Below are 277,939 nucleotides of genomic sequence, written 5' to 3' on the forward strand. Positions count from 1 at the left end.
CCTTAAACGTCACTCTTGAAACCCAAGTATCATTCTGATTCTTGATTGTCTTCAACATTACAAATATAAATTGCTCATTTGATCTTCCTATAGGCCATCATTGTGCTTGGTATTGTGGAGAGTAGTAAATATAATTACTAATCCTAGACTTTGTGGCTAGGATTCTAATTCAGATGTCTTGATTCTCTTTTATTTATTTGTTTTTTATTTAGAGATGCAGGTCTTGCTGGGCCAGGTGGGGTGGCTCATGCCTGTAATCCCAGCACTTAGGAAGGCTGAGGCAGGTGGATCATTTGAGGTCAGGAGTTCGAGACCAAACTGACCAACATGGCGAAACCCTGTCTGTACTAAAAATACAAAAATATTACTGGGGCGTGGGTGACACATGCCTGTAATTCCAGCTACTTGGGGAGCTGAGACACAAGAGTCACTTAAATTTGTGAGGTGGAGGTTGCAATGAGCAGAGATCGTGCCATTGCACTCCAGTCTGGATGACAGAGCAAGACTTGGTCTCAAAAAAAAAAAAAAAAAAAAAAAAAAACAGATGGGGTCTTGCTGTGTTTCCTAGGCCAGTCTTGAACTACTGGTCTCAGCAATCCTTCTGCCTTGGCGTCCCAAAGTATTGAGATTATAGACGTGAGCCACCGTACCCAGTCATAGATGTCCTGATTCTCCATCCAGTGCTTTTTCTAGAATAGCAAAGCCTCTTATAACATAAGTACCTTATCAAAATCCCATATATAAAAAATAGAATATTACATTAAAAGAATTGATCCTCAGTAGATCCTCCATGAACTGCCATCAGACCTAGGCCATCAACTGTTCTCTGGTCCCACTCTGGCCTAGAAAATAGCAACTTGGAGGCCCCTCCTTCTAGATCAGGTACATGGGGCTTCAGAATTCCCTGCCTCGAAAGCTGGGAGCCTGCCCCCAGGGCTGCATGGGCCTTTTCCCCAGGGCTTGTCATCCTAGGGGCTGACCCAGCAGTCAGTATGTCATCATAGGCCTGAGGAATGGCTTTGACTGGGGAAGCAGTCTGTGAAGTTAGGACATGGCAGCTGAGATATCCACATACACATGTGGGTCCTTGTGGTGCAAGACAGGGCCTGGGCTGGGAAACTGAGGGCACCCATTTGTTTTCTTGCCCTAATCCTTGTAAATATCAGGGGTGTGCCTGCCATCAAGGACCTGTTTTTAAGAGGTGAACCTTTGCTCTTTGAAATTTTTCTGGCAGTTTAGTTTTGAGCACATGTCAAAGTTTTGTTACACTCTGGTTGCCAGGGCAGTTCAACTTGGTTTTTTGTTTTGTTTTTCCTTTTTCATTTTTTTTGTGGAGAATGGGGGTCTCGCTATGTTTCCCAGGTAGGCCTCAAACTGAGGCTCAAGCTATCCTCCTGCCTCTGCCACCACCAGCTACCAGGGAAGTTCAATCCAAAGATTCACTCTTGGTAGGACATTTTGTAAGAAGGGAAGATAGGTCATCATTTCTGATTAAATTGCAGTATATTCTTTTTTGTTATTTTTATTTTTTGTCCTACTCTACAATATGATATCTCCATTTTGCTGCATGTAATAAAAGGTTATTTACTAGAGGCCAAATATTACTAAGCACTGTTATAAACTGTCACTATGGACTAGGCATGATGGCTCACACCTGTCATCTCAGCACTTTTGAGACCAAGATGGGTAGATCATTTGAGGTCAGGAGTTCAAGACCAGCCTGGCCAACACCGTGAAACTCCATCTCTACTAAAACTATAAAAAATTAGCCAGGCATGGTGGCACATGCCTGTAATCCCAGCTACTCCTGAGGCTGAGGCAGGAGAATCACTTAAACCTGGGAGGTGGAGGTTGCAGTGAGCCGAGATCACACCACTGCACTCTAGCCTAGGCGACAGAGCAAGACTTGGTCTCAAAAAAAAAAAAAAACCCCAAAAAACAAAAAACGCTCAATGTGAATTAATTCATTTCAACAACGCTTTGAGGTAGATATTATTATTATAATTATTATTATATCATCATCCCCATTTGACTTACAGATAAACTGAGGCACAGGGAAATAAAGCAGTTTGTGCAATGCTGTTCTATTCAATCTCCTCTGCTTTTCTACCACTACTTATCTTTCAGGTCAGGCTCAAACCTTCCCTCTTTATAGAGGCCTATCTGAGCAGCTCTGTCTGATTTTCTGAACTTCTGGACTTTCCTTTGCCTTCATCCCTCACTGGATGTTTACTGTTTGGGACTGCTGGAAATCTTAACAAATTTGTATCTATTAGCTCCACCATCTAAAAGTGAAAGGTCTCAGAGTGTATCCTCCAGGTTGAAAAAATGTTTTAGGTGAAAAGTGACTAGGCTCTTGATTGACAGTTGAGTGGGCAGATGACTGGTTTCCCATAACAAGCATGATGGACACTGTGATGTACTGCCTAGATCCCCCATCAAAAAAGGACTTGTTGCTCCAGCTCCTGGGAGTGCTGTCAGCAGATTGCCATCAGTGGCTGTTCTTCTCAGTGACTGTCTCAACGTCACAGAGCCACCTTGCCCAAGGCCATCCACCTCCTAGAGTGTCCCATATCCAATGACTAAAGGATGTGAGAATATAAAATCCTGGCCATCTGGGTCATTGGTGTGCTGGAGTCAGCTTCTACTGATTCTTAAGTTTTGAATATGTGCATTTCCAATTCTGTGTTCTGTGATAATACATCCAGAGCTTGAAACTAGGCACGGTAGGGATTTTTTATGTTGTGAAAATTGGCAAACACTAGCAAATCAGAACTTTTACTTTTTCAGTTTACCAGCACGCCACTGTTCTTGGTTCCACATAAAACTATGCTGAAGCCACATTAAGACTGAGACAGTTTTTCTTTTATAATGCTTTAACTTTCTGGACATTTCTCTCTCTCTCTTTTTTTTTTTTTTGAGACGGAGTTTCGCTCTTGTTACCCAGGCTGGAGTGCAGTGGTACAATCTTGGCTCACTGCAGCCTCTGCCTTCAGGGTTCCAGCAATTCTGCCTCCTCAGCCTTCCAAGTAGCTGGGATTACAGGCGTGTGCCACCATGCCCAGCTAATTTTTTGTATTTTTAGTAGAGACGGGGTTTCACTGTATTAGTCAGGATGGTCTCAATCTCCTGACCTTGTGATCCACCCACCTCAGCCTCCCAAAGTGCTGGGATTACAGGCATGAGGCACTGTGCCCGGCCCTGGACATTTCTCTTATAGTCACCCAATGGCTTCTTCCTGCCCACTTCACAGATAAAATCAATACACTAAGACCTTGGCATTGCAGTAGATAAAGAGTTTAATTGACATGAGGCTGGCTTATGCAGAGGAACTGAAGTTATCACTCAAATCAATCTCCCCAAAGACTGGAAAGCTAAGGTTTTTATGGATAATTTAGTCAGTAGGAGGCTATGGAATGGGTGCTGCTGATTGGTTGGGTATGAAATCATCAAGGTATGGAAAAAGGTCCTGGTGCACTCAGTGTGCCTCTAGATGGGGCTATATGACCAGTTGAGTTATGAGTCACAAATCTAGGTGAGGTCAGTCTGAAAAACAACTACAAACCCAGTATTAGTTTCTACAATAGTGATGATATCTATAGGAGCAAGTGGGGAAGTCACAAATTTTGTGGCCTCTGGCCACATGATTCCTGGCAGTGAAGGATTATAGAAACTACATCTACATTTTATCAGAGTTCAAGCCTCTTCAATAATCCTATTTTGTGGCCTTTCATTAGTTTTACACAGGCGGTTTCCTGTCCTGAGCAAGGAGGGGGTTAGTTTTAGGGAGGGACTATTATCATGCTTTATTTCAAGTTAAACTGTAATCAAAATTCCTCTCAAGGTTTTCCTGGCCTATGGCCAGAAATGACCAAAGATAGTTTGGAGGTCAGAAGCAGGATGGAGTCAACTATGTCAAATTTCTCTTACTGTCATAATTGAAACCACAGAGGTGGTTTCACTCATCTGTAAGCTACTAATGGAGGCCTCTGGATAGTACTGACCATTATACAAGCCACCAAGAATCAATGAACCCCATACCTAGAGGACAGTGAATTTCTGCAGCAAACGCTTGTGGAAGTCGGGTATGGTGGCTCAAGCCTGTAATCCCAGCACTTTGGGAGGCTGAGGTCGGGGGATCACCTGAGGTCAGGAACAGCATGGCCAACATAGTGAAATGCCATCTCTACTAAAAATACAAAAACTTAGCTGGGCGTGGTGGCAGCCACCTGTAATCCAGGCTGCTAGGGAGGCTGAGACAGGAGAATTGCTTGAACCTTGGAGGTGGAGGTTGCAGTCAGCGGAAATCGTGCCATTTCAATCCAGCCTGGGCAACAAGAGTGAAATTCCGTCTCAAAAAAAAAAAAAAGTAAATGCTTGTGGAATTACCATATTCAAATTGCTCTATTAACATTTTCTGTAAATTCTATCACTTATTCTTGATCTTTCTAGTTTAAAAAGCCTTGGTAGTTGGTGGTAGGCTGGGAAATCATTTGCTTTTTTTCTGTTAACTTATTTGTAGAAATAAGTCAAAAGAGTTTAAGATATATATGGCCTGGCCATCAACTAATCAAAAAGAATCCTAGGCCAGGCGCAGTGGCTCACGCCTGTAATCCCAGCACTTTGGGAGGCCAAGGTGGGTGGATTACCTGAGCTCAGGAGTTTGAGACCAGCCTGGCCAACATGATGAAACCCCGTCTCTACTAAAAATACAAAAGTCATCTGGGTGTGGTGGCATGCACCTGTAATCCCAGCTATTCAGGAGGCTGAGGCAGGAGAATCACTTGAACCCAGGAGGCAGAGGTTGCAGTCATCCGAGATTGTGCCACTGCACTCCAGCCTGGGCAACAGAACGAGACTTCATCTCAAAAAAAACGGAATCCTGGCCCTAATGTGAGAGCAGTGTCCTAGAGATAGCCACCGTATCAGTAAAATAGGGTCAGATTAAAAGCTTTTGTGTGGTGGACCTTAGGATGTCGGGGGTTCTTTGTAAAGAGACCTTAGGATACTTAGAATGCTTAGAGACAGACGCTAATGACCAACTTGTATGGAACTGTTTCAGTATTTTAACGGCAGGTATGTTCTTGTGGGTGCCTGCCAGGCAAACAGTAGGTTCATTTATACTCTCAAGGAATGACTCTATTTGTGACTTCAATATTTGACATCTCCAAGCTTTCAATTTACCTTATGAGACAAACAACAGTAATTATGCTATGTTGTTCTTAATAAATAACCTAATCATTTTTACTTGGGCTTATTTTGGGAGATGGGTGAGGTATACTTGGCTTGCAGACTTGCAAACTTGCAAAGCTATAAATAGCACTAAAAATGTTCTGATTAAGTTTAAACCACTTTTTGATGAGATTTTTGTTTATTTCTCGGAAAACAGCATTGATTTTTTTGAATCCTGGCTTGAGCATTACTTTAGTAGATGAAGGCTAAAAGGAAAATATCTAATGAAGGTATATAATAACAGCACTTCCTCACATGGCATTTGTTTTTAACATTTATTGAGATTATTTACTAGGTACCATAATACTTGTTGAGGAAAATGCAAAGATAAATAAGATAGGAGTGCCTGCCCTGCAGGGAATTCTGAAGGGGGATATGATGGGGGAACCTTTGTATTTGTCTATGAGCCTCAATAGAGCTGGGAAAAAAACAATTAATTAAAAATGGAGAACATAAGGTTGGAAAAGAAGAGTTTCTAGGAGTGGTTAAAGAAGAAAAAAGTCTTTTTTTGTTGTTGTTGCCACATCTATTGCAAGAATGAAGACCATTCTCAGGAACCAGACTGTTGACATTCCAGAAAATGTTGACATCGCTCTGGAGGGTCGCACAGTTATTGTGAGCGGCCCCAGAGGAACCCTGCGGAGGGACTTCAGTCACGTCAACGTAGAACTCAGCCTTCTTGGGAATAAAAAAAAGAGGCTTCGGGTTGACAAATGGTGGGGTAACAGAAAAGAACTGGCTACTGTTCAGACTATTTATAGTCACACACAGAACATGATCAAGGACATTATACTGGGCTTCTGTTACAAGATGAGGTCTGTGTCTGCTCACTTCTCCATCAATGTCGTTATCCAGGAGAATGGGGATCTGATTGAAATCTGAAATTTCTTGGGTGAAAAATACATCCCCAGGGTTCAGTGGAGGCCAGGTGTGGCTTGTTGTATCTCAAGTCCAGAAAGATGAATTAATCCTTGAAGGAAGCGACATTGAGCTTGTTTCAAATTCAGCTGCTTTGATTCAGCAAACAGTTAAAAACAAGGATATCAGAAAATTTCTGGATGGTACCTAGGTCTCTGAAAAAGATACAGTTCGGCAGGCTGATGAATAAGATCTAAGAGTTGTCCAGCTACAGAAACAAGATGCTGGAAGACTCCTAAGACCAGTTTGTGATATTTAAATGATGCAATAAAAGACCTATTGATTTCAGGGGAAAAAAATAGGTGTCTGGAATAAAGAAAAGGGTATGTGGGAAATAAGTCTGGAAAGGTGGAGTGTCAGTTGTAAACGACAGAAACCAACACAGTCTCCCTTGAGATAATAGGGACTTAATTGATAATAGAACCTTGAGGCCTGGGAGGTGAGGTTAGCTCCAGACCTGAGGAGATCCTGGGACTCAAGCAAGATCATTAGCTCTTACTTTCCCAGCACACCTTCCCACTCCCCTCACACAAAATCTTCATCCATCCCTTGGTGTTACTGTCCTCTCCCCTGTCACCTTTCTTCCCTTCTTCTGCAGACAGGCATTCTCACATGGTGGGAAAGATGGCCATCAGAGGCCTCCAGTTCACATCCTCGCAGTCCTGTAACCCAATAGGCAAGGCTCCTTCCACAGCTTCAGAAAGAAAAACTCCAGGGAAGGACTCTGATTGGCTGGGTCACATGCCCACCCTGGCTCAACTGCTGTAGCTAAGAGACTGGGGTACCGTGAATAGTAGAATTGGCCTAGCATTGATCACATACTTACCCTGCGTCTTCCAGGTAGGGGAAGTTCTCAAAGGAAGTAGGAATGCTGAGTACAGAAAAACATAGATGTCCTCACGTGTAGGAGGAAGCCAGTCATATAGAGAGCCTCAAGGTTGTTAAAATTCATCCTCTGAAGGAAGAGACCCCCACAAACAGGCTTTGTGTGAGCAACATGGCTGTTTATTCACCTGGGTGTGGGCAGGCTGAGGGCAAAAAGGGCATCAACAAAGGGTGGTGGGATAGGAGTTGGAAAGCTCAAGCTATGAAGTCTGAACTCCTTCTGGCAATATGAGGTCGTTAAAAATATTGAAATAAGAAGGTGGCTGTAGATTAACAATTGGACTAGATCATCTTCTAGGTTTCGTTTCATTCCTTTTTTTTTTTTTTTTGACAAGATCTCACTCCATTGCTCAGGCTGGAGTGCAGTGGTGTGATCATAGCTCACTGCAGTGTCCAGCTCCTGGGCTCAAGTGATCCTCCTGCATCAGCCTCCTGAGTAGCTGGAGTCACAGACTTATACCACCACACCTGGCTAATTTTTTTATTTTTTGTAGAGATGGAGTCTCACTATGTTGCTCTGACTGGTCTCTAATTCTTGGGCTCAAGTGATCTTCCTGCCTTGGTCCCCCAAAGTTTTGGGGTTACAGATGTGAGCCACTGTACCCAGCAAACCTTAATTACTGAGCTACAGCATGTAATCACTGAGGCTCCACTCTGTGTTAAAAATCATTCTGGGAGTTGGTGGAGGTGCAGGTAAAAAATAAAAATAAAAAAATAAAAACATTCTGATTATTGAAAGAGAGGCCTTCCTGAATGTTAGTGTGTAAGGAAGTAAAAAAGATGGTTGCCCTAATGTAAACTATGAACTTTGGGTGGTAATATGTGTCAGTGAAGATTCATTGATTGTAATAAGTGTACCACTGTGGTGCAGGGTTGATAGTGGGAGAGGTTGTGTGTTTGGGGAGCAGGGGATACCCGGGAACCCTATACTTTCTGCTCAATTTGCTGTGAGCCCAAAATTTCTCTAAAAAATAGTCTATTAAAAGCCAAACGAAGATAGTGGGGCTGCTGTTAGCAGATAACCTTTCAAATGAAGATATAAACTTAAATATTTTACATTTAGAAAGGCAAAATGTCCCCAGCTGACATACAGAGGCCCATGAGCCAGTGGCTTCCCAGCTAAGATTATTCTCAGCCCTAAATCTTTCATCCTTTTTCTGGGATCATACCCTTAATTCTGGTGCTGAGGATCTGTATTAGTGAGAATGAATAAATTCAGTCATTCTGCAAATGCAGCTTTTTTTTTTTTTAAGATGGAGTCTCATTCTGTCTCCCAGGCTAGAGTGCAGTGGCATGATCTCAGCTCAATGCAGCTTCCACCTCCCAAATTCAAGTGATTCTCTGCCTTAGCCTCCCAAGTAGCTGGGATTACAGGCATGTGCCACGACACCCAGCTAAGTTTTGTATTTTTAGTAGAGACAGAGTTTTGTCATGTTAGCCAGGCTGGTCTCGAACTCCTGACCTCAAGTGATCCGCCTACCTCAGCTTTCCAAAGTTCTGGAATTACAGGCATGAGCCACTGTGCCCGGTCTTTTTTTTTTTTTTTTTTTTTAATTAGAGTGAAAGTTTATTAAAAAGCTTTAGAGTAGTAATGAAGGGAAGGAAAAAAAGAAAAGAACACTTGGAAGAAGATCAAGCAGGTGACAGGAGAGACAAGGCACCTGTTACCCGCTTCTTAAAGAGCAAGGAGAAATTAGCCAGGCTAAGTAAGGGGATGGCCAGGAGTGAGAAATCTCATCAGAAGGAACAAAGATCAGATGTACCAAGTCCCAAGGCAAAAGTGAATACTGCAAGTTTAGGTAATTTAAAATATATATATACCTCTGGCCAGGTGAGGTGGCTCACACCTGTAATCCCAGCACTTTAGAAAGCAAGTAAGGCAGCCGGGCGTGGTGGCTCAAGCCTGTAATCCCAGCACTTTGGGAGGCCAAGGAGGGTGGATCACGAAGTCGAGAGATCGAGACCATCTTGGTCAACATTGTGAAACCCTGTCTCTACTAATACAAAAAAATTAGCTGGGCATGGTGGCGCATGCCTGTAATCCCAGCTACCCAGGAGGCTGAGGCAGGAGAATTGCCTGAACCCAGGAGGCGGAGGTTGCGGTGAGCCGAGATCGCGCCATTGCACTCCAGCCTGGGTAACGAGAGCTAAACTCCGTCTCAAAAAAAAAAATAAAGAAAGAAAGCAAGTAAGGAAGATTACCTGAAGCCAAGAGTTCAGGATCAGCCTGGGCAAGACAGGGAGACCTTGCCTTTCCAAAAAAAAAAAAAAATTAAAGAAATTAGCCACATGTGGTGATGCGTGCCTGTAGTCCTAGCTACTAAGGAGGCTGAATTGGGAGGATCCCTTGAACCCAGGAGTTCAGGGCTGCAGTGAGCTGTGATTACACCACTGCACTCTGGCCTGGGCAACAGAGTGAGATCCTGTCGCTAGCAAAAAAGAAAAAAAAGTACCTGAAATTGCAGGGTTTAAAGAAAGCCTATTTAAACTTTGAACAACAACCAAATAACTTTTTTTTTAACTCAATGGTTAAAGATTTGCTTATTAATCTTCTGGGGAATGTGAAGAGGAATCAGGTTTTTAGATTTCTATAATGTTTCATCCCTCAGCCCTCTGACCTGTTTTTTTGTTTGTTTTTGCATTCCTTTATTCATTTATTCAGATATATATACATTGGGCCTGTGCTAGGTGCCTACTAGATTGTGGTGAATGAAACTGAAATAGTGCCTGCCCTCAGGGAGTTTATAGGTGAGATGGGTGAGAGTGGGAAAACCAATAAAACAGATAAATAAGTGTGTACTTATAAAGTGAGAAAATGGCTAAGAAGTGTGCTAATGATGGAAAATACGTGGGAAACTGCAAGGAAGGTCTGTCTGTCCAATCAGACCAGCATATCCCTGCCAAGCAGCCACAGTCACTGTGGGTGGGTGTGGGTGGTCTTATTAAGTAGTCCTGCCCGCGTGCACACACACGCACGCACGCACACTCTCTATTTTGCTGGAAATCTGCAAGTGGGGGTGAAGACCTCATCTCAAAACCACCCCTTTCAACCTGCACAGGAAAGGACAGTGAAAACAGATTTTCACCAGAGCCCCAAAACTGGAAATGGGAAGTGTTAACACGCGCATTAATACTTCTCATTTCCAGTTTTGGGGCTCTGGTGAGAGAAGAGACCTCCCAAACAGGCTTTGTCTGAGCAACATGGCTGTTTATTCACCCTGGTGTGGGTGGGCTGAGGCCGAAAAGGGCATCAGCCAAGGGCAGTGGGATAGGAGTTGGTTTTATAGGTTGCGGTAGGCAGTGGAAAGTTACAGAAGTTACGGTTTAGGGTGGATTTTTGCAAGCTGGGAGGGGGTCGTAGGTTTGCCAGCTGGGAGGGGGTCCTGGGGTGTGGAGTCACAAGGTTGACCAAGGTCGGTTACAAAGTCCAATGGCCTTATCAATTGGGGCAGGACAATAGAGAATGTCTTAAAATTCAGTAGAGGGGTTGATCACTTTTTCCTCTTTTCATGGTCTTCCAGTTAAGATTTTCAAGGAACTCATCTGGAGTGTCCGTGCAGGTCACAGAGGTAAACATGGCGTCCATGGGGCCATCAGTCAGCCTAAAAGACCTTACAAGAAGCAATCTCCAGGTTCTAATAGTCCCATTTTTTTTTCTTTTTTGAGATGGAGTCTTGCTTTCGTTGCCCAGGTGGGTTCAAGCGATTCTCCTGCCTCAGCCTCCCCCTAGCTGGGACTACAGACGGGCGCCACAACGCCCAGCTAATTTTTTTTTTTTTGTATTTTTGGTTGAGACGGGGTTTCACCACGCTGGCCAGGCTAGTCTCCATCTGACCTCGTGATCTGCCCACCTCGGCCTTCCAAAATGCTGGGATTACAGGCGTGAGCCACGGCGCCTAGCCAATAGTGCCACTTTTGGAAAGAACTTATTTATTTGAGTAATTAATTCTCTTAGACAAAGGAGCTGCTAAAAACCAGCCCGACCCTGACATATTCTAAGTGACATTTTCCAATCGCAAACATCCATTTTGGAGTTGGGTGGAGCAGTGAGGAGACTCCGCGGCACACGCCATTGCTTTCACAATGTGTATGATAGGAACTGTATATGAGAAAGCAAAGAAATAAGGAGGACTGGCGGGTGCTGTCAGGCCCGGCCTGGTTGCCGGGTCTCCCTCCGGCAGGAAAGACGCATCCTTGCAGCCTGGAACTTTGTGTGTCCGGTTCTGGCTGCCCGGGCCGCCGGGGAAGCATTTCAGAGTGGGACCGCGAGAAGCCGCTTGTAAACAGAGCCGGGCCGGGATGGTCAGCGTCCGGGCGGGCTGTCACCGTGAGGCGGGCGGCGGGCTGCAGGAGCCAAGCCCACGCCAGGAGCGGACTGCAGGCCCCGCAGGTGAAGGGAGAGTGCAGCCGGTGCCCGGGTGAGCATCCTCTGCTTCTGTGCTGCCTGGCCGGCCAGTTTGGGGGATGGGGTGGGGACGATAGCATTGTAAATACCCGAGCAGCTCCCAGGGGTAGCGGTGATTTTGCTGTTTCTTCTGTGCTCAGGTTTTTATTTCGTGCTGGTGATTGTACCACATTGCGATGGCTAATGGGTGAGGGGCGATTACATGATGCATTGTCTGCTTATTTTTGTGGATCAGGTATATTATAGGAAGAGAAAGTAGTTGAAATAGTAGGTGATCTTGCTGAGTGCGTTATTAGTACCCCTGCCATCCCCGCCTGGGGGTTATAAAACCAAACCCCAGCAGAGCTTTTAATGTACATCAAGCTGGTGCTTCCAAAAAACGATTGTTCTTTCTGTCGACTCTGTCCGTTTTTAATGTATAGTAAATGACACCATATGACTGATGACAAGCATGATTTGGTTTTATAGGAAAGAAGCTAAAAAATCAAGTTAAAGAAACCTCACATTCATCCCTTAAAAATAAATTACTTCTGAGATATACATTAGGATGACGAATTACGACTGGTCTAGATGTATACCTTGCAAAGCAAGACAAATTTGAATTTACCAGGTTAAACTGAGATTGAGCCATGCTGTTGTAAACTTATTTAGAAGTTTATTTCTTGCTTCTTTCTTCCTCCTTGGAAGGGACCAGAGAGAAACAGCTGTATTTTTTCTTTATATTTTAATTTAAGTAATCGTAGTGAATTGTGATTTGTATTTATAAATTATTTTATTATAAAATACTACATGTAAATTATAATTGGCATACTTAAAATACAAGCCAGTTTTTGTTTGACTGACTTCAAGAAAATGCCTTAACAAAAGCTGGGCTATACATATAGTCTCTAAAAAGGTCAATAGACATTTGTAACCTTAGTCATATAGTCTTTTAGACAGGAGATGAATATTAAGTTAAATCGTACCTACAATATATAGCTATACATAGAAGAAATGATATTAATGCCTGATGAGTTTTCCTTTTTTCTCTTTTTTTTTTTTAGACAGAGTTTTCGCTCTTGTTGTCCAGGCTGGAGTGCAATGGCGCGATCTTGGCTCACTGCAACCTCTGCCTCCTGGGTTCAAACAGTTCTCCTGCCTCAGCCTCCCCAGCATCTGGGATTACAGGCACCCACCACCACACCCAGCTAATTTTTTGTATTTTTTTATAGAGATAGGGTTTCACCATGTTGGCCAGGCTGGTCCTGAACTCCTGACCTCAGGTGATCCGCCTGCCTCGGCCTCCCAAAGTGCTGGGATTACAGGTGTGAGCCACTGCGTCTGTCCGAGTTTTTCTTTACAATGTATATTTTTACAGTATACTGGGTTACAGCAAAAACTATAAAGCCCGGCTGGTTCAGACTGAATTCCTGCTTGGTCACTTCCTAGTTGTGTAATCTTGGACAGTTTACTTAGCCTTTCTGTGTCGTAATCTGTAGACGGGGAATAATAACAGTATTGACCTCATTAGGGTTTTTATTATTGTTATTGTTATTTTATTTTATTTTGAGACAGGGTCTTGCTCTGTCACTCAGGCTGGAGTGCAGTGGCGTGATCATGGCTCACTGCAGTCTCGACTTCCCGAGCTCAAGAGATCCTCCCACTTCAGCCTCCCATGTGGCTGAGACCATAGGCACATGCCACCACACCTGGCTAATTTTTGTATTTTTGGCAGAGACGGGGTTTTGCCATGTTGCCCAGGCTGGTCTTGAACTCCTGAGCTCAAGGCTTAGAACAGTACCTGGCATATAGTAATTGCTATATACATGTTTGTTAACGAATATATAAAATAAAAATATGCCAGTGTTGAAAGTGGAATGGTGATTACCAGGGCCTAGAGGGAGGGAGGCAATGGGGATTTGTTGTTTAATACGGCGGTCCCCAACCTTTTTGGCACCAGGGACCGGAAGACTGTTTTTCCACAGAGGGGGTAGTGTGGGGTGGAGGAGTAGAGGGGAATAGTTTCAGGATGAAACTGTTCTACCTCAGATCATCAGGCATTAATTAGATTCTCATAAGGGGCGTGCAACCTAGACCCCTTGCATGCACAGTTCACAATAAGGTTCGTGCTCCTGTGAAAATCGAATGCTGCTGATGATCTGACAGGAAGTGGAGCTCAGGGGGTAATGCTTGGGTAGTCCACCGCTCACCTGTTGTGTGGCCCAGTTCCTAACAGGCCATGGTCCAGTACCCATCTGCAGGTATGGGGGTTGGGACCCCTGGTTTAATGGGTATAGAACTGCAGTTCTGCAAGATGAAAAGAGTTCTGGAGACTGACTGCACAACAGTATGAATGTACTTAACAATGCTGAACTGTACACTCAAGAATGGTTACAGTGGGGCTGGATATGAAGGCTCAGGCCTCTAATTCCAGTGCTTTGGGAGGCTGTGGTGGGGTCACTGCTTGAACCCAAGCGTTAGCGGTTAAGGGAGTTATGATTATGTCTCTGCATACCAGTCTGGGCAACCTAGCAAGACCATGTCTTTAAAAAAAAAAGGTTAATATGGTAAATTTTATATTATATGTATTTTACCACAATTAAAAAATTTTAAATACCAGTGTGAGCAAAGTTATGTCTTCAAACTTTTATTAGCACGCTGCAGCCCCATTCATAGTTAGTTGCCTTTGCCATTATGGAAATGCAGCTTCTGGCAGTCATTAGTAAGATTCACTTTTTTAGTAGATTCATGTAATTGAGATTTAACTATAGAGAACACAAACAAATGATAAGAACAACACTTAAGACTATGTGAGGCAGAAATCTAAAAATGCCTCTCTACTAAAATTGCTCTCTGTAATCTGTGAAACCTGTGCATATAATATCACTTTCCTGATTATGTTACATGGCACAGTTGAATTTAAAATGGCGAGATTTTCTGGGTGGGTCTAATCTAAATAAAAGTAGAGAACTTTCTCTGGGAAATTGGAGAGACGTAAAGCAGGAGAAGGACTCAGCATGCTGTTGCTGCACTGAAGGTGGAAGGGAACTGTTGAGGAGGAATTTGGGCAGCCTTGAGGAGTGGTGGAGGTCTAGAGTTGCTGAGGGTGGCCCCAGCTAACAACCAACATAGAAAGAAATAGGGACCTCTGACATAAGCCACAAGGAACTAGAGTCTGTCAACAATCCCAATAAGCTTATAACTGGATTCTTTACCTGAGTTTCTATTAACAGATAAGAGCTCAGCCTGGCCACCACCTTGGTTTCAGCCTTGTGTGAGAGATTCTGAGTAGAGAACCCAGCCAAGCCCATCCAGACTTCTGACCTTCAGAACCGAGAAAATAAATAGGTGTTGTTTTAAGTTACTAAGTTTGTAGAAATGTGTTATGCAGTCATAGAAAACTAATACGGAAACAAAAATTGAAACAATAGCAAAGTATCATTTTTCCCAAATCTCAAATTAACATAAATTTTAAAAATCCTCCACACCAGTTAGTGTGCAGTGCAGCAGACACTTGCAAACTCTAGGAGGGATGCACAATTGCTGTCACCTTTCTGAACAGCTCATTGGGTGAATGTAGGAAAAGTCTCAATGATGCTCCTACCATTTGACCCAGTAATTCCATTTCTAGGGTCCATCCAAAGGAATTTATCAGAAATATTTTTAAAGTTAATGTTCAGAGATGCTCAATATGACTTTATTTAGAAAAAAAATGTGTAATAACCTAAATGCCCCAAAACGGGACCTAATTATGGTGTTGTCAAAAGATACAGTGTTATATAGACACTAAAAAGGATGTTTTAATGAAGAAGTTTAACAGTGTGGAAAGGTGTTACCAATGATTGCTAGGAGGGGAGAAATGTGACAGAAAACTGTATCTATAATAAGCTCTGAACTATGTTTAAAAAAAACAAATCTGGCTAGGCACGGTGGCTCATGCCTGTAATCCTAGCACTTTGGGAGGCCAGGGCAGGTGAATCATGAAGTCAGGAGTTCGAGACTAGCCTGGCCAACATGGTGAAACCCCATCTCTACTAAAAATAAAAATTAGCTGGGTGTGGTGGCGGGCACCTATAATCTCACCTACTCAGGAGGCTGAGGCAGGAGAATCACTTGAACCCGAGAGGCGGAGGTGGCAGTGAGCCGAGATCATGCCACTGCACTCCAGCCTGGCGACAGAGCAAGGCTCTGTCTCAAAAAACAAAACAAAACAAAAACTGAATCTACATAAGGAAAGGGCTGAAAGGGCCACAATGGGGCAGTGCTTTTTTCCAGTGGAGGGTGAATAGGCACTTTTTATTTTGCCTTTTATTCTCTTCCATATTTTTGAAATGGCAAGCAATGAACATGTAGTACTTACTTATAATCACAAAAGTCAATAAACATTATTTTAAAAGCTGTTAAGTCTCTACATTGTGGGGAATACAATGGCTATAAAACATAGTACAGTCAAATACTGGAGATAATAAAATCCATTAATAAGTATGTGGCAGAAAGTGATTTTTTAAAGAAAATAAGGTATAGAAAACAAATTATTATTGGAAAGATTGAAAATAAAGTTGGAAACTATTTCATAGTAGGGCAGTAAGTGAAAGCTTCATGGTAGAAGGATCGCTGAATTTCATATAGAAGTCATAGAAAAAGAAGGCACATGTATTATTTTCTCATAGATTAATGGACTTAGGTTTGGGCTATGGACCCAGGTTAATTATGCTAGTGGGAAACAACTGTGAAGAATATGTAACCATTTGCAAAAAAAAAAAAAAAAAAAATGTTGCCTGATTAGGAAAACCAAGCTGGACCTAGCCCAATAACACCTGCATTAAAAAAATCCAAAGCTAATGTTTACTGAATATTTATGAGATACTTGACATACTCTGTTACAGTTTAGTCTTGTATATAGCCTTTGCTTAAGACTTGAAGTCATTCATTTACATATTTAAGAAGTAGGCAGATAGACAGGTACTAATTTAATGAGTAGTTTCAAAAGACCTGACTTTAATGGGAACTTGGAGAAGGTTAGATTGTTTGGGCAGATTTTTTGAGGATTCTTTAGATAGTTTCCAGGAGCACCAAGCTACTACTGCTGTTACTTTTATTTTCCCATTGTCCCCCTCTCCTATTTCACGTCATCCTGTCCTCCAACACCCTTAGAAAAGTACCAAGTGTCTGTGGCCCCATTGGTCGCTGGCCAAATGCTGATTTGCTTCAGCAAGTATTAACCCCTTAAAAGAAAAGATATGGCGGGATATCCAGCAAGGAGTTGTTTTTTTCTTCTTGCTTTCTTCTTTTAGATTACATTTGGTATTTGGTTCATAAGGAACTGAACTACGTCATAGCTTGGAGTTTCTGATGCAGGCCAATTAATTCAGAGAACTCAGTGCTGAGTGAGAGTGTGAGAAAAATGACCACCAGCAATAAATTCCATGCATTATGTTTGCTCTGTTTCATTGGCTACTATGGATCATATTAGACATTGAAAAACATGTCTAATTTACCCTCTGACAAAGTAAAAGTTTTATTTGTTCTGTAAGTGTAATTAATCTTGATGACAGTATGAGTTACGAGCAAAAACCAAAGTCAAAATATGGAGGCCATTGCATTGAGATGTCAGGCATGCTGTTTTCATTAACATTTTGTTTTTCATACACTTGTTAATTGTTGAGTTATGTGGTTCAAATAGAATCCCCCAATTATATGCCACATTTATGAGCATGGTAGGGATTTGTTTACCCAGTTCTCGTGACTCATGTAACCAGTTTATAATTCAGTACAAACTAAAGATGTCCTGTCTGTCATTATCCAGTGTACCTGTGAACGCTTATCTAACTGTTCACAGTTAGATAAATATCCACTTTGTTAAATATCCACTTCACCTTGTGTTCTGTAGATGTGATTATATAAATGTTGATTTTTCAGTCACAGAACAAGAAACATGTATTATAGGTTAGAAACATCAGAAATATAACTAGCAGATCTTTTGCTCCAGGAAATTAGCTGAATGATCTCCTTCTATATGTTCTTGATCCACTTTTACCAGTGCTATAACTTTTCCAGAACAACTTCTCTTCCACCTTCAGAGATTCATTGATTTGTTGATTCAGCAGTAAAGAATGGAGCACTTGTTTTGTGCCATGGCATAGTACTTGGAGCTAGGAATGCAACTTTGAACAAGACAGGCACAGTCCATGCCTTCGTGAAGCTTACAGTCTAGTGGGGGAGACAGACAGAAAACAGGCCATTTGAAAATAACTTGCGGCTTGCTTCAGCAGCACGTACACTAAAACGGAAATGACACAGAGAGTAGCATGGCTTCTGTACAGGGATGACATGCAAATTTGTGAAGAGATCTTTCAGGTAATGTTAAGATATGTATGGTTTATACAAATGGCAAAAAATTATAAAGTAAAAACAACAGTTTGAGATATAATAATGGAGGAAATCTGGGTGCTATGGGAGCATATCAGAGGCCATTCAGGGCCAGGTGTGGTGGCTCACGCCTGTAATCCCAGCACTTTGGGAGGCCAAGGTAGGCGGATCATAGAGAGATCAAGACCATCCTGGCCAACATGGTGAAACCCTGTCTCTACTACAAATCCAAATATTAGCTGGGCATGGTGGCACATGCCTGTAGTCCCCGCTACTTGGGAGGCTAAGGCAGGATAATCGCTTGAACCCAGGAGGCAGAGTTTGCAGTAAGCCAAGATCGCACCATTGCACTCCAGCCTGGGCGACAGAGTGAGACTTTGTCTCAAAAAAAACCAAAAAACACAAAAAAGAGGCCATTCAAAGTGGACCTGGAGGTCAGGAGAGAAGTTATTCCTCATCAAGGACTGGACAGCTGAATTAGAATTAGCCAGGTTGTGTGTTGTGGGGTGGGGGAGGTAAGGAGGGGACAGTGGTGATAAAGATGAGGGTGATGGTGGTGGAAAATAGAATTCCAGGCAGAGGAAACAGGATGGGTGAGAAAGCATGTGGAAATTCCAGGTTTGGTTTCATTTTCAGACGGGGTCTTCTTCTATTGCCCAGGCTGGAGTGCAGTGGCATGATCATAGCTCACTGCAGCCTTAAACTGCTGAGCCCAAGCTATCCTCCTACCTCAGCCTTCTGAATAGCTGGGACTGTAGGCTCAGGCCCCCATACCTGGTTAACTTTTAAAAATTTTTTGTAGAGATGGGGTCTCACTATGTTGTTCAGGGTTGTCTTGAACCCCTAGCCTCAATAAATCCTCCCACCTTGGCCTCCCAAGTGCTAAGATTACAGGTGTGAGCACACCTGTAAAAAAAAATCCTTTTTTTTTGAGATGGTGTGGAAACCCACAGCCCAAAGTGCTGGGATTACAGGCATGAGCCACTGTGCCTGGCCTCTATAAATTCTTCATATGTAGATACAGAGTGGGGTTGAGGTGGGAGTGGGTGTGGGTTAAGGGTAGGGATGGAGAGAGAGATTCAAGAGATAAGGCCAAGAAGGTAAGTGGCCATGAACTCTTTCAGGTAATGTTAAGATGTGTGTAGTTTATCCAAGTGGCAATAGGGTTTTAATTTCAGAAAGAACATTTTGGTTTCAGTGTGGTGAATGGATTAGAGGAGGGCAAGACTGAAGGGAAGAAAATTGGATGGTGGTGATTGAATGAAGGCAGTGGAAACAGAGAAATGAGTAGATGTGGCTGATGTTGTAGATGAGAATTCATATGACTTGCTGGTTGGAGTGAGGGAGCCAGAAGGATTAAGAATGATGTTTGTCTTTTGGGGACAGAGGATATGTCCTTATTCTATGGTGGATACTGGGAGGAGGGGCAGGTTTGAGATAGATGAAGCATTCACTGTTGCATATGCAGGTCTAGAGCTTGAGAGTAATATGTTTCTTGTTTGCCAGTTGGATTGCAGCTGAAGCCACAGGATGGAGAAGATAACTCAGGGGGAGAGCAGAAGAGAACGAAATAAGAGGGTTGTGGGCAAAATGGGAACACCCACGTTTATGATATGGGCATAGGAAGGGGAGCCCATAGAGGGTAGTGGGAGGAGCATCCAGAGTTGAAGGAGAAATACCAGGCGAGATTGCATCTGTGAATTCATGAGAGCAGTGCAAGGAGTGGGTGATCAGTAGGTCAAATACTGCTGTGTGGTTAGGTCAGATACTAAGTGAAAAGTCTTTAGGGTTTAGCAAAAAGAGAATCATTGGTGACCTTTTCCTGTGAAGTTTCAGCTGGGGCAGAATCAGACTGCTTCTTGAAGGGAGAATGAATGGGCAATAAGAAATGGAGTCAGAAAGTATAAAGAACAAGTTTCTTCAAGAAACTTACAAGAAAAAAGAGAGGAAGGGGAAAGTATCCTAGCTGTAGGAAAACTTGGGTGGCAAAGGTGGGTTTTATTCATTTTTTCTTTTGGAGAAGTGATATTTCTTTTGAATTTTTATGCAACACTTGTGCCACTCAATCCCCCCTTTCCAAGACCACCAGAGAAGCTGATGCACAGCAACTCCTACTGCCTTTAAAATGCAGGACAACCCTGGAGTAGATTAAAACCTATTTCAAAGCTTCCTAAACTGATTGCTGTCACCACTCTCTCCACCAGTTCGTTGGTTTATAATGGTGATCAAAGAGAATGTGGTGACCTTTTCCTTGGTATCAGACATCAATAGGCATCATGTACACTGCTTTGGAGTTCATGAAACACTACATTATGTTATTTGATTTGCACTCCAAAAAAGGTGAGACAGGTATCCTTATTTGCCCTACATCACAGACAAAGTACAGTTGGCCCTCTGAATCTGTGAGTTCCACATCCATAAATTCAACCAACCATGGATCCAAAATATTAGGGAAAAAAAAATTCCACAAAGTTCCAAAAGGCAAAACTTGAGTTTGCTAAATGCTGAGTACTACATCGACTCCACCAGATGAGAGGATGTGTAGGCACTGTAATAGATATTGTAAGTAACCTAGAGATGACTTATGGGAGGATGTGCATAGGTTATATGCGAATATTACACAATTTTATATAAGGGCCTTGAGCATCTACAGATTTTAGTGTCTGAGGGGATCCTGGAACCAGTACCCCATGGATACAGAGTAACCGAAATTCAGATTCAAGTCGCTTGTCCAGAATTGCACTTCTGGTAATGATATATAGAAAGTTAAGACCCAGATCGGCTAATTCCAAATATTGTGGTTCAAAAGTGGTTGCCACAGACTGAAAGGTTAGCTAAGGTCTCTGTATTTTCATGGTACCATGGCAGTATGAAACCTGGGCATAACTTTTTTTTTTTTTGAGACAGGGTCTCACTCTGCCACCCAGGTTGGAGTACAGTGGCATAATCTCGGCTCACTGCAACCTCTGCCTCCCAGGCTCCAGCAGTCCTCCCACCTCAGCCTCCTGATTAGTTGGGACCAGAAGCATACACCACCATGGCTGGCTAGTTTTTTGTATTTTTGGTAGAGACAGGGTGTCACCCTGTTCCCCAGGCTGATCTAAAACTCCTGAGTTTAGGAGATCCACCCCCCTTGGCCTCCCGAAGTGCTGGGATTGTAAGCATGAACCACCACACCCAGCCGGCATATCATCTTTTAGTAGATTTTAGAAACAAGACTGAAAGTTGTAGGTCAATTTTGTTATTTTGTTTGAACCCCATATACATTGATATTTGCCTGTCCCCCTAAAAAAGTCAAGTTAGTTTTAGAAAGAGGCAATTTATTTTATTTATTTTTTTTGAGATGGAGACTCTCTCTGTCACCAGGCTGGAGTGCAATGGCACAATCTTGGCTCACTGCAACCTCTGCCTCCTGGGTTCAAGTGATTCTCCTGCCTCAGCCTCCTGAGTAGCTGGAATTATAGGCATCCACCACCACAGCCAGCTAATTTTTGTATTTTTAGTGGAGATGGGATTTCACCATGTTGGCCAGTCTAGTCTTGAACTCCTGACCTCAGGTGATCCACCTGCCTTGGCCTCCCAAAGTGCTGGGATTGCAGGCATGAGCCACTGCGCCTGGCTGGCAATTTATTTAAATATGCCTTAATCATTAAAATATGTTTGAATTATTGATTGTAACATCCAATTTGAAATATTTCTTTTAAGTCTTTTGACAGAAACATTTGTTTGCAGGTTGTTTTAAGCAAACATTTTTACAAGTGTTTCTATTTATTGGCTAAATGAAAAATGATGTCGCAGGGAAACATTAGTAAAAGGTTTGGGCAATTAGGACTATGTAAACATTTGCAGAAGCACTTGTTTCGCCTAAATGAAGTCACAGTTATTATACCCTTGCAAACATTCCAAGTAATGTGTCCAAGGTCACTAAGAGAATTGGGGTTAGCTATTTAGTTAGAGAACAACTTTTTACTGTGTTTATTCAGGAACCTGTCTTCTACCATTCTCTTAGGGAACTTATAATAATACAGAAGTATTATAGAGATGATTTTTTTAAAAAAAATTAAGTATAAACTACTTCCCAGGTGTAAAGATGATATTTAGAAATTAACTCTCTGGGTCATAGGATTAACAAACAGATTTTAAAATAAATAATAGTTAAAGTTGCTGGTGTTTGACACTAAAATTTGAAGCACCATGTTCATGTACCTAAAATGTTAGCCATATTATCCCAGGGTAATTAATTTTCTCTAGAATTGTCATATGGGTCTGTGTGTGTATCTTAGAGTCTTGTTTCTACTCACTGACCGTTATTTCCTTAGACAAGTAACTTCATCTTTTAAAATCTCAGTTTCCTTGTCTGTAAAGTAGTAATAATAGCAGCAGCTCTCTAACAGGGTGGTTGTGAGGATTTAACAACATAATGCAGTAAAGGGCTTAACATACATTAAGTAGTAAGTACTTTAGTAAGTATGCAATAAATATTAGCTGTAACTTTTTTTTTTTTTTGAGACGGAGTCTGCATTCTCAGGCTGGAGTGCAGTGGTGTGATCTCGGCTCACTGCAACTTCCACCTCCTGGGTTCAAGTGATTCTCCTGCCTCAGCCTCCCAAGTAGCTGAGAATACAGGTGTGCCCTATCACGCCCCGCTAATTTTTGTATTTTTAGTAGAGACAGGCTTTCACCATGTTGGCTAGGATGGTCTTCATCTCCTGACCTCATGATCCACCCATCTCGGCCTCCCAAGGTGCTGGGATTACAGGTGTGAGCCACTGCACCCAGCCAGCTATAACTTTTTAATCTTGGTTTTAGATAAGGACTTACAAGAAATATATTTTGTTTTTAAACATTTTATCAAATACAGCATTCCACCTTTAACACATGTCCATCCACATTGAAGGAGTCCTCTGTAGGACATGTTTAAAGAGTTTAGTATAGCCGTAGCAGTCCCTGACTCAGCTGTTTGAGTCCCAGCTATCAAATGTCTATCATGCTAATGTCAGAGCAAAACAGTCCAAGAAGTATGGATCAATCAGAGTTCCAGAATTCAACTTCAGAATATTCACACATTGTTTGATAAAAAATCTCTGGCACGCTAATGGTAATAGTCCATAATAAATTTAGAAATTTTTTTTTTGTTGTTTTGATTTACTTTTAATTTTTAGAGACGGAGTTTCGCTCTTGTTACCCAGGCTGGAGTGCAATGGCGCAATCTCGGCTCACCGCAGCCTCCGCCTCCTGGGTTCAGGCAATTCTCCTGCCTCAGCCTCCCGATTAGCTGAGATTACAGGCATGCGCCACCATGCCCAGCTAATTTTTTGTATTTTTAGTAGAGACAAGTTTTCACCATGTTGGCCAAACTAGTCTCGAACTCCTGACCTCAGGTGATCCACCTGCCTTGGTTTCCCAAAGTGCTGGGATTATAGGCATGAGCTACGGCACCCGGCCAGCAGAAACTGGTTTTAATGTAAACTCAGATTAGGGAGATGAAAATATAGTTCCTAGTAATCTTTTTTTATTTTTATTTATTATTATTATTTTTTAAAGACAGGGTTTCACCATGTTGGCCAGGATGGTCTCGATCTCTTGACCTTGTGATCTACCCGCCTCGGCCTCCCAAAGTGCTGGGATTGCAGATGTGAGCTACCACGCCCAGCCTAGTTCCTAGTATTCTTATCCTTCATACCTTATACAATTTTCTTCTGTCCTATGTGATGGGCAGAGATTTTTCTGTCCTTCAGTTTGTACAGTTAAATGACAAAGACTCATTCTGCTATTTGCCTTATTTTGTGCTTATCTTTGAGGGTCAGAGACAGTGTTTTGTCTACCTTTGCCAGCCTTGCTTGTTTCCTGACTAAATTCGTAAGAGGCTGATTCGTAGCCAAGGTTGTTGTCACTGATTCAGTCCAAAAGGGAGGGAAAGGTTATAGATGTAGCTCATCACCGCTGAGTATGTCTGCCCTTTCAAACAAGAGGTGAGTCACCTTTTTGCTTAGATCTTATCACTGGTCTGGTACTCTTGGGATGCCATTTAACAAAGACCCAGGCTCACTTTTTAGCAGGTTCAAGTTCAGCAGAGACAGAAAATAAATCAATTAATTACTTCTCTCATACATTTACTCTGAATGCCCATAGAAACTGGTTTTGTGAATGTGTGCTAACCCATAAGCCAGTTGTTGTTTTGAAAGTTAAAGTTGTAAAGTATTCGCCCTTCTGCTAATCAGTTGCAATGCCCAAAAGAATTAAAGTCAACAGGAAGTGAGGGAATTATTCATTTCCCATGACATCCTCACCACCCAGCAAAGGCCTTCTGTTGTACAGGAATGTGTCTGTGGGTCGGAAAGACTTGAACAGCTTGTGAAGAAGACCTTTGCATTCTCGCCTTCCATGTGTGCGGTTGTTAGTTTACATAGTGCTCACTCTTTGGTGGAACCTTTGAGGCCATTATTGTAGGCTGACAGCTTCATACCAGAAGCAGCATGATTTCTTTTCTTTTTTTTTGAGTTGGAGTCTTGCCCCTGTCACAGAGGCTGGAGTGCAGTGGCATGATCTCAGCTCACTGCAACCTCCAACTCCCAGATTCAGGCAATTCTCCTTCCTTAGCGTCCCAAGTAGTTGGGATTACAGGCGTGTGCCACCACGCCCGGCTAATTTTTGTATTTTTAGTAGAGATGGGGTTTTGTCATGTTGTCCAGGCTGGTCTCAAACTCCTGACCTCAGGTGATCCACCTACCTCTGCCTCCCAAAGTGTTAGGATTATAGGTGTGAGCCACCACGTAGGCAAGAAGCAGCATGATTTCTAGAGTAGGTATGATTGCTTTTGTTGTATGTTTGTTTGTTTCCTTTGTCTTTTATTTCTTTTGACTGAAGTAATCTCTGTATACCTATCATTGTCATTTGTGTTCTGTTACTTAAGATTCTTTATTGTCCCTTAATTAGTAGTGATTCCTTATTTGTACTTGTATGACACCTTTTGTATACTTTTGTTAAAGTGCTTTTTATACTTGGTTTTATGGTGTCATTCTCCAATAGCTATTTAGCTCTTCAAGAGCAGGAGCTGTGTCTTGTGTCTCTAACATCGAACATAATGTTTGGTTACTTGGTCCATCCACTGTAAATGCTTGTTGAGAATAAATGGTTATGTGGTTAGAAATCAGCTAACTTCTAATAGGAATAGTAATTGTTTTATTAGAGTTTATAAAAAACTTTCACATACTTTGTTCACATTTGTGCTTCTCTGCTTTCTAAGGTATATGGGAGCAGGCATGGGCAGGATTTCCATTTTGCAGATAAGAAGGGCACAGAGGCCCTGAGTCAGCCTGACTTGCTGGATGTCAGTTAGCTTAGAAGGCAGTGTGGGGACATGACCCTTTCCTGGTGTCATGAATTTATGTTCTTCCCATTGCCACATTTCTCTCCCCCTGAACAAACTCAGTACTTAGTCTGAGTGGCTCAGGGGTTGGATTCAACCTACTCACTCCTTGTTTATGGTCCTTCTAACATCAGGGCCCCTGTGTGATTTAAGGTGATTTAAAAGGTAATTGAAATTGGGTGGCCCAGAGGACTCAGTAATTAGACAAGGATTCCAGGAACTTTGTTTTCTTCTCTTTGGGAACTACAACTGACAATAAATTAGTCACCTTGGGTTCTCTTTCATCATCTTTAAAATAGTCCCACTACTTTACTCACCTCTCTTTTTTGAGTTTACTACAGGTATTTATTAAGAAGTTTATCAGGCTGGGCACGGTGGCTCATGCCTGTAATCCCAACACTTTGGGAGGCCAAGGCAGGTGGATCACCAGTTAACTTTGGATAACAGATAACATATTCTTTTATTCAAAGCAAGTGAAATTAATAAATATGTAGAAACCAATAGCTTCCTGAAAGACAGGATCTCCATAATGCTAATATACCATTAATAATATTGTTCCACTGCCAGTAAAATTCCAAAGGACTCCACAATAAAGACAAGGATTTTTTTTTTTTTTTGAGACAGAGTCTTGCACTGTCACCCTGGCTAGAGTGCAGTGTCATGTTCTCAGCTCACTGCAACTTCTGCCTCCACCCCCTGGGTTCAAGTGATTCTCCTGCCTCAGCCTCCCGAGTAGCTGGAATTATAGGCGCCCATCATCATGCACAGGATTTCAAGATCAGCCTGGCCAACATGGTGAAACCCCATCTCTACTAAAAATACATAAAATTAGCTAGGTGTGGTGGCAGGTGCCTGTAATCCCAGCTACTCAGGAGGCTGCATCAGGAGAATTGCTAGAACCCAGGAGATGGATGTTGCAGTGAGCCAAGATAATGCCATTGCAACAAGAGTGAAACTCCATCTCAAAAAAAAAGAAGTTTATCAAACACTTACTTTTTTATTATTTCCATGGGTTTGTGGGGAACAGGTGGTATTTGGTTACTAAGTTCTTTAGTGGTGACTTGTTGGATTTTGGTGCACTCATCCCTCAAGCAGTATACACTGAACCCAATTTGTAGTCTTTTATATCTCATCCTCTTCCCACCTTCCCCCTAAGTCCCCAAAGTCTGTTTTCTCATTCTTATGCCTTTGAATCCTCATAGCTTAGCTCCCATTTATGAGTGAGAACATATGATGTTTGGGTTTTCATTCCTGAGTTACTTCACTTAGAATAGTAGTCTTCAATTCCATCCAGGTTGCTGCAAATGCCATTAATTCATTCTTTTTTATGGCTGAGTAGTAATCCATCACATATATATGTAACTGTGATACACATACACACACACATATATATATCACAGTTTCTTTCCACTCATTCATTGAATGATGGGCATTTGGGCTGGTTCTACATTTTTGCAACTGTGAATTGTGCTGCTATAAACATGTATGAGCAAGAGTCTTTTCCTCTGGGTAGATACCCAGTATTGGGATTGCTTTGTCAAATGGTAGTTCTACTTTCAGTTCTTTAAGGAATCTCCACACTGTTTTCTATAGTGCTTGTACTAGTTTACATTCCCACCAGCAGTCTAGAGGTGTTCCCTTTTCACCACATCCACGCCAACATCTATTATTTTTTAATTTTTTGATTACGGCCATTCTTGCAGGAGTAAGGTGCATTGTGGTTTTGACTTGCATTTCCCTGATCATTAATGATGTTGAACATTTTTTCCTATGTGTGTTGGCCATTTGTTATCAAGCACTTTATTCTAAACCATACATGTGAAAAATGATTATTCTCAGTAAAAGCCAAATTATTTTTCCTGAGATTAACTCAGTTTTAGGAGTTTTGTAAGATAATTAGATGAAACACAGTCCTGTATTAAATTTAAAAGCACAGCCTCTATTACTTAGGCTCAAGTAGAAGATTTAACTAGTTATGTGAACGGATGACATCTTTAAATCTACTTTCCCAGCCCTTTCTGGGTATCTTGCATATTTGGTCTCACTGTACTTCCTGTTGTTACATTCGTTGTTGTAGTCAGCCACACTAGCTGGCTTGGCTCAGATGGAACCTACCTGCACCTCACCAGTTACTCCTGTTGCAGTTGGAGGCTGATACGGTTATCATGGAAGTTTTCGCCTTCTTCATCTCAGTCCCCAGATGAAGTTAATTCAGGAGTTTCTTTTGTTTGTTTTCTAATCACCATTCCCTGCCATGGAGTTAAACAGAGATGGAAAACATCAAGTCTGCATTTTTAGACATGACATAACTGAATTTTGTGTCTGCCTGCTTTGTTTCTAAGAGGAGGATATGTTGGATCTCTGGTGGTTTTATGAAAATGGGCTTCCCAACCAGAAGTTTGGCTTTCAAATTTGACATAAAGGTGTAGTAACACTGCTGCCTTCAGTAGGAAAGCAATCTGAGATTTAAAGTGCCATGCTTATATTTAGTTAAGTTTCTGGGGCAGCAAACATCTTGATGATTTAGCAGGTGGCAAACAATAAACATGTGCAAAGATGTACTGAAAAATGCTTTAAATGGATTGTTGGGGCTTTTTCAAAGGGAACATCTCATTACTGGTGTTGTAAAGAGCTTGAGCTCTAAGTCACTAGAAAATGAACCCAGCCAAGTTGCTGTTATTGTAGTGGTTCACAGGACAATTCCTAAGTAATGTATAGGTGCTTTGGTTTCCATAAAAGATCTGAGTGAGGTCTTTGCTACCTGATCTTTGCATGTTATTTGTAAGCCCTGGTTTTAATACCTAGGAAGCCCTTTCTACCGTGAAAAAAATGTAAAAGGTTGAGTCAACATGATGTTTTGGAAAGTATGTCTAATTTTACTTAAACGAGCATATAAGGAATTCAAATATAATTTTGCCAGAAAACTAGAGTGATATATATATTTACAGATGTCAGTGCTTTGAAAATATACTGTTTATTCAGTTATTCATTCAACAAATGCTTACTGAGTACCCACTGTATACTAACCACAGTTCTAGGCCCAATGAGAGTTATACAAATGGAAGAGGGCAGAATTGCTGCTTTCAAGTTCCTCTAAGTCCTGTAGGTAGGCGTGTGGCCTCACGCAAGTTACTTGATATCATTGAGCTTCCTCATTTGTAAAATGAGGGTAATAGCACCCACATTACACATTTTGGGGCTTAGATATATAAAGTACCAAGCAACATACCTGGCACAAAATAGGCTTTTGACAACTTATAATTATTATTGTCATTGTCATTTGAGAAAGAACATGCAGCATGCAGTTTATGTTGTGCGGGAGGTACCAAAGATATTCTGTGGCAGTTCAAAGAAAGAACAGACCATTTTAGGATCAGGGACCCAAAAAAGCTTGCGGAAGAGATGACATTTGAGCTGGGCCTTGAAGAATAGAATTTCAGTAGGTAGAGGTGGGAAGAGGGTATTTCAGAGATAACTGCAAGCCTCTTCTGAAATAACTGGAAGAGCATAACATTTGAATAATAGCATTCCATTTGGAGGAAAAGAGTGTGTGAACTGAAATAGAAAGTTGGAATGGCAAACTAGTCCAAGATTGTGAAAGGCCTAGAGTGTCAGGTTAAAGAGTGGAACCTTGTCAATGGGAGCTTCATCGAAGGGTTTCTCTGGTGCCCAGAACAGTGTCCAGCCCATAGTAGGCTCTCAGCAAATACTCATTGAGTAAATAACTGAGTATGGTTTTAGACAAATGAAGCTTAGTAAGCCAGGTAGAAATGTCTTACAAATAGCAGGGAACATAGGACCAGAAGTCAATTCTGAGATTGAGACTGAAGGTAGAAATTTGAACAGCGTGAATATAGAAGAAGTTATTGGAGTTGCACGTGTGGATAAATTGATTTAAGGAGAATATCATATAGCTCTAGCCAGAGAAGAGAGCTCAGACAATGCCCACATTTGATGAGACCAGGAAGGGAAGGAAGAGAATGGAGACTAAATAGGTAGAAATGAGAAGAAAACCTCAGTGAATGTAGTACTTATGAAACCCTGGGAGGAAACTTTTAAGGAGGGGCTGGTTAACAGCATAAGAAGGTTAAGGGCTTTGAAAACACTAATGGCTGTGTAATGGGGAGGTCCCTTGGTAGCTATAGAAAAGAAGTTCAATTGAGTGGGGTCTTGCGTCAGGTTGTAAAGTATAAATAGCCACAGCACTCCCTGGGACATTTCTTTTGGTCTGTTTTTATTTTATTATTATTATTTTTTTTGCATGGTATTTACTGGTGTCTGCTTTTTTTGGAGCATACATTTAAACAAACGGTGTGCCCAAACTGTATATATAGTTTTGATTCCAATTAAATATTGGACAAAAGTATACCTAACTATTGACTTACTTTAACTGAGTTATGAGATCATGACTGATTTTTTTTTTCATGTCTGTCACTGTTTTCCAGAGTTTCCACAAGTACACACACACACACACACACACACACACGCGTATGTTATTTTTATTTATTTATTTATTTTGAGACAGGCTCTCACTCTGTCACCCAGGCTGGAGTGCAGTAGTGCAGTCACAGCCTACTGCAACCTTGAACTCCTGGGCTCAAGGGATCCTTTTGCCTTAGTCCCCTGAGTAGCTGGGACTACAGGCACATGCCACCACATCTGACTAATTTTTAATTTTTAATTTTTGTTTTTAGAGAAAGGGTCTCACTATTTGCCTAGGCTGGTCTTGAACTCCTGGCCTCAAGTTATCCTCCTGCCTCAGCCTCCCAAAGTGCTGGGATTACAGGCATGAGCCGCCACCTCCAGCCCAAATTATTTTTTTAATGGTATGCTCTTTATGTATTGTGGCAATAGTCTTTTCTTCCATTGAAACTTAGGTACAATGTAGCCATTTAATGTTTGCTCCAAACCTATGAAAATGGGATTCCATCTGTGTTTCTAGCTGTTTGCTTCATCTGATAGCCCCCTGAGCTCTTTTTATGAGGTCCACCCTGGTACCATTTCCTTGTCTGCTGCTTGCAGCATGCCTGTGCTCCATCGACATCCTTACATTGTCATGTAGCCTCGTGGTCCAGAAAGGCCATTTTACTAGGGGCAGATCCTTTTGTGGATCCTTCACATTATGTAATTCTTAGACAATTCTCAGTTAGCCACAACCTTAAATCAAAGTGAAGACCATGTGAGACCCCAGAATGTTGACCATCCTTGTAATCACCCTTGGCTCTTATGTTTGAAAATTCATAGACAGATATAAATTATCCTTGGTGTCTTTGCCATTGCCGTTTTCTTCCCAGTCCAGCTGCTTCTAAAATGATATGGCCCCAGAGACCTTCAGCACTCACAATATTCTGAGCCACTTAAGAGGGAGGAAGTCAGCACTTTTACCATCCAGCTCAGGAGGACATGGCATCTCTGTATGAGTCAGGTTAGAATTATTACTCATAAGTACTTCTGCCTCTGTGTGGGAGAACTACTGTGTTCATCCTGTTAATTAGCCTTGCCTAACGAGCATGTAAACAACAGATTTCTTTGTTAGGACATAGCAATACACTGATTCTCCATCTTGTTAGGTTTTGATGCATGCATAGGATTCTTTGGGTTGAGCTCTTTTATTACCCTACTGACAAATGGACCTCAATTTCTCAATGTATTAAATAGGGGAATACCCCTTACAGAAAGGGCATTCTATACAAATATAAGATAAAATGTCTATAGATCGCTGAGTTTGGCTGAAAAGCAGTGTATTATAAATAGTTTGTTGCTGACTTTGCCTTTGTTGGACTGACAAATCTTTCCAGGGAGAGAAGAGGAACACGTGGTTGTTGAATGGGTGAAGTCCAGTGGAGTGCTCCATAATTATATAGCAGTTTACATTTGTACAGGCATGTTGGAGCAGCTACCTAGTGAATGGTCCACATGCAATGCAATTTGATATTAGCAACTCTATGGGATACAGGTAGCTGAGTAAGGCATGCAGAGGTTAAATGGTTTCCCAGAGGCCACCCAGCAAGTGTGTGGTTGAGCCAGATTTAGAACACAGTTCTAATTAGCTCCTGATTTCCAGTTTTGTACTGAGGCAAACCACACCGCACCCACACACTGAACTTATTCCCTTCACTTTGTCTCCTTTATATTTTGACCTACCTGAATATATTATATTTTGATTAATTTCAAAACCAAATGAGACAAGCTAGTAAGAAGTACTCAATTATAGAAATTAAACTTGACATCAGACTCTTGTACTGTAGTGAATTTGAGGGCTATAGAGCCCAGGAAAAAGATGAAATTCCAAAGAGTAAGGTTGGAAAACAGAGTCTAAAAGAATGAAGACAGAGATTGTATAGGAGGATAAACAAGAAGGGCACAGTGCCTGCAGTCAAGTAGCTCAGAGTTTAGACTAGGATCTAGAGAGATTGGCCAATCATTTCGGTACAATGTGGCAAACCTGGGGTACTATGAGAGCCTGAACAATTAGGAAAGTTTCCTTAACTTGGACAAAAGCATGGAGGAGTAAAACAACAAGTTGGGTGGGTGTTGGTGAAGAACTTTAATTTGGAGAAGTGGATAGGTCATGAGGCACTCTTTCTTATGCAGCAAGACAGCAACGCATTTGTTCAACACGTGTCTGTTTAGTGTGTGTGTGCGCGCGCGCACGTGCGCACGTGCACCAAACACTATTCCATGTATTTGGGGTACATTAGTGAACACAGTGAATACAAATTCCTGGACTCGTAGAGCTTATATTTTAGTGGAGAGAGAAAAAAACACTAAATGTTAAATAAGTCAATTAAATGATATGTTAGAAGATTTAACTAAATGTTAAATAAGTCAATTAAATGATATGTTAAAAGGTAAATGCTTAAGGAAAAGGGTACCTCAAGCCAGGTGATAAGGTTAACATGAACAGCAGTGAGTAGTGTTCATAGTATGTACCCTTAATATTATATGATGAGAATGGTACTTCACCTCTGTGGACTTCCTCTCAAAAACATAGCCCTGGTTTCATGATGAGAAAAACATCAAACAAATCCAAAATGAAGGGCATTCTATGAAATACTTGACTAGTACTCCTAAAAACTGTCAAAGTCATCAAAAACAGGTAAAGTCTAATACATTGTCATAGCCAAGACAAGGCCAAAGAAACATGACAACTAAATGTCATGTGGTATCCTGTATTGGATCCTGGAATAGATTGAGGACATTAGGGAAATTTGAAGAATTCTGAAGAAAGTATAGACTTTAATTAATAATAATGTAACAATATCGGTTCATTAATTGTGACAAATGTATCATTCTAATGTAGGATGTTACATAGAGGAAACTGAGCATGGAGTGTATAGGAACTGAGTATATTATCTTTGTAATAATTCTATAGATATAAAACTGTTGGCTGGGAGTGGTGGCTCACAACTGTAGTCCTAGCACTTTGGGAGGTGTAGGCAGGTGGATCACCAGAGTTCAAGAGTTCAAGACCAGCCTGGCCAACATGGTGAAACCCTGTCTCTACTAAAAATACAACAATTAATCGGGCATGGTGGTGGGCACCTATGATCCCAGCTACTCAGGAGACTGAGGCAGGAGAATCATTTGAACCTGAGGGGCAGAGGTTGCGGTGAGCTGAGACTGCCACTTCACTCCAGCCTGGGTAAAAGAGCAAAACTCTGTCTCAAAAAACAAAAAGAAAAAAATATTTTAAAATGAAAAGTTTATTTAAACAAAAGCAGAGTAAAAGAGATCAAGAGTCTAGGGCAGAGAAGTACATTACAATTTTAAAGAGGGTGGTCAGGGAGGTCAGGTCATATGAACAATTACTTAAGGAGAGAGTTGTTCATGTTGGGGTATCTGGGGGAACAGCAAATGCAAAGGCCCTGAGGTGAGAACTTGCCTGCATGTATGAAAGTGCTCATGGGGCTTCTTACCTTCTTTGGGCCTTAGTGTCTTATTCTATGAAATGCTAAGGTTGAAAAGATTATCTCAAAGGCCTGTTTCCTTGTCTAACAGTCTATGGGTTTAGACCATGTGGTATAGAAGTATTCCACCAGCCAGCATGGCCATCAATAGTTATATACTTTTCTTTTTTTAAATTTTCTTTTTTTTTTTTTTGAGACAGGGTCTTGCTTGGTTGCCCAGGCTGGAGTGCAGTGGTGTAATCTTGGCTTGTTGCAACCTTTGACTCCTGGGTTCAAACGATCTTCCCACCTCAGTCTCCCGAGTAGCTGGGATTACAGGTGCACAACAACATGACTGGCTCATTTTTGTATGTTTAGTAGAGATGATGTTTTACCATGTTGGCCAGGCTTGTCTCAAACTTTTGGCAGAGCAAGTGATCCACCTACCTCCCAAAGTGCTGGGATTACAGGTATGAGCCACTTCACCTGGCCTGTTATATACTTCTAACCAGCCTCTAGATACCGAAGCGTAAAAAAGAATATTTATGCTAGAAGAATATCTTCTCTAGATTCAGAAGCATAAAAAAGAATATTTCTAGCTGGGCATGGTGGCTTACGCCTGTAATCCCAGCACTTTGGGAGGCTGAGGCAGGCGGATCACCTGAGGTCAGGAGTTCGAAACTAGCCTGGGCAAAACCGTGAAACCCTATCTTTATTTTTTTAAAATTTTTATTTTTTGAAACCCCATCTTAAAAAAAAAAAAAGAGAGAATATTTCTAGATAGTTTGATAAATAATAAAAAAAGAAATAAATAATTACTTTGAGGGTGATTTATACTTTCTCTATCATCAGTAAAGACCGAATTTGAAACACTGGATGAGAAAAGGAATATCAGTAATCTTCAATGAACAACTTAATGCTCTGAACCTTGGTGCCTCTTTTATAAAATGAGAAACTCGTACTTTGTTTATATTCATTTCAAGAACTAAAATATTTATTATATTTATGTATATTTCTGTCTCTGGCATACAAGATGAAATTGAAAAATATCCCAAGTTTCAAAATTACAGAAGCACTAGAACCCTGTTACACAGTTGGAGAGACTGAAGGTTTAACTTTAGATAGACTCAGGAAAAAAAAAAACCCTGTTTACAGCTAGAAAAGTTTTATTACTAATATATATCTTTAAAAATAAATCTGTGCCTTGCTTCATGAAGTGCTAACATAATAAATATCAAAATATATAAAAGTAGACAAATTCATAGTCATTATCACTTTGCAAGAGGTTCTGTAGAGGTCCTATGAACTGCAAACCTCCTTGATACTCCTAAAATAAAGGTCTATATATATGAGTTTAATTTACATATGTTAAGCAAGATAGTTTGGTGCCATTGATATAAATATAATGGTTTAATGACCTAAGTGGTAAACATTAATTTAACCATAAAAATTGTGAAGTTTTTACAAGAAAGCACATCTGTCTACCTTTGTGACAACATTTATGTATTAGTCCGTTTTCATGCTGCTGATAAAGATATACCCAAGACTGGGTAATTTACAAAAGAAAGAGTTTTATTGGACTTACAATTCCATATGGCTGAGGAGGCCTCACAAACATGGTGGAAGGTGAAAGGCACGTCTCATGTGGCGGCAGACAAGAGAAGAACTTCTGCAGAGAAACTCTTCTTCTTTTTTTTTTTTTGGAAGAAAAAAAGAAAAAAAAAGAATGAAGAAGAGGAAGAAAAAGGAAGAGAAAGAGAGAGAGAGAATGGGAGTATTGCTTTCTTGCCCAGGCTAGAATGCAGTTTAGTGATGGGTATTGAAAACTTCTTTTATACCAATAATTATACTTAATGACGTAGACAGGAAGGAATAAGGGAAGAAAATAACAAACAAGCAGCCAACCAATATTTCATTTAAACCTATGAAATGCTATGCGATTACCAAGGAGTGATTTACTTCCAATTATGTAGTCACTTTTGGAATAGGTGTGAGGTGGTAATGTATGTTTTGTGTATTTGAAGTGGAGAATTCTATAAATGTTTATTAAGTTTACTTGTTCCGGGTCTGAGTTCAAGTCCTGGATATCCTTGTTAATTTTCTGTCTCGTTGATCTATAGAATCATTAGCTCTTCTTGTTACGTTGATCCTTTTGCCATTATATAATGTCCTTCTTTACCCCTTTTGATCTTTGTTGCTTTAAAGTCTACTTTATCAGGGGCGAGAATTGCATCTCCTGCTTTTTGTTTATTTGTTTATTTTTACTCTCTGTTTGGTTGGTAAATCTTCCTCCTTCTCTTTGTTTTGAGTCTTTGTGTATCGTTGCATGTGAGATGGGTCTGGATGCAGCATACCGATGGGTTTTGGCTTTTTATCCAATTTGAATATATATAAGTTTAATACTGGCATTTGATGCTAGCTGACTGTTTTGCCCATTAGTTGGTGTAGATTTTTCATTGTGTTAATGCTCTTTGCTTTTTGATATATTTTTGGAAAGGCTGATATTGGTTGTTCCTTTATATGTATAGTGCTTCTTTCAGAAGCTCTTGTAAAGCAGGCCTGGTGGTGGTGAAGTCTCTAAGAACTTGTTTGTTCGCAAACGATTTAATTTTTCCTTCGCTTATAAAGCTTAGTTTGGCTGGATATGAAATTCTGGGTTGAAAGTTCTTTTCTTTAAGGATGTTAAATATTGGTCCCCACTCGTTTCTGGCTTGTAGGGTTTCTGCTGAGAGATCTGCTGTAAGTCTGATAGGTTTCCCTTTATGGGTAACCTGACCTTTCTCTCTGGCTGCCCTTAGTATTTTCTCCTTCATTTCAACCCTAATAAATCTGGCAATTATGTGTCTTGGGGTTGGTCTTCTTGAAGAATATCTTTGTGGTGTTCTCTGTATTACCTGGAGTTGAATATTACCCTGCCTTGCTAGGTTGGGAAAGTTTTCCTGAATGATATCCTGAAGAGTATTTTCCAACTTGGATTCATTCTCTTCGTCACATTCAGGTACACCTATCAAACGTAAATTAGGTCTTTTCACATAGTCCCATATTTCCTGGAGACTTTGCTCATTCCTTTTTATCCTTTTTTCTCCAATCTTGCCTTCTCGTTTCATTTCACTGAGCTGGTCCTCAACTTCGATATCCTTTCTTCTGCTTGATCAATTCAACTGTTTAAACTTCTGCATACTTCACGAAGTTCTCGTGTTGTGTTTTTCAGCTCCATTAATTCACTTATATTCCTCTCTAAATTGTCCATTCTCGTTAACATTTCATCAAACCTTTTTTCAAGTTCTTAGTTTCTTTGCATTGGGTTAGAACAAGTTCTTTTAATTCACAGAAGTTTCTTATCACCCACATTTTGAAACCTGCTTCTGTTATTGGAACACACTCGTTCTCCATTAAGCCTTGTTCCGTTGCTGATGAGGAATTGCGATCCCCTGTAGAGGGAGAGGCATTCTGATTTTGAGTATTCTCTGCCTTTTTAGGCTGGTTTCTTCCCTTCATTATATATTTATCCCTCTGTCGTCTTTGTAATTACCGACTTTCTAACTAGGTCTCTGAGCGGACGTCCAACTTGTTGATTCCCAGCGCCGAAATCTGAGCAATCCACTGCGCTGGCCAAAACAGCGGTGTTAAGATTGATGGTGCTTTTCTGCCTGGGAATCTCCAGACTCTGCACCAAGAACTGCCGCGCTAAGGCGCCAGCAAAACCACCGTGCCGGCCACAAGAGTTGCTCTGGCGACCCGTGGGGCTCCTCCGCTGGGAATCTCTTGGTCCGTGAGCAACAAATATTCGTCTGAAATTGTGGCGTCCTCTCATTCTCTACGCTTTCACTGGGAGCTATGAGCCCGAGCTGCTAGTGATCAGCCATCTTGGATCTCTTCTTTTTAAAACTACCAAATCTCATGAGACTTACTCACTATCACAAGAACAGCATGGGAAAGGACTGCCTCTATGATTCAGTTACCTCCCACTGGGTCCCTCCCACAACACATGGGAATTCAAGATGAGATTTGGGTGGGGACACAGCCAAACCATATCAATATATAATGGTGTTGCTAATTGCCTAGTTTTGCCTACTTATAAGAAGTTAAGGATTAAAAAAGCCCTTGCCTAGCTGTTTTGTTTGTTTGTTCTGGTAAAGATGCAAAGGTATATGTGACAGTTGGGTACTTGAAATGTGACTAGTGTGACTGAGGAACTTTAATTTTACTAAATTTAAATGTGAATGGTCATAATGACCAGTGTCTACTGTACTGGATAGCATCATTGTCAAGGTCTGCTGTAATTTGGCCTGAACTTGATGATCTAGTGTTTCCTGGAAAGCATGGGTTACTGCTCATATAGGATTCTTTCTGCCCAGGTAGAGATGTAAGGTTTGGGGCTTGAGTTCTGGAGGGAGAAAAGGATGAACTCAAGCCTGCCACTCAGGCCGTGGCTTCACCTTAAGCTCTTTGACACCCTACAGACTAGATGCATACTCTGAGGCCAATCCTAGAAGTCTTGGGGAGTTTGGAGCCTGAAACCCTAAGAATGCCGGAGCAATTCTGAAGAGTCATCATCAAGCATTATATAATCTAAATTTAAGAAACACAACCAGAGTCACATTTAGATTTTAAAAAAGGGCAGAACTTCCTTCTCGGCTTCCCTATTGCACCTTTAAACCCAACAAATCATCAGTGCTTTCAAAGTTTGTGAAAGGACTCAAGCATTTATGACTTTTAGACTAATTACGATACAGGCCCAGTCACAGAATTCCTAGTCTCTTTTGCTTACTATTTTAGGTCAGCATATCAGAGATTTGCCAGAGCAGTCTTCACAAATGCTCTCAAAGCATTTTCTCTGTGTGAGCAAAAGCTATTGACCTTAATTCCTCTTATCAAGTGCTCCACCCTGCTCCATGTAAGTTTTTATCCAAAGCGGGTAGTGATATGTATTACTGACAAAGGCACTTCTGTGTAAGTGTTGTCTGCCTTTGTGCTTGGCTGCCATAGAAGAAGTGTAAAGGAGGGAAAGTAATTCGGCAGATTTGTGTGCTATAGAATACAATGAACCATGTGCCAATGTTATCCTGTTTATTTTCTTCCAGGAAATCACGGATTGGCATGGCATTGCTTTGACAAGTACTTCCTGTTGTCTTCACAGAAGTCTCTCTGCAGAATAATCTCAAAGGAATATTTGGTCTCCCAAATGTTAATGCCCATTAGCCACTGACAAATGCTCTTAATTGCTGGGAAAACATCAACCACCCTTGTGTTTAGCCTGCTCCAGGAAGCCCAATGAAGGTTTCTTCCAGTTGTTTCCATAGCTCTATTGCTGAAGTACCTCTCTTGGTTGGGTGAATGTTCATGAAGCCATTTCTTGAACCAGCTTAGGAGGCTGAGGCCTCCTGGAGCCTGTGACATGGAAGCTTTGGAAGTGGATGATATCAGCCCGGCCTTAGAAGTTACAGAGGAGTTCTTTAGTACTTTGGATAGTAAGCTAGAAAAGGCTGTGCAGCAAGCAGAGGTTTATGGGATCCAGGAAGTCCCTGAACTGGTGGGGCATGAGGTACTCAGTAACATCACAGACAATGGTACTATGAGAAATGTGGCCTCCCTGGGCAAGGGGGGCATGATTTGGGACCACTGTAAGAGCAGGCTCTTAGAAACCAAAGCTCAAAATGTCTTCCCTGCCAAAGAACAGTTTATGGTCCAGAGAGGGACAACCCCAGATAATCTTTCCTGGATGGAACAAAAGGAAGCATCAACCTTTAATTTTTTCAATATCTGTCAGCGTCGGCGGGACCGGCCTCGTTCTGTGAATGACTTACTGGATGAGACCTCTACTTTCAAGCCAGGGCACACTCGATCACGATCAGATATTACCCAAGTGGACTGGAGGGTGGTCCTCAAAACCACACCTTTGCAGCAGCAGCAACAGCAGCAGCCTTCCCTTCAAGGCCCGCACTTTACCAGGCCATCTTTTCTGTTGCCATCACCAAGTAAGATAGAAGATACTCAAGGAAATACTGGTATGTTTTTAAATGTTATTTATTCTTTATTTTTTTTCTTTTTGGGGCGGTGACTCAGATAAGTTCATATGTTTTTACATCTGACTTGTACTGAACAATTGTTGATTTTTCCTTTGTCTCTCTTAATCTGCCTCATGACAATCTTACGCTCCAGCATTCATGTCTGGCCTTGCTTATTTAAGCTCCCTCTTCCATTTTCTTGTGTATTTTACCAGGCCTCAGGTCAACAGTCTTATTATCTTCCTAAAAGGCATTTAGTGAAAAGACAATTATGGTAAATTCTCCCTTTCTAATCTTGTATGTTAGAATCAGAATACTCTCATACTTAATGTATTAATAGTATTTTCCTGTGCACATTGTATAATACTGCCTATTCCTATAGTAGATTGTATATTGGGCTGAGCCTATGCTAGGAAGGATTTAAAGATGTGTGAAGACACAATCCCTGCCCTGAAGAACTTTTCATAAGACTCAAGAAGGTACTTGGTAATGAGAGACCATAGATGGGCCATTGAAATGTGTGTGAGGGACCTTCATTTTACTCTGTCCATATGAGTGAGTGGCAGTGACTGTAAAAGGACAGAAGAAGGAGAAGACACTGTGGGTTGGGCTTCACAAGGCTTTGCTTGCAAGGGGACATGGAACTTGAGCTACATCTGGAAGGACACTAAGATGCAGACAGTTACAGGACATGACACTTGGTCAGGATTATTGTGTAATCAAAGGTGAGGAGAAGGGCGTACAGAAGACAGCAAACAGACCTTGGTGAGTAGAACAAAGGACTCCATGGCCAGCAGTGGGAGGAAATGGCTGGAGAGGGTGGTTAGGTCCTCCTTCATGACGGAGGGTCTTGAATTTCCTTTCTCTTCATATTTGATAGACATATATGTGCACATGAATATGTACTCATGAACTTGCTCTTCTGTGAGACACAACCAACTCTCTCCATTTTCCCCAGTGTTTCTGAAAAGGTTTCCTTTTCAAATCCTTTCTTTTTTCTACTCAAATTCATGACTTATAATTCCTTGTCTTCTAGGCTCTCACCATTCTTCTATAACATCTAGCCAAGGGTAGTGACCATGGGAGTAAAAAGAAAAGGACATTATATACATTTTTTTCTTTTTTTAAAATTCAGTTTTTAGAGACAAGGTCTTGTTCTGTCTCCCAGGCTGGAATATGATGGTGTAATTGTAGCTCATTGCAACCTCAAACTCTTGGGCTCAAGGGATCCTCCCACATCAGCCTCTGAAGCAGCTGGGACTACAGGCAGGCACCACCATGCCCAGCTAGTTTTTTCAGTTTTTTTTTTAAGAGATGGAGCCTTGCTATGTTGCCATGGCTAGACTTGAGTTCCTATGCTCAAGCAATCCTTCCACTTCAGCTTCCCAAGTAGCTGGAATGACAGGCATGAGCCACCACGCCTGGCTAAGAAAAGGATATTTTAAAGCATGGGACTTGATGGCTGATTAGATATTAAGGGACATGGCTGGGCACGGTAGCTCATGCCTGTAATCCCAGCACTTTGGGAGGAGGCAAGCAGATCATTTGAGGTCAGAGATCAGTCTACACAACATGGCGAAAACCTATTACCATGGTTTTCACAAAACCACAAAAATTAGCTGGGCTTGGTGGCACACACCAGTAGTCCCAGCTACTCAGGAGACTGAGGCACAAAAATTGCTTGAACCCAGGAGGTGAAGGTTGCAGTGAGCCGAGTTTGCGCCACTGCACTGCAGCCTGGGCAACAGAAGGGGAGACTCTGTCACACACACACACAAAAGATATTAAGGGGCATACAAGTTGCTGTAAGCCCATTGCCTAGCAGAATGATAGCTTTGCCTGAGCTCATGTATAAGCAGGCACACTTTCTGATTTGCAAATAACCTCGGTAGTTTTTTTGGTTTCTTAGCATTCATATAGGTTTTTATCATAAAATCTCCTTAACCATTCTAAATCCATGGTATAGCCAAGTTAAGAGGGTGTCATATTTCCAATTGTATTTTTCCGATCTTGTTTTGATTGTAAATATGAGAACTCAAACTTCCTTAGGCTCTCTAAAGACCTGAACTACTCCTTTGAGTGCTTAACAGACCATGATAATTATTTTTTAATTCTCATGTTTAAAAAAAGTTTAATATTAAATTATATTGAAATATGAGAACTGAGTGGTATTTTGAAAAGTCAACTGTAACATGGCATTTGCAAGTATTGATATAACACATTCTGACTATCATTTATTTATTTATTTATTTTCCGAGAGGATCTCACTCAGATACCCAGATTGGAGTGCAGTGATGTAAATCATAGCTCACTGCAGCCTCAATCCCCCTGGCTCATGCAGTCCTTCCGCCCCAGCCTTCCAAATAGCTGGGACTACAGGCGTGTGCCACCGTGCTTGGCTAATTTTTAATTATTATTATTTTTAATAGAGGTGAGGTTTTGCTATATTGCCCAGGTTGGTCTGGGACTCCTGGGCTCAAGTAATCCTACCACCTAGGCCTCCCAACTGTTGGGGTTACAGGTGTGAGCCACTGCTCCCAGCCACAGCCACCTTTAGTCATCTAGGAGATAGACATCCTAATAGGAATTAGCGAATGTGGGTAAATGGCATGCCAAGTTTGTTTTGTTTTTTTCCTGAGATGGAGTCTTGCTCTGTTGCCCAGGCTGGAGTACAGTGGCGCTATCTTGGCTCACTGCAACCTCCGCCTCCTGGTTCAAGCATTTCTCCTGCCTCAGCCTCTGAGTGGCTGGGATTACATGCACGTACCACCATACCCAGCTGATTTTTGTATTTTTAGTAGAGACAGGGATTCACCTTGTTGGTCAGGTTGGTCTTGAACTCCTGACCTCGTGATCCGCCCTCCTCAGCCTCCCAAAGTACTGGGATTACAGGTGTTAGCCACCGTGCCTGGCCGGCATGCCAAGTTTTTGACACCTTTTCTTTCTTCCATTCTCTGGAGAGCAGGCAAGATAAATCATGTTCCTATCACTCATCAGGTGAAGGGCAGGGGCAAGCAGTGGCCACCCATTCTCAGGCTAGAGTTCTAGACTGCATGGCTGATCGCTTATTCTGATGCTGGTATTCTCACAAGCATTCGTGGCGGGGTATGCCAACATTCAGGTGCCTGCTAGTCAAAATCAGCCAAGATCTCTGAGTCAAGTTGACTTTAAAACCTTTGAAGTTAGTGATCCAAACTGAAGAAAGTCTCATTGTTTCTCCTGAGGAATATGCCAAAAGCAGAGGAAGGCAGTGCAGTACCTTGGCTAGAGCTGGAGATGAGGACCCAGGAGATTTGGGGTCAGGCAAGACCTCTTCCTTGAGCTTCAGACTCACATCTCCAACTGCCTGGTGAGCATTTTTGTTGGAATGTACCACAGGCATCTCAAATTCAGAGTGTCTCCAGATTACCCCATAATCTTCCCTTGTCCCACTCCTGCTGTTTTAAGTTAACAAGGGTTAATGAGAGGCTGGGGGCTCCTTAGAAGAAATAAAATTTCATCAATGGGTTTCTTTTGACAAAGTCAACATGATTTTGTGTCTAGCCCTGTCATTCTCTTACTTGCAGGTGTTATTACTGCATGGTTATGTTTTCTCCAGTTAATGTTCATTTTTTTACCTGGCTCCTTTACTGAACTCAGCTTCAGCTTAAAGCCTTATCAGGAGTGGTTCTTCCTTTATCTGCTCTATCCTCCTACCCTCCTTCATCCTTCTGCTTCCTCCTGTAACAAGTCCAAGGGTCTTCTTTATCAGGCACGGCCTCTGCGTCTTCTGTCTCAGTTGGTGATGAATAACCAGGCTCTTGAACCTTACTGAGGATAAATGCTGCTTTGGGTACATAAAGCAAATTGGGCTCCTGTATATGGGCTGTGGGTAGCTAGGGTGTAGCAGGAGGAATCCTGTCTGAAGGAGGCCTTCTGGTCAAACAAAGTAGCATATTTGTTAGAAACACTGACTCTAAACCTAGATTTCTAGCATTTCCAACTTTGCTCTACTACTTACTAGTTATATAACATAAGGCGGGTTTCTTAATCACTCCGTACCCCCATTTGAGTTTTTTTTTTTTTTTTTTTGGACATAAAGTATCAGGTAATAGTAGTACTGACCTCAATTTATTGTGAGCATTAAGTGGGTTAAAACATCTAAAGTGCTTCTTAGAGCCATGTTCAGTACATTTAATAAAAGTTTTAAACATTTAATGATATTATTGCTGTTATTATGAGTTGAATTTGAAACCCATCAATGAGAATCAAAGTGACACTAACAAGCACTTCAAGTTTTTTTTTGGTTATAAAATGGCCGCACAATAAATATTTCTTGAAATGAATTGGCCTTCTTGTGTTATACTTTCTCATAGTTATTAACTGGTTTGATAATGGGGAATAGACCATTCTTTCCCTCTCTCATACTGATTTATGATCAGCTATTTACTGTCTTCCACATCAGAGTTTATGGTCACTGATAGAAGGGACCATAAACTTGTTTTCGTACCCATTTGTTTTTCTTTCCTTTTTAAAGTTACTTTTTACCTGAGAATTTTATCCATTGTTTTATCTTCAGTATCTAACTTAGTGCTTTGAACATGTGCTCAAAAATATGTGCTCAAAAAATTTTTAAATGTAAAAATGAATGTAGTTAAATTACAGGCATTAACTGTAAAACTGATAAAGGCATTAATTTCTTTAGCTGGTTTGTGTCTCTCTAGAAAAAATGACTCCACTCTCTTTTCTGACATCCTCCCTTTCTCCACCTTAACATCATCATTTGCATTTGCACATCCTCTCTGTGCAACTCTGTAGCAGCAGTAAATACTGAAAAATGAGGATACGCTTTTGTCTCAAAAGCTGCCCTGATAAGAGAAAATCAAACACTTTCCCCTTTCTGACTGTGTGTGGCTTATAAAGTGCCCCTAATGTTGGAAGAATGTTACTCTGGTCTTGGAGAGCTATTTAGATACCATTTCAGACTTCTGAGTTGCATAGGCACAGTTAAGATTTCCCTTCTTACAGGAATCTGACTGCTGTTTGATGAACACAAAGCTTGATGAGGTCATTGTGGTTGCTCTTCAGTCTTTCTGAAGCTGGCAATCATTTGAGATAATTTTATAACTTTTTTCAACTTTTCCCTATTCCCTGATTGTGTTTCTTTATAGAAGGTTATTGCTTTGAATTTGGGGGCCACTGCTTTCCTAGGGTGGGAAAGGGATATATGAGAGCAGAATACATGAACAAGATTAACAGTTTGTTTATTACTATCAAAGCCAATATCTGAGCACCCAGTGTGTTTGTTCTTAGGATGAGTGAGAGAGCCCAGGTGGAAAGAGAGGGGAAAATAGTAATAATAATGGTAGCAGCAGCTAACACTTTCTGTACTTTCACAATTCTAAGTGCTTTATAGGTATCAGCTTATTTAGTCACAGGAGAACACTCTTGTGATATGGGTTTTTCATTGGTCCCATTTAAAGGTTGATGAAACTGAGGCACAGGGAGCATAAGTAGCTTGTTTGAATCCCCACAGTGAGGGAGGAGTAGAGCCTCAAATTTGACTGTAGACAATCTTCCTCTGAGTCCAGGTTCTTAACCACTAAGCTGCGGCTGTTCCCTTACCTTGGAAGCTAGTGGTCCTCAGTCTCCACAGCCCTCTGCTTTGAAAGCCTCACTGGCAGTAAATCCCTATGGGAGTAGTTGGTGGAGATCAGTACGATAATGTTCATTGACCTAAAATTAAACAACATAGGTATGGTTGATGGTTGAAATTATTTAACACAGAAAGATTTATGTGTGCCTTGTAACTCTATCACTGGTTCAGAAAAACTGAAGCACACCAAAGCAATCCAGCTAAGCAAGGATTGTTTCCTGCATTTAACATATTCACTGAAATACATGGACACAGAGCCAGTCAGTTTCTTAGGAGACCAGTGAATCCGCAAAAGGAAGACAGTCACTTTGCCTTTCACAGTCTTTAATGTTAGCATGCCAACAGCTGAAGTGAACCAACCCGGATGGGTTTGTAAGCATGCAAGGAAGAGCTTTGGGGTTTTGCGATTTTTTAACTGTCTTACTTGAGAGCCTGTAATGCATTCTAGAGCTTGCCTTGCCTCAGGCAGAGGCAGACCTAGCACTGACTTCTTAAGAAGGAGTGTTGGCTGTGCTAGTGGATGAAGGTTGCCACCAGTTGATGGGAAGTGGCTTGAATCCAACCTAGTTAACACCATCTACATCACCTGAGGATGGAATAGTTCTATCTCAGGGTTATCTCTGAAGAACCTCCAGGTAGGTGGTAGACACCAAAGCGTCCTCAGGATCAGTCCCTCTCCTTACTGCCATCCCAGCATCTGCTATGCCCTGGGTAGCTGTAGTAGGGTGTGGCTGGGAAGTAGCCCTGAGAGTGGGCCCTATCCTACTACCAGAATGGCTGATTTCTTACAAGCCAACTCCAGAAAAAAAAAAAAAAAAAAAAAAGAATGGCTGATTTCTAGTCTTAGCACTGATCTTAGTTGTATAAAGACAAGCTCTTCACTAGTGTCTGTACTAAACCCTTTTCCCCTCTCCATCATTGTCATCTGTTCATGTTCACTGAGTAATGATACAATCATAAGCACCAAGGGCTTTCCCATAGGATAAAGAAGACAAGGTCTTAACATCTCAGAATTACAATCTAAACATAAACATATCAGAAGGTAAGAACATAAAAAGTCATGTGAACATATATATGAAATTTAGGTTACACACACACACACTTATAAAAAGTATAGATGCAAAGTAGAGTAAATGAGGCTATATGGAAATAATCCCCAAGTAGGACCCGAAAGATTATCTGAGATTATCTGAACTCTACTCCTAATTCACCATCTAAGTTTGGAAAAATAACTTTATTATCTATTGTGTTTGGTTTATAGACCTACTGAGGCAGGTTAAATTATCTCCATCATCCTTCCGAGCTCCAAAATTATATCATTCTAGAATGTATTTGAACTGACCCTGACTCATGGTTGTGTGGAAGCTAATTATTGTAGTCAGATAATAAAAAAAATTGTAATGAAAACATAGATATGTTTGAAATTCAACACAGAAAGATTTCTGTGTGCCTTGTAACTCTACTTCTGGGTGAACTGCTGTTGCAATTTTTAAAATAAAAAATTTTTAAAGAAATCCTTTGCATTAGCTACAGAGCTCTGAAACTCAACAAACTGCCAGAATCTAACTTACTGTTCCATTCCTGACTGTGTTCACATTTTCATCTGCTTGGCAAGGGCAGTGGTCAACTGGGCTTTTGTTTCCGTCGGTTTCACTCTCTGGTGACCTGGTACCATTCCTATGCCTGTATTTTCTTGTTCTAAGTACTTCAGGAGAAGGTCTCAAGCAGAGATTTTCTTTAGGGCTAGAAAAACCATGGCAGTCTAGTTTCTTTATCCCAGGTTTTGTGTTACTCTGTTTCGGTTCCCTTTTTCCCCATCTTTCGCTTTTTTTAAAAAAAGCCAAATTTGGGACTTATACTAAAATGACGGCTTTTCAATTATGATGTTTCTCAAAAGCCTTGGAGCCAGTGGAGGTGGGAATATTCCTGCAGGCTAAGAACAAGTGAGGTCACCAGGACATGGTGTCTTGCTGAATTTATGATTCACCCTTCAGCAAGATTAGTCAGTACAAAGAAGTTGCTAAAATAGGTCACAGAAAATTGATTTTATATGGTCGTATAGTTTCCATTGGTTACATTATTGAATGCTGGCCTGTGGCGGCTATTTGGAAACCCAATATGCCTCATTGACAGCCCACATTCTGATTCATAACACTTCTGTATGGGAACCTTTAAATCAAAATGTCTGATATTTTTTCCTGGTTATCCTATTAATTTATTTTTTTTTCTTTTTGGCTAAGGAAAACCATGGTTACTAATTTTATAAGCTGCTAAACTTTTCTTTCTAAAACACAGAGCTTTTCATGCTACTTTGTTCTCAGAAATGAACCATGGTTCCCCATTTCTTACAAAATGAAGTGTAAACTTTATAAAGCGTCTAGGTATCTTCCCAGCCTTATCACCCACACCTTCTTCCTTCTGAGCCTTTTTGCCATTTTTTACTGTGCCATGTGCTTTCAAGCCCCTGGCCTTTGCTGTCTCCTCATCCCAGAATACTTTCTCTTCCCTTTTCACTTTCCCAAAATCCTCCATTATCTTTCAAGGGCCAATTCAAATGCCACATCCTCCCTGGGACCTTTCCAGATTTTTCTCAATTAAAATCCCTTTTTTTCCCCTTTCACTTTATGTTCCCATGGCATATTTTACTCTGCTGTGCACGATAGATAATTGCTTGTCCATTCATTTCCCACACCAGATTGGAAGTCCTTAGAAGATATCAGCTGTATTGTAGAAACTGTACTTTACCAAGCACGAGCACATGGAAGGCTGAATTCTGTGTATTGGTGCTTAAAAATCAAGACAGAATAGTGAAGTTTTGTTTTTTATTCAAAATGGAAAGGGCTTCTCTTTCCTTGATTTGAGTTGAATGAAGTTTGTTGTTATTAATACTGCCAGTAAGAGCTATCACTTAATGAGTAATAATTTTATGCTCAGCCCTGTGCTAAGAAGTGTTCATTCATTATCTTAGTTAATACTCACAATGGTCCTGATTCTACAAATGAGGAAACTGAGGCTTAGAGAAGATGACCTCATCCAAGGTTATATAGCTGGTATGTGGCAGGACTAAGATTCTAAGCCACGCCTAACTCCAAGACTGCACATAACCACTGTGTTACACTACTTCTCCAGCCTGAGGACTCATTCCCTCCACCACAAATAAAACAAATAAAACACAGTGTGATCTAGATTTAAAGTCTGGAGGTTGGAGTTTCACTCTCAACTTGCCCACTTTGTGGTATAACCTTGGCAAAGTCATTTTGCTTCCTGGAACCTCCTTCCAAATCTGTTAAGTCAGTTAGAATGCTTTCAGAAGCAAGTAACAAAATAACCAAAAGTGGCATAGTCACTGTATTTCTTCTTTTATCTAACAGATAACTATTGAGCACTTAGTGAATGTGGAGGACTTACGCAATAAACACTTAACAAGATACTTAGGGGTAGGTAGTCTTGAGGTCATCCAGGACCCACAGGCGTTCCCTATTTTTGCTTTGTTGTCCTTGGTATATTGATTTCTCTTCTCTCCCCTCATTGGTACAAAATGGCTACAGCAGCCGCAAAGATCATTTTTTAAAAATTGTTTTCTAGGAGCTGGGCATGGTGGCTCACGCCTGTAATCCCACCACCTTGGGAGGCTGAGGCAGGTGGATCACAAGGTCAGGCATTCGAGACTAGCCTGACCAACATAGCAAAACCCGGTCTCTACTAAAAAAAAAAAAAAAGAAAGAAAAAAAAATTTTTTTTTAACTCCCCAAATGTGTTAGGATCATTTTCTTAAATACCAACAGTAAAAGTCAGGAAGAGAGAGCAGGACATCTCTTCTGGGTCTTTTTTCCAGATGCTTCCAATAGCACTCCCTCCTTGGCCAGAACTGGGTCACATGCCCACCCCTAAGGCAATCTCTGGCAAAGGAAAATAGGATTGCTGTGATTGGATTAGACAAATTATTATTCTTTTCACAGAGCAGGGAGAAGCCATCTTTCCTCAGCATATTGGCCCCATACCTGAACAAAATTAAGGTTCTGTTGATGAAGGCATCTGATAGGTTCTGCCTCACATTGGATGTGCTAGTGGGATTTCTAGACTCCCTTCCTGCTCTAAGTCTCTCTAATTCTGTGGGCTGTACCAAGAAATCGTAATGGAATGCCATTTATGCCTAAAATCCAGCAGCCTACATATGGGAGAGTCTTTTATATTTAATTCTTTTAGATTAGAGAAATAGAGCGAAAAGCTCACCATGGCAGAGAATAAGCATGGTTTGAAAGGCGGTGTTTGGAATTGTTTCCTGGGTCAAAAAGCTCAACAAAGGCTAGGAATTACCCTTATCACAGAAGACAGAAAAACTCTGCTTTTAAAAAGTTGGGTCTGTGATCTCCTAGTCAGGTTCACACTTGAGAACAATTGGCCAGGCATGTATTGACGTGTGCTCTATCACTGTTGCCCATAGCAAAGAACTGGATTGAAAAGATCCCTAAATTGGTATATCTAGCCAATATGTAGCCAGATATGTGACAGGTCTGTTTTCACTAGAGCTGACATAGATAATCTTTTTCCTAGGTTAATGAAGGGAAAACAAATAGAATATCCCCTTTTTACCCAAAAATAAAGTCTCCAAAGTAGCCATAGAAAAGACTAGTTAATTTCTACCAGAACAAATTTGTTAACAGAGTATCTGTGGAATCCCATCTGTGTACTCCACTGACCAACACTGTGCCAGGGCCTGTGGAGTGAATTTAATATGTGCAGGACACAGACCTGCTTCGCTTCATGTAGTATCATTCTCTTCAAGTTCTTTGCTATGGACATGTGTGGCAGTGTCATGAATAATGTGCCCTGATGTGCCTGTAATGAGGAGAACAAAGACCTAAAATTAGTTCATTTTTTCCCTTTGTTTTTGGCTTAAACACAGTTGAGTACTATAATATGAAATAATTGACTTGGAAAACTATGTTTTATTAACCAGGAATGCAAAGAAAAGAGTGATGATTGTGATTCAGAATGCCAGAGAAGTCTTCATTGAGGAAAGGTTATTTCAGCTGGGCTTTGAGGGTCGAGCACGAAGCCAAGGTGGAAAGAACACAGCACATGCCCGAGATGGTCAGGAGGCTAACCTAGAGCAGGGGGACATTTTGGAGTCACTACTGACTTTGGAGGACCTTCAAAGCCAGACGAATAGACTTACTGTGATATATTTGGCAAGAAACACCCACAAATGTGTTGAGACTCAAGATTAAAAGGGTATTTGACAAGAAATGTGGAATTTAGTGGGGTGAAAGGTGGCAATAGGGTAGCAGGGACCCTCCTTTTCAGTGGCCTTATGTGTCCGTGTAAAGGGACATTAGTTAGTATAGCACTCTTGGCCGCTCTCCATCCTTTTGCACACTCTACCCCTGAGAAGGAGTGACTTATTGGCAAGTTTAGGAGAGGAACCAAGTAACTCAGCTACTCTCCTAAGAAGCACTAATTCTGGTCTGCTCCCCCAGATCTGCTCTTCTATGCCATCAGCCCTTCACGGGCAGTCCCCCAGGAGGGGAGGCCTCTGGCTATCCAGTGATGCTTGTGACTCAGAGGTAAGTCTGTGAAATCCTGGGGTTCAATTTGTTGCTACACAACTAAGCTGCATCCTCCAATTGGCTGGTGTTTTGATCCCCATGTATCTGACCACCCTCTGTCAATCTCAGTTGGTTCAAAAGTTGGGTGAGGATAAGGAATGCTCTTCATTGGGTCTCCTCAGGCCCCAACAGTATACCGAATGGATTGGTAGGTGGAAAGAACTAAGGGGTGGAAACCAATCAGAAGGTTCTGCCAAGTGTCATGATGTGAGGTGATGAGAACTCAGATGAGGGTGATAGTGGCAATAAAGAGAAAGTGGGACTTGTGAAAAGGAAAAGAAGGGCTGTAGTTGGGGATAGACAGAGGATAATAGATGAAGGAAAGGGAAAATCTAAGTGAAGGCCCATCATCTGGAATGTTCTTTCCCCCTTCCTGCCGTCTCTGAATATCCAATTCTATCCTCTCTTCAAAGTCTACCTCAGATACCACCTCCTCCTCAAGACTTTTAAGAACTTCCCAGGCAAAAGCCCTCTCTTTCTTCTCTTATGTGTTAGAGGCTCTGAGTGCTTTATGCTGCATATTGCAGATACTTTGGAGCCCATCTTTTCTTCCCTATGGGCTATAAACTTCGTTGACAGGATCTGTGTCTGATGGGTTTGGTATCTCCACAGATTCTTGCAAAGTCCTTTCTGATACAGTCAGCAAATATTTATGGAGCCAGCCTCTGGTATTTGGGAAGGAGAGAGATATCAAGGTCCCTGTTCTCAGGAGGAGAGAGTTCTTTGAAGGAAATAAAGCAAGAGGTGTGATGGAGAATGACTGAGGGGTGCTTTAACCTGAGTGGTAAGGGATGACTTCACCAAGGACAGCACTTTTGAGGTGAAAAATTGAGGGAGGCAAATAAGGCAGTGGAGCTGGGGAGAGAAGCCCCAGATAGAGAACACAGCAACTCAGAGGCCTCAGAGTTAGAATGTGCTTGGCCCGTTCAAGGAACATAAGAGAGGATTGTGGCTGGAACAAGAGACGGAATATAAGATGATGTGAGATGAGGTCAGAGCAATAGCCAGAGGCCAGGTCACGTGGACCGGGAAGAAGAGGCATTGTGAGCATATGGAATCTGAAAGAAGAAGACAGGTTTAGCCATAAGGGGATAGGATCAAGCAGATAATTTTTTTTCTTTTTTCTTTTTTTTTTAGTTCCCACCATGTGGGAGGGGATTTGAGAGAGCTGGAAATCCCGCAGATAATTTTTTAATAGACACAGTAAATGTTAGGATATTGGAAGATGGAGGAAAGGAGGTTAGTAGAGAGAGAACTACAAGATATTATAGAGGAAGGGATTCTAGAGAAGTAGGAAGGAATTTGTTAACAGAGTAGAGGTGGAAGGATCTGCTGAAGCAAGGAAGCAGAAGTTTCTTCTTTTGATACTAAAAGGCAGAAACAGGAAACATCTATTGAACACTTACACAGTGTCAGGCGTTGTCCTAAGAGCTACTTATTTCTTCCTCACAACACTACACTGAGGTAGGTGTTACTATTATAGCCCCACTTTAAAGATGAGGAAACTGAGACTGAGGTTAAATAATTTGCCAACGGTCATGTAGGCAGTAAGGGCAGAATTGGGAGTTGAACCTAGGCTGGTTGCTCCAGCAACAGTGGCCTTCACCGCTGTGCTCTATGGCACTTCTACAGGACATGGGTTAGTATGATGCTGAAGTGAAGCCGAGTGTCGTGTATATACAAGAGCTCCCTACAGTGCACAGAGAAAGAGACTGTGGAATTAGGTGTTTGGGGAAAGTGAAGATGGTATGGAAATATTGTTCTGGGGATTGTGTCTTGGACCCACTGAAATGAATAAAAGAAGAGATTATCAGGATTAAAGGTATGATAGAAAGTGAGCAATATGAATTTGTGTTTGCTGGGGTTAGCACTTTATCTCTTGCTCAAGAAAGCTAGACTTAAATAGAGACCACAACCAAATTGTAAGCACCTTCAGAACTTCTGTCACCTTTGTGTCTCCAACAAAGCTTCGTGCCCTGCTTTGCACATAGTTGGTGCTCCATCAATGTAGGTCAAATTGCTTTGCTTCCTTATCTCTGAGCCTGTATAACAGTTGTAAGTCCTTTTTCCTGACTTCCAGATAATATTTATCCTTACAGCTTACTATAGCCTAGATAGACTGTAGGGAAACTGAAAAGAAAGCTGATCCAATAAAAGAAGTATAATAGATCTGCTAAACTTTGACAGAGAAGCAGTCCAGATCAGCCTGTCTAGGAGAGAGTCTTATACTGCAATCTTATGAGTACTCCATCCTTTCTGCTCTGGCTTCTCTTCACATTTATTAATCCTATTATAAAAAGTGTTTCATTTAAAATTTCCTGGATAATTTTGATTTGGAATATTGGCACCACATGGGCTTTTGAGTTATTTGAAAACATTAAAATATTGCACTTTGTCTTTCATGCCAACTATTGCCTGATCTTCAGAATCCTATTCTTGTGAGTTCATTCCTTGTGAGTTCATTCCTTGTTCTGACTCAGGCAGTCTAGATTTTCCTGGTAAAGTAGGTTACCTAAATATTTCATGTATTGCGATCTGGAACATGGTGTTTTTAAAAAGGCAAAATTTTATAAAGTAACCAAAATGAAAGCACATAATAGTTCAATAATTATATATGCTAATATATGTGAACTTACCTAATTATTTTATCTGTATATATTTATAAAAAATGTCTGAAGGGTTCATATCAAACAGTATACAATCTGGGCAGGAAAATTTTGTGGGTGCTAGAGTGTAAAGCAGAAACTTTTCTTTTACATTTCTTATTTGGGGGATAATTTTTATTATAAAATTTAATAAATATTTGATGAGCATGAAATAGTATTTGAAATATAAGGCAAAAATGACTCTGAGCCATCGGAATGGTATAGACATAGAGCCCTGGGGGTTCAGAGGAGGACAGTTGTTTTCAACTCGAAGGGATGAAGAAAGGCTTCAGGAATGAATGAGATTTTATCATAGTCCTCAAGTATATGGAGAACTCAGACAAGCAGAGGTGAAGAAAGATCTAGGCGGGGGACTGTGGAGAAAATGCATGAAGGTCAGGAGGGGTGAGCCATGGAAACAGTGATTCAGTCAGCTGATGGAAAATGGCAGAGTTAAGAGCAGCAGCACTCTGTGTGGGGTTCCTGAGAAAACTGATGATAGAGGGGTCAGGCTACTATACTCTGAACCCCCTGATTATGTTATCCCTAAAAGTGGGACAACCACCTGTGACATATTCTTGCAAAACAAAACAGAAACAAAACCAAAAAGCTATCAACAACCAGAACATGAAAAAACCTCACTGAACCTTGAGGTCCAAGTAGCAGTTGACAGAAAACATGGGAAACAGAGGAATTAAGTAATTCCGCGAAGATACACTCAGCCAAATACAGAATGTGGGAAATTCTACAGGATAAATGAACCAGCTTCTTCAACAAATACATAGCATGAAAAAAAAAGGAGGAAGAGAGAACTGTTATAGATTTAAAAAGACTTAAAAGACATATCAACCAAATCAACATATGAACTCATTCGCACAAAGTATCAATATTAAAGAAATGTGGCTGGGTGCAGGGGCTCATACCTGTAATCCCAGCATTTTGGGAGGCCAAGGCAGGTGGATCACCTGAGGTTAGGAGTTCAAGACCACCCTGACCAACATGGTGAAACCCTGTGTCTGTTAAAAATTAACCAGGCATGGTGGCACATACCTGTAATCCCAGCTACTTGGGAGGCTAAGACAGGAGAATTGCTTGAACCCGGGAAGTGGAGGTTACAGTGAGCTGAGATTATGCCACTCCACTCCAGCCTGGGTGACAGAGCAAGAATCCGTCTCAAAAAATAAAAAAGAAATGTTTGAGACAACCTGGGAAAATCAGACACAGACTGGGTATTAGATAAGGAATTATCAATTTTGTTTGGTGTGAAAAAAGTATCATATATATTGTAAAGATCTTATCTGTTAGACTAGAGATATACCCTGAAATATTTACAGGTGAAATGAAACAAATGTCTGTGATTTGCTTTCAAACGTACCAGGAAAAAAAAATGAAAAGCAAGAGCTGGAGAGTGGTAGGAGAGATGAAAGAAGAGTGGCAGAAACTTGTCATTTTTAAAACTGAACAATGAGTACCTGGCATTCATGTTACTCTTCTACATGCTTTTCAAGTGTTTGAAACTTTCAATAATGAAAAGTTTAAGGCCAAGCTAAGGAGTATGGACTTTACTGTGTGGCACCCAGAAACCTGTTAAGGGTGTTAGCCTGAGAAGGGACATGAAAGGGATTGCAAGATACCCAGAGAGTTTAGCCTGGCAACAGTGGGTGAAATGGCCAGAAGGGCGGAGGACTCAACCTTGCTGAAGGTGGCCATGAGGATGGAAACTTTTTGAGAACAGATACAGGAAATAATGGCAAAAGAGGAACTCTTTGGTGTGTTGACAGTAGAGAAGTGAATCAGGTGCATGACAGGGAAAATTCCCTTCTTCGTCTTCGGTAAGTAGCATTTATTGCCCTGAAACCATGCACTGGATACTATAAGGAAGAGGAGGAGAAGGAAAAGAGGATCTTCACTGAGGAGGAACAGAACCAAGTCTTCATATTAGCCACAGTAGAAAGCAATGGGGAATAGAGAGTTCTGGTTTTTTTTTTTTTTCTTTTCTTTTTAATGACGAATTTGTCTTGTGGTTTCAGTATGAAATTCCATGGGTACAGTGATTTGTTTTGCTCACCTTTCTCTGTTTTCTTTGGGGAAATGGTAATACTCTTTGTCAGTGATCCTATCTGAATCACTTATGATATTAGATAATTTACTCATTTGCACAATGAATTGTATTACAGTTGACTCTTGAATAACTTGGGTTAGGTGTGCCAATCCCCCATGCCGTAAAAAAATCCATGTTTAGTATTTGAATCCCCCAAAACTTTATTAATAGCCTACTGTTGATGAGAAGCCTTACTGATAACATGAACAGTCAACTAACACACATTTTATATGTTATATGTATTATATACTGTATTCTTACAATAAAGTAAACCAGAGAAAAGAAAATGTTATTAAGAAAATCAAAGCTGGGCACAGTGGCTCACACCTGTAATCCCAGCACTTTGGCAGGCCAGGATGGGAGGATTGTTTGAAGCCAGGAGTTTGAGACCAGCCTGGGCAATATAGCAATACTCTGTCTCTACAAAAAATAAAAAAATTAGGCAGGTGTCGTAGTGCATACCTGTTGTCCCAGCCACTCTGGAGACTGATATAGGAGGATTGCTTGAACTCAAGAGTTCAAGGCTACAGTGAGCTATGTTTGTACTACTGTTGTCCAGCCTGGGTGACAGAGTGAGATCCCATCAAAAGGAAGGAAAAGAAGGAAGGGAGGGAGGGAGAGAGAGAGAGAAAGAAAGAGAAGAGAGAGAAAGGAGGGAGGGGAGAGGGAAGGAAGGAATGAATAATCAGAAGGATGAGAAAATATATTTACTATTCATTAAGTGGAAGTAGATTGTCATAGAAGTCTTCATCCTCTTCATCTTCATGCTTAATAGGCTGAGGAGGAAGAGAAGGGGCTGGTCTTCCTATCTCAGGGGTAGCAGAGGTGGAAGAAAATCCTGGTAAAAGTGGACCTGCACAGTTCAAACCCATGATCTTCAAGAGTCAACTGTATTCATTTGTGATGATATTCACTTATTAAGTCAAACACTTTCACTTCATTATTATGATATTATTTATCAAATTAATCATTGTGAGATTATATTATTTATGAAATTGAATACTTTAAAAGAATATATATGGGGTTAAATTAAATGAGTTGAAATGATATGACCCAGAGAAACAAAAGTGAACTATAATAAATTAATGAAAACTTAGATTTACATATGTAGCTTCAGATTTGTCAGTAGCAAAAATATTAAAAATATTCAGTCTGGGTGCAGTAGCTCACACCTATAATCCAAGCACTTTGGGAGGCCGAAGTGGGAGAACTGCTTGAAGGCAGGAGTTCAAGACCAGCTGGGGTAGCATAGTGAGATTCCTTATCTACGAAGAAATAAAAAAATAAGCCAGGTGTCATGATGTGCACCTGAACTCCCAGCTACTTAGGAGGCTGAGGCAGGAGGATCGTTTGAGCCTCTAGGAGTTCAAGGCTGCAGTGAGCTATGATTGTGCCACTGAATTCCAGCCTTGGTGACAGTGCAAGACCCTGTCTTAAATAAATAAACTTCAGATACAGTAGAAACAGTTGTTAGAGATTAAAGAGAAATGGTAGTTCTCTAGTCCTCTGTGATCAGATTTATAAATATTATATCACACACAATATGTTAATAAGGTATGATATAAACAGGCCCTCCAGAGAGGAATGGACACCCCAGAAAATAGCTTCCTGATCACCTTTGCTGTTTTTCTTGATTCTTATTTTTCAAGAAATTACATGACAAACAGCAGCCTATAAGAATATGCCATTTCCCCAGCCTGGGCAATATGGTGAAACCGTGTCTCTACAAAAAATATACAAAAAGTAGCCAGATGTGGTGGCACGTACCTGTAGTCCCAGCTGGCTGGCAGGCTGAGGTGAGAGGATTGCTTGAGCCTGGGAGGTCAAGGCTGCAGTGTGTCGTGATCACGCCATTGCACTCCAGCTTGGGTGACAGATAAAGACCCTGTCTACAAAAAAAAAAAAGCCATTTCCTAGGATTCTAGGATTCACAGTTTTTCTTTTCTGTTTCAATTTAATGTACCACTTAAAGAGGGCTGAAGCTGAGGTGGCAGAACAGAGATAGGAAACGTTGCTTAGTGAGTAGGGAAAAAATGTTGGAACCCAGTGCATATTTCTCCTTATTCTGCATCTAGAAGGTGAGGGAACCTTGAAGATTCCCTCACCAGCCTTCTCATTCAGTCCACCCAAGCTGCCACCTGCCACCCTAGCTCATACAGTCAGACAGAAGTGAGGTTTTAGTCAGGCTTGCTGCTGGTTTGGGCCCAATTAAAGTAGAATTTCTAATTCCTGGGAGCTGTTGTTAAAAGCTCGCAGGGAGATAAGAAGAGGGGAGGAAAATTCCTAGCTAAAAGCAGGAGAGGTGGTTTTTATTTTACTCAGCAGACTCAGCTGAGCCATCGGGTCACAGGAGGGATGGGGATAGAGGGACACCTAGTTTTAAGTCTTATTATGGAAAATGTTGAACTATCATCAGTGCTTGATGGAAATGAGACCAGGAGAGGTGGCAGCAGTGTCACTAACAGCACTGCCTCCCTTATTGCATTATCAGAAGAGAAAGATAACCTGCAAATAGGCATCCATTATCTCTTTCTACAAAGGGATTAGTGTGGGTTGCAAGAAATTAATGGCTTTTGAGTTACCACAGAAATACTAATGAATGTCAGGACCAGAGATGTAAAGCAGATAAAACTGGCTTTTCTCAGCCTCATTTCTCTCCTTTTCTCTTTTGGTTTGCTATTTTAAGATCTAGATCTGTATTACTCTTTTCTTCCTTAGCCAAAAGAAGAAATCATACCCTTTGGCAGTATGATTTATCTTCTTTAGGGAATGACTCAATTACTTTATGACTGTCTCCAATGTGTGTGGGCAAAGAGATTGAGAAAAATCTCTACCAGGGAAGAGATTGACGTCTCTCACATGGATGTCATTTTCATGTCTGATAAAAATGTCCAGAAATCTCTCCAGTGATAGTTCTCTTTTATTAAGTACTAAGCTAGTATATATTGCAGCTCATCATTGATTACAGATGACATGACTAGAAGGGAAGGGAGAAAAGAAGATAGGAGGGGAATTATACCTACTATTTGCTGAACATTGTGCTAGATGCTTTATTTATTTCTAATTCAGCGAGTACACCTACTATGTACAAGGCAATGTTCAATGTGCTATGGTCTAAGAATGAAAAGAGAGACCTTACCCTTGCCCTCAGTGGAGCCGATTGTCCAGCAGGAAAGACAGCCTTAAAAAACAACAACAACAAAAACTGTTAAGACTTATTTTATTTGTTCAGACATGTAAATAAGCTGTTATAATACAGCCTGACAAGGGCCCATGATAGAAGAATGATTTAGTAGCAATACCTGATACTGACTCAGGCATGCGTGCATGTGTGTAGGCAACGTTGGGAGAATCAGGACAGACTTTCTTTCTGAAAGAGGGTAAGTGCACAGTTGCTGATTGAAGCCTTTGCAAGAAACATTGCAAGCTCAGGGGACAGCATACACACAGTCAGGCTCAGAGAGAAAACTGCATCTAAGCAGAGACCTAAAAAGTGAGCTAGTTGGGTCAAGCCTGGAACTCTGGTTAACTACACAGAAAGCCCATGAATTGGCCTTGAGGGCTGCAGAAGGTACCTGAAAAACGAGAGTTTGTGAGCAGCACATTTTATGCTCTCTCCTATCCATTGACCCTGCCTCGCTTTACCAACCTGATGAAAGATAAGAGTATTAGCAGGGAGCTAGGTCCAGTGGCAGAAGGCATGTTCTCTCTTGTGTATTTGGTACTGTTAGATTGCTGCAAAAGTTATTGTGGTTTTTATCATTAATGGTAAAAACCGCAATAGCTTTTGCACCAACCTAATAGAAAGTTACCCAGAAAACATGGAACCCTGGCAAAGTGTGATTGGTTCCTAGATTCACAAGGCATAGCTAGTCACAGTTATTCCAGTATTTCTGTTTTCTACACAGACCTCTGCGTGTCACATTGTTGTTGCATGCTCCATGCCACATACTTACTCTTGTACCTGTGATTCCACCCCAGTTCAAGTTTTATTTTTATTTTGTTTTTAAGGCAGGGTCTTGTGTGTCACTCAGGCTAGAGTGTAGTGGCACGATTACAGCTCACTGCAGCCCCAACCTCCAGGCTGAAGCGATCCTCTTACCTCAGCCTCCTAAGTAGCTAGGACTACAGGCATGTGCCACCACACCCAACTAATTTTTAAAACTTTTTTAAAGATGGGCTCTCATTATGTTGCCTAGGCTGGTCTCGAACTCCTGGGTTCAAGCAATTCCCCCCTAACCCTCTCAAAATGCTGGGATTAGAAGCGTGCGCCACCACACCCAGCTTCCTAGTTAAAGTTTTTAGAATTGAGATTTCCCCAGCTACTTTTTGCCAGTTACGTACCATCTTGGGATTTTACTACTTTTACTTTGCTTAATTTGAACCGGAAGACTGTCAATCCCTGATCTGTTTGGCTTCTTGTGCCTGCCTTCTTATAACTAATTCTAATGAATACTTTGCCTCTCTTTTTCTTTCTAGAACACAAACAGACATTCCCAAACATCCTAAAGAAGGGTTACCTGGAGATTAGAAAGGACCATGACAGTTACTGGCAAAGCTGTTATGCAGAACTTTCACCTTTCAACTTATACTTCTACAGCCTCGACAGCAGTGGGAATCAAAACCTCTATGCCACGTACCAGCTTTCACACTTCCAGAGCATATCTGTTTTAGGCAACCTGGAGGCCAGGATGGTGGATACAGTTCTATATGACAACACTCAGCTACAGCTAAAGGCAGAGTCACCATGGGAGGCTTTGGACTGGGGGCAGAAGCTTTGGGAAGTCGTGCATGCTGCTGTGCCTGGTTACATGGGGCAGCAGAATGAGCTGAGAATCTCACCAGGGCTTGGCCATCATGATGACTATACACAGAATCATTGTTTACAGAAGAAAGCTAGTGGGCTGCTACCACTGTTCCCTGTCCTGGATAGCCCCAAACAGTACCAAAACATCCTCAAATCAGGAACTCTGTACAGGTTGACTGTCCAGAACAACTGGAAGGCATTTACATTTGTGCTGAGCAGGGCCTACCTTATGGCTTTTCAGCCCGGCAAGCTAGACGAGGATCCACTGTTGAGCTACAACGTGGACGTGTGTCTGGCTGTCCAGATAGACAACCTGGATGGCTGCGACTCTTGCTTTCAAGTCATTTTTCCCCAGGATGTCCTTCGCCTCCGAGCTGAGACCCGGCAGAGGGCTCAGGAATGGATGGAGGCTCTGAAGACAGCTGCCAATACAGCGAGGAGTTCAGAGCAAAACCTGCAAGTCACACTGAGGAACAAACCCAAGGATCAAATGGGTGGGCATGAACTCAGGAAGAACAAACGCCAGTCTGTGACTACCAGCTTCCTGAGCATTTTGACGACTTTGTCTTTGGAACGAGGACTCACTGCTCAGAGTTTCAAATGTGCAGGTATGAAGCAGATATTCAGCCTAAAGCTCATTAAAGAATAATCCTGAATCCCACAATTGGAATTCACTTTAAAAATCCCCTTAATGGGCTAGTCACAGCTACCTCCTGTTTGTAAAAAGCATCTCTCCTTGAGGAGCTCACTATATTAAAACATCCATCTCTCCTTATCCCATGTTGTTGAAGTAAATAGAACCAGCTATGATATACCCTGTTAAATCAAAATGACTTGGCTAAAGCCTAACCAGACTAGAATTTAGGCTTCCTGAGTCGGCTGTGATTCTGTTCCCTCTGCCTTCTTGAATAAAGGTCACTATGAATATGGATGTCACAAATTGTCTCATAAGAGGCATTCAAGTCCAAAGCTGACTACTTAACACTCCTTAGGCAAGGAATATGGCCACAGTCAGTAACTGTCATTGATCTTGACCTTGTCAAATCCTCTTAAGGTGAAACCTAGAAAATCAGTCTTGACAGAAAATGTGGAGGTGGCTAAAAGCAGGGTAGATGATGATTCAGCAGATGACCGCTGAGTCACAATGGGCCTGTGCTCATTGTAGGGAAGCTCGGGGCTTCTGGAACTGCTGTGTAAGGAAGAGATGCAAAGTGGAATTTGAGGTCAACAATCTTATTTTGTAAAAGGTTCTTACTGCATCCTTCCTCTACTCCCCATTCCACCTTTCCAAAAACAGTAAAATTAAAAAAAAAAAATTGTGCCAGGCACAGTGGCTCATGCCTGAAATCCCAGCACTGTGGGAGGCCAAGGTAGGTGGATCACTTGAGGTCAGGAGTTCAAGACCAGCCTAGCCAACATGGTGAAACCCCATCTCTACTAAAAATGCAAAAATTCACCAGGCGTGTGGTGCATGCTTGTAATCCCAGCTACTTGGGAGGCTGAGGCAGGAGAATTGCTTGAACCCAGGAGACAGAGGTTGCAGTGAGCCAGGATTGAGATCATGCCACTGCACTCCAGCCTGGGCAACAGAACGTGATTCCATTTAAAAAAAAAAAAAGGTTTTAAAACCTCACTAAGGCCGGGCACGGTGGCTCACACCCGTAATCCCAGCACTTTGGGAGGTTGAGGCAGGTGGATCATAAGGTCAGGAGTTCAAGACCAGCCTGGCCAAAATGGTGACACCCCATCTCTACTAAAAATACAAAAAATTAGCTGGGTGTGGTGGTAGACGTATATAATCCCAACTACTCGGGAGGCTGAGGCAGAGAATTGCTTGAACCTGGGAGGCAGAGGTGGCAGTGAGCCGTGATCGCACCACTGCACTCCAGCCTGGGTGACAGAGCGAGATTCCATCTCAAAAAAACAAAACAAAACAAAACAAAACCCTCACTGAACCCAATCTAGCTATCTATCATAAACTAAATCAAATGATTTTCCTTTCATTAAACCCCACAATTTGTGACATTAAATTTATCATGAGAATGGCTTTAAATGGAAACCTGATTTGGAAGGTTTTAATTCAAGTCTATTAGATTTAAGTATGTTGTTAAAAATGAACAAGAAGCTCACCACCAGCCAAAACCACATTTGAAATTTTGTCCTTGCTCCTGCATTGAAAAGAGCCAAATAGGGGTGGCACATTGAAAACCCACGTTTTGAACTTAGGTTAGTTATGATGCTGGTGTTTTCTATTGGAAAATAAGTTACCCAACGTAAGGACTGAGTGAATCATCCTTGCTTTGACCCAAGGGCCTCAGTGACTGTGGACCAGAAACTTGCAGGATGGGATTGGAGAGATCAGAGACACTGAGCCAGTTAAGAAGCTCTACTAGGTTATATGTATGTATCTGCAGGTGTGAAAGACCTGTGTTAAGTCAACCAGTACTTTTGGAAAATGGTTTTGAAATAAGGAGATACTAGTTTTAGCAGTTTTTTTAAACAATAGAAATCACTGACATTTCAGTGTCTTATACTAGTACATATATTTTTAAGTTCAGGCATTCAATAATAATTTACTGTGTGCTTACTCTGGACATCCTGGAATTATGGTACGCTTCCATGGCTTTCGATTCCAGATGTGCTCAGCAAATCTGTTGCATTATTGGAGTAAGGAAGAATAGCTCAGCTTAGTTCTCAAGATGTAGAGATTGGAGTAGCTGAATCAAGAAACTTTAGTAAAAGAGGGAAGAAAAGCCTCAGATATTTCACAGGAGGTATTGCCTAATTCACCTTCCTCTCAGAAGTTTGCCTTCTGATGGAGTGTGCATTACCTATGCTCTGTGCTGCATTCACGGCATTTCTGACACTCATGAGGAAGGAGAAATGTAGGTAGAGGGTACCATGCAGCAAGCTCATCGCATCCAGCAGCTGGAGAAATGAAATCAGGAAAAAAAGAAAGGTGAGCAAAAGAGGGAGAAGGAAGCTGAGTAGAAAAGAGGAGGGAACATTATATAAGGGGCAGGAATACAACTTTCTGGCAGCTGCCTTAGTTAGGTTCCATATGATAGGATACCTCCCTTTGCTGTGTAAATTTTGTGCTCACTAAGGCTGGTGGAGGATAGGTTTGGTAAGAGTAGTAGTAGGGAATCGGGAGGAAGGCAGTATAAAATTCCTTTGCACTGCTCAACTTTCACCTTTGTGCTTTGGTTCGGAGTTCTAATGAATAGGGCAGAGAGAGACAGGTCTCTAATTTGGGACAGGGAGAAGTAAGTTTTAATTTATATAGTGTGGCCCATTAAAAAAAAAAAGAAAAGCTATTTCATTTATATACCCCTTCTTCTCTCAGAAAGTGCTACATTCAGTTGCTTTGTGATACTTGTGGTTACCAAGTTGTTTTTCATATCAGCACTTAAAGTCTGGATTTCTTTCCTTCTTTTTTTTTGAGACAGAGTTATGCTCTTGTTGCCCAGGCTGGAGTGCAATGGCGATTTTGGCTCATCACAACCTCCGCCTCCCGGGTTCAAGTGATTCTCCTGCTTCAGCCTCCTGAGTAGCTGGGAATACAGACATGTGCCACCACGCCCAGCTAATTTTGTATTTTTAGTAGAGATAGGGTTTCTCCATGTTGGTCAGGCTGGTCTCGAACTCCCAACCTCGGGTGATCTGCCCACCTCAGCCTCCCAAAATGCTGGGATTACAGGCGTGAGCCACCGCACCCAGCTGAACTCTGGTTTTCTAAGTTAGAGTACTTTATTTCCTGTTCTCCTGTAGGGGGCAGAGTCTCAAAAGAAAAAGGCAAAAATCTGTTAAACTAGCTTCTGAATGTTTTTTAAATTACCTGGGAGGCTGTTCATTAAATCAGAGATTATTATAGCAGATGGAACGTTAAAAATTGATCTGTGTTTCTCACAAACACAGTTAATCTAAACCAGCTGCTTCTTCCTTTTGTACCTACGTCTTCTAACTTTGCATCCTCATAAAAACACACCTTCAGTGAAAAAGCTGGTGGCATAGCATGTTGACCTTCCAGAATGCCAAAAACTTCAGCACATTGTTTTTAATGCGTTTTGGCTTTATGTATTATTTTAAGAAGAGGCTAAGTCACTGTATTTCATGCTTTTAGTGTGCCCCTTTATATTATAAGTTTTTATGTCTACTTAGTTCTTCCCCCTTTAAATAGTTTGGATGAATAAACTTTAAAAGTGGAAGATTGCATAGAGTAGCTCTTTATTATGATGTCATTTACTTGCTATTCGGGGGAGCCACAAATGTTGGCTTTTAAATCTACAAAATAGTGCAATTGGCCTTGTTTCATTAAATTCTTTCTGTAAGTGAAGAATTTTCTATATCCTTCTTTAAAACTTAAACAGCCCCTGCAGAAAAAATGGACCATGGTTATCCAAAAATGCCTGAGGTTATGGTTTTTAAAATGTATACTGATGCATAACTGTGTATTTCTTAAATGCGTGCTTGATTTTTGATAGTTGTATCTGATTATGTGTGACTATTCCAAGACTTCCTCTGCAGCTCCAAGGTTGTGCTGAGCTTAGGAAACTCCAGCCATAGTGGTCTTTTTTTTTTTTTCAACCTCCACCTTCCAGGTTCAAGCGATTCTCCTGCTTCAGCCTCTTGAGTAGCTGGAATTACAGGCATGTGCCACCACGCCTGGCTAATTTTTGTATTTTTAGTAGAGATAGGGTTTGACCATGTTGGTCAGGCTGGTCTTGAATTCCTGACCTTGTGATCCACCCGCCTCAGCCTCCCAAAGTGCTGGGATTACAGGTGTAAGCCACTGTGCCCGGCCTCATAGTGGTCTTCTTGCTGTTCCTGGAACCTACTATGATTATGCCCACCTCTACGAGCCTTACACTCACTTGCTAGTTCTACTTCCAGAAATTTTGAAATTTGAAAACTTAGTTCTTCCATTCATTCTATCATTTATCGTGTGCCCAGAAACTCGAGTGCTTTTTTATTTTTATTTTTGGACCCTAGATAGGTTGGTGCTGCAGGAAGGCAGACATGGTCCTTGCCTTCATGAAATTTGCAGTCCACTAGGGAAGACAAGACACAAATCAAATAATCACATCAGTGAATGTCAAAAGGCAACTGTGACAATTGCTATAGATGTGAGGCCCATGCATTGGGTTAGAGAACTCTCAGAGATGGTGCCAGGTAGAACTATGTGAAATTACAGATTTTCAATCATTTTTGACCTATAAAAATAAAGACAGTTCAGATTACATTTCATGTTTGACCCTGAAGTCACAGCAAGTCCTTGAGCAGAGAAGCACATGATGGGAATCGTATTTAAGAACAGTTAATTTGGTGGTACAGCTTTTCAGGGGCACCTCTGTAGCAGCAAATGAGGCATGCTTCTTGAGTGAAATTACTGGTTGAAGTTTAAAATTATGTTTGGCAATGGGGAATTTGTGTTGTTATATTAATGCTAAAACAAATGACTATACAGCTTATTAAAATATTTATGAAGTACATACCTGTATGTGATTCTAAATTAGGTTATTCACCAAATGCCATATAAATTAGATTAAAGCAATAGCTTCTGGTTTTTTTTTTAGTTTAAAAAAAAATTTTAATTGACACAATATACATATTTATGGGGTACAAAGTGATATTGTAATACATATGTATATGATCAGATCAGGGTAATTAGGATATCCATCATCTCAAACATTGATCATTTCTTTGTGTCGGGAACATTTAATATCTTCTAGGTATTTGAAACTACGTATTATTGTTAACTATAGTCATCCTACAGTGCTGTTGAACACTAGAACTTATTCCTCCTATCTAAGCAGCTCTGTTTTCTTTAGGAATTTGACATTTGTACCTGCCTATTTGCACTTAATAGATACATGGTTTTCTTGGCACTAGCACACACAGATATTTTTCCTATAATTTCCCAGCAATCAAGAAACCTAGCAATTGAGTACTATAATAAAAGGGCCCAAGGACTTATTTCTGAGTGACAAGAGACAAAACTCACCTTTGGAAATGTTCCTTGTATGACAGTTTTGTAATCTGGAGATGAAATTGGATGGCCCACTGTAAGGCAGTGTTCCCAATTCTGAACTGAATTTGAACATGTTAACGCCAAAGATAGCAAGAAAAACAGTGAGCCTTAGGGGACCCCCTACACCATTTTCACTCTGTCAGATTTTATGGTTTTACTCCTTGGCTGCTGTTTAACCTCTTGGGACTGCTGTTGGTAATTACATCTCTCTGGCATTAAGAGCTTTTTTGCTTTCCTTTTTTCCCCTCCAACCCTTGGGAGGGGTAAACCGAAGAGGTGGTGGGGAGAAGTTTTGCTGTGAATTCTTCAGCCATTTAGTGCAAATTCCTGTAATTACCGGCATTGTGTCTTCTCTGAATGGCACATAATACAGCAGAAGCCATTCCTAATTGAGACCTTACAGGAGGTACAAATCCCGTCTTTGTTCAGCCTGACAAATTAGTGCCAGAAAGTGGCAGGGTCTGAGTGGGAATCAAAGGCAAGAAACACAAAGATGGAACTTAAGGCTACAGTAATAACCCTCTCTTGTCCTGAAGGGAAAAAAGTAATGACCAATGAAAAATGAAGTTTTTTTTGTTATAAATTCCCTTGACATGACAGCACCTCGGGGCTGCTCTATTTATTTAGCAAAAGTGATTAAATAGTAATACAACAGGGCTGCCCATTGTTTCCCTGGGTGCCCCCACCTCACAGACCCCTGCTGCCTGGGCTAATTGATTGACAATGAACCTCTGATAAAGAAGTATGTTGTTAGGACCTGGGGTGGGGGTGGGGGGGCATTTTCTTCCTCTTTGTGTGTTTGAGAGAGAGAGAGAAAGAAAGAGAGAGAGAGAGAGAGAGAATTTCATTTTTGTTTGAATTGCACTCTATTTTTTCTTTGCCCCACCCCACCCCCTCTTTCCCCTCTTCTCCCTCTTCTCTCTCCTGCCTTATTTTCTTCCCTGCTTCCCGCGCCCACCCCACCAAGCTTTTCAGCGGTTGCTCTCAGCCAACATCCACAAACAGGTAGAAGGCAATTAGAATTGTCATGCAGGCTTTTGACAAGTTTATCTTAGTAGCTAACTTCCTCTCCCCATACTCTTTTTAAGCCTGAACAGCAGTATGAGAAGAAAGAAAAAGGGAAGGTGGCTAATTATTGGTGCTTTAATCAGAAAAGTTGTGCTTTTTAGTTTTTTATTTGTGGGAACAGATGTCTGAAACTCACCATTGCACTAAGATTTTATCTTAAATTCCTTGCTCAACTTTAGAAAAATCTATGTACTAATAACATTTATATGTTTAGTGGGGGAGTTTTGGAGTAAGAAATAAAAACGCAAATTTTTATCCTCTCCTTAGTAACCAAGAAGTCAAGATTAATTATTTGAGGATAAAATCTGGCTGCTTGTGGTGTAACTTAGTCCTCCAAGGATGCTGTAAGTTGCGGGAAGATGACCAAAGGACTCTAGGCAGATAATTAATAGCTCCTAGTTATATATGCTCAACTAGCTAAGCTGAAGCTAAATCCCTAATTTAACTCTGTTACAGCTGCAAAAACAAATCATTTCAAGCTCCTATGAAAGCAAAATATATTAAACAAACATTATCGACCTTGCTAATACCACATGGCATTTCTTGTGATAAATGAGGGCGTATTTCTGGCAAAGGCCTGTTTTATGGCATCATTTAGACATAAAGGATACCTTTACCCTAGCAATACAAGCATCCTTGATAGAAAGTATGGGGTGGTTAATTACTCATTAAATGGCTGCCAGTCTGGAAGTAAGTATTTCTGGGTTGGACCTAGTTAGTTACTTATTGGCCTCTGGGTAAATCATGTAGATAGAATAACAATTCTTAAGAAAAAGGGAAATCAAATTTGGGGACTTACTATGCATGTGAGTTTAGGTAAAGAAATATCTGTTGGTTACTAAGTGCCCAGAAGGGATTGTGTATTATGCTCTTGAAAAACAAGAAGTTCTAAAGTAGCCAAAATCTGTTTTTATTCCCATATGAAAAACTGGGGGGTCCTTTAGTAGCCAAAGTGCCAGATCTTCTAAGGAAATAAGAATGGAAATAATAAGAAATTGACTTTCCTTGACATCTCCGGTTATCATTTTTACTACTATTTTCAAATTTGTCTTCCACTTGGAAGTAATAAGGTGAAGATGTTTAGAGTTAGGGAATAGTTATGCAGCCAACTGGGGGAGGAAAAGACAACAAAGGAAAATTCAGATATGCCCCACCCCAGACATAAACAGCTTGGATACATGAGAATTGTTTAGTGCAATGTTGCCTTCTTATGTTGCATTGCCCAAGTCATTTTCTTATTGAGTGTTTTGGATTGTTGTCTCCCAGAGGAGAAATCCCTAGGTATTTGTGTGCGATAAAGGGCTAAATTTTATTTTTCCAACTTTGAATATAACCGTGGAGGGGTCGCTTATAGTAAAATCCTTAAGTGGAGTTTTAGTTGGGGATTCATTTCAAGAAGCATTTATTAAACCCCTCTTGTGTGCTACACCCACTCTGACAGGCACCTTGGGATATGCAAATAAGAATGAGGTGCCGGTTGTCCTCTCCAAATACTTATAGAAACACCCAGTGCCCCAAGGCTGTGGAGGGCTTGAAGGTGGTGAGCAGAAGAATGGGACAGGGTGACCAAGGGTCAAGCCATCATGGCCAGTGGCCTGGAGACCATTACATTCCTGTCTCTGCTCATGTCAGGAAATCTGTTCTAGAGAATTTGAAAGCTAAAGAGCTAAAGTGGCTCCCTACCCGCAACCCCACTTTAAACTTTGTCCTTAGCTCCCTCAGAATTTAACTCAGGGAAAATCTCCTTGGCTTTTGCTACCATCTGTCAAAGATAAAACTTTCTGTGTGTCTTCATTATTTAGTAGGTGCTCTGGGAGATACAAGAGAAGTGTAGTTGTGGTCTGTAACTCCCAGGACTTTATTGTCTGATTGAGGGTGCACAGAAGGAATCGAGGAATACTAGATAAGTGGGTCAGGTCCATGTTATATAGCACTTAGTGTTCAGGAAAGCATTTGGCAAAGCCCTCAAAACAATGCACTTACTACAATCTCTGATAACCAAAGTTATGTGCATTGTTTTGAGAATAATTGGCAATTTTACTCTAGGATTGTGGTTTGATGGTTCCCTTTCAGTCTAGAAGTTTGTCAGTAAAGGTACACAATAATAATGAGAAGTAGCATAATTTAGTAATTAAGAACAAGCATTCTGGAGCCGACTGCTTGGGTTTCCAGTTCTACTCACAACCTGTGTGACCCTAGGTAAACTACTTAACCTCTCTGTACCTCCACTGTTTCATCAGATGTAAAAAAATAGTCACATCCACCTTATTAGTTTGTAGTGAGAATAAATTGTGTTAAAGGACTTAGAATGCTACCTGGCACATAGTAAGTGTCGTATAAGGCTAGCTGTTATTACTAGGTTTGTGCAAAAGTAATTGCAGTTCTTGCCCTTACTTTTAATGGCAAAAACCGCAAATACTTTTGCACCAACCTAGTGGTATTTGCCCACTTAGAACTGTAATTATCTAGATAACGATACCATAGGCATACTTATCAAATTTGCAGCTATCATAAAACTATTTTGGAGAGCTAATATGTTGAATGACAGAATCGAGATTCTGAAACATAAGCTAGAGGATGGATCAAAACCAACAAGATGAGATTTGGTAGGGAGAAATAGCCCTCTACTTATATTCAGAAAATTAACCACAAAGATAGGAGGTAGAGAACACCTGAGCTAACAGCAGCCCATATGGGCATACAAATGAGGTAGCCGTGAAGTCAGCATTTCTGTTGCTGTGGTTACGTGAAAAGCATTTACAAGACTGGTGCAGTAGCCCACGCCAATAATCTCCACACTTTGGGAGGCTGATGTGGGAGGATTGCTTGAGGCCAGGAGTTTGTGACCAGCCTGAGCAACATGCAAAACCCTGTCTCTACCAAAAAAAAAAAAAGGCCTAGCATGGTGACTGACGCCTGTAGTCCCCAGCTATGCAGAAGACTGAGGTAAAAGGATTGCTTGAGCCCAGGAGTTCTAGGCTGCAGTAAGCTATGATCGTGAGACTGTAACTTCAGCCTGGATGACAGAGTGAGATCCTGTCTTAAAAAAAAAAAATGAAAAAAGGAAAAAGAAAAAAGCATTTACAAAACAGGTCTAGAAAGAAAAGATAATATTCTCACTGCACTCTGCCCTGGCCAGACCATATCTGGAAACTTCAGTTATGTATGCTGTTCTTTAAGAATACACATCCACATCTATTGATGCGTGGTAGTGAAGGAACTAAAAGCCATAGCATGCAAATCATTGTAACCCAGAATTGGAAAGACATACGTATTATCCCCTCATATTTGAAGGCTGTCACTTGAAAAGAGACTAACTACGTGTAATCCCATTGGTCCAAGGTAACAAAAATATCTAAAGTGGATTGGATTTTCTCTTATTTAAGAAAACTTGATGGCCATGGGTGAAAATGAGCAGAATGGCAAGAGGCCTGACCAATGAGACTGGAAAAACTGGAATTTTGACCTGAAGGCAAGTCATTTAACTTGTCTGGTTTAGAGTTTTCTCGTCTACAAGATAGAGATTTATTCATTCAGTCTTTCTGCAAATGTTTATGAAAGCCTTACTATGTGCTAAGCACTATGCTTTCTGCAGAGTGAACAAGGCAATTTATTTTGTGTCCTTACAGAATCTGAAAACTGGAAGCAGACAAATAAATAATAAGTATAACACGCAGTTGAACTCAAAGGTCTTAGACTTTCCTTCTAACTCTTCCACCTCTGTCTGGCATATTTTAGAGGGACTGGCTTTGCTCTGTGTGTTTCCTTTTATCTCTCATTTTATGATTCTTTGAATGTCTATAGAGGGTTAGAGAAAATGAGATTAATGTGGTCCTTCGTTTAAACCTTATTTAATAAGTAATACCTTTTTCCTTTGGGGAAGAGAACTTAAACTAGTAGAAATATCAATTGACTAAGGAGACAGGAGATAGGAATTCTTTTCCTGACTCTGATGTCTATCATTAAATAAATTACTTTTTGCAGTCTAAATTTCTAGGCCAGGAAATAATTTTAAATAAAAATAAAGGTATAAGAAGAATATGAATACATACTGAAGTAGTAATGTGAGTCTATGGAAAAAGAATGTTATATAATTTGTGTTTTAAACTATTTCATATCCTAAAATTCAAAGAGATTTGATCACTTTATATAAGTAGGTCCTTTGATTTTATAGGATATAAATTTGCTTTTTTGATTTATTCCTGGTATTCTCATCATAGAAGTCACATGTTGGTCTTTGATATGTTTCAGAAGAATAAAATCATTTTGAATTTCAGAAGATATAGATCTTTTGATGGACCTTCCTGAACTTCATAGGCCATAGCTGTGCTGTCGTTTTTTTTTTTTTAAGCCGTTCATTTCTCCTAGTCTTTGTTGCTATACTTTGGTCTGGAAAGTTCTTGTCCCTTTTTGTAGCTTCCTTTTTGGTTAACATTGTTCTCATCATGTGTTCATTTCCGGCGTAACTTCTAAAGAAAGTGTTAATGTACCATTGGATTCCACATTGACTTCAAAGTTTTTATTTACTGACCTTTCACTGGGAGAGAAACTGATGTAGGTACGGTTTTAAGATAGAATTGGGTAGGTTAAGATTCTCCTTAATTTCTAGCTAAGTTCCTGAAAAACTAAGCTTTTCATGGACCTAAGAATAAAAGCTACTTGAGAGATTTTCTAAAATCTATTATATTCTCTAAAGGCAGAAACATACTTAAGTGAAAAACTTGCCATTTTAAAGTATCACTAAGTAAGGAAATCTAGTAATATAGCAGTACCAATTTATTTCTTGCATTAATATTTTCATCTAATCATTTGTACGTTCAGCAAACTTTGACCATACACAGTCCCAGAAATTCAGGTGTGGGGGTAAAGTACAGGTTAATTTTGCAGTAGGATATATGCCTGCATGTATGGCTATACATCTTTATACCTTGAAATACGTTAACATAAAAGTTTTAATTAAATTACATTAATAAAAAACGAAAGAAACTCCTTCCCTTTTTTCAGATGAAAAATGGAGCAAGCCTGAAAAGCAGCGAGCCTTGAGATCAGGATGACAGCTTGTGTTTGACCATGTTGATTACAGTTTTGCATTGTACTTTGTTGAAGACTTCTGGGTGTGGAAAATCTTTTACACCCCTAAAGACTTTTTTGCAAGACTTTATAAACCGCCCTCCCCTCCACCCCTAATTCTAATGTTCCAGATATAATCAAACATTTCTCCTTTGCAGCCTCCCTCCTTCCACTCTCATGGACTCCTGTCATGGGCCTGTGACTTTGTGTTTCACTTTTGTGAGCGCAGGGCCCCAGCACCAGTGTGTCAACACCGGGATCTCTCAAAGTGTGATTTAAGTACCATTTGCATCAGAATCATGAGTGTGATTTGGATAGGGATGGCTAGACACTTCTTGGGACCTGCTGAAGTCAGAATCTCTGGGACTTTTTTTTTTTTTTTTGGAGACTTTTTTTTTTTTTTTTCTTGTTACCCAGGCTGGAGTGCAACGGCGCGATCTCGGCTCACCGCAACCTCCACCTCCTGGGTTCAGGCAATTCTCCTGCCTCAGCCTCCTGAGTAGCTGTCTCTGGGACTTTTTAATAAGCTTTCCTGTTGATTTGAGTGCATCCAAAGTTTGAGAAACAGTAGTTTAGCCCATAGGATGTTCTTAGTGAATGAGTCAAGCCATACTTCAGTTTTCTCTAGTTTATATTGGCACATTTCCTTTAACTATTTATTCTACATATGTTCAATATTTTAGCCATTGGGATATCAATCGCCTGAAACATCTCCAGGTTTCCATGTTTTCCTTCCATTCTGGAAATGTCAGTGATGTTGTGACGGGGTCTACCTGGTAGTAAGTACAAAGGAAGGAAGGAGTTAGCCCAAATTCTTTACGTATATTCCAACTTCCATTTTATTTTATTTTATTTTATTTTGCTTTGCTTTGTGACAAGAGTCTCACTCTTATTGCCCAGGCTGAAGTGCAATGGCACCATCTCGGTTCACCGCAACCTGCCCCTCCCAGGTTCAAATGATTCTCCTGCCTCAGCCTCCCAAGTAGCTGCGATTACAGGCATATGCCACCACGCCCGGCTAACTTTTTTATATTTTTATGAGAGATGGTGCCTATCCACGTTGGTCAGGCTGGTCTTGAACTCCTGACCTCAAGTGATCCACCTGCCAAGGCCTCCCAAAATGCTGGGATTACAGGCATGAGCCACTGCGCCTGGCCTCCAGCTTCCTTTTTAATACATCCTAATGTCATGCCTAATTTTTATTTTATACTTGGTAAACATAGTTGGTATTTGAGTTTTGAGATCACCTTTACCTCCCTCACTTCATTTGCTGCAGCTGAGTCATCTTTCGCCAAAATGATCATAGTGGCCTTCTAACCAGTTTTCCTGCTTTTATTCTGACTTTTTCTAAATCTTGTCTCAACTGCAGCAAGCGTAATCATATTAAAATTCAGATTGACCCCTGGTACTCCTCTCTTTACAATTCTTCAGTGGCCTCCCAATTCTTTTGGCACGAAGACCAGCATCCTTAATGACCCTGCCCACCTCCTCAGTTTCAACTCTTGCCTTCTTGCCACTTTCTCCGTCACACACTGTTCTAGCCACATAGGCTTTCTTCTGTTCCTCAGATGAACCACTTTCTGCTTACCCACCTCAGAGCCTTTGCGTGTGGAGTTGCCTCAGAATATTGCCATCCCCAGCATGACCCCAGCTCATTCTTCAGGCCACTACCTTATATGTTACTTTCTCAAGAACACTGACTTAGGACCTATCAGATTCTCTTCACTGTAGTGCTTGAACTGCCATCCCCACACCCACCATTAGGTTTCCTGCTTTCACCATCTTTTCTAGGAATCCTACGTGGGAGTCATCTGTAGATACCATTAACATGTTCCCTATTCAGCAGACCAATTATGATCTTGCAAGTTTCCAGGCACTTTTTAAAAATTTTTATTTTTTTGCACACCATCCCCTTCAGCACTTTGGTTTTTGTTTTGTTTTGTTTTGTTTTGTTTTAATTTTGAGTAGAGGACCTCTTAGAGCCTTTATTCTGCTAATGTGCAAGAGAAGTATACAACATTTCCTAGCTTACTTAACCATAATACCCTCTCTTTGCAGGACTAAGATTCCTCAGATATAAGGTGCAGTCCCCTGCTCTGGGCACTGCACTGTCAGAGTTTATTTGCATGTAATCTGTTTTAACTCCAACTGGATACTGCAATTCAGTTCTGGCACTGACAATCCAGAATTAGCACAGACCTCACAAATTAAAGGCTCAGTCCTCCACAAGACTGCTCCCACTTCAGATGCCAGTGCACGTTCAGGGGGTTCCCAGGCCACCTGCCCAGTGACTGACTGACTACAAATTGGGGGGTTCCCACCCCTCCTCAGTTTTGATAATTTGCTAGAACAACTCACAGAACTCAGAAAAATGCTGTACATACAATTCCAGTTTTATTATAAAGGATACAAACCAGGAACAGCCAAATGAAGGGACTCAGAAGATAAGGTCTAGGAGGGCCATAAATGCAGAGCTTCTGTGCCCTCTCTCTGTGGAATCAGGCTACATCACCTTTCCATCAAATTGATAAGATCATCGACGAGGAAGTTCCTCTGAGCTTCAGTGTCCTGAGTTTTTACTGGGGCTTCATTATGTAGGCATGAAGGATTGAATCATTGGCCATGCAACTGAACTTAATATCCAGCCCCCTTCCCCTTCCTGGAGGTCAGGCTGGCTCAAAGTCCCAACCCTCCAATCTCATGGTTGGTCTTTCTGTTGACCACTCCCCATCCTGAAGCTATTTAGTGGCCCACTGTGGTTCACCAACAGCATAAACTCAGGTGTGATATTAGGGGCTCATGAATAACAAGATATTTATATATCATTTGGGGAAATTCTGAGGGTTTTAGAAGCTCCCTGCCAGGGATCAGGGACAAAGACTAGAAAAATTGTTATACAGTAGCCCAAGACATTGAATGGGACATTTCCACAGCAAAAATGGAGCCTGGATGAAAGAAGGGTGAATGATATATGTGATTTCCCACTAGGGAATGAGGAAGCTTTTGGTTCACTTGCCCTGTTCCCTCATTTCCAGTCAGCTACTTCTAACACTGACAGCATCCACTTGGGAAAGGGAGATTTCTGGTGGTATCTTTTTGGGTGCTTCTGGGACCAAGCAGCTTCAGAAGCAGACAAGAAACTGACCAGCTCTGGGCTGCTCAGCCTGTCTGCAGCTCTCTCAGAGCCTCAACTCAGGGTGGTGGGACAATGGGCAGGCACATTCAGTGACTCTGATCCCCACTATCTAACCCAGATACCACTCTTAAATTCTGGCTAAAAATACAGTGTGTTTCCTTCTTAAATGGATATAAAAGTAACCACAAAATTGATTTCATTTATTACCTTTGAAAAGAAATGTGGTACTTACCATATACCACTTCCGGAAGGAAACTAGGATTCTAAAACCTAAGACATATGGGTCTGTATTAATTTCCAAAAGACTGAAAAAACATTGTAACCAGGTATAGACCAGTGTAGTAAGGATTGTGTCTTACCAATATTATTCCAATAAAGTAAGTAAATCATGGAGCGCTGAACCAAAAACTTTGCTGAAAATTGCTTCTCTTTTAAATCAGCAGACTTGTACCTCTGACACAGAGGGCTTAGTTTGAGTATTGGTCTCCTTTTCTATCTTCATCAATAAAGATGTTTTTCTTGAGTCGTAGACTTTTAAAGACCAGGCAAAATAATAGACACACATGATGTGGTGGCTGGGAGGCATCCACACTCAGTGGGATAAGTAATAAATTAGGAGCACAAGAGCTTGGTCTTCTGTTTATAGCCCTACCACTGATTTATTTTATGGCCCCGAGCCAGCCTTTTCACAGTCCTGTGGGTCAGCCTCTTCAACACTCTATTTTGAGGGAAGATTAAACTGTCTTGACTATGTACAATTCAAATGTTAGAAAATATCAGTTGAACCAAAAGTGACATATCCTAATTCAGTAATTAGCACATCACTGCAATTTTTTCCCAGAAACCATAGGGAGGCTCTCCAAATGATCTCTTAGATAAAGAGAAGTCTTATTATGGCCTAATAATGGATGGAAAACCTTTGGGAAAATGATGTTTCTCATCCATTGTTAGGATAGGGAGTTTTAACTTGAGTAAAAGGTTCCTGATAATGCTAAAGGTTCCAGGCAGCCCCTTTAGCCCAACTTTCCTGTGTGATCTTCATCTCTCAATAATGTCACCCACTGACATACATCTGAGTGCCTTTCCCTTTCCTCTCCACTCCCATTATTAGATGCTGTCTGTGTGAGCCATCATCCTTGCAGGAGTTTTACAGGGTTAATAAATAAATAATACCTCTTCTTTCTCATGCCAAGAGACAGGAAGATGGAGATTAAAATATAGCATATATTGCTTATAGATCACATTTATTATTATAGAGTGGACCCCTAAATTAGATGGACTTACTTACCTGACCACAGCTGGAGTCCTGAACACCATGATGTCCTCTTAATACAGCAGACAGAAACCTGCTTCCTGAAGGCAAGCTGAGCATGCCAGGGTCCTTCTTCTCAACTCAGTGGTCAGATACCTAATTTCTCCATCTGTGAGGAGGACTGGACAAGGGATGGGGAGAGAAACTAGGAATATCACTCCAGGGAATTCTTTTCAAATGGCAGCAGGAGTTCCAGACAATAGGAATTTTCCACTGATACAAATAGCTTATCTGCAAATACTAAATGTATAGTTAAAAGATTAGCTTTGGAGGTAGCTAAAACATGTGCTTCTAGAGAGATAGAAAAGCCTGGAAAGAAGGCAAAAGAGAAAAGAATAAAGGAAAAGAAAATAGACCAAGGCAGCCCCTAAATCTTGCACAACATAAAGAATTTGGTTGGGGTGAAAATGGAGAAATTCAATCGTGGATTTAAAGGAGGCTGATGAAAGTAATCTTTTCCACTTTGAGACTGTTCCTAGCACTACTCGGATCCACTCTGATGACTTTAATTTTATCAAATTGTTATCATTACCAAAATAGCTCAAGTAGAATTACTCTAAGAAATGCTGTCGGGATTTTTTAGGAGGTTTTAGCAAAGAAGAGGACAGGTTTTGTTTTAAGATACTGTAAAGTTCAAAGAGATGAGACTCTCATAAAATATGAGGAAAGAGAAGCAGGCATTAGGAATGGGGAGTGACGTGAAAGAGAAGTCAGAGGGAAGCCTGGTGGGACACTGTGTGTGATAAAAGCTACAGAGGGGAGGAGGCTGATGTAAGAAGCAACTTATGAATCCAAGCGGGAGAAAACGTAAGTTCCAGAAACAGTAAGAAAAGACAGCTTGCTTTTCAGGTAACCCCCCAAAATAATCTGAAACCTTTTGAAGCAATCATAAAACAGAGATGTAGCTGGGGAATCACAAAAGAGAGTTAGTAGTGGTTTAATATAATGCTAAATACCAGGGGAAATCACTGTTGAAAGTGTAAGTGGAGCACACATTGGATTCTCTATGAGGCAAAAGTGTTCAGAAAGGGACTGGAACTAGGGTAAGGTTAGTGAGGCATGTTCTTTGGGTATAGAATTTAAGGAAGTTCCAAAAAACCCTTAGTAATCAAGATTTTAAAAATAATATTCTTTAATATTTGATATTCTTTAAAAATCAAAATTAATGCAAAAAATCCACGATGAACAAAATATAAAAGCTTAACTAGAGACAGGATTAGAATTCCTGATTTCTTCTTTTGTCTCAGGTTTTAATATGGCTTGTCACTGATTCAGAGAAACATTCCAGTAAGATAGTTTATTTATTTTATTTTATTTTTATTATTATTTTTTGAGATGGAGTCTCACTCACTCTGTTGCCCAGGCTGGAGTGTAGTGATACAATCTCAGCTCACTGCAACCTCTGCCTCATGGGCTCAAGTGATTTTCCTGCTTCAGCTTCCCTAGTAGCTGGGATTATAGGCATGTGCCACAGTGCCTGGCTAATTTTTATATTTTTAGTAGAGACGGGGTTTCATCATGTTGGCCAGGCCGATCTCGAACTCCTGACAAGTTATCTGCCCACCTCAGCATCCTAAAGTGCTGGGATTACAGGCATGAGCCACCGCGTCCAGTCAAGACAATTTATTTAATTAGACATCTTCCCCTGAAGCTCTCAGTATTCCAAGTAGCCCAACCTAGCATTTGCCTTGTTTCAAGGATGGTGAGGTTGACCTTGCTTCCCTGTCTGGGATTGCAGGAGAATGTACAGGGAATCCTGGTAGCCCCATGTTTAAGATAAAACTGATGGAGAATGAGGGAGATCAACTGTAACAAGAAGCATTCTTTCCATCCACCACTAGCAGCTTTCATGTCTGAAATCATCAGCTTAGCTGAGCCCTATCTGTGCACTTGTTTTTCAAGTAAGAGTCCTTGGTGAGCAGTGTTCCACCAAGATTAATTTGTGAAGAAAAGAGCCAAGCTTGGAGCAGATTACTAGCAGGTAGTCTAGTAGATGGTAGAGCCTCTTTTTCATGGCACTACTTTAACCTACCAGCATGAATTATTTTTTAAGGTAAGAAAGTAGAACTGGTGAAAGGGCTTTTCCTCCTCCCAATAATAGATGGTATACGCATTGCTGGCAGAGAAAAGTGATTAAGTAGGATCAGTATACTGATCTTTTTTTTTTTTTTTGAGACGCGGTCTCACTCTGCGCCCAGACTGGAGTGCAATGGCACGATCTTGGCTCACTGCAACCTCTGCCTCCCGGGTTCAAGTGATTCTCCTGCCTCAGCCTCCAAAGTAGCTGGGACTACAGGTGCACGCCATCATGCCTGGCTAATTTTCTGTATTTTTAATAGAGACCAAGTTTCACTGTGTTAGCTAGCATGGTCTTGATCTCCTGACCTCGTGAAATACCCGCCGCGGCCTCCCAAAGTGCTGGGATTATGGGCGTGAGCCACCACGCCTGGCCTAGTATACTGATCTCTTATTTTGCCCTCTTGTCTTTCTGTTGTCATAGGGCTTTTCCAACAGTGGCACTATAGACATATTGGGCCAGATACTTCTTTGTTGTGTAGGGATGTCTTGTGCATTGTAGGATGGTTAGCAGTGTTCTTGCCTTCATCCACAAGATATCAGTAGCTCACCCACTCACCCTACCAAAAATGTCTGTGGACCTTATAGATATCCCCTGGTCAGACAACAATCTCCCCTGGTTGAGAGCCACTGTACTCCCAAAGTCCAAGGCCTACCAACTATGTCTTCTTTTCTTCATCCAGCTTTTTCTCACTTCTTTATAAATTAATAAATGTCTTTTGCTGAAATAGATGTTTATTATTTCATACCACATAATTTTTTTTGTTTTGTTTTTTGAGACAGTCTTGCTCTGTCACCTAGGCTAAAGTACAATGGCGCATTCTCGGTTCACTGCAACCTCCATCTCCCGGGTTCAAGCAATTCTCCTGCCTCAGCCTTTCAAGAAGCTGGGATTACAGGTGCCCGCCACCACACCCAGCTAGTTGTTAGTATTTTTAGTAGAGGTGAGGTTTTACTATGTTGGCCAGGGTCATCTTGAACTCCTGACCTTGGTGATCCACCCACCTTGGCCTCCCAAAGTGCTGGGATTATAGGTGTGAGCCACTGCACCTGGCCACCACAAAATATTTTATAATCTGAGACCTCTGCTTCTTAGGTAAATATAAACAAAAATAGTAGGTTATAAAAACAGGACCTTCACCAACCATCATTTGATACCGAGTATATCAAATGCTCTCAGTAACAACTAACAGAATATACAATTCAAACTGATTTGTACAGTAAGGGGAATTATTCTCAATTACCTGAGCTTCAGGCATCAGTAGATCTGGTAGCTCAAATTTTTTAAACTACGTTTTTTGGATTAAATGCTTCAAACAGCATTTTCTCCCCCAAACCACCTGCTCCTTCTAATTGATGGATTTCTCACGTGAGTCACAGGCTTGAAACATCATGAGCATCTTTAACAGCCCCTTTCCATGCCCCCAACATTGGTCAGTTGCCACATCATCTGCATTTTGTCCCCGTGGTATCTCCTTCTCTTTCTCCCTTCCCGTTTCCAAGACCACCACTGAATCAAGCTCAAACTGGTGCAATAACTTATCGACTAGTTCCCTCCTCTTTCAGCTTTTCTTGCTAATTAATCTTTTCAAGGTGCACATTGCAGCTGAGCATGGTAGCTCATGCCTGTAACTCCAGCACTTTGGGAGGCCAGGGCTGTAGGATACCTTGAGGAAAGGAGTTCAAGACCAGTCTTGGGCAACATAGCAAGACCTCTGGGTCTCTGCAAAAAATAAAAAAGTAAAGAAGGTAAAAATTTAACTCAGCCAGGTGTGGTGGTGTGCACCTGTAACCCCTGATACTCAGGAGGCTGAGGTGGGAGGATCACTTGAACACAGGAGGTTGAGGCTACAATGAGCCATGATTGCACTACTGCACTCTAGCCTGGGTGACAGAGTAAAACCTTGTCTCCAAAATTTAAAAAACTTAAAAAAAAAACTTTTTTTTAAAATTCACATTGCCACTCTGCTTCAAACTCTGGTTGTTCCTGTATCTTATTAATTAGGACTTCTCACTCTGAGCACTCAGTCTTATGTTCTAGCTTCTCTTTATCACTCCAAGCTTTTTTCTTCATACTCCTCTATTTACAATGAGCCTCAGACAACTAGAATATCCGGTGCTTCCATTTTTTTGACTTGAGCCTTTATGAATGAACGTTCCTTTTCCAAAATCTCTTTTCTTCTTCAGGACGAAGCTCAAATGCCCCTATGTCTACACAGCCTTCCTCCATCTCCACAACTAGTGGTGATTGCTTCCTTCTTTGCTCATCTCTTATCTTCTGCTGTTTATAGATTTGTATTCTTCTTCCCCTCACCCTTCATCTTCAGAGGGGATGCTAATGCCTGTGAGGTCCCACGCTGTATTCACTGATGAGTTAAATTATGTTATTTCATGCAAATTGATTCATATTTTTTGTCCTTGTTGTTTTATCATCTCCAGGGGACAGTTTTTATAATATCTTCGAAAAGGAGATAACTACTTGGAAATTCACCTTTATAGTTGATTGGTGTTAGTCATAAAATGCCACATTGCCCCTTTTATTAGGCTCTGCCTTTTAAGCAGCTGTATAACTGTGGACAGAGTTACTTTTTCACCTTCTGCCTCAGTTTCTTATTCTGTAAAATGGGCATAATGCCTACCTCATAGAATTGATATGAGGATTAAATGAATATAGACATACACATGTATTTATATATCTTTGTTTATGTGGATGTAAGGTACTTATGACAGTGCCTGGCTTATAGTAAGCCTGACTTACGTAAGTATTTGCTTATAATGTAAATGTTTATCCATTTGCCTATTTCTTATTTATTTATTTATTTATTTTTATTTTTAAACTGCTTACCATCTTCTTGAAAGACTTTGGGGAAAGAACAGACAGAAGTAAATGAGAAAGTCTAGTTATAGACTGTTAGGGAAAAATGGGATAAAAAATAAAGTTTAGACTGATTTCAATATACTAGAAGCTGAATTTGTAAGATTTTATTATTAATATTAAATTTACCTTGTACCACTAAAAGCACTATTTAAGCATCTTCTCCTAAGAAAAAAGTAACTCAGCAACTCAAGTTATGCCTTGGGAAGTGAAGATCTATGTTACAGATCATTATATTTACAACTTTTGGGGTAGATATTTTGTAGATAAAAAAGCAGTCAGATTCTTTAAAACGGTGCACATATTTACTTATGTGCCTTAGCAAAAATCAAGATTTATTGCCTTTCAAGATAAATTTTGACTTAATATTGACTTTAGGTTCTCAATCATTGTTTACCTGAAAGACCAATAAATCTTGGCACTTCTCAACTTGAGTTGGAATCTACTTGGTATTTATTAATTTATTTCACACGGTTTATAATCTTAATAACAACATTCTATGAGATTAAATAAACATTGTAGAGTTTAGCAAGTTTATATTTTCAATCAGCAGTAATTATTTCTTACTTCAATGTAGTACCTCTAGCACTGTTGACACATCATAGGTTCTGCGTGTCAAAGCTGACTTAGCTATTTTAATATTCAGAGGGGGAACCCAAAATAACTCTTAATAGCTTACAGAATTCCTTTACATTCTAAACCAATTAGTATTCATATTGGAGTTTCTAATCTGAATTGGTTGTATTTTTTTGTTTGCCTTAGTTCTGCAAGTGTAATCTAGTAATACATGATTATACTTCATAGATGGCCTCTGTCTTGGACACTTTATATCTGTTGGTTTTAATCTCTGTCTCATGCATCTGTTCTTGTCTCTTTCTCTCTATGTAGTTTGTATTGAATATTCACTATATCTCAGCACAGTACTAATACTTTACAAACATAATTATCTGCCATATTGCTGTGTTGGCATGGATTTTAGAGACAGGGTCGCGCTCTGTCACTTAGGTTGAATTATAGTGGTGCAATAACAGTTCATTGAATCCTCGAAATCCTGGACTCAAGGGATTCTCCTGCCTCAGCCTCCCACGTAGCTCAGTTGCAGGTGCAGACCACCACACCTGGCTAATTTTTAGAAACTTGTTTGTAGAGATGGGGCCTCACTCTACTGCTCAAGCTGGAGTACAGTGGTGCGATCATAGCTCTCTGTAACCTCGAACTCCTGGCCACAAGCAGTCCTCCCATCTTGGTCTCCCAAAGTACTGGGATTACCAGATGTGAGCCACCAGTGCCCGGCTGGAAATTCTTTGGTTAGGTACATTCATTGTGTCCAGGAGGGGTTACTTACTTCTGTAAGATTCTTAAGATCAGAGCTGTCCTAGCTATCATGGCAGTCCATTCTACAGGTGCCAGCTGAAGTTACCCTAAATGTGTGTCACCCATGGTAGGAACATGCCTTTTTTTTTTTTTTTTTTGAGATGGAGTTTCACTCTCGTTGCCCAGGCTAGAGTGCAATGGCACGATCTCGGCTCACCACAGCCTCCGCCTCCTGGGTTCAAATGATTCTCCTGCCTCAGCCTCCTAGTAGCTGGGATTACAGGCATGCACCACCATGCTCAGCTAATTTTGTATTTTTAGTAGAGATGGGGTTTGTCCATGTTGACCAGGCTGGTCTTGAACTCTCGACCTCAGGTGATCTGCCCGCCTCGGCCACCCAAAGTCCTGGGATTACAGGCGTGAGCCACCACACCCAGCAGGTACACGCTTTTTAACATGTGTCAACTCTCTGTGCAGCCAAAGTTTTTTCTTTTTTTGTACAGAGTCTTGCTTTGTGGCCCAGGCTGGAGTACATTGGCAGAATTTCAGTTCACTGCATCCTCTGCCTCCCAGGTTCAAGCAATTCTCCTGCCCCAGGAGAGGCAGGGATTACAGGCATATAGCTCAGGATACAGGTGTGTACCACCATGCCCAGCTAATTTTTGTGTTTTTAGTAGGGATTTCACCATGCTGTTTTTAGTAGGGGTTTCACCATGTTGGCCAGGCTGGTCTCAAACTCCTGACCTCAAGTGATCAGTCCACCTTGGCCTCCCTAAGGATTACAGGCATGAGCCACTACGTCTGGCTTTGGAGTGGAACTTTATGAGTCAGTTTCAGCCAACAAGGAATGACAGTTGGCTGTCATTCTCATATATATTCTCTTACTGCTATAAAATTTGTAGGTGAACATAAAACGAAGCCCATTCAAAAAAATTTTTTTTGATGAACAGAAATGAATTGTCATGTAGCTTTGAAAACAACCATCAGTACATTTCAGGACTGTATTTGAGAATGTGTATTTCCTCCCAACTGTGAAGTTTTCATCCCTTGGGAAGAGAATTCACTTAGAAGGGACAAAACCTTATGGAGAAAATAATTTTGAAGTGTCCATGAACTCAACCCGAAGACTGCATGCCATACTATCAGCTGCATGCCATACTATCCGCTTTAGCAATCACACGTGGCACACAATTGGTTTTTTCCGGATTTCCCCTATTGTTCCTTTAGTTTTATTTGAGATGCTGTGGATACTATTTGCTTTGTAACTGACGGAATGCATACTTAATGGCATATGCCTGATTCTCCATCCAAATGTTTAATGTCTTAATTGATTTATGGCAAAATAGATAGCTCCTACTTTATGGGTCACCAGCTTGCCCCAAAGACAGAATAACTTGGATTCCTGAGATGCAAAAAGTTTTGGATCACTGATTTTTGAGCAGATGTTTCTCAGTGTCCCTCACTCTTTACCCCCTTTCCATTCTACAGTTATGTAGAATTCTCTAGCCCCAGTTTCACCATGTTAACTTCAGACTACATATGTGTGGTCAGTCTTAGATTTCAGCTCTGTTCCCTCTGACAGTGGAGGATGCAAGTCTGGGGCTCAGGTTTGCTTTGCCTCTGCTTCCTTTAATGGACCTCAAGGCTACATTGCAAAAATTCCTTGTGTCTTGTGTCGAATAATCCTTTCTTTAAACACTGTGCCCAGCTTTGTGCTAATCCCAAGGAGGACTTAAGATTGTATACCAAATTTAATACCTTATTTTTAAAAGTACAGGCTCAAAATTTGACTACTTAAAGAGCCAATGGCTAGAGAGCTAGGAAAGCAAAGTTCTTTATGACTTTTCCCCCTAATTCTTTTTTTTTTTTGATACGGAGTCTTGCCCTTGTTGCCCATGCTGGAGTGCAATGGCACGATCTCAGCTCACCTCAACTTCTACCTCCCCAGTTCAAGCGATTCTCCTGCCTCAGCCTCCTGAGTAGCTGAGATTACAGGCATGCGCCACCACGCCCAGCTAATTTTTGTATTTTTAGTGGAGATGAGGTTTCTCCACATTGGTCAGGTTAGTCTCAAACTCTTGACCTCAGGGGATCTGCCCACTTCGGCCTCCCAAAGTTCTGGGATTACAGGTGTGAGCCACCATACCTAGCCATTTCCCCCTAATTCTTGTAAAATAGCAAGGCCTTGAACCTGCATGTTTATTTTTCTTTATTTGGGGAAATCTGGTCTCGAGCATATGATCAAAGTCTAGGCCTTCAAGCAACATTTTACACAGTGCTTACTGCAGCTCACTGTCTCCAGCCAGGAAAATGCAGGGACAGAAGGAGGGACAGGGACGTCCCTTTGCTCACTCCTATGGACATCTCTCCCTATTTGGTGCATAAAGTAAAAGAGGATGTGAAACTCGCCAGGTTTTTTTTTTTTTCTTTCTATTTTTACAGAGCAAACGAAAATGTGTCCTCTCACCCTCTTTATCTCTTTTCCTTCCTTTTACAAAGGCACCTTCTCTCCTTTTTTATTTGCCCTTGTTCTTTTCCTAGAGCATTTCTACCTTCTAAATGCAAAAGACTGGATTTACCTTACTGAATTAGGTAAAAGCTTACTTTAAGAGATGGAAAGTGGGGGGCATAACTGACCACACTTAGCACTGTATGAGTTCCTTCCTTAGTGAGAGAGATGCACTTGGATCCAGCCACGGCTTTCTCATTCTTCCCTCTTATGCCCATGAGTTTTCCAACTACTGGTTGGGGAACGGAGAGCTGAAGGTAATAGTCATAAAGTAGAGAGAAGGTGTCTGGCTCTTCCTCAGGATCGCAGCTTCTATCACAATTGCAGCCAGTTGAGCTAGGTACACTTGTTAGAAGAAAGAATGTGCTTTTGTTGAGAAGTATGCCAAAATTCTGCACAATCCCCAGCAACAGATTCTTTTGGGTGTATTTAGTGAAAGGCCATTTGGGAAATGGACAGTACATGCAGCAAATAGGATTTTGGTTAAATGGTGACATTTGTTTCCAAGAGTGTATCAGAGGGGAGGCTAAGCTCTTCAGAGCATGTGTTCATTAAAGATTTGAAGTGGAGTGGGAGGCAATAATAAAAAAAAGGCCAGTGGGTTCTCTGGTGAGATAGTTTTTTGTTCCTATGAATTGAATACACTCTCTGAAAAGTTTCAAAAAGAGTCTGGGAAGAATGTATTTGCTTTGATCCGACATGCGGAGTGTTCCCTACTACAAACGCCCTTTAATTTAGAAACATTGCTGAAAAGTCTGTTTGAAAGTACATAAAAATATAATATGTAAATAAGCCCTAATTAGTTATTTCAATTAATTACTTTTTGTCTCTACTTTACAGCTCTATTTTTCTCCCCATAATGTAGCTTTTCAGAGTCCAGCTTTGGCACCCTCTAAAAAAATGGTTTTTTGTAAGTGATTATTAAGAAAAAATTTTCCCCTGTTAAAAACCCCACAATGATAAAGTAAAATCCCAGATTGTGTATCTTTATGGGGAATTGTTTCAGACAGTTTAGTCCATGATTTGCTACGATAGTAAAGGAAATTTTGCAGTTAATTGAAAAAACTCATGTTTCCTTCTTCAAATAAATGGCATGTGTTGTTTTTTAGAAAACGAATCTACATCAGGCCACTAGCTAGCCTCTAATCTTCTTTTCCAACCATTCTATGTTCTTTCAAATACAAATACATTGGATTTAGGGGTTAAAAGTTTCATTCTTTCTAAAGTGAATAGGATACTCCCAGTGGAGACAAGAATGCTCCGGAAAAGCACTGGCAAAATGAAGTCAGGTTGTTTCTACGTAGCCAGTTTTTTAGAAATTTAATGAGAACCTAAAATATTGATTTTTTTGAAGCCTACAGGGTAAACTATGTGACGAATTCCAAGCTTTTCACTGAGTGGTCTGCACACCCTCTGCACTTTTGTTGGTTAGAAGCAGAATTTTAGAGCTTGAGGGACCTTGGAGGTCACCTAGAAATCAGGGAGCAATTCTCAGCTTTCAGCCATCAAAGTCCCTGGTGTGGGTTGGGGATAGGATGGGAAGGGGGAGGATGCTCATTAGAAATGCAGATTTTTGGTCCCTACCCAAGATCTACAGAGTCAAAATCGCCTCAGTGGGAAGAAAGGTCCACATTTTTCACACACATCTCCAGAAAATTCCATTGCTCACTCAAATTTGGCAGTTCATCAATTAAGGCTAACACATGATTTTGTGGTGAGGAGGCAAGGCCTAGAGAGGCTGATGGTCAGGCTCACAGTGGTCCCTACGTAGACCCAGGCTTCCTGCCTTTAGACTAGTGATTGTCTGCACCCCATGTGTCTAAAGTAGTTTTGAACATGCAGACAGGTTCAAACCTACTTCTGGGTCATTAGGGTGATTTCAGCACCAAGAGTAGGATAGCATGGTTCTAAATAAGGTATGAAAGTAAAGACACACAAGGACTAAAGGTAGGCGTTTATGTGCTGCTGCTTTTGTCTAAACTAAAACCCGAATGGACCTTATCCATTTTCTCTCATCCTTTCTGTCTTTTATGAGCCTAAAAACCTGTGCACAGTTGTGACGATGTTAACTCAGTTAACTGAGTTGATCCCCCAGCATGGTGAGCTTTGGATCTGTGTGCCCAGTTGATATGAACGTTCTTAGGCTATAGGCTTTCTTAAAATGGAGGTTTGTGTATTTTAATATTGCCTATGTATGTTGCATCCAGAAAATTAGAATAAGGTCATTAAAATTATAGACAGATGAACCCAGTAGTGCCTACTAGGGAATATATAAATATCCAGCAAATGCTTGTTGATGTCTGTTATATCCAAAATTTATTTTTTCAGTGTTCTGTGGTGAGAATTTAAACTGTAATGATGATCCTGAATTTCTGCAAGATCATGATCACCTTTTAAGTCATTAGGAAAGATTGGATTCTACTCAGTGTCATTTTAGTGTCAGCCAATTTGTCTATTAATTTTTGGAAACAGCAGTATCCCACTGTCTAGGATATGTTAAGTTCCACTGAACTCTGTTCCACAGTTCATTTTCTTTTCTTTTCCTTTCCCTCTCTCTCTCTCTTTTCTTTCTTTCTTTCCTTCCTTCCTTTTCTTTCTTTCTTTCCTTCTCTCTCTCTCTCTTTCTTTCTTTCTTAGGGCCTTCCTCTATCACTCAGGCTAGAGTGCAGTGGCATGATCACAGCTCACTGCAGCCTTGACTTCCTGGGTTCAAGTGATCCTCCCACCTCAGCCTCCCCAGTAGCTGGGATTACAGGCCCTCACCACCATACCTAGTGAATTTTTTTGTATTTTTTATAGAGACAAGGTTTCACCATGTTGCCCAGGCTGGACTCAAACTCCTGGACTCAAGCAATCCACCGGCCTTGGCCTCCCAAAGTACTAGGATTACAGGTGTGAGCAACCACACGTGGCCAGTTCCACAGTTCCTATGCAAACATGTGTCATATATAGTTCTTAGAATGGGCAACATATTTTAACAGGGATATTAATGAAAGGCTGTTTTGAGAAGCAGGTGATCAGGTTAAGAGAATCAGTTTTGGAATTGCTTTGGAAAATTAAAATTTCTGTATATACAGTTTATGTGAATGTTCATGTGCCAGATAGTACTCAGTTTATCATTCCTTCAACATAAATATTTATTGATTGTCTCCTGTGTGTAAAGCTCTATGTGAAGTGCTGAGGATAAAAAAAATAGATCTGAGAAGTTTCTAGTGTGGTCCTGGTTGGAAAAGCCCATAAAAAGGCATGATAATTTCAAAAGGCACGTGCTAAATGCCAGATGAGTAACGCAGTCAGTGAGTGCAGGGAGCAGCACTCCAACATTCACAGTGCTCTAACTGTGGCGAGGTCTCCTTTGTCAATCAGGAGCTACATGTGTGTTGGTTGTAACTCTTCTTTCACACATTTCTCATTCCTTAGCCAGTCTGAAGAACAGGAGCTTCTTATGATTTTTTTGCTGCCCAATAGTAAAGAAATAACCATTCTAGAAAGGAACTGGATCAAGCTCTGGAAGCATAATACTAATATATTTACTTATCTTCTTCGTATTTCTCTTGTCTTTAAAAACAATGAGCTCTAATTCTCTTTCCAGAGGATGCACTAGAAACTGCTTAATTACTGATGCCATTGTATTTGTGATGAAAATCAAAGTTCTGTTGAGTCTTGCAATACTTTCATTCACGGAATTCATGTGTATCTGAATCTTCTTAGGTTGGTAGTTTGTTAAATAAATGTGTTTGACCTTGTAATGGAAATGGGTTACAACACTGATCATTATGTTATTATTGTTAGTAGTAGTAGTAGTAGTAGTAGTAGGATTGAAAGATTAATTCATTTTTGCCCTACTTCATGAAATAAGCTTAATGTCAGATCTTTTTGATCAATATAGTTCTTGGTATCCAACCATAAAATGGGCCACAAATAAGGATTTCTTAAATGAAAGCTACAGACCAGAAATGTCAGAATATTGATGCTATTTGTGTATTCTTGATTACCTGTTCTGGATCTGCCAGGATTTTGCCCTTGGGGATGATCGTGATAGAATTTACATACTCAGTAGAAGATAGTTCTTCCTATCTAAAGAAAACGAATGGCTTCCCTATGGAGGGGCTATGATTATTACCAGGTTCCCTGACAGTACCAAGACAGTGCTCACAGAATCATGGACTTTCTTGGATCTGAAAAAGGCTTTGTAGGCAACCAGTAGTCTTATGCAAGATTCGTTGAAGAGCAGAGCAGAGAATAGGGTGCTGTGTAAGGAGAGGTAATACGTGTTAATGTACGGAGGGTGGAGTAAGCACGCTGTATTTATCTGGGTACTAGTGAGGAGGGTTCTCTGACTGGAATAAAGTGATTACATTCCCATTGGACAGTAGTGGGGGGGAGGTTAGAAAGGTGAGATCCAATCAGAGGCCAAATTCCTTACAGTGATTTAGTAAGCAAAGGAAGGCTACATATCAGTTTTGGGGATTATTTTAGCATCAGACAAATTTAGAGCCAAATCCAAACTCTAGCTTTTTTTTGGCTGGGTAAACTCAGAAAAGATACTTAACCTCATAAAAATCTTAGATTCTTCATCTATAAACTAGAGTCAATAATATCTTCCTCATAGAGAAGTTGTGCTGATTAAAGAAGATTCTATATGAGAAGCCCTCAGCAAAATGCCTGGTGGAAATAGGAGTTCTGAGCAGGGCAGTGAGGAGATAAAGGCGGGGTTGTAGAGAGACTGATCTCTGGCAGCTGTATGCAGAAGAGATGGAATCAGAAGAGACCAGAGACGGGGCACTAGTTTATGGCATAGCAATACCCTAGGAGGTGAAGGCGCAGGCTGTCATACTAGGAACAAGAGGACACAACTGTACAACTCTATTCTCTTTTCCTTGCAGACTTTCATTTACCTTGAAGTAAATGAAATACAACCTTGTTCTGTGATGTTAGAGCTCTATAACCTTGTTCTGTGGTGTTAAAAGTACAACAGCAATCATAGATTCTTTATTTTTCCTTGAACAGGCTGCCAGCGATCCATAGGTCTTTCCAATGGGAAAGCCAAGGTGTGCAACTACAGTGGGTGGTATTACTGCAGCAGCTGCCACGTGGATGACAGCTTTCTCATCCCAGCACGCATAGTCCACAACTGGGACACTTCAAAATATAAGGTAGGTACAAAAACTGGGCTCACTTCATAATAATAATTCAGGTGTTCATGTGTTCTCCGGTGGATTATAAAGATAGTGATCAAACAATTCGAAGCAGATATGATTAGTAGTCTCATAAAAGCTGCAAGACCTTACCTAATGCTTCTTATATATCTCACAGTTGAAAGGCTTCTTAACTATGACTCTTATTAGTTTCCTCATTTAAAAAGACATATAGAGCAGTTTTTACTTCTGGTGCTAAGAGAGAATTCTGAGAGAAAGGAGCCTCTTTTATTATTTTTTATTTGATCTTATCTTCAACCTCACAACACTATGGGAAGATAAAAATGGGAAAATAATACACATATGAGCATGCTAGTGATCTTTCTAGGCAAGGACTTATATAATCCAAGATATTTCTTTTTTTTGTTGGTTTTGTTTTGTTTTTATTCATTTGTTTGTGTCTAGGTTTGTTTTTTGTTTTTGAGACAGTAGTCCCAAAGTAAAATTCCAAGTAGCTGGAATTACATGTGCATGCCACCAAGCCCAGCTAATTTTTGTAGTTTTAGTAGAGACAGGGTTTCACCATGTTGCCCAGGCTGGTCTGGAACTCCTGGCCTCAAGTGATCTGTCTGCCCTGGCCTCCCAATATGCTGAGATTACAGGTGTGAGCCACTGTGTGGCCCGAGATAGTTCTTATAGTAGAGTAGCACTCCTACTCATGTGAAGGTCAGTCTTCTAGCAAATCCAGGCCTTTGGAACTAGAACCAGAACCTTGAGCGAAGCTAAGAAGACTTCTGAGTAGGGGCCAACAGCAAGAAACAATACACTGAACCATCCTCCGGCCTTCATCAGACTGTTGTTTTTTAAAAAGGAGAGCAAGTGAGAATCACAGGTATAGGCTAACAGCTTTGCAAATTAACTGCTAACAGCCAAAGAGGCTATTCAGGAAGTATGAATAGCAGGCTTAGTAGCTCTAAAAATCCAAGTCAGTAGAGGAGAAGAGGAACAGGGGACACTCAGACTGAGGAGAGGAAGTTTGGAATGGGGACGCTCAAACTTAGGAGCTTGAGCGTAGAGATGAGAGGAGGGACCAGCAAAAGAGGCCAAGAAGGAGTGAGCAGTGAGGTAGAAGGATCCCAGGGTGTGTGACAAGCCACGTGAAGAAAGCATTTCCAGATGAATTGTGACAGATGCTGATAGGTCAAGTAAGATGAGCACTGAGAACTGATGATTGGCTTTAGTGATGTGGAGGTAATTAGTGACCTTAATGAAAGCAGTTTGAATGGAGTGGTGGGAGCAAAGGTCTGATTGAAGTGGGTTCAACAGAGAATAGAGAGAGAAAAACAAGAATAGACCACTCTTTTGAGAAGTTTTGCTATAAAGAAGAGACGTCAGGAGTAACTTGAAGGGAAGTAGAATCAAGTTAGGTTTGATTTTTGTTTTGTTTTGTTTTAATGGAAAAAATAACCGTATATCTTCTACACTGATGTAAACTATCCAGAAGAGAGAGAATTGCTAGAATGATACAGTTGACTCACTGAGAATGATGGAATTGTGTAAACAATAGGAGGGTTTGACTATTGCTTGGAGCATGGAATAAGAGAAAAAGCTGTCTGTGGCCATGGGGGCCAGTAGGTACTTAGATGATATTAAAGCTTGTTGAAGTTGTCTTCCATTTATATCATTAGCTTTCATCAGATTCTTTTATTTCTGCATCTGTGATCTTAAAGAGATAAAATACCCAGTCCAAGACACCCTATAAAGTGCTATTATCTTCTACTTCATAGAGAAAATAGGGGTGATTATGCAATAATCCTGTCAACTGACCTACAAAGATGCCTACATCCGCATCTAGCCTCATTGTCCTCCTTCCCGCCACAGAAGAAACATTACTTGTCTTATGAAAGTTTATCCGTGCTGCCTGTGTTCGTGGTCTTCTCCTCTCTTCTTTGTCACAGTTTTGCCAAATCTCTTCTCTTCTCCGTCCTCTCGGCAGTTTCTTACTCTACTGGACTGTATCTAGGATACACTATTTAACCAGATGGACCATACTCCCCTTGAATTCTCCTGGCTTGGTTTTGATAACACACCCCTAGTTCTCCTCCTTCTAACTCTTCTTTTTTGATCACCTTTTCTAATTTCTTGTCCTCTGCCTGTACCTTTAATAGTGGACTTTCTTAAGATTCATTATTTTATTTCCCGCTTTATACTCTTTCTACTGGGCATCTCCTCCCCTACATGGTTTTAACTACCAGGACTCATATGCTGACAATTCCTACTTTTATCTGCAGCTCCAGTTTTGCTACTGAAATGGAGATCCGTGGCTTTAATTGCCTATTGGACATCTCAACTTTAGTTTTCAACCTACTAGTCTTCAAGATATATAAACTGGTTAGGTATATGGTACAGCATTTCCACCCTTGCATTAACAAGGTATTCGAATTTGGCAAGCCCAGGAATCTAACTTCTTACTAAAGTAGCACTCTAGGCTTAGGATTCTATTGTGATCCTGCATCTTACATACATAATAGATAACATACTCAATTACCTGATATGACCAGAGGCTTTTCTGATCCTTCTGCCAGAATATGTGACATCTGCCTTGAATGTACCTTCTGTGCAAGGTGCATCCTATAGAAACAGGCTGTATGACTGCTTTTAAAATTGATCCATAATAGTTGTAGATGTTTATGGTGTATATGTAATATTTTGATACATACATACAATGTGTAATAATTAAATCAGGGTATCCATCACCTAAAATATTTATCATTTCTCTGGGTTGGGAGCATTCAAAATGTTTTCTTCTAGCTATTTTTGAAATATACAATAAATTATCATGAACTATAGTTGCCCTACTATGCTATTAAACACTAGAACTTCTTTCCAACTGTATTTTTATACCCATTAGCCAATTGTTCTTCATTCCCCTCTTCCCCCTACTTTTCTTAGCCTCCTGTAACCACCATTCTACTCACCACCTCCATGAGATCAACTTTTTGGCTCCCACATGTGACTGAGAGTGTCTCTGTGCCTGGCTTATTTCACTTTAATTTCCAGTTCTATCCATGTTGCTGCGAATGAGAGAATTTTATTTATTTATTTATTTAGAAACAGGGTCTCACTCTGTCACTCAAGGTGGAGTGCAGTGGCACAGTCATGGCTCACTGCAGTCTTGACCTCCTGGGCTCAAGCAGTCCTCTCACCTCAGCCTCCCAACTAGCTGGGACTATAGGTGCACACCACTACATCTGACTAATTTTTGTATTTTTTGTAGAGTCTGGGTTTCGCCATCTTGCCCAGGAGGGCCTCAAACTCCTGAGCTCAAGCAATCTTCCCACCTTGGCCTCCCAAAGTGCTGGAATTACAGGCATGAGCCAGAACACCTGGCCAAGAATTTCATTTTTTTTTATGGCTGAATAATATCCCATTGTGTATATATATCAGATTATCTATTTGTTCATTGATGGGCACTTAAGTTGATTCCATATCTACCTTCTTTTGGATGTATATCTAGCAGTGAGATTGCTGGATCATATGTTAATTCTATTTTTAGTTTACTGAAGAACTCCCATACTGTTTTCCACAGTGGCTGTGCTAATTTCCACTCCCACTAACAGTGTCTGTACATTCATTCCCTTTTCTCCACATCCTCACCAGCACCTGTTATTTTCTGTCTTTTTGGTAATAGCCATTTTAACTGGAGTAAGATGATATGTCGTTGTGGTTTTGATTTGCATTTCCCTGATGATTAGTGATGTTGAGTTTTTTTGTTTTTGTTTTGAGACGTAGTTTCACTTTTGTTGCCCAGGCTGGAGTGCAATGGCGTGATCTCGGATCACCACAACCTCCGCCTCCCAGATTCAAGCAATTCTCCTGCCTGAGCCTCCCAAGTAGGTTGGACTACAGGCGCACACCACCAAGCCCAGCTAATTTTTGTATTTTTAGTAGAGACGGAGTTTTACCATATTGACCAGGATGGTCTCGATCTCTTGACCTCATGATCCACCTGCCTTGGCCTCCCAAAGTGCTGGGATTACAGGCGTGAGTCACCATGCCTGGCCGATGTAGAGCATTTTTTAACATACCTGTCTATTCAGATCTTTTGCCCATTTTAAAATAAGATTTTGTTGTTGTTGTTCTTATTGGGTTGAGTTGCTTATATTCTGGTTATTAATCCTTTGTCAGATTAATGGCTTGCACATATTTTCTTCCGTTTTGTATATTGTCTCTTCACTTTGTTGGTTGTTTCTTTTGCTATGCAGAAGCTTTTTAGCTTGATGTAATCCGCTTACCTATTTTTGCTGTTGTTGCCTGTGCTTTTGAGATCTTACCCAAAAAATCTTTGCCCAGGCCAATGTTTTGAAGCATTTTTCCAATGCTTCCTTCTGGTAATTTTATTTTGTCAGGTCTTACATTTCAGTTTTTAATACATTTTTATTTGATTTTTGTATATGTTGAGGGGTCTAGTTTCATTCTTGTGCATATGGATATCCAGTCTTCCCAGCACCATTTACTGAGGAAACTGTCCTTTCTCCAGTATATGTCCTTGGCAGCTCTGTTGAAAATGAGTTGGCTGTAAATGCATGGATTTATTTCTAAGTTCTCTGTTCTGTTCCATTGGTGTCTGTTTTTATGCCACCTTGCTAACAGATGTCTGAGACTTACTTTCATTGTAACTATGTCACCTGGGAGCAAGTAGGTGGGGAAGGGCCCTAGAGCTGTCACCTACCTGGAATCTTTGAAGTCTAAAACAAACATGAAATTTGTGAGTGGCCAATTGGTTATGTCCTTTTCTAATATATCCCTGGGCAACTCTGTTTCCAGTTCTACCCAATAATCATCCAAATTCACTGTTTTCAAGATGCTTCATTCTAATTCTTCTCAGCATATGACCTTGTCTCCTACTTCAGGGAGAAAAATGAAGTTATGAAAAATGAATATGAATATCTACAAATCTATCTATATTTGTACCTATCCTAACTGTTTTCCCTCCTGTTTTGAGAGAAAGAAGAACCCCTTCTCTTATTTAGTGACCATCTTTCCACCTGTGCTCCATATACTTTTATCCATGTAGGGAACACCTGTTTATTCTTTGAGAGCTAAAGAAGGCATGTCCTCCGTGGTGACAGCTTTTTTGTTGCTCCTGACCACTCCCCATTGACTGTGTTGCTGGCTCTCTCCTTTGTGCCACCATCGTGTGATGTGGACCTTGAAAATTGCACTTACTAAGGGATTAATAGCAGGAGCTTGGAAAACCTCTACCCTTTATCAGGTGCTTGATTTTTTGGGGGACATTGCTTGAATTTCCTAGAGCCTCAGTTTTGTAACCTGTAAAACAAGCCCAGACTTCCAGGGATCAAGTCGGCTTTGTCACTTGTTAGTTAGCTGTTTAACCTAGGCAAGTTATTTAGACTCTGTGCTTCAGTTTCCTCATATGTAAATAAGGATATTAATGCCTTATAGAGTTACTGCTGAGGAAATGGGTGAATGCATGTATCATGTTTAGAACAGTGCCCAGCACATAGTGTGTACCAAGTAAGTATTTGTTCTCATCATAATTTCACATGTTTACCTAAAACAGTTGTGTGAATTGGGATAATATAAGAAAAGCACTTAGCTGGCCGGACGCAGTGGCTCATGCCTGTAATCCCAGCACTTTGAGAGGCCGAGGCGGGTGGATCACCTGAGGTCAGGAGTTCGCAACCAGCCTGACCAACATGGAGAAACCCCATCTCTACTAAAAATACAAAATTGGCTGGACGTGGAGGTGCATGCCTGTAATCCTGGCTACTTGGGAGGCTGGGATTGAACCTGGGAGGTGGAGGTTGCAGTGAGCCAAGATCGCTCCACTGGACTCCAGCCTGAGCAAAAAAAGCGAAACTCTGTCTCAAAAAGAAAAGAAAAGCACTTAGCAAATGACTTTGATAAGCACTTAATGAATGAATGCTGTTACTGTTTTTATTATCATAACATCTATATAACAGCTAGTTGCTTGTCTATTTTCTCTATAAAGGTGAACTCTCTGGGCACACAGAATGTGTTTTAGCACAGTTCCGGCACATAGCAAATAAGCCGGAATGTATATTAAATAAATGAAAGAATGAAGCCTGTTCCCTGGGAACCTCAATCTCAACATTTCCCGAATTGGCTTTATCATATCACACTCACCAGATATTCCCCCGAGTGCACATTACCTGCCTTGCTGAATGGCCCTCAGTCACCACTGCCAGATGTGGGAGAGCTCCTGGACTCCTCCCTCTCCCACACCTACACTGCCTAAGCCACTAGCAAAACCAAGCCTTAATTTTAGCTCTTGAGGTCATGCTCTCCACTGTACTCCTGTCCCACCGCACTAACTCAAACCCTCAGTCTCACTCACATGAAGGAAGTCAGGAGCCTCCTATTTCTGCTTCCTGCCTTTAAGCATTGCTCTCTGGTTGTTATATTTCAAAAGAAAAGTCCAAATCTTACCTTAAGTAAGTTTCTTGCTCTCTCTTAGTCTTAGTTTATTTGCCTTTGGAATGTAAATAGTAATAGAACCCAGTTCATAAGGTTGCTGTTTGCTTAAATGAGTGATTCGCAGAAAGCACCTGGCACAGGGTGTGGCACATCATAAGCCCTCAGTTATGGTTAGCTCTTACTACGATTGTATACAGGACAAATACAAGTCTCTTAGCCTTTGCGATCCTTAGTCCCTGCCTGCCTTCCTAGCTCCTTCATCCATAACTGCTCCTTAGCATCAATCTCTTTATTAATATTACAGTTATCCATCTATTTCCCTGTCATGCCATGCTATTTCACACCTCTTGTCTTCCTCTTGTCCTCACCCACAACAGCAAATCCTAAAACCCGGCTTAAAGCTGCTTTTCCTCTCCTGATTCTTTCCTTCCCCTCTACCAGACATAATTATCATTCTATCCTCTGCTTCTTGTACTTGACACTTTGAATATAGGCTATAAATATATTTGCCATGTGTGTATTAGATAAAAACTTACTTAGAGGGAAAGAATGCTAGTTGAGCTTGGTTTAGAAGTTTTAGATTAATCTGCTTGGAGCGGGGCTTTGACAGCTATGAGAGGCGTATAGAGAGCAAGAAAGTGAGGCAGTCCCAGCCCTGTGATCCATAGGCGCGTGGCACCAGCCAGCAGCAAAAGCAGAAAAGGTGGCACTGAATGAGAAAAATGAAAAGGCAAGCATGGTTGATGAGGGCGTGAAATAGAGGAGGAGATCCAAGTCTGTTTGCAATGAGCTCTGAAGGCCACAGAAACCATCAATTTAGCCATCATTGACACTCAGAATCTCTCTGTAAAGCAGGATGTTTTGTTGTGGTGGTCATTCAAGTAGCTAGGTTTGATTTTGAGAGGATAGGTAGGTCATTGAAGATATTAGGTACACTTGCTTCATCCATGCTGCACATGAGGAAAATCTCCTTTGTCATACCACTCCTTCCCAAGTTCTTACTAGACCAAGGAAGATTTTAAAGCAAAAATGGACCTGGTGGATTTTATCTGGATCATCTGTCATTGGCATTAAGTAACTACATTACATTTAGTCCAGTATCTGTCTTTGCTCAGTTATCAGGATTCAACTTAATTCTTCTAATTGTGAGGATCAATTCAGACCTATCAGTTTCTAAGACCAGACATCATTCTGTTAGATCTGCCTTCTATCCTTAATAGCATGTATGTGACTGGCTTGAATATCTATTTACAAGAGTGAAAAAATGGTTTTGCAGAACAGAATGAAATCTGTCATCTTAAGCATTTCCTGGCCTGCCCTCTGGAGTATTAATAACCCTAATTATTTTTTTAAAGCAGGATTTCGTCTATTTTCTAGTGTTATACTGAAGATTGAATTGAGCTTCAAGATTAGGAAGCAGCTAAACCCTATCCTCAATTTCTGTAGCCATTTTCTAATAAAATTATCTTTGAAGATAACTTTCCCTGTCCCCTAATCAAAAATATCAAGCATAGCAAAGAGGAACTCAAACAACCCCAACTCTTCCAAATAGTTCCCCTTAGTTTTGTTTAAAATTTTTTTTTTGTTTGTATCCTAGCTGGAATATTCATATTCCTTTTAGCTAGGGGGTTTCCATGTTACATAAACCATTTCCTATCTCTACATCTTGAGAGGTATTCAAGGCAAGCTCCACTGCCTTTGCAGAGCTGGGGAAAAGCTCACTGATGGGAAAAACCTCTTGATTAGAGTCATTTGCAGATTCTGAGAACAAATTGTAATTAAACTGAAGGTTTCCTAATTCCTCCTCCATTAATCCACAGTGACTGTTTTAACAGGACTAAGAAGCATCACAGAATTGATTTCATTATGTTTTTGGCTACGAATTTTTTATGATAGAGATGAGAATAAATACAGGAAGGAAATGTTTTACCAAAGCAATAAGTAATTCTTTTATGGTGATAAGATTATAGATTTTTTTTCTCTAGAAAAAAATTGATGTTTAGTTTCCAAATTTTTAGTAATGTGATTATATTACTTTTATCATTTTATAAATTTTAACTGTCATATTCTATTTAAGAAAATATATATTAAAAGTTAACTTTTTTAATGTCTCAGAATCTTTTTTTTTTTTTAAAGACAGGGTCTTGCTCTGTTACCCAGGCTGGAGTGCAGTGGCATGATTGTAGCTCACTGCAGCCTTGAACTCTGGTGCTCAAGCATCCCTCCCACCCCAGCCTCCCGAGTAGTTGGGACTACAGGTGCATGCCACCACACCTGGCTAATTTTTAAATTATTTTTTGGTGGAGACAGGGTCTCACTATGTTGCCCAGGCTGGTCTCAAACTCCTTGCCTGATACAATCCTCCTGCCTCGGCCTCCCAAAGTGTTGGGATTATAGGTGTGAGCCACTGTGCCTGGACCAGAATTATAAATGTAAATGATTGTTCTGTCCTGTGATGATAGATAACTTGAGGGTTTAATGTGGTAAGTGAGGCTGTTTTTCCCTAAATGCCTTGCACTGCTATTTTTTTTTTTTGAGACGTAGTTTCGCTCTTGTTGCTCAGTCTGGAGGGCAGTGGTGCAATCTCAGCTCACTGCAACCTCCGCCTCCTGGGTCCAAGCGATTCTTTTGCCTCCCTCCCAAGTAGCTGGGACTACAGGTGCCTGCCACCACCCCCGGCTAATTTTTGTATTTTTAATAGAGACTGGGTTTCACCATGTTGGCCAGGCTGGTCTCGAACTCCTGAACTCAGGTAATCCATCCGCCTTGGCCTGATAAAGTGCTGGGATTACAGGCATGAGACACCGCACCCAGCCTGCACTGCTATATTTTATTCATTCTTTTTTGAATATAGTATATTTTCGGTAAGTTCAAGTTTCAAAAAGTAAAAGGGGGCATGTATACATACATAAATAATCTTTTTAGTCACCCCATTCTTCTCAGAGGCAACCAAAACACTTCTTTCTTGTGTATCCTTCCGAGATATTCTATGTACACGTATTTTTTTATACAAAAATGACAATATAGTATACACCCTGTGCTTAGAGAGCTTCCCATTTAGATAATAAAACTCTTCCTTGCACTTTTAAAAATACTTCATTATGAATTTTACACACACACACACGCCCACACACACACTAACTAGTTCTTTTTTTGATTTGTCCAGTGTTTTGCTATAATAGACAGTAAGTCAGTGAATATCTACATAATATTGAATATAAATGTTTTTCATTGATGAGTAAAACTGTAGATGTAGGTATGTACATTCCTAGGTGTAGGTATGTCCGTTGTTCGTGAGTTTGATGGATAGTGCCAAGCTGCCCTCAATCAGGGTTGTGTGCTTTTTGTTTTCACCTTGGAGCTTCCTGTAGCTGTCTCTCTTCCCTTGGTGCCAGGATGTCAACTGTCACTTCTGTTGTCTCTGTGCTGCTTCTAGCTATCTTTTCTTCTTCGTTGACTCTAAATATGTTATGAACTTAGAAACAAATAACCAAGCTGTAGGAATTATGTCTAAAGCAAGAGTGTATGGTTCAGAATATGGCCAGAGCATTATATATTACTCATTCATTTGTTTAGCAAGTATTTATTGGATATTTATTCTCCTCGCTGTTCTAGGCACTGTGGACATAGTTTCTGCCCTCATGGATGCTCTTATTCTAGTGAAAGGAGAAAGACAGTAAAAAAAAAAAAATACACAAATAGACTGGGCACGGCGGCTCATGCCTATAATCCCAGTGCTTTTGGAGGCTGAAGCAGAAGGATCTGCTTGAGACCAGGGGTTCAAGACCAGTTTGGGCAGCATAGAAAGACCCCCATCTCTACAAAAAATTTAAAAATTAGCCAGGCGTGGTGGCATGCATCTGTACTCTTACCTAGCTACTCGAGAAGCTGAGGTGGGGGGGGATCCCTTGAGCCCAGAAGTTCAAAGTTACAGTGAACTATGATTATGCCACTGCATTCCAGCCAGCCTTGACAACAGAGCAAAGCCTTATCTCTAAAATAAAATAAAATGCACAAATAAGTAACTTTTTTATAAATTAAATGTTACTGAACTTCAGTTTTATTTTAAAGTTAAAATCAAATGGGAGCCTATATGTTAGTGTCCTGCTTAATTACATTATAGGTTAGTCTTCATTTGTAGACTCTTGCCTTAAGATGGAGAAGGGGCAGGGATAAACTATTTTATGGAGTGATAAGCTGATAGAGCATGGTAGCATTATTAAAAAAATAAGAAGAATCGTGAATGTAAACAGTGCTAAAAAGCACAGAGCAGAGTATCCAGGGATCTGAGTTCTGGCTCTAATTCTACCATGACATAACCACAAATAATTTAGTTAAGCTCTTTGTACTCAATTTTCTCTTCTATTAAATACAGGCAATGAATTAGTTCACTGTTTCTCAAATTGTATTCCATGGAGCATTACCAGAGTCTTTTATGTTAGTAAAAGGAGGGCCACAGCTAGACCAGCTTTATGGGAAATGGAAAAGCGCCCCTCCAGGAGAACACAGCTCAGCAAACTCACAGCTTAGCAAGAGGATGCAGCAAGGTAGAGAAAGATGACCTTTCTTGTGGTTCGTGAGTGGTGATCCAGCCTGGATCTCCTCTTCTGCATTCGCACTGCCCATACATCCTGTGTAGCACTAAACAGCTGCCCTGTCTGTAGTCAAATAGCTTTGAGAAGTGACTGAGTTAAGCAGGCTTTCTTTGGTACGAGACGTCTCAGGGTTGTTTCTTTTTTTTTTAAATGGCGTCTCACTCTGTCACCCAGGTTGGAGTGCAGTGGTGCAATCTCGGCTCACTGCAACCTCCGCCTCCCAGGTTAAAGCAATTCTCCTGCCTCAGCGTCCCAAGTAGCTGGAACTACAGGTGCGTGCCACCACACCTGGCTAATTTCTTATATTTTTAGTAGAGACTGGGTTTCACCATGTTAGCCAGGATGGTCTCTATCTCCTGACCTCATGATCCGCCCGCCTTGGTCTCCCAAAGTGCTGGGATTACAGGCATGAGCCACTGTGCCCGGCCGATGTCTCAGTTTTAATATGCAAACATGCTGTACTTTGAATCTCCAAGAAAAGAAAGTGGTGTGTGGCATGTATCTTATTGGACCTCAGAAAATCTTTTTTGTGGGACTAGTGTTCCTTCGAACACAAGTTGAGAAAAACTGAATTAGATTATCTTTATTAGTCCTTGTTATTCTATGATTATGTTCTCTCCTGTTTCATTCTGGTACATTTTCCTCCTTTTTATAAAAATAAAGTCCTCACTGCCACCACCATAATTCCATGTCATCTCCAAATTGCTATCTATGGTTAAAAATTTCCTTTGCCCCATTACTTTATTGCCAGGGGCTATTTTTGTGGGGGAGCATACCAGAACACTCTCAGGATTATGCAAACCTGAACAACATTCAAGAACTTTGTTTTTAAGAGGTGGCTGTCACCAGCATAACAAGAGTCATATTATGTTCGAATCTATACTGATTACACTTAATGTCCAAATCAAATGAAATTTGTGTTTACTTATAAATGTATGTGTGTAAATAGCAGATCTGGTTATTATTAGTTTGTAGCTAATCATAATGTGATTTTACCATTTTCTCCACCTCCTCCTGAATGTGAGGTAGGGGCAGAGGCCTGTTTCCTCTTGGATTCCTCCTTCTCATCTCTCTTGAATCATGTAGACTGCGGGGTTGTGAAGACAGAGTCAGTTCACAAACTGCAGCACAATCACAGTCACAGAGTTGAGTTCTTATAGCTTCAACTATTCTGTTTTTAAGCTACAAGAGCTATGAAAAGAAATTCATTCATGTGAATAGAATGAATATCATTAATAAATAGTATTTGGTAAAATACTAATAGTAATACTAATGTGAATGGAGTGGTATCATGGAAAAGAGTTCCAGCCCAAACCATTCATTTTTAAAAACAGCATTTTGAGCTCATCCATCTGTACCCACCTATGAGCTGAACTTTTCTTTACATCAGAAATGGCACTCAGGCTTTTTGTGTTTTTCCTTTTGAGACGGAGTCTCGCTCTGTCACCCAAGCTGGAGTGCAATGGCACAATCTCGGCTTACTGCAGCCTCCGCCTCCTGGGTTCAAGCAATTATCCTGCCTCAGCCTCCCGAGTAGCTGGGATTACAGGCATGCACCACCCTGCCTGGCTAATTTTTTGTATTTTTTAGCAGAGACGGAGTTTCGCCATGCTGGCCAGGCTGGTCTCAAACTCCTGACCTTGCGATCCATCTGCCTCAGACTCCCAAAGTGCTGGGATTACAAGAGTGAGCCACCGCGCCTGGCCCTTTTTAAGTTTTTCATAATTTGGTTGGCAAAAAGTAGGATGGTAGCTCTTAGCTCTTAGTTGGAACATAGTCAATATTTACATTTAATTCGTGTAATATTTATATTAACAAAAAATAAAGTTTCTCTCACATAAACTTTATCACCTAAGAATATCATTGGCTTTTGTTCCTAAGTGACTTTTTTTTTTTTTTAACATTTTCTTTTTTAATTAGAGTTGAGTTTCAGAGTACAATCCTCATACCAGTATGGAGGGTCATTTAGAGCTTAGGAAATCGCCAGGCGCAGTGGCTTACGCCTATAATCCCAACATTTTGGGAGGCTGAGGCTGGTGGATCACCTGAGGTTGGGAGTTCCAGACCAGGCTGACTAACATGGAGAAACCCTATCTCTAAAACAAAAATAATAAAATAAAAAATAATGGTAATTAAAAAATAAAAAATAAATTAAAAAAGAACTTAGGAAATCAGTGGGGATACAGTGCTCTCTTTTGCAAATACAATATCCCATACCAAATTTTGAGTTGTCTCAAAAATTCTCTCACCAATTGTTAGCAGTGGCCGATTCTCAAAAACGAGCGCATGTGCTCAGCCTTGCTGACAAAAACGTCTGAACGTGGTGGGGATTTGTTCATGTACACAGGCAGCAGCCGTAGCGATGCGCACCATATGCCTACTGCTAGTAATAGCTGGTGAAGGCAGCGCCTTTGGCATTATTGAAACTAGTTCTGTTTTTGTTTTTTGTAATTTCGGTTTATGAATACTGATATCAGTGGCTGCTGTTCCGTTTATCTCACTGCTTTTACTCTCTCTGTAAAAGATTTTTTTCTTCCTTTTGGGTTTAAGTACCACCTGAAGAGAGAAGCCTTTTAAGGCCTGGGAGACTGGCCAGTGCCCTCTGTCCCTCTGTTCACCTACTAAAAGGTAGCATTGTTAACCTAATTCAGCAGGGCTCTGACTCCTTATAAACACTGCTCAATAGAGCCAGAAAGACTAATTGAATTGTACAATGCATCATTTTTTAGCAACAGTTTCAAGTGGGTTGTACTTCATTTCCCAAAACACCATCAGTCTTTTCCTCATTTTAAGGTATTTAAATATAGCAAATATTTAATCATGATAAATAAAATATTTAAACCCAATTCCTTCTTTCCCCACTGAACTGTGGGTTTTTATACCTAGAAACAGGGCCATGCTTGTTTTATTCTCCACTGAATGTCTAATGCCTGCTACCGTATCTGGCATGTATCTGTGTCTATTAATATATGCCTCAATAATGAAAGTGAGGATTAGCTCTGTCACCTTAGAATACCTGTTATTGCCAATCTGGTTAAATAGTTGAAGATTTTGGCTAATTTTAGGTACCTCTTTGTGACCTGGATTTTCAGAGACTGTAAACTTCTCTAATTCTATAACTCTAATTCTGCAGGATGCTATAGGATCACACAACACAAGGTACCTCAAAAATAACTGCTTATAAGGAAAACAATTAGACTTTTATTTTTTAAATGATATATTTTTTTCCATTCCTATAAAGAACATAAACTTTGGTATAAGCTTTACAACATAAGAAAATGATCATATTGAGTGAATTTTATGTTTATGTATAAGAAATGTATAATCAACATATAATAGCCATACATTTAATTATCACATGTACATATTGAGGGGTTTTTATGTTTGTATCTGCCTGTTGTACTCTCCTCTGTCCTGCATTTATTCACCAAGTGACTTTCAGTTTATCTTCTACACCCAGATCCATTGCCACCTGCTTTGCCAGCCCTCTCCCCACCAGGCTCCCAACCCTCACTCCACCAGGAGAGTTGATTTCCTCCTCCTCTAAGCTGCCAGTGGGCCCCATCCATACTTCATCCCTCTTTTGTAGCAGATGACAGGCTACACACTGCATGTTATATGTGGTTTTGTTTTAAATATTTGTCTCATGCTAAACAGTGTGCCACTTGAGGGTAGGAACTGTATCCTATATATCTTTATTAATATACTTTTAGCCTAGCATATGAAACATAGTAGATTTTTAATTATCTTTTTAATAAGCAAAGTTTTTTGTTTATTTGTTTTACTGTTGAGTTCTAACCTTGCTCCTAGAGAAGTTTTAATGGAAACATTTTAGAGAGGTTTTACCTTCCATAAATAGAGACTGAGCCAACTTTCTATGTATTAGTAGCCAATCTACATCTCAGTATCAGTGATTGGTAGAGATTCCGAAAAATTATCCTCACATTATACATTATTTAAGCCATTCCCTCTGTATCTCTGAGATACTGTGTTTCCATTTACTATTTATTTCTACTGATGAGAATGACATTATAAAATGAACTTTTAGCCCAAGCACGGTGGCTCACACCTGTAGTCCCAGCAGTTTTGGAGGCTGAGGTGGGCAGATCACCTGAGGTCAGGAGTTCAAGACCAGCCTGACCAACATGGAGAAACCCTGTCTATACTAAAAATACAAAATTAGCTGGGCATGGTGGTGCATGCCTGTAATCCCAGCTACCCAGGAGGCTGAGGCAGGAGAACTGCTTGAACCCAGGAGGTGAAGGTTGCAGTGACTCAAGATCGCGCCATTGCACTCCAGCCTGGGCAACTAGGGTGAAACTCTATCTCAAATAACAATAATAATAAAATAAAATAAACTTTCATAGTCTTGTGGATTACTACTCGACGTGGATACAGAGTTGGATGGATATATTGGCTGGAGTCAGCCCAAGTTCAAAGTTGTAATAAGAGCAACTTTTTTCTGTTCATTGAAGCAGTGTATTTGAGCTGGTTTGCTATTCAGCCAGATTATTCTGCAAAGAATATCCTTTTGAATTTTCTAATATGTACATGATTTACCTTTTTTTTTTTTTTTGAGATGGAGTCTCACTCTGTCACCCAGGCTAGAGTGCAGTGGCACGATTTCAGCTCACTGCAACCTTCGCCTTCCAGGTTCAACCAATTCTCCTGCCTCAGCCTCCCAAGTAGCTGAGATTACAGGCATGTGCCACCACGCCTGGCTAATTTCTGTATTTTTAGTAGAGATGGGGTTTCGCCACGTTGGCCAGGCTGGTCATAAGCTCCTGACCTCAAGTGATCTTCCCACCTCGGCCTCCCAAAGTGCTGTGGTTACAGGCATGCCCTACCACACTTGGCCTTGATTTACCTATTTTTTTAAAGTGGCTACTTTTTAAAAAGTGTTATGAAATATTCATCCTTATATATGCACATATGAATTTATATTGTTTTTTAAAAATAGGTATTTGTGTTAAGACAGTCTTCTTGGCCGGGCGCTGTTGCTCACGCCTGTAATCCCAGCACATTGGGAGGCCGAGGTGGGCGGATCACGAGGTCAAGAGATGGAGACCATCCTGGCCAACATGGTGAAACTCCATCTTTACTAAAAATACAAAAAATTAGCTGGGCATGGTGGTACGCTCCTGCAGGCCCAGCTACTCGGGAGGCTGAGGAGGAAGAATCACTTGAACCCAGGAGGCAGAGGTTGCAGTGAGCCGAGATCATGCCACCGCACTCCAGCCTGGTGACAGAGCAAGACTCCATCTCAATTAAAAAAAAAAAAAAAGACAGTCTTCTTAATTAATTCCTTTTTTTTATTTTGAAATAATCATGGATTCACAGGAAATTGCATAGACAATTCAGAGAGGTTCTGTGTACCTTTCACACATTTTCCTCCCTTGGCTACATCTTAGGCAATTAAGGTAATATCAAAAACAAAAACAGCAAATTGTTATTGATATAATGGGTCAATATAATGGCACCATACTTTGCCATTCTATCCCATTTCCAGTAATCACCACTGCAATCAAGATACAGAATTAATAAATTCCTTCCTAGCTTACAGTTGAATGTCTGGAAAAGAGAGAAACCAAAATTTACATTTAATTCAACTACAGACTTTTTCATTTGGCTGTGTTTAGAAAATAATCGTGTTCTTTTGATAGTTCAGCTATGGTTCCTAGTTTGAGCAGGTGTGGAGAGCCGGGTACTTCGCCAGGACTGACCACACTTGTTTCGTAGGTGTCAAAGCAGGCCAAGGAGTTTCTGGAGTATGTGTACGAGGAGCCGCTCATCGACATCCAGCAGGAGAACGCCATGCTGTACCACCACGCAGAGCCACTGGCTGCTGTGCTGCGGCTGCGGCAGCGGCTGAAATCACTCCGAGCCTATTTGTTCAGCTGCCGGGCAGCGGTGGCAGAGGATCTTCGCCGCAGGTAAGAGTCATAAATGTCAGACGGCTCCCGTTTGTTTTTCTTTCCGCCCCTGGAGGGTGGTTAGATGATCTCGAAAGGGCCTTTCCAGACTGCCTCTAATTCTGTGGCTCTCCCTCGCCTCTCCACTGCCAGTCTCTCTCTGGGCTCATCTTTTACTTTTTTTACTCCAAGGTTCGCCATTTGTTTGAGCCAAGCAAAATGAAAATAACATTCACCATTACTGAAAGCTTTCACCCATGGATCGAGTGCCCAGGATGGTGAACACTTCTCTTAACAATATGTTAATTTGAGATAATAATCATGGGAGTATCTATATTGGTCACTTATGTAGTATTTTATACTTTTCCCAATTTTAATTCCTGTTTCTCATCAGCAAAAAATAATCATGTTTAAAATAGTTCATAACTAAAAAACACATTTTCAGTGTGAAATTAGTAAATGGTTATTCAAATTTTATTTTATATATGTATTATTATTATTTTTAAAGATTAGAGGCAGAGCCTCATTCTGTTGCCCAGCTGGTCTTAAAATCCTAGACTCAAGCCTCCTACTTCAGCCTCCCAAAGTGTTGGGATTACAGACATGAGCCACCGTGTGGGCTTCAAATCTTATTTTCCATACAGAAACAAATACCCAAAGTTGGTCAGTGATGCAGGCAGTAGAGCTATAATTAAAATGCACAGGCCCAGGATTTTGCCTTTTATCTTACTGTCAGTGCAGGCTGCTTTCCCGTAGCTTAGTTAGCTCATAGTTCATAGAACACCAAGTCCAAAGCAGGCTCAGATCCTTAAAGTTGAGACTAAAATGTGCCTGCTCTCATAACATTCCTTTTTTACACACAGATTTTATAGGCATTTAAAGTCTCACCCTTGGCATATACCAACTAGCTTATACTTGAAATAATTGTTTATGGTATTCATAAGTCTCTAAAAATACCTTTTAGTTTTTGTGTTTTAATAGAAATGACCAGCAGCATACGTTCGTCATGTTAAATGGTTTTGGAGATAAGCCTACCTGCATAAGAACCTTTAGAAAGTATTGAAGTGATAGAATTTGCAATTTGAGATCCAGTTAGATCCAAAGAAACTGACATAACCCCAGGCATCTAAAAAGAACTAAATCTAGATAGTGAAGGATATATAATATCTAGACAAGCTCTCATAAAATGATAATGAAAAGACAGCTGCCATAAAGCAAAATACTTCTCAGTGGTAGTCATTCTATTACCTAGTTGTTTTTCAGAAAGCACCAGAAAGTGGTCAAGATTTATTCTTCTAAAGTCTAGGAAGATCTTAATTTTAAAAGATCAGGGCTTTCCTTGGAAGGCAGTAGAATTATACATCTCAAACTAATTTACCAACTAAACCAGATACAAGATTTTTAATGTTCAAAGTATGTTCTGTTATTTTCAGTACCTTTCGGCATTGCTCAGAGCTTATTTTTCTTGTGCCTGTATTTCTAGACAATATTAAAATCTCTACATGGGAATCATGTTAGATACCTTTATGGTATAATGTTTTGCTTTGCTTAAAATATGCCAAATCAGGGCACACATTTAGAAATTAAATAGAAGGTCCTCTCCTCATATGGATGACTAAGAATCCCTACTCTATTCCAGCAGTCTGGTGGTTTACCACCATGTACTGTGCCTTATGGCCGGACCACCAGGAAAGAAATGGGAATCCTAGAAACAAGGCACTCCCAAAGCTATGAGAATGAAGACAGCATTTTCCCCCTTAATTCTCCCGTTTCCCTTCATTTTTCTCTTGTTTGTAACCATTATAAAATACAATGCCTGGCATAAGGTATCTATTCAGTAATTATTGAATGGATAGATGGAGGGAGGGACGGATGTATAGTAATTGTCACTTTAGACCACTGAGCAAAGGCTAGTAGCCCAACTTTGAGGAGGGAATCATCTTCAGAGTCTTCTTTTTCTTACCTCCATGTTTTTCACTTAACATAATATCTTACCCATCCAAAACACTCAAAAATAGTTGTTGAATGAATAAGCATATGAATGAAAGAGCAGTCTAATCAGTTCAAAAACTTTAGATGGTTCTGTTTCTGAGATAACTCTCAAATCTTTCCTCTCCTTTTCACTGCTTTTTTTGTTTTTTTAATAGAGACAGGGTTTCTCCATGTTGGTCAGGCTGGTCTCGAACTCCTGACCTCAGGTGATCCTCCCACATCAGCCTCCCAAAGTGCTGGGATTACAGGCATGAGCCACTGCACCCGGCCTCCTTTTCACTTCTAATATACTACCCTGATTGAGAATCTCAAGGCTATTTCAGTGTCCTTCTTCTAATTAGTCTAACATTTCTTTTCTCTTCAATCCAACCTTTGCATTAGATAAATTATTTAAAATAGAAGTATAGAATTCAAGATCTGCCCAAGTCTAGCCTAGCATATTTTTATACTCTCAAATACCCTGCACTTTAGGCAAAAATTATTACTTTGCTCTCAAGGCATTCTCTTGTGGGAATTAAATGACTTCACACAACTGAAGTGCTTAAACCAGTGCTTAGTCATAGTAAGCATGCAACAAATACTATTATTGTTATTATCACTTTCTTATCCTAGACTGTTTTTATATCTGGCTTTAAAAGTATTTGATAAAATATTCCACCTAAAAGCTACCCCCTGTTATTCTCTCTGCTAGAATTAATCCTCTTCTCCTGCTGCTATGTCAAAAAAGGAGTGAGCAAGGGAGAGTGGGATGGAAAGCTAGCTGGGCCCAGGCCTGCAGTTTCTGCTTATATATACATGCACACTTCTCCATGTGATTGTTTCGTAAAATGGGTGGAGCACTCTCCCTGCGAGCCAACAATGAGACATTGATTCCTACAGAAACTGAGGAAGCACTGTTTTATTTTAAATTTTTTTATTTTGGATTTCCTCTCCTTACATGTTGTTAAAATATTGTTTAGGGTTGCCATTTCTCTCCAACCTGAGGCAGAGAAAAGTGTGCTAGTAGCAAGTAGTACTTCTACAGCTTTTGAGGGAGGGGTAAGTTGAGGAGGCTGGTCTTGAATTTTTTCAAATCTTTTTTTTTTTAATTTAATTAAAATGTAATTTTAAAAAATTGTTTTCCTAGCCAGTAAATCATCAGGGATGATTTATTTTGAAATATGACTATTTAGTGAAATAATCTCCAAGAGTTTTGCTGAAGTGTTCATACTTCCTGCAGCCAACTTACACATATTTTTTTTTTTGAGACGGAATTTTGCTCTGTCACCCAGGCTGGAATGCAGTGGCGCGATCTCAGCTCACTGCAACCTCCGCTTCCCAGGTTCCAGCAATTCTCCTGCCTCAGCCTCCTAGGTAGCTGGCATTACAGGCACATGCCACCACACCCGGCTAATTTTTGTATTTTTAGTAGACAGGGTTTCACCATGTTGGCCAGGCTAGTCTTGAACTCCTGACCTCAGGTGACCCACCTACCTTGGCCTTCCAAAGTGCTAAGATTACAGGTGTCAGCCACCATACCTGGCCAGCCACACGTTTTTTTTTGAGACAGAGTCTCGCTCTGTCGCCTAGGCTGGAGTGCAGTGGTGTGATCTCGGCTCACTGCAACCTCTGCCTCCCAGGTTCCAGCAATTTTCCTGCCTCAGCCTCCCGGGTAGCTGGCATTACAGGCATGCACCACCACACCCAGCTAATTTTTGTATTTTTAGTAAAGACAGGGTTTCTCCACATTGCCCAGGCTGAATCTGGCTTCTTAAAAACAAAGTTAGTCACCAGTACCTTTGTATGTGATGAGTTTATCCAAAATCAATATTTAATGCTCCCTTTGTTTTACCTGCAAGGGCGGCAAAAAAAAAACCTCCCTCATCTAAAGTGGGGGAGTTTAAACAGTGAGGTGAACTTGCTGGACTTAACTAATCTTCTATATCCCTGATAGAAATTAAAAGAGGGAAGAGTTGATGGGGAACCAAAAAAAGCAAGAGAATCCAGTTCTTATCTAGTAGTAAAAGGCATCTCTTCCTGCCTGGTTTTTACTTCGATGTGAGAGTGCTCATTAATCTCCAGCAAGTAGGCCCAACATGCCGAAGACCTGTCAGCACCATATAAACAGAATAAAGCAAACTGTTAATATTGCTGTCGTGAGAAAACTGAAAACAGACTGATTAATTGTATTGGCACTCGACCGCCAGGGAGCCAGCTTTGGCCGTCGCCTTATTAGGGAAGTCACAGTTTGCTTTTAGGCCTTTCATTATGATGGCTGTCCGGTTTTCATCCTCACTGTTTTTGTTATTGTTGTTAAATGAACGCCTTGTTCTTGAACCCATACTGCACATCTTGACTGGCAGGGGTGATTAGTTTAGAAAAAGTCAGTGTCCTCCCTGAAGCCTTAATGTTTACAGTGCTGACAATTCACTGTTTCTGAGGACTCCCAGATGGCGGTCCTGCTGAATTAGTTCAAGATCTAGTTAACTTTTCATGAGAAGAATTATTTACAGTGTCTACACATGAAGGTGCATGAGGAACTCTGTGGAAAATCTGGGCATACATGGCAACATCAGGACACATCTGGATTGGTAGCTGTTAGGGAAATTTCTGGGAGGGACGTTAAGAATTGCTAGTAGGAGCGTCAGCTCTTGCTGAACACAGGAACAGCAGGATGTGTCACAAACAGGCACAGTAGAATGTGTCACCTCAAGGCCAAATTTGGCCAGCAGACATGTTTTGTTTGGCCTTACAGGGATGGCCCCAGTAAGTTATGAAATTGTGAAATAGTTGCCAACATTTAAAAAAATCAGGAGTTTTTGTGCACACACAAAGTGAAGCGTTCTGGTTTCTCTTGGGAAATGAGTTCTGATGGCACAGAACTTCCCTCATTCTGTGTAGCAGAGATTAGCTTTAGACACTGGAGGCTCCACTTTGCCATAACCTCTTCTGCTCTAGTTTGTCTCCCCAAACCCAGTGTCACTTGGTATATAGCATATTGCTGCCCTGTTTTTCTCATCTCTAGCCCATTTAATTCATTTATGATAGTTCCCCAGGCCTAGGCATTTGAGGTTTTAACTCCAAAGCCATGTAATTAAATATTAAGACTAGAGTTTGCAGATGTCTCAGATACTAGATCCATAACTCAGTGAGGAAGTCCATCTCAAAGGATGCCGAACGTCTAGATTTCTCTCAAAAGACAAACATGAAGAGGCTTGTACAACTAGAAGAAATAACAGCAGGTGAACTTCAAAGTTTCTCAGAAGATGGGTGGAGGTGTCCTAGGGCTTGGGCTAGACCATTACAACACGCCCCGCAGGCAGCTGCAGTGCAGTGATTTGAGGGAGGGACCATTACCTGCAGCGGCAGCCTCACCACAAAGCTAAAGCTTAGAGCTGGGTTACCAAGCCCAGGTGGAGCAAACTGAGAAAAAATAATAAAGTGAGGACACAAATGGAGGCGGTTTATTATAAACTCTGAGTTAAGTTGGACTGTCTGGGCTCAGAGCTCACTGCTATCTCTGATAGCTCTCAGAACCAGTTTTCTCACCTGGAGGTAATAACCACCTCACAAGGAAAGTGTGAGGATTCAGGGAATAATGTCCAGAACACAATAAGCTCTCAGGAAATGTTAACTCTTATTTTTTTGTTTTATTTTTATTTATTTATTTGTTGTTGAGACAGAGTCTTACTCTGTCGCCCAGGCGGGAGTGCAGTGGCACAATCTCGACTCACTGCAACCTCCATCTCCCAGGCTCAAGCAATTCTCCTGCCTCAGCCTCACGAGTAGCTGGGATTATAGGCATGTCTACCACACCTGGCTAATTTTTGTATTTTTAGTAGAAAGAGAGTTTCACCATGTTGGCCAGGCAGGTCTTGAACTATTGACCTCACATAATCCGCCCGCCTCAGCCTCCCAAATTGCTGGGATTACAGGCGTGAGCCACCGCACCCGGCCTTAGCTTTTATTTTAAGTAGATCACAATTCAGGAGGAGTTAGTAGGTGAACAGGAGAGAAGAGGCAAAAGAAAGATGAGCCTGGAGGCATCGAAGAGGCTGGGATTCAGGGAATTGCCACAACTTTCTGTGCAGAGCACACAGCATCAGTAGAAGTTATGAGATGCGGACTCTGGCCCATCAGTAGTGATGCAGCGGGATCCTTCAGGGACCATGCCCTTAATTCCCATTCCCTGTTTCTAGCATATTTAATTAATGTCATACTCTCTAATTTTTTCACCTGTCCTCTCACTTTAAAAAAACAAAACAAAAACCACAAAAAAAAACCACTCCCCTGTTCGTACTACCACCTAAGATCCCATCTTAAGCATTCCTTTTACTGTCAAAATTCTCAGAACTGCCTGGCGCAGTGGCTTACACCTGTAATCCCAGCACTTTGGAGGCTAAGGTGGGTGGATCACCTGAGGTTAGAAGTTCAAGACCAGCCGGATCAACATGGAGAAACCCTGTCTCTACTAAAAGTACAAAATTAGCTGGGCATAGTGGTACATGCCTATAGTACCAGCTACTCGGGAGGCTGGGGAGGAGAATCGCTTGATCTCGAGAGGCAGAGGTTGTGGTGAGCCGAGATCACTCCATTGTACTCCAGCCTGGGCAACAAGAACAAAACTGTCTCAAAAAAAAAAAAATTTCAGAAGTGTCTCCATTTCCCTTTTGCCCATCCACTTCTGACATGGTCCCTTGCAGCCTGACTGTGGATTACTCTCTTCTCTGACCTCTTGACTTCCTGAGGCCCTTGTTTCTTTGGCCTCCTGGGCATTGTTGGTCGCCCTTTCTTCTAGACTTCCTTCTCCCTGTCCTTCTCTGCACTCTGTCCTGTCCGAGTCTTCCCCTTCTTCTTGCCCTCACTGCCTCCATATCTTCCTCTAGCTCCTTAATGCTAGAAATATCCAACACCTTGGCTGCCCTTCTGCATAATACTCCAGCCTTGACAGGAGGCAAAGTGGCAACTTTATGTGACCTAGTAGAGGGTGCCCCTTTCTTGGGGCACTTAGGGTTTTTTTTGTTGTTTGTTCGTTTGTTTGGTTTGTTTCGTTTTTAGACAAAGTCTCACTCTGTCACCTAGGCTGGAGTGTAGTGGCACGATCTTGGCTCACTGCAACCTCCGCCTCTCAGGTTCAAGCAATTCTCCTGCCTCAGCCTCCTACGCAGATGGGATTACAGGCCTGCGTCACCACACCTGGCTAATTTTTGTATATTTAGTAGAGATGGGTTTCACCATGTTGGCCAAGCTGGACTCGAACTCATGATCTCAAGTGATCCACCCACCTCAGCCTCCTCAAGTGCTAGGATTACAGGCATGAGCTGCCACACCTGGCCTTCTCAGGGCACTTTGTTGTCGTCTGCAGGGAGTCGTGGTTCCTCTGTAACTCGACACTGACTATAAGGTGACAGCGTTTGGCCTAGCACTCTTCCTTGAGGAGATCACCCACTAGTTTATTATGTCCAGCTGCCTACTGGACGTCTCCACTTCAAATCGAAGTCAATTTTTCCCTGAAAAATATATCCATGTGGGCCAGGTGCAGTGGGCATGGTGGCATGCACCTGTAGTCCCAGCTACTGGGGAGGCTGAGACATGAGAATCGCTTGAACTTGGGAGGTGGAAGTTGCAGTGAGCCGAAATCGCACCACTGCACTCCAGCCTCGGAAACAGAGCAAGACTCCATCTCCAAATAATATATATATATATATATTCATGTGGTCAGGTGTGTTTCAGTTAATTACGGCGTCAGTCTCTTATTTTTCCCTAATTTGAACCGTGACATAGTCCGAGAGCTTTGCTTTAAGGTTCTCTAAGAGCGAGTCAGATTTTCCCCTTTTCATTCCCATTGCCATCCCCCTTGTCTCTACTCTCATCACCTTATTTCAATAATTTTCTTTCTTTTTTGAGACAGAGTTTTGCTCTTGTTGCCCAGGCTGGAGTGCAATGGCACGATCTCGGCTCACTGCAACCTCTGCCTCCCAGGTTCAAGTGATTCTCCTGCCTCAGCCTCCCTAGTAGCTGGGATTACAGGCATGCGGCACCACACCCAGTTGATTTTGTATTTTTAGAAGTGATGGGGTTTCTCCGTGTTGGTCAGGCTGGTCTCAAACTCCCGACCTCAGGTGATCCACCCGCCTCAGCCTCCCAAAGCCCTGAGATTACAGGCTTGAGCCACCGTGCCCAGCTATTTCGGTAATTTTCTAACTGGGGATTCTACCTCCCATGGTACGACTCCTCAGTCCCTCTAACATATGTACTACTGTAAAATGGTCTTATTAGACTGTGAGTAGTTCAGCTACCTACAGGATAAAGCAAGACCCTTGGATGGGTTTTTAAGGATCTGTGTCATCTGACCATGACCTACATGCACAACTTTAACTTCCACATGATCCCTACGTGGACCACACCACGAGCCAGAATCTTCTGCTGTTCCTGATGGACCACAGCCACCCTAGCCCAGCCACAATGACATACTCATTTCCCCGACACCAGCTGCCTCCCAGTCCTCTCGACTTGACTAGGCTACTCTTACTGTAAAGGCAACTCAAGTGCTGCCTCTTCCCACCTGTCCTCAGTAGCTGATCCTTTCTCTGGGCTCTTCCAGCAGTGATCATCTGGACCACACATTTGGCACTTAAGGGCTTGGATGGTTTTCATCTCCTTTTGTATATATCCTCTCTTACTGGCTAGATCAGAAGGCCCTTAAGGGTCATGATTGTCCTTGAAACCTAAAATAGAAGACTACACATGCTAGCTGTGCTAATAATTGTAATTAGGTGTAGGATAGTTTAATGTATATGAAGATAAGTATGATTTCATTAGTCACAAAGTACTTTCCCTTAAATATCTTATTTGTTCTTTACAGCAGCCCTTTTAGATAGGTAGGGCAGATGGTATTTAGAAAGAAGAGAAAGCATCACTAAACATCAGGGAAATGCAAATCAAAACCACAATGAGGTATCATCTCACCCCATAGATGAGAGGATGTGGAGAAAAGAGAACTCTTATAAATAGTTGGTGGGAATGTAAATCAGTACAAGATCCATGAAAAACAGCATGGAACTTCCTCAAAAAATTAAAAATAGGCTGGGTGTGCTGGCTCACGCCTGTAGTCCCAGCACTTTGAGAGGCTGAGACAGGCGGATCACCTGAGGTCAGGAGTTCGAGACCAGCCTGACCAATATAGAGAAATCCCTCTCTACTAAAAATACAAAATTAGCCAGGCGTGGTGGTACATGCCTGCGATCCCAGCTACTCAGGATGCTGAGGCAGGAGAATCGCTTGAACTCTGCAGGCTGAGGTTGCAATGATCTGAGATCGCACCATTGCTCTCCAGCCTGGGCAACAAGAATGAAACTCTGTCTCAACAAAAAAAACCACACACACACACACACACACACACACACACACACAACAAAAATACAACTAAAAATAGAACTACCATATGACCCAGCAATCCCACTACTGGGTATATAGCCAAAGGAAAGGAAATCATTAGTCAAATTGATATCTGTATCCTCATACTTACGGGAATCCCACTATTCACGAGAACCGAAATGTGGAAGTGTCCATCAAATGGACGAAGAAAATGTGGTAAATATACATAATGAAGTACTATTCAGCCATAAAAAAGAGTGAAATCCTGTCATTCACAGCAATATGGATGATCCTAGATGATGTTAAGTGAAATAAGCCAAGCACAGAGAGACAAATACTACATGTTCTCACTCATATGCAGGAACTAAAAAAGTGGATCACATAGTAGAGGGTAGAATAGTGGTCACTAGAGGTGGGAAAGGATAGGGGGATGAGAGGGTAAGGGAGAGGTTGGTTAACAAATACAAATTATAGTTAGATCAGAGGAATGGGTTCTGGCATTCTATAGCACTGTACAGTGAATATAGTTAACAATAATTTGTTGTATATTTTCAAATAGCTAGAAGAGTAAATTTTGAATGTTCCCACCATAAAGAAATGATAAATGTTTGCAATGATAGATATGCTAATTACCCTGATTTGATTATTATACATTGTTTAGTGTATTGAAATAGCATATTGTACCCTATCAATACAATTAGATTAAATGTCAATTAAAATATTTAATAATAATTTTTTTTGTACTTTAAGTTCTGGGGTACATGTGTAGATATTGCAGGATTGTTGCATAGGTACACACGTGCCATAGTAGTTTGCTGTCTTTATCCCCCTGTCACCTACATCGGGCATTTCTCCCAGTGTTGTCCCTCCCCAAACTCCCTACCCCCCGCTGTCCTTGTGTTCCCCCACAACAGACCCCAGTGTGTGATGCTCCCATCCCTGTGTCCGTGTGTTCTCATTGTTCAACACCCACCTATTAGTGAGAACATGCAGTGTTTGATTTTCTGTTCTTGTGTCAGTTTGCTGAGAATGATGGTTTCCAGATTCATCCATGTCCCTACAAAGGACACAAACTCATCGTTTTTTATGGCTTCATAGTATTCCATGGTATATGTGTGTGCCACATTTTCCTTGTTCAGTCTATCATCGATGGGCGTTTGAGTTGATTCCAGGTCTTTGCTATTGTAAACAGAGCCACTACGAAAATACGTGTGCATGTGTCTTTATAATAGAACGATTTATAATCCTTTGGATATATACCCAGTAATGGGATTGCTGGGTCAAATGGAATTTCTATTTCTAGATCCTTGAGGAATCACCACACTGTCTTCCACAATGGTTGAACTAATTTACACACCCACCAACAGTGTAAAAGTGTTCCTATTTCTCCACATCCTCTCCAGCATCTGTTGTCTCCAGATTTTTTAATGATCACCATTCTAACTAGTGTGAGATGGTATCTCAACGTGGTTTTGATTTGCATTTCTCTAATGACCAGTGATGATGAGCATTTTTTCATATGTTTGTTGGCCTCATAAATGTCTTCTTTTGAAAAGTATCTGTTCACATCCTTCGCCCACTTTTGAATGGACTTGTTTGTTTTTTTCTTGTAAATTTGCTTTAGTTCTTTGTAGATTCTGGATATTAGCCCTTTGTCAGATGGGTAGATTGCAAAAATTTTTTCCCATTCTGTTGGTTGCCAGTTCACTCTGATGATTGTTTCCTTTGCTGTGCAGAAGTTCTTAAGTTTAATTAGATCCCATTTGTCTTCTTTGGCTTTTGTTGCCATTGCTTTTGGTGTTTTAGTCATGAAGTCCTTGTCTATGCCTATGTCCTGAATGGTATTGCCTAGGTTTTCTTCTAGGGTTTTTATGGTGTTAGGTCTTATGTTTAAATCTTTAATCCATCTGGAGTTAATTTTAGTGTAATTTTTAAGGAAGGGGTCCAGTTTCTGCTTTCTGTACATGTCTAGCCAGTTTTCCCAGCACCATTTATTAAACAGGGAATCCTTTCCCTATTGCTTGCTTTTGTCAGGTTTGTCAAAGATTGGATGGTTGTAGATGTGTGGCATTGCTTCCGAGCCCTCTGTTCTGTTCCACTGGTCTATATCTCTGTTTTGGTACCAGTACCATGCCGTAGTAGTACAGTTTGAAGCCTTGTAGTATAGTTTGAAGTCAGGTAGTGTGATGCCTCCAGCTTTGTTATTTTTGCTTAGGATTGTCTTGGCTATGCAGACTCTCTTTTGGTTCCATATGAAGTTTAAAGTGGTTTTTTCCAGTTCTGTGAAGAAGGTCTTTGGTAGCTTGATGAGGATAGCGTTGAATCTATAAATTACTTTGAGCAGAATGGCCATTTTCAGGAAATTGATTATTCCTAACCATGAACATGGAATGTTTTTTTTCATCTGTTTATGTCCTCTCTTATTTCCTTGAGCAGTGGTTTGTAGTTCTCCTTGAAGAGGTCCTTTACATCCTTTGTTGGCTGTATTCCTAGGTGTTTTATGCTCTTTGTAGAAATTGTGAATAGTAGTTCATTCTTGATTTGGCTCTCTTTAAGTCTATTAATGGTGTATAGGAATCCTTGTGATTTCTGCACATTGATTTTGTATCCTGAGACTTTGCTGAAGTTGCATATCAGTTTCAGGAGATTTGGGGCTGAGAGGATGGGGTTTTCTAAATATAGTCATGTCATCTGCAAATAGAGACACGTTGACTTCCTCTTTTCCTAATCGAATACCTTTTATTTCTTTTTCTTGCCTGATTGCTCTGGCTAGAACTTCCAATACTATATTGAATAGGAGTGGTGAGAGAGGGCATCCTTGTCTAGTGCCAGTTTTCAAAGGAAATGCTTCCAGTTTTTGCCTGTTCAGTATGATATTGGCTGTGGGTTTGTTGTAAATAGCTTTTATTATTTTGAGATATGTTACATAGATACCTAGTTTATTGAGGATTTTTAGCATAAAGGGCTGTTGAATTTTGTCAAAGGCCTTCTCTGCATCTATTGAGATAATCATATGGTTTTTGTCTTTGGTTCTGTTTATGTCATGGATTACATTTATAGATTTGCATATGTTGAACCAGCCTTCCATCACCGGGATGAAGCCTACTTGATCGTGATGGATAAGCTTTTTGATGTGCTGTTGCATTCGGTTTGCCAGTATTTTATTGAAGATTTTTGCATCGATGTTCATCATGGATATTGGCCTATAGTTTTCTTTTTTAGTTATGTCTCTGCCAGGTTTTGGTATCAGAATAATGTTGGTATCATAAAATGAGTTACGGATGATTCCCTCTTTTTGTATTGTTTGGAATAATTTCAGAAGGAATGGTACCAGCTCCTCTTTGTATATCTGGTAAAATTCAGCTGTGAACCCGTCTGGACCTGGACTTTTTTTTATTGGTAGGCTATTAATTGCTGCCTCAACTTCAGACCTTGTTATTGGTCTATTCAGGATTTTAACTTCTTCCTGGTTTAGTCTTGGGAGGGTGCAGGTATCCAGGAATTTATCTATTTCCTCCAGATTTACTGCTTTATGTGCATAGAGTTGTTTGTAGTAATCTCTCATGGTGGTTTGTATTTCCGTGGAATCAGTGGTGATATCCCCTTTATCATTTTTTATTGCATCTATTCAATTCTTCTCTCTTTTCTTTTTTATTAGTCTGACTAGCAGTCTGTCTATTTGCTGATCTTTTCAAAAAACCAGCTTCAGGATTTATTGATTTTTTGAAGGTTTTTTTGTGTGTCTGTCTCCTTCAGTTCTGTTCTGATTTTAGTTATTTCTTGTCTTCTGCCAGCTTTTGAGTTTTTTTTTATCTTGCTTCTCTAGCTCTTTCAATTTTGACGATAGGGTGTTGATTTTAGATCTTTCCTTACTTCTCATGTGGACATTTATTGCTATAAATTTCCCTCTAGGCACTGCTTTAAATGTGTCCCAGAGATTCTGATATGTTGTGTCTTCATTCTCATTGGTTCAAAGAATATCTTTACTTCTGCCTTCATTTCATTGTTTATCCAGTTGTCATTCAGGAGCAAGTTGTTCAGTTTCCATATATTTGTGAGATTTTGAGTGAGTTTCTTAATCCTGAGTTCTAATTTGATTGCACTGTGGTATGAGAGACTGTTTGTTATGATTTCCATTCTTTTCCATTTGCTGAGGAGTGATTTACTTCTAATTATGTGGTCAATTTTAGAGTAAGTGCGATGTGGTGTGGAGAAGAATGTATATTCTATGTATTTGGGGTGAAAAGTTCTGTAGATGTCTATTAGGTCCACTTGGTCCAGATCTATGTTCAAGTCCTGGATGTCCTTGTTGATTTTCTGTCTCGTTGATCTGTCTAATATTGACAGTGGAGTGTTGAAGTCTCCCACTATTATTATGCGGGAGTCTAAGTCTCTTTGTAGGTTGTTAAGAACTTGCTTTATGTATCAGATGCTCCTGTATTGGGTACATATATATTTAGGATAGTTAGCTCTTCTTGATGCATTGATCCTTTTCCTGTTATGTAATGCCTTTCTTTGTCTCTTTTGATCTTTGCTAGTTTAAAGTCCATTTTATCAGAGAATAGGATTGCAACACCTGCTTTTTTTTGCTCTCCATGTGCTTGGTAAATCTTCCATCCCTTTATTTTGAGTCTGTGTGGATCTTTGCACGTGAGATGGATATCCTGAATACAGCACACCAATGGGTCTTGGCTTTTATCCAGTTTGCCAGTCTGTGTCTTTTGATTGGGGCATTTAGGCCATTTATATTTAATGTTAATATTGTTATGTATGAATTTGATCCTGCCATTTTGTTACTGGCTGTTGTTTTGCCCGTTAGTTGATGCAGTTTCTTCATTGCATCATTGGTCTTTACCATTTGGTACGTTTTTGCAGTGGCTGGTACTGGTTGTTCCTTTCCATGTTTAGTGCTTCCTTCAGAAGCTCTTGTAAGACAGGTCTGATAGTGACGAAATCTCTCAGCATTTGCTTGTCCGTAAAGGATTTTATTTCTCCTTCACTTATGAAGCTTAGTTTGGCTGGATACAAAATTCTGGATTGAAAATTCTTTTTTAAGGATGTTGGATTTCCTGGCTTGTAGGGTTTCTGCTGAGAGATCCGCTGTGAGTCTGATGGGCTTCCCTTTGTGGGTGACCTGACTTTTCTCTCTGACTGCCCTTAGCGTTTTTTCCTTCATTTCAACCCTGGTGAATCTGACAATTATGTGCCTTGGGGTTGCTCTTCTTGAGGAGTATGTTTGTGGTGTTCTCTGTATTTCCCGGATTTGACTGTTGGCCTGCCTTGCTAGGTTGAGGGAGTTCTCCTGGATAATATCCTGAAGAGTGTTTTCCAGCTTGGATTCATTCTCCCCATCACATTCAGGTACACCAATCAAGCATAGAAGGTCTTTTCACATAATCCCATATTTCTTGGAGGCTTTGTTCATTTCTTTTCACTCTTTTTTCTCTAATCTTGCATTCTTATTTCATTGAGTTGATCTTCAATCTCTGATATGCTTTCTTCTGCTTGATCAATTCGACTATTGAAACTTGTGTATGCTTCGCAAAGTTCTCGTGCTATGTTTTTCAGCTTCATCAAGTCATTTATGTTCTCCTCTAAGCTGGTTATTCTAGTTAGCATTTTATCTAACCTTTTTTCAAGGTTTTTAGTTTCTTTGCATTGGGTTAGAACATGTTCCTTTAGCTCAGAGAAGTTTGTTATTTCCCACCTTCTGAAGCCTGCTTCTGTTGATTCATCAAACTCATTCTCCATTGTGTTTTGTTCCCTTGCTGTTGAGGAGTTGTGATCCCCTGGAGGAGGAGAGGCGTTCTGCTTTTTGATGATTTCATCCTTTTTGCACTGGTTTCTTCCCATCTTCATGGGTTTATCTTCCTTTCATCTTTGAAGTTGGTGATTTCGGATGGGGTCTCTGAGTAGACGTCCTTTGTGTTGATGTTGAAGCTATTTCTTTTTGTTTTTTAGTTTTCCTTCCAGCAGGCCCCTCTGCTGTAGGACTGCTGGAGGTCCACTCCAGACCTTGTTTGCCTGGGAATCACCCGTGGGGGGTGTGGAGCAGCAAGGATTGCTGCCTGATTTTTCCTCTGGTACCTTCATCCCAGAAAGGTAGCCGCCAGGTATCAGCCTGAGGTCTCCTGTATGAGGCATTTCTTTGGTTATTCAGGGGTCAGGGAGCCACTTGAGGAGGCAGTCTGTCCCTTGTATGCCTGCAGAGGCACTGCTAGGTTGCCTTGGACTCAGCTCGGCTGCTGTGTAGGCTTCCTCTGGCTTTTGTGTACACAGGTGAGATTAGACCCACCTTCAAAATGGCAGATGCCCTTCCTTCCACCGAGCTTGATCATCCTAGGTCGAGTTCAGACTGATGTGCTGGCTGCAGAACTCTCAAGTGAGAGGGCTTCAGTTTGCTGGAAGGTGAGAGTGGGACCTGCTAAGGTCCCAAGGTCCCTTTGTGGGGGTGGGACCTGCCAAGCCATGTCACCTGTCTCCCTGCCTTCAGCTCTGCCTCTTCCTAGGGGGGCGGGTAGAGCTATCCTGCAGGCAGTCTCCGTGCTAGTCAAAACTTCTGCCCAGATCTGCGCCAACAACTCGCGGCGCCTGGCCAGCCAGAACTGTTACTCAGATCTGTGTTGGTAATTCATGGCACTTTTCATCCTGGTGGCATTCTACTGGACTGTGGGTTGCAATGGCCATGGAAGAAGCGCAGTATCTAAACTGGAGTGCCGTGGGGATAAAGTCCCCGATTCTTTGTCCAGTTGCACTTCCCAGGTGGGGCAGCACCCCACCCTGCCTCAGTTCACCCTCCTTGGGCTACACCCACTGCCCAACCAGTCCCATTGAAATGAACCTGATACCTCGGTTGGAAATGCAGAGATTACTTGCCTTCTGCATCTCTGTCACTGGGAACTGCAGTCTGGAGCTGTTCCTATTTGACCATCTTGGCAGAAGTCCCCTAACAATAATAATTGTTTTAAAAAAGAAAGAAGAGTCCAGGTTTGGTGGTTCACACCTGTAATCCCAGCACTTTGGGAGGCCAAGGTAGGCGGATCACAAGGTCAGTAGTTCAAGACCAGTCTGGCCAACATAGTGAAACCCCATCTCTACTAAAACTACAAAAAATTAGCTGAGTATGGTGGTGTGCACCTGTAATCCTAGCTACTCAGGAGGCTGAGGCAGAAGAATTGCGTGAACCTGGGAGGTGGAGGTTGCAGTGAGCTGAGATTGCGCCATTGCACTCCAGCCCAGATGACAGTGCAAAACTCTGTCTCAAAAAAGAGAAAAAGAAAAGAAAAAGGAAAAAGAGAGGTCGGGTGCAGTGGCTCACGCCTGTAATCCTAACACTTTGGGAGGCTGAGGAGGGTGGATCATGAGGCCAAGAAATTCAGACCATCCTGGCCAACATGGTGAAACCCCATCTCTACTAAAAATACAAATGTTAGCTGGGCATGGTGGCCCGTGCCTGTAGTCCCAGCTATTCAGGAGGCTGAGGCAGGAGAATTGTGTGAACCCGGGAGACAGAGGTTGCAGTGGGCAGGAGAATTGCGTGAACCCGGGAGGCAGAGGTTGCAGTGAGCCGAAATTGCGCCACTGCACTCCAGCCTGATGACAGAGCAAGACTCTATCTCAAAAAAAAAAGAAGAAAGAAGAGAAAGAACTATGACTCTGAGAGTGTTACGGAAGGCAAGGAGGTGGCAGACACTGGTGTCCCTTGAACAGGGAGGTGGATCACTGACACAGGTTTCCCTGTGCTCCTTGGCAAGCTCAATCAGCCATGGAGAACCAGGCATAACAATTGGGTTAGTGCCAGCAAATGCATTTACTCCAGATCAGCATTTGCCAGACCTTCCTATGTTCCCAGACCTGTAAACTTAAAACAAAAATGTGAAGATAACTATAGGGTTGCCTTGTAAATATCTTTAGCCAAAACAGAAATAAAAACATTACCCTTTATTTCTCACCATCATTTCATGTAAGAACATAGTAACACTATAAAAAAAAATAGGCAAACTGCTTCAGAAATCAAACAGCTTTTTAAAGTCAAGTCGATTTAGAAATCATTCTACTTTTTAATTTTTTTTTCATTTTACTTTGGACTGCTAAAAACATCACCAGACTGACACCAGCTGTTTGGACTAGCTTTTCAGAAACTCCAGTTTAAGTCATATTTTCTCTTCTGAGTGCTGAAGTGAAATCCAATCCAGGGAAATTCATGTGGATGCTTCAGTATTTCCCATTCTCAATCAACAAAAATGTGATTTGGGGACTTGGGGTGCCTGGCAAATCCACAGTTCCCATTACCATATAAATGTAAAACTAGTCTCTCTCCAGCACTGGTTGAGGGCAGTAGGCAAGATTCGGCCTCTTTCCCTGGTTGCTTAGAACAGAATTGTGTTCTCAGGGAGCAGTTGCTCCTACGTGTTTGTCAGGTGCAGTCCTTGACTTAGACCATTCCGAAGCAATTTAATGGCTTGGCATGAGAGCCTCAAGAGAATACCCAAAGTGGTTCTTCTACCTTCTAAGCCATCTCTTCCTGTCTTTGGTCTCACATTTTCTTTGAAATTATGATTATATCCAGCAGGAGTTCCCACTGAAATACCAGTTTTACTGAATGGTGAGAAATTTCTGTTTTAAAGATTACCATTTTTATTCACACTGTCCTGGTGAATAGCAGAATGAATGTGTGTGTGTGTGTGTGTGTGTGTGTGTGTGTGTGTGTCCTGTCAGACTCTCATTGCTTCCTCTTCCTTCAAGCAAAATTTAGCAGCTTACTCTGCTCTTAGACTAACTGCATAAATGTCACTTATTACCAAGACTGCCTTCTCCTCCCTCCTTCCCTTGCTACCCCCAGAAAAAACTGTCTTTCTAGTGAGTTCACTGTAGTTGAGGCTAAGTCCAAAGGTTGAAATGCTCTTTGGACATCTAATAATGTCTTAACCTTAATATGTCCCAAACTGAGTGCCTGGTATTCCCACCCCCACTCACATTGCAAACCACTCCTCCTGCAGTATTTCCCTTCTTGCTTCATGGCACCTCCATCCATCTGGTGATTCAAGCCAAACACCTGTCTCTCACATTCCACATCCAGTCAGCAAACTCTGTAAGCTTCAGCTTCAAAATCTATCCACTTTTCACTACTTTCACTACTGTAGCTTGGGTCCACCATCACCTTTCGCCTAGATTATTGCAGTAACTGGGCCTCTGCCACACTTGGCCCACTTCAGTCTGTTCTTAAGACTATAGCTAAGCCGGGCGCGGTGGCTCACGCCTGTAATCCCAGCACTTTGGGAGGCCGAGGCGGGTGGATCACGAGGTCAAGAGATCGAGACCATCCCGGTCAACATTGTGAAACCCCGTCTCTACTAAAAATACAAAAAATTAGCTGGGCATGGTGGCGCGTGCCTGTAATCCCAGCTACTCAGGAGGCTGAGGCAGGAGAATTGCCTGAACCCAGGAGGCGGAGGTTGCGGTGAGCCGAGATCTCGCCATTGCACTCCAGCCTGGGTAACAAGAGCGAAACTCGGTCTCAAAAAAAAAAAAAAAAAAAAAAAAAAAAGACTATAGCTATAGTTCATGTGTAAATTACATGATGTCATTCCTGGCCCAAACTAATAGTTTCACCTCTCACTCCAAGTAAAAGCCCAGGGTACACATGGTCTCATCTCCCATTACCTCTCTGCCTCATCGCCCACTACGTTCCCCCTCATTCACTCTTTTCCAGTCACACTGGCCTTTTGTTGGTCCTTGGGCATACCAAGCTGGCTGCTACCTGAGTTTCTCTACTTGCTTTTCCTTTCCTTCTATAAATGCTGAGGTTGCTTCCTTTTTTTTTCTTTTTTTTAATCGGTTTGTTTCTCAGTATGAAACCACGCTTGCTTCCTAACCTCGTTTAGGTCTTTGTGCAACCATCACTTAATGAAGCTTGACCACTCTATTTTAAATGGCAATGCAGTGTCTGTTTGCACCCTACTGTCCATCACACACACCACCTGTCCTCTTTAGGCAGAAGGATTATCTAATACAGACAGAAAAGATGCTGTTGTGACTCAAATACACTTGATCTAGGAGGGCAGTTTATTAAAAACATGTCTCTTAGAGCAGACTTTTTTTTTTGAAACAAGGTCTCACTGTTGCTCAGACTGGACTATAGTGCAGTGACATGACCACAGCTCACTGCAGCCACAACCTCTCAAGCTCAAACAATCCTCCTACTTCAGCCTCCTAAGTAACTGGGACTACAGCTGCATGCCACCATGCCCACCTAATTTATTTTTTAATTTTTTGTAGATACAGGGTCTCTCTACATTGCTAGGGCTCATCTCACACTCCTGGGTTTAAGGGATCCTCTGCCTGAGCCTCCCAAAGTGCTGGGATTACAAGTGTGAGCCACCACGTCTGGCCAGGGCAGCCTAACTCTTAAAGCACAGTCTACACAGACTGGAGTTGCAATGTCTCTGAACTGCATATGAGGAAAACCTTACAACCAAAATCTGAGATTGAAATGTGCAAAATCTGGTTAATACTGAACTTTAGAAGAATAAGTCTATTTTAGCAAAAATATTAGCACTAAATTAGTCTTATTAAAAACCAGTTAAGTATTAGCTCTTCAAACTTGCGGATAATACTTCTTTAAGCTCAGTAAATGAAAACAACTCTTTATGTTCTCTGTAAGATTTAAGGTGACCCTGACTTTTGTGGCTATTTTTCCAGTTAGCTAATTAAAAATGTCATCAGCTGCAGCTGGGGCTTTAGCCTTAACAGATTAGCTGCATGAATCTATCAGGGCTCAGAAATAAAGGATATCATTTTGATAGTTTTTGATAGCAACCATTCTTCTCCTTCTACTTCAAGAATTATTTTCCCTTAGATGACTTCTAGAGGTGTGATTTTCTAGTCATCTATCTTCCTGATTTCCTAATAGCTCTTCCCTCTTCCTTCTTTTTCTCCAGAGAACTAATTCAGCAAATTATGTAGATACCAATATCAGCACTGTAAAAGGGTGTTACAGACTGTCTACAGAAGACAGTGTCATTCACAACTAAACAGATTTGAAAACTTTCAAAAGGAATATGGGAAGTTATATATTAATTTTACTAAACTATATACATACACAACTCTTTATTTACTCAGAGATCTTTCAAAAAGCTAGGATGTTATTTTCTCTTATTCTGAGATAAAAAATATATACAAATTCTCTAAAATCATTTTCTTTTTCTTTTTTGGCGGGACAAAGTCTCGCTCTGTCACCCAGGCTGGAGTGCAATGGCACAATCTTGGCTCACTGCAACCTCTGCCTCCTAGGTTCAAGTGATTCTCCTGCCTCAGCCTCCCTAGTAGCTGGGCTTACAGGTGTGAGCCACCATACCCAGCTAATTTTTTTCTTTTTTGTCTTTAGAAGAGACTGTTTCACCATGTTAGCCAGACTGGTCTCGAACTCCTGACCTTAGGTGATCCACCCACCTCGGCCTCCCAAAGTGTTGGTTACAGGTGTGAGCCACCGTGCCCAGCCTCTAAAATCATTTTCTAAGAGAAAACAAAAATAAAACTCATTGTAGGAGAAGTGTTATGTTCTTGTAACTGTTAAACACCTTAAGAATTTGAGCTAGGTAACAACTATGATATAATCTATCATTTTTATAATCAGATGCTACAATAATCGCAATCAAAATTACATCCCAAATATTTCTACTCGAGGCTTTAGATTGTTGCTAAGAAACTTAAGTACAATTTCTGAATGAGCAGGTGAAAGAGACCCTTATTTCCTGTAACTATCTGCCAAGATACAATATCAGGTGCAATCTTGCCATTTTTTCAGCCAACGTGATTAGCAAAATGAGGTACCTAGAGAAGTGATTGAAGCTTGTTTCTTCCACATGGGCTGCTATCGAAATATGTGCCTTTGATTTAAAATTGTTTTTCCATTAGCTCAGAGTACGGCTGGACATATGAGTCCTGTCCACATCCAGCCTAATGTAACTATTTCAGGAAGAGTTTGCAGCTCATATCAAGAACACCAAATTGCATCTCCGTGGGTTGCTTCATAGTGCTTTTTGCTGATTTCGGTGTGGGTATATGTGCCCTCCAAAGGAAAGACACTGGCTTTCTCGACAGAAATACAAGTTACCTACCCTGGAGTACATATTCTTGGAAGACAGTAAAACTATATGAATAAATGGTTTTCCTTTTTAAATTATTCCTTATGCATCTTTATTCATATTCTTTATTTAGACCCTTATTTAGAATCAAAGTGTGGAGTTTGCTTTTGGTGTTGTGCTATCATTTTATTTTTACATGTGTGTGTGTGTTGTGGGTCTTTTCTTTAAAGCCTAAGATGAGATATTTCCATTGCAAATTTTTCCCCCATTTTAATCACTGGGTCTTTAAACGCCACTTGTGCATCTCTAAGAACTGAGCTTCAGGAAAATGGTGATGTTATCAAATCTTGCAAAGGGTCTTCCTACTTCAGAGCCTGACCCAGTCCCTTTTTCCTCTTGAGCATCAGGGCTTGGTGGAAGCTGAGTTGAACTTCTCAGACATTAGTCAAGTTAAATGAATCTTGATTTATTTTACTTAATGTCATGGAACAAAATGGAATGAGGCCCTTCTACCTTTTTGTTAAGATTACTGCCTTTAATTTCATAGGCAATTATCTCTGCATTTTTAACCCCAAGTACCAGATACATAATATAAGTGCTCTGAATCATATGACCTTTTTCATTTTTAATATTCATCTTTTCTCACCTTTCTCATTAGAGCATCTATAAATGAAGCCTAAGTTACCTTCCCAGTGTGTCAGGTGATTCTAAAGATGACAAAATAGAAAATGTTAGCACCAGAATCGATTGTGCTAGTTGGTTTTCATGATCTTCTAGCATGTTTCTTCAATGTTCTTTGCTACCATGAAACTCAGTAGCGCTACCTGCTAGTGATGTTTTCTTTGATGGGTGAGTGAAGTGTGGAGTTGATTCTTCTTATCTCATTGATTCTTTGGCTCTGGTGTCAGGGCTTGCATTGGCATAACCAGGTCTGCCCACTGCAGAAATGCTGCCAGACATGATTATTAATAGCCCTGATATACAGTGCAGTCAGTTAATGCACAGAAAGTCCTAACACATCAGCCTCATCTGCAGCGAGGATCCTGTTTACTAAAGGACTGCTAAGCCAAATAACCTTCAGTTAGTTTGTAGCGTTTGGTTCTTAATATAATGAAGTTTGGGACTATACTGAATAAATTAGTAATTACCTTTTTTTTTTTTTTTTTGAGACAGGGTCTTGCTTTGTCGCCCAAGCTGGAGTGCAATGGCATGACCATGGCTCACTGCAGCCTCAACCTCCTGCCGCAGCCTCTTGAGTGGCTGGGCTCAATTGATCCTCCTGCCACAGCCTCTTGAGTGGCTGGGACCACAGGCATTTACCATCACACCCAGCTAATTTTTGTATTTTTTGTAGAGACAGGGTCTTCCTATGTTGTCCAGGCCGGTCTCAGACTCCTGGGCTCAAGTGGTCCTCCCACCTCACCCTCCCAAAGTGATGGGATTATAGGTGTGAGCCACTGCGCCCAGCTGAGTAATGATTAATCCTTTTTGTATAACATTTTAGTAAAAACTTGAAGCATTTCAGTTAGGAAAATACTGTGTGTGTGTATATGTATGTGTGTGCACATGCGCACATTCAGGGGAGTGTGTGTGTGTTTCCATGCACGCACATACACATGTGCAAATGTGTGTATTTGAAAGAGCTTCCAGCTGGGTCCACATTCCATTTCCTTTAGGCCTTTTGAAGGCCAGGTTTCATCAGTTATCCCCACTTTTATGTCTTCAGCTTTTGTTTCTGTAGTAGCTTCTTAATGTTAGCATATAAATATGCCCAAGTCTCTCTTATCTTAAAAAAAAAAATTACTTTCTTAGTCCTACATCTTTCTTTAGCTGTGGCCCAATTTACCTTCTCTTCTTTAAAGCTGACTTCATAAAAGAGTAACCCACAGTCCCCACCCCTCTGCAGTCTTTCCTCCTCCTCCCCTGAAACCACCCTGTCTGAGGTCACTGATGGATTTCTGTTTGCCACATCCAGCAGGCACTTTCCAGGCCTCAGGAGAGTCTTCCTCATGTTATTTGACCTCTCCACTACCTTTGATGCTGTTGACCTTCTTCTTCCTTCATCAAATTCTCCTTCCTTGGCTTCACTGGTGCTGGCTCTTCTGCTTTTTCTCCTCCCTGTCAACCTACTCCTTCCCAGTCCTCTCTCTGTTTATCTGTTTCTAAATATTAATAGTACTGTTTCACCAGGGATCAGTCTTTTCTCATTTCCCAGCATGTGCCACCATGGGCTATCACTTTTTCTCATGGCTTCACCTAAAACCTATAAGCTGGGGACTCACAGATCTCCCATGTGGACTCACAGACGACTCCACTTGGGCATTCCAAAGACAGTTCAACCCTCTCCCCCAACATCTGAACTACCCTTTCCCCCACCAAGACAACTCCTCTTCCTTAGTCCTGTTTTTCAGAACCCTTTCTACTAATCAGAGTTTAAGGCAAACTGGCTCCTGAGAATCTGTACTTTTCCTGTTCATTTCCTAAAGGACTCCTGTCAGACGGGCCCACTTGTAGGACCTCAGCCACAGCAGAGGAAAGCCCTTGGTGTCACCCAGATGGGAAACTGACGTGGCCCACACTTTCCCGAGCTTGGCTTTTAGGTCCTTATTTACCCTGAGCTTCCCTGTGTTTGGTCTTCTTAAAGAAAATATTTAGAGAATGTCTTGCAAATTCAGTCTGCCTTAGGAGAAAGCGGAATGAATGGCAGTGAGCCTACGTTATCTGGGCCTGCCTTGGAAACCCTTACCTCCTCTAAGCAGAAGAACGAGTCCCTATTTCTAAACAGCTGCAGAAAAATCTTTTTCTTCTTTTATTTACATTAAAAAGCATTACTATAAGAGATACATTTTAATACCTACAGGTCTTCCCTCTCAGGAAATTTATTCTCATATTTGACTTCAGTGCTTTCATACTACAGCTTCCGTCCTCCAGGGAGAAAAAAAGATGGTTGGCATTATCTGTCTTAAAAGTCTGTATTTTTAATGGCCACCATTGAATCTCTTGGACACAACATCTTCTCCAGACACAATAAGCTGGGTTCCCTTATCTTTCCTGCATGTATTGCATTTTCCAGCTCTTTGTGTCTGTTATGACTGACCTCTTGTAATTTATAGAATTAGATACTGAAGAGTGATGGAGAAGACAGCAGACGAAGTGCTTCTGGAGGGGCTTAGAATCTCTTATAAAAGGAGAGAGCAAATAAACCTATGTGAAATATATATACACATAGAAACATTACATAAATACATAGCTACTTTAGCTGTACTGTACAAATAATGTTGAGGGACAATTAGAGATGATTGTGACCAAAGTTGGTTATTTTTGTGAGAAGAATAATGAATTGTGTTTGGAAGCAAGAAGGACCCTGCCTAATAAGGAGAAATTGGAAATTCTCCTTGTTGTTCATCAATGGTATTCATTGAAGTATCCACCTCCAGCACGTAGCACAATGCCTGGCTTATTTCAGACACTCAGTAAGTACTCATTGACTGTATGATAACTGACTGCATATAGTACTCCAGGAAGAGTATGCCAGTATGATTTGCTTTGTAAATTTGTAAATAAGTCTGATATCCTGTATATCCCTAATCATAAAAATTTTAGAATTTTAGAGTGGAAAGGACTTTTAAGTAGCAAAACATTACAGATATGCTCTCCTGCATTTGTCCCTGCTGTAGATCATTTCATCTTCCTTTTAACTCTTCCTCCAGGTGACCTATGTTTCTATGAACCAGCAGAAGAGGCAGGAGCTAGTCCTGAAATGATTTTGCAGCCTGCTTACTGACTCCATTTCTTAGCACTGCTGCCACATTGCTTTCATTTTGCTTTATTTAAGGGATTTCATTATTAAGCAGTTACCTTTCAATAAGATTATTCCTCCAATTCAATCACTCCTAAACATCCTGTCTCTCATATTATCATACACTGCTCCCCTTGAGTCCCACTGAAAGACTGCCCTAGGTTTCCTTTCCTGAAGATATGTTTGGGTCTCAAGTGTTCTTGCAAATGATTAACTAGAACAACAACAGTAATAAAACAATCTAAAAGTGCAATATCGTATTCTGGATTGGATCTTGGAACAGCAAAAGGACATTAGTGAAACAACTGGTGAAATCTGAATAAAGGCCATAATTTGCATAATGTTAATTTCCTAAGTTTTGATCAATGTGCCATGGTTATTGTAAGATGTAAGCATTAGGGGAAGCTGGATAAAGGGTATGAAGATACGAACATTTTACAAATACAGAGAGGTGTTAGAAACTGTGGAAGTACATGTGAGCATCCTGGTTATTTTCAAAAACATAATTTTCAAAATATAATGAGAAAATTGCAGACTACCAAAATACACTTTTAGATAGTTCTAGATTGTAAGGTAAACAAAGTAAAAACAAACAACCCTCATCTGGGCTCATCCCCCTTCTCATTCAGGTTTCTCCTCACTCCATTCCCTCCATTCCCACGGCTTCAGCTGTCTGCTCTGTGCTCCCATCAGAAGTGCCCCAGGTCTTCTACATCTCAGTCCTGGATCCAAGCTTGCTGTTTCCCACACAGGCACTGGATATTCAGCACATAGGAAGCTCAATTTTTTATTCCCTCCCCTGGAAGCCTGCCCTCAGTTGGCCAGTGGTATCACCATTGTAATCCCCAGGCTCTATGCTTCAGGGTCATCTTAGACTCCCTTCTCCTTTTACACTTATTCCCAATGTTCTCAATTCTTCCAAAAAGTCTCTAGTATCAACCCACTCATTCCTTTCACCATCCTCTTGTCTACCCTAAAACAGACTCTCATGTGCCTTGTCACCTGTCTGTAGTTTCTCCACCCTCCCTACTGCCTTCAGAGGGAGGGCACAACAGAGCACACCAGTGTGGCTTTCCTGCTTCAAAAAGCATCAGTGGCTCTATACTGCTACCAGCCTAAACTATGTTAATAAACATCCATCCAGAAGAGACATGCATATTATTACTAAATTAGATGGTCAGCTCAAACCTACCTCCCTCCTTCCTCCAACCCCAACCCCAAGAAAGTAGAAGGAGCACAGGCCTTTGGAGTCAGGAAGTCCTGGCCTTGAATCTCAGCTCTGTGACCTTGGGCAAATTGGTCTTTGCCGCTGAGCCTCGGTTTTCTCTTATCTAAAATAGAGGTTGTATTTACCATCCAGGGCTATTGTGAGGATTAGATAAAGTTATGTATGTCCAGTGCCAAGCTCAGTGACCTCCTCTCATTGTTATTGGTGCTTAATACAGTAGGCTGCCTTGAGGAAGAGGTCCCTTGATCATTTATGTCATGTGTTTGTGTTATTGAAAATGGAGGTTGAGGCCGGGTGCGGTGGCTCACGCCTGTAATCCCAGCACTTTGGGAGGCCAAGGCAGGCGGATCACAAGGTCAAGAGATCGAGACCATCCTGGTCAACATGGTGAAACCCCGTCTCTACTAAAAATACAAAAAAATTAGCCAGCGTGGTGGCATGCGCCTGTAGTCCCAGCTACTTGGGATGCTGAGGCAGAAGAATCGCTTGAACCCAGGAGGCAGAGGTTGTAGTGAGCCGAGATTGCGCCACTGCACTCCAGCCTGGCGACAGAGCAAGACTCCGTCTCAAAAAAAAAAAAAAGAAAAAAGAAAATGGAGGTTGATTACATCTCATGGTCCCTCTAGGGACCATGGTCTACCTTCCGTATCAGGGGACTTCCTGTAAAGAAGCTAATCCCACATAGAGGAATTGAGTGCTTTTCCTATACCCTACCCAGCTGTGCTGGGTGCTCTGCTTCCTGTCACAGGTGCAACCCTGAACCATTAGAGTTGAAGGGAGCCTAGCCTTAGGAAATGCATTCAGTTTCTCAGAATATAATGCCCTTGTCACTTATCTCATTCCTGTGGGTGAAACAGTGTGCTTTTCAGCAGAATTCTTCAGTGACTTTCCTACTTTCCAGGAGAGGTCCAAACTAGAATACACCTACCCCAGTCCTCTGTCTGGTCAGGGCCTCATCTAATTGATTCACTGCTCCATTTTCAGTAGTCTAATACAATGTCTGATATACAGTATGTGCTTAATCAATATTGGATGGATGGAAGGATGAATGATTTAATATCTAGGATTTGGCAACAAATGCATACTTAATTGAAAGGCTGAATAATGATTTTCCCAGTGCGCAAAATTATTAGGCCAGTGGTTCTAAACCTTGGCTGTACTAATCACCAAGAGAATTTTTTTGTTTTGTTTTATTTAACACTGATTTATGGGCTCTACCCAGGCGTATGCTCTGTTGCTTTCTAAAAGCTCTCCAAGTGATTCTAATAGACAGCCAGTGTTGGAATCCACCATGTTTGACTACTCAAAATATATGTACCCCATGCATAACTCTTTATCATTTTCAATTACCACATTGTATTGTAATTATCAGCTTATATGTCTCTCCCTCACTTGACTTTATGCTCCTTGACCTCATACTGAGGCGGTCTTCCTAGTGCCTGTCATGGTGCTTGGCATATAATGAATAGTCATAAATATTAATTGGATAGATTGGTGGTTTCTTTCACTTAAGACACAAGAAAATTGCATAGTACCAAATAAGACAAAGAGAAAAAATGTTAGCATCATGGTTGTTTTGGGTTCAGTTTGTGTGTGTTATTTTCCAGTCATCTACACTTTGGTAACCTGTTGCTTGCCCATAATGGATTATTTGTTTCTGTTCATTCACTGTCATCTATCCAGATGCTGTGAACAGACAGCAGCTAAAGATACTGGACTTCGTTGAAGAGTCCTAATTTAAAATATATTTTCCTATTATTCGCTTTTGTACATAGGTTCTAAAATTGCCATCACTATACATATGAGAGGATAGTTCATTAATGTGATATTCAGTATCATTCCTCCTCATTAATGAAAGCTGTAGAAGCCTCTAGACACATGGGTTCCTATTCCAATTTTTCTGAAATCCAAAATCAATATATTTAGATATAGAATAATACAGCTAGAAAGACATTTACATTAAACCATCCTCATTCTGCTGTGAAGAAGCTGAAGCCAGGTGGGCATTTGGGGACTTGCCAGAGATTACACAGTTTATTATGGACACAGCTGGTACAGGAAACCTGATGTTCTGGTCCTCAGGCCTGGGCCACTACACAGTGCTTGCAGCAGTTAAGATTACATTAGAAGTCAAAGATCAGACTTTTACTTCCATTCTGGTGTCTGTATTCAGAAGAAAAATATCTGAGAAAAAGATATTACAGGTTTCTCAGAAGGCTTAGGAGGAGACGTATAGGTGGAAAGTGGAGAGGGCAGAGGAAAGGAATTCTTGAAGGAGACTTTGAAAGTTATCAGAAAAATGTGTGTTTTGTGACAGCACCACAGTTCACTTGTATGTCTGCCCTTGTTTTCAGAATCTTCCCCAGAGAATACCTCCTTCAGCAGATCCACCTGTATTCCCTCGCCGACCTGCAGCAGGTAAGTGCTCAGAGGGGCCGTTTCATTTTTGTTGTTTTCCTGGAGAAGTCTCTTTGTGGATTATGGTCTTGCCACTGAATTCTGCCATCAATGGGGTAGTTTTCATCACAAGCCCGAATCATTAATTCTTATTCAGAATGGGGGGAAAACTTAGTACGAAAAGATACATAGGACAGTAACAAATGTTGGCAAGGATGTAGAGAAACTGGGGCTCTTATACATTGCTGGTGGGATGCAAAGTGCTACAGCCACTCTGGAAACAGTCTGGCAGTTCCTCAAAAAATGAAACTTAAAGGGCCGGGCGCAGTGGCTCATGCCTGTAATCCCAGCACTTTGGGAGGCCAAAGCGGGTGGATCACCTGAAGTCAGGAGTTCAAGACCAGTCTGACCAGCATGGAGAAACCCCATCTCTACTAAAAATACAAAATTAGCCAGGCATGGTGGCACATGCCTGTAATCCCAGCTACTCAGGAGGCTGAGGCAGGAGAATTGCTTGAACCCGGGAGGCGGAGGTTGTGATGAGCCAAGATCATGCCATTGCACTCCAGCCTGGGCAACAAGAGCAAAACTCCATCTCAAAAGAAAAGAAAAAGAAACTTAGAGTAACCATATGACCCAACAATTTTACTCCTAGGTATATACACAAAAGAGTGGAAAAACATATGTCCACAGAAAAACCTGTACACAAATATTCAGAGCAGCATTATTCATAATAGCAAAAAAGTGGAAACAACCCCAATGTTCACAGCTGATGAATGGATGAACAAATGTTTTGTAGTGTATAATAAAATATTATTTTGCCATAGAAAGGAGTGAGGTACTACTGATGCATGCTACAACATGGATAAATCTTGAAAACATCATGCTAAGTAAAAGAAGTCAGACAGAAAAGAATACATACTATATGATTCTATTTACATGAAATGTTTAGAATAGGCAAATCCATAGTGACAAAGTACATTAGTGGTTGCCAGGGCCTGGGGAGAGCGAAGAAATGAGGAGTGACTGCTAATGGATAAAGAGTTTCTTTGGAGGCTAATGAAAGTGTTCTGGAATTAGACTGCAGTGATAGTTGTACAGTCTTGTGAATATACTGAAAACCACTAAATTGTTTTCTTTAAAAGAGTAAATTTTATGGTGTGTGAATGTTATCAATTAAGAATTTGTATGGGCCGGGCACGGTGGCTCACGCCTATAATCCCAGCACTTTGGGAGGCTAAGGTGGGTGGATCATGAGGTCAAGAGATCGAGACCATCCTGGTCAACATGGTGAAACCCCGTCTCTACTAAAAATATAAAAATTAACTGGGTGTGGTGGCGCATGCCTGTAATCCCAGCTACTCAGGAGGCTGAGGCAGGAGAATTGCTTGAACCCAGGAGGCGGAGGTTGCGGTGAGCCGAGATCATGCATTGCACTCCAGCCTGGGTAACAAGAGTGAAACTCCGTCTCAAAAAAAAAAAAAAAAAGAATTTGTATGAAAAGATGTAAAAGGCATTGAATGTATTAAGCCCTTTGACTTGTGCTCAAGCCAAAAGTTGAGTGACTTTTAAACTTTAGTGAAGCATAACAGAGCACATAAGAGTTGAAATCATCTTTTTATACTTTTATTAGCAAATGTACTTTTTTCTTTCTTTCTTTTTTTTTTTTTCTCGTGAGACAGAGTCTCGCTTTGTCGCCCAGGCTGGAGTGCAGTGGCATGATCTTGGCTCACTACACCCTCTACCTCCTGGGTTCAAGGGATTCTCCTGCCTTGGCCTCCCAAGTAGCTGGGATTACAGGCATGTGCCACCACGCCTGGCTAATTTTTGTAGTTTTAGTAGAGATGGGGTTTCACCAGGTTGGCCAGGCTGGTCTCGAACTCCTGACCTCAGGTGATCCGCCCACCTTGGCCTCCTAAAGTTCTGGGATTACAGGCGTGAGCCCCTGCTTCTGGCACACTTGTACTTTTAATGATTGACCAGATTAACAGCTATAAAGAAACTGGCCATTTGTGTGTTCAACCCTAAGTTCTAAATATGTAAAGCTTTGGTTAATCATTTAAATCAACAACTCACTCCCTAAGAAGCTGTTGGACACTAAATAAGTGATTCTTTCAAGAGTTGATTAAATAATAATAATAATTGTGACAGCTTTCAGAGTTTCTCAAACTGCTGCGATTCTGTTCTTTCGTTGTTGTTTTCCTCTTTGTTGTTTTATCCAGAAGAATTTAGGTGAACTTAAAAACCCTGCTCATATCCTTCAGTCATTTTTCTGACTTTAAATTACTTCTCAAGGATTTTTTTCTCTTTTAATTTAATAACTTAAGACTTTTATGTTCTTTTTGTCCCCCCCAGAGGTAGGAAAGTTATTTTATTTTATTTTTGTTTATTTGTCTTTGAGACAGTCTCTGTTGTCCAGGCTTGAGTGCAGTGGTACGATCTTGGCTCACTGTAACCTCCACCTCCTGGGTTCAAGTAATTCTCGTGCCTCAGCCTCCCGTGTAGCTGGGATTACAAGCGTGCACCACCATGCCTGGCTAATTTTCACATTTTTAGTAGAGACAGGGTTTCACTATGTTGACCGGGCTGCTTTCGAGCTTCTGACCTCAAGTGATCCGCCTGCCTCTGCTTCCCAAAGAGTTGGGATTACAGGAGTGAGCCACCGCGCCCTGCCAGAAAGTTGTTTGAAATTAAATGGCAGACATGATGTTAGAGCATTTAGTTGGAGAGGTCAGAGGAAAGACTAAGGTTTTCAATTTCATTTATGTGTCAAGTTGAAACCTGTTTGCACATATCAGCTCTCTCAACTCCTTCGGTCCTGCCTGACCTTTACTACATAGTCAAGCGGCAGTGGTCTGCTGGCTAGGGTGGAAAGGGGTATATTTTTACTTAAAATTGTTGTTCAAGGGGAAAAATTGGTTAAAAACACTTGTTATATATTTATCTATTTTCTCGAGTCTATCTGTCTTAGTGCCTGAGGACACTGACTCTGTCATTTGAGAAGTATCTTTAAAGGCACTGAACATTCTTGTAAAGATGTTTAAAAATAGAATAGGTGGGCTCCAAAGTGAGTACTCTTTGAGGGAGCATTTCAAACATGAGTGTTGATATCTGACAAAGAGAAAGAATCAGAGTAATTCCATATTCATTTTAGGGTGTCAAAGTAATGTATCCATTTAGAATCATAAAGCCTGCTTTTTAAGGCTTTCCTATACCCTGCTGTCTTTCCCTCCACCTCCTTTTCTTTTTTCCCTCCTTTAATAATCAAACCATACATGCCAAGCCGCTTACTTAAATCAGTGGCAGGGGTATTCTTGGTGGCCAGGCCATTAGCCCCTGGAGCCCCATAAGCAGCTTAATCAGTTTTCAGCCTCAGTAGTAAAGTGATGGAGGCAATCAACAGCTTATCAAACACCCTGTAGGCGGGGCAGCTAGAGCTCAATGCAGCCATTTACTTAACAGCTCACTCTAACCTGGTTCTTTGTGCCTGGCTTTAAGAGCCCCAAACTTATCATAGTTAGAGGAAGTTTAATTCGATTACTTTTTCTGCCTGAGGTGGGTTAAATCGGATTTAGCTTTTGATCTGTCTGCATCTTGGCTATCAGCATTGAAGGTCATCCTCCCGCTTCATCTTTCCTTGATTTCTGAATAAACAGCAAGCATGTTTTCTAGATCTGAATAGTTCATGCCAATATATAAGGGAAACGACACAAGGAAAAAAAATAAAAAGTAACATTGCTTTGTGAAAGGGCGTGTAGTGGTATCGGGAAACCATACCTAACTGACCCACCCACCAGCCTTATGGCGTCCTGGGCCATTTTGGCCTCTTCTGGACGGCTTCATCATCCTGCTTCTTGTCAGTTTCAGGCATTTTAGAGTAAATTATTTTCCCCTGTTTGATTTTTCTCCTCACTGCTAAAGGTTTCTGTAAAAGCAGATCTATCATATCAAGTAACTATAGAAAAGGGTCTTTTAATATACAGATTTGCAGGGGAAAAGAAAATAAAGCAAGTGATTGAAGAGTTATAAATCAGAAAAAGCAATAATACAGATATTCTTCCTGAATGCAGATTCCTGTCTACACATTTCTCTTAAGTTAATTTGATTTTTCCCATTAGTTTTTATTTAAAAAGGAAAACAGAGATTTTCCTCTTCAAAAAGAAAAAAAAAAGGTAAGAATTTAATAAACATGGTAAAAGGAGATTTATAATTTAGAGATAATTTTAAAATAATATAGTACACAAGCATTAATAACACTTAAAGATGCTGAAAGAATTCTGGTACCAAAAAAATTTTAACCTTCATGTCTCTGTCTGGTTTTATGTTTATAAGTAACAATTCCTAAAATTTTAGCAGATAGACTTAATTCAACAATTTGAAGATTTCAAGCTACCTTACCACTGCTTTTGTTACCTTCAGGACAGTTTTCCCCCTTCTTCGCATTATTTGAATTACAGTCCTCTTTGCATGCATTTTCCCTTACTGTTGTACATTTGGATGTGAGAAAAGAAAGAGCAAGGATTGACCATTGCTTTGCAAAGGAGATTCCCTCCAGTTGTTCTGGGAGCGATTGTCACCTGCTCACTGTTCACTGAGTACCAGTATTGGCAAAATTAATGCTCAGACTGAGTCCCTAATTGTTTGTTTGTTTCATCAGTGATTGAGTTGCTCATTGATGTGATTTGCACGTGGAAAATGTTGTAGTTGAACATAGGCATTCTCTGACTACAGTCAGTTGGTAGCATTTAGCCATAACGTGTAAAATAGAGCCAAGTACACCTGGCCTAGTAGCAGGGCCAAGGAAGAAGCATAAGACGGGGGCAGAGGCTCTCCATATCCTGGGAGCTCCAGGGTACATGGCCTCCATTTACTCATTTCTTATGTTTAGAATTCCAGGTGAATTTCTGTTCTGCAAACTAGATATTGTTAGAAAAACATATTCAATCCATACTCTTTGAGTGTAACTAACAGAATATATTGTTCATTATTTTTTAAATAAAATTTTACAAACCTTCTTTTGGGAGATATGAATGCATGGTGGCTTTTGAACTGACCAAGTGCTTCCTTATAAAGGATGTAGCAGGCAACGACTCAGCATGTGTGAATGCATGGACTAGTATTGGTGCATGTCTTGAATGGAGAAACTGAGGCACTGCTTTTTAAGATCTGTTTCCTTGGTTAGCTACTTTGAGAAGAATAAATAGACTAGAATTTGTATTTTGTTATTTTCAGTCTATCCAGCATTATCACAAATCCATGAGAAGGCTTTAAGACAGGAATGCAATAAAAAGATATGCTCGCTTGAGATGGCAAGAGATGTACCATAACTCTCAATGCCTTAACTTTCGGCATCAGCTATCTGCTTTCCCTGTTAAGTATGTGACAAACCACCTCCTTACTCACATCCCCTTGGCGCTTTTAACACTGATGGAAAGGTTCCAGATTTTACCAGTAGAATACGTTAGTATACATAAATAAATGGTCAAAAGTTCTTAGTTGTTCTTAAGGAGCAAATCAGAACTCTGGTTTAATATGTCATTCTTTGGACTGTGTAAATGATAGGAGAATTCTTCTAAGGTTCCTTCTACTTGCTGAAAGAAAAGGTCAGATTTGACTTCTAAATTTTGGCTACCTGTGCTCTCGTGACAAAACCTAAAATGTATATTAATGACTAACTCTTCTGGTGTTACTCACCTTTGGGGCATATGTAAGTTAAGCATTGAATGATTCTATTTGTGGCAATTCATGAGAAAGGATACTGGATGATCCCATGGGTGAGGCAGCTAGTTAGAGTAGGCCCTCCCCCACTACTCCCTCTACTGCCCACCACCTCACCCCATCCCCACCCCGCGCAACACACACACCCCTCTTATGAGACAATCCAAGGAGCTAATTTTCTCTTTTATTCACCTTCCCTGGGCCCTAAATTTCCAAATGAGACCCTACTTTTAGGTGAAGACAATTTAGGTTTTAGTTAATAGGAAATATATTACCCAAGAAAAATAAATTATTATTTTGGCAGAAATTCATTTGAAAACATGGTATGATATTGGGGGTTGGGGGAGAGACATTTCAACAGATAAGTTTTAATGAAAGCAAAAGGACAGGAAAATCTGGAATTTGAAGTACTTACTAAAAAGTTGTAAAGTGGGAAGGATGCCAGATGGGAGGACCCACAGCACTCAAGAGCCGTGAAAAGAGAGAGGAGTGACCAGATGCACACTGCCTTTCTGGAATTGCCTAGCACTGCCTGAACTGTTTGTGTTATACCAAAGCAATAAACACTTACACTAAGCAACTAATGTAACATATGCAACATATAAATGTCGAATGGATGGATGGATGGATGGGCGGATGGATGGATGGGTGGATGGATGACAGGGTGTATATGTACATACATATATTATTGTGTGCATACATATATTATTGTGAACATATGCTATTGTGAACTCACTGGTTCTCTCTCCCCTGAAAAGCAAAGCAAACTGACTGATTTAGCCACTAAACAAAACAAAATTAGAAATGCTGACTATGAAATAACAATGCACAGAATTCTAAAACCAAATAAAAAATCTCTGCTTATATCAGAATAATGGTGAGTTGTTCATTGTTGCAAACTTTCTGAACACTCACTGCATATTCCTGAACAGTTAACTCTTCAGTTAACTTTTTTGCTAGTCCCGCATACCCACAGAGCTTAGGAATTGTCATCATGTGATCTCAACATTTGTTGGAATTGGCCCCTGAAGAAATAATTCAAATGGTGGTCATATCTCAACTGTTTTCTAGCTAGTAAGATCATGAGAAGGCAATGTTTAAGGCATTTCAAAGCCACTTTTAAACACCATACTTTACCAGACTCTTCTTCAAGGAAGTTATGTGAGTTATTTTACATGGTCCTGCCCCAGCAAGCAAACCCATAATCAGAGAATGTTTTTCTCTATGGGCGCTCTTCACAGAGTCAGCAGACAAAGGCTGAGCCTAAGTGGGCACCCAGCACAGCTGCCCTTTCACCAAAGAAGTAACAGGTGATGACCTTTATTCACACAAGGGTTGACATCTTTGAATCCACAGCCCACAGGAACACAGCGCCTCAGTGCCCACAACCGAGTCACCAGTCCCAAGCCTCAGGAGCCCAAGGAACTTGTATTCATAGCTTCACAGCAGCCCTGATCCCTACACCATTGTCCACCCAGGCATTAGCAGCCAGGATAACTAATTAGGAGCATTCGGATTTAACAAGCAGAAAAACAAAGTGTGACAGCTCGCCTGTGTTGTTCCACGGCCAGTGCCTGTGTCCGCTGCAGCCGGCACTGCCTTCAGAAACCCCCGACTGTAAACTGGGGCAAGACGGGAACGAGGCCTCCATTAAAACATCACTAAATCTCTGTTAGCTATTTTAGCCACGGCTGTTCCAACCAATTAATGAGCTAGGAAAGAGGACCGTAAGTTATTTGGGGAACAAGTTATGCCTTTTAAACAAGTGGGTTTTCAAAAAATGAGTGCACAGTCTTCCTTCGAAGATCTTGCTGGGGCGGAGGAAGGGATTGAGTGTTATTCTTTGAAGTTTTGATAGGCAGGCATGGAACAAATGGAAAAGCGCTGTTTCTCAGGAGAGCAGGTGTATCTTGAGTGGGTGCTGAACAGTGCATGCTTCATGCTCAGTCTCCCAGGGTGTTTCACATTGTACGGGGAGGGGAAAGGGAGAAGTGGCAACTGCTGCTAGGTGCCAGGACTGGAGCTGGGTCTTCTGACTCCTCAATTTCAGTCTTGACATCTTTACTACCTGCTGAGCATAACTACTGGTTTTCTGGTGTTTTGATGATGGGGCCAGTTAGCTGAGTGGGTTAAAGCAGGTGATTGGCAAGGTGCTGGTGCAGATTGTTCTTTATGCAAGCTGGCTAGTCTTTGCCCAGAGAAAACTTCTGTTCTGCAGACCCAGGCACCGCAGCCAAATCTGACCTGATTCACAGATGATTGAAGGATTGGAGGAGCTGGGCAAGGGCTGTGGCAGAAAATGTGCGGAGCTAAGGACAAAGTCACTGCCTTTTGGGGAAGCCAGATCAGAAGGATGACTGTGTTGTGAGTAGTGGCTAGAGAGCCCCGTTGCCCAGGCAAGAAGGAGCTCGGCTGAGATAAGGATTCCAGGAGCCAACTCAAGTCCCTCAGGTAAAGACAACACGATACCGGCTGAAGATGCAGCTGCGGAATTGGATGGTGCTTAGTCAGCGCTGAGGTCGCTTTCCTGGGAGTCCTTTGGCATGCAGTCATCTGAGTGCTGTTGTTGTTGTTGGGTTTTTGTTTTTTCCTATTTTAAAAGAGCAATCATGACACTGACAAGGTGAGGGCCTGTTTTCAAGGAACATTTACTTAAAGATACAGAGTAAGGTTAGTGTTGGTCTTGCCAGTGGTAGAAACCTATGCCACCAACAGTCATCATGAAAGGGCCCCAGGAGTCTTTCTGGTTCTTCATTTCTATTCAGTTTGATTCAACAAATGTGTGTTCTTGAATGCTTCCTGTGTGCCAGACATTGAGCTAGCAACAGAGGAGGCAAAGGTCCCTTCCCTCACTGAGCTCACAGTCTGATGAGAGAGGCAGGTAGGCATTGTTTAAGTCAGCGGAGTCGAACCTAGGGTGCTTGGGGAATACATCTGACCAAGTGTGGCAGATTGTATTTTGCAAAGATAGCCATAGTAGTATCTTCCATGTCTTTCTTATACTGTGACTTTGATGCTCCTCATATCCAGTGATGGGATCTGTGTTCCTTTTCCCCGAATTTGGGCAGGCCTATGACCATAGAAGTGATGCCATGTGATTTCCAAGGCCAAGTCATAAAATGTGATATAGCTCCAACCTGGTACTTTCTGGAGATGCTCACTCATGGTAGCCCAGTGGCCGTGATGTGAGGAAGTCCAGATTAACCCACATACAACAGCCACATGAACAGGCCTCACATGGCAGCCATTCTAGCTGACAGCAATCATCAGCCACCAGAGAGATGAGTGAAGGCAACCCTACATGACTCCAGCTCCTAGCCTTCAAGTCTTCTCAGCTGAAACTGTAAATGAGGCCGCAGATATTATGGAGCGGAAACAAACCGTCTCCACAGTGTCCTTCCTACCTGACCTACAAAATGTGTGAGTGTAATAAAATGGTTGTTTTGCACTGGGTTTTTATTTGTTGTTTTTCTTTCGCTACTAGGTTTTGGGGTAAATTTATTTTGCAGTAATAGTAACCAGAACACCCAGTAACTTGGCCATCAGGAAAGGCTTCCTAGAGGCTATAATTATAAGTTAAAATTTTGGCCCATAATCGTGAACCAGAGAGAGATGACTAGGAAGAGAACTTTGAGGCCTTGGTAACCTGAAACCCTCTAATGATCCAGTCTACAGTGTTTCTTCCACAGGGGCAAGCTGAAGAAGCTTTTTACTACCAACTGTGACATTTCTTAATAACACTGTCCACATGCTTCAGGATTATTCTGATAAATTGTCTCAACAAAACATTCATAGAATGAGTAAAATGGCATTGCTTCACTTCCCTCAGAAATGAAAGATTCTGGGATATGCCTTGAGGTGCAAAGAATGAGGAATTCGATTTTAAATATTTCTGTCCCAACTGTGCACCTGAAATGTGAGCCCAACTCTGTCACCAAGCCCCTTGCTAGGTGTTTTCTCCCTATTCATTTATTCATTCAGCAAATGTTTGTTTTTATTTGTTTATTTTGAGACAGAGTTTTGCTCTTGTTGCCCAGGCTGGAGTGCAATGGCGCAATCTCAGCTCACCGCAACCTCCGCCTCCCAGGTTCAAGAGATTCTCCTGCCTCAGCCTCCCAAGTAGCTGGGATTACAGGCACACGCCACCATGCCTGGCTAATTTTTTGTATTTTTAGTAGAGACGGCTTTCTCCATGTTGGTCAGGCTGGTCTCCACCTCCTGACCTCAGGTGATTCACCCACCTCAGCCTCCAAAAGTGCCAGGATTACAGGCATGAGCCACCGCGCCCAGTCTTCAGCAAATATTTGTGAAGCATGCACTATGTATCAGGAGCCATGTCACCCCTGAAATTGAAAGGGCACATTTTCTCAGAAAAGGACTAGTGATCCTTACTGATTATGGTCAAACTCCTGCCCTCTGTCTGCACGCCAGGAAAATTGTAGTCAAAGCTGCTCCTGACTCTGCTCCACCTGGTGATGTCCAGTGGGATTTCACCCCTTGATGCCTTGGACTAGCCATCCCACCACACCCGCAGTTGGTCTTCAAGGGACCGGAGGGATAACCAGGAGGCACTAGCTGTTCAGGTGTTTGAGGGCTGAGGAGGTTTCCAGAACCTCATCCAACTCAGAAATGTAACCAAGAAATTTGGCAACCTCAGAAGACAGCATTGCCACATGTGTCTTAGTGGACATCGTTGTCTCCATGTGATAGTGGCCTGCAGTTCCCTCCATATTTGGAGCTTGCAGCTTTTCAACAATATTACACCCATCGTTGTGAGGAAACATTAGAAGGCTGAAGGGGCAGCTTTTTTTTTTTAAACACACAAACAAAAAAAAAAAACAGAGTCTCGCTCTTTCACCCACGTTGGAGTTTAGTGATGTGATCACAGCTCACTGCAACCTCTGCCTCCCAGGTTCAATCCTCCCTAACAGCTGGGATTACAGGTGCATGCCACCATGCCCAGCTAATTTTTGTATTTTTAGTTGAGACAGGGTATCACCATGTTGGCCGAGATGGTCTTGATCTCCTGACCTCGTGATCCGCCCGCCTCGGCCTCCCAAAGTGCTAGGATCACAGGCGTGAGCCACTGCGCCCAGCTTGGGGCAGCTTTTCATATTGTTGTTTGGCTTTTATTTTAACTTCTGGCTAAAGTCTAGTGAACCATCAACACATTTGCTCCTGGAATTTTATTTATTTATTTATTTATTTGAGACAGGGTCTCACTCCACTGCCCAGGCTGAGTGCAGTGGCATGATTATGGCTGGCTGCAGCTTTGACTTCCTGAGCTGGGGCAATCCTCCCATCTCAGCCTCCCAGGTGAAGCTGAAACCACAATCATGTGCCACCACACCATGGCTGACTTTTTAATTTTTTTGCAGAGATGGGGTCTCCCTATGTTGCCTAGGCTTTGAATTCCTGGACTCAAGCAATCCTCCCACTTCAGCCCTCTGAGTAGCTGGGACTACAGGCTTGCACCACCATGCCCAGCTAATTTTTGTGAGGTTTTTTGGTAGAGACAGGGTTTTGCCATGTTGTCCAGGCTGATCTCAAACTCATGGGCTCAAGTGATTTGCCTGCCTCAACCTCCCAAAGAGCTGGGATTACAGGCATGAGCCAGCATGCCTGGCTCATCTCACATTTTTAAAGGAGGGAATTCTGGCTCTAGAATAGAGCTATGTTGACTGGGATTCCTGCAGAGACCAGGCAAATGGCATCTGTGCCTGAAGCAGTCCTGAGGGAACCAGAGAGAACATCCATGTCTGAAGGGGGCAGCTGTCACTCAGTAGCTCCAGAGTTGCCTGCTCTTCCCGTTTTCCAAGAGAAGCCGGAAATCTGTATTTTTATGTGAAATTTCTCAATATTTAAACACTCTGCAGGCCAAACAAAACACAGCCACCAGTTTTGACCTCTGCTTTATAATAGAGAATGCCTGCTTTTGTTCCGTCAAACTAATGAATGCTCAACTACGAGAAGGAATTTGGAGGTTAGTGTTAGATTGTGCTCCTCAAAAGGCAGCAAACCCCATCCCAAACCCTTGAGATACTAATTGACAGACTTGTACAGGCTGACAGCTGGGCTCTGAAAGTGGACACACACAAGGAAACAGCCAAGCTATTCCAGGTCACTTTGCAAGGTCAGGGCAGCAATGCAAACATTAGGAAGGCCGAAGACAAAGGTCAGGTGGCAGCAAGGAAGGCCTACATTCCCTTAAGCTGCCGGTTGATAAATCATATTCTAAAAGTATCACCAGACTCCCTCTCCCTGGCATTGCTTTGTGAGGTGGAAAATTAAATAGAAATCAAAATTAAGACGGCTGTCAGGAGCTTTTAGGAGGCCAGCATGCCAGTGTGAGGTGAACATGGGATGGAGTTTCTGCCTGGAGCAAAGGTCTCCAAAGGGATGATGATATCTGACACTGGGCATTGCAGAGGGCTGGCCGCTGCAGCGGTCACACACCAGAGCTTTGGAGACCTCCTGCCCGTGTTCAAATGCCAACTCACCCCAGAAGCACTAGGTGACCTTGGGCAAGTCACTTCTCTTTGTGCCTTAAGGACTTCTTCTCTGCAGCGAGGATTATAGTACCTGCCCCAAAGGTTGTTGTGAGGCCTTAGAGTTAGTATGCATAAAGCACTTAGAACTTTGCCTGACAATTAAGGACTTAGGAGATAGGCACTTTACTAGTGATAGAGTATTGCTGTTAGTGTTGCTATGAGGTGTGGACCTTGCGTAAATGGCTCCTGGGAGCTTCTTTTCTTCTTTTTTTTTTTTTTTTTGAGAGGGACTCTCGCTCTGTCACCCAGGCTGGAGGGCAGTGGTGCGATCTCAGCTCACTGCAGCCTCCGCCTCCCGGGTTCAAGCGATTCTCCTGCCTCAGCCTCCTGAGTAGCTGAGACTACAGGCACCCACCACCATGCCCAGTTAATTTTTGTATTTTCAGTAGAGACGGGGTTTCACCATATTGGCCAGGCTGGTCTTGAACTCCTGACCTTGTGATCTGCCCACCTCGACCTCCCAAAGTGCTGGGATCACAGGCATGAGCCACTGTGCCTGGCCAGCTCCTGGGAGCTTCCTTCAGCGTCATCAAGACACTGCATCTATGGACACTAAGCTGCAACCATTGCCACAAAAGTCATGCTTGCTACATCCCAGTTTTGCCCCTCATGTTCCGTAGGGGAATCTAGGCCATAGAAACCTGCTATAGCTACAGCTATACAGTCATCATATGGAGCAGTGCCTTGGTAGAGAAGGCAGAAAAGCCTTGTTTCCTCTTGCCTCCAGGATGGTCCTAGACCAGACCTCCCCAGTGGCTCCATAAGGGAATTGCACTTGGAGAATTGCACCACCCTCTCGAGGCAAGGAGCTCTCCCTAGGCCTGTGCTTGAGTGAGTGGTACTGCCCTCTAAGCCTTGCCACCTGTCTTTGCTTTTGCTGAGAGAGGTCTTCAGAGCTTGCACCAGAAGATGGGTTTTGGCTTGCTGAAAAAGCACTTGTTTCTTGGAAGAATGCATGACCTTTTGATGGGCTGTGCACAGACAACTTTTCAATTTTAACAAAAACCAGTCTTTCTCCAAATTTGTAGAATCCTGAGTATACATTTTTGTGCTTAAAGAAGACCATGGGGTCCACACTATTTCTGCAGCTGCAGAGAGGAGAAGCTTACCAGACTGAAATGTTGGCAGAAACAAAGAGACGCCATGTTCCTTCCCACCTGCAATTATAGTTTTCCTAGCTTGTAAAGCACACATAGAATTTGCAGTACATTCTTCCCTTGCAGTAGGGGAGAGGCCCTGCTGTGAATGTAATTGGCTTTCTAGCTTCCTTTAACATTGAGGTGGAAGGGAGCTGGACTGAAGGGCCTTTACTCTTAGAATTAACTGATGTCGAATTGTGTTTAAATTCCATGCATCTCCCTGAATGCATTTGTTCCATTAAGTCTTAGTCAGAAGTGGAAGCACAGCTTACCTCTGAAAATATCCCCAGCCCTATCATTTCTCATCACTTTGTAAAAGCGGAGTTTCTTTCTTTTTAAAAAATGGATTTTTAACTTAACCCTGGTAGGAATTATTTTCCATCCTGTTAACCTCTGTTAAAGATGTATGGCATCTTTAAATGACGATTTCATACAGTACAGCCCATTTGGGTCACTTTTTATTCTGGCTTTGGCCTTGCAACTATATCTGTTCCCAGGAAGAGGACCATGGGCATGTATTTGGATGGAAACTGTTTTTATTACTTTACTTCTGGAGTCCTCAGTTTTTTCATTCATGAAGTAAGAAGATTGGATTAAACAATCTTTACAGCCCCTTCCAGCTCTAGGGCCCTCATTCTGTGATTTTATAAACCTTGAGAAGTGATGAAATTGTGGAAGTCTCTCTGCATATATCTGCTTTCTGGGGCTTCCCAGCCATTTGCACAAAGTATCCAGGCTTCTGGTTGCGGCAAGGAACCTGGAGTGAGAGCCAAGTTGCTGAATGTAGGCTCAGCACCTTCAGTTCTAACTGACAAATGGCTGGATTTCCATTTGCCAGAGGTCAGCTATTTTGACTTTTTGTCAGGAAATAGCAGCTTTAAGCATTTTCACAAATATGATCTGAAGCACAGCTTATCAAAACAAGTTAAATATGCTGATTTTATGTATTCCTTAAAGACAAATTGTCATCTTAGTACCCTACAATTCGGTGGCAGTTAAAATAATGCCCAGTAAACAAAAGTTGGCCAGTAAAAATGTGCAGAAGATAATATGCCACCTAGTGGGTTTCCTCCTGAAACGGGCAGCACCAGTCAGGTTATCTGGTGAACTATGAGTTGGCATTTGTGTTTGGGCTAACAGCAGAGAGCCCGTTGCTGCTGAGGTTCGGAAGAGGTGGAGCTATTTAAGAACTTGGGCTATAAGGGACACTAAGGGAATGGGGCACTGGAAGGGAAGCTTTAGAGCTGAAGAACAAAGGAAATCAGGGGAAAGAGACTGTGAAAGGATTCTTGGCTAGAACAGAGGTCAAGGCCACCAAGAGAAAGTAGGCTAGGCAATCACGGGTAATAAAACTACTGATTTGAGTTTCACCTTTTTCTCTTTTCTCTGCCTACTGCCTGCTGGGGACAGGGACTGATCATCCGGCAGACAGGCAGAGGAGCTGAAAGGGCCAGGATCCTCATCCTGTTTGCTCCATCCCTGACTTGGTATGGTGCAGTCTCACTGAAGGCAAGGGGCCTGCCTGGTTCACTCTCATTTTATAGCACTTAGCCCAGAGGAGAGAGGGAGGGATGGCCAGAAAACTCATGACCCAGGATGACGGCAATAGTTTATCCTTTTTAGCAAGTCACAAAATACCTCTGCCGCTTAAAATCTTTCTTTGTAAAATGAGAAGGTTGTACTAAATAATTAGATTAATAATAGCTCCCTTTTATTATATGCTCAAGAAATGTTACTCACTTTTATTATCGAGTGCTTACTTTAGGCCAGACCCTGTCCTAAATCTACGTGGATTATGCCATTTAATGCACACAATAGCCCTATATAATATACCTATAATAATAGGTACTATTATTATCCACATTTCACCAATGAGATTTACTTGCACAAAGTCATCCAACTAAAGTGAAGGAGCTGGGATTCAAACCCAAGCTGTCCTGTTCTAGCACACATCCTGTTTTGTTACTTTCTTAAATTTTGTGTGAAATGTTTCAGACTTATTAAAACAAAGAAGAATGAACACTACCAGCTGCACGATTGCTCCTGCAGTGGAAGGACTCCCTTCTTTAGAGAAATGGGCACACATTCTGAACCTATAAATTGGACTGTTTTCTCCCAGCACTCACATTCTCTATTTCTAGAGGCAAACTGCTATCAAATCCACCTGGCAGCAAAGCAAACCCCCCACCCCAACCACCACCATTTCTGAAACTCTGCCACATCTTTCCACTGGGTAGAAGGAGGAAATAATGGGACAAAGCGAGTGAAAGAAAAGAGCAAATGCACCCGTCATTAGCCCTGGAGTGCCAGCACCATGCATGGCAAAAAACCCAGTGCTTGGAGAGACTCTAGATATTGGGATTATATTGGTCAGGCCCAGCTTCCTGCCCAGTTTCCCCCGATAGGCTGTGACTCCTAAAATTATTTACAGGCCAGTTTTTTGTTTTGTTTTGAGACAGAGTCTCAGCTCTATCGCCCAGGCTGGAGCGTAGAGGCGCAACCTCCGCTTCCTGGGTTCAAGCGATTCTCCTGCCTTAGCCGCCTGACTTGCTGGGATTACAGGTGCCCGCCACTACACCCAGCTAATTTTTTGTATTTTTAGTAGAGACAGGTTTCACCATGTTGGCCAGGCTACTCTCGAACTCCTGACCACATGATTTGCCCGCCTCAGCCTCCCAAACTGCTGGGATTTTAGACGTGAGACACTGCACTCGACAACAGGTCAGTTTTTTGGTTTTGTTTTGTTTTGTTTTGTTTTTTGGAAGTACAGGTCAGTTTTAACTAGTGTCACGGTAGTCAAAATATTTCATTGTGTCTACACCAATGACGTGTGGCCATCAAAAATAGCAAGATGCTAGAACAAAGGAACTGGATAATCCACAGACTATAATTGCAGTCCAAAAGAGAATGCAGCCTAATTAGGTATGGATTTATGATGCTGCGAATTTGCTTTTTGCTTTTTTGTTTACTTCTTTTTAAGACGGGGACCCTGTCGCCCAGGCTGGAATGCAGTGGCATGATACCAGCTTACTGCAGCCTCGAGTTCCCAGGCTCAAGCAATCCTGCCACTTCAGCCACTCATGTAGCTGACACTACAGCTGTGCACCACCACACTCAGCTAATTTTTTTAAATTTTTATTAGAGACAAGGTCTTGCTATGTTTCCCAGTCTGGTCTCAAACTCCTGAGCTCAAGTGATCCTCCCACCTCGGCCTCCAAAAGTGCTGGGATTATAGGTGTGAGCCACTGCACCCGGCCTTACTTTTTGTTTTTGTTTTGTTTTTTCAAAATGTTCAGGTTAGCACCTTCTGTATCTATAGCTATGGCTGACCTGTGTCAGTGTGTGGTTTTGTATTAATAGCTGGCCCGATTCCAAAAAGGACTTTTGAGGTAGAGCTTCTCTCTCTCTCATGCATGTGTATGTATATGTATTCATAACTGTGACTAATTTTAATTCCTATCCCCTTCCATTGGTTTAAGTTATCGACATATATACTTTCAAAGATGAGTCTTTGCCGCCCAGGATCCCACGTGTCTGGAGTTCTCCTAGCATCGCTTCTCCCAGTTTGTGGTTAGAAAACCCAACTTCTAAAATTGCCATCAGCCTAAAGGTTTCCCAGCCATGGAAAAGATAGCAAAAATCTCTGATGCAGCTGACATTTTAGGTGTGTATATAATTTAACAAACTGTTGACCACTCAGCTTTTAGTCAATGGTCACAAAAGGAATTAGCAGCCCTCCCCTGCTCCCCCAAAACCCAAAGAAGGAAGGGTGTTCCTTGGCTTTGGCCCAGAGGCCTGCTGGCACGCAGTGTCAAACAGCAGCACAATGGTACATTTTGGCCACAAAAGGCTTTGGGGTGGCAGAAAGGGCCAAAATAGTTGTGGCATAAGTTGGCTAGGATATTAAGCAAATCTGAGTTTAATTTAACATAGAGATAACAACCCTTTTTTTGTTTGCCAACTGGCTGCTGCTTTCTCTGTCTCCATGAGACCAAAGATTGGAGCCAGGAGTTAGTTCACGAGGGTATTCAAGTCCTTTCAAAGTGAGACATGCAGTGGTCTTTACACAGGCTTTCACGTTTGTCTGGGCAAGATGGAGTAAGGATAAAAAGGCACAGGGGTAGCTGGGGAAAACTGAAAATGGATCTCGAGGCTTGGATTCCTTCTATGAGTTTGCTTAAGCCACATCGCCTGAGCTTAGAATAGCGAGGCAGGCAGTCTGTCTCCTTGGGATAAGGAAGGATTTGGAACTCGGCGACTGTGAGGTCTTGGCCCCTACTGTGTTTTCTGGTTTGTTTTGTTAACAGGAGCAAGTTATTCTAGTTTCTTGCTTCTGGGTTTTTCTTCAGCACACTTTAAGCAATGAGTCTCCACCCCACGGATGGCAATGGGGTGGATGGAATGGGATAATGAAAGGGGTGGCGAGAGAAGTTGATTCAGCTGCTGAGGAGGAGGGAGGCAAACTTCAGACCTTGGAACTAGCTTCTGAATCTATCAAGGGTGGAGAGGGAAGGGGGACCACAGGATTGAAATCATCTCAGCCTGGGAGAGAAGTTGAAGTCTTTCTGAGAAACTGATATGGCCAGCCGTGCTAGTTAGGAAAACCAGCTTATTGTCTCAACTGCCATTTTATTACCCATGAAATGGTTAGCAGTGGAGGAGAAGCCATAATATTTTGTGAAATGTAACCAATCAAAAATGATTATGATGCACCTAAAAAGGTATCCTGTGTACATTTGCCACAATAAGAAAAAGAATATCATCCCCTTTACAAAAATGATTACGCGCACCTCAGGAAAGCACTGGCACTGCATGACTTATGGAGTATATTTTACAGCCTTTTAAGTGTTTGTTAAGTGCTAGGTACAATATACTGCAATGTGGTGAATTTGAGAAAAGTGTAAGACAACACACACATTCTAGATGGAAGTGTGCTGAGAGTCCTCTGAACTGAGAGGAGAGGAATCCAGTTAGGATGAAATGACCAGCCCCTCATACCCAGGCTCTAGAGGGGCTCACCTTGAAGAGCATCCTTAGTTTCCAGGCTAGGGAGCCCAGGAGGGTGCAATTTTATGATTCTTGCCAAGACTGTGTTACGCCTCCCCCAAATAAAATGTCACCGGAGTTACTTAGTTCTCACGCCTGCTTGCAAGAACCTTTAAAAAATAATCCATAAGTTGCCAGGCACGGTGGCTGACACCTGTAATCCCAGAACTTTGGGAGGCCGAGGTGGGCAGATCACCTGAGGTCAGAAGTTTGAGACCAGCTTGACCAACATGGAGAAACCCAGTCTCTACTAAAACTACAAAATTAGCCAGGTGTGGTGGTGGGTGCCTGTCATCCCAGCTACTCGGGAGGCTGAAGCAGGAGAATCACTTGAACCAGGAAGCAGAGGTTGTGGTGAGCCAAGATCTCACCACTGCACTCCAGCCTAGGCAATAAAAGCAAAACTCTGCCTCAGAAAATAATAATAATAATAATAATCTGTAAGTGAAAGATTCCAACCTTGGAAGCAAGTCTTTTTTTTTTTTTTTTTTTTAAAGACAGGGTTTCACCATGTTGGTCAGGCTGGTCTTGAACTCCCGACCTCAGGTGATCCTCCCGCCTTGGCCTCCAAAGTGCTTGGATTACAGGCGTGAGCCACCACGCCTGGCCAGAAGCAAGTCTTGATCTTATCTGTTTTGGACCCCAACCCTAAGAGCAGTGCCTAGGCAAGAGGAAGTGCCCCATAAATATGGGGTGAATGAATGAATCAGTTTTAGGAAGAGGTGGTAAGGGTTAGAATGAACTCAAAGGGGCTATCTGTTCATTCAAACTATGTTATTGCATAAGTGAGCATTTGTGAACTGAAAAACCTCTTGTTTTTTTTCTCTAGGACTGCTTGGTCCTGAGTTCAAGTAAACAATTGACTTTCAAGTAAATCTTTAAATAACTCTGGTCTATCGGTTAACTTCAGCATGCCCTCCGAACAGCAGTTTAGCATAATAGTTGTGGGCAGAGAGCCTGGAACCAGACAGCTTGAGTTTACATGTTGGCTGCACCCCTTACCTGCTGTGTGACCTTGAGAAATTTATTTAAACTTAGTATGCCTCAGTTTTCTTTTCTGCAAAATGAGGATAATTAAAGTACCTACCTCACAAGGTTAGGTAGATTAAGTAAGTTACAAATATGTGCAATGCTTAGAAGAGTGTTTGGCATATAGTAAATGCTCTATGACAGCTGCTATTCAAAGTCCCTTAACAAGAGTCACTTGATTTACAACTGTAATGAGGTTTTATCATATCCCCATGACCACAGATTGTTTCTCTCCATTTTTTTATTCTGACCCACAGTTAAAACTATCCCTGGATAGCAAGAACACCTTGAGTGATGTTAGAAACTATCTGAAATGTTACAAAGGGTATTTCCTACATGAACAATTTGACATTTATTTCACATCCACCACCACTACTAATGTTTTTTAGTTTGGGTGGCCTCAATTTTTCCATCTCTGACATGGATAATAATTTACTTCACATTACTGATAAGAAAACTAATAAAATATGTATTAAAATTTTATTGTTGTTAGCAAATACTTTAGTGTAATAAAAATGCTTTTTCAAATGGCCCAGCAAAAGTTACTCATGCTAGCATTTTTTAAAAATACAATGACCGCAGTGGCTCACACCTGTAATCCCAGCACTTTGGGAGGCCGAGGTGGGCGGATCAGGAGGTCAAGAGATCAAGACCATCCTGGCCAACATGGTGAAACCCCATCTCTACTAAAAAATACAAAAATTAGCTGGGCGTGGTGGTGCGCGCCTGTAGTCCCAGCTACTCGGGAGGCTGAGGCAGGAGAATTGCTTGAACCTGGGAGGTGGAGGTTGCTGTGGGACGAGATTGCACCCCTGCACTCCAGCCTGGCACCTGGCGACAGAGCGAGACTCTGTCTTAAAAAAAAAAAAAAAAAATACAGTGACAATAGTAGTTGATTTGCTTTGGTAATCATATGATCCCAAAGCAATACTATAAAGCTAAGTGACAATGGCCCAATAGAAGAAGCAAAAATAACAATATGTAGCCATCATGATATAGAGCTGAAATTCAAAATCAGAGTTTGGTGGATGATATTGCTAGCAACTGAGCCCTTAAATGATGGCCTTTTCTATTGTTGGGTCTTACAGTATATTCTTGCTTTTTTGTTTTTTGTTTGTTTGTTTTTTGAGACTAAGTCTCGCTCTGTCGCCCAAGCTGGAGTGCAGTGGTGTGATCTCGGCTCACTGCAACCTCTGCCATCCAGGTTCAAACGATTCTCATGCCTCAGCCTCCTGAGTAGCTAGGCTCACACCACCACACCCTGCTAATTTCTGTATATTTAGTAGAGACGGGGTTTCATGTTGTCCAGGCTGGTCTCGAACTCCTGACCTCAAGTGATCTGCCTGCCTCAGCCTCCCAAAGTGCTGGAGTTATAGGCGTTAGCCACCATGCCCAGCTCTATTCTTTAGTAGTAAGTTACTTTGTTAGTAAGTATGCACAAATATATATTATTCACAGTCATGTATTTAAGGAAACCATCTCCTTTTCATAATTTGAAAATTTCTGGTAACTCCATTTTGTTTTATTAACACATTCTCATTTGATGTAAACTATCTCCTGTTTTCTAGGATCTTCTATAATTTATACTCCTGACGTCACCTTGTGACAAGAATTATGAGCACTAAAGCCAATTTGTGATTCTTAAAAAAATGAATGAATAATAAAGAGGGAAAATGTGTGAATGTAGAAGGGCAGCGGGGGGATGGGGGTAGCAGGAGGAAGGGAGGAACACAGCTTGGCCCAGGAATGGCATTGGAAATGGGGAGAAAGGAGAGAGCTGACTGCCTCAAGACATGTTATTTTTGCTGTGGCTTCTTGCTCCCTTCCACCCCCACCTCTTCCAGTCTGAGCTTTGAGCTTTGAGTACACTTGAATTTTCACCACAGAACTTGGCTAGGCCTCCTAAGGGACTTTCTCTTTCCCATCTTTCCATAAATTATAGGTTTGCACATGAGAGCAGAACAGATGATTCCCATTATCTTTTGGGTTTGGTTGGGACTGTGTGTGTGTGTGTGTGTGTGTGTGTGTGTGTGTGTGTGTGTGTGTTTTGAAAAAAAACTCCTGTCTGCTCTTAAATGTGTATCCTAGTTCAGGGAGGTGGAGCTTTTGTTAACATTGACCTGTCTACCAATGAAATGGTCCCCTCCTCTTCACTAAGGTGGTTTTAACCTGATTTCCTTGACCAGGGTTGACTGCAATCATTTTCCTTGGCCTTTCAATAGGAAGTCATGACTCCACTATAGCAGGGCCTTGTCTGGGTTGTTCACCCGCACCCCAGTGTGTGGAACTGTGCCAAGCATACTGCAAGCTCCTCCTGAATGTATGGGGAGATTTTTCTCCCTGTTTTGGTGACAAAGTGACATTTCTTGGACACTTTTAACTTTCATAAATGGCCCATTCAGATCACCATAAAGTAATTGGACAGATTCAAAAAAGTTGATTTACCCAAGAACATAGAGGCCATTTATAGGTAGAGTGTGGAACTCACTAAAAGCTGGAGCCACTGCTAATACTAGTTAAGTTTGGGGAGCTCCACTCCTAGGTACTCATTTTGAGGTACCCAGACTAGTGCAAACACAGTAACCGACAGGGAAAAAGAGTTTATTGCATTGCACCTGAGTTTATTCTGCTCTTTTTGGTATCCTAAAGTACTGAAGCCTCTAAGAGAAATAGGTCCTAGGGAAAAGGTACAATGTGGCCTACCAATAAGGGGAGTAGAATGTAATTCATGTCAAAATCTGGGACATTTTATTGCTTATAGACATAATAGAAGTAGAGCAAAGGAATTATCCAAGTATATTTGGATTTTTATATTCCAAATATATATATATACTTCCATATATTCCAAATATATATATATATACTTCCATATATTCCAAATATATATATATACTTCCATATATTCCAAATATATATATATATATATATATATATATATATATATATGGAAGAAGAAAAGCAGGAGAAAGCAGACAACATTCATCAAGAAAGACTATTTAGTGTTTTATGCCCAATTCAATAGAAAAGCTGAGGATCCTGCCTGAAAGAGCAGAGCAAGCAAGGTTGATAACTTCACCCACTCAGAGGAGAAGCAGCCTAGCAATGAAGAGGTCTATGGAGAAAAATGGGGGATCATGACATCAAAAAGGAACAGCAGAAAAAGGAACACCTTGAGATGCTAGAGGAAGGAAGAGCCAGAACTGAATGGAGAGGAAAGGGAGGTGGTAAAGATGTTACCGAGAAGCCTGTTGCAGAGACGGAAGACACTGTTCTGTAATGAATGGACAGGGACTGGGAAAGACAGATATTTTTACAATCCAGATCTTTCTGAATGAGACCACCATCAACGTAGGCTCAATACAGGGTCTAGAGATTGCTGTAAATTTCCAATATGACCTTATCTTGTAGTTCAATAAGCCAAATATATACTTGTCCACTATCTCCTGCCCTAACCTTGACCAACTTCTACTAAATTAATGCCCTCTCTTTCTACTTGACTGCGCTGGCAGTCTCTGTGTACTGTTGTTCTCTGTGTACTAAATATAGTTCCAGGGACAAAAGGGATGAGACACATGAAAGGCAACAGCTTAGATATGTTAATATATGTCTTTCTTGTTCAGGACCAACTAATCCATCTTAGGAGCCCCCTAGAACTACTGCTTTTTGATGTTAGCCTATTTATTTGACTGTTTACTGATGAGTAAGTCCTCCCTTACTGTATTTCATAACATGAATTAAATAATAACATGTGTAGCCACTCTGACAATTTAATCCTATGTTAATTCTGTTGTTTGCTCCATAGATGAGACATTGATTTCATAATTTAATAGCTAACATATTTGGATGGCCTTGTTTACCTAAATAGTGACTTACAGTTAAGATCCTAAAATCCTTTCTCTGTGGTGTGACATTTTTGTGTCAAATGTATTGTGTACTATGCCCTAAAGGCAAAAATATATCATTCAGACTTGCTGTTGGCCAAGTAAATGAGGCATGGAAGGAAATATGAGCAAAATGAACAGTAAATTGCCTTAGATGCATTTGTAGTAAGTTATTCATTTAAATTTACATCAGCAAAAGAATTGTCGTTCTTATTCCCTAGCCATATGTTCTTTCCAGAAATGTGTTGCTGTATTACTATATGCCTGATATAGTCTAACACAGGCCTAGACCAATATCCTAATTTGGTGTTTCCCACAGTGTGGGATAGTAAGAATAATAATTAACATTTTTCAGCTCTTAATATGTTCTGTTTACTGTTCTAAGGGTTTTCCATGTACATACTGTACTCATTTGATCCTCACAATGAACCTGTGAAGTGGGTATTATTTTCTCCATTTCATAGATGAAAACCTTAGGCACAGAAGGTAAATTGCTCAGGGTCATCAGCTGGTACATGGCAAGGTCAGAATTTGAATTCAGGAAGACTGTTTCGGCCAGGGCTCTTAATTATTATATGAGGATCCCTCTGATTTCATGGATTGTCTACGAAGACAATATTAGTGGTAGATAATTATTTTAGGCAGTTACATAGACTTGGCTTAAAATGACATTGAATTACATAATGAGAAAATCATTCCCTTCAATTCTCTTTCTGCCCTTCATGTTAAATCAAACAGAAAGTTTAATTCCGGTGCTGGTATGACTGGAACCCCTAACACCTGTTAATCTCCTTTTTCAACAGAGAGTTGGCTGCAAGCTCAGGGCCTTCCAGCATCTGTGTTAGCTTCATTTTATGGCAAGGGATACTGGCTTCCCATTTATGGTATTTCTGTAAGACTTTCATTTTAAATGAACTTTTAAAAGTAAATGACTCAGTTTAAATAAAGCATTAAATAAATAACACAGGTGGAATGCAGCTAGACAATGCCTGTAGAGGTGTTTTCACCTTGACAGTGTGGAAAACACTGTCCTGATTCTTCTATTTTGAAATTCACTTCTATGCAATGACTTTGGCTTTCAGTTACTTTTAATGGCTTTTAATCTATAGGTTCTTTCTTTCTCCTTCTTGTTGGAATCCCTGGGCTCTTATCACAAAGATTCCCCATTTCCCTCCGTGTGCTTGGGGCTCATCTGGGATGGAGTTTTCACCAGATTTTAATAATACCACATATATCCAGTTTGAAATACTCCTGTTTTTAAAAATTATAGTTTCCACTTTTTTTGATGTTAAATCCCCTTTTTTGTGAAATAATGGTGAAAGTAGATGATAGCTTTTGTTTTTATCATCCTTAGCCAAATTTAAAATTGGAAACTTTAAAAAAACTATGCTGATCTAGAGGACAAAAAATTGGAGTGCCACTGCTCAGGCACTCTCTACTCAGATATGATTCCTCCCAGTTGCCTAAGCATTCTTGAATATTTCAGGAAGGGTGATATGGACTCACACTAATCTTTCTTTCTAAAGTGTACTCAAGCATTTTCTTCAGGGAAATTTAAAGAGCTCCTGCTTATGAAACTCTCTTAATGTCTGTTCCCCTAGGTTTATCATTTTCCTATCAGAACTGTAATCCTAATTATTAATAAAATCATTTTTAAGTATCTGAGATAATTATTTTGAGCAATCAATCCATTGGAATACTTGCACATTACTTACTAAGACATGTCTATTTCATATACCCTTCCAAAATGGAAAGTTCATAGCATAGTTGAGAAAAACTTAAGCAGTCGTTGGTTCTGTTTGTATGTTTCTTTAATGTTACTGGGACTCAGGAGAATAGAGAAGCTACAAATCTTGCACAAATTTAAAAAAATTTTAAAAGGCCGTCATTTCTTCATCTGCTTATTTCCTGCTTTGATGAATACATTATTTTACGTGAGATTTCAGAATTGGTCTAGAAAGATATCAATTTGGAGGTGCTGATAGATTTGCAAAAGGTCCAAAATGCCCCATCTCAAGCAAGCTAGACTTAGAAGAGCAGAGCTGAAGCATAAACAAGAAGCAAAGTTAAAAAACTCCGGGAAACTTTAAGGCAGTTTGTCAAGATATATAGTTGTCTGAGTTAGTTAGGGAAGATCTGTTAAATTCAAGGCCAACATATGCCAGCAAACCCAGAGCAACAGGATCACTGCTGTAGTCACTGCTCTAAGGAAGAGAGTAGAAACTAGTCAGAGCTTTCATACAAAAACATTCCCACGCCACCAGATCACTCCATAGAGATTCAGTGGATATGAATAGCTGGTGTGGAGCTTTTATTTTACTAACTCTATGGTGTCTGAGTGGCTCTATCCCTTACATGGCTTTCCTTGTGCCTTAAAAGATCTTCATAGAGAGACATACAGGTTCTCAGCTTCATCTACCCGAGGATCTCGGTTTCAGCAGCACATGATGGCGGCTTGTTTCTGATCTTACTCTAGGCCCCATGTTCATATGGGGTCTTTCATGATCCACTTCAAAGAGACCTGGAACAGGCCTATCAGACTGAACTATGTGGGCACCCAAGCAGGCTGGTCATTTGATATCCTGTACTTTGATATTCTTTAAACATATTATCAATTCATATTGAAATAGTATTCAATATATTTAGTAGATGGGGAAGAGAAACTGATTTTCTATTAATAAAATATAGATAGTTACATCATCTTTATGATGGAAAATGAAGAATGTATTACATGCTCTGACAGTAACACTACCTTTTTTACTTATTAGGAATGAGATTTCTTCATAAGCTTTTCCATAACTCTGAGCTGGACGGGGTTAGTCATTTAGTCTCTTCAAGAGTAGAAGCAATATACATGGATATAGTTAAAAAGTCTTATTCAAAATACATTTAAAAGTTAATTTTTTTCTGACTTGTGTGTCATCAAAATATTTCCAACTTTTCTATATACCACGTCTTATCATCTGAAACTAGAGGTAGTTTTACTTCTTCCTTTCCATTCTGGAGTTTTTCGTTTCTGTTTCTTGCATGATTGCCCTGGCTAGAACTTCCAGTAAAATATTGAATAGATGTTGTGAGAGCAGACATCATATCTAGTTCCTGATCTATTAGGAAAAAAATTGAGTCTTTCACCATTAAGTGTGAAGTTAAATGTGAGCTTTTCAGATGTCCTGTATCAGCTAAGGAAGTTCCTTTCTATTCCTAGTTTGTTGAGTCTTTTTCTGGCAGGGGCAGGGCGGGGGCAGGCGGGGACAGGGCAGGGGCAGGCGGGGACAGGGCTTCGCTATGTTGCCCAGGGTGGTTTCAAACTCCTGAGTTCAAGCATTCCTCCCACCTCGGCCTCCCAAAGTGCTAAGGTTATAGGCGTGAGCCACCATGCCTGTCCTGTTGAGTGTTTTTATCAAAGAAGGGTATTAGATTTTGTCAAATGCTTTTTCTGTGTCTACTGAGATGATCATATGGCTTTTGTTCTTTATTAATATGCTCTATTATATTGTTTGATTTTTCAGATGTTAAACTAACCTTGCTTTACCAGAAGAAATCCCAGTTGGCCAGAGTGTATAACTCTTTTTATACATGAATGCATTTTGTTTGATAGTATTTTGTTGAGGATATTTGTTATCTTTTTCCATCTTGTTTATAGTTCTTACTTTCTGTGTTTTTTTTGTTCACAGTTTTACTGAATCAGTCCATTTTAACATGTATGTAATAGAACCAGTTGCCTGGACCCATGTTAGTTGACTGCTGACTCAGATGACTGTCAGCTGCCTCACTCCAGGGCTCCTTCTCTCCTCTAAACCTTACATATGCTCACCACCAAAATGATCAATGCCCACTATGCAAAGAAATGTTTAAACACTTTCACTGCTATCTCCTTATTCTCAAGTGAGACTAGTTCACTTTTGCCAGTAGTTTAAGAAATGTACATGAAAACCTGAGCTCACTAGCACCTTATTTCCAATTATTTGGTGGTGATTTAATGCAGTTTACTAGTTCATATGCTGGGGCTGCCTGGGCCATACCTTAATGTAATTCTGATGGCAGGGGCTTAAGAAGAAGAACCTCACAACTGGACTCTGATGTTTTGATGCCTAGTCCCTGACAGTCAAAACAGATCTAAGGCCACAGAAAGAGCTATCTGGAATTCTTTCAATTTTGTATTACACCACTCATATAAAATTTTGGAAAGTATAGCCACAAGACAATATTCTCATCTCATCTTCCCATTTTAGCCACTTCCTTTAGGGGGAAGGAGACAGAACACCCAGCTGAGCACATGGTACCAAAGCCTTGCCAACCGATGGTTAACGTCACAGGTGTGGAGCCTCCTGAGTTGAGAATGTGTAGTTCAGTATGACTGAGTTTATGGAGCTGGTATAATAGGTACTTAGACATAGACATCGTCTGCCTTTTAGTCTGAACGAACGATATTATCAGTAGACAATGACTTTTATTATTTGATTAACCAACTCCCACTGTAATAACCTAGGCCTTTTTTTTTTTTTTTGAGATGGACTCTCACTCTTGCTGCCCAGGCTGAAGTCGATCTGGGCTCACTGCAACCTCTGCCTCCCAGGTTCAAGTGATTCTCCTGCCTCAGCCTCCCGAGTAACTGCAATTACAGGCACCCACCACCATACCTGGCTAATTTTTGTATTTTTAGTAGAAATGGGGTTTCACCATGTTGGTCAGGCTGGTCTCGAACTCCTGACCTCAGGTGATCCACCCGCTTCGGCCTCCCAAAGTGCTAGGATTATAGGCATGAGCCACCGTGTCCAGCCAACCCAGGCCTTTTATAACCATTTTCAGAGAGAGAGAGAAGAGAAAGAAAACAAGAGAGAACAACTCTGACCATGGTCTAAGAGCCAGGTTTCTGTCACTAAGCAATAAAGCAAAAAAGCTCAAGTAGCCCTTGCATAAGTGGGAATTTGTGGTTTCTCAAACTGCCCATTCCCCAAACGACTGAAATATGTTACTGGCATTTGGCACTGTTTCCTATGTTTTGCTCTCCTTAAATTTCTCTTTAAAGGGGTTTGAGTTTAAAGGCAGAACCACTGAAAAATGTAATTTAATCATAGAACTGTGAAAGGCCAAGCCCAGAGTTAACCCCAGGATGCCCTGTGTTGTTTTGTTAAACCAGGACCTGAACCAGGCTTATTCCCAGGAGGTGGTGGAAAGCTTAAGGGCAGTCAGGAGGGAGGCGAAAGAGGGAAGAAAACCAGGAGGTCAGACTGGCCCCAGGGTGGTCCCTCCATGCAGCAAGGGCTTCCCTCCCTCACTAGGCCCAGTAGCTCCATGAAGTTCACTGGAAAGAGTAGGAGAAAGGGAAGGGAAATTGAAGGAAGGGAGCCCAGAGCCAAGGAGAACAGTAAGAAGACTCAGTGGTGGGACTATCCGCCATACCACAGGCCATCACGGGACAGAACATGGAACTTCAAAGGGCCTTCTTGGCCCCAATTCCCATTTTTAAAGTTGTGTTTTTTTTCTTGATTATGAAGTATGCTGATTACAGAGAATTTGGGAAGCACAGATAGTTACTGAATAGAAAATAACCCTCCAGGCAGCATGGCAGAGATTCAGACATTAGCCTTTGGTAGACCTGAGTTTGAATTCCAGCTCCTCTGCTCTTATCTTCATCTATACAACAGAAGTAGTAAGACCCCCATAATGATGTGGTGAGGATTCAATGGGATCAATACCTGGCAGAAGTTAGCCTCCACTGCTATAATCATTATGATGGCACCAAGGTTAACATTATCTAATGTTACATATCCAGCTTATTCTTTTCTGTGAATGTATAGGTTTAAAGTATGGCTTATTTTTTATAGTACATCAGTTTTTATCCTGACTTTTTAAAAACTTACTAAATAATCTTCAGAAGAATTAGCTAGTTTGAATGCCTGTATAAGATTCCATTGCCATAATTAGTTTAACCGTCTTGTTTGTATTGGATATTTAGGTTTCCAATTCTGTATTATTATATATAATACTATTATATACATCTTTGTGCAAAACCATTTACCTTCTGACTATTTAAGATAAATTCAGAAGAGGATCTACTATATGCAAAGCCTTTATATATTCAGCCCTGCTATATTTGAACTTTTTCAAAGCTCTAGGTACAATTATCCATACACATCAACAGTATAGGCAAGTTCTCCATATCACTGGAGCATAACCATTGTCATTAAAAAACACAAAGCTTTGGCCATTTTAAAGGTTAAAAAAATATTTCTTATGATTGTTTGACTTTGCATATCTATTTTTTATTTGTAAAGCTAAACTTTTTATATATTTATTACTATGTCAATTTTTTTCTTTTTTGAGACAGAGGCTTACTCTGTCGCCCAGGCTGGAGTGCAGTGGCATGATCTCAGCTCACTCCAGCCTCCACCCTTGGGTTCAAGTGATTCTTGTGCCTCAGCCTCCCCAGTAGCTGGGATTACAGGCAGGTGCCACCACGCCCAGCTAATTTTTGTATTTTTAGTAGAGATGGGGTTTTTCCATGTTGGCCAGGCTGGTCTCAAACTCTTGGCCTCAAGCAATCCTCCCGCCTCAGCCTCCCAAAGTGCTGGGATTACAGGTGTGAGCCACCATGCCTGGCCTGAATTGTTTGATTATATGTTTTGTCCATTTGGGAGCAGGCTGTTTTTTTAGTTAAAGAATTAACGTATTTTATAATCTTAAATGTAAGTAAGATTGAATGATCACAACCAAATGCTGCCAGAACTTGTCAGGAAGCAATTACAGAGCCACTTCCTGACAAGCCGTTAGACTTGTATAGATTGTACATTAATATTCACTTTTGATATACAGAAGGAGCTGAACATGTACCAAATGTTCAAATGTTAGGGTATTTTTTTTATCCTGCCTAATCAACAAGAATGCTAGCTATTCCAATAATAAAACGCTTTTCAAGATCGATTTAAAAATTGCCCATTATGGCCTTTCTGGCTGCTCACAGAGTCCACCCTCTGTTGTCCCCTTGTTTAGAGAACTGGCTAGCTCATTCCTCAGGAATTACCCATGTCCCAGGAGCTCAGGAATCACACATCCCCTAGAAGTTCTTCTGAAGTCCATGTGGCACTCGAGTGGCAGCTTCTCCATTTGCCCTTTGTGTTTATGCCATTAGGCCATAACCCCGACTTGCCATTTTGTTTGGACAAAGTTGTGATTTAAATGTTTGGATCCAGGGCCTGCAGTAGGAATGTTCCAGAAATACTTAGATTAGTTTTTTGAATGCAAAGGTTGAATACACTTGGAAAGACCTAGAATAGAAATTAGGCAAGAGCCATTTTTTCTTAACAAGTGATCTAAAGCTGAGCACGGTGGCTCATGCCTGTAATCCCAGCACTTTGGGATCCAAGGAGGGTGGATCACGCAGGAGTTCGAGACCAACCTAGCCAACATGGTGAAACCCCGTCTCTACTAAAAATGCAAAAATTAGCTGGGCATGGTGGTGCTGCCTGTAATCCCAGCTACTCGGGAAGGTGAGGCAAGAGAATCGCTTCAACCAGGGAGTTGGAGGTTGCAGTGAGCTGAGATCATGCCATTGCACTCCAGCCTGATGGCAGAGTGAGACTCTGTCTCAAAAAAAAAAAGTGATCTGTTAACTATGGATGACAGTGGAGCAAGAGGAGGCAAACTGGTGACCAAAGTCACAAATGCCTTAGAAACTAGGTGACATTTGAGCCAGATGTGAAAGAGTGTGACTTGAGAGGAGTCCACAAAGAAGAAAAAGAACCTAGCATTAAAATCAGACAGGCCTGAGTTCAAACTCCAGTTTTGATGCATAGTAGCTCTCTGACCATAAACAAGTCCTTTAACCTGCTACATCTCAGTTTACTTACCTGCAAAATGAGTATAATACTTATTTGGGGAAGTTACAGGGAGAATTGGAATTAAATACAGAAAGCACCCAGAACTTATACATGGTAATAGCAATAAATGGTAATTATTATCATCATAGATTTTTCAGGGAATAGGCGGGCAACATGAGAGCAGAATATGAATACATGGTAGATAAAGACTAGAAGCAAATGAGGAAAAAGAGGCTGTCCCTAGCTCAGGGAAGACTTAATAGGGCATGCTGAGGAGTTAAACTTCATCCTCTAGGGGCATAAGAGACTTCAGGGGCCTTTCATTTAAAAAAAAAAAAAAAAAGCCAGCTCTAGCAAGACACTAAAGCATGGTGCTTAGGGCTTAGGCTCTGGGAGTCCAGCTCACTACTCTATACTTCCAAGCTGGGTAACCCTGGGCACATGACTTAAGCCTTCTGAGCCTTAGTTTTATCCCCTATAATTGGTAATGATAAAAATATTAACCTCTTGGAACTATTGTGAATAATAGAAATAATGGGTATTTTTTTTAATGCTCACTGTGTGTCTTCCAGTGTTCTAAGTGCTTTGCATGTATTATCATAAATGAGAGAATGGGCCAGGTGCAGTGGCTCACATCTGTAATCCCAGCACTTTGGGAGGCCAAGGTGGGTGGATCACGAGGTCAGGAGTTCAAGACCAGCCTGGCCAACATGGAGAAACCCCGTCTCTACTAAAAATACAAAAAATTAGCCAGGTGTGGTGGCATGCACCTGTAATCCCACTTACTCCGGAGGCTGAGGCAGGAGAATTGCTTAAACCTGGGAGGCAGAGGTTGCAGTGAGCAGAGATCATGCCGCTGCACTTCAGCCTGGGCAACAGAGCCAGTGAGACTCCATCTCAAAAGAAAAAAAGAGAGAATGAATTAAAAGCCTAGGGCAAGGCTGAGTGCTGTGGCTCATGCCTGTAATCTCAACACTTTAGGAGGCCAAGACAGGAGGATCACTTGAGCCCATGAGTTTGAGACCAGCCTGAGCAATATAGGAGACTTTATCTCCAAAAAAATTTAAAAATTAGCCAAGCATAATGGCATGTACCTATACTATAGTCCCAATTACTACAGAGGCTGAGGTGGGAAGATCGTTTGAGCCCAGGAGGCAGAGGTTGCTGTGAGCCAAGATTGCACCACTGTACTCCAGCCTGGATGACAGAGGGAATCCCTGTCTCAAATAAATAAAAGCCTAGAGCAGTGACTGGCACATATCAAAACAGTCAATCTGCCATGGGAATGATGGTGATTGTTGCTGATGTCATTATTACTATTTGTTAGTCAGAGCTATGTTTTTTTAATAAGCTCTTTCTGGTGATGGCATAGAGAATGATTTGAAATGGTTGGAGCTTGTGGACAGGAGAGCAGATAAGTTAGTTAGTAGCTTCACATACATGTTTAAAAATTCATTGAATTATATATTTAAGATTTTTGCACTTTACCTTGTTTATGTTATACTTCAGTTTTTTAATGTAATTTTTAAAAAGGGATAACCAACAAAACCTCTCAGTTTACATAAGCTAGTCTACAGCTGCTTGGAGTTTCACTTAGCTGAGTTCTCTTCACTTAAGAAAACAGACTGTGAGGAATGAAGTAAAATCCTTTTTCTTCAATTACCCACATTCATGGAAGACAGGGAGGCCAAGGAAAACTGAAACCTCTACAACTCCTACAAAATTCTACCCCAGTGGATAGTCTCGCTCTGCTAGAGCTGCTACCCGGAGCAAGTGAATCTAGAAGGGCATCAGCTCTCCCTTCTTCTGGTCTGGTGTTGCAGAGAAGCTAGCATGGGAAATGCAGGTGATGCGATGCAGAGAAGGACCTTAGGACCTGAGCCGGATCACAGACTGCCCTCAACCCTCAGGAAAATTGGCTGTTTGCTTTCTTAGGACTCTTTTCTATTTAGATTTTGCTGAACCTCTGAACGTGTCTCAGGTGGGCATGCTATTCAAAATGCTTTTCTTTTTGAACCTAATCTTATCTTTGAATGCCCTCCTATTGCAAAACCATGGTTTTCATTTCCTTCTTCAGGCCAAGTCTAAGGCAGGTCAGTCAGTACATTGACTTTTCCTTGGATTAACATCAAACTAAGTGGTAAAAAATGTTCCTATTGGGTAACAGACTTTCTTGGCACAATACTTTGGTGTGAAATTATTGTGACCTCTGAATAGATGAGGAATAGACTAAAAAATCTGATACCAATACTGTTTCTCCTCCTTTTACTATTCATTACAAATGTGCCTGCAGGGGTGAAACAGTAAGAGTGGGTCATCTCTGTTAGGGCAGGAAGGAAAAAGCCCTGGTGGAGCAGACCTGAATTTTGACTGGAGGAGGGCATTTCAAACACATCAGTGAATTCCTAATAGAAAACGGCAACGTGGGCGGAGCACGGTGATTCACGCCTATAATCCCAGCACTTTGGGAGACCGAGGCGGGCAGATCACCAGGTCAGGAGTTTGAGACCAGCCTGACCAATATGGTGAAACCCTGTCTCTACTAAAACTACAAAAATTAGCTGGGCGTGGTGGCATGCGTCTGTAGTCCCAGCTACTCAGGAGGTGAGGCAGAAGAATCGCTTGAACCCAAGAGGCGGCGGTTGCAGTGAGCCAAGATCATGCTACTGCACTCCAGCCTGGGCGGCAGAGCAAGACTGTCTCAAATAAAAGAGAGAGAAAGAAAGAAAATGGCAATGTGCATTCTAACTGATTGGTTACTTACGTTTCAGTCGAGTATTTAAAGAGATAAGATCAAGTGTCTAGAATTCAGTGTTGATTATGTAAACAAAAACCATCCTTAAGTTGCCTGGTATTAGATACGGTTATTGACACTGCATAAGTCATTCTAATTGAATGGGTTACCTTAGAAGCCTGAGAGACCCAGAAGTAAGGGAACATTCTGACTAGGCAGACAAGTCTGGAAAGCAAATAAGCCGGAAATAGTTATGACAGGTTCACTGATAGGCAATTTTCAAGAACCTCTGTGAAAATAAACATGTTATTAGGGACAGTTGAAAACACAGTTCATCTAAAACTAAAAAAATCAAGGTTTTCTACATTTTTATAATGTTTATATATATGCATATGCAAATTATATTGGCTTGCTTCTGAAACCATGCTTAGTACAGCTATTACTGGTTTTCTTTAAATAATTTAAATATTTGTTATAAAAGTGACAATTCATATTTATGATTTAAAAATCAGCCAGGCACAATGGCTCACACCTGTAGTCCTAGCTACTCAGGAGGCTAAAACAGAAGATGGCCTGAGCTTTTCAAGTCAACCCTTTTCTCCCCTACATCCCACTACAGTGGTGGCATTAGTTCACTGTAGCCAGTCTGTGCCCATCCAGACATTGTAAGAATTTACAAATGTTACATTTTTGTAATGGGATCAAACTGTGCCACCGTTCTGTGCTTTGTCTTTTCCAGTTCACATTATACTGTGGACATTTGGGCATGTCTACACATTTAGTACACATGAAGATTTACCTCATCTTTTTATTGTCTGCATAATAGAGTTATCCTATAGCGTAAGTTAGGTAGGTCAAGCTAGGTAGTAACTTACACGTGGTGTTGTTGTTGTGGTTGTTTGCTTTTTTTAAAAGACAGGGTCTCATTGTGTTGCCCAACTGGCCTCAAAATCTTAAGAGTCGAAGGATCCTCCCACTTCAGCCTCCTAAGTAGCTGAGACTACAAGGTACACACTACCCACGCTTCCACGCCCAGCTAAACCTAAGTAGTGTGTTGTTGTTGTTGTTTTCTGTGCCAGTTTTTCTCTTTGAGGACCTATATTGCAGTGAACACCCTCTACATTTCCCTGTGCACTTGTGTGAATATCTCTGTAGTGTAAATTCATTAAAGTGAGACTGCTAGGTCATGCAAAGCTATGCATGCTTTGCAGTTTGATAAATATTGCCAGTTGCCTTCTGAAAAGGTAGAACCAATTTAATACTTCCATTCATTGTCTTAAGAGTGCCTGTTTTCCTGAACACACATTAATTTTCTATATTAATAATATTTTTAATCCTGGACAATCTGATAAATAAAAAATAACTTCACACTGTTGTTTTAATTTGCATTTTTCCATGAGAAGTAAAGTTGAGCATCTTTTTTATATCATTATTGGCCATTTGTAGTTTTTCTGAATTGCCTTTTTAATTTTGTGTTTAAGTTATATCATTGATCCTTTCCTTATTAATTTAAAAGAGCTTTGTGTATATTAAGGAAATTGGCACTTTTTTCATATAAATAGGAATTTTTTTTTGTTTCTGTCATTTGACTTTTAAATGATATTTTATATTGAACGAATTTTTACTTTATATATTCATATTTATCACCATTTTATAACTTCTAAGATTATAAAATGTTTACTCCACGTAAATGGGGCAAATTCGATTTTTCTAATATTCAGAATTTCTAACATTTTTCCCTAATATTGCATTATAGTTTTAAAAATACTTTTATGGTTTTCTTTTTAAATTTAAGTCTTCAGTTTATCAAAAAATACAGTTTTTATGAGATGAGTTAGGGATTCAGCTTATGTGCTTTCCCTGATAGCCAACCACTTGCCCCAACATCATTTATTAAATAATTTGTCTTCCCCACCTTTATTGTATAGTAAATTCCCATGTATTGGAATCCATATCCTGGGTGTACAGATGCTCAGACATACAGACACCACAAATACAACAGATAATATTCTAGAATTATAGGACATGTGAAATCATAATCTGTACTGTGTTGTGAGTTGTGGTTTCTACTTAATGGACCTTGAAGCAAAGAGTAAAAATCCCCAACCATCTTAGATAGTGATATACAGGCTAATAAAGAGTACCTGTTTCAATATACGTGCAGGGCTTGTTCTTCCTCCTCAGTGAGCCAGCAATGTATTGGATCACAGCCTTCTAGTCAGGGACTCAGTTTAGTTTCTCATTTAATCTCAGGAATGACTGGTCCCATAAAAACTGTTAAGTAATAATAATGTTGAGCACTTATATTGTACTTTACTTACCTAAAGTGCTATCCAAACATTAACTAATTAAATGCATTGATGAAAGGAAGGGATTTGCAGAGATTTTCAGGAAAACTGATATCTGGTTGCACACCTGTGAGGGGATGATTCCTAAAAGGCCTTACTTCCCTCTTTGAATGGAGCTCAGCAGGCAGGGGAACAAAAAGCTGATGACATTATTTTACTTTTGTTGAAAATTTCCTGGAGTCTCTTCTAATTAGTCTGGTTAAACTCACCTTTTATCTAGCTCCCCAGATATTCCCTTTCTACATTCCTGGAGCTATTCAACAAGTTTCTTTTGATGTCTTCCTTGTTAATTATAAAATCATACAAATAAAATGATCCTTATTGATCATCTAATTTTCAGTGACTGAATACAATCACTTTATTTCCTAGATGAGGAAACTGAGGCATGGAGAAGTTATGTGATTAACAAAAAAGGTCACAGAGCTTACTGGGGACATAGCTGGGAATAGAAACCAAGATTTCCAACTCCCATTTCAGATCTCAGTCAGCTTCATTGAGCAATGAAACTTTCTTCATTCTTTGTAAGCATCTGTATTCTCTATGTTTTAAACTTAAAAAAAAATATTTTTCCACAGAACCATCAAGCCCAATATTTTCTTCTTTTAATTAAAAAATTAAATTATCACTCATTATTATTATTATTATTATTGCTTTTATCCTTCCCTACTTCTTCCCTTCTTTGCTCTCAGCGTTTATGTCTCTCCTGACTCTTACAGTTCATTCTCCTAAATGATCAGGTAATGCTACTTTTGTTTTTCCTGTTTCCGAAAAACCATATTTCTTCAGTTTCTCCCACATATGTACATACCCCAGCTGTAGTTGCTTCTCCTTTTTTTTCTTTCTTTCTCTTTTTCTTCTTTTGAAGTTTATTCTGCCAGATGCTTCTCCTTTTAATAAAGTAACTTCTCTAGTTTTGGCAAATAGCCTAGGGTTTTGGGGGTCGGTTTGTTTGTTTGTTTGTTTTAAGATGGAGTCTCACACTGTTGCCCAGGCTGGAGTCCAGTGGCGCAATCTGGACTCATTGCAACTTCTGCCTCCCAGGTTCAAATGATTCTCCTGCCTCAGCCTCCCGAGTAGCTGGGATTACAGGCATGTGCCACCGCGCCTGGTTGATTTTTTGTATTTTTAGTAGAGATGGGGTTTTGCCATGTTGGCCAGGCTGGTCTCGAACTCCTGACCTCAGGTGATCCACCTGCCTCAGCCTCCCAAAGTGCTTGGATTACAGGCATGAGCCACTGCGCCCAGCTGCCTAGGGTTTAAGTTGTTAAGTTTGTTTCTGTCACAGAATTTTCGTGTTACTTTATGAGTTTCCCAGCAGTTCAGTCAATATTATTAAAGATCATCTTCATATTCAGAAAATTGCATGAGATGTGACCATTTAAGAGAATGTTTATACAAGGACTTCATATAAGGACTAGAGATACTATTTTTCAATAAGCCAAAGGAAGATCCAGTTCAGATCAAAACTGTGGGTCTAAACCTGGACTAATTTAGTCTACACAATCCTGCTTCTGTGCAGGGACTCAGTTTTAGAAATCTTCCATTTCTACAAGGTGGGTCAGTAGGCATCCAGTGACCTCAGAATTCCTGGGCTGAACCAAACCCTGGTGCTACACTCTGACCTCAGATGCCCTCAGAAAGGCCCCTTCCTGAAGTAGTGAAGGGTGCTTAAGGAGGCAAGTCAGAAGCTGTCACTAATCAGCTGGGTGATCTTACGTAGATCTCATCACCTATCTGGGCTCAGTTTTCTCATATATCAAGTAAGGAAAACTGAGTTAAAAAGACCACTTAGTCTCCCAAAATCAGACATCAAGTGGATTAAAAAAAAAAACACTTAGAACTTTTTCCTCATTTACTGCTCAATGAAGTCAATAATGTCAGAACTAGGGCCAAAAGGAATAGCAGAGACCTATATCAGATTTATTTCAAACATGTAACGAATTAACAGAGAAGCAAAATTCTGCTTACCATCTATGAGAATTTTCTGGAACTGTCTCAATTTAAAATACTGTAGTTAATTTTCTTCATAAATAAAACACATGCACCTATATCAGATCCTATAACCTGTTTTGGACTCAGAATATTTGGGGCACATTCTGGTACTTACTCGTTGCAAATGCTTCATTAAGTTCCGTGGAGTTGTGGTTTGACTTAAGCCACACCCTTTGAGAGGCACTTAGTGCAGAAAAACTGTCTGAAGTAGACCCCGTTCCATATATTTTTCTGGATAAGAAATTTGCATTCTTGGTTTCATCTTTGACATTCTAGTCACTGAGGAAATGAAACTGAAATTTTTAAAATATTTTATTGCCTAAGACCTAGTTTTTAGCAGCGAGCAAAATGTAATTTGATAGGAATGATGGTGGCCACTCATAAATCTACCCAATTACATTAAACCAGATTAAATTATCACATAGTTTCCAAGATTTAAGTAGAAATTATCACCTTTGGGAGAGGATCAGATAAGAGCTAATTGGTGGCATAACAATCCACCCTCAGTAAAGTGCTTGATTAGCCAAAATGTAAGTCTTGTTAGAGCAGTCCCACATGGACTGGGCAGGGTGAGGAGCAGCTAATTAGAAAAGAGACACTTTTATGTTTATGTACAAACATCCCAGCATTGAGCCATGATAAGGAGCTCAAAGGTTAATTATGGGAAAATGGAGTTTTAAGCAACCTTTTGAAATAGGAATAGCCTATATACTTTGGTGGTATTTATTTATTTTGAGACAGGGTCTCGCTCTGTCACCCAGGCTGGAGCACAACTGCCTAATCATAGCTCATAGCTCACTGCAACCTCAAATTCCTGGGCTCAAGGGATCCTCCTACCTCAGCCCCTAAGTAGCTTGGACTACAGGTGCATACCACTGCAATCAGCTAATTTTTTAATTTTTTACAGAAATAGGGATCTCACTTCATTGCCAGGCTGGTCTGGAACTCCTGAGCTCAAGTGATCCTCCCACCTTGGCCTCCGAAAGTACTGGGATTACAGGCATCAGCCCCCACACCCAGCCTACTTGTTATTTCCTATTTTTAAGGATTTATGAGTAAGAGGAGTAAACTTTAAAAATTGAATGAGGATTCAGAATATTCTCATGAGGTGTGTTAGGATTTTCAAGCTTGAGCAGAATCCACAGGCTGTTTTTTCCTAACTTCCCATGAACTCACCTGGCCAAGGTCACTAGACTTCACTCTACCCACCTATTAAATGAACTGAGAAATGACACTAGAGACAAAGTGCAACCTTTCATAGTTGTCTGGCCAAGCAAATACAACTAAATTATATTGGAAATTATTTCACAACGTGTGCCAATTTTGATTCTTCCATTTTGTCAAGCCAACCTGTTCCTAGTGAGTGGCAGGTGACTCTGTTCATCATGAACTGGGTCTTTTGGTTAGACCTTGAGAGACCCGAGTTGTTTGTCAAGTGCAGCAGCCCTCTTCATCAAAGCATTCCCGACAGTTGCTCAGAATCTAGATGTTTCACAATGGCTGAGGAGGCTTGTTTTGAAATGGAAGGTCATTTGACAAATCAGAGGGGAGGAATTGGCCGATGCATAAGGAAATTTGACGAGAAAGAGCTTTTTCCTTTCTTTTTTCTTGTCCAAGTTGCTAGTGCTCCGTCTTCCTCCCCTGTAAATTTTGAATTTTGTGGTGGTGCCAAGGGAGTGAAGGTAACCAACATAAAAGAATCATTTGTGCCCTTTTCCCAATCCCACAGATCTCTATTGGCTGCGGACCTTGAACATGACACTGCAATTTCCTGGTGCCACACATGAGTTATAAGCAGCTGTTTCTGAAACTGTGGTTTGAGGAAGGCAGCACTAGGTTATTTTTTAACTTAATTGTAATTTTTGATTGGTCTGCAAGAAAGTAAATCAAATAAAGTCTGTTGTCTTAGTCTGCAAGAAAGCCATAGGCCTCAAATTCCAATGCTGACCATCTTGACCAGAATAGAAGAGGGAGGGAAAATGTGTGTATCCCTGAGCTGGAAGTTCAACCAGGCAGCTTTCATGGGCTTCTTTCACACAAGAAGGGTAAGCCTATTTGGCATATTTGTCAGGTACTGGATTGTGGAAAGTGATATTTGACAGTTCCTTGAGTTCTAGAAGTACCTAAAATGGTGAAAATAATTTATAGACAGATTACAAAACTGAAAAATAGCAAAATCTGAAAAAAGATATCAACTTGATGCTACATTTTGTCCTTGTGCAATAAGATGACATACTTTTATTACAAGTGGAAATGTGTATTCTTTGAATACCTGGCTAGTATAACACCTCCGAAATAGTGCTATATTACACACTCTCCAAATAAATAAATCAGACTAGTACCTTCCTTAGAACAAGACATTAAGTTTAATGGAAAACAGAAACAAACTTTCACCAGATTTTCGACATCTGCCTTTTCTCAAGGAGATAGGGTAATTTGGTATGGAGAAAAGGAGAGAGGTTGAGTTCAGGGAAGCAAGGAAGTGGGGGAAGGGCTACACATGTTTTCTTCTCAACTGTCATGATTTTGTTCACGTAGACATGCACTTTGGGGGAATAAATAGAGATAACTAAACCTCATCTCAGGTCTGTTTCACTGTCACTTGTCATATACCCAGATGACCACCTGGTTTAACAAAAAACTACCAGCCTTCTAATGCTAAAACTGAAATGTCTTTTTTACTTTTGAGGGGTTGTTATAAAGTTATATTAGCCTGTGACTAATTTGAGTACAAGTAGGAAAGGAGTAAGACACAATTTCCAGGTGTCGCTAAGATGTTATCTTACGTAAGTGATTCAAATCAAGTTTGAGGCATGAAATGTCTTCCCCCTAGCATTTTGGCCTTGGCAAAAGTAAGTATGCTAGTATAAGCCCTGTTCTCTTATTTACAGCAATATCAAAAGAAATGGATGTGACTGCTTTACATTAATTTCTACTGATCCCATCCAAATAGAAGAACAACTTGATACCTTCCTCTAAAAAAAAAAAGACATGTGGCCTTCATAGCTTTTTTCCTTCCCCTTGATCTCAAGTGTTTGAAAGGAAGGATGAGTCTAAATCATAGAAAATCTCTATTTAGATTGGGATAAGCTAATTAGCTATTATTTATTGATCCCTTGCTGTAAGTCAGACACTATATTCAATGCTTTCCGTCTGTTAAATTTGATCTTTCTCTCAACCCTGCAAAGTAGATATGGTCCTAATTTTTCATTTAAGGAAGCTGAGACTCAAAGAGGTTAACTAGCTTGCCGAAGTCTCACAGCTGGAAAGTAGATGAGCTAGAATTTGTCCTCAGATCGGCCTTGCTTTTTCCACTCTATCCCACTGCTTCCCAATACCCAGAGTCAACTGAGTTATGATGGGATGTTGAAAGCTCCCGAAGGTCAGCTCCTCTGGGAGACTCCCAAATGAATCAAACCACCATCCACTGGAAAATACCCCAAGTTTTTAAGAAGCAAAAACTGTACCATGTTTAGGTTTAAAAAAAAAAAAAAAAAGCTTTGACCAGTTAAGGAAGTCATTTTGTTAAGGTTGAGTCATTTTGACCAGTTAAGGTTTATTTCATCCTGGTTGGTCCTGGCTTGGTCTCAGTGATGCCCTGCATCAACGCTAGCCGGAGCACACAGTTTCGAGGACTTTTCCCCACCCTGAGCCCCACTGAGGACTGTGGTCACTCTAGCAAGTTACAGCAGTTTAGGGTTGATGTAGCACAGTTCAAATGTCTGACTTTCCTCAGTGCCATGTACTTGTTGGCCAGGAGGCCCCATTTGACTTTGTCTCACCCATAGTCATTTTCAGATCCAATGGCCCAGTGGCATCCTGGCAGCTCTTTTCTATTCTTCATTCTTGGTTAGAACCCAAAGGTAGTATGCTCCTCTGGCTCTGGTCTTATTTGAGGCCACCCTATCTTCCTAGTGTTTGTGTAATATGGTCCTAACCTCAAGCCCCTACCTAGATGGCTAGGAAGTGGGAGTGCAAGTTAAGGCTCTTGGGATGGTGGGAGGAAAGACAATTGATTTATTTTTGAGCACTTATCCAAAATAAATACATGAATAAATATTATATGTTTATAAATATAAATATATATATGTGTATATATGCATTTATATATGTATTATATATAAAATAATTTATATAATTTTATATACACGTGTCTGTGTGTGTGTGTGCATGTATGCTTTTTAAAAAAGAACCCTAGGAGAAATCACACCTGAGTCCACTTCATAGTGATGAAACCTCTGGACTAGACGCTAGGGTGGCTGGATTCTGTTCCTAGTGTTTCTAGTAGTTATATGCAAAGGCAAGGTTTAACCCTTCTGAATATATCTTTACCCCTGGAAAGTTATAAATATAAAGTTTTCATTTCTACAATATTAAAGGAATGCTTGTAAATTCTAAAATAAACTTAATACTATTACCTCACTTTTCTGGAGAAAAAACTTCCAGCGGCTTCAGCCGTTTGGAACATGGCCATGAACCTAAGCTGATAAATTGGAAGAGAGAAATTAATCAAATATAAAGAAGCAAAAGGAGCCAGGCGTGGTGGCTCACACCTGTAATCCCAGAACTTTGGGAGGCTGAGGTGGGTGGGTCATGAGGTCAGGAGATCAAGACCATCCTGGCCAACATGGTGAAACCCCGTCTCTATTAAAAATACAAAAATTAGCTGGGCATGGTGGTGCGAACCTGTAATCCCAGCTGCTCGAGAGGCTGAGTCAGAAGAATCGCTTGAACCTGGGAGTCGGAGGTTGCAGTGAGCCGAGATTGCGCTACTGGACTCCAGCCTGGGTGACAGAGTGAGACTCCATCTAAAAAACAAAAAAGGACCAAGCTCAGTGGCTCATGCCTGTAATCCCAGCACTTTAGGAGGTTGAGGCAGGTGGATCACGAGGTTAGGAGATAGAAACTATCCTGGCCAACATGGTGAAACCCCATCTCTACTAAATATACAAAAATTAGCTGGGCGTGGTGGTGTGTGCCTATAATCCCAGCTACTCGAGAGGCTGAGGCAAGAGAATCACTTGAACCAGGGAGTCAGAGGTTGCAGTGAGCCAAGATCGTGCCACTGCACTCCAATCTGGAGACAGAGCAAGACTCTGCCTCAAAAAAAAATGAAAATAAAAATAAAAAGAAGCAAAAGGATCCCAGAATAGCTGAGCTGCCATAAAGGCCGTGCACTCTTTATCCTCCTCCCTGAATCACACAGCAGAATGACTGCAAATGTTTGTGACATAAAGACAACCTAAGATATGACTGCTGACAGCCAGGGGTAAAGACAGAAAGGCATCCTTGGTTAGTCAACAAGAATTTGGATACCGGGCAGAAAGGGGATATTTCAAACAAGTATGAGACTCAGTCTTTGCCCCCCAAACAATTTATATTCTCTAAGATTGCTCCATATAAAATTGCCATTTGTATGGATAAAAATGGTCAAATATCATCATTTTTAAATGTTCAGCCTACAGCTGGATAAACAAAGCACTCACATGTTTAAAGCAAAGAGTACAAAACAGCATCAAGTTCTGTATTAAATTATGTGATGTCAAAGTTACTTTCTAGGGAGAAACACAAGAGATTTATGGTGTCTGAAGCAGCCAAAGATGGCTTTCTAGATCAAGCCACGGTAGATCTGAGCCATGAAGCCTACATGAAATTTAAGTAAGGGTTAAGAAAAGTTAATCTCCAGATAGAGGAATGACATGGATGATGGCACAGGCGCAAGAGCAAGCATGTTCTACATAGGGGAAAATTTGCCCACAACAGGACATACATGTTAAGGAATACAAAATGATTTTGGATGGCTAATATGGAATCCACTTGCATACCAGGCACAATGTAAGCTCCAGTTTTGTCCAGTTCACTCTACATTGAGTTTCTGGGACATAGTAACTCAATATAATTTTATGAAATGAAAGAGTGAAGAGTTTTGATTAATGATACGCTAAGAATTTGCCAGGTGCAATGGCTCATGCCTGTAATCCCAGCACTTTGGGAGGCTGAGGCGGGTGGATCACATGAGCTCAGGAGTTCGAGACCAGCCTGGCCAACATCGTGAAACCTCATCTCTACTAAAAATACAAAAAAAATAGCTGGGCATGGTGGCTCGTGTCTATCATCCCAGCCACTGCACTCCAGCCTGGGTTACAGAGCAAGACTGTGTCTCAAAATAAATAAATAAATAAAAAAGAATTCACCAAAGGTTTGAGGGAAGAGGTGACACATGATGAAAGTGATGTCTAAAACTGATTAATATGTATGCATGATGGATCTAAGGAAAAAGACTAACATCCAGAAATAAAACTAGGAGATTTTTTTATTAATCTAGAGAGGAGTGATAAAAGTCTAGGGTAGGATGTAAAAAAGAGACTTACCATGAAGGCATTTAAAAGAAAATCAGCATGAACCTTCAACACTTTATGCTGAGTGAAAGAAGCCAGTAATAAAGGACCACATAATATATGATTGTATTTACATGAAATCTCCAGAATAGGCAAATCTATAAAGACAGAAAATATATTTATTTAATATTTTTTTTTTGAGAAGGAGTTTTTGCTCTTGTTGCCAAGGCTGGAGTGCAGTGGTGCAACCTCAGCTCATTGCAGCCTCTGCCTCTTGGGTTCAAGCAATTCTCCTCCCTCAGCCTCCCAAGTAGCTGGGATTACAGGCATGCACCATCATGCCCAGCTAACTTCTTTGTATCTTTAGTAGAGATGGGGTTTCACCATGTTGACCAGGCTGGTCGTGAACTCCTGACCTCAGGTGATCCGCCCACCTCAGCCTCCTAAAGTGCTGAGATTACAGGCGTGAGCCACTGCACCCAAACAGAAAGTAAATTATTGGTTCCTTGGGCTTGCAGGGGCAGGGTAGAGAGAAAATGGAAGTGACTACTAATGGATATAGAGTTTTTCAGAGAGTTGGTAGAATGTCCTAAAATTGATTGGTGATGTTTCACAACTCTGTGACTAAAATGAAGAACCACTGAATTGTAGACTTTCAATAGGTGAATCACATGGTATGTGAATTATATCTCAGTATAGCTGTCATTTAAAAGGAAGGGGAATAAATGAAATGTGTTGAATGATATGATATGTGTATTTGATGGAGAAAATGAGTCATTCACTATAAACTTCATAAGCTCCAGTTTGATTCTTACTGAAATAATAAAAATAGCCACTAGCACCATTAGCCCTGGCTGATGCAACAAAAAATGAAACATAAACAAGAGATATAATATTAGAAAGACCCAAAAGAATCACCTAAAAATCATTAGCATACACGGAAATTCAGTAATTATTGTCATATGGTAAGATGCACACAAATGTCAGTATAATCTAATATACCAGCAAACGCTAATAAGAAAAATATACAAAAGTTTAACCTTAAAATAAAATAAATAATAAATGTGAGTAGCTTGTACAAGGAAATAAATTTGTATTAAGTAATAATAAGTGAAGATTTAATGAAATGGAGATACGTATCACATTGTTTTATAGGAAGACTAAATATTATGATGATTTCAATCCCCAGAGCTTATTAAGGTTCCTAGTTAAGAATAAGTGTACATTGCTGACAGTGTAAATTTGGTGAAATATCTCAAAAGCCTTCAAAATGTTCACACCCTTTCTCCAAGGAAATCTAATTGGCGAAAAAACTTTATGCACAAGATGCGCAAACTTCTCCTTTAGATCCTGGATGATCGCTCTCATGTCTTCCTCAGCGTCTTCTCTTCTCATCCCAGTTTCATCAGCCTTTACTCACCTGGTTTCCAGACTGTTCTCTATCCTGGTTGTTTTCCCCTAAATGGACCATAATTTGTTAATGCCTCACTAAAGTTTGGTTGTCTAGAGAAGAGTGAAATGAGGAAAACCGAACTCAAGTGCTACCATCACAATTTAGAAATAACTTCATGATGAATTGAAAAGTGTTTACCAGTGGTTGGATATATGATTTGGCACTGGCTATTTCTTAGAAAGTATATATCATGTGTTGGTATTAGGATCATGCCTTACTGGGGTTTATTGGAGTTAATGGTTCCTCAGAGAATGTAAATAAAAAACGGTCTATCTATGGCTTTCTAAAGGTAATGGAGAGGAAAGTAAGTTGAAGAATGTTGGGAAATGTATGCTTGACTCAAAACGGCCAGGATAATTTCTACCCCCTTTACTAAGAAAAAAACTACTCTCACAAAGCAATAAACCTGATTTTTCTGTTCACCTTCTGCAGTTTAATGCAAAATTATTATACATTTTTTAATGCACAAACACAGCTATATACAAAGTGACAATTTGCTTGCACCAGGAGATACATATTAAGAAATAGAAAATGAGTTTGGATAGCTAATATATATATATATGTAATATACACAATTTTGTATATGGTTGTGTTTTTACTTCTCTGACTTATTCCCCTCCCTAGAGTTAACCACCATTATATTTATTTATCTTTTTCATAGAAAAGTTATTCTTTTCTTATTTTAAAGAGTAACACATAGCCCAATATGCCAAAGCAGTAGGAAATTAGAGGCAGCAAATGGCCAGGTTTTTTTTAAGAGCCTTATGCTGCATCTCTGAGCTCCTGTCTGCCCACAGCCTATGGCTGCTTACATGAAGGCCGGGTCAGTGGACAGATGACCCAACTCGACATCCATTAACTGCGAAAGGGCTCAATGGGCGACACAGCAGAGGCACTGCGAGGGCCCAGCATGCCAGGCAGCATCCCCCGCTGCCACCACCAGCTCCCAAGGCTAGTGCCTTAGTGGCAGCCAGTGTGTCTAGCACTTGACTTTATTTCTGTGAGCCTAGAGTGGGCAGGATGTGAATAAATCCTGAGTCATAAATTAAGGTGAAAGACTTAGTAGTGTTAATACTCTGGGTGAGAAAAGACAACACTTTCTTGGAGGAGAGTGGACTTAGAGTCTGGTGGAAGAAAGATGGAAACTCACAGAATGGCCTCGGCCTGCAGGCACTGCCTTGAGGACATCAGAGGGTGTTTTCACAGTACATGACAGAGAGGGGCAAGGCGCGGTAGGCACTGGGCAGCTGCTTCCTCTGGCACAGTTAAACTAGAGGTTCATTTTCCACTCATACTTGGTTTCCTAGGTCTAGGTCTAAGTCATCACATATGGGGCTGAAGCAAGTCTTGCCTATGCACCAAGTGTGGCCTTGGAACTCGAAGAAATGCATGGCTCACTTCTCCAGTGTTGAAGGCGAGAGACTCTCAATTGAAGGAGACCTTTCTCCTCACACTTCCAACTCCTTTCCCTTGCAAATGACCAGGTGCGAGCCAAGAGGCAAAGGCACCTCCTGGTACAACCCACCACAGTCTTCCAGAGAACTCATCTTCATGGGACCCAAAGCCTAGCCTTGGCTTGGAGCAGACTTGTTTCCACCCGTGGGAGGGCACCCTGTCTGGCGATTGAATGGAACCATCATTATATTTATTTCTAAAACATAGACCATTCCCTGATGTTTAAAAACCACTTCAGTTTTTATCTCTGGTATTATGTATAGCTTCCTTTTTTGCAAAAGACATGATTCTATTTTTTGTAGTCTTTTGGTTTTATATTAGGAGTCACTGCTACCTACTCACCTGGACATTGTAATTTCTCTTTAGGTATAATTTATACTATATTTTCCTCAGTTTTTTTTTTTTTTTTGTAAAACTGTAATGTAACTATATACATTTGAAAGAAAGTATCCAACTATTTTCAGTTATTTCCAGCTATTTCCAAATTAAGTGTAATCTTCAATTGTTTTCTTATATCAAAACCAGCATGTATTTGTATATGCATTAATTAGAGAGAAGTAAAGGCAGAATTTATTTAGCTGATGTGTGAAATGCTGAAGTTTTTGAAGTTCGTGGGTATTTGTTAAGTGAGAAAGGATCAATGGACCATGGGTTCCAGACTCAGGATGTATACAAGCCAACAGGCCAGGCCACTGTGGAAGGCAGGCAGATGCAAGACCCTGGGGCCTGGTGGGGACAGCTGTCAGGCAGAGCAGATATCTAAGCGGAAACAGTCAGCCCCTTTGCGTGGCCAGGATCATCATCACATTGAATCCAAGCCTAGTTGCTCTAGATCATCTGATTTTTCCAAAAATCTGCATTTTTATGTGAAATTTCCCGATGTTTAAGTTACCTCATTTTAAAAATCACCACGAGTTCAAAGAAGAAAAAACCTACAGGCTGAAAATGGCCATCAGACTGCCAAATTGCAAGCTCTTTTTATTATACTTACCAGCAGCCAAAAAAAACACCTATTTTCCCACATTTTGCTATATGTTCTTGGGGAAGATGGTGAAAAAAACGATCCCATTCTCTTTTCATCAGAGAAAAGGTATTATTGCATTTACAGCATAAACTTATGCATTCAGATTTACTCTGTATGTTTTCAGTTTACTTTGGGAAACCTACCACACCCTAACTGTGAAGTTGGTCTGTCAAAGTAGGGTTCCCCATTTGTTGGTTCTCAATCTTTTATACCACACTATGAAGCAAGAGGAATGCAAAAGAAGTTTCAGCATCTTAATTTACAACCTCCAGTGGTTTAAACCAGAAAGTTCTTTTGGAGCAAAAGTACTATGTCTTTTCTTCCTCAGAGTTGCTGAGAAATTATAATTAGAGATTTTCCTGTTGTGTAAAGGAAAGGAATTCCTTTCCTTTCCTGTGTCTGCAAGACTTCTGTTCTCAATAAATTTGCTTCCCTGTCCCATTTCTTTTTCTGCAGGTAATAGAGGGAAAGCTGGCTCCATTTTTGGGCAAGGTCATTAAATTTGCCACCTCACACGTGTACAGCTGCAGTCTTTGTAGCCAGAAGGGGTTCATCTGCGAAATATGTAACAATGGAGAGATCCTCTACCCTTTTGAGGATATTTCAACAAGCAGGTACAGAATATCTTATTTCATAAAAGAACACCTGAATGTGTAATATGCCGTTTTCTTTGGCCAAATCAGGCCAACTTTTAGTGAAGTACTGTATCTCTGTCTCTTACCCTGGATCAGGTTTCCCTTGTCCTTGGAGAACATGTTTCTCCCTTTGGTTTCCTGTATTTATTTCCACCCCTTACCTCACTACCTTTTTCCAGAATGAGATAACAGCTACAAAGAAATAATGCCAAACTCTGCCTTATTGGGTAACAGAGTATTCAGGTTCAATTTTAGAATGAAGATTGAGGAGGAAGCATCTTCATAATATTTTCAGGGCCAAATGATAGGCAATGGGAAACTGCAGTCCCAGAGGAAAGCCAAAACTGGACCGACCAGCAGGGGTAAAACTAGAGGACACTGGTGAGCTGCTGGGGCCATGTGCTTTTCTCCGCAGATGCATGCACTGCATTGAAGCGATGATAGTTTTAGGATCCAAAGGAGAGAAAATGGGAGTTTATGTGGGATGATTTTTCTAACCAAAGTAATATTTGGGCATCATCACATCCATGGATTGATGGATGATTCACAAATGATACATATTACTTTTCCTTTCATCCCAAAAGTTAATAGAAGTCTACACTGTATATGTGTACACTGGCTTCTCTGGGCATGAATGTCATGGCTCATTTCCCACCCTGCAGGGCTCACTTATACTGTGGTTCAGAACAGAAGGTAAGGCATGTAGCCAGGGAGAGCTGAAGCATGCAGGGTAGAGCTGAGATATTGAGAGTTGACTCAGCCCTTTTGGCCTCTCCTTAAACCTAAAGACTATTTGTAAACATGCAGGAATTTGGGTTGGCCCACACACAGAAAAGCAGACACATAAACACATAGACATGCAGACACACACACACGCACACACACACACAGACATACACACACACATACAGAGTTTAGCCTCCAGTTTCCTGAGCAGGTACTTAGCTTATAGAGCTTACATAGCCTAGAGATTAGCCACCTTTAAAGGGAGGAAACTCCTCATAGCTTTTTTAGGGCCAAGGGAGAGGCAGTGGGAAATTGCAGTCTCAGAGGAAGGCCCCAACTGGACCAACCACGTGAAGTAAAATCAGAAGATACTGGTGAACAGCAACTTTGCCCATAGCCTAGAGATTAGTTACCTCTCAAAAATGCACACCAGGCTGGGCATGGTGGCTCACACCTGTAATCCCAGCACTCTGGGAGGCTGAGGCGGGTGGGTCATGAGATCAGGAGATCAAGACCATCCTGGCCAACGTGGTGAAACCCTGTCTCTATTAAAACTGCAAAAATTAGCCAAGCATGGTGATGGGCATCTGTAATCCCAGCTTCTCATGAGGCTGAGGCAGGAGAATCACTTGAACCCAGGAGGCAGAGGCTGTAGTGAGCTGAGATCGTATCATTGCACTCCAGCCTGAGCACACAGCCAGACTCTGTCTAAAAAAAAAATACACACCACATAAAACTTGTACAAAAATGTTCATAGCAGCAGCGTTTGTAATGGCTAAAAAGTAGAAACAACTTAATTGTCTAATAACTGATGAATGGATAAACAAAATGAACAAAATGTAGTATATCCAGTCAATGGAATATTATTCAGCTATAAAAAGGAAATAAAGTACTGATACATGCCGCAACATGTATTAACATTGAAAACATGCTAAGGGAAAGAAGCCAGACACAAACCACATATTACATGATTCTATTTATATAAAATGTCCCAAATAGGCAAATCCATAGAGACAGAGAATAGATTATTGGTTGTCTAGAGCTTGGGGGAAGGAGGAAAAGAGTTACTACTCATGGGTATAGGTTTCTTTTTGGGGTGATAAAAATGTTCTGGAATTAGATTGTGGTAATGGTTGCATGGTCTTATGACTACACTAAAAATTAGTGAATTGTATACTTTAAAGGAGTGAGTTTTATGGCACGTGAATTATATTGCAATAAAATATGTTTAATGGCTGGAAGCAGTGGCTCACGCCTATAATCCCAGCACTTTGGGTTCACTTGAGGCCAAGAGTTTGAGACCAGCCTAGCCAACATGGAAAAACTCCGTCTCTACTAAAAATACAAAAATTAGCTGGGCATGGTGGCACATTTCTGTAATCCCAGCTACTCTGGAGGCTGAGGCACAAGAATCACTTGAACCCAGAGGCAGAGGTTGCAGTGAGCAGAGATCATATCACTGCACTCCAGGCTGGGCAACAGCATAACTGTCTCAAAAAAAAAAAAAAAAAGACCTGTTTTAGTAAAGAATTTCTAAATGATTTCAACTTAAATCATATGCAGGGTCACAAAACATGTCTCAATTAATTTTGAAACTATACAAAGTATGTTCTCTGGCACATGGAATTAAAGATTTACAGTAGAAAAAAATATGATTAGTCAGGTGTGGTGGCACATGCCAGTAATCCCAGCTACTCGGGAGGCTGAAGCAGGAGACTCACTTAAACCCAGGAGGCAGAGGTTGCAGTGAGCCAAGATCACACCACTATACTTCAGCCTGGGCAACTGATTGTGACTTCATCTCAAAAAACAACAGTGGCCGGTTGCAGGGGCTCATGCCTGTAATCTCAGCACTTTGGGAGGCCAAGCCGGGCGGATCACAAGGTCAGGAAGAGATCAAGACCATCCTGGCCAACATGGTAAAACCCCCATCTCTACTAAAATACAAAAAAAAATTAGCTGGGCGAGGTGGCAGGCGCCTGTAGTCCCAGCTACTCAGGAGGCTGAGACACAAGAATCGCTTTAACCCAGGAGGCAGAGGTTGCAGTGAGCCAAGATCACGCCACTGCACTCCTTCCTGGCGACAGACCGAGACTCCATCTCAAAAAAAAAAAAAATGAAACCCCAGAATATTTGGAAATTAGTGTATTTCTGAGCAACTCATGGGTCAAAGAAGGATGCACAAGGGAAATTTTAAAATATTTTGAAATGAAATATAAAATATTTGAAAAATTCCTAAAGTAGCACTTAGAATGAAATTTATAGGCATAAATATCTGTATCAGAAAAGAAGAAAGTTCTCATCAGTAACCTAAAATTTCACCTCAAGAAACTGGATATAAAAGAGTAAGTTGAATCCAAAGCAAGCAGAAGAAAAGAAAGAATAAAGATCAGATCAGAGCAGATATCACTGAAATAGTAAACAGAAAAATCACAAGTTGATTCCTTGAGAGATCAACAAACTTAACCTTTTAGCCGCCCTGATCAAGAGATTAAAAGAGAAAATACAAATTGCCAGAATCAGGAATGAAAGAGATACAGAAATTAAGAATTATAAAAGAATATTATAAACAACACTATACCAACAAATTAGACAATTTAGATGAAATGGACAAATGACCAACAAGACAAATTACCAAAACTAACTCAACAAGAAGTAGAAATATGAGTAGACCTAAAACAAGTAAAGAAACTGAATTAGTAATTTTGAAATCTACCCACAGAGAGGCTAAATGACTTCACCAGTGAATGCTATAGAATATTGAAAGAAATTATACCAAACTTTCACTCACTACCTTTATCTCCAGAGTGAGATATTCAGAATGAGATACTAGAGTTGCAAAAAAAAAAAAAAAAAAACCATTGCCTAACTCCACCATATTAGGTAACAGAGAGTGTTCAGATTCATTTTTAGAATGAGGATTGGTGAGGAAGAACCCCCAAAGATAAGGATGGGTTAGTTCTCCAAAAAGATGTAACAATCCTTAATGTATGAACAGAGTCAAAATATGTAAGACAAAAACTGGTGGAACTGAAAGAAGAGAGAGACAAGTTCACTGTTGTAGTTAGAGCCTTCAGCACTTCCCTGTCCACAGCTGACAGGTCCAACAGGCAGAAAATCAGTAAGCATATAGCTAAACTGAACAGCACTGCCAATTAACGGGATCTAATTGACATCTCTAGAATACTTCATTGAACAACAACAAAATATACATTCTTCTCAAGGTCACATGGAACAGTTACCAAGAGAGACCACATTCTGGGCCATAAAAAAAAAATCTGAACAAATTTAAAATAGTAGAAATCATGCAAAGTTTGCTCTCAAACCATAATGAAATTAAACTAGAAATCAATAACAGAAAGATACCTGAAAAATCCTAACACATTTGGACATTTAAAAAAAATACTTTGAAATAACACAAGTTAACTTATATCCACACAAAAACATGCATATGGATGTTTATAACAGCTTTATTCATAATCACTGAAAACTAGAAGCAGCCCAGGTGCCCTTCAGTAGTTTATGAAGGCCTAAACTGTAGCATATCCATACAATGGAATATTATTCAGCAACGAAAGAAATGAGCTGTCAGCTCACAAAGAGACATGGAAGAAATCTAAATGCATATATCTCAGGTGAGCAAAGCTTTTCTGAGACGGCTACATACTATACTATATGATTCCAACTATATGACATTTTGGAAGAGACAAAACTATATGGACAGTAAAAAGATCAATGGTTGCAAGGATTTGGGGGCTGGGAAGGGATAATTAGGTGAAGCACAGGAGATTTGTAGGGCAGTGAAACTATTCTGTATGATACTTCAATGATGTATACATGACAGTATACATTTGTCAGAACCTATGGTTTTATATATCAGAGTGAGCCTTAATTTAAATGGCAGACTTTAGTTAATAATGATATTTCAATATTGATTCACTAATTTTGTAACAAATGTATCATAGGATTGCAAAATGTTAATAAAAAAACACAACAGGAGGTGGTGGGGTGGAATATGGGAACTTGCTGCTCAATTTCTCTGTAAATCTAAAACTATTCTAAAAAATAGTCTATTAATAAAAATTTAAAAATTGTTCAACTGAATGGTTGACTCTAAGCTCAAAGATAACAATTTTTAATAAACCTTATTGGAACAATTTTAGATTTGCAGAGAAATCACAAATAGAGTACACAGTTCCCATATACCACACACTCAGTTTCCCCATTAAGATTGTACATTAGTATAGTACATTTGTTACAATTAGTGAACCAATATTGATACATTATTAGTAGCCAAAGTCCGTAGTTTTTTCAGATTTCCTTAGTTTTCACCTACTATCCTTTTTCTGTTCCAGGACATTATATTTAGTTGTCACATCTCCCTAGGCCTGTCTTGGCTGTGACAGTTTCTCAGACCTTGTTTTTTATGACCTTGACAGTTTTGAGTACTGGTCAGTATTTTATAGAATATCTCTGTTGGGGCCATGCGTGGTGGCTCACGCCTATAATCCCAGCACATTGGGAGTTCAAGAGATTGACACCATCCTGGTGAAACCCCATCTCTACTAAAAATACAAAAATTAGCTGGGTGTGGTGGCACATGCCTGTAGTCGCAGCTACTCGAGAGGCTGAAGCAGGAGAATCACTTGAACCTGGGAGGCAGAGGTTGCAGTGAGCCGAGATCACACCACTGCACTCCAGCCTGGTGGCAACAGAGGAAAACCCTATCACAAAAAAAAAAAAAAAATTAAAAAATAAAAAAAGACTATCTCTGTTGGATATGCCTGATGTTTTCTTATGTGTGGAGTGGGTTTTATGGGTTTGGGGAGGAAAGCCATAGAGGTAGTGCCATTTTCATTACATCGTATCAAGGGAACATACGATCAACGTGACTTATCACTGTAGTGTTTGTGTCAGGTCTCTCCACTGTGAAGTTCCTTTTCCTCCTCCTCTTTCCATGCTGTACCCTTTGGAAGGAGATCACTGTGTAGCCCACACTTAAGGAGTGGGAAGTTATATTCCACCCCCTTGGGAGCCAAGTATGGATAAAGTTATTTAGAATCCTTCCACATGGGAGATTTGTCTCTTCTTCCTCATTTATTTATTTTATTTCAGTTGTTTATTTAAATCAGTGTGGACTTGTGCATAGTTTGTTTATACTTTGGGTTATAGTCCAGTACTGTATTGTATTGCTCAAACTGTCCCAGCTTTGGCCATTCAAGCTCTCAGTAGCCTCCTTTGTTCCCTTGACATACCCCAATCATTATGGGATTTTTGCTGGGGGTATTGTTTTTGGTTTGCTTTGGTTTTTAGCATTTCCTTACTTTTTGGCATTCCCAGATGCTCCAGGCTCATCTTACTTATTTCCTGCCCTAATCCTAGGAACAGACATGTGTCCAAGGAGCCTTGGTTTCTTTTGTTAAAGAATGACATTAGGAACTAAGATCTAGGCACTGGGTTTTGCACACATTTTTAAAGCCCTTGGTTCTTGGACTTGTGCCTTGTCTGGGGCAGAGGTGCTGTCCTCTGATTGTACATCACAATCCTTTGTAAGACTTGGCTTTTAAAACTCCAGAATCTCTTATCTTCAAGGACTCTATATGATTATGAATCGCCCCAGAAAAAAGAATCACTCCTCTAAGGTAGCTATGGTCATAGTTAAGGTGCTGGATTCTCACCAAAATAACCACATTAGCATATACTGTAGGTTCATAGGGGCCTTTGCTCAGTAGTAAAAACTATGGAGAATCCACGTTCTTCCTTAGTCAGATGCAATTCTCTAAGCTTGCACAAATGTCTGAGCCAGAAGGAACGTTGACCAGCTTTCCTGGAATTCCAGGTTAACGCTTTTCAGAAACCTGTTGAGCTTTCTCTTGGTGTTCAGCTTCCAGTTAAACACCAAGAGTGGTTTATACAACCCTGTGAAAAGGCAAAAAGAGACACTAATAAAACATTTATTAAAGGAAAATTTTAGTCAAGAATACTGAGTTGCTGATTCAAAACATGTCTATAAAGATGTGTTAAATAAGTAAATGTGATAAACAAAAACAAATTTGAATAGTAAAGTAAATTTTAAAATCTCTGCGTAACTGAAATCTTTATGGATTAAGTAATCTGATGTCTGGGATTTGCTTCAGGATAATCTGATGATGGGGTAGGGGATGATACAGATGAAAGAAATTATCACATATTAATAACTGTGGCAGCTAGGTGATAGGTACACAGGGACTTGTTACACTGTTCTCTCTACTTTTGCATATGTGTGAAATTTTTCATAATAAAACATGTTTAAAAATCTGTATGCTTCCCAGGCATCAGAGAGGAAAAAAAAAATCTGTATGTAAAAGTTTTAGAAATAAGATACTTAGTGAATTTGTTACCACATACCCTTGACCCTCCTGCTAAATTTGGCATTTTTGTGTCCTCAAAAATATACTTAATATCTTTTCAGGTCCAATTATCACTCGAATAGCAAAATTACAGTTCAGTAAAAAAAACAACATTTCAGGGCCCGGCATGGTGGCTCATGCCTGTAATCCCAGCACTTTGGGAGGCCTAGGCCAGATCACTTGGATCACTTGAGGTCAGAAGTTCGAGACCAACCTGGCCAACATGGTGAAACCCCATCTCTACTAAAAATATAAAAATTAACTGGGTGTGGTGGCACACACCTGTAATCCCAGCTACTCAGAAGGTTGAGGCATGAGAATCACTCGAACTCAAGAAGCGGAGGCTGCTATGAGCCAAGATCGTGCCACTGCACTCTGGCCTTGGCAACAAGAACGAGACTCCATCTAAAAAAAAAAAAAATCATGTATTAAAAGTCCAGGGCAGGATGCAGTGGCTCACATTTATAATCCCAGCACTTTGGGAAGCCGAGGTGAAGGATCACCTGGGGTCAGGAGTTCAAGACCATCCTGGCCAACATGGCGAAATCACAACTGGCTAATTTGGCATGTGCCACCGCATCTGGCTAATTTTGTGTGTTTTTATTAGAAACAGGGTTTCTCCATGTTGGTCAGGCTGGTCTCAAACCCCTGACCTCAGGTGATCCACCTGCCTTGGCCTCCCAAAGTGCTGGGATTACAAATGTGAGCTACTGCTCCTGGCCCTAATAAGTGATTTGTTGAGCATATCATGTGTGTGCATTGGGCTAGGTTCTGGAGACAGAGTGAACACAGCATGCTACTTGCTCACAAATGGTTGAGTCTAGTAGGGACAGACAGGCCGTTAGGCAGTTCTATGAAAGTGTGGGAGGAGCACAGTAGAGGGTGGACCTGGAGCTCCCAGAAGGGCTCCATCATCCACAGAAGCAATGTGCATGTTGAATAAGAAAGAAGTTTCACGGTTTCTAAAAGTATTATGGAGCTCTGTATTTTTTTAGGTTTTGGAGGTTTTTTTCCTCTCATTTTAAATTTTAGATTTGGGAACACATATGCAGGTTTATTACAAGGATATGTGACATGATGCTGAGGTTTGGGTTTTCATTGATTCCCATCACCCATGTAGTGGTCACAGTACCTAACAGGAAGTGTTTCAGCCTTTCCCTGCCTCCCTCCCCTCTTTCGAGTCCCCAGTGTTTATTGTTCCTCTCTGTGTGAGCAAGTGCTATGTTGAACTCTGAGTCACTGATTTATGTTCTTCAGTACTAGAATAAACTCAGTGTTAACATGTTTATTTGATTATGAGTATATAGCAAACATTGGTCAACTCCTTCAGGCTTTCTTTTCCTTATTAAATTAATCTTTATGCAGAAGGAAGTTTCCTGACTATGTAATTTTTTTTTTTTTTTTTTTGAGATAGAGTCTCGCTCTGTTGCCCAGGCTGGAGTACAGTGGTGCAATCTTGGCTCACTACAACCTCCACCTCCTGGGTTCAAGCAATTCTCCTGCCTCAGCCTCCCAAGTAGCTGGGACTACAGGTGCCTACCACCACCACACCTGTCTAATTTTTATATTTTTAGTAGAGACAGACATTCACCGTGTTGGCCAGGCTGGTCTCGAATTCTGACCTCATGATCCACCCACCTCAGCCTCCCAGAGTGCTGGGATTACAGGCGTGAGCCACCACACCCAGCCAACTATGCAATTTGAAAATATATCCCTGGTATTAATTTTTAGGATCCCCAACTCTGGCATATATAGAGAAGGTGTTAGGATTGTTAAGAGAATGGTACTAACATTTATTAGTACTAATGCCAGCAACTTACATATCTTATCTATTTTTCTGCCAGTCAGTCCTCTGAGGAAATAGTGTTACCTCTGTCTTAATAACGAAGAAACCTAGGTTCAGAGAAGGCAATTAACTTGGCCCTAGAGATAAGGCCAAAACTTGAATCCAAATACATCTGACTCCAAAATCCATGTTTTCTTCCATTATATCTCACTGCTCCTTCTGTACCTACAGTCTTCAAAACATTTTGCCATATACCCCCTAAAATCAATTTGAAAAAATTATGTACCTCTGTCATTAAAGAAGCCTTCTCCAATACTACTATTTTTGAAATGTCCTTTTATTTGCTGCCTTGGGAGTCTTTTTTATTTTTATTTATTTTTGAGACGGAGTTTCAATCTTGTTGCCCAGGCTGGAGTGCAATGGCACGATCTCGCTCACCACAACCTCTGCCTCCTGGGTTCAAGCAATTCTCCTGCCTTAGCCTCCCGAGTAGCTGGGATTACAGGCATGCGCCACCATGCCTGGCTAATTTTGTATTTTTAGTAGAGATGGGGTTTCTTTATGTTGGTCAGGCTGGTCTTGAACTCCCGACCTCAGGTGATTCCCAAAGTGCTGGAATTACAGGCTTGAGTCACCGCACCCAGCTTTGCTGCTTTGGGAGTCTTTGCACTCAGAGCAGTAAGCCATGATTAGATTGGTTTGGGGGAAAGATATGCCTTTCTTTTATAAAATGGCTAAAGTACTGCTGTGGAGGTGAGGGCAGAGCTTCCACCTCCTGTCCATCCCTTGGCAGGTCAGGTGCAGCAAGGGGTACCTACGAAGCTGAGGATCTGCCTAAACCAGGCTTCTGTAGGCAAACTCCTGTTTGTTGCACCAAAGCAACCTTTCCTCCATTCAGAAGATAATGCTGACAGTTTTACTTTGAGATATTCTTTCTTCTCAAACACAATTTGTTTTTTTGAGACAGAGTTTCATTCTTGCTGCCCAGACTGGGTGCAGTGGCGCGACCTCAGCTCACTGCAACCTCTGCCTCCTGGGTTCAAATGATTCTCCTGCCTGAGTCTCCAGAGTAGCTGGGATTACAGACACTCACCACCACGCCCTGCTACTTTTTTAGTATTTTTATTAGAGACTGGGTTTCACCATGTTGGCCAGGCTGGTCTCAAACTCCTAACCTCAAGTGATCCGCCCACCTTGGCCTCCCAAAGTGCTGGGATTACAGGAGTGAGCTACCATGCTCATCCTCAAACACAAATTAAATACATACCTCTCTTTACCCTAAATAGGAAAACCCTAAAACCCAGATTTTAAGAGTTTAAGTACAATAAGAATATCCTGAATCATAAAACTGCTTTACTAAAGACTAATCCAGCATTTATCCTCCTGGAGGACTACAAGGAAAGCACAGCTTTGGGAGAGATAAACATTTTGATAAAACAATGACAAAATTCCATATCCTTAAAAAATAGCAATGACAAAACATGCCCTCCTTGATTGAGAATAAGAAGGAAGGGCTCTAACTTTCAAGAATTACAAATCAGAAGATTAGGCTTACACTGCTCTACGATTTAAGGGAAAACAATGACTATACAAGCAAAAAAGTCGCATAAATCCACAAAATGACCCAGGTCTTAGATTCATTTTTTTAAATCCTTAAATTGCCTCCTATGCAGCTTTCTTTCCGACATCTTTACACATCACTGATCTCTTGTTATTAAGATCCCCTTCCTAATGCTGCCAGAAAGACAATCCTGCTTTTTACATTTCTGCAAAGATGCTATTTCTGAATCTTGAAATGCTTCGAGATTACAAGTACATAAACACTTCATCTTAAAAACCCTCAGCATGCATTTTTAACATGGGACTTACAAAATAAACCAGCAGTCATAAGTCAGTTTCATCATTTCTGTCCTGTCCATTTGGCTTTCTTGAGTTTTTTATGTGACATGCAAGTCATCCTTCTAGGTTTTCACTATGAAAAACATTGCACTTAAAAACTTTATGACCAGGCCGGGTGCAGTGGCTCACACCTGTAATCCCAGCACTTTGGGAGGCCAAGGCAGGCAGATTGCCTGAGCTCAGGAGTTCACAGCCAGCCTGGGCAACACGGTGAAACCCGTCTCTACTAAAATACAAAAAAAAAAAATTAACCAGGCATGGCAGTGTGCACCTATAGTCCCAGCTACTTGGGAGACTGAGGCAGGAGAATTGCTTGAACCCGGGAGGCAGAGGTTGCAGTGAGCCAAGATCGCACCACTGCACTCCAGCCTGAACAATAGAGCAAGACTCTGTCTCAAAAAAAAAAAAAAAAGACTTCGTGACATTTATGTCACTTGGCACTGTATTTAAATGTGAGTATTCTATGAGAAGATTCTACTGAAAACTAACTTTGGTATCCTTCATCTAGTAGGCATTTGCTATGGTTTGAATATGGTTTGTCCCCACAAAAACTTTTTGAAGCTGAGTGCCCATTGTAGAGGCGTTTCGAGGTGGTGCCTTTAAGAGGTGATCAGGTTGTTAAATTGTATTAATCTCCTTCTGAGAGGAATGGATTAGTGCTGGAGGGAATGGGTTAGTTCCTGTGATGGGGTCGTTAGAAAGCGGGTTGCCTCCAGCGTCTGGTCCTTTCCACAGGCCTGCTTCCCCTTCCACCTCCCTGCCGTGTTGTGGCACAGCTCGAGGCCTCACCGAAAGCTCAGCAGATGCCAGTGCCATGTGTGCTAGACCTCCCAGCCTCCAGAATTGGGAGCCAAATACACTTTAAAAAAAAAACATTGCCCTGTCTCAGGTATTCTGTTTTACCAACGCAAAATGGACTAAGCATTACATAAATACTTACTGTTTAATTAAGCTTGCCTAAGTATATATATGCATTCATAAGAACAATGACAGCATTTTTTAAATAAACTAGTTAAGGGAATATAAAATACCTCCAAAGATAGAGGAGCATAACACAAGTCTGAGGTAACACTACAGCTCTATATAAGGTCGAAGCAATTGACGTACCATTTAAGGTATTTCTCTGGTGAGAGCATAAGCCAGCCTTGGTCAGCAACATTCACTGACCCCAGGGAAGACATCAGAGGAGGTGTTCTTCCTGTGTTAGTAGGGCATTAGCAGTTCAGTGGTTACTCTTCTAAAAGGGTTGTTTTTTAAAGCGCTGCGATTCATTCAGAGGTGTAGGATGAGCATTGCTTGCCAGATTTTCTTTGTGCACAAGTAGTTGACCACTCCATTGCCTCTTCCAAGAAATAATGGTGGCAGGCAGGGCATTGAACTTATTTACACCAATCTCTTACCCTCTTACCACTTGACTTAGCATACTGTGCTACTACATCTAGTCTGCACACATTTTTTTTTTAAGACAGTCTCACTCTGTGGCTTAGGCTGGAGTGCAGTGGCACAATTTTAACTCACTGCAACCTCCACGTCCCAGGTTCAAATGATTCTCCTGCCTCAGCCTCCCTACTACCTGGGATTACAAGTGTGCGCTACCATGCCTGGCTAATTTTTGTATTTTTAGTACAGACTAGGTTTTGCCATGTTGGCCAGGCTGGTCTCAAACTCCTGGCCTCAAGTGATCCACCCACCTCAGCCTCCCAAAGTGCTGGGATTACAGGCGTGAGACACCGCGCCTGGCCAGTCTGCACACATTTAAAGAACATTTTCTACAACAATCTTGAAAACAAACATCAGGCTCATGGAAGAGTGCATAGCAGATGAGCTTCTAACAGGGCTTACCTGCTTTCTCATTTTTAAAATCTATTTTGTCAGGTAATCTTACCAAAAAAGAAGGCCTCCCACGAAACTTAGTCCAAACCCCCTTGCTTTCATCCATCTTTCCAAACTTCAGAAATGTCCAGCTTGTGCTGAACAACATGGAGACTCCTCCCAGCACGCTCGGCGTTTTGAATTGGTCCTTGTCATTTTGCATTTCACTGCAACCCATACCACCCTGCTCCTGAGGACCTAAACTTGTTGGGGCATGCACTTTGTCCTTTGCCTCGGCACTTTCTGCCCTTCTTTAACCCTCGTGTACACATGAAGCTTCAAATACCTAATTGTAGTCAAACTTTATAAAGGCTTGTTTAAAAAGAAAGAACCTGCTTTATTATAAAATGTAGAACTACTTCTTCCCATAGATGAGGCTGAGGTGCCTAATTGTTCTCCGCACAGCTTGAACAGTCAGTCATCAGGTGCTGTGTTTTCTGTTGCCCTGTTGCCCTTAGATTTGCCCCTGGGCACAGTGCCTGGAGAAGGCTCCAGCGAGGCTGAATGTGGAGATGATTTTGCCTAAAGTTGTCACTTACTTATGTGCCAAAAAAAACCATCAAGCCCAGATGTGTCAGTAACCTTACAAAGCCTCTTTCATTTTTCCGAGGAGCCAATTGTAGTTTGTCACTTTTAGAAAGAGACTTTCATGTTAAGCGTTTAGGCAAGAATTTTGGTGGGGAAGGGGTAGAGATGGGGGCAGGTAGAACAAAACTCCTGAGGGGAAGGAGAGAGAAGCACTGCCCAGAAGCTGGCCTTTCCTGTGGCTTCCTATTTGCTCAGCCTTCGTTTCTGTGAGTCCTTGCACAAACAGACTGAATACCTGGATTATGCCCTCATCTGGACTCAAATACACATACATTACATACCCTTTTCCCACTAATCAGCCTGACACATTCCTTTGTTGGTAAATGGTTCCAAAACAAACACTGTCAGTGCACCTAATTAGCAGGTTTGTGGGCTGCGCTTGGCAGTCTTGTTACATCCTGTTCAACAATGGAGAACAACAGCCTTGGCTAGTCCAGGCTTCAGGGAGGGAACAGCTTCCCCCGATGTATATGCCATTTTTTAATGATATTTCCTTTCTGTGGCTTTTCTTGGGAAGCAGCCACTTGGTGAGTATTGCAGTGAGGTGTGCGATCCAGAAGCAGCTAAAGGAAACTTGCGCTCCTCTGTAGAGATACCTTTTCTGAGAAGCTGCTTGTTTCTTATCATTCTTTTCTTTCTCTGGTATTGAAGAGTAATATTTTGAGGAACTTTCTCAATATTCTCTAATCTGATGGTGGAGGACCAGACTCCTGCTTGTGTTTTAGAATTATAAAGTAACAAAGATAGAAAGGACTGTGGGGACCATGTAGACATTTTGGGGTGGGAATCTTGAAGCCCAGAGACCTCATGTGTCTTGTGCGTGGCAGAAGCAGGGTGATGACTTTCCTGATGGAATCTGACCCTTCTTCAGCTCTGTGGCTGCCCACTCTTAAATGTATTTATTGTGTCAATGACAGCTATCTTTAATGAAAATCCTTCAGCACAATGCAGTTTTTCTGGATTTTAAACTTTGGTCAAAGAGTAACTTGGTAAATAACATTTCACCTTGGCCTCGTGGCTTCTGTATTCACATGTCAAAATGTTTCAGAATGTCTGCTAACATAGCTGAGACTTTTGTGAACCCCTCAGGGCTGACCTGACCCTTTATGCCATTAAGCCACTTGATTAATATGGTGCATTTATAAACACAATCCTAGCTGGTGAAGCCACCATTGTGTTTTGAGGCCATTTGGTCACTTGAATAGATGGCTGTCACCTAGATACATTTCTTACCAAGCTTCTACTTAGATATCTGGTTAATATTGTGTTGGTCATCTTAGCTTTAAGCATTTCAGACAGCTTAATTTTTTGCTGTTTAAAGGGGAAATGTTCATTGTTTAACTCATATTTTAACTTTCTAACTATAAAATTAATTCATATTTATCATAGAAAATTTGAAAAGTACACAAAAATAAAGAAAATATTCTCCATTATTTCTCCATTTTTTTCTGCACATGTGTGTATTTTTAAATAAAATTGAAATCATATTGAATATATAATTTTTTTTTTGAGATGGAGTCTCACTCTGTCACCCAGGCTGGAGTGCAGTGGTGTGATCTCAGCTTATTGCAACCTCCACCTCCTGAGTTCAAACGATTCTGCTGCCTCAGCCTCCTGAGTATCTGGGATTACAGGCGTCCACCACCACACCCAGCTAATTTTTGTATTTTTAGTAGAGACAGGGTTTCACCATGTTGGTCAGGCTGGTCTCGAACTCCTGACCCCATGATCCACCCGCCTCAGCCTCCCAAAGTGCTGGGATTATAGGCGTGAGCCACCATGCCTGGCTTGAACATATAATTTTATATCTAATGTTTTTTATCACATTATATCTGAACCAGAAAAATAGTCACATTTAATCTGTAAACTTGTATTAATGGGTACTTTTAAAGGAAAAAAAAAAAATTTCTTTTTTGAGACAGGATCTAGCTCTGTCATCCAGCCTGGAGTGCAGTGGCACCATGTCAATGCGCTGTAACCTCCACCTCCCAGCCTCAAATGATCCTCTCCCCTCAGCCTGCCGAGTAGCTGGGACTACAGGTGCTCTTCACCACACCCAGATAATTTTCATATTTCTTGTAGAGACAGGGTTTCACCATGTTGCCCAGGCTGGAGGGAAAAAAATTTAATTAGCTCTAAAATCATTAGGATCCATCAAATATACACAGTCAGGCCAGTCCATAAAAAGATAACTGGACTAGGAACAAAAAAGTCTCAATATCATTTCCAGCCACTAACTTGCTGTGTGTCCTTTGACAAGCTGCCACTCCTCTGGACCTTCATACCAGGCATCTGGCACTGTTTTAAGCTTTTATGGACAAAAGGAGTAAGATCTTTGCTTCTGCTCCATTGCTCAGTATTTTGTATTTGTGTTTGATAGTTTGTCATGTTGTTTTCAGTGAAGTCGGCTGATTTTTATTCTGTTGACCCAAAGGGATTTAGATACAAATCCAAATTGCAGTTCCGTCCACCATTTTGAAATAATGTAAGCTCTGTGAGGAAATAAGACTTTTTATATTTTGCTCACTGCTTCATCTAGGACAACACTTAGTAACTGCTCAATAAATAATTCATGAATGAATAGTTTGCTTTATTCTGTAATTATTAACTATAATCTGTAGTTATTAACTTATTTTCTTTTCTTTTAAATGGCTTCTAAAGTGATTTCAGGAAATTCGTTATTTAAGTAAGCATTATCAAGATATGTGACTTTATTGAGTGATGGCTGACATTCTTATATGTTAGGGACAGATGTGTTTTACTGGGTCAATAGACCCTTTAATATCAGGAGAGAGATGATGTCAAAAATGTGAGCTTTGCAAAGCTACTCAGATAATTTCATTTTCAGAACATCTTTTAGGTCAGTTTTTAGCATGTGCTTTTCCTTCCCCATGGGACTGTAAATAAGTAACCTGAACACACAATAGGGAAGAGAAGGAGTATTTACCTTTCCAAACAGAAAATGTTGACTTTTCAGACTGAGCAGTGTGTTCTGAAATGAACTGTTTTATGCTTTAGATTACAAAGGGTACAATAGTATCTTGGTTTTGTCAATATATGTTTGTTATTTTTGAGACTTTTTTCATACAACATATTATAGGAGTACAGATATTAATACCTCCTTAAATTTCTTTTAAAAATTCTAGATATCTAATATATATTGTCACACCTTTACTAAGCCCCTGCAGTTTTCTGAATATTTAAACCACTCAACAATGCTACCTCAGGAAACATCTTCACAACTATCTGCAGCTACCATTAATAATCATCTTTTCAGCTCCTGATGCTTTCAAAGCACTTAAAATAGAGATAAAGGTGCAGCTCATGTTAACACTCTACAAAGTTATACCACAGCATAGAACCTTTGTAGAGCTGGGGGAGCTTAGCAATCTCCTGCCCATGTCTCCCACCTCCTTGGGGGCCAGAATCCCCGCCAAACCACACCTGGAGCTACTGGAAGATTCAGGCTGCTGAAACCCAGAGCAGTACCCTTTCCGCCCTACCCTATTGTCACAGCAGTAGCCTGAAATCTGGGGAACCCACAAAGCATCCTGGGGTTTAAAGGACTCTACAACCTACCTTTAGTCTCACTTATGGTGGTGGTTGATGTGTAGTTGGGATCATCAGCACCACATTTTTTTTTTTTGAGACAGAGTTTCCCTCTTGTTGCCCAGGCTGGAGTGCAGTGTCACGATCTCAGTTCACCACAACCTCTGCCTCCTGGGTTCAAGCAATTCTCCTGCCTCAGCCTCCCGAATAGCTGGGATTACAGGCATATGCCACCATGCCCAGCTAATTTTGTATTTGTAGTAGAGATGGGGTTTCTCCATGTTGATCAGGCTGGTCTTGAACTCCTGACCTCAGGTGATCCGCCTACCTCAGCCTCCCAAAGTATTGGGATTACAGGCATGAACCACTGCACCCGGCCTCACCACCACATTTAATGGGAAGAATTTTATAGCCTTCTGATGAGAAAACAAAGGAAGAGAGCATTAAAAAGTAATTCATGTGAAAAATAAATGTGTGAATTATTTTCTAAAACCAATAGCATAATAGAATAACACAAATAATAGACCTGGTTCAAAGACTGACTTGGGAATAATGGAAGCCACTAACTTGAACTGATTTAACTCAGACTGAAAGATCTAGTTTGACTCTGAGAGTTGGGAGGTTGAAGTATCTTAAGACCATTCTCTGAGAATGGAGTTGAGTCCTACTTTTTTTTTCTTTATCTTTTTTCTTTTCTTTTTTTTTTTTTTTTTTTTTTTGAGACAGGGTTTTACTCTGTTGCCCAAGCTTGAGTGCAGTAGCACTATCAGGGCTCACTGCAACCTCCACCTCCCAGGTTCAGGTGATCCTCCAGCCTCCTTATTTGGTTGACAAAACCAAGGTAACTGGGTTAAACCCCAGGTAACTGGGACTACAGATGCCCACCACCATGCTTTGTTAATTTTGCCGTGGAGACAAGATCTCAATATGTTGCCCAGGCCAGTCTCCAACTCCTGGGCTCAAGCAATCTTCCTGCCTTGGCCTCCCAAATTGCTGGGATTATAGGCATGAGCCACCTCTCCCTACCCAAATTCCACTTTTTTTCTAGAAAGGGAATCTTTGATGGTTGAGAGAAAGAAAATTTAAATTAAAAGGCTAGGGGAAAAGCAGTACACATCAATGATTGGAAAGAAAACCTTCAAAGTCTAGATTACAAAAAGACAAGCAAATTTCTCTTGGCAGCAGGGAAGACCCAGGAGTTGTGGAAGAAGCACTGGGTGGAATGAGCTGACAGGTCTGAGGTAACAACCTCTTAACGCGGAGCATGGTTTCCCTGCAGTGCTTGAAATAAGCACCAACTCAGGGGCTCCGGGACAGAAATGATGTGAATGTCAAAGCAGCAAGCAAAACGACTTTTCCCTTCCTCCGGCTTCCCTGAGAACACATTTAAGATATACTGTTTAAGGCCAGGCGTGGTGGCTCACGCCTGTAATACCAGCACTTTGGGAGGCCCAGGTGGGCAGATCACGAGGTCAGGAGATCGAGACCACTCTGGCTAACATGGTGAAACCGCGTCTCTACTAAAAATACAAAAAAAAAAAAAAAAAAAAATTAGCCTGTCATGGTGGCACAGACCTGTAGACCCAGCTACTCAGGAGGCTGAGGCAGGAAACTCACTTAACCCCGGGAGGCGGAGGTTGCAGTGAGCCGAGATCACACTACTGCACTCCAGCCTGGGTGACAGAGTAAGACTCTGTCTCAAAAAAAAAAAAAAAAATATATATATATATATATATATATATATACACACACATAAAAAGTGTTAAATGCTTAAAATTCTTTAGGTAAAGGCAAGCATAAACAGGAAACTTGGAGAAATAATTTCAACACATGATAAAGTATTGATTTCCTCTTATGAAAGATATCTTTAGGAATTTTTGTTGCTCATGGACCAGGAGATTCCCAGCGGAGGAGCCCCACGGGTCGCCAGTGTGACTCTTGAGGCCGGCGCAGCAGTTTTGCCGGCATCTCGGCACGGCAGTTCTCGGTGCAGAATAAACAGGACTGGGTCCCCTTCTGGTCGATGTTTGGAGCTCCAGGAAGGCAGAGTCGCCCATTCAGCTGATTAAAAAAGGGACTCAAGAGGGAAGCCAGACCAGAGATTACCAGGCAGAAAAGCACCATGAATCTTAATGCAGCTGTTTTAGCCAGCGCAGTGGGTTGCTCAGATTCCGGCACTGGGAATCAACAAGTTTGACATCCATTCAGAGACCTAATTTGAAAGTCGGTGATTACAAAGACGACAGGTGGATAAATTTACAATGATGGGAAGAAACCAGTGTAAAAAGGCTGAGAATACCCAAAATCAGAATGCCTCTCCCTCTACAGGGGATCACAGTTCCTCATCATCAGGGGAACAAGGCCTGATGGAGAATGAGTGCGTTCCAATAACAGAATTAGGCTTCAGAAGGTGGATAATAAGAAACATCTGTGAGTTAAAAGAACATGTTCTAGCCCAACGTAAAGAAACTAAGAACCTTGAAAAAAGGTTTGATGAAATCCTAACGAGAATAGACAATCTCGTTAAGAGGAATCTAAGTGAATTAATGGAACTGAAGAATACAATACGAGAACTCTGCGAAGTATGCACAGGTTTTAACAGTCGAATTGATCAAGTAGAAGAAAGGATATCAGAGGTCGAAGACCAACTTAATGAAATGAAACAAGAAGACAAGATTAGAGAAGAAAGAGTAAAAAGGAATAAACAAAGTCTCCAAGAAATATGGGACTATGTGAAAAGACATAATTTACGTTTGATAGGTGTACCTGAATGTTATGAAGAGAATGAATCCAAGCCAGAAAATATTCTTCAGGATATTAAACTTTTCTAACCTAGTAAGGCAGGACAATACTCAACTCCAGGTAATACAGAGAACACCACAAAGATATTCCTCAAGTAGAGCAACCCCAAGACACATAATTGTTAGATTCACCAGGGTTGAAATAAAGGAGAAAATTCTAAGGGCAGCTAGAGAGAAAGGTCACGTTACCCATAAAGGGAAGCCTATCAGACTCACAGCAGATCTCTCAGCAGAAACCCTACAAACTAGAAGAGAGTGGGGGTCAATATTCAATATCCTCAAAGAAAAGAATTTTCAACCCAAAATCTCATATCCAGCCAAACTAAGCTTCATAAATGAAGGAAAAATAAAATTTTTCACGAACAGGCAAGCACTCAGAGATTTCATCACCACCAGGCCTGCTTTACAAGAGCTTCTGAAAGAAGCATTACACACAGAAAGGAACAATCAGCATCAGTCATCCCAAAAACTTACCAAAAGGTAAAGAGTATCTCCATAATGAAGAATCTATATCAACTAATGGGCAAAATAGCCAGATAGCATTAAAAGACAATATTAAACTCACAAATATCAATATTAATCCTAAATTTAAATGGATTAAATGCCCAAAGACACAGACAAGCAAATTGAATAAAAAGTCAAAACCCATCAGTACGCTGTATCCAGATCCATCTCATAAACAAGGACACACAAAGACTCAAAATAAAGGATTGAAGGAAGACTCACCAATCAAATGGAGAGAGAAAAAAAAAGGAGTTGTAACTTTCGTCTCTGACAAAATAGACTTTAAAAGTAACAAAGACTAAAAGAAACAGAAGGACATTGCATAATGGTAAAAGGATCAATGCAACAACAGGAGTCAATGATCATAAATATATATGCACCCAATATAGGAACACCCAGATACATAAGACAAGTTCTTAATGACTTATAAAAAGACTTGGACTCCCGCACAATAATAGCGGGAGACTTTGACACCACATTGTTAGTATTCGACGGATCAACGAGATAGAAAATTAACAGGGACATCTATGATTAGAACTCAGACCTGGAACAAGTAAACTCAGTGAATATTTATAGAATTCTTCACCCCAGGTACACAGAACATACATTTTTCTCAGTATCACATTACACCTATTTTTAAAGTGACCGCATAATTGGAAGTAAATCGCTCTTCAGCATTTGCATAGCATTTCACAGACTTAAATGAAATATTGGTTGGCTGTTTGTTTGTTATTTTCTTCCCTTATTCCTTCCTGTCTCAGCTGTTAAGCACAATTATCAGCATAAAAGAGGTTTTTAATACCTATTTTTAGATTGCATTCCAGCCTGGGCAATAGAGCAAGACTCCTATTCTCTCTCCCCCTTTCTCTTTCTCTTTCTTTCTTTCAAAAAAAAAAAAATAGAATTAAATCTTACTTTCATGATGTCTTTCTATGGCTTTGTAAGAGTAAAAAGACATAGTCATTACCCCCTAACCACCTCTCCATTTCCAACAAAGCATGGTTCCTCTTTTGGCTTTTGTTCCTTAAATTTAGAGATTTTCTCTTAGATTTGAAAAAACTGAGTTGGCTCGTCTATCCCTGATTTTAAACACTTGCCGCTTTTAGGTGCTTTCTCACAGTGTATTTTATAGTCATCACTGATCTTCTCTATGGCCATCTTTGGATTCTTGTAGCAGAGTTCCTCAAAGGACATTTTAGTTATGTCTATGAAGTAAGGGGAAAAAAAAAAGATATCTTTAAAAATTAGTAAAATATCAATAGAAAATGGGCAAAAGACATAAACCAATTTACTGAAAGAATATGCAAATGGCCAAAAAACTTGAACAACTGTATAATTTAATCAAAAGGAGATTTTAACCTCATATTAGTTATGAGAAAATATTAATAGATATGAAATGTAAAGCCCTATATAGACACACTAGTTGGCCAGGCATGGTGGCTCACACCTGTTATCTCAACACTTTGGGAGGCCAAGGCAGGAGATCATTGAGGCCAGGAGTTTGAGTCTAGCCTAGGCAGCATAGCAAAAACTTGTCTCTACAAAAACAATGTTTTTTTAATTAGCCAGTTGTGGTGGCACACACTTGTAGTCCTAGCTATTAATACTTGGGAGGCTGAGGTGGGAGGATCCCTTGAGTCTAGGAGTTCGAGGCTGCAGTGAGCTATGATCACACTTGTACTCCAGCCTGGGCAATAGAGCAAGACCCTGTCTCTAAAACAAAAAACAAAACCCACATTAGTTAATATCACTTACCCTGTCTCTAAAACAAAAAACGAAACCCACATTAGTTAGTATCACTTACTAATTTCATTTTACAAGTTCATATTTTTGTTCTAAATATACTATATGAAAAGTAAGAGCCCTGCTGTCCTTAGCAATGATGGACTTAGAAATGTAGTTCTCAAACTTTTGTGTTCATCAGAATTGCCAGGAGGGCTTGTTAAAACACAGTTTGCTGGGCCCCACCCCAGAGTCTATGATTCACTAAGTCTAGAGGGAGACCCAATCATTAGCCCTTATTTTATTTATTTATTTAGAGACAGGGTCTCACTCTGTTGCCCAGGCTGGAGTGCAGTGGCACCATCACAGCTCACTGCAGCCTTGACCTCCTAGTCTCAAGCAATCTTCCCACCTCGGCCTCCCCAGTAGGTGGGGCCACAGGTGTGCACCACCATACCTAGCTAATTTCTTTCTATTTTTGTAGAGATGAGGTCTCCCTGTGTTGCCCAGGTCTTGAACTCCTGGGCAGGATCATCCTGCCTCAGCCTCTCAAAGCGTTGGAATTACAGGTGTGAGCCACTGTGCTGGCCACTAATTAGCCTTTCTAACAAATTTTCTAGTGATTGCTGGTTTGGCTGCATCACATTTGGTCCAGGAACCACACTTTCAGTTCTACCATCCTAGAATAAATTGAGTATTAGAAAATTATGGTTACCATCTTTTAAAAGCATTGTCTTAGGGACAGAAGACAAATAGGAGACTAATCTAAAGTAATGGCAAACACTTTAGGTCTTTTATTTAAATGTTTTTCTCCTAAATTTACATCAATACCCAATAACTTATTCCTAAGCAACTAATTGTGCTGCTCATAAAGTTAGATAGGGCTTATCTTCTAGACTTTTTGCATTTTCTTTTTTTTTTTCTTTTGAGACAGAGTCTCGCTCTGTCACCCAGGCTGGAGTGCAGAGGCACGATCTCGGCTCACTGCAACCTCTGCCTCCTGGGTTCAAGCAGTTCTCTGTCTCAGCCTCCCGAGTAGCTGGGATTACAGACACCCACCACCATGCCTGGCTAATTTTTGTATTTTTAGTAGAGACAGGGTTTCACCATCTTGGCCAGGCTGGTCTTGAACTCCTGACCTCGTGATCTACCCGCCTTGGCCTCCTAGAGTGCTGGGATTACAGGCATGGGCCATTGCCCAGGCCAACTTTTTGTATTTTCTAATATACCCATGCTTGACCTTTTTTTCATTTTGGTTCTACTAAGTGTCTCAGTCCTTTGAGGAACTGAAATGCTATATGTTAAATACAAGTGAGTCCCATTCAGAGTCTTAGGCATGTATCTTCCTTTTACATTATTATTTCTTTTTAAAAGGTTTACTTCAAAAAGTTGGCAGGTAAATGTTTCAATTTTACATTAAAAAGGTAGACCGGTAAATCATGAAAAGTTCATATATAAACTAGGATCATTAGTTCGAATCTGCATTCGCCTAATAATCTTATATTCACTGCCTTTGTCTTAGCATCCCTTGGGCTCTTAGGCATTTTAAACCACTTTAGGAATTTCTACAGAAAACCATTTCTCTTGTTCATATTTCTCTCTGGCTACAATTATAATATAGTCTAGCTTTTTCCCAGAAATGGTAGAAAATATTTAAATCCTCCATCAGTTCCTTTACTTTGTCTAATATTAAACAGATTTTCCCAAATGCCAAGAAGAGATGGGTATTTGTTCCTCAAGAATTATATTAATTACTAGATAAACCTTAAAATAAAAACTTAGAAGCATCAGAAATACCCGGTTTTCCCTATCCCAGGAAAGCTATTTCATCAAGGTCAAATCTATAATAATTTTATTCGCATACTTAGAATATAACTGAGAAGTTCGGTCAACATCCACGAGTTAGCAAGAAGCACTGATTAAGCATTTGCACAAAAGAGGACAGTGAGTTAATGTCCCCAGTAGGGTAGCAAAATTAACAAATGAATTAATTAACCTTTATTTACATCCTATTTTAAAGCCAAGATTTAAGTAAAGCTTTTGTCAAAGGTATGTAGCTGAACTTGGTTTACAAACTAAAAGTGCAAGAACTGTGAAAGCCAAATACTTTGTGGGCTGCCATCAGGGAAAACCTCTCCTTAATTAACTCTGGGGCTTAAAGTGGAGATAAAAAGATCATTGTGAGACATGCCAATTGTTCTTCCAAGATTTGGGTCTTAGCAGGTATTTGGGCATGTGTTGAATAACTGAAAGGACCAAGTTGCTAGTAACAGGGGAAGAGGGCCACATTCACATGAGAACACTGGAATCAAGTAGGCTTACCAGCTTTGGAACCAGATAAACCTCCAGTTATTTTATTTTATTTTATTTTATTTATTTATTTATTTATTTTTGAGAAGAAGTCTCACTCTGTCGCCTAGGCTGGAGTGCAGTGGTGCGATCTCAGCTCACTGCTACCTCCGCCTCCTGGGTTCAAGCGATTCTTCTGCCTCAGCCTCCCAAGTAGCTGGGACTACAGGCATGAGTCACCATGCCTGGCTAATTTTTGTAGTTTCAATAGAGACAGGGTTTCACCATGTTGGCCAGACTGGTCTCGAACTCCTGACCTCAAGCGATCTGCCCACTTCAACCTCCCAAAGTGCTGGAATTGTGGCTTAGTTTAGCTGGGCACAGCTAAATTAATCCTATTAATCCTGTTAGAATGTCTGGTGACCTGTATATGTCTATAAGTACACACATAGCACATAGCCTCACATGGAAGCATAAACTATACATGATATTGACTGATTTTCTATTCAAGCAAATTACAAATTGTTTGCTTATGTTTGTTTGCTTACACAATAACAAAAGAAAACTTCAACCCAAAACATTTAAATAACCAGGATCCAGTAACTACCCTCCTTAGCTAAGAGATTTAAGTAACCATCTTGGTTTCTTGGAAAAACCAATAATAGCTAGTGGCTGTATGGGACGCCTTGCATAGTAGCCATACGCAAAACCACACTCACATGCCTGATAACGTGCACTTATTTCTGAGCCCCACCCCATTCGTTGTGGGCTCTGCAGAGTGGAACTCCGCCAAGGCTCTGCCCTGCTCTGCAGGCCTGTCCTCTTGCTTGTCAGAGATCCAACCAAACTGAAGCCTAAATTTCAATCCAAGTGAAATATCTGAGGCCATTGCCTGAGCCAAAAATAAAAATGCAGCAGGAGAAGAACCCCACATGAACACAGCAGAAGCATTTCAGTGACCTCAACTCAGGGCAGGGGCCTTTAGCAGTTTCCTGTGACCTCCCTGTGTGCAGCTAGACTCTGGAAGGGTGCAGACAAAGCCATTGGGCCTGTCTCTAATTGGTCTCACATCATCAGCATTCCAGAACAGGAAACTGTCTGCAGCCAGGAATTCTTGCTTCTTTGCCATAATATTTGAGAAGCAGACCTTTTCCCCCCTGCACATATTTAGTTCTGCTAGTTTGCAGCAGGTTCATTTTCCTGGTTTCAATAGTTATAATAAGAACATCATGTCTAGCCCGTCTCTTGGTGGTGGACTATTAGATTGCTAGGATATGAACTTCTTCCTCACTTGTTGTGGGTCAGTAAGCTAATGTTTGGGTCAAAGACTGTTCATAAAATATATAGTCTCATTCTATGGTGCTTTTTTTTGATGGAGTGTTTCTCTGTCTCCCAGGCTGGAGTGCAGTGGTGGGATCTTGGCTCACTGCAACCTCTGCCTCCTGGGTTCAAGTGATTCTCCTGCCTCAGCCTTCTGAGTAGCTGGGGTTACAGGCATGCATATGGTGCATTTATTAAAATTCAGAGTGAGATTTATACTGCCCCAAGATGGGGAAGATGTTCTCCTGCTCCTATCTCAAGAAAGGGGACCAGTTCATCAGGGCACACATAAATAATTAGGAGTGCCCCGAGAGCATCCACAGAAGCCGAACTCCAGTCCCCTCTTCCTGGTCCCATGTCTTATGGTGTAACCAGTGTTGACATACACCCAGTTAACTGCAGTGTAGCTGTCCCAATAGTTAAAACACAAACACACTTCCAGATAGTGATATATAATATATATACTATCCAGATGGTAATATATATATAATAGATACACTTCCAGATGGTGATATATAATATATATATATATACATGTGTGTGTATATATATATATATTATATAAGTGGTTTCAACTATTTTAATCAAATGATGTGTTTAAAATATGTATTTGTGCAAGTTAAATGAGTAAGTACACTACACTGGACCTTATTGGTTGGTCAGAATGTAAGCCAGCAGGTGACACTTGCAAATTCAGTGTGGGGTGCTATGTAAGTATAACTGGGTACTCTCTCTGTGTTGCATTTTCTAGTAGATTAGGTCACTGGTTCTCAAAAGGGATGATTTTGTCCCCCAGAGGCATTTGGCAGTGTTTGGAGATACTGCTGGTTGTCACAGCTGGGAGGAGGGGATGACGTGGCTACCAGCATCTCGATAGAGGCCAGGGATGCTGATGCATGTCCTATGATGCACAAGATTGCCCCTTGCATCAAAGACTTATCACCCAAAATGTCAGTAGTGCCAAGGTTGAGATCCTTAGGTGTGAGAAAAAGTGAAGCGATTAATGTTTTCAAGAAAGAAATGGAAAAACCCATTGGATGACTTTGGTCAATAACAAATGTCTCCCTGCCGTTGCATTCTCCATGACACTGCAAAGGGAGGACGTCAGTCTTTGTTTTCTGTGATATACAGCAACATCCAAAAACAGTGGAACTGCTTATCACTGGACTGGATGACTCAGAAATGAAGACACCAGCTTTCATTTGATGTATCACACAGGAACACCAAAGGGACAGCTCTCTTTCATTACCTGTTGCAATTTTCAGCAGAGATGATTACTTTGGTAGATTTGCCTCATATGAAAGATGTGTTCCTGAAAAGTTGTATTTGCTAAATCATGTTTTAAAAATAGTCAAGAAACTCAGTGAGCACTCAGGGGCCAATGAATCTTTTTAAAGTGAAAAAAGAAAATCCTACTCTCAAAGAGAAACACACCCATATATTGCACTTTTTAATGTAAATATTTATCCTGAACTTTACATTTTTATTACAGGGCTCCATAAATTTTATGTAAGAGAACAATTTCCCTTTCTCCTTCCTTTTCCTTCCCTTATTCTTTTCCTTTAAAGAGAAAAGGGTAGGGGGAGGGATTAACTATAGATTCTCTGAATCTGGAAAGGTCATTGATCAATCTATCCATACTACAGTTTAAAAGATACCTGCTGGGTTACAAATTGTTAGAAAATAGGACTTGGTTCTATTTTGAAATCATTAATTTTTTTTTATCTCATGCTTTTTTTTTTCGGTTACTGACCTTTGGCTAGAAAGAGCAGGTGCACTCAGTTCTTCCATCACCCCATGGGTGTTTGTTGCACCAGAAATATCCGATAAGACTCAATCTCTTCACTCACTGGAGCCTGGTATCAGCAGAGATAAGGGAGTGGTACTGAAGGAACCCAGGGTTTTTCCTCCTTATCAATCACTGCCCTGGGGCAACATCCCTAGGTGTATAAATCACTGACTAACCCAGCAGGGGAAAGGGGGCAGGAAGGAGGAAATTTATTTGATAAAGCTACCATTAGTGTCACTTTAGTGATAGAAGGTTACAGAGGTGTGACCAGTGGGGACAAAGCCATTGCCACTAGGAAGGAGCTGGCCTGGATGAGAGAGGCTCTAGAAGACATGGGTCTGACCTCTATTCTCACTGGAAGGAGGAGGGGACTCGGAAGAGGAAGATGCTAGAGGTGACCCTGCCTTGTCCAGGATAGCACCTGTGTCAAGGAGACAGGTGCTAGAGTCACCTGTGAGGGGCACTGTCACACCCTTTGCATAGTCCTTCCACTTACAAGTATGTTTCTCATGTTAGTCTCACAGCAACCCAGTAAGCAGCATTTTACAAACGAGAAAACCAAAGCACCAAGAACTTAAGTAATAATTTGCCCAAGGTCACTCAGCTACAAAGAAGGGTTTGTGGTTTGGCACAGGTGTTCTGATTGGAAGCCCTGTGTTTCCCTATGCAATGGCACCCTGCTCTCGCTAGGATGGCCAGGCCTCCGCCCGGCAGTGTGGCACTCGGTAAGAGCCTTGGCTGGGCTGCCAGGAACCCCGGGTTCCAGTCATGACTCTGTCTCCAACTCACTGCATCCCCGGTAGGTAATTGCTAGCCCTCTTGGAGTCTCTGTTTTCTCATCTAGGCAAGGAGGAGGTTACTCCATAGTGACATGACAGGCAGTCTGAAAGGCACCCTGGCTGCCCCCTTGCAGTGTGCTAAGCACTTCCCACCATGGCCAGGAACTGTGAAAACACTGTATCCATCATGTTACCCGAGCCCGAAGCACCCTAGGAGGTGGGTGCTGTGTAGTCTCCATCTAGCTGATAAGGACACCGAAGCGCAGAAAACTCAGAACGATGACATGACTCGCTTCAGGGCACTGTCTGCTCAGACTGTCACACAGAATACCACAGACTGGGTGGCTTGGACAACAGAAATGTGCTGTCTCCAGTTCCAGAGGCTGGAAGTTTCAGATCAGGGTGCTAGCAGGGTTGGTTCTGGCGAGGCCTCTCTCCTAGGCTTGCAGAGGACCCCGTCTCTGTGTGTTCTCACATGGTGCTGCCTCTGAGGCCTTTGGGGTTGGGAAGAACAAGCTCCTCGTGCTCTTCTTCTAAGGACACTTATGCTCTTGGATCAGGGTCTTACCCTCATGACCTCATTTAATCTTTTTTTTTTTTTTTTTTTGAGACAGGGTTTTACTCTTGTTGCCCAGGCTGAGTGCAGTGGCATGATCTCAGCTCACTGCAAACCTCTGCCTCCCAGGTTCAAGCGATTCTCCTGCCTCAGCCTCCCAAGTAGCTGGGATTACAGGCGTGCATCATCACAGTCTGCTAATTTTGTATTTTCAGTAGAGTCAGGGCTTTACCATGTTGGCCAGGCTGGTCTCAAACTCCTGACCTCAGGTGATCCACCCACTTCAGCCTCCCAAAGTGCTGAGATTACAGGTGTGAGTCACCACACCCGTCCACTTCATTTAATCTTGCTTACCTCCTAAGCACAGTGTCTCCAAATATAGTCACATTGTGGGTAAGGGGTTCAACATATGAATAACAGGGAGACATGGTTCAGTTCATAGCAGTCACACAGCCAGGAATTGATGTGAAGCTCCCTGCCTGCTCGTCTCACCACCTCTTCATTTTACTTGGCCCAGAGAGCTGAGCTGGGGGTGGAGCTGCTGGGTTCGGGAAGTCCTGTCTTCCTGTAGGTATATGCACACACACACACACACACACACACACACACTCTCTCTCTCTCTCTCTCCCCCCCCCCCGACTCCCCCCTCGCACAGTAGCTCTCCATCCAAGTCACAGCCTCCTCTCCAAGGTATGAGGGTGGGTAGGAAGATCTTTCTTTCACTAAGCCCTCTGGGTCCTGAATGGAGCTGGGGGTAAGCCTGTGGCAGACTAGGAGACAGTGCCCCCAAGACCATCCTGCACCTAGCACTGAAACTCAAGATGTTTCGGGAAAAGCACAAGAAGCCTGAGGCTGAGCCCTCAGGATGGGTTCCTTAATAGCCTTCTTGGAACCCAGCAGTTCTGGATCCTCCCTGAATGCTGCAGGCAGAACAGAATCACGCAGGTGCAATCCTGGGCTCCTAGGACTTGGTACAAGTTGCCTATCCTTGTGGAAGGATGAAAACTCAGTCCACATCTGCAAACCACTTCCTGAAGCAGCTGTATTTGAGCTTGTCAGTTACTCATTATTAAAAGCTTTGCAGACCAAATGCAGTGGCTCACACCTGTAATCCTAGCACTTTGGGAGGCCAAGGCAGGTGGATCACCTGAAGTCAGGAGTTCAGACCAACCTGGCCAACATGGCAAAACCCTGTCTCTACAAAAAATACAAAAAGTAGCCAGGTGTGGTAGTGGATGCCTGTAGTCCCAACTACTCGGGAGGCTGAGGTGGGAGGATCACTGGAGCCCAGGAGGCAGAGGGTACAGTGAGCTGAGGTCACACCACTGCACTCCAGCCTGAGTGACAGGGTGAGACCCTGTCTCCAAAATAAATAAATAAATAAATAAATAAAAACTTTGCTGTAAAAACAAGTTATTCAGACTCTTGTGCAGGCTTCCACCAAGACAAACAGCAAACTAGTCATCCACCTGGAATGTTTCCTCGCTACAAATTACAGTATCTGTCATAGTGTTGGAAAAATGTTTTCTTCCCACTCTGTCCTGCTTTAATGTTCATGCTCATGTTATAAAGGTAGACTTACAAAGGTAGGAGTTTTTTCCTAATTTTAAAAAAATTCACAAGACTTAATAGACCACAGGACGTCATCCAGAAAATCAAAATGTGTCATTTTGTCTTTTCAAACTGTCGAAAAAAGTAGCTACTTAAGAGAGAACCACTTAGCTCATGTTAGCTGATGTAGAAAGCTACCTTGCCCCAGACGTAATGCTGTGGCTGTCACTGGTGTGCCGAGCATTTTCACGAGGCACTTCCCCCTCATTTTCTGTCACTTCACCCTAGATTCACTGCCCACACTCCCTTCTCCATGGAGAGCTTCTGGTGCTCTGTCCATTGTCACTATAACCAGAATTGCTGGGTGACTGCTGACTCCTCCCCACTCATAAGCCCTAAGCTAGTTCAGATCAGAAAAGCAAAAATGTTTTTCAAGTGAAATTCCACCTTGAGCGTTTTGGAAAAGCAAACAGTTCATTTCAGTGAGTCATTTCTCTTCCCATTGGCAGGGTCATCCAGAACAGTAGATTGTGCGCAGCTGCACCCGAGGCCATGGGGCTTCCCATTGGTGTCTTGCTGGCTTCGGTCTTGCTCATCATATCCATGGTTGACTTTTGCAGGTGTGAAAGCTGTGGGGCCGTTTTCCATTCTGAATGCAAAGAAAAGTCTGTCCCCTGCCCGAGGTGTGTTCGCCGAGAGCTGCAGAAGAAGCAGAAGTCTTTCTGGCAGAGACTGAACGTGGACGAGAGTCTAGAGGAGGCTTGCACCATGTTTGAGCTGTCCTACCAGAACACCTGACTCAGGCCGACCCAAGGCCCGGGATTCACCGATCAACAATCCATCAGCCCCAGAGCGGCTTCCTAACTAGCCAGTTAGACCCCTTCGGAAGAAGAGTATGTCTCCTCTTCAGCTAGATATAGATATATATATTTATTTATATAAACACAAATATCTATACGTCCCATACTTATGCTCTGTGTACCTCATTGTCTAAAAGATCCACAGAACATCTGTGGCTCAAGAAACTACCAATAGCTGGATTACACTTAGCCAAGAATTTCAGCTGCTTGCTCCCAGACAAAACGTGGTATACACAATGCTTTATAGTTCCGACTTTTCTTTTTCTGTCTCTCGGGACATTTTATTATCCAAGATGCAAGAGGAAGCATTTCCTGCAGAAAACGGCGCTTTAGGTTATTTTTGTGCTATTTATTTTTAGCCTCCACAGAGGCCGAGGTAACTGAGGCAGGCACCCATCATCATCTGTTTCATAAGAAAGCCTTCAAAACACAAGAGACTCCTGGGTCCTTCCAGGACCTAGTGTCCCCGGCTCTCCCACCTCAGTTCCTCCCATGGAGGTGGGAATCACCCAAGCAGAGCTGAATGGCTGAAACAGGAGCCAAGTTCCCTCTGACAGAAAGCATCCACCCCTGATTTATGAGGAGAGCTGGTTCTGGTTTTGAAGTTAATCTCAGAAGTTTTTTTTCCTGAGAAAAGAAGAAACTTCTGCAACCAATAACTGCGTGTTGTCGGTCTGTTTCCTGGTACGAATCCCAACACCCGCCTAATGATGTGACGCTCCACCATGTTTTCCAGGCTGTCCACATGACTTTCTTAAAAACGGTTTTCAGCGGGTGCCCATAGGTGATATTTATGATGTTTTTCCTGATGCTGGCCAGAGGAAATGTCCTGGGATTGTTGTTAAAGACATCAGCATATAGACTGGTAGATAAGGGTATGTGGTATGTTACATGGTACGTATATTCAAAGAGAGGGTCGTTTTAGTTTCTTTTCTCAGAATCCTGCGTATGCACTGCCTACCTATTCATTTTAAATGCTTTATGTCTCATTGTTCTTCCTGCACTGTCATTTCGACCTTTGTCAATGTAACCATTCTTGCTTTCTCATTTTTTTGTTTAAAAAATCAGAGTAGGCTGGGCGCAGTGGCCTGTAATCCCAGCACCTTGGGAAGCCTAGGTGGGTAGATCACCTGAAGTCAAGAGTTCTTGACTAGCCTGGCCAACATGGCGAAACCCCGTCTCTACTAAAAATACAAAATATTAGCCAGGTGTGGTGGCAGGTGCCTATAATCCCAGCTACTCAGGAGACTGAGACAGGAGAATCACTTGAACCCAGGAGAGGGAGGTTGCAGTGAGCCAAGATCACACCATTGCACTCCAGCCTGGGCAACAAGATTGAAACTCTATCTCAAAAAAAAAAATACAAAAAAAAAAGTCAGAGTAATGTGGAACTTCAAAATACCAACTTTGGACTATTAAGAAAATACCAAACTTACAAGTATAATTGATGAATTAGATCTAATATTATTTAAATAAATATATATACATATATATATAATTGCCACCTTGAAGTAAAACGGAGTGCTAAAATAAATCACAGGAGTCAGAAAGAGAACTGCTTTGCTATTCGGCAGGTAGTGTTCCCCCGCTGCAGTGCCCTTTGAAGAGCGCGTGGCAGTCACTGTGACCAAAACGGCAGGTAGGACAGCCCTGGGACCCTGGCAGCTCCCATTCTTTCACCTTCACTCTCTCTAGAGCAGGAAAATACGTTTATAATAAAACAGTTCTCAGTAGACTTTATGAGAAGAGTCTGTATCTTTCACACTGAGGGATGCCTACTATGCCTTCATGGTTTAGTAGTTTTGTAGCTATTAGGATTAGTGGCGCACAAAATACTTAGTACATTCAAGCACATTGCTCTTTTCCCTCACACTCCTGTTCCCTGAGATCCCAACTTACAATACTTCGTCCATCTAGAGATGTGACGTTTCAGACTGACTTTAGTGCAGTTAGATGTAAGCATTTGCCCTCTCAACCACGCCAGTTCCTTTGGCCCCAGACCACACATTTCACCTGAACAGCTCAGCACCACGCATGCGTTTATTTTCTGACGATACAGTAGCCACAACCAAGGCTTGAAAACTTGTTAAAAGGCCAGGGCCCTATTCATGAGATGCCTCACGGTGCCTTTTACCCTTAGAAAAGCAGGTTGACTTTTCCCCCACTCTATTTAAAGAGAATGTTGGACACAAAAGAAAAAGGGTGGAAAATCTCAGACACTTGGCAAACAGGCAAACAAATTTGATCATCTCCTTTCCTCCTCCCCTTGGTAAAATACAGTATTTATATTTTCCAGCCTCAGAGAAGATAGCAGAACATGATCTTTCACAAGAGAATTATAGACCTGCTTATTATAAAACAGATGTGCTCCCATGGCAAAGTGCCTTCTCCCTCCGCCCCCGGCTCCCTGTCACTGTAGCTTACTTTTGCCTTCACTGTAATTAATGTATCCATGATTCCAACTGTCAGCCAGGCCATTCCCAGCACACTGCATTTGGAGACCTGAAGTGCGGGGCCATCTCCTCCCCTTCTAACATGTTTGTCCTACACGCAGAATTTCCTCTCCCAACTCACAGGCACCCAGTGTCTACCTGCTGAGAGTCAAGGGTGAAATTCTGGATCCCTGTTCAAAACATCTTTGTTTTCACCATATTTAGAGGGCCCTGCTAAATACGAGCAGTCCCTGTGAACTCCTAAGAAGGACTTTCCACCCACATCATTTTCTGCTTATTTTCAAAAGGAAAACAAAAATCAATGTGTTATCACCATCAGCTACCCAGAGCTGGATCCATGGCCGGCTGCTTCTGTTTCCTCTCCGTTTCGTAAAACCCTGACAGCTTGGTCGGTGCCAGCCACAGGCCTATGACATTCTCTGCCACCACCACCAAAATCTGATGGGTCAGAGTGGAGCCAGCTTGGGAGTTGGGTCTGCCATGAAAATTCAAAATTGCTGTTTTCAGCCCAGAATGCCTTCATGCACATGAACGCCCCTTCTGTTTTCAACTCTAACAAATTACTTGGTGCACTGTTAGGTAATGGTTCTACTGCTTAGAAACTGTCGAAACAAAAGCAAATCTGTGGATTACCACCTCTTTCAGACCAAACTAATACCTGCTTTTCCTCGTGTTCCATTTTTCATCCCATCTTAAATATCTTGCACATAAGACATATGAAAAAAATGGCCATTTAATCTCCTGGAGTTGGCAACTGACTCCGGGGAACAGCTTTTTGCTGAAAGGCCCATTCCCTGATGTATCACTTGAGGAAATCCCTCCGAAAAGTGCCAGAAACTCATGTGTGAGATCGTCCAACCCTGGTGAAATGTTGGCATCTAACCCTGCAGTAAAGCAGCCAGTTCCGAAAATAGACCTCATTTTGCACCACTGCAGGAAGGCCACAAAGTACTTAAAAAGCAGTCAACTGGAATGGGAGTAGTGTTCTTTCCAGGACCGCTTTTTCCAAAGCTAAAAGCCTCTTTATATGAAAACCATGTAAACTCTCAGCAGCCCCCTTTGCCTCACTGCCTTTTGTAGGGACTGCATCATAGTCATTTTTACGTCTGTAGTGCTAAAGCGAGCTTTATCATTGGATTCGCTGAGAGGGTCATCGCTTTTTGATTCTTCTAGAGTAGTCCTCTACCAAGAAGGGAATACGTCTAATACTTGGGATCTGTGGTTTGCAACACAGTGGTATCCCTCAGACTCCTGAAAAGGGACTGTGCCGTGACTTCCTTCCGGCTGCATTGAGATCCGAGGTGTTTACATCACCCTAGTTGCCGAATGCAGCCTTTGCTAAGCTCGAGTACATCCTTTGACAGAGGCTGGCCTCTGTTTTTGTCTCTGTGTGTCATGTGTACACACTGAACGTGGACTATTTTCTCTGCCTCCTCAAAGAGGCTTGGCTTCCAAACCTGGGAGTTTGTTCTCTACCCATTGGCCAAAAAGGCCGTCCATAAATTAATATATCCAGGTGGGACTAGCACGATGCCAGGCACACTGAACACTTTCCACAGAGGGGTGTGATCAGAGGAAGTAAAGGTGCATGCTGCTCCTCCTGTAGAGTCAAGCCAATGCTGTCACTCATGTGTTTGTGCAGAATTAGTCATCTCTGTTGATCTGACACACTCTCTTGAAATCACTAGATTATAAAGCAAATCTTCACCTCCTGATTCCAATACTGCCTGGTTTCAATGCAGGGGTTATTTTATTTTTTTTACTTCCCCTAGTAAATAGAGATGTGTATAATTTTTGCCCATTTGATTTCTTGAGTTTTCTGCCCCACTTCTTTTCTTACTCTGAAATAACATGAAAATATGGAGACACCGGAGCAACACTGAGAGGCCCTCCCTCCCGGGATGGACTGAATCTGTAGCGGCACTCTCCGGTCTCCCTTGCCTCTGAATCACTTGTTAGGACGGGCATTAGGCGCTTCATATGTTGCACACGCTGTGCGACTCTTCCGACCCTGAGTCAAGTAGAACTAACTGCTCAAGGTCGAATCCGGTGACCGGTGAATAAGCTCTGCTCAGTTAATGTAAACAGACAAGTGTTGATTTCTACCATGTGGAACGGTGTTTCGACAGTTAAGTCTAGCACCCGGCAGTCTCCTTATTGGTAAACGATTCTGATTTCATTGGATTCGAAAATCTCTGACTCAAGGGTCTTTCCTTAGTGTATTTTAATGGGTGTATGGCTAAGGTAAAATCCAATTCATTGTTAAACTCTAGGTAAAAAAGTACATGATACCCTCTTAAGCATGCTGGTGGTTGTCAGTTTTATTTAAAGTGGGTTCCAATCGGCTGGGCTTGGTGGCTCATGCCTGTAATCCCAGCACTTTGGGAGGCTGAGGCGGGCGGATCACTTGAGGTCAGGAGTTTGAGACCAGCCTGACAAACATGGCAAAAACACAACAATCAGGCCAAGCGTGGTGCCTCATGCATGTAATCCCAGCACTTTGGGAGGCCAAGGTGGGTGGATCACTTGAAGTCAGGAGTTTGAGACCAGCCTGGCCAACATGGTGAAACCCCATCTCTACTAAAAATATAAAAATTAGCCAGGTGTCGTGGTGCATGCCTGTAATCCCAGCTACTTGGGAGACTGAGGCAGGAGAATCACTTGAACCCAGGAGGCGGTGATTGTAGTGAGCCAAGATCGCTCCACTGCACTCCAGCCTGGGCAACAGGGCAAGACTCCTTCTCAGGAAAAAAAAAAAAAAAAAGTAGGTTCCAAATGATCATGTTGTGTGGCATTGTCCTGGTAAAGGGCTGCTGATGTGATGGAAGGCATTGCTAGACTCAAGTGAGACAAATGCTATTTTGCTTTGGATTCTCCTTGTGAAAAGAGAAGCCACTAGCTGCTCGTCTTGTTAGAAAGCCCTTGAATGAAGCCAGTTGTTGCCCAGGGTAGAAGATTCAGGCACCTACAGCAACTCATAGCAACTTCTAACTCTTAGAAGAGTTCCCTCCTATTGGCTGTGAAGCTGCAAACCAGCCTCTTTCTTTTCCCCGGATCTCCCTTGCCCCTAGTTCTGAGCCCCAGCCCAGAGGCAGACCTCACGGCTAATAAACCAGCTAGTGGACAACTGGGGCCTGTGGCTCCTTCTCCATGTTGGCCTTCCCTTGTGTCTCTTGTCCCTGTAGGAGTGCCTTATAGTACTGTCTCCTGCTTCTAGTCTAGTCTATCTGAACCACTTGAACCCTGCAGGACCCTTCAGCTAAATCTGGATCCCTTTGCTTCTTCCCTGCTGGCTACTCTTCATACAGATGCGCTTGGAAGCTGTGCATTCCATGACACTTGTCAGACCTTTCACCTTGTTCAACCCGGTGTGCCTTAACCTCAGGAGTAAAGGGAATCATGTCGGAGACAGGTGGTTAAAGTAGAATGGTACAAACATCGGCTTCTTAGTGCCATTAGCAGTTTTACCAGGAAATACAAAAGATGCAACCACATAATGTTTTCCCTTTGTTTTATGCTGTCCTTAAATCCCTCTTTTTATTCGTTTGTTTGCTTTCATTAACCAAACTCAGGGGAATGTCACGATGTCACCAAGGCCAATGGGTAGAGAAATAAAATCCAGCCATCCAGAATTGAATCTGTAAAGTCAGTGAACTTAGCCTTTTCAGTTTCAAAATTACACAAACACAAGGATTTTCTTACCCTTCACCTTTCGAAAGTTTTCTTTTTATTTTGCCACCTGTTTTCCAAATAAGAAGTGGGAAGCCTTTTAGATAAATAGTGATAAAAATATCTCTTTGTGTGACGTGCGCAGTCCACTGAGCTATCAAATTAGGCTTTGGCTGCTGGAGGCCTAAGTTCTAGCTTTGGTCACCTATCAGAATCTTACCGTTACACTGGGCATGGTGGCATGTGCCTACAGTCCCAGCTATTTGGGAGGCTGAGGTGAGAAGATTGCTTAAGCCCAAGAGCCTGGGCAATATGGTGAAACCCATCTCAAAAAACAAACAAACAAAAAAAGAAGCAGAGTCTTACTGTGAATAGCTTCTAGCCTACCCTAGAAAATATGTATTTTAAATCTGTTTCTTAGGAATAATAGTAGCTAAAAGAAGGAATCATCACAGGAGGGAAAGTGGCTAGCCGAGTAGCTCACGCCTGTAATCCCAGCACTTTGGGAGGCCAAGATGGGAGGATCACTGGAGCCCAAGAGTTCAAAAACAGTCTGGACAAGATGGCAAGATGCCTAACTCTGAAAAAAATAATTTTTTTTAAAGGAGAGAAAATGCTGAGGCTGCAAATGGAGAATATCGAATATGGTGACGTGAAAAACTTCTGCACAACTTGTTCTCTAGCTCCTGGGTCAGATCTATGACATTTTATCTTATTTCTGCTCACGCAGGACAGAAATGACTAAAATTTTGGGTCTGGGCTGTTATGTCACTTGCGTTAAGTTATTTGTAGCATCTAATGTGCTAACTTATACATGTGTTCTTTCTGTTTTGAGGATTTTATTACCTTTTGTTTTGTCATAACTTATCTATATTTTTGTTTACATTATTTTAAAAATATCAGTAACTGTAATAATATAAAATTGAAGTTGTATTGTTACAATACAACTAGTTTTTAAGGCCATCTGTCACATAATTTAAGTGCACCAGTTCCTAATGTATAGAGTTCTCTCTCTCTCAATAAACAATGCAGAAAGAACTTTCCTTTCTCACAACAAATTCATTAAAATACTGTTCTTGAGGGGATGGTGAAAGCCTAAGATGAGCTCTATGTATTAATTCGAAGCCAGGATTTGAGGTTTACTGAAAATGAGCCATAGCTGGGCGCGGTGGCTCACGCCTGTAATCCCAGCACTTTGGGAGGCCGAGGCAGGCAGATCACAAGGGCAAGAGATCGAGACTATCCTGGCCAACATGGCAAAACCCCATCTCTACTAAAAGTGCAAAAATTAACTGGGAGTGGTGGTGGGTACCTGTAATCCCAGCTACTCGGGGGAGGCTGAGGAAGGGAGAATTGCTTGAACTTGGGAGGTGAAAGCTGCGGTGAGCCGAGACTGCACCACTGCACTCCAGCCTGGGTGACAGAGCAAGACTCCATCTCAAAAAAAGAAAAGAAAATGAACCACTAGGATTTTAAATTATCTCGTAATATCTTACAGATAAACTTTTTAAAAAGATCATCAACCTACAGTATTCTCATCAGCCCTTCTCATGCTTATGAAAAATGTAGTATAACTTTTAAAAAGATGCAGATGTAGTGACATGGGCCTTATTTGCTGAATTAAGCATGATTATTTTCAGTTCCAAGACAAAGCTGGCAAAGTTCATGCATGGATGTTCTCCTACCAAAGCTTTTCCCCAAGCCTTCCGGCCCTGGTTCCATTTCACCGTTCACATACTCTCCAAATTAGATGACCAAGTGCCAGGCGGCCAGCTAGGCAAAAGCGCTGGTCCTTCCTTCAGGGACCATATTTTGAGAGCAAAGAGGAGCAAGGAGTGGAGAGAAAAGAGAAACTGTTCCTCCTCAAGATGGCAGCTCTCTGGGAGTTAAGAAACGATCGGAAATATCTGTATGTTCCCATGCGTGGCTGGCCCTCACACACTCAAAAGGCCAAGGTGCAACAACTATCCACTTGGAACCTTTAGAAGGCTCCATTTAAACTCACTTTCCCAAAGGAAGTCATGGAAAAGAGACTAGAAAAGGTGCTTCTGGTAAAACATTTACCAAGATGAACCCTGAGCTTACACCCTAAGACACACCTAAACAAGTTTATGCCTGGCCCCTCCTACTCCACCCTCAGGAAATCAGCCTGGGCTCACACCCACTCTGTCCAAGAAGTAACTGGACTTCATCCTCACACAAAACCTGCCACAATCCACAATAAAGAGAAACAGGTTAATGTTTCACTGAACCAAACTAGACATACGATGTAGTCAGAGCCTGGATTCATAATCAGATGAATCACATAGGACAGGTTAGATTTCCCCCAGTTGTAGGAAACTGGTGAGGCTGGATAACTCCAGGAAGTTTTGACATCAAAGAGAAGATAGGCAAAAATGTTCAGAACGGTGGAAAGAGACACTATTTCATTCATCTCTTATCCTCGTCTCCTGAGGATAAGAGATGATCGAATCTCCCTTAATTGTTTCCTATGTCCTGTCCTTTGATGATGGCTCAAGATGATGGTTTAAATCTGTGGTTCCTGCATTTGAAACACAAAAATGAAAGCAAAATCTCAGGGCCTCATCACAGACAATTGACTCAGAATCTCTCCGGATGGGGCTTGAGTATTTGTATTTTTTTTAAAGCTTTCTAGGTGACCCAATGCATTCTGGAAGCGAAGAACCACTCGTTTAAATGAAGCAGGTTGCCTTGAAATAAACATTTGCTTGCCGTATTGATGGTCCACAGTGAGAACAGTGGCAAGAGGAATTGGAGGGATGAACGGTCATAGCTGCCCTGAAGTTAACAGCTGTTGCTTCTCTTCTTCCCTAAAGACACAGAACATCACTTTAGAACTTGCTGCTCATGGACTGTAATTGTTTTCATGTAAATAATACCTTTACACCCCCTTTATGTTCTTCCAGGGTGTGATTAGCACGTATTTATCAGTGTATCTCATTGCCAGAGAGCATTAGTGAATGCAAGTGTCCAGGTCACAGCTGCTGGCGACTACGCTGGCCAAAAAGGAAGCTCTGTATGCTCCCATTCATTTTTCCGTTCCTCCCAGTTATCCTGTGATTGGTCCTCAAATGCTTGTGAGAGTCTACTCCCAGTTCAGGCCCATCCAATGAATGCAAACCTCACCACTCTGGATGGTGGTTTTTTTTTTTTTCCCTGAAGTCTCAGGTCAGTGGCCTAGGTTTTTTTAAATAGAAAATCACGCTGGGTGTGGTGGCTTGTGCCTGTAATCCTAGCACTTTGGGAGGCCAAGGCAGGTGGATGACCTGAGGTCAGGAGTTCAAGACCAGCCTAGCCAACATGGTGACACCCATCTCTACTAAAAATACAAAAATTACCCAGCTGTGGTGATGCATGCCTGTAAACCTAGCTACTTGGGAGGCTGAGGCAGGAGAATCGCTTGAACCCAGGAGGCGGAGGCTGCAGTGAGCCAAGATCGTGCCATTGCACTCCATCCTGGGCAACAAGAGCAAACTCCATCTCAAAAAAATTAATTAATTAAATAAAACAAAATAGAAAATCACTAGGTGCTTCTCGCCCAGAAAGGCTTAGGAAATTCAGGAAATCTTGAGCTATGTCCAGATTCAGCTTGCTTCCATAGAAAAACGAAGCTTTTTTTCCTTTTTTTGAGCTCTGTCACCCAGGCTGGAGTGCAATGGCGTGGCCTCAGCTCACTGCAATCTCTGCCTCTGGGGTTCAAGCAATTCTCCTGCCTCAGCCTCCCAAGTAGCTGGGATTACAGGTACCTGCCAACACACCCAGATAATTTTTTTATTTTTAGTAGAGACGGGGTTTCATCATCTTGGCCAGGCTGGTGTTGAACTCCTGACCTCATGATCCACTCGCCTCAGTCTCCCAAAGTGCTGGGATTACAGGCATGAGCCACCGTACCCAGTGCATTTATTATATTATTATATTGGATTTCTGATTGGGGTAGAAGATTCCTCCCCCAGGATAACAAAGGTCTCTGGTACACAATACTTACGAACACACCTCAGAGAAAGATATAGTTTATGCTCCCTCATTTGCATCTATTCTCTCGTAGTTTGGGCAGGGAAGTCTAGCAGGAAGAACAAATTGTTCCCATAGCTGAGCATACAGAGATTCTGATTTATGTGCACTGACATCCAATTTACCTGGACAATGGGGAAATTCATTATTTCTTCACCTTTATTTCATATTCCTCCATTAAGGGCTATTGATTTTAAGCAAATTAGCTAGAGTTCATGAGTTCATACAATATTTCAGATCCTGCCATACAACCTCTGGCAGCTGTTGGTCTGGGGGAAATTCCTCCAGCTTTTGTCCAGACTCTCCCAATATGGTCTGTTGTTCAGAGACTGAAGAGCTGCTATTAGCACAGTAATTTTTCCAAATGAACATTGAGCTAAATTATCTCAAATGTATAAAGGAACATCTCTCACTGTGTTATGGAAAATTGCCTCCCAAATTACAAGGCTATACAAAGCACATATTAATTCTATGCCCAAGGAGATCCAAATTGCCTTAGATTCCGTGCTGTATTGTGATAATATATTCCTAATAATGTCAGGCTCTGAGGATACTGCAAGGTACACGTTGTTATGAAAATAAACCAGGGTTTTTCTCCATTAGGAGCACCCCACACACACCCAAGCCCAGCCACGGGTATTTTGCTCTGAGATTCAAGCCTTTTGCAGAGGAAATAAATTCCAATTGCATAGACGGGGAGTGAATTTGAATTCTAAACTGGGTCAACCATCCCAACGGCTTTCTCACTGCTGCCCATGAGTGAGGCAACCTAGGAAGCAGTTGTGGGCAGATGTCTCAGGGAATAGCTCCTGCTCACACGTGTTTAATTCCGCGACAAGGTGAGGGGGAAATCAGAGGCCAGACGCCGGCTGACAGACTGTGCCGAATGCCAGTGCTTGTGGTCAGTGTGTGGACAAACCCCAGAAACTAGAGCTACCAAAGTTGCCCCAAACCAGGCCCCCAGGCACCTAAGCAGCCCAGATGCAGCCCGCACAAAGTGTTTGCAATGGATATTTTCAAAAATAAGGTTTATTCAGTTTTTCACATTGTTTTATCTGCTCTTGTTTTTCTTTTTTTTCTACTTCTCTGAGGAAATATTACAAAGCAAATCCCAGATATTATGACATTTTATCCCCACATCCCTCAGTAGCCATCTAAAAGATATGTTTTTCCACACAGTCACAATGCCATTACACATCTAACAAATGAACATAATTTCATGTTATCATCTCAGTTCCAAATCAAATTCATCTCATTGTGTCAAATATTGTCCTTTCTAGGCCAGCGTGGTGGCTCACGCCTGTAATCTCAGCACTTTGGGAGGCTGAGGTGGGTGGATCACCTGAGGTCAGGAGTTCAAGACCAGCCTGGTCAACATGGTGAAACCCCACCTCTACTAAAAACACAAAAATTAGCCAGATATGGTGGTGCACACCTCTAATCCCAGCTACTTGGGAGATTGACGCAGGAGAATTGCTTAAACCCAGGAAGGGGAGGCTGCAGTGAGCTGAGATCGTGACAGAGTAAGACTCTGTCTCAAAATAAAATAAATAAATAAATGTAAGAAAATGAGTACTCCTCCTGAAGGCTTGATAAAACGTAAAAGGCTGTGGGGCCTCCCCAGCACCCTGCCCCCTTCTTGAAGGTAATGGCACCCCACATTTCCCTCAGAAGACAGTAGCCATCCCACCCTTATTCCATGTAGTCCTGGTGGCCTGTCAGCAAAGTCCCCTGCCTTCAGGGTGGGACCCATGGCTCAAGCTTAGCCAGCAGGAATTTGAATCTTGAGAGAGCTAAACACGTGCATTGATTACAGCCTCTGAAGAGGTTGTCCGTTGGTTTCTGCTCCCTTGAAACTGCCTGAATTCTCTTCTTCTGAAGACCTGATTTTTTTTGTTGTTGTTCCTTCAGTTGTGTCAACTGTGCAACAAGTAGTTCTCCTCTTAAGTTAGCCAGACACGGTTTCTGACCCGATGGCTTTCCTGCACAATTTCTCACTACGATTGCCGTCCTGTCTCTATGCCTTTGCAGTCTCACTCTGGCCTGTGCACTCAATAGACACAGCAGCATGAACATTCAACAAGAGTGAGCCCTGCCAGGGTGCACCATTCCTGGCCTCTGTATTCACAAAGCTATACCGGGGCCCGGAGGACAACTTTCTTTAATGAAGAAGACATCCTTCTTCAGAAGCTTGCTACACTGCTGACACAATAACAGCGACTTAGCAAGGGTGTTAAATAACTTGACTAATTGAAACAATCTACTCAAGAAGTAGGGTTGGTTCCTACAGAGCCGAGTGGAAAGAGAACCCCCGGGTGCAAAAGTTCCTCTCTGTTCCAAGGCACCAAGTTGAGACCCAAGGCATCTTGAGCCAATTCCTGACCTGTCTCCAGCGCTGCCCCCACGAAAATATTTTAGGATTTAAGTGATCTTTATTTAGCTCTTCTATTGGGTGAGTATTTGACTATAAAGAATGAAATATTCATGAAATGAAATTTAAAGGCACAGGCTGGGTGCAGTGGATCATGCCTGGAATCCCAACACTTTGGGAAGCCAAGGGGGACAGATTGCTTGAGCTCAGGAGTTCAAGACCAGCCTGGCCAACATGGCGAAACCCCATCTCTACTAAAAAATACAAAATTAGCCAGATGAGGTGGCATGTCCCTGTAATCCCAGCTACTGGGGAGGCTGAGGCAGGAGAATCGCTTGCACCTGGGAGGTGGAGGTTGCAGTGAGCTGGGATCACACCACTGCACTCCAGCCTGGGTGACAGAGCGAGACTGGTCTTGAACTCCTGACCTCAAGTGATCTGCCCGCCTCGGCCTCCCAAAGTGCTGGGATGACAGGTGTGAGCCACTGCTTGGCTCTTCTGCTTTCATGCTGGGTAAGCTTGAGCAAGTTACTTGACTTCTGAAAGTAGTTAAGATGCCGTTTCCCCATTTGCCTTTTCTGTAGGGATAATAGCTGTCATCAAGTTATGGGGCTATTGTGAGATATAAGTGAAATAAAGGCACTTGGCACCAGGCCTGGCACTCAGGAAGGATTCGATGTCAGGGTCTGTTATTCTCAGGGTGCAGTGGGAAAGCATGGAAACGGAGGGGAGTCGAGGCCACCAGGGAAAGCTCCCCCAGAGAGTACACTTGAGGCTGGTCGGGGAAGGTCAGTCTGGGTGTGAAGGAGGGCACAGGCTGGAACTCCCACTTGCCCCCACCACATCCCCACATTTCTAGAAAGTCCACAATTACCTTGCCAAGTCAGACTTACAAGCATATTCATGCATTTTTCTTTTTTTTTTTTTTGAGACGAAGTCTCACTCTGTCGCCCAGGCTGGAGCGCAGTGGTGCAATCTCAGCTTACTGCAACCTCTACCACCCGGGTTCAATAGATTCTCCTGCCTCAGCCTCCCAAGTAGCTGGGACCACAGTCATCTGCCACCACGCCTGGCTAATTTTTTGTATTTTTAGTTCCAGGTGACCTTGCAGGGCTTCTCAGGCATTCTCCAGCAGGCCCCGAGCCCCAGCGGCATGATCTGGCCACCAATTTGTTCTTACCCATCATCCAACCCACTCCTCTTTAGGGTCATTTTAAAGGTCAGATTCACCTCCCACATCTCCTGGACCTCCTGGGAGTCTAGTACACAGAAAATAAATGACAAAGCCTTACCCTGTCTGCCTTGTCCCGTTCGGAAGTGTGGTTGAAATGGGGACTTCCCCATGCTCCTCAACATCCTGACTTTCAACCATCCTGTCCAGAGCATTCCCTGAAGCCTTTTCTCACCAGCCTCTCCCAGTTTTCCACCAGCTTGCAGAGACCCAGGGGCGCTGGCTGTGGAAGTCAGCTCTGTTCAGGTCCCCCTCCCACAGACTTGTCCTGGAGGGGTGTCCACCCACCCCCGCCACCAGGGGTCTAAAGCCGACTGTAGTAAAAATCTATATCTATATATATATATATATATTTTTTTTTTTTTCCAAAGTAAAGACTTTCTCCTTTGTTTTTATTATTCATGTAGAAAGCCCAGTACAAACCAGAGCCCCGTGCCCCCTCTGTGGGTCTATGCCCCCTCTCTATCAGGAACCTGGGCCTCCCCTCCTCCTTCTCCTCCTCCTTTTATTTCGGTGGCTCCCTGATTGGAAAAGGCGGCCCCCTTCTTCCTCCCCAGCTCCACAATTGTCACCGCCAATTAGTGCATTGTTAGGACACACAATGGCGTTACTGTAGCCAGTGGAATTGGACGCCTTTGTGCTTCTCCAACCGGCCGTGGGGACAGTCAAGTTTCATTTAGAGACTTAAAACACAACGCCAGAAGAAAAATGCTATCAGAAAAGCCAAAAGCAAAAAAAGGGGAGGTGGGCGGGGGGGAAGGGGGAAAAAGCACAAAAAGGAAAAGAAAAGAGAAAGAAAAAAGGGGAAGGTGAAGATGAAGATGAAGGAGAAGAAAGGCGGTGGCAAGCAAACGTTGAAAGGGGAAGAAAAAAACCCTGCTATTCAGGAGTTAGCCTGAACTCATGAAAAGCCCCGAGTGGTCGCTACATACTGACGTCCCCCTCCGAGCACAAAAAGGGGCTCCAGCTTAACAGTAATTAGTGGTCTGATTGTGCTTGGAACACTGTGTGTCTTTAGAGGATTTTTCCAACTTCTTTTTTCAGTCTTCACCAATAAAGGGGATGGGAGGAGAAAGGTAGGGGATGGGGAGGGGGGCTTACAAGCTATGTGTCCCCCCAACAATCAGTGTGGGGGGCGATTCAGCCTTTCTCTTTGACAGGTAAATTGGATTTTATTCCCTAAAGCTTGTAACTAATTACAGAAGGCCTTTTCTCTAAGAATGTCACATATGGGTGCGTTTTAGAGTCACCGTTTTGTTTGTTTCAAGTACCTTTCGAGCAGCCTAGCCCTTTTTGCAGCCCGGAAGAGAGGCCCAGGCCTTTCAGCCAGAGCTCATGGGTTGTAGACTTTGTCAACAAAACTTTTATGTCGAGGAGATCTTTTCCTGTCCGTAAAATTAATATATCCCAGTTTAAATGAGCGATTGACCTGAGAAAGCAGCCTTCTCCTCTGAGCAGGGGTTCCTTCAGAGCATCTGCACAGATACCCCTTCTGCTGGAAACACTGCTTCTCTCCTGGTGTTTGCCCCTCTCTCTTCCTCCTCTCGGATCCCTACAACAATCGGATGTGGTCCCTGCTCCTTAGAGCTCAAGGTACGGGGAGCGATCTGTGGGGACGGGAGCCACCCTGAAGTTAGGCTGGTCCCATAATGTCCAAGTTCATTCGCCCTATCCCTCTCCCACTTGCCCCCACCACATCCCCAAATTTCTAGAAAGTCCAGAGTTACCTTATCAAGTCCTACTTACAAACATATTCATGCAGTTTTCTTTAAAAATTTCTTCCGGCAGGGAGCAGTGGCTCACACCTGTATCCCAGCACTCTGGGAGGCCAAGGTGGACGAGTCATGAGGTTAGAAGGTCGAGACCATCCTGGCCAACATGGTGAAACCCCATCTCTACTAAAAATACAAAAATTAGCTGGCCATGGTGCCAGGCACCTGTAGTCCCAGCTACTCGGGAGGCTGAGGGAGGAGAATCTCTTGAATCCGGGAGGCAGAGGTTGCGGTGCAAGGTTGCAGTGAGCTGAGAATGCACCACTGCACTCCAGTATGGTGACAGAGCAAGACTGTGTCTCAAAAAAAAAAAAAATTTATTCCAACAAGCTAGCCCAGTGCAGCCAATTCACAACTTATACCTGCTTCACTCTGTTACTTGTGTTTTTTATTTCCTTTCAAATGCATTAACTATGCCTCTCCTTTCCGTCTCTCTGGGTCAGACCAGACTCCAAGCTTTTACTTAATTCATTTCTTTTTTACAAATAAGCTAATGGAGCCGGGTGCAGTGACTCATGCCTGTAATCCCAGCACTTTGGGTGGCTGAGGCAGGCAGATCACCTGAGGTCAGGAGTTTGAGACCAGCCTGGCCAACGTGGTGAAACTCAGTCTCTACTAAGAAGTTAAAAATTAGCCAGGTGTGATGGCGTGTACCTGTAATCCCAGCTACTCAGAAGGCTGAGGCAGGAGAATTGCTTGAACCCAAAAGGAGGAGGTTGCAGTGAGCTGAGATCACGCCACTGCACTCCAGCCTGGGCGACAGAGTGAGACTCTGTCTCTAAAAGCAAAAAAAAAAAAAAACAAGCTAATGGAGACATCTGCTCCATGAGAGTTTCAAATAAAGTCTCCATCTTAGAAACAAGACTGTCGGAATTTACCCAAGATGGTCTCACTATTGTGCCTCTTCTTCTTCCTTTTTTTTGACAGAGTTTTGCTCTTGTTGCCCAGACTGGAGTGCAAGGGTGCAATATAGGCTCACTGCAACCTCCACCTCCTGGGTTCAAGCGATTCTCCTGCCTCAGTCTCCCGAGTAGCTGGGTATAGGCATGTGCCACCATGCCAAGCTAATTTTGTATTTTTAATAGAGACAGGGTTTCTCCATGTTTGTCAGGCTGGTCTCGAACTCCCGACCTCAGGTGACCCACCCACCTCGGCCTCCCAAAGTCCTGGGATTACAGGCGTGAGCCACCATGGTGGGTTTTGCCTCTTCTTTTTAGTCTTTCCATTGTGAAGTAGAATCCAAAAGATGACCCATGGTTGTTCCCAGGCACCGACTCCAGCTGGGAGGGGTAGTTGGGGGTGGGACGGCCATCCGGGAATGTGAAGACCAGAGCTCTAATCCACATCCCGCCAACAGGTGACAATGGGCTGGTAGCTCCAGTCCTGGGAGAGCCGGAGTGCCTTCATGTGTAAAAGGCTCGTTATGCACACCTTCAGGCATTGTAATGAGGATTAGGAGAGAGATTTTATCAAAAGGGAGGAGTCCTGGCACTGAATACACTGGCTTCCTTTTTTGCCTCATAGTCGAGGAGGGCACGTTCCCTTCTTTTTCACCCCTCTCTGCTGCGTTGCGGAATTGCCCTGCGCTCTTGGCAGACACCTCATGGCACACCGGCTCCCTCACCACTCCCTGCGAAAAGGGCGTGTCCTGATTCCACCAGGAAACGAAAAGTGAAACCTTCTGATAATGACCCCTGGAATGTCAAAAATATCCAAGTCAGGAAATGCAAATCCAGGGGAGGGGTTATTGAAGCGACACGATTTAGCTTCCTCAAGACACTGTGTTTCCAGGGTTGGCGAGCAGGTTTGGCTCCCCACGGATTTACTCTTTTCCAAAGGGTTTTAAAAGTCCAAAAGGTCTTGGAAAACAGAGTAGGGGGATTCTTGAAAGAGTTCCTGACAAGGGGCTTGTGACAAGTGCAGCAAAAGCCCTTCCCACTGTCCCTGCACCCTGGGCCTTTGCCCTGCTTGGGCAATGGGAACCCAAAGACACGAGGGCTTGCAAAGGAGGCACGAGAAATCCCTACAGGGGCAGCTGGCTGGACGCACACTCTAAGCTGGGGCCTGGCATCAAGTTCACTGTCTACATAGCTCTCAGAGCCCCAGCGCCTCTCTGCCCCACGATGGGTGACTGCTCCTGTTCTCATCCTCTCTCTCCAGACCATTCCAATCACTTCCCAGCCAGCCTTCCTGCCAGCTCCTTACCTGCTGCCCCCAACTCTGTCTTTGTAAAAATGCAAGCCTGGCCAGGCGTGGTGGCTCACACCTATAATCCCAGCACTTTGGGAGGCTGAGGCAGGTGGATCACGAGGTCAGAAGTTCAAGACCAGCCTGACCAACATGGTGAAACCCCGTCTCTACTACAAATACAAAAATTAGCTGGGTGTGGTGCCGCGCACCTGCAATCCCAGCTACTTGGGAGGCTGAGGCAGGAGAATCACTTTAACCTGGGAGGCAGAGGTTGCGGTGAGCCCGGAGCCCACCACTGCACTCCAGCCTGGGCAACAGAGCGAAACTCCATCTCAAAAAAAAAAAAAAAAGAGCAAGCCTGATCTTGCCTCCCTTCAGCTTAAGAATCTCTTATGACTGTTGCCTTCAGGACACAGTTTAAGCTTTGGAGCATGACTGGGAAAGCCCTGATGATATGGGCCTCCCTTTCTCTTTGACTTCATCTCCTGGCACCAGGATAGCTGGCTTCATGAGCACGTAACCTGTGTGTTCACTAGATTTAATGCTCACCTGTCTCCATCTTGAAATTCTGAATGACTTTTGAGCAAGGGTCTCTGAGTGTGCATTTTGCACAGGCCCTACAAAGGTGGTGGCTGATCTTGCCACTCTCACTCCTGCTCTGTGTTCCTCTAACACCAAACATCTTACAGTTCTCCAAAGTGCTCTGCAGTTTCTTCTATTTTGAACATTTCCCCCCCAGCCTAGTGACACGTTTCTAGCCACCCTGCTAAACTTGGCTCACATATCCTTTTCTTTTTTTTTTTTTTTTTGAGACAGAGTTTCGCTCTTGTTACCCAGGCTGGAGTGCAATGGCGCGATCTTGGTTACCGCAACCTCCACCTCCTGGGTTCAGGCAATTCTCCTGCCTCAGCCTCCTGAGTAGCTGGGATTACAGGCACGCGCCACCATGCCCAGCTAATTTTTTGTATTTTTAGTAGAGATGGGGTTTCACCATGTTGACCAGGATGGTCTCGATCTCTTGACCTTGTGATCCACCCGCCTCGGCCTCCCAAAGTGCTGGGATTACAGGCGTGAGCCACCGCGCCCGGCCCTCACATATCCTTTTTTTGAGAATCTTCCTCGATCCCTTTCTCCAAAAGATGTATTGTCCCTTGGCAAATGCCCACTTTTCAGCTTATCACAGCTTCTTATTTTTTATTTTCTACCTCAACTTGGAGGTTATGAACTCCAAGGGACAGAAATTGTGTCTTGCACAGTACTGGGGTTTCTGGTGCTTCTTGGAATAACATATAACTAAGTGCTATGTTTAAGAAATAAGTGTTGCCGGGTGCGGTGCCTCACGCCTGTAATCCCAGCACTTTGGGAGGCTGAGGTGGGCAGATCACAAGGTCAGGAGTTCGAGACCAGCCTGGCCAATATGGCGAAACCCCATCTCTACTAAAAATACCAAAAACTTAGCCAGGCGTGGTGGCAAGTGCCTGTAATCCCAGCTACTTGGGAGGCTGAGGCAGGAGAATTGCTTGAACCCTGGAGGCGGAGGTTCCAGTGAGCCGAGGTCACGCCACTGCACTCCAGCCTGGCGGAGCAAGACTGTCTTAAAAAAAAAAAAGAAAAAGAAAAGAAAGAAATAAGTGTTTGTTGAAAGTGTCATGAAGTGTTCACTCCCATGGCCAAACCTGCAGTATACATATAGCATTATTGTGACTCCACATCTCACTAGGGGCCCTGGGGCCATGGTGCAGCTCACCACCGCTGGGACCAGTTAGGCAGCCTCTGCTGAGTGGTTTGCCGTAGAATAATACTGTCCAGTAGAACAATCTGGGATGATGGAAATGCCCTATAGCTGCTCTGTCCAGCAGAGCAGTCACCAGTCACATGTACCACTGAGCCCCTGAAACGTAGCTAATGCAACTGAAGAACTGCATGTTTGATTTTACTTCACTTTATTTTATTATTATTATTTTCTATGAGAAGGAATTTGGTTCAATGGACTTCACTTTAATTGATTTAAATTTCAGGCTGGGCAGGGTGGTTCATGCCTATAATCCCAGCACTTTGAAAGGCTGAGGTGGGCGGATCACGAGGTTAGGAGTTTGAGACCAGCCTGACTAACCAGGTGAAACCCCGTCTCTACAAAGAATATAAAAATTAGCTGGGCGTGGTGGCACGTGCCTGTAATCCCAGCTACTCAGGAGGGTGAGGCAAGAGAATTGTTTGAACCTGGGAGGCTGAGGTTGCAGTGAGCCGAGATCGCACCACTGCACTCTAGCCCAGGCAACAGAGCGAGACTCTGTCTCAGAAAAAATAAAAATATAAATAAATAAATAAATAAATAAATAAATGTCAGTAGCCTCATGTGGCTTGTGGCTCTCACTTTGGAGGCACCATCTTCCATGACATGACTGATCCTTGCTGTGAGCCAGGAATCAAGTCAGCTCAGAAACTTTATTGCTTCAGAAAGACTTCCTTGCAAGTCACCAGCCTCTGAGTACCTCCTGAGGGGGATTTTCAATGAAAAGGACAACAGTCCTTTCTATTTTCCTTGATTGGTCCCGGCAACCTCTCTCCCCACACATTCTGCTGTGGACCACAGTTTGGGTAAATACCATGTACATATGAGACGGGATGGGGTGGTGGCAGGAGGCAACAATTTCACATGACTGGCAAGAGGAAACTTTTGAAACAGCTGCAGAAGGTAGAGACTGATAAGCCCCTGAGAAACCAGGGTGTGGCCCATGCTGGCTAAGACTGACTGGGCCCAACATGGCACTGACTTTGACCTTGGTTTCTCTCCTAGGACTTCATTATATGCTCATTAACATACTACACACACACCTGCCACCAGCACCAAGACAGTTCTGGGAACACTCATATTAGGTGTACAAATGGGTGGCACCAGGCTGGGCACAATGGCTCATGCCTGTAATCTCAGCACTTTGGGAGGCCAAGGAAAGTGGATCATTTGAGGTCAGGAGCTCGAGACCAGCCTGGCCAACATGGTGAAACCTCATCTCTACTACAAATATAAAAATTAGCCAAGTGTGGTGGCACACACCTGTAATCCCAGCTACTCGTGAGGCTGAGGCAGGAGAATCGCTTGAACCCAGGAGGCAGAGTTTGCAGTGAGCCGAGATCATGCCACTGCACTCCAGCCTGGGCAACAGAGCCAGACTCTATCTTAAAAAAAAAAAAAAACCTTATTGATGTAGCCAAATACCACCTGTTCCCTAAAAGCCTATGGAAATAATTTTTCTTTCTTTTTTTTTTTTTTGAGACAGAGTCTTGCTCTGGAGTTCAATGATGTGATCTTGGTTCACTGCAACCTCTGCCTCTTGGGTTTAAGCAATTCTCCTGCCTCAGCCTCCCAAGTAGCTAGGATTACAGGCACCTGCCACCATGCCCCGCTAATTTTTTGTATTTTTAGTAGAGACGAGGTTTCACCATGTTAGCCAGGATGGCCTCAATCTTCTGACCTCGCAATCCGTCCGCCTCCCAAAAACGCTGGGATTACAGCTGTGAGCCACCTTGCCCAACAAAAAAAAATTTTTTAATCACACACACACAAAAAAGAAAATGTGGCCAGAAAAAAGTAAAAAAGAGAAAACCCCTACAGGATTTGGATTATAATTCTATATGCTATTTTAAATTATGTCATCAAAAGGATAAAACAGGCTGGGTGTGAGGTGGCTCATGCCTGTATTCCTAGCACTTTGCCATCTCTACTAAAAATACAAAAAAAAAAAAAATTAGCTGGGCATGGTGGCACATGCCTATAGTCCCAGCTACTCGGGAGACTGAGGCAGAAGAATCTCTTGAACCCAGAAGGCAGAGGTTGCAGTGAGCCAAGATTGCATCACTGCACTCTAGCCTGGGTGACAGAACAAGACTCCCTCTCAGAAAAAAAAAAAAAAAAAAAAAATGGCTGGGCACGTGGCTCATGCCTGTAATCGCAGCACTTTGGGAGGCCGAGGCAGATGGATCACCTGAGGTCAGGCGTTCAAGACCAGCCTGACCAACATGGAGAAACCCCGTCTCTACTACAAATACAAAAAATTAGCCAGATGTGGTGGCACATGCCTATAATCCCAGCTACTCGGGAGGCTAAGGGAGGAGAATTGCTTGAACCTGGGAGGCAGAGGTTGCAGTGAGTGGAAGCCATGCCATTGTACTCCAGCCTGGGCAACAAGAGCGAAACTCCGTCTCAAAAAAAAATGAACAAAATAATTTTCAGGCCTCCAAGAAAAATGCTGGTCCTTCCTCACACCTTCCTGCCACCACTCCCTGTTTTCACAGGAGGTGCTAGAAAATTAGTTACGCCCAAGAAGTTAGGATGAGAACAACAGAAACGATAGCTGAAACTGTGTATTGGGCGGAGGGGGTAGGATTCCCCTTAAAGTTTTACTGGTTGCATTTAAATACAGATACAGCCCAGGCATGGTGGCTCTTGCCTATAATCCCAGTACTTTGGGAGACCAAGGCAAGAGGGTCTCTTGAAACCAGGAGTTCCAGACTAGCCGGGGCAAGAAAGCAAGACCTCTGTCTCTACATAATAAAAATTTTAAAATGAGTCATGTGTTGTGGCAGGCACCTGTACTCCCAGCTACCCAGGAGGCTGAGACAAGAACAACAGTGGAGCCCAAAAAGGTGAGGCCGCAGCGAGCCGCGATCACGCCACTGCCCTCCAGCCCGAGCACTGGCGGGACCTCAAACTTAGTCTCAAAAATAAATAAATAAAAACAGATACACGACATTCTTTCATTCGTTCCAGAATCATAAAACTGAGCTTAAGGGGTTCGTCCTCATCTTTCTCCTCCTCTATGAGAACAGCTGTCATGCCAATTATTCTTAGTCGACTCTTGCAGAGGCTCTGAAATGGTTGTCCACTAAAAAGTACTTTGTCAGTCAATATTTGAGTCTAGTGCTCAATTTAGGAAGGGTTGTGTACAAAAACAATGTAACCCAGGTCTCTGGCCTCAGAGGGGGTCTCTATTTTTCTTTTGTGACATGGAACAAAGTTTAGAGAGCAATACAAGAATGAACACAAGCCCTTATTAACCCTTTTATCATTTAGAAAAAAAAGTGCAGCTCGCTGCCAGCACTCATTTAATTTTACATAAACACAATCTTTGAGACTGAAGCAAATCTGACTGACTTCAATGTAAAACTAAAATATAAAAACTGTTCTCAGGCTGGCACAATGGCTCACACCTGTAATTCCAGCACTTTAGGAGGCCGAGAAGGGCAGATCACTTGAGGTCAGAAGCTCAGGACCAGCCTGGCCAATGTGACAAAACCCCGTCTCATCGGGTGCAGTGGCTCACGCCTGTAATCCCAGCACTTTGGGAGGCCAAGGCAGGTGGATCACCTGAGGTCAGGAGTTCAAGACCAGCTTGGCCAACATGGAGAAACCCTGTCTCTAGTAAAAAATACAAAATTAGCCAGGCGTGGTGGCACATGCCTGTAGTCCCAGCTATTCAGGAGGCTGAGACAGGAGAATTGCTTGTATCCAGGAGGCGGAGGTTGTGGTGAGCAGAGATCACGCCATTGCACTCCAGCCTGGGCAAGAAGAGTGAAACTCCATCTCAAAAAAAAAAAAATTAAAAAACAATTAGCTGGGCATTGTGGTGCAAGTCTGTAATTCCAGCTACTTGGGAGGCTGAGGCAAGAGAATAGCTCAAACCCAGGAAGCAGAGGTTGCATTGAGCCAAGATCATGCCACTGCACTCCAGCCTGGGGTACAGAGTGAGACTCCATTTCAAAACAAAACAGAAAACTGTTCTCAGAGTTATTTCTTTCTCTCTCGCACGCTTTATTTATTTATTTTATTTTTTTTTTTTGAGACAGAGTCTTGCTCTGTTACCTAGCTGGAGTATAGTGGCTCGATTTTGGCTCACTGTAACCTCTGCCTACCAGGTTCAAGCAATTCCCCTGCATCAGCCTCCCAAGTAGCTGGGACTATAGGCACTCACTATCGAGTCCAGCTAATTTTTTGTATTTTAGTAGAGACGGGGTCTCGATCTCCTGACCTCATGATCCGCCTGCCTTGGCCTCCCAAAGTGCTGGGATTACAGGCGTGAACCACCTCGCCTGGCCTCTCAGAGTTATTTCTAAACAGAACTAACATCAGAATCGTCTGAATCATCAGAATCATCTATTTCAGAAAAATCAGATTCGTGAAAAGAATCTTCAGCCAACTACTGTTCCAGAATGATGTTAATATCACATGTAGGAATGCTACGTTTTTCCAGGATTTGACATTTTCAGCAATTGAGAATTACTATATTTTGTAAATGGAAGGACCATTACTAAAAACAGAATGCTAAAAATAGAATGATATCTTTGTTTCCAAAGTCAATTTACTAGAGGATGCAAAAATAACAATATAAGCGAGATACATTGTGGCAAAGTTATATTGGGGTAAACGCTGCCTGCCTGCAATACTTGGGGCAAACTGGAAAAGGGTTCAGTGTGGGTTATAAACTCGTGTGGTTAGAGTTGCAAAAGGCAAAGATCTCAATGGGCTACAGTTAGGAGGCAGCTCCACAGAGGAGAGAAGCAGGACCATTCCCAAGGGATGTCAACCTGGAGACATCATGCAGCCATAGAGCCTCCTCCAGCCCCAAGGCGGTCCCAGAAGGAGGAGGTGCCCTGCCAATGAGGCTGTGGACTTTTGGGGCTCATGGACACACAACGCCTCCAATCTGGGCTCCCACATCCAACCACGGGACCCGAGCAAAACCACGGGACTCCCTTCCTGCCTCGTTCTGTGCACACACATGCCAGGAAAGTCACCCACTCCTGGCCGTGGTTCTTGTTATACCCAGATCCAGTGTCAGGGATTCCATGAGCACAGAATAGGATAATGGTGAAAAAGATTTCAGTGCCTCCACCAAAGGGTCAGGGATGAATTCCCAGCTCTGCCATCTATCACAGCGGTGACCTTCAGCGTGGAACTCAGCTGTCCTGAGCGCTCCACACTGTGAAATGGGGATGATGAAATGGGGATAATCCTTCACTTGCAGGATTATTATGAAGACTAAATTAGATACTAAATAATAGTTCCTTAGTGTTCAGCAAATTCTTTGGTATTAACATAGCAAGCCTGTGATACATGGAGCCATTACAACTGGGATTGCCCTTCCTGAAGCATTAGTAGGAAGACAAGTTAAGAACTACTCTCCCTTTGCCACTGATTTTCTCTCTAATTTATGGGCTACTTGATCACTAACTCTTCTCATTTTGACAAATCCATTTGCAGTACAGTTTCCCTGTAGTGCTTTGCAAATAGCAGAAACTTGAATTATCTACTATTTTTATAGTAGATTTGTTTTGAATTTGTTTTCTTTTTCTGACACTGGTAGAACAGGTTAAACTTAGGGGAAACCGTGTAGAGTCATGAAGAATTTAACATAGTTTCTGGATTTGACTGATCATAGCAAATCCTAAAAAAAAGAAACAAATGAAACCGTGTGTCCTCCAAAAGAAAGTTAGTCATTCAGCAAACATGTACAGATCACCTACCATAAGGCAGGTCCTATACTGCATACAGATGACTGCCTGTTTGTGTGCTTTTATTTTTACTACAATAAAAATACTTGGCCGGGCGCGGTGGCTCATGCCTATAATCCCAGCACTTTGGGAGGCCGAGGTGAGTGGATCACGAGGTCAAGAGATCGAGACCATCCTGGTCAACAAGCTGGCATCTGTAATCCCAGCTACTTGGGAGACTGAGGCAGGAGAAATGCTTGGATGGAGGTTGCAGTGAGCCAAGATCACACCATTGCACTCCAGCCTGGGCAACAAGAGCAAAACTCCGTCTCAAAAAAAACAAAAAAAAGAAAGTCATACCAGACTTTGGGCAATTTATAGAAAACAGAACTGAAATTGCCAAAAAAAAAAAAATGCGAAAAATACAATGGAATATTTTGCAGTACATAGTTAAAACGTTAACATAGAATTACCACATGATCCAGCAATTTCACTTCTGGGTATATACCCTAAAGAATTGAAAGCAGGGACTCAAACAGATATTTGCACACCTGTGCTTATAGCAGCATTACTCACACTAGCCAAAAGACAGAAACAACCCAAATGTTCATCAACAGATGAATGGATAAACAAAATATGATGTATGTGTGTGTGTGTATATATATATTATGTATATATATATGTATGATGTGTATACATTATACACTGTATATATAATTATTATATATATTATTCAGCCTTAAAAAGGAATGAAATTTGGACATGTGCTACAATATGAATGAACCTTGAAGACATTATGCTAAACTAAGCTAGACACACACAAAAAAACACATACTGTAGGTTTCCAGTTATGTGAGGTACCCAGAGTAGTGAAATTCACAGAGATGTAATAGAAAGTGAGTGGTGATAGCCAGGGGTGGGGAGGGGAAATGCAGCTTCGGTGTTTAATGAGTACAGAGTTCAGTTGGGGAAAAATTCTGGAGGTGCTGATGATGGTTGCACAACAGTGGAAATATACTTAGCCACTGAACTATCACCTAACAATGGTTAAACGGTCAATTTAATGTTATGCTTTGTTTTATTCTACCACATTAAAAAGAAATATTTTCAAACTTGGATTCCAAAAGAACTGTCGTTCTTTTTTTTACCTTTAATTACACTCGAGGAATAGTCTTTTCTATTAAAAATGCAAGGGAGGCCAGGTGAGGTGGCTCACACCTGTAATCCCAGCACTTTGAGAGGCCAAGGCAGGCAGATCACCTGAGGTCAGGAGTTTGAGACCAGCCTGGCCAACATGTAGAAACCCTGTCTCTACTAAAAATATAAAAAATTAGCTGGGCATGGTGGTGCATGACTGTAATCCCAGCTACTTATGAGGCTAATGCAGGAGAATTGCTTGAACCTGGGAGGTGGAGGTTACGGTGAATTGAGATTGAGCCATTGCATTCCAGCCTGGGCAGCAAGAGTGAAACTCCGTCTCATTAAAAAAAAAAAAAAAAAAAAAAAAAAAATGCAAGGGAGGCCGAAGCAGGTGGATCATCTGAGATTGGGGGCTCTAGACCAACCTGGCCAACATATTGAAACCTGTCTATACTAAAAATACAAAAATTAGCTGAGTGTGATGGCACACGCTTGTAATCCCAGCTACTCAGGGGACTGAGACAGGAGAATCACTTGAACCCCGGAGGCGGAGGTTGCAGTGAGCCGAGATGGTGCCATTGCACTCCAGCCTGGCGACACAGTGAGACTTTGTCTCAAAAAAAAAAAAAAAGAAAAAGAAAGAGAGGAGAGAAAAGGGAAGTGGGAAAGGAAGAAAAAAAAGAAAGGACCACTGCTCAAAGATGGGGTAGAAGGATACCCGAAACGGGGAACAGGGATGCTTTGACATTTAAATGAAAAAAACCTAAAGATCACTAAATATCCCATCTAATGGGCAGACAGACCTTTCCATCCTCTGGGACAAAATCAGAAGAGTTTTCCAGTTGTGGGCATTTCTCATTTCTGAATGAGAGAAAAACGGGCTAGAGAGAAGATGGGGTGGATAAGAAGGGAGGCAAACTCAAAACGCAGGACAGGACATCGCTTGAGTGGAGTTCAGGCCAAATAAATAAATAAAAATAAAAACTTGCCTAATGCTTTTTTGGTTTTCCTGCTGCTTTACAAACACCAACTAATGAATTCACCTGCCCGGGTCAGCCCCCGCAGAGGGAGGTAAATAGTTAACAGGCTCTTAGGCCCTATCTGCTGAGTAAACTGGCCATACAATGGGCTAGAAGTTCTGCAGCTTGTATGGTGAGAGGCTGCAGAAAATTAATTAATTGCATCACATCTGCCACTGATAAAGCAGGTCTAGTGGGTGTCTTATTGTATGGTGACAGTTTTAGAGGGAAGCTGAAAATTCAAATAGCTGTTTCTCTAAGAGATTTCAGGCTCCAGGATCTAATCCTGTTAAAACTTAGGCTCCAAATGAAGAGAAACCTGAGGAACTGGGGTTGGTGGGGGCGGAGGGAGAGAGCAGAGCTGCCTGTTAAAGGCAGGAGCTAATACAGCCATTATCCTGGGTATTTAATCCAAAAGGTAATAGAGAAGCATGCAAAAGAATCTGTTTTGTCTCACTCTATATCCAGAGGTCGTCCAGCAATGACCCTTCCCCCATTATACGTACACTCCTCCCTTCCAATGTGCTTAATCATTTCTTCTAACTTTTTATTATAGAAAATTTCAAAGACACATATGAACTCCCACCCATGTACCTGTCACCAGCCTCAATAACTATCACCTCACAGTGAATCTTGTTTCATCTAAACCAGTGTTTCTCAAGCTTCAGTGTATATCAGAATCACCTGGTGGCGGGGGGCGCTTGTTAAAACAGATCACTGGACCCCATCTCAAGATTTCCTTTTTTTGGCAGGGGATAGAGTCTTGTTCTGTCACCCAGGCTGGAGTGCAATGGCACAATATTGGCTCACTGCAACCTCTGCCTTCCAGGTTCAAGCAATTCTCCTGCCTCAGCCTCCCCAGTAGCTGGGATTACAGGCACGTGCCACCATGCCTGACTAATTTTTGGTTTGTTTTCTTGAGATGGAGTCTTGCTCTGTCACCAGGCTGGAGTGCAGTGGTGCAAGATCTGGCTCACTGCAATCTCCACCTCCCAGGTTCAAGCGATTCTCCTGCCTCCGCCTCCTGAGTAGCTGGGACTACAGGCACATTCCACCACATCCAGGTAATTTTTGTATTTTTAGTAAAGATGGGGTTTTACCATGTTGGCCAGGATGGTCTCGATCTCCTGACCTTGTGATCTGCCCACCTTGGTCTCCCAAAGTGCTGGGATTACAAGCATGAGCCTTCGCGCCCAGGTAATTTTTGTATTTTTAGTAGAGACGGGGTTTTGCCATGTTGGTCCGGCTGGTCTTGAACTCCTGACCTCAGATGATCCCCCTGCCTTGGCCTCCCAAAGTGTCGTGCTTACAGGTGTATTCAGTGCTCTAAAAGATAATATACTTACTCAGTTGGATACATTAATATGAACAAAAAAATACACTGAAAAATAATAATTCATTCATATCATTAAACATCTAATGAGCGCTCACATTTCCAAATGCTTCATCTATGACATAATTTTTTTACACTTTATTTTAATCAGAAAAAGTGCACATACTGTGATCGCATAATATGTATTTAAGTCTCTTCATCTTTAACCATTAATCCTCCAAGTCTACTATTTCCTACCAATTAATTTGTTGAAGATATTCTTTATTATTTTGGAAGAGATAGAGTAGCACAGCAATAAGTGTTCTGGGCTCCAGCTATGTGCTTGGCTCGACCGTGAGCATTGTGACCTTGTCAAGTTAGTTGACCTCTTTAAGCACTAGGGTACTGGTCAATGTTTAACAACCAGCACTCTGCCCATCAATAGGAGCTTGGAAAGAAATGCAAGCCCTGGACCAGGTGCCGTGGCTCACGCCTGTAATCCCAGAACTTTCGGAGGTCAAGTTGGGTGGATCACGAGGTCAGGAGTTTGAAACCAGCCTGGTCGACATGGTGAAACCCTGTCTCTACTAAAAATACAAAAATAAGCCGGGCAGGGTGGTGGGCACCTGTAATCCCAGCTACTCAGGAAGCTGAGGCAGGAGAATTCTGAACCTGGGAGGTAGAGGTTGCAGGGAGCCTAGACCACACCATTGCACTTCAGCCTGGGTGACAGAGCGAGACTCCGTCTCAAAAAAAAAAAAAAAAAAGGAAAGAAATGCAAGCCCTGATCTGAACATTTGTCAATTCTTGTGGTGTAAATACCCACACTGTTACCAGAAAGTGGTCCCCATGTGGACCCCAAGAGAGAGTTCTTGATCTCACACAAGAAAGAATTTGAGGCTAATCCATAGAGTAAAGTGAAAGCAAGTTTACTAAGAAAGTAAAGGAATACAGAACGGCTACTCCAGGGGCAGAGAACCCCTAAGGGCTGCTGGTTGCCGATTTTATGGTTATTTCTTGATTATATGCTAAACAAGGGATGGATTATTCATGAGGTTCCAGGAAAGGAATGGGCAATTCCTCAAACTGAGGATTCCTCCCCTTTTTAGACCATATAGGGTAACTTCCTGACATTGCCATGGCATTTGTAAACAGTCATGGGGTTGGTGGGAGTGTCTTTTAGCATGCTAATGTATTAAAATTAGCGAATAATGAGCAGTAAGGATGACCAGAGGTCACTTTCATTGCCATCCTGCTTTTGCTGGGTTTTGTCCGGCTTCTTTATCAGCAAGGTCTTTATGGCTTGTATCTTATGCTGAATTCCTATCTCATCCTGTGACTTAGAATGACTTCACCTCCTGGGAATGCAGCCCAGTAGGTCTCAGCCTTATTTTACCCAGCCCCAATTCAAGATGGAGTTGCTCTGGTTCGAACACCTCTGACACCACCATGACCAGTCTCAAGGTACCAACATGATGTCGCTGAATGGAGAGTTAGGAAAAGCAGTAGAATAGCACACGATATTCCACAGCATTTCTACCCTGCAGATACAATAGACGTAACCTCCAAAGCACAGATACTCATGAAACACAGTCAAATAATTAGGAAATGATGAATTCTGTGTATTTATTACCTTTGTTCTAAACATAATGTACTTAATTATACATTTATGTAATTAACTATTTATTTTTATTTATTTTTGAGACGGAGTTTCGCTCTTGTTGCCCAGGTTGGAGTACAATGGCGCAATCTTGGCTCACTGCAACCTCAACCTCCTGGGTTCAAGCAATTCTCCTGCCTCAGCCTCTCAAGTAGCTGGGATACAGACATGTGCTACCATGCCCAGCTAATTTGTATTTTTAGTAGAGACGGGGTTTCTCCATGTTGGTCAGGCTGGTCTCAAACTCCCGTCCAGGTGATTCAACTGCCTCAGACTTCCAAAATTCTGGGATTACAGGCATGAGCCACCTCACCCAGCCAACTATTATTTATTTATTTCAGCAGAATCTCACTGTGTTGCCCAGGCTGGAGTACAGTGGCGCAATCTTGGCTTACTGCAACCTCCACCTCCTGGGTTCAAGAGATTCTCCTGCCTCAGCCTCCCAAGTAGCTGGGACTACAGGCATCCACCACCTTGTCCAGCTAATTTTTGTATTTCTAGTAGAGACAGGGTTTAGCTATGTTGGCCAGGCTGGTCTTGAACTCCCGACCTCAAGTGATCTGCCCGCCTTGGCCTCCCAAAGTGCTGAGCTTACAGGTGTGAGCCACTGCGCCCAGCCTATTTATTTATTTTTTGAAACTAGGTTTCCTTGTGTTCCCCGGGCTGATTTCAAACTCCTGGGCTCAAGTAGCCTTCCCACCTCAGCCTCCTGAGCAGATAAGATTACAGACCCATGTCACCTGCCACTGCCTGGTTTACCAATGGCAGTGTTTAACCATTCCCTTAATGAATTCCTGGAAGTTTAACAATCAGCTCCAGCTTCCTCACACTGCTGTCTCTAAGTCTCTTCTTTCTCACCTGTGAATTGGAAAGCACAGCAAGCAATCATGCTTAGAGGCAAGGATTAAAGAAGAGCATGCCCGCCCTGGCGCAGTGGCTCACGCCTGTATTCCCAGCCCTTTAGGAGGTCTAGGTGGGCAGATCACAAGATCGAGAGATTGAGACCATCCTGGCCAACATGGTGAAATCCTGTCTCTAATAAAAATACAAAACTTAGCTGAGCGTGGTAGCACGTGCCTGCGGTCCCAGCTACTCAGGAAGCTGAGGCAGGAAAATCACTTGAACCTGGGAGGCGGAAGATGCAGTGAGCAGAGATTGGGCCACTACACTCCAGCCTGGAGACAGAGCTAGACTCTGACGGGAAAAAGACGAAGAAGAAGAAGAGCATGCCCTAGAGCATACAGGGAAGAGTAAGTTACTCGCTCTGCTGGGCTGGCCCAGGAGAGCAGCCATGTGGGGCTTGCAGCAACTCTCTGCACACAGGGGAACCGTTTGCAGAATTCCAGGGGAAGAAAGCAGCCAGAAAAGGGTGTGAGCTCACCCTGTAGGCCCAGGAATTGACCCTTGGGCCTGGCTTGAGAAACAAGAGCCAGGCAGTCAGGCAGCCGGCTCCACCCCTCCACTTGACACAGAGGCCACTTAACACTGTTTGCTAAAATCAAGACCCTTCTTTTGCGGTAGATCAGGTTACAGGTGAGGTGATTGCTGTTTCTAATGGTCTGCAAACAGGTTCTCAACTGTTAACCCCTCCAGCCTCTGGAGACACTTGGACAAGCCCTGGCTGGGCAGAGCTACTCAACACCCTGAGCTCAGGGGATTGAGAGACGGTCCAAGAACATGGCCAGAGTTAGTGGGTCCCGGGCCAGCCAACAGGTTGAGGCTGAGTGCTCGGCACCCCGCTTTCCCAAATAGCCTGTGACTCCCTCCTGGCAGTTTCATTCCTGGGAGGCCCTCGAGTTTAAGCCAGGGATGGTGGAATTCACAGGCCGCCAAACCTTGTCTGCAGAGCAAGTAAATAAAAGAGGCAGGATCAAGTGGCACTACATCCTTCGTGCCTGTCAGACTCTGAATTCTGGGCCCCCACTGCCCATCAGTGGGAGCTTGGGCAAGTTACTTAAGTTTTCTGTACCTCAGTTTCCTCATCTGCCTAATGAGGATAAAATAGTATCCACCCTGAGAGGTTATGGCCAAATTACAGAAAATGCATGGAGAGCACTTAGCAAAATACATGGCACATAACAAGTACACAATACATAGTAACTGCTATTACTATTATTTTAGTAATATTTTAATGCATGTAGATATTCTTTTTGTTGTTGTTGTTGTTTTTGAGGCAGAATCTCGCTCTGTTGCCCAGGCTGGAGAGCACTGGTGCAATCTCGGCTCACTGCAACCTCTGCCTGCCAGGTTCAAGTAATTCTCCTGCCTCAGCCTGCTGAGTAGCTGGGACTACAGGCGCATGCCACCATACCCAGCTAATTTTTTGTATTTTTAGTAGAGACGGGGTTTCACCATGTTGGTCAGGCTGGTCTCGAACTCCTGACCTCTCGTGATACGCCCACTTCAGCCTCTCAAAGTGCTGGGATTACAGGAGTGAGCCACCATGCCCTGAGCATGTAGATGTTCTTACAGTTAATAAAATGCAAATCCATTTAGAAGCATGGCATTTCATTAATAGTAGTTTTTATTTTCTGTATTTTCTTTCAGTAGATATAAAAAGTGTCATAAGGACCATCTTTGAGGTGTTTAGACCTTTAGAAGGAATGCTCATTCTTGGGGAACTGCTGATCTAGCCGATGAGAGATCAGCACTGTCTCCATGTACCTCAAGAAGGCTCAGACCCATGAAAGGTGACAGTATTTTGCACAGTTAAAATGGAAAAAAAGGCAATGGGAATTAGACAGTTCACCTTAGATGTCAAGAAGGAAGAAGGGGAGTCAGGCGTGGTTACTCACGCCTGTAATCCCAGCACTTTGGGAGGCCAAGGCGGGTGGATCACCTGAGGTCAGGAATTCAAGACCAGCCTGGCCAACATGGTGAAACTCCATCTCTACTAAAAATACGAAATTAGCCAGGCATAGTGGCGCATGCCTGTAGTCCCAGCTACTCAGGAGGCTGAGGCAGGAAAATCATTTGAACCTGGGAGGTGGAGGTTGCAGTGAGCCGAGATCGAGATACTGCTCTCCAGCCTGGGTGACAGAGCAAGACTCTGTCTCAGAAAAAAAAAAGAAAAAGAAATAAAAGAAGAAGGAAGAGGGGGCTGAGGAGATGGGAACCTCGGATAAAGTGGGATAGAAGGGTGTGGCTCTTCTAAAAGAAAAACAATTTAGAAAAATACAGTATCTTCAAAATGTTCTTTTACCCATAAGTGCCATCCACAAAATCTTTCTGAGGGCTCTAACATGGAAAAGCAATTAATATTCAACAGAAGAACAGGAAATTGTTGAGATTCAGAAATGGCTGTTTTCGACTGTGTTGCTTCTTTCTCTCCTATTGCCATGGAGCCAGTTACAGTGTGGGGTACAGGCTGAGCCCATTACATGGAATTACATTCATATATGCCCAGAAAGGGTCTCTAGAAGGTTATTGCATGAAAGAATGAATAGCAGTTAATTCAGAGATGTCAAATTTGAATATGGGGAAATAAGTAATTTTTGTTTACTTTGTTTGCTTCTTTACTTCTATACAGTTTTGCAAGTCATGTACTATGCTTTTCCCCATCTTTCAAATGTAGGTATAACTTACGGTATCCAAGTGTATAGATCTTCTGTACAATTTGATCAGTTCTAACAAATGCGTACATCTGTGTAGCCCACACATCTATCAAGATATGGAACATTTTTGGCTGGGTGCGGTGGCTTATGCCTGTAATCCCAGTGCTTTGGGAGGCTGAAGCAGGTGGATCACCTGAGGTTAGGAGTTTGACACCAGCCTGGCCGGCATGGTGAAACCCCATCTCTACTAAAAATACAAAAAACTTAACCAGGCATGGTGGCCTGGCACCTGTAATCCCAGCTACTCTGGAGGCTAAGGCAGGAGAATCTCTTGAACCTGGGAGGCAGAAGTTGCAGTGAGCCAAGATCGTGCCACGGCACTCCAGTCTGGGCAACAGAGAGAAACTTGGTCTTAAAAAAAAAAAAATGGTCGGTCAGGTTGGCTCAGGCCTGTAATCCCAGCACTTTGGGAGGCCAAGGCAGGCAGATCACAAGGTCAGGAGTTTGAGACCAGCCTGGCCAAAATGGTGAAACCCAATCTCTGAAAAAAAACAAAAACAAAAACAAAAAGCAGGATATGGAACATTTTTTAAGAACTCCAAAAACTTTTCTCATGCCTCTTTTCAAGTAATCCTCTCCTCCTCTGTCTGTGGGTCTTCCTATCCTTCCAGCCCCTGCAGACAAACACAGACCTGATTTCTAGTTTTGCACAATCTAGAACGTCCTGTAAGCAGAGTCATATAGCATGTACTCTTGCCTCTGGCTTCTTTCTTTCTTTATTTTTTTTAAAGAGATGGGGTCTTGCTATGTTGCTCAGGCTGGAGTGCAGTGGCTATTCACAGGTGTGATCCCACTACTGATCAGCACCGGAGTTTTGACCTGCTCCATTTCCAACCTGGGCCGGTTCACCCCTCCTTAGGCAACCTGGTGGTCCCCTGCTCCTGGGAGGTCACCATATTGATGCCAAACTTAGTGCAGACACCGGATCGGTATAACACACTACAGCCCAGAACTCCTGGGCTCAAGCGATCCTCCCACCTCAGCCTCTCGAGTAGCTGGGACTACAGGCACGCGCCACCGTGCCCAGTGCCTCTGGCTTCTTCCTTCACTCCACATAATATCTTGAGCTTCATTCATGTAGTTGTATGAATCAGTAGTTTGTTCCTTTTTATTGATGAGTAATAGCCTGTTGCATAGATCTTCCACAATTTGTGTATTCATCTGTCAGTGGACACCTGTACTGTTTTCAGTTTATTATTACAAATAAAAATGCAGAGAAAGGCTGGGCACTGTGGCTCATGACTGTAATCCCAGCACTTTGGGAGGCTGAGGTGGGCAGATCACCTGAGGTCAGCAGATCACCTGAGGTCAGGAGTTTGAGACCAACCTGGCCAACATGACGAAATCCCATCTCTACTAAAAATACAAAGATTAGCAGGGCATGGTGGTAATCCCAGCTATTTGGGAGTCTGAGACAGAAGAATCGCATGAACCCGGGAAGCAAGAGTTTGCAGTGAGCTGAGATCGCACCACTGCACTCCAGCCTGGGTGACAGAGCATGAATCCGTCTCAAACAAACAAAGCAAAAAAAGAAAAAACCCTCACATCTAAGTCTTTTTGAAGATATGTGTTTTCTCTCTCTTGGGTGAATATCTAGGAGCAAAATGACTAGATGAAGGCTTACTGTTTCCACATTCTTCCTGTCACGCAGGGCATCAAGATTCACTGCCTGGACAAAATGGAGGCAAAGAGAGTTGAGGGGGAAATACAAGCTGAATGGGAGGCGGCAGCATTTCAGAGTAGGAGATGCCAGGACTTAGATTTGTAAGACCTCTGCCAGCCCTCGCATCTCCTGGGACTGACTCTTTGTCTTTGGGTGAGTGAATAACTCAGGACCCCAGTCTCCTCATCTGTAAAGAGAAGCAGTCATGCTAAAGAGCTCAAAGTAGGAGCACCCACTTTCAGGGAGATGACCCAGGAAGGAACCTGGGCCGTTAGCAGACTCCTTGCCCTGTCTTGGAGGCAAGAAGACGTGGTCAGTCTCCCCATCACTGAGCACAAGTGAGGAAAATGTCACGTTCAGTCTGGCTTTCTGAAGGTGGCTAGGAAAGAGCAAACCAGAGACTCATCTAGGTCCAGGAAGTTCTGTCTTTGTTCAGCCTTCAGCTCACAGTTTATGGGGGAACAATTACTGTCTTCTGCCCTTTGTCCTGTGTAATCTGGAAAGTAAGCTGGCATTCTAGTCCTGGCTCACTACTAACCAAGGCAGCTTGGACAAGCCACCTAACGTCTGGGCACTTCAGCGGGCTTCCATTCAGCAACAGGTAGAAAGCAGTCCCATAACAGAAGCAAGGAAGTGTGTTATCAGAAGTGACAATGAGGAGCGCTGAGGACTCAGGTTTGGGAATGTAGAGAAAAGCATGAAACTCTGCAAACAGCAACTTCCCATCTCTTCCAGTTTTCTCTCTCAATATCCTTATTTCCAGTTCTCCAGTCAAATGGAACAGCTCCCCCAGCCACCCTGCCTGCTCCCCCCCCACACACACTCACACACACACTGTCACACACGCAGACACACGAGTGAAGGCCTAGTGTTTATCTGGACTGGAATTCCCCCATCCCTGGAGGGTCCAATGCTTCCTTGCCAGGTAATGGAGCTCCAGGAGGACAGGGTTGGACGCTAAGAGAGGCAGGCCTGGGCTGGAATGCTGACTCCACTTGCTAGTGGGCAGATGTGGAATTGGAGTTACCTCATCTCATTTTCCCCAAGTACAAAGTAGGGCCAGTGTTACCTTCCTTGGAGATTCCTGTGAGGACTCAATTAAAGGCTGGAGTTTAGCATCATGCTAGCACATCATAGGTGCTCAAATGAACATTTGCACTGAATAAAATTAAAGAATGATCCGTGGATGTTTTGTGGGAGCTGTGAAAAGAATTTGTTTAGGGAGGTGTTAGCTATGGATCAGATATCATGAGCTCCCTGCCCTTCAGGTTTATCTGGCACAGTGCCTGGCATATCACTGGCACTTGATAGTATTTGTCCATTGAATTATTCCATAAGGAAGACCTCAGCTAGCAAATTTTTCAATTTGCAAATCCAGTGATTGTTTTGTCCTTTTATTTTAACTAACAGTGATTACGTGATAAACTCAAGGGCAGGCACTGAGAAAGGCACAGAAGCCAGACCCTGCCTTCTTGGGAGGGCTGCATAAAAGCCATGTTTCAGGATAATGTTAGGGGTGAGGATTTGGCTGGGGAGTGGATGAACTGAGGACAAGGGACACCGGTGGGTGGGAGGCCAGCGGGAGGTTCTAGCTTGTCTGGACAGGATCAGGCAGGGCTGGGAATGTGGCCAGAGGCGCTGGTTTGAGAGACAGTACTGGGGAGAGTTCTCAACTGGTGGAGGAAGGGAGATCTCAAGACAAGTTCAGTTTTTATAGACAGGTCTCCTAGCCATGGGCTTGGCCGCTGGAGAGTAGAACCTTCCTTGCCATGATGGTGATAAGTTGTTCCGCCTTGGGAAGGAAGCCTCTCCTATTCCAGAAGGGCAGCGGGCCGGTGTGATGGGACTCCCAAACTTCTGGGGGTCCATCTGATTCTGCAGAGCAGGAGGGTTCCTGATGTTCCTGGGAGGTGGCAGAACCGTCAACCACCCTCTCCCTGCTCCACCACTCTGTCCTGCTCACAGCAGGACAGACTGAAATTCACATTGGCCTCCAAATGTAGAGAACACTTTTCCAGGGAAAGCCCAAATGCCATAGCCTAAGACCCAAGGTCTAGAGGCTTTCTGAAGGGGGCAGGAATTGGGCTGAGCTCAGAGGAGCTTGTCGAAATATTAAACAAGCATCTTTCACTACACCACCTCCAGGTGTCTCCTTAGTGTGCCATTAACTGTTCTATTTATTCCATTTTATTTACTTATTTCTCTCCTCATCCCCTACACCCATGTTGGGAGGTTTTTAGGCATCCATTCACTAAACTATCATTCATGGAGTGCCGACATGCTGGAGATACAAAGCAAAACAAGCGGCCAGGAGTGGTGGCTCGCGCCTGTAATCCCAGCACTTTGGGATGCCGAGTCGGGCAGATCACTTGAGGTCAGGACTTCCAGACCCGCCACATGGCGAAACCCCATCTCTACTAAAAATACAAAAATTAGTCAGGCGTGGTGGTACGTGCCTGTAATCCCAGCTGCTTCGAGGCTGAGGCAGGAGAATCGCTTGAACCCGGGACGTGTAGGTTGCAGTGAGCCAAGTTGATCTGCCACTGCATTCCAGCCTCGGTGAAAGAGCAAGATTCCATATCAAAAAAAAAAAAAAAAAAAAAAAGATAGAATTTCAGCCTTCCAGCTTGGCAATTGCTAGTAAAAAGTTAAATGTCATTACAGATTTGACCCAGCAATTCAATTTACAAAAATTTACTCTAAAGATACACTTCCATAAATGCCAGAGCCTTTTCTTTTCTTTTTGAGATGGGGTCTCACTCTGTTGCCCAGGCTGGAGTACAGTGGCCAGATCTCAGCTCACCGCAACCTCTGCTCCCTACCGCAGGGCTCAGGCAATCCTCCTACCTCAGCCTCCCAAGTAGCTGGGACCACAGCGGCACAACATCACACCTGGCTAATTTTTTTGTATTTCTGGTTGAGACAGAATTTCACCATGTTGCCCAGGCTGGTCTTGAACTCTTGAGCTCAAGTGATCCACCTTCCTCAGTCTCCCAAGTGTTGGCATTACAGGTGTGAGCCACCGCACCCAGCCTAGCGCCAAAACTTACATGTAAAAGGACAATCCCTGTACTATTTTGAATAACAATCCAAAATTAGGAACAATACAGATGTCCACCAACAAAGAACTGACAAAACAGAGTATGGTAAATCTAAATAATAGACTGTTACACCGGGTGTGGTGGCTCACACCTGTAATTCCAGCACTTTGGGAGGCAGAGGTGGGTAGATCATGAAATCAGCAGTTCAAGACCAGCCTGGCCAAGATTGTGAAACCCCATCTCTACTAAAAATACAACAATTAGCCAGGCATGGTGGAGTGTACCTGTAATCCCAGCTACTCCAGAGGCTGAGGCAGAGAATTGCTTGAACCAGGAGGCAGAGGTTGCAGTGAGCGGAGAACACTGCGCCACTGCACTCCAGCCTGGGCAACAGAGAGAGACTCCACCTCAAAACAAAACAACAACACAACAATAGAATGTTATAATGGGCGCAATAAATGGTTGATCTTTGTAGAATGGTAGGGAAAGATCTCTAAGAAAGAATATTTAGTAAAAAAACTATGTGCTACTTTTGTTTTTAAAATGTATGTAATTATGTGCATAGAAAGGCAATCGATATTCTGCAGCTCAGCTGCCCAACAGGTTCCTATTGAACATGTGAGATGTGGCTGGTCTGAACTGAAATGTGCCATGTGTATAAAATACACAGCAGATTTTGAAGACTTAGTAAAATACAAGAACGTAAAATATTTTAGTAATTGATTGTTTGATCATTTTTTGATTTTGTGATGAAATAATATTTTGGGTATATTGGGTTAAGTTAAACATATTATTGAAAGTGATCTCAGCCTGGAGCAGTGGCTCACACCTGTAATCCCAACACTTTGGGAGGCTGAGATGGGCGGATAACCTGTGGTCAGGAGTTCAAGACCAGCCTGGCCAACATGGTGAAATCCCGTGTCTACCAATAATACAAAAAAAATTAGCCAGGCATGGTGGCACACGCCTGTAGTCCCAGCTACTTAGAAGGCTGAGGCAGGAGAATTGCTTGAACCCTGGAGGTTGCAGTGAACTGAGCTCGTGCCATTGCACTCCAGCCTGGGCAATAAGAGTGAAACTCCATATGAAAGAAAGAAAGAGAGAAAGAAAGAGAGAAAGAAGAGAAAAAAGGAGAGAAAGAAAGAGAGAGGGAGGGAGGGAGGGAAATTGATCTCATTTCACCTTTATGTAAACTTCACCTTTATTTAAACGTTTGGTTTTTTAGTGTGACTAAAGAAAATGGAAAATTACATATGTGGTTCCCATTATATTTCTGTCGGACGGCGTGGTTCTAGGCAGGGATGGCACACTGTGGTACAGGGCCACGTCTGGCTGAATCCTGTTTTGTAAATAGTGTTACTGGAACACAGCCACACCCATTCGTTGAGGTGTTGTCTATGGCTGCTCACAAAGACACTCTCCTTTGACCAAACTTGAATCAGGCTCCCCTGAGTCCCCTGCTTGAGTGAGCTGACTTTGGGCTTCCGTCTCTGTCCTTGTAGAATCTGCTTTGAGCAAGATCCCACTAAGTCAGTTCAGTGAACGTCCCCCACCCTCCATATCTTTATCACCCTGGTCTGCCTTCAACAAGAATTCTACCGAGTTTGTCTAGTAAGAAGCCCCGTTACTCCTGATGTCTCCTCTTAGTAATTTTCCATTCACTGCTACCAAGCCTGCTCCTTGGCTATACATCCCCACTTATCCTTGCGGGAACTGAGCCCACGGCAAGACCCCACTGTGGTGCTCCCTATTCCTACGGTGATAGTTGCCTCTTAAGTGAAGTCTCCCTTCCCATATTTGTGAGCAGGCACGGTGGCTCTCACCTGTAATCACAATACTTTGGGAGCCCAAGGTGGGAGGACAGCTTGAGCCCAGGAGTTCAAAACTAGCCTGAGCAATATAATGAGACCTTGTCTCTACAAAAAATTTAAAAATTATCAGGGCATGGTGGTGCAAGCCTGTAGTCTCAACTATGATGGAGGCTGAAGTGGGAGGATTGCTTGAGTCCAGGAGGTTGAGGCTGCAGTGAGCCGTGGTCATGCCATTGCACTCCAGCCTGGGTGACAAAGCAAGCTTGTCTCAAAAAAAAAAAAAAGTGTCATGAATAATTTTTCCTTAACATTGCTTTTCTGCTCTAAGGGCAACATTGAGTGGTTGCAACAGAGATGGTATGGCCACAAAGCCAAAATATTAACTATCTAGCCCTTTACAGGAACAAGGTCTCAGGGTTTAGATAATCTACAATGATTATCTTTAGAGATGGCAATTAAGGCAGCTTCTTACATTTCTTTCTTTCTTTCTTTCTTTTTTTTCCAGAAAGAATGTATTATTTTTGTCAACAGGGGAGAGAAAAAAAACCTTGAAAAAAATCTGCCCTCGCTGGGCGCTGTAGCTCACACCTGTAATCCCAGCACTTTGGGAGGCCAAGGCGGGCGGATCATCAGAGGTCAGGAGTTGGAGACCAGCCTGACCAACATGGTGAAACCCCGTCTCTACTAAAAATACAAAATTAGCTGGGCATGGTGGCGCACCATAATCCCACCTACTTGGGAGGCTGAGGCAGGAGAATCACTTGAACCCAGGAGGCGGAGGTCGCAGTGAGCCGAGATCACAGCATTGCACTCCAGCCTGGGCAACAAGAGTGAAACTCCAACTAAAAAAAAAAAAAATCTGCCCTCATGGGGTGCACATTCTAACAGGGTGCACATTCTAAGCAAATAAGAAACTAAAGAGTCAAGGGAAAGTAGAAAGTCACTTAGACATTTGATATGTTAAGTAGATAATAACAGTAATAGCCAGTAATTATTGAAAACTTACTTCGTGTTGGACATTGTGTGCATGGTAACATTTTAAATATTTATTTTTTTCTTCAGGATCAAAATACCTTTATTGACTTTTATGATTTTAAATGTAACACATGATCATGAGAAAAATTCAGAACATATTTAAAAAAATTAACTCTGTATAATTTTAATGGGATTAGTCTATAAATACTGTTTGGTAACTTTCTGTTTTCACCAACAATGTATTTTGGACATCTTTACATGCTAGTGAGTATTAATCTGTGGCTACAAATTATATCCTTGTATGAATATGTCAAACTTAATGCCAATTGTAATTTAATATAATTAATTAAATCTTACCTCATTTAATCACAACATGCCTATTTTACAGTTGAGGAAATTGAAACCCAGAGACCTTAAGTATCTTGCTCAACGAAACAAGTCCACGCTCTTTTTTCTTCTTCTGAGACAGAGTCTTGGTCTATTACCAAGGCTGGAGTGCAGAGGCATGATCTCGGCTCACTGCAATCTCCACCTTCCAGGTTCCAGAGCAATTATACTGCTTCAGCCTCCCAAGTAGCTGGGATTACAGGTGCCTGCCACCATGACCGGCTAATTTACAAGTCCATGCTCTTAACCACACTAGAGTATGTTGGGGAGTTAGCCTGGAGAGGTCTGTAGAATCAAGGAAGGCCTTTACTATTGCTCTCCCTGCCTGTATTTTCCTCAGCTGCATTTCTATCTATTTTCCTAAAGTAGTCTTGAGCCTGAGAAAGGCAGTTGGGGGTTACCTGCTCTGGGATGTTCTGAATGCTTTAAAAAGACCTTCCCATTAGGAACATAACCTGCTTATAAACTACTATGACAATGCAGAAGCAAAAAGTGACTTTTCCATGCTGCCCCCTTCTTCTCCATGTCCCTGTCCCAGACCTGGAGAATGGCTTCCCAGGCTTCATATTTAAATAATGCTTTTAGCAGAAGCAGCACACATGATATGTTTTTTCTTGCTTTTCTCACTTAACAATAAAGCATAGGCCTTTTTACATAATAGCATTCATAACTGACTTAATTTTTTTTTTTTTTTTTTTGAGATGGAGTTTACCTCTTGTTGCCCAGGCTGGAGTGCAATGGCACGATTTCGGCTCATTGCAACCTCTGCCTCCTGGGTTCAAGAGATTCTCTTGCCTCAGCCTCTCTAGTAACTGAGATTACAGGCATGCACAACCATGCCCGGCTATTTTTTGTATTTTTAGTGGACACAGGGTTTCACCATGTTGACCAGGCTGGTCTCGAATTCCTGACCTCAGATGATCCACCCGCCTTGGTCTCCCAAAGTGCTGGGATTACAGGTGTGAGCTACTGCACCCAGCTTGACCTCATTTTTTTAACAGCTGCATATTATTTTAATAATCTCCCTTTTAATGAAAGCATCAATCAAAATTCTAGAATTTAGAATACTAGAAAAATAATTTAAGAACTGCTTTTACCCTTCAGTCTTTGCTTTCAGGAAATGGATTTATGTTTCTGATTTCTCGGTGGACACAGCCAGCAGGCTGGGTGCAGTTCTGAATCTGTGTTGGAAGACATGGTCCCCATCAATTTTCAATCTGTGACAATCTGGGAACAGAGAACCAGAGATGGAAGCAGAACCTGATTATCTTAGACCCTCAAGATCTCGCACAATCCACAGCATCATGCACCTGTAAAACTGGAGGTGATAATTGTCACGGTAATTATGACTTGCCGGGGAGGGAGGTGCATGGTGTAGAATGTCAAAGTCGTGTCCAGGCAGAGTAGGCTGAGGAATGATGACCTTGTATCTGCCTGCCTTTTTCTACCTTTGCAGCCACCAACCCAGCCCGGGCCTCCACTTCATTCCTGGGCTCCTATCATGGTTTCCAGGAATCTCCTAAACCGAAGACCTCTGCAACAATCCGTTTAGCCTAGGATGGCTAGATTACACTCCCAACACAAAGTTTTGTGCATGCTGCCTCTTGTCCAAACACTTAAACAAAATTCCAGATCATTATCTTGGCATCCAAAGCTCTCCCTAGTGTTGCCCCATCTACCCTTTTCATCTTATCACTGAGTCACTCTCTGCATCTGTCTCCTCGGTCCCACCAAAGTGGACCTCTTTGCCCCCAACCTGCCTTGCTCATTCCAGACTCTGCCTCTGGCATAGTTCAATAGAAACAACACGTATTTTAGGGTAAAAAAACTTAATTTTTTTTCTTTCTTATTTTTTGAGACAGAGTCTTGCTCTGTCTCGAGGCTGGAGTGCAGTGGCGCGATCTCAGCTCACTGCTACCTCTGCCTTCTGGGTTCAAGTGATTCTTCTGCCTCAGCCTCCCGAGTAACTGGAACTACCGGTGTACATCACCATGCTCAGCTAATTTTTTTTTGTATTTTTAATAGAGATGGGGTTTCATCATGTTGGACAGGATGGTCTCAATCTCTTGACCTTGTGATCCACCCGCCTCAGCCTCCCAAAGTGCTGGGATTACAGGCATGAGCCACTGCGCCCGGCCAATATTTTCATCTTTCTCATGTAAGCCATGTAACTTTGGACAATCCACTTAATCTCTCAGAGCTATAATTTTCCCCTCTGGAAATGGATCTAGTCGTGTGTGTGTGTGTGTGTGTGTGTGTGTGTGTGTGCGCGCGCGCGCGCGCGCGCGCGCGCCAGGCTGGAGTACAGTAGAACAATTGTAGCTCACTGCAGCTTTGACCTCCTGGGCTCAAGCAATCCTCCCACCTCAGCCTCCTAAGTACTTAGGACTACAGGTGAATGCTACTACGCCTGGCTAAGTTTTTGTAGAGACGGGATCTCCCTGTGTTGCCCAGGAGGGTCTCAAACTCCTGGGCTCAGCCAGGCACAGTGGCTCACGCCTATAATTCCAGCACTTTGAGAGACTGAGGCGGGCGAATCATGAGGTCAAGAGATGGAGACCTTCCTGGTCAACATGGTGAAACCCTGTCTCTGCTAAAAATACAAAAATTAGCTGGGCGTGGTGGCGCATGCCTGTAGTCCCAGCTACTCGGGAGGCTGAGGCAGGAGAATTGCTTGAACCCAGAAGGCGGAGGTTGCGGTGAGCCGAGATTGCACCATTGCACTCCAGCCTGCATAATAAGAGTAAAACTCCGTCTCAAAAACAAAAACAAAAAAACAAAAAAACTCCTGGGCTCAAGGCATCCTCTCACCTCAGCCTCCCAAAGTTTGGGGATTACAGGTATGTGCCACCATGCCTGGCCTAGTAGTATATATTGTGACATGAATGACAATATATGAAAAGTCTGTCTAGCCTGAGTTGATGGCCGGCTCAGGAACCATGTGTTCACCATCTCATCCCCAGAATCCGGAATAGTTCCTGGAAGCTTGCATGTAATCAGAATGGAATGAACAAATGAATCATATTTCATCCACTTGTCCTTAAGATAGGTAACTTGTCCCAGGTCAGATACTGAGTGACCAAGACGAGCTGAAGGGAACTAAGGAGGGAGCTCATACAGGCATCTGCCCGCTAGTCTGGCCTGTATCTCTCCACCTGACCAAACACTTCATCATTGTCCCCAGCTTTGCTTTATTCCAAGGGAAGAGCTGTCAGGAAGGTGCCTTCTAGAAGCCATTTTCAGGGTCACTCTTCTCTCATGCACTCATTCATGTAGCCCACACTTTCAAGGCAATGTCTTTGATCTCTGGGGAAGTGAGACTATTTTATATTCGGGCTTCAAGACTACCTTTCAGCTTTAATCAAACATATTCTTCAAAATTCTCCAATTCGCAACTCAATAGATCTGCCCCTTTTATTTGAGTGTAATATTTTATTTTATTTATTTATTTTTGAGACAGGGTCTCACTTTGTCACCAGGCTGCAGCGCAGTGGCAGGATCTTGGCTCCCTGCAGCCTCAACCTCCTGGGCTCAGGCAATTCTCCTATCTCAGTCCCCCAAATAGCTGGGACTATGAGGTATAAATATTTTATACTCAAAGGCTGGGTGCCAGTGGCTCACACCTGTAATCCCAGCACTTTGAGAGTTGAAGATGGGTGGATCACAAGGTCAGGAGTTCAAGACCCAGCCTGGCCAATATGGTGAAACCCCCATCTCTACTAAAAATACAAACATTAGCCAGGCGTGGTAGCAGGTGCCTGTAATCCCAGCTACTCAGGAGGCTGAGGCAGAGAATTACTTGAACCCAGGATGCAGAAGTTGCAGTGAGCCAAGATTGCACCATTGCACTCCAGCCTGCGCAATAGAGCGAGACTTCATCCCCTTTTTTACTCAAAATTCCCTGTAAGCTCTCTCCTACCTTCCTCATCTCTACCAATGAAATTCATATTAATTTTTTGACATCCTCTGAAGCTCTTATGTTTTGAGTCAGCAAGTCAGCTCTGTAATTTTACAGTAAGACCCAGAAAAGTGAAATTATTTGCCCAAGTCTACAGAGTGAGCTGAGAATGAGTGTGAATTGTTAACTCAGGTCTTCAGGCTCCAGAGCCAGTTCAGTCCGCTCTCCAAGTTCCCACGGCTGTACATTTGCAAAGTACTTTTGTTTCCAGTTGCTCAGGTAATCATCCTAAGTCTCAGAAAGCATGACCTCATTGCTATTGCTGGACAGCAAACCACCTCAAAATTCAGAGGCTTAAAACAACAACTACTTCCTACTCCAGCTCCTGCATCTGCAGTTCACTGGAAGGCTGGCTACGCAGACCTGGCTGGGTTTGCTTGTGCATCTCTGGGTCAGCTGGGCTGCTCTGTTCCAGGCAGAGCTGGGCTGGGGCAGCTTCCTTGGAGCAGTTCTGCCCCACATATATATCTCTCATCACCTTGCTAGGACCAGCGGGTTAACCCTGGCACCCTGGCATACTCTTCTCATGGAAATAGCAGGGAGGCAAGGGAGCAAGTCCAATCACACAAGAACATTTTCAAGTCTCTGCTTGTGTCACACCTAACATCCTATTGGCCAAAGCAGTTGTCGTGATCAGAATCAATGTGTAGGGAATATACTTATCTTTTTTTTTTTTTCTCTGAGACAGAATCTTGCACTGTTGCCCGGGCTGGAGTGCAGTAGCACAATCTTGGCTCACTGCAACCTCTGCCTCCTGGGTTCAAGTGATTCTCCTGGCTCAGCCTCCCGAGTAGCTGGGATTACAGGCGCCCGCCACAATGCCCAGCTAATTTTGTATTGTTTTAGTAGAGATGGGATTTCATCACGTTGGCCATGGTGGTCTTGAACTTCTGACCTCATGATTCGCCCACCTCGGCCTCCCAAAGTGCTGGGATTATAGGCGTGAGCCACTGCGCCCGGCTATCTACTCACCTCTTGATAGAAGGAACTGCAAAGTCCCACGGCAGAGGGTACCGATATTGGGAGGGATGAAGAATGGAGGTACTAATGCAAATTCCCACAGGCTTCAATTTTTCTTTTCTTTTGAGATGGAGTTTCACTCTTGTTGTCCAGGCTGGAGTGCAGTGGCTTAGTCTCGGCTCACTGCAACCTCCACCTCCCGAGTTCAAGCAATTCTCCTGACTCAGCCTTCCAAGTAGCTGGGATTACAGGCATGCGCCACCACACCTGTCTAATTTTTGTATTTTTTTTTTAGTAGAGACAGGGTTTCTCCATGCTGGACAGGCTGGTCTCAAGCTCCCAACCTCAGGTGATCTGCCTGCCTTGGCCTCCTGAAGTGCTGGGATTACAGGCATGAGCCACCACACCTGGCCTGAGCCTTCAAATATTAAGCCATCCTGGATTAAGCTAATTTATTTCTTGCCTCTAACCACAGATCCATTCTCTAAAACGTGGCCTTCCCATCACATAGGTACCCAAAGCACATAAGTGTAGCAGAAATGGGCACCGAAGGTACTTCCTTGGCTGGTGACTTCAACACAAAGGCTGCAGCACGGTACACAGAGAATGAGGTTGACAAGCTGGCACTGGCTGGAACCTCTTCGCTCTGCATCCAGCTGCCCCCACCCTAATGGCTTCTTAGAATGTGATTCACTGCTCTAGGAAAAGAAAGGTAATTGAGGGTATAATTTTTATTGAGAAAATTACTCTGGAAAAAAAAAATTAGTGAGCAACAGCCAGACACTGTCTCGAAGAGAGTTTAATACCAAAAAGTCTGGGAAAGACTGAACAAAGCAGGCTAAGGGTTGTGGGTAACTGGAAGAGTAGATATAAACCTGTGGATGTGAGAGGTGGGAGAAAGATCTAAAACAGAAGGAAACATCTTTAACCATTCCAAGAAACTCTGAAATCATCTTAGCAGAGAAATATGGACAAGCAACAAACCTCACATTTTCTGGGATTTGTTTGGCTTCTTGGAAGTGCTCAAGAAAAAAGGCTTAGATGTGTAACACCAGGTTTTCAATGAAAACTTCTCCAAGAGATTTATTTCAGACACCCTACCCCTTTCACTGCCAGAAGAAATATGCTAGGAGGCCAATCACATATGACATGAAATCCAAATAAACAGAACACATTCAGAGAAACCTGAGAAAACCCACTTTTCAACTCGGATAACTGTGATCATCAGCGCTGTCTCTGGTTTAGATTTTAAGCTCACTATACAGAGACTTTTTGTTGTTGTTGTTGAAACAGAATCTCGCTCTGTTGCCCAGGCGGGAGTGCAGTGGCACCATCTCGGCTAACTACAACCTCCACCTCCCAAGTTCAAGCGATTCTCCTGCCTGTCTCCTGAGTAGCTGGGTTGTGCCACCATGGTGTGTGCCACCATGCCCAGCTAATTTTTTTGTATTTTTAGTAGAGATGGGGTTTCACCATGTTGGCCAGGGTGTCTCGAACGCCTGACCTCGTGATCCGCCCACCTTGGCCTCCTAAAGTGCTGGGATTACAGGCGTGAGCCACCACATCCAGCCAAGACTTATAATTCTATTAATAATAATATTCACTGTGACCATGTTATGAATGTTAAACCAAATAATAGTAATAACATTACTGGTCATGAGGTTGTATTTACAAAGGGACAGACTCGCACATCTGAGGGTAAAAACAAGTAAGTCAAAGCCCCTACTTGCCCAAGGAAGCTTTACCTGGAGTTTCCCCAGGAGTATTTAGACTTTCTAATTTTCTCTCATTCAGTTTAAGTCTATCCAAAATCTTCTTTGGCCCATTTCTTCATCTGTAAAATGAGGAGGTAAAAAACACGGGATCATCAAGGTCCATTCCAGCACACACAGGTTACTCTGATTTTTCCCCACCAACATCCCAGCAAATTACGCTGTACATTGAAAGAATGAAATTGAAAAAATAAAAAATAAAAGTAAAAAAAAGGAAAAAGAATGAAATTGATGTGGCATTAATCTTTGCCCAGGTATTTACTAGCAGAGATAAGTTGGCACAGATATTTAAAGTAAAACCACAATAGAATTACAGCAAGAGGAATCCCTGCAAGTGAAGCATTGCCAATTACACACTCAGTGCCCCTAGGCGAGCTACTTAATCTCTGTATGCTTAGGTTTCCTCATCTGTAAAATCAGGAAAATAAAAGAACCTGTTATTATTGGGTGTTGTGAGGACTGAATGAGATAATGCATGACGCATTTAGCAAGGGGCTTGGTACATAGTAAGCACTCTATAAATCTTTTATTGCCATTTGCAAATGTGATTTTGGTAACCCTCAGGATGGCAGATTTTCTTTCACTAAGGGGTGAATCTGAGAAAAGTTGGGTTTTAAATATGTTGCTGTGTAGGGATTGGGTTTTTTAAAAAAACTTTTAGGTTCACGGGTGCAGGTTTGTTACATGGGTAAATTGCGTGTCACTGAGGTTTGGTATATGAATTATGCCGTCATGCAGGTAGTGAACATAGCACCAGATAGGTAGTTTTCAATCCTCGCCCCTCTCCCTTTCTAGTCGTCTCCAGTGTCTACTGTTCCCTTCTTGTGTCTGTGTGTGCTCAGTTTTTAGCTCCTGCTTAATACATGCAAGCATGAGGTATTTGGTTTTATGTTCCTGTGTTAATTTGCTTGGGATAATGACCTCCAGCTGCATCCATTTTGTTGCAAAGGATATTATTTCATTCTTTTTTATGACTGCATAGTATTCCATGGGGTATATGTATCACATTTTCTTTATCCATTCCACTGTTGATGGGCATCTAGGCTGATTCCATGTCTTTCTTTATTATTATGAATAGTGCTGCAATGAACATACAAGTGCATGTGTCTTTTTGGTAGAATGGTTGCTTTTTCTTTGGGTATATCAATAGTGGGGTTACTGGGTTAAATGGCAATTCTGTTTTAAGCTATTTGAGAAATCTCCAAACTGCTTTCCACAGTGGCTGAACTACTTTACGTTCCCACCGACAGTGTATAAGCATGCCCTTTTCACTGCGACCTCACTAGCATCTGTAATTGTTTGATGTTTTAATAGTAGCCATTCTGACTGGTATGAGATGGTATCTTATCGTGGTTTGATTTGCATTTCTCTGATGATTAGTAATGATGAGCATTTGTTCATAGGTTTGTTTTCTGCATGTATGTCTTCTTCTTTGGAGAAGTGTCTGTTCATGTTCTTTGACTATTTTTAATGAGATTATTTGTTTTTTGCTTGTTTAATTGTTTAAGTTCTTTACAGTTTCTGGATATTAGATCTCTGTTGGATGCATGGTTTGTGAACATTTTTTCCCATTCTGTAGACTGTCTGTCTGTTGATAGCTTCTTCTGCTGTGCAGGAGAAGCCCTTCAGTTTAATTAGGTCCCGCTGGTCAGTTTTTGTTTTTACTGCAGTTGCTTTTGGGGACTTAGCCAAAATTATTTGCTAAGACCGATGTCCAGAATGGTATTTCCTAGGCTGAGAAAAGTTGTTTTTGGTTTTTAGTTTTTTTTTTTTTTTGAGATGAAGTTTCAGTCTTGTTGCCCAGGCTGGAGTGCAGTGGCACAATCTTGGCTCACTGCAAACTCCGCCTCCCAGGTTCAAGTGGTTCTCCTGCCTCAGCCTCCTGAGTAGCTGGGATTGCAGGCAGCTGCCAGCACACCCAGCTAATTTTTGTATTTTTGATAGAGAAAGGTTTCATCATGTTGGTCAGGCTGGTCTTGAACTCCTGACCTCAGTTGATTCTCCCACCTCGGCCTCCCAAAGTGCTAGGATTATAGGCATGAGCTACCGCACCGGCAGAGAAAAGTTTTCTTAAATAAAATATGTTGTAAGAAAAGAACAAAAAAAAAGACCCAACCCTTTTTCACCTTTGTCTTTTTTTTTTTTTTGAGACAAAATTTTGCTCTTGTATCCCAGGCTGGAGTGCAATGGCGTGATCTTGGCTCACTGCAACCTCTGCCTCCCGGGTTCAAGCAATTCTCTTGTCTCAGCCTCCCTAGTAGCTGGGATTACAGGCGCCTGCCACCATGCCGGACTAATTTTTGTATTTTTAGTAGAGATGTGGTTTCACCACGTTGACTAGATTGGTCTCAAACTCCTGACCTCATGATCCACCATTCTTGGCCTCCCAAAGTGCTGGAATTACAGGCATGAGCCACGGCGCCCAGCTCTCCACCCTTGGTCAACATGCTAATATGAAACGAGACTTACCTATATAACACAGCGGGCAGCAGCCAGGGTTGAGGCATAAGTGTAGCTTGGGTTTTTTCTCCTTCATCTTATTTTTTTCACTTGTATTTATGCAGTTGGCTTGGTTTATACTACTTCCCTCTCTTCAACCAGTAAGACAATGGTTCCTAACCTTGGCCGCCTGTTAGAATTATTTGGGGAGCTTTAAAAATCCCGATGTCAAACTTTCTATGCTGTTAGAAGTTAGTGTTAGTGTGGGTGTGCGTTGGGAGTCAGGACTAACTGGAAGTGAGCGTGATTTGTGCTTCTGGGGTGCTAATGAAGTTCCGATTCTCGAGCTGTGTGGTGGTTACACAGGTATCATTGGTTTGTAAGAATTCATTGAGATGCAGTCTTAGGGTATGTGCATGTTTCTACATTATCATACACTTCAATAAGAAGTTAAACACAAACCTCTGTGCCGAAGTTGCACTGGAGACCAATTAAATCAAACTATTTAGCAATAAGACCCTCACATCAACATTTCTGTACAACTTCCCAGGTAATTGCAACGTGTAGCCATGGTAGAAAGCCATCACAAAGGTTCTTCCTGGCCACAGTGGACACAGATCTTAGAACTGGCATTTAAGCTCATAGTAGAAAGCCCACAGTGCAGCCAGGAGCTGGTGGAATGAACCTGATATTTGTTTAGACGGATCCAAGTTCCAAAGATCACTGGGCAGCATCATGGAGGTGAGAGCCCAGGACAAGGATAGAAATATGGATTTAGTGTCCAGCTCAATCACTCCCTGGCTGAGAGACTTTGGGCTGGTCACACAGATAACCTCACAGAATAGCTGTTACTCACAGGAGGATCCTGCTTGCACCGGAATCGGTGTCCCTTCTCATATGCTAAGTGTTCCAGAAATGAGCTATTATTATACAATGTTGCCAGTTTGAAAGGAACCAAAGGGAGCCATTTTGTCTTCACTTTTGTCTTCAGGCGGGGCTGCAAAGCAATATTTTTACTTTTTTTTTTTTTGAGATGGGGTTTTGCTCTTGCTGCCCAGGCTGGAATGCACTGACGTGATCTCGGCTCACCACAACCACTGCCTTCCAGGTTCAAGCAATTCTCCTGCCTCAGCCTCCCAAGTAGCTGGAATTACAGGCACGCGCCACCACACCCAGCTAATTTTGTATTTTTAGTAGAGACGGGGTTCTCCATGTTGGTCAGGTTGGTCTCGAATTCCCAACCTCAGGTGATCCACCCACCTTAGCTTCCCAAAGTGCTGGGATTACAGGCATGAGCCACCGCACCCGGCCAATATTTTTACTTTTTTACTGCGATTGTTCCTATCACTCACCCCCTTGCACTGGACCAATCAGGAAGGAAGAGGCAGCAGTCTGAGTGTCTGTTGCAATTATCGACTTACTCCTTTCACATTAATTTGCACACTTTCAGACCTAACGGCACGTGGGTGGGAGCTACACAAGCCCAGCTTTTCTTTCCTTTTTTTTTTTTTTCCTTTTTGAGACAAGGTCTTGGAATATTGCCCAGGCTGGAGTGCAGAGGTGCCATCATGGCTCACTGTAGTCTCCACCCCTCAGGCTCAAGCAATTCTCCTGCCTCAGTCTCTTGAGTAGCTGGAACCACAGGTGCATGCCACCACACCCAGATAATTGTTAAGTTTTTTTTTAGAGAGTGGGTCTCCCTAAGTTGCCCAGTCTGGTCTCGAACTCCTTGGCTCAAGTGATTCTCCCACCTCGGCCTCTCAAAGTGCTGGGATTACAGGCATGAGCCACTACACTCAGCCTTGAATTCCTTAAGAAAAGGACCATAAATTATATTTCTTAAGAAAAGAACCATAAATTATCTTGTCTGAACTTTCTGCTTACCTCCACCGGGATCTCAAGAATTCTAGAGTCAAAAAAATTATTTCCTATGTGTTTCATAAATCTTCATTTTATTTCTATAATTGTACACCTCTAGTACCAGCTACTCAGGAGGCTAAGGCAGGATGGTCACTTGAGCCTGGGGGCAGAGGTTGTTGTGAGCAGAAATTGCGCCACTGCACTCCGGCCTTGTGTTAGACCCAAACCTTGTCTCAAAAAAAAGAAAAAGAAAAAGAAAAAAAAGAAACCAGGCTAGTCAACATGGCAAAACCCTATTTCTACCAAAATATAATTTTAAAAAAATTTTGGCCAAGCACGGTGGCTCACGCCTATAATCCCAGCACTTTGGGAGGCCAAGGTGGGCAGATCGCCTGAGGTCAGGAGTTCGAGACCAGCCTGACCAATGTGGCGAAACCTCATCTCTACTAAAAATACAAAAAAAAAAAAATTAGCTGGGCATGGTGGTGGTTGCTTGTAATCCCAGCTACTCAGGAGGCTGAGGCAGAAGAATCACTGGAACCTGGGAGGCAGAGGTTGCAGTGAGCCGAGATCATGCCACTGCACTCAGCCTAGGCAACAGAGCGAGACTCCATCTCAAACAAACAAACAGAAGCAGGATGCACAGCTGAAGATGTAGGTTAGATCCCAAGAAGTTCTCAGAATACCAACTGTTGAAATACTATTTAGTAGGTCAGAAAATAAGTGAGACGAATGCAAGCTGAGTGAGACTGAATGCTTTCCCTAAGCCTCCAATGGTGACTGCTTTTTCCTCTGTATAGAGAAGAAGGATTGAGAAGAAAGTTCAGATCATTTGAGACCCACCTGAATGATTCCCCCTGCGCTGTTCATTGAGACAATATTCTTTTTTCTTCCACGAGGTGACCACGTAGTGGAGCTGTCACCCCACCCATTCATTCTCATCATTTAGCATGAAGTTGTCCTGGCACAAATGTTTGGCAATACAGCTGCAAGATCTGCGCTGGAATTGCTAGACTCTCGGAGGCGCAGCCAGAGGCAGCTCAATGGGACCTCTCCCAGGGAGAGGACTCCGGCCAGCAGACTCACAATCACGGCAGAAATATGCTCTTGGTAATTGAAGCCTAGCTGGGACTCTGTTCTTGGAAAAAGATAGCTTTTTTTTTTTTGGTCTTTGCAACCCCACTTTGGAGCTAAACAAGCACATTCTTTAGAATACAAATGATTTCTTCACATGAATTCATGTCGTCAATGTTTCTAAATGACTGACAAATATACAGAGTTCATAGCATGTTAGAGGCAAAAGGGTTCCACTGGATCCTCCAGTTGAATCTCCTAATTTTATAAATGAGAAAAATGAGGCCCAGAGAGGTTGAATTGTGTGCCCAAGGGCACATAGCTGGCTCCCAAACTGAGACTTTTTTTTTTTCAGAGACCAGGTCTTGCTATGTTGCCCAGGGTGGTCTTGAACTCCTGGCCTCAAGGGATCCTCCCATCTCAGTCTCCCAAAGCACAAGGATTACAGGTGTGAGCCCCCGAGTGTAGCCTAAGCGTTGACTTGAATCCAGATTGCCCAAGTCCTGGTCCAGTGTCTCTGACCATCCTGTGTTTCATTTATCACCCCTAGAAGAAGATACCCATTGCATCTTGCAGAAAATTTTTTTTTTTTTTGAGACGGGGAGTTTCACTCTTGTTGCCCAGGCTGGAGTGCAATGGTGTGATCTCAGCTCACCACAACCTCTACTTCCCAGGTTCAAGCCATTCTCCTGCCTCAGCCTCCCAAGTAGCTGGGATTACAAGCAGGTGCCACCATGCCCAGCTAATTTTGTATGTTTAGTAGAGATGGCATTTCTCCATGTTGGTCAGGCTGGTCTTGAACTCCCGACCTCAGGTGATCCACCCACCTTAGCCTCCCAAAGTGCTGGGATTACAGGCATGAGCCACCATGCCCAGCCTGCCTCTTGCAGAATTTAGAGACTATTTTTTTAAAAGCTTGGAACTAAATGTGTGACTAATTAGAATGGAGTGTTCCACCACCTTTAAGTCACCAACTAAAATCCACTGCTCCATGTCCCAGCGCTCCTGAGGCCTTCTGGGTGACCAGCTCAAAGGAAAATTATTGTCTCAACTCAGGTCTCTGTGCGTAGGTACCCACAAAATGGAAATCGTTTTACTTGGGGAAGAACAAGAGGACAAGATGAGATAAAAAGGAAGCATGTTTAAATGGATAAAAGGAGGTACTTTTTCCCCCACGATATGCAATTGACCCGGGGAACTCGCTGCAGCAGGATATTAGGATCAATGGTGAAGATTTGTGTTTTAAAGGATTAGACATTTCACATGCATATCATCAACAGTGAGACTCAATAGGATAAAAGTACAGTGGATGAAAGTTCTCGAGCTTCAGTGTGTAAGTTGATCACCAACTGGGTCAGGCAAAAAGAAAAAAGTTGTCTATCTGATTATCTAAGGTGTCACGGGACGGCAGGTTTGGGGGTATTCAGGTATTCCAGTTACCACGACTGTGTAACAAACCACTCCAAATTAGTAGTGTAAAACAAGAGCCATTTAATGATGCTCACGGATATTGCAGATCAGGAAGCAGGAGAGAGCGCAGTGGGGTGGCTGGTCTCTGCCCCATGCTATCTGGGGCTTCAGATGGGAAGACATAAATGACAGGGAGTGGCTTGAGTCTGGGGGCTAGAATCATTTAGGAGTTTCTTTAGTCGTGTGCCAGACACCTGGCCTGGGATGACTTGAAGGCTCACTCAGCTGGAACCATCACATGAGGGTTCCAAGAGGGAGTATCCTGGGAGAACAGTGTTCTTCTTTATTTATTTATTTATTTTTGAGACAGAGTCTTGCTCTGTCGCCAGGCTAGAGTGCAGTGGCACAATTTCAGCTCACTGCAGCCTCCATCCCCCGGATTCAAGCGATTCTCCTGCCTCAGCCTCCTGAGTAGCTGGGACTACAGGCGCGTGCCACCACACCTGGATGATTTTTGTATTTTTAGTAGAGACGGGGTTTCACCATGTTGGCCAGGATGGTCTCGATCTCTTGACCTCACGATCTGCCCACCTTGACCTCTCAAAGTGCTGGGATTACAGGCGTGAGCCGCCGCGCCCGGCCAGGAGAACAGTATTCTAAGAGAACCAGGTAGAAGCTGCATGGGCTTTTGTGACCTATCTGTAGAAGTCCCATAGCATTGCTTCCCACATATTCTATTGGTCAGAACCATCACAAGTTCACCCAGATTCCAGGAGAGGGGACCCAGGACATTCTACCTTCCCTCTCCCAAAGGGGGACGGCAAAGTAACATTAGAGAAGACAAACAGATAGGAGTTTTTCCAGCCATCTTTGGAAAATACAGGAGTGGGAAATATGAGATTGCAAGAACATACAATCTAGTGGAAAGAACTGGTGTATGAACAGATAATCGAACCACAATAAAATAAGTCACAAGTAGTGACTTATTTTAAATGCTACCACAGAATTCTTTTTTTTTTTTCTCTTTGAGACAGAGTCTCATTCCGTCACCCGGGCTGGATTGCAGCGGTGTAATCTCGGTTCACCGCAACCTCCGCCTCCCAGGTTCAAGAGATTCTCTTGCCTCAGCCTCCTGAGTAGCTGGGATTACAGGCACATGCCACCACATCTGGCTAATTTTTGTATTTTTAGTAGAGATGGGGTTTCACCTTGTTGGTCAGGCTGGTCTCAAACCCCTGATCTTCTGATCTGCCCGCCTCAGCCTCCCAAAGTGCTGGGATTACAGGCGTGAGCCACCGAGCCCGGTTTTTTTTCCCTTTTAGAAGTCATCACATTTACATTTTTCATTCATTTTCTGTCCTCCCACAAGATTGGAATCTCCATGCGTCTGACTAGTTCCCTGCTGTCTATCCTATGGCTAAAAGAGTACCAAGCACATAATAAGTGCTCAATAAAGATTTGTGGAAAGTGTGGATGAGTAAAGTGCTGTCGATAGAGGAGGGGCAGAAAGGCTATGGGAGTACAGCAGTGACAAATAACTCAGGAGGAGAGAAGTGACATTTGAGTGGGTCTTGAATGTTTTGTGTAACAAACCGGAAATAAATTCCTGTCCTTAAATCTCCTTCAGAGACTTCCATTAACCAACTGTAAGTGGGCATATTCTCATCTCAAGTGTACAGGCTGCATGAAGTAGTCTGGATGCTACTGGTTACAAAGGACAGAAAACATGGATTCCACTGGCTTTAAAAATAAGCAGTGTGCTGGGTGTGGTGGTTCATGCCTGTAATAGCAACACTTTGGGAGACTGAGGCGGGCAGATCACCTGAGGTCAGGAGTTCGAGACCAGCCTGACCAACGTGGGGAAACCCTGTCTCTACTAAAAATACAAAAAATTAACTGGGTGTGTGCCACATGCCTGTAATCCCAGCTACTCAGGAGGCTGAGGCAGGAGAATCGCTTGAACCCAGGAGGCGGAGGTTTTGGTGAGCTGAGATTGCGCCATTGCACTCCAGCCTGGGCAACAAGAGCAAAACTTGATCTCAAAAAAAAAAAAAACCTAAAAAATTTAAGGACAAACAGAAAAGCAATGAATTGATTGTATCATCTAACAAGAAGTGTGGAGGCAGGCAGCCTCGGTGCCACCCCGCCTCAATGTGTCCGCTTCACTCTTGCGTGGTTACAAGGTAGCTCCGGCAGGGGTAGGCACCGAATGCAGACAAAAAAAAAAAAAATCAATGCCCAGCATGGGGGAGGACCCTTTCTTTGAGTAAAGCCTTTCCCATAAGCCCCTTGATGGACTTACTCACATAGGTCCCTTCCTCTGTTGGCCAGAGTTGTGTAACATGCACCCATGTAACCTCAGTACTGATAAGAAGCCGGGGAGCTGGCGTGGTGGCTCTTGACTGTAATCCCAGCACTTTGGGAGGCCGGGACGGCAGGATTACTTGAGCTCGGAAGTTTGAGGCCAGCCCTGGCAACACAGGGAGACCTTGTCTCTACAAAGAAAACAAACATTAGCCGGGCGTGGTGGTGTGTGCCCGCAGTTCCAGCTACTCAGGAGTCTGGGGTGGGAGGATTGCTTGAGCCTGGGAGGTTGAGGCTGCAATGACTGTGGTCGTACCACTGCATCCCAGCCTGAGAGACAGACTGAGATCCCATAGCAAAGGAAAAACAAAAAATGAAAAAATGGAAAAGAAAGAGGGGGAGGAGGGAGCAACAGGGTCAATTGACCAACTATGTGTTACGTATTTGGGCTCGGACTGGAGTTCCTGCCTCCACCTAAGTACATGGCTATGAAGAGAAGGGTAGATGCCACAAATCAAAAACAAAAAACAACTGGGCTTCTGTTAGGAAACTGAAGGGAGAGATGACTCAAGTAGTAATCAATAGTGTTTGTAGCATGAAGCCTGGGGAAGGTTAAGGCTCTGTTTTCTTCGTGAGTATTACCCAACACTCTTGTTTTTTCTCTCTTGTGCTTTTTGCTCCTTTCCTCTGTCCTTCTGCATTAGTAGTGACTTGAATAAATCAAACACTGTATAATAAAGAAGTGTTGGCCGCAGTCAGGGGCTCATACCTGTAATCCCAGCACTCTGGGAGGCTAAGGCCTGTGAATCACGAGGTCAGAAAATCAAGACCATCCTGGCCAACATAGTGAAACTCTGTCTCTACTAAAAATACACAAATTAGCCGGACATGGTGGCACTTGCCTGTAGTCCTGGGTACTTGGGAGGCTGAGGCAGGAGAATTGCTCGAACCTGGGAGCCGGAGGTTGTAGTGAGCCAAGATTGTGCCACTATGCTTCATCTTAGGTGACAGAGTGAGACTCTGTCTCAAAAAAAAAAAAAAAGAAGTGTTTTAGATAGAGTGTGTATGTGAATTTAACTCATTAAAAAAGTACTTGAGCCAGACCGGGCACAGTGGCTCACGTCAGCAATCCCAGCACTTTGGGAGGCCAAGTTGGGAGGATCACCTGAGGTCAGGAGTTCGAGACTAGCCTGGACAACATGGGTAAAACCCCATCGCTACTAAAAATACAAAAAAATTAGCCAGGCGTGGTTGTGTGTGCCTGTAATCCCAGTTACTCAGGAGACTGAGGCAGGAGAATCGCTTGAACCCAGGAGGCGGAGGTTGCAGTGAGCCAAGATCGCACCACAGCACTCCAGCCTGAGTAACAGAGCAAGACTCCATCTCAGGGGAAAAAAAAAATACTTTGGCCAGATGTGGTGGCTTATACCCTGTAATCCCAGCACTTAGGAAGGCAGAGAGGTGGGAGGATAGCTTGAGCCCAGGAATTCGAGACCTGCCTGGGCAGTGAGTGAGACCTTGTTCTCCACAAAAAGGGGCGGGGAGTGACAAAAAGAATACATTGATCAGACATGAGTGACTAATCAGGTATAAGTGACTTTCAGATACAAACCTTGACTCAGTTGCTTCTGTTACTTCTTGATAACCTGGTAATCTCCAGCTGTTCACCACTGTGCCAGCCTCACTCCTGGCTCTATGCCCTTTGCCTGGGTTGATTCCTCCACCTGGGAAGTCCTTCTCACTTTCTTTTTGCACACATAAGTAGACACCAAGGCTTCACTATCCTGGCCTCCAATCTATCCTTCTAGTAATCTAGTTGGAGAGATTGGAAACCTCAAAACTACATTTCCAAGAGCCAGGTGTGGCAGTGCGTGCCTGTAGTTCCAGCTACTCAGGAAGCAAGAGGCTCACTTGAGCCCAGTTCAAGACTCAGCCTGGGCAACATAGTGAGACCCCCATCTTTGAAAAAAAAAAAAAATTACTCTGGGCATGGTGGCTCATGCCTGTAATCCCAGCATTTTGGGAGGCCGAGGTGGGAGGATCTCCTGAGGTCAGGAGTTCGAGACCAGCCTGACCAACTTGGGGAAACTCCATCTCTACTAAAAATACAAAATCAGCCAGGCATGGTGACACATGCCTGTAATCCCAGCTACTCAGGAGGCTGAGGCAGGAGAATTGCTCGAACCCAGGAGGTGGAGGTTGTGGTGAGCCGAGATCGCACCATTGCACTCCAGCCTGGGCAACAAGAGTGAAACTCTGTCTCAAAACAACAACAACAACAACAAAATTACATTTCCCAGACTCCCTTGTAGCTTGGGTATGGATCTGAAATAAGTTCTGGTGTGAGATTTGGCAGGCAGATGCAAAGCCACCATCCCACTATTGCTGCAGTTGCTGCTGTGTAAAGCAAGCAGGGTGAAGGCATGGAATGCTGCTGGACTCAGTGTCCCTTCTGACTGTGTGGTCGCCAGCTTTGTGTGGCAGTTGCCTTTGTCACAGGCAGTTGCAGCAGCAGTACCACCATCCTGCTTTCTGGAGCACGGCTACTGTGGTGGACCCTTGAACTCAATACTCCAGGGATAGCCCCCTGACGTGTACCCCTCCAGCCCTCCCAACAATTGTATAATCTCTGCTTGATTCTCAGTATTAAATTTTTCTCTGCTTGAAATACCTAGAGAGGCCAGGCGTAATGGCTCAGCCTGTAATCCCAGCACAGCACTTTGGGAGCCCAAGGCGGGCTGATGGCTTGAGCCCAAGAATTCCAGGCCAGCCTGAGCAACATGGCAAAACCCCATCTATACAAAAACCAAAAAATTAGCTGGGCATGCTGACACATGCTTGTAGTCCCAACTACTCAGGAGGCTGAGGTGGGAGGATCACTTGAGCCCGGGAGGTCAAGGCTACAGTGAGCCTTAATTATGCCACTGCACTCCAGCCTGGGTGACAGAGCAAGACCCTGTCTCAAAAAAACAAAAACCCCAAAAACAAAACCAAAAAGAAGAAATACGTGCAGAGATTTCTGCTTCCTATACTAAACCCTGACAGACCATCTAACTCATAGGCCAGGCTGGGTCTTCCCTGAACCACCAGGCTGTGCTGAGTGCCTCGTCTGAGCTCCCACTATGCCCTGCGTTGTAAGCTCCTGCCTTTTCATCTTGTGACCCTAGCACCAGTGCTTGGCTCCCAGCAGGTGCAGAGTCAATGTTTAATGAACTGAAGCTCCCTCTGCCAAGATAGCAGGAGGTTCTAAAATCTAGCCTAAGGGGCAGTCCACCTCACTCCACCTCCTGCTTGCTGTGCAAAGCCCGAAGAACATGTTGCTTTTGGACGTTTACTGGATTCAGGATGAATCCCAGGTCCTCAGCTTTTCCACACTTGAACCACCCAGCCACAAGAGGCCACACCAGAATTGGAGAGTTGACCTGGTCCCAGGAAAAAGGTGGTAAGGAACAAGAAAAATTGCATATCTGAAGATTTACCATCTGGTGGTTCTTAGGGCCTGTACTTGATGAATGGCTGCTGCTAGGCCTGCAGTGAAGGCTGCAGTGGATGAGAGCATCGGCTTTGGGGTCAGGAAAACCCTCCCAATTGGAAGGTGTGCAAAGTTCAGCAAGTTACTCAGCTTGTGTAAATCTCAGGTTTTTGTTTGCTTGTTTTCTAGACAGGGTCTCACTCTGTCACCCAGGCTGGAGTGCAGTGCAGTGATGTGACCATGGGTCACTACAGCCTCAACTTCTGGGGCTTAAGTGATCTTCACACCTCAGCCTCTGGAACAGCTGGGACCACAGGTGCATGCCACCATGCCCCACTAATTAAAAAAAAACAAACAAACAACTTTTGGTCAGGCACGGTGGCTGATGCCTGTAATCTCAGCACTCTGGGAGGCCTAGGCAGGAGGATCACAGGGTCAGGAGTTCGAGACCAGCCTGGCCAATATGGTGAAAGCCCATTTTCTACTAAAAATACAAAAAATCAGCTGGGCAT

The 277,939-nt window shown here is 42.1% G+C and overlaps 1 protein-coding gene and 2 pseudogenes across 2 annotated transcripts; all 3 read left to right on the forward strand.

Moving 5' to 3' along the window:
* Positions 1-5,769: 5,769 nt before the first annotated feature.
* LOC105712754 (large ribosomal subunit protein uL6-like) lies at positions 5,770-6,340 on the forward strand (annotated as a pseudogene).
* Positions 6,341-11,353: 5,013 nt separating this feature from the next.
* On the forward strand, positions 11,354-222,447 carry PLEKHM3 (pleckstrin homology domain containing M3). Of its 2 annotated transcripts, none has more exons than XM_012446309.3 (8): positions 11,354-11,453; positions 38,131-39,054; positions 59,524-60,459; positions 90,253-90,398; positions 107,177-107,370; positions 136,165-136,228; positions 185,192-185,349; positions 216,111-222,447. In XM_012446309.3, the coding sequence occupies exons 2-8, from the start codon at positions 38,445-38,447 to the stop codon at positions 216,286-216,288; spliced, it is 2,286 nt and encodes a 761-aa protein (XP_012301732.1). In that variant the 5' UTR covers positions 11,354-11,453; positions 38,131-38,444; the 3' UTR covers positions 216,289-222,447. The 2 variants fall into 2 exon arrangements, with proteins under 2 accessions (XP_012301732.1, XP_012301733.1); XM_012446310.3 differs by lacking the exon at positions 11,354-11,453 and adding an exon at positions 11,611-11,627.
* On the forward strand, positions 17,680-17,773 carry LOC135273718 (U6 spliceosomal RNA; annotated as a pseudogene).
* Positions 222,448-277,939: the final 55,492 nt, after the last annotated feature.

Source organism: Aotus nancymaae, unplaced genomic scaffold, assembly GCF_030222135.1.
Source record: "Aotus nancymaae isolate 86718 unplaced genomic scaffold, 86718_ANA_hifiasm-v0.15.2.pri h1tg000008l, whole genome shotgun sequence".
Lineage (NCBI taxonomy): Eukaryota > Metazoa > Chordata > Mammalia > Primates > Aotidae > Aotus > Aotus nancymaae.

Bases quoted from the DNA above. Each gene is read 5' to 3' on its own strand.
- PLEKHM3 (XM_012446309.3), top strand. From the start codon at position 38,445: ATGGAAGCTTTGGAAGTGGATGATATCAGCCCGGCCTTAGAAGTTACA. The intron at 39,055-59,523 runs GTATGTTTTTAA...TTTTCTTTCTAG, and splicing joins AGATACTCAAGGAAATACTG to AACACAAACAGACATTCCCA. The intron at 60,460-90,252 runs GTATGAAGCAGA...TTCCTTGAACAG, and splicing joins TCAGAGTTTCAAATGTGCAG to GCTGCCAGCGATCCATAGGT.